The 211,694-nt window shown below is 44.2% G+C and overlaps 4 protein-coding genes across 13 annotated transcripts; 2 read left to right on the top strand and 2 right to left on the bottom strand.

The window, feature by feature from the left end:
• Positions 1–3,448: 3,448 nt before the first annotated feature.
• ARHGAP8 (Rho GTPase activating protein 8) lies at positions 3,449–7,688 on the bottom strand (the record flags this gene model as incomplete). The annotated part of the gene is made up of 4 exons (XM_058022311.1): positions 3,449–3,539; positions 4,659–4,757; positions 7,278–7,363; positions 7,548–7,688. Coding segments are annotated over 4 exons (417 nt in total), but the record flags the coding sequence as incomplete, so codon positions are not given.
• A 24,067-nt stretch (positions 7,689–31,755) lies between these two features.
• Positions 31,756–48,453, top strand: DDX11 (DEAD/H-box helicase 11). 2 transcript variants are annotated; one of them, XM_058023426.1, is made up of 26 exons: positions 31,756–31,900; positions 31,974–32,189; positions 32,679–32,765; positions 34,218–34,375; positions 35,500–35,548; positions 36,051–36,158; positions 36,692–36,779; positions 37,662–37,864; positions 38,431–38,583; positions 38,692–38,738; positions 39,507–39,586; positions 40,371–40,415; positions 40,540–40,607; positions 40,988–41,026; positions 41,493–41,616; positions 42,141–42,275; positions 42,745–42,857; positions 43,186–43,258; positions 43,624–43,727; positions 44,266–44,415; positions 46,298–46,366; positions 46,526–46,626; positions 47,035–47,119; positions 47,694–47,769; positions 47,907–48,061; positions 48,171–48,453. In XM_058023426.1, exons 1-26 carry the CDS (start codon positions 31,757–31,759, stop codon positions 48,198–48,200), a joined length of 2,700 nt encoding a protein of 899 aa, XP_057879409.1. In that variant the 5' UTR covers position 31,756; the 3' UTR covers positions 48,201–48,453. The 2 variants fall into 2 exon arrangements, with proteins under 2 accessions (XP_057879409.1, XP_057879408.1); XM_058023425.1 differs by having other exon boundaries at positions 42,138–42,275.
• A 1-nt stretch (position 48,454) lies between these two features.
• On the bottom strand, positions 48,455–105,377 carry WASHC1 (WASH complex subunit 1). Of its 5 annotated transcripts, none has more exons than XM_058023429.1 (11): positions 105,267–105,377; positions 75,045–75,198; positions 59,353–59,464; positions 58,511–58,657; positions 54,010–54,146; positions 52,975–53,110; positions 51,746–51,950; positions 51,142–51,306; positions 50,788–50,946; positions 50,148–50,216; positions 48,455–49,613 (listed from the first exon to the last, which is right to left on the bottom strand). In XM_058023429.1, exons 1-11 carry the CDS (start codon positions 105,298–105,300, stop codon positions 49,462–49,464), a joined length of 1,470 nt encoding a protein of 489 aa, XP_057879412.1. In that variant the 5' UTR covers positions 105,301–105,377; the 3' UTR covers positions 48,455–49,461. The 5 variants fall into 5 exon arrangements, with proteins under 5 accessions (XP_057879412.1, XP_057879416.1, XP_057879413.1 ...); XM_058023433.1 differs by having other exon boundaries at positions 105,253–105,275; XM_058023430.1 differs by lacking the exon at positions 105,267–105,377 and adding an exon at positions 86,194–86,230.
• IQSEC3 (IQ motif and Sec7 domain ArfGEF 3) lies at positions 105,182–204,138 on the top strand. Of its 5 annotated transcripts, XM_058023416.1 has the most exons (14): positions 105,182–105,710; positions 146,219–146,299; positions 164,893–165,175; positions 171,517–172,595; positions 176,690–176,851; positions 186,763–186,885; positions 187,523–187,689; positions 189,782–189,921; positions 190,720–190,845; positions 191,962–192,061; positions 194,077–194,238; positions 194,994–195,086; positions 195,492–195,535; positions 197,754–204,138. In XM_058023416.1, exons 1-14 carry the CDS (start codon positions 105,211–105,213, stop codon positions 198,189–198,191), a joined length of 3,498 nt encoding a protein of 1,165 aa, XP_057879399.1. In that variant the 5' UTR covers positions 105,182–105,210; the 3' UTR covers positions 198,192–204,138. The 5 variants fall into 5 exon arrangements, with proteins under 5 accessions (XP_057879399.1, XP_057879400.1, XP_057879401.1 ...); XM_058023417.1 differs by lacking the exon at positions 164,893–165,175 and having other exon boundaries at positions 105,700–105,710; XM_058023418.1 differs by lacking the exons at positions 105,182–105,710; positions 146,219–146,299 and adding an exon at positions 195,619–195,698 and having other exon boundaries at positions 165,090–165,175; positions 197,771–197,861.
• Positions 204,139–211,694: the final 7,556 nt, after the last annotated feature.

Below are 211,694 nucleotides of genomic sequence, written 5' to 3'. Positions count from 1 at the left end.
TGAACTGGAGTGTGTATGGGTGGCCAGCACTACTATGCCACTGATTTCTGAAGATGCAGAAAGCAGGACAAGAAATCTCATCCCATCAGAGCCCATCCCTCCCAAGCTGTTACTCATACTACACTGAATGGATGAAATTTTAGCCAAAGGTTTGAAGAAAACTCAAGGATGATTACTGCTTTCAGCATGGAAAAACATTCCATTTCATCTAAATATTTCATCTGGGAGAAATTCTGCAGACAAAGATGAGCCAGCCCTGGAGGTTTTTTAACCATAACCATCACGAGTAGTTTTTTTCCCCCTCTATTGCTGCTTCAGAAAACTGTGAGTATCTGAGCTGAGTCAGCAATTGTTGAGGGAGAAGAGTGAGAAATTTGTGCAGCAAAACACCCAGAAAGAACAAAAGCAAGACACAGAGGTTTTATGTCAGATCAGTGCAAGAATAACTAGTTATTGGTCACTAACACAACATAATGATGGCCATAAACATTACTGTACCTACAGGCAACATGAACTGTTTAGAAAAGGGGAGTTTTCCTTGCTGTAAACAAACACAGAAAGTTTGCTTTAAAAACACAGCCAAATTTCACAAACCATGTTCACAATGTGACTATCCCAGACATTTGACCAAATAAATTCTACAGTGTATGCAATGTATACAACACACTTGCAGGAAAGAAAATACTAACAGCAAGGAATTGATTTAATTCTGATAATCCTAAAGTATGGTCTTTTATACATTAGAAATTATCATTATTTGCTGCTGCTTGCAAGTATAATCTTTAGATGAGGCCATCCAACATCTTGTTCTTACACATTGGCAAGGCACCATTAATTTCAGTACAAAACAGCACAGGGCCTGCTGGAGCAATGATTCTCTGCAGCAGCATAATGACATGATAATGGCCAGAAGAAAAAATATTTATTAGAAAGAATATCTCTGCAGCAGCATAATGACATGGTAATGGCCAGGAGAAATATTTATGGCCTGACTTGTAAGACCAAGTCCCACTGCAATGTTCCCCATTATCACAGACCTCTGAGAGCTAAACCAAAGGCTTTGGGTACCCCATAAAAAAACCTCATTCATGAGAGAAGCTTCTGCCACCAGGACCAAGCTCATGACTTACCCAGAGAAGCAACACAGTGCAGCCCCATTAATAAACTAATATTACTAATAAACCACACCAGGAAGGCAGTTCTAGGGTCTCTTTGCACACCAAGTGAAGTTGAAACCCCCAGTGAAATTAAATCTCCCAGTAAGGGGCTGGAGAAGAACAGGGGGTAGGAGATGAGGTCAGTTCCTGATGCCAGTGAGGAAAAGCCTGCAGAAAATCAAGGTGAGGGGGAAAAAACTGCACATTAATTTTAGCTTTTCTAAAAGGGGAGTTCTAACATATTCCTTGTGTGTCAAAGGATTTTATTCCATGTACTTCAACCCTTAACACTCAGAGCAGCTTTTATTAAAATTAGTCAAAAGCTTAACTCACTTAAATGGGAGCATCATCAAGACTTTAATGTGTTTGGAAGCTGTTACATCTTTATTATTGACAATTTAAGCTCATGGAACTCATTCTCAGCCTCTCTGAAGTTGCACTGATTGCATTTTGTTTCTTACAGCTGCTCACTCCAGAGGAACCAAACAGCAACCCAGCAGCTTTTTTTAAATGTTCTCTAATTATTATTGTTAGCCATAAATGTGTTTCCAGCTTCAGTGTATAAATAGCAAGCTGATTATTTACAGCACTTGCTCCTGTTGAGAACTAGTATATCTGTCAGGGAGGTAAAACAAATAACTAGGCTATAATTTGTAATAATAAACCTTACACATCACTTTCTTTTTTTCTAGGGGAAAAAACGAAAACGGTACTGTTGTACAGTTTGTGCACTTCTACCATTTTTGATGGAATTCCAGTTTCCCTTGAAGGAAAGGTTCTGTTCTCAGTAAAAAAAAAAAAAAAAAAAAAAAAAAAAAAAAGGTGTTTTAAAATAGAATAGGCTATTCTCTGACAGTCACATGCAAAGGATTTGCTGTGTTTGTGCAGCACTGTGGTGAACTGGGCTATGTGTTTTCAGAGCATTTCACATTGTGGGACACAGATTTCACTTTACTTGACCAAAGGGATATAAAATTATCAGGACATTACTTCAGTTAATGTAAATCAGATCAGCTCAAAGATCAACGAAATGACTCAGTGAAATGACATCTCTGTCCTCTCTTTTGGATCCTGCCAAGCAATCCATGTTTCTCCAGGAAATCCATGTTGTCCAGGATGGTGGGATGAGCTGCAATGCCTTGTGATGGATAACACAAAGTGCTCCAGGCCATTTCAAACATGATATTTTCTTATTCTTTCTGCTTAAGTGATGACCAGAACAGAGCATTTCTGCAGTGCTGGAAATGATTCACAGATCTCGGCTGTATCACAGCAATGTCAGAGAGATCTGTCCTGGCAAACACAGAGCCAGGGAGAAGAACCTCTCACTGAATTGACACACGATCGATTACAGCAGAATGTTACACACCCAATGGCTCATTTCTAGACAGCAGACAGGGACCCAGGCAAGGCCTCCACACACAGATTATCAGCCAAGAATACCCAATGACATTTCAGGACTTTCTCTCTCTTTGCTTTTGCTCTCCCTTTCATTTTCTCCCTGCTGAGGCCCATGGAGGTTTGATTTAGAATGCATTCCTCCTCCCTGGTCATCCATACACAGAAAGACGATGACCAAAAGGAAAGCACTGAAATGTTTATGATGACAACTTAACAAGCAAAAGCTGCACAGTTGTGGAAGTTTTGAATGTTTTCTGTGTCCCTTCCCCCCATCCACTGCATTAGATAGAAAAAGAAAACATTTCCTGTCTTGTCACAAAAGATATTTAATTTTAGATTTTAAAATGAATCAGCATCTCATTATTATTATTTTTATTATTTTATTAATTAATTACTATTATTTCTTTTTATCTAATCAATACTATTTATTTAATTATTATTAAATGCTATTATTTAATAAATATAATTTAATTATTTATTTAGTAAATATTTTATTATTATTTATTTTAATAATGTGAAATAATATTATAAATTAATATTATAATATTATATATAATATTGTAATATTGTATATTGTATATTATTACTATTACTATTGTTATTATTATTATTATTAATAATAAAAATAATAATTTTAATTAATGTAATCAGCCAGTCAAGGTCAACCCTGTGTGCTGTATTTGAGCTCAGCTGTGCCCTTCCTTGATGAGAGAGGCAGTCAGGTGCAGCAATAAGTCTTTATTACTTTATTTTATCAGAGCTTGCTGAACATACAGCACAGGACACTGTTTTGGGTTGGCTACCCATAATCTAAACATCTCCAAAATACTTTCAGACTGTCAGCATCCACCAGCCATAGAAATCTCATATTTTAGGAATCTTACAGCTTACTATTGCAGGCTGACTCCAAATTGCTGGGTAGGCAGAGGTGGCCATGGTGGAGGAGCCTTAACCACAGGTGGAAGTTTTCCCTTCTGTTTCCTCCAAAGATTTTCATCATGTCTGCAAAAAAACCAAGATTTCAGTGATTTCTGTGCACCTCAGATGACAGACTGTTTATGTGAACAGCTGCAAGTATTGCTCATGGTGCTGATCTCCTGACAATAGTGTACATGCTGCAGGTCTTACAGAACCCTGTCCTTCAGAATTTCAGCAGGAGAAATTTTTTAAGCAGTATTTGTGGTGGAATACTTAAGCAAGACATAGAAGAGTCTTTTTGCTTCAGCCAGTGGAGCATAGTAATAAATGTGTCCAAAAGATAGAATCACACTATAATTTAACAGCAAAATCCAAACATTTTTGCTCCTCAAATTACAACTCCCTTTTCTTTGGCCACTATGCAATCCAATTTATAACCTCAGAGCTCTAAGGTATTTTCTGTTATCCCATATTTACACAAAAGGTGTGTAAAAAGCCACCAGGCATCAGTAACAGTCATAATCAAAGCTTCCAGTTACTTTCATTCAGCAGTGACATAAAATCACTTTCTGTCAGCACATCAAAGCATTTCCATGTAAAGCATCATGTTAGAAAGAGTTATTGATACTAATCCTGGTGCTTGACTATCCCAGCCCTGTGCAGCTCTTTTCATCTCCCATCCACTCTCAAATCCTTCCCCCTAACACACACAAATAAACTCCACATAAACATGATGGACCTACTAACAATAGATACAGCCATAAAGTTTAAAATCAATCAACACTTTGCTGATTGGGAATGCTCTTCATAAAAGGAAGTCAATCTGTTACAAAATGTAAGGAAAGAGGTCAGGATTTCAGATTTTTCAAGAAAATTGTGTGATAGTCATAAGCAGAAATGACATGTGGATTGGTTTTGCTAACACTCACACAGAAGTAGCAATTATATTAAGAAAATGCTCCATGACAGAGATGGATTTTTTCCAAATTTTTTAGTAGAAAACTAAACACCTGATGCACTTCAGTATATCTCTGATGGCAATGCAGCTTTCAGAATTAATTCAACCCAGCACAAACAGGTAAATTGTAGATTTCCAAGAAACAGATTCTTGGAATACAGTGATTAGGATGCAACCACACCTGAGAAAAAAGTGGGGCAAAGTATATTAAATTTGCCACATACCACATGCCTTCTTGAGGGATATTTAACTGGTCATATTTGAGATGTTGTCCCAGGTCATCTAAATAATTCAAGTAGGTGATCTTTTTCCCAAACTTGTGACTAAACATTTTTTTTTAAAAAAAAACACAAAGTAGTATAAAAATTAGCATGGGAGGAACATTTATAAAAGGTTTCTCTTCTAAATCTACAAAAACACAAGTGCTGATGCAATTCAAAATTAGACTGTAATTGAAGCAGCAGGAGACCTAAGATATATTTCATTTCATATGATCAAACACACAGAGTGCATGCCTGAGAGTCTGATTTGAATAAAAACAACTGACTTCCATCTGAATGTTTTGTGATTTGCACAGATATGAAAAACATTGCTTTAAAAGGCACTGGAAACTGGGTTTCACACAGCATTAGAAAGCTCACTAAAGGAACTGTTAACCTTCAAGAAAATGTTATCCAGCCAACAGAACAACGTGTTTGTATTATGTAGGTATTCCACTCTACAAAAAGATAAAATAATGGGGATGTGGAAATAAACTACAGAATAGTTAAGCAACAAGGAAAATTTTCAAAGCATTGATGATAGTGCATAGCCTTGAAGTGCTGACCATCAGCTTTACCCATTTTGAAAAGGGCTGGATATCTTCTAGGAAACAACAAGAATATTATTTCTTTTCTACAAGTTGTGCAAAACAGACTTCCAAATTAGTTAATTCCATTAATTCCACTAATTAGGTCTTGAGTTTCAGCCAGAATACACGATTACATGAGCCGAGGTGCTCAAACAAGGATCAGGGACATGTTTTACATATGATCTGAAATAATGTCTTATTTTTCCACAGCATAAAAGATCTGGACTGTAATGAAGTGTCGAAAAAAATAGTACGTTCTGATGGTAAAAAGTGCACTTTGCTGCAGCTTACTTTCATAGTAAAACGGGGGGAAAGCTCTGGATATGGATGGTTTTATCCCTGGACTGTCCAATCCGCGTGCACATCCTCCCTCTAGCGGCACATGGAACAAACCGTCCCTGCCCTGAACTCAGCCAACGGGAATTTTGGGGCACATGAGGAATGTCAGTCTGTGCATGCACAATTTCAGAGCTCTCCAGAGTGCCCCCCTTATCCAAAAGAGCCCAAACTTCCAACATCTTTCCTAAGCCACAGCTGAGCACACAAGTCTGTAACTAATCACCTCTGGTAATAGAGGACGTGTCACAGAACCCACAATGTGTAAAAAAAATCATGGGCAATTAGGAATAAATGCTGCTCATCACTACTGCCACCTAAATGTATCTTATTTTCATAAAAGGTTCTGCTAGCTCATAGAAATATGATCTTCCTACAGTTATCTTGCACTTTGGAGAAAATGCTCTTGACTTAACACATTACCTTCTTGCTAGTTTATTTTGGCACTGGAAACAAGATCAATCAACTTCAGGAACTTGAAAAATTTCAAGTATTTACATTTTCTTAAATGCTCCCAAATAAAAGTATATTAAATACTTCAATCTAATAACTGTGTCATTTGTCCAGTTGTCAGCAAACATGTTATCATGTAAAAGTACTGATGCCATGTGCTAACAGGTACCAAATGTACTAACAGAAAAATAAAATAAAAAGAAAAATAAATACATGTCTCTTAATAATGAAATCTATTTTACGTCAGCTATTTTTATTTGCAACATTATCTACAAATGAGTCTGTGCTATAATTTAGCAAAGCTAGGAAAAATAAAGTCTAGAGGATTTTTCTCCATTATTTTTGTGAACTGGAATAATTGCCAAGATAAGATTAGTCTAAACTGGAATGAAAAAGTACTATGAAAAAAGATTAAATTTTACTACTCTAGTAAATTAACGATATTAATAAGTTTTAGTCTTCAAGGAAAGAATAATTTAGCCAAATTGTACATAAGCCCTTTCACACTTAGTCACCCAAACTTTTTTGACAAACCCAAACTACAGTCAACCTGAAAAGTCATGGCTGGCTATTAAACCATTTTAAGCAGTAAAGAGGGTTTTTCCCTAGCTTCAGCTGGTTCCTGCTTTCTGGATTGTGGATCTTTGCAGAGTTTACTCACACTTTCAATTATTTTGTCAAATGCACAAACAGCTTTGTTGCTGCTGCTCACAGATTTATAAGACAGAGAGTGGAGTGTCACTGAATTACACTCAGAACCAGTATCCAGGCACACAGTGGCAGAAATTGAGTACAAACAGAAACAACAAATTGTGATGAAAACAGGGTGATCAGAAGGTCAAGATGAGGATGCATTTAAGATGACAGGCATTGGTTTGAATTATTTATGCTAAATATGAATGCTTAAGTGTATCAGGATCACCCACTTTTCAACTGCCAGCATGTCACACTTTCCAATACAAAAAAAACCACCCCCATTTAGACATAGTAAGATCCAGGGAAAATAAGTATTTGCAATGGATACCTGTAAAGTCATGTTTTATAAGAATTAGCAGGCAATTATTGCTGCATGTCAAGGCAGTTTAAATGGATGTTGAGCTGTCAATGACGTATTTTACTTCAAGCCTTTTAAAAAGCAACTTATTAGAGAACGAACCATCCTTGAAATAAATGGGAAAAATGTGTTCAGTGAAGTGCCAAGCACCTTATAAGAGGTTTAAAGATATTCCAAAGAATTTTTATGAAGTTGGTTGGATGGACAACATAGAGAACTTTGAGTACTATGTTGTACTTTTCTTGTACTTAGTAAAGGAAAACAAAATTGTTAGAAAAATGTTGAATGCCACAGATGGTAGAACTGAATAGCTGAGTTAATTGTGGGTGGATCAGGACAGATCCACCCAATTTCCTTCATGGAAATTCATTATAGATATTACACAATCTGAAGAGTAAATGAAATCTTTAAGAGATTTACTTCAAATTCCTTGCAGTCTGTTTGTAACCATTTCAGAGGTGGTTTACTCAGAGTCTTAAAGCCATAGGGAAAGTAGACAAGCATATAATCACTCTCTACATACTGGTCCAGGGTATACTTTAGGAGAAAAATAACACTTTGGTTTTAAGATGGTTTACTGGACGAGATTTTTGAAGCAGTAACTGGGAAAGAAAATGTGCTATTTTTGCACAGAATGCTAGTGACTGCAAATTCATGTTTGCTCCAAGATATTTATCTAAGAAGTTCATCTTGCTCTAGTGGCAAATAATTCCACATCATTGCAATGTCTGAAGTTTTAAAGAAAATATTTAGTTACAAAAACTACAGTGCTCATGAATCACTTAAATATGAATATAGTATGGTACTGTGCTTGCCAAGAAATTTTTAAGTGATGCATTTTAACTGAAAGCAACTTTTATTTTGCTTTCCTCAGTCTTTGTCCTTCCTTTTAGACAAGCAAACAATGTCATTTTGCATTTTCAAACAATAAAGAATATGTTTTGGACTTTTCTCTCAATTTAAAAGTTTCTAAATCCTTGAAAAATCCATTACACCTAATTAAACTGCTCTTCTTGAATATATTTGTCTTTCCCTTGTTTGCATGATGAGGAGTGAGTTTGTGAATAATTTTCCTTAAATTTAATTTGAATCCCTTAAAATTAATTTAAAGAACTCCACTATGTATCCCATCTTGAAATAACACTGCATGTTTTATAAGTAGATTTCATTCCTTTACAGTATACTTGAAGATGATTTTCATTGCCTTTCTCCTACAATTGAGAACAGAGGATGGCCTATTACACAGCTCAATGACTCAAATAAAGCAATGATGGAGCAGTGCAATCTAGCTGCATTTCTTGCTGTGTCAGATTTCAAATTTCTCATGTTATTCTCAATGATATCTTCTTATTCTGCACCAGCCCCAACTATTGCTCTTAATTGTGTGTGATTTCCATTCAATAAAGCAGATAGCTCCATGTGCCATTACTGGGCTGTGACTATCTGCAAGCATGAAGAACACTTTGAATATTTCCCTTTGCATAGAAAAGCCCTTCAATTCTCACCCTGTGCTCCCAGTCTCATTTATCTTATTCCCTCAGCATACTGTGAATCTTAGACTACAAGTACCTTGCAAAAAGGATTGACACTGCAATTAATGTAAAGTTGTTTTGATCCCTGATTAAAGTATTAGTGGCATTTTAATGGGAAAAAAGTAGTTGTGACAGTCAATCAAGACTCTTTTTAAAGAGTTTGAAATTAAAATATACCTAAACAGATATTGTTACAAACAGAGTGCATTGGGGTTTATTTACAGCATGTAAATTCCTTGTTACATTGCATCCAGAAAACATGTATTTTTAAAAATAACAGAGTGTTTTGGAGGCATATAATAACCAGTATTTTTCTACAGTCAATTACCTGTTCCAAGACCTTAACAGAATTACAGTGACATTACAAAAGCTTTACCAAATCAATTCTTTAAGTGACTTCATCACAAAATATCTAGCAATCAGGGCCTCCTGTTTTCCTGCAGCTTTTTCTCAGAATTCAACATCTGAATCTAATTCAGAAGGGACAGGGAAAGGGAGGCTGGGATTGAGCCAGGCTGGGCAGGATTTGGAAGAGCCTTGCTCTGGGCTTCAGCCTGGCATCTTCAAAAACCCAAGGGGAAAAAAAAAAACTAAAAATGCATATCTTTCCAAATTGTGAGCCCCTGATGCCTTGGTTCACATTGCTCCACTCAGTGAACACCTCTGGCAGTACCATGCAATGCTCTGGGCTTCTCACAATCTCTGCTGCTCACAGTGACCCCAAGATGGGTTAGAAAGTCTCTTTTCCCAGCCCAGCGGTCAAAGAAGGAGCCAGAACTTTTCTATTCTTGTTCTCAAGGTTGTTTATTGTTTCTTACCTATAAAATTCTTTCTCTGACCCGCCGAGCTCTGTCTGGCAGGTTGGATTGAGGCACACTGCCCATCCTTGGGGTGGTGCTGTCTTTTTATACTAATAACCACGTGTACATTATTTGCAATAACTTCCCAATACCTATCACCTATGTTAGACAGTGAGCTTCTACTCTAAACCAATCTAAAACTGCCAACATCACAGCAGAACTGCCAACAAACTTCAGCAGAAAATGGAGGCCAAGAAGAAGAAAGAGAAACACGCCCAGATCCCTCCATCTTGCCTCCTGAACCCCCATCCTAAAAACCCCCAAAATCTATTTTTTCACCCTGTGATAAATTCACTATTGTTCTACTTAAACTCTTTCAACTTGTAATTCTTCATGTAAGGTTGGTAATTGTTTTTCCATGGGTCAGGATCAAAGGCACAGGGGTCTGGGGCTCTGTGCTGAGGTCTCTGAGCCCTGGGCAGGGGCTCGAGTCCCCCAGGACATCCTGAGGAATTTCCTGGGTTCCAACATGTGCCCATTCCACACTCGTGTGCTTGGATCATGGCTCCCACTTGTGCCACAACATGGGATGATGGTGATGCTCCAACAGCCTGAACTTGTACTAGGAACATCACAAAAGGTGCATGGATAAAATGAATTTCAACCCTCATGGCTTTAGGAGGGTTCGCATCAGTACAGGAGCTGTAACTCATACTGGATTGCTCCAATAAACATTACAGAATGTGGGTGAAGCCTCTCATTTACTGAAGATGCTCTATGAAATCACTTGTAATGCTACACAGATACAGTTTGAAATACTATACAAATATTTACCTGTTTCAGCTAATTTCTCACCGTCTCAGACATGTTTCCCCTTAAGAACAAGTAATGCAAACCTTTGCAAACAGATTCTTGAGGGACTGAATGATCCTTGGGTCAGCCCTGTAAAAATAAACAGAGGAAGTTATCATGACAGTGTGGCACATTTTATGCACTACACAAACAGCAAAAGAAAACAAAAAAACTCACCTCAGAAATCCAATAGTCCAGTTGTTGTAGAGGAAAAACCCCATTGATATTTGGCTACCATTTTCTTACTACAAGAGTGTTATAAAACTATTTTTAAACTGCAATTAAAAAAAAAAAATAAAAGCTATGAATTAATAATAAAAAGTTCGAATAAACAGAACTCTTTTTGTTTTGGAGGAGTTGTTCCTCAAAGTACCTATGTATTAGACACCTTTTATGACAAATATCAGAATTTCCAACTAATTCACTCCTGAAAACAACTTAAAACTTTTTTTTCTTGATGTAGATGATGATATACACACTCCATACCCTCACACCAGGTCACTTCTCTATAGCAATTCAAAGCTTTATTACAGGAAACATTCTGTACCTCATATTTCCTTTGAAAGAGCTGCATGAAAATTTAAAGACAGCATTAACATATAAAAAAACCAAAAAAACCAGATGTTACTATGTTTAAATGCTGCTTTTTTGTCAAGGCTCTGTGCTTTGCAAACAGAGTACTAAAGAACACACTCAAAATTATAATCAGGACCAAAAAACAAGATTTAGAGGATCTTTTTCCCCAAGAATTTGCTTCAAAAAGCAAAATTAGTACTTCCAAGTACTTCCAAGTACTCCCCTTACACTAAAAACCCAGACTCAAACATGGAGGTGGGAAAAAAATGAGCTTTTAGGCCTCTGCCATGACATCACATTTTGTATTGATCCCTCAAATCACTAAAACTGGGAAATTATTTTGGACCAAAAAAAGTCCAGGCAGTTTGCATTCTTGCTGCAGGTTCTACCACTTAGAAAATTTTCACAAACTTACCAATTATTTCATTCCTCATTGAAAATAATTAGCTCCACTAACAGGAAACTCAATTTAAAAGTCCATACACACAGGGGAAGGTCCAATTAAGCTGGAAAAAACCTATTATTCCATTTTCCACTGAGTAATAATATTCTTTTAAAAAAGCAATTCTGGGTCAGATTTATTGCTATTAAAAATGCATCATGATTGATATTCCAATGAGTACTTAATTTTTATTATTGGTAGATATTGATATTTAGATATTTCTAAGACTGACAGAAACTGGTGTCTTTTAGCAAAAACTGTAATTTTTTTTAGCAAATAATCTGTAGCAGGTATTGTAGATGATTTAGTAAGTGAGATGGTTTGCTCATAAGTACTTGGTGTATTATCTGCTTATCTGCACCTCTGATGGCCAGGAATAAATGGGGCATAAATATCTACTTTGAATGAACAAAGTTTAAATGTGTTTATGAAGCCAAGCCACAAAATTAGGAAATAAGGATAAAATAAGTATAAAATAAGGAAATCTGACCTTTTCTATCTTATCTGAATATTTTCTCATTATATTTTTTCCTAAACAAAATATTTACATTTTTCAGGAATTTAAGGACTTTGAGAAGTTTTCAAGGACCTGTGAATTTGTGCTTTCAGAACAAACAAAACCAATGTCCAATATATCTGAGCTTCATCGACTTCATCCCAACCATTTCCAAAAGCTCTTGCAAGGAAATGAGCTTTACCTTCCTATTTACACCAGACCTTTCCAGTCTGTTGAATTTAAACCATAAATGCAATCAGAAGTCATAAAAATAAGGCTATATCATTGCCACTAGGATGCTTGTCAGATAATGTGAGTAATGAAGATCTCAATGAATTTAATTGGGGCAGCTTGGAAAAAAACAAACAGAGACCACTGCTTCTTCCAGCAGGACCCATCTTTATACACAAATTGCAATATTAATGTGTTTCTACTATGAGAAAGTTTAAAGAATGTTTTGGAACATGCAGGAGGAAAGACAAAACAAGGCACAGCACCAAGCACTCATTAAAGCAGAGTTTCTGCCCTTGTGGCCATCACTCAGACATGCCACCTCTCACATCTGGAAAGTATAAATAAATATAAATAAAATATAGTATAAATAAAGTATAAATAAAAATCATTCACACATGGTTGTAGTCATTGCTCTGGTATGCAATGACTACAGTGATACTAAGGCCCTTATTTTGTAAAGCTTTACCTACACACAATCAATTTATAATACAAGGAAAAAAGCCATCTCCTTCAGCCCCAGCTTGAAGGAAAAAAAAATAAATACAATCCTTCAATACACAGCATGGGACAAAATACAATTTCTCCTTCATAACTGCTAATGTTATAGCTAGAAATAGTGGCTCAGTCTAGAGAGAGCACATTTAAAAATCTGAAATCAGGTTTCCCCTGAAACCTGCTGGAAAACACCTGGCTTCTGAACAGCCCAGTTACTGCACAGGAGAGAGCAACTCTGAGAGTGTTAAAACATTAACAAATCTTTAGCACAAAAAGTTGCTATGCAGCTAGACATTATTTACATGGAATCAAAGAATAAGGGAAGTGGGGAAGAAGCCATCTGCCTGATTTTCAGCTTATTGCTCCCTTGGAGCAACAATTAGAAAGTTTCCAGTTAGGAGGCAAACTTAGTGTGGCACCCTCAGACACTGATTTCCTGTTGACTGCAGCATTCTCTGTTCCTGAGACACAACATAATCTTCTTAACAGTCACATATCACATATCACTGGTTTTTATATATATATATATATATATACACTTTTATATATATATATATATACATATATATACACTTTTATTTATATAAATATACTGTTATATATGTATATATGTGTACATACGTATATATATACATGTATGTATATGTATATATGTATGTGTGTGTGTATAGATATAGATATAGATATAGATATAGATATAGATATAGATATAGATATAGATATAGATATAGATATAGATATGTATGTGTGTGTATATATATATATATATAACACATATATTTCCATGCCACATATCACTGTTCCAGTAAAGGGATTTAATGCCTTCCCCAGACCCACCCTAACAGGAAAGTAATTGAAGGGGGAAAAAAATAAGTCCAAAAAAGACCCAAACTACAAGCCTTTAATTAAAAATAGAAATTTGGAAGTATTTTACAAAGTCTCACAGAGTGTATTCCTCCTGAGGCAAGGTTCTCACTCACTGACATCCCTAAAGGATTATTGCTTGAGCAGGAGCAGGCAGGCACACACAGAGCTGCCTGCTAATGAACTCCCATGCACAGAGGCTCCAAAGGCATGAGGAGATTCCTGCAGCATTTGTCAGGCACAGGCGTTGTTAATGCCAATTCTTTTTGTGCACTCAGCTGTCAGATATGCTCTTCATCAAGTGTAAATAGTGTGGTTGCTCTTCATTTTTTCCCCCTTTTTTCCTTGCCTTTCACTGATATTCTTTGTTACTTTTAAACAGCTTGACACAGCTCACCAGTGTAACATCAGTCTGCAATTTACATTTTGATAGGACAAGAATTTTGTGTAAAGCCAGAATCTGCTAAGGGGTATCAGATACAAAACCAGGCAAATGGCTTTCAGGAGATTATTTTATTATTTATAATACTGCAGGAAATTTGCTATGGAATCTATAAACACAGCAACACATGAGCTGAGTGCATAATGTACTTGTGAAAAATGTTTTGAAAACATTCTCCTTGTCTTCCCCTAGGTTATCTGCCCTAAAGAGTATTTTTCCTCAGTGTATTTCCTATACAAAATCTACCAAGCCCCAAGTCTGAATTTCTCATTATGACTTGGTTTCAGCTATTTGGCACAGTTTCTTTTCATATTCTTTACTGATCTGCCATTCTTTGCTTGCAATGAATTGGTGAAAATCAAAATCAGCAAATAGATACTGAGAGTGACAGCAAGAGCACACACAGGTTCTTTGGGCCTCTCTCTGCTGAAATAATTTGACAACTTGAAAAAAAAACCACCCAAAGAATTTAAATGCTGATACCTCACAGGTTGGTAAGTTAATGTTTAAAATTAAATTATTATTACTTTGAAAAGTTCAATGTAATTTTACTGTTGGGGTTCAGGATTCTTCCCTTCCCTTTCTCTCAAGGAATTTCCCCCATACATGTTGCTAAGAGACAATAAGAAGGTACTTAAGAGAGACAAAAGAATTGCCACAGCTCAGGGGAGGAAAATATTTAGAAATATTCCTGCAACCATTTAGCATTTATTGTGTGCATAAAATGTAACACTGTTTGTGTTCTTACATGTTATATTGACACCTCTTCTTTCAGAATTAATAAAACCAGTAAAAAAATTCACAATTGTTAAAACTGCCAGTTGTCCATACAAAAAAACACTTTGCTATGTAGTATTACTACATAGAATAATAGAAAGAAATAATACAAGAACTTGCCTGGTTTTAAGGCCAACATGAAAAAAACATGATGTTAAAATGTAAGAGAGAAACATAGAAACTAAATTCATATGTCAATTGGCATTCTTAGGTCAATTTGGATTGAATTCATATTAAATCCAAATACTTTGTTCTTTCTACATCACATTAGTTTAGAGGTTTTGAACCTCTTTTCATAGAAGGATCAGAGAAGGAGCACACAGGAAAGTTAATTCCTCAATGAATTGAGACACAGCCTTGAAAATCAGAAAGGAAGACTATTTCCTTGACAAGAGCATCTTTACTCTAGCCTACCAAATCCTACACTGATCAAACACTGCTGATTTCCCTGAAAGCAATTTTCTACTGGGCTCATCCATCCCACTTCAACTTGGAAAACAGGTGAGCAGTGTCTACTCAGTGATGGTAAACATTGTCCTACACCTGGAGGCCCAAGATCATGCAGTTGAGTCTTTTCAGTGTTTATTCCAGGATCACGGAATCACAGACTGGTGTAGGGTGGAAGGGATCTCAAAAATCATCTCATCCCACCCCCTACCATGGGCAGGGGACACTCTCCACTAGACCAGGTTGCTCCAAGCCCTGGCCTTGGACACTCCCAGGGATGGAGCAGCCACAGTTTCTGTTTGCAAGAGCCTCACCACCCTCACAGAGAAGAATTTCTCACTGATATCTAACCTAATTTCTTCCTCGTATCCTATCTGCTTCTGCCCTCTGTCAGTTTGCAGGTTGCCACGATGACACTCACCTGATGTAACATTTTCCACAGTTATATCAATTGCACCTTCATAATGCTCCTGGTCACAGCAGCAGAGCTGGAGCAGGTGAGGAAACCTTAAACCTCAACTCCCCATCACCAGTTTTCCTCTACTGGAACACCTGTGACACACTGTCATTTCACTGGCAACAAAATATGTCAGCATAATCTCTTCCCCATACACCCTTTTCAACTGGAAGGAGTCAAAAATCTATTGATGAGAAAGAATTAAGCATGTCACAGTGAAATAAAGTGTTTTCCTAGTGCATATAAATAAATACCTGCATGTATCAGCCATTCCCAGTTCTGAAAGCACTAAAGTAAAGGAACTATTTCTAGCCACTACTAGCAAAGAGGTTTTGGAAATATTTTTTGTTGTCTGAAACAGTACAGATATTTTCTTACCATATGCATTTGTTCATCTGACACACTACAAGCACGTGAGGTAAAAAAAAAGATGCCTAATGTATAACTAGTTGACAAAAGGCCTTATGTAAGCTTGGCTCTGTCATTAGGACAAGATTACCTAAACATGGATAAGTGGTTGCAATAAATACACTGCACCACTTTTTGGATTCAGCAAAACTGGTCATTGACTAACCAAAAATTACTGTAATGTAATCATAATAAACACTAATGATCAGTCATCTATGGAACTTGCTCTCCAAATTAGTTCTGCACTACACACTAATGTGGCAGAATTACATTGGGCTGAAGTCCTGTTTAACTAGCTTCCATCCCAAGGGATTACACACTTTCAGCAGCAGAAAAGTACATTTTTAAGATTGTGGGTTTTAATTAAATTCCTCTGACAAGTTACTGGACAAAGGGTTGGTGTATTGTGATAAAAAGGGTTCTTTTAATGGCATAATTATTCACTGGGGATTCCTCTGGGTGGAATAAATGAGGGCTTTTAAAATAAATTCCTGTTCTTCTTACATTTATGCAACACAGGTCAAGGTTTCTAATTCTTGCCAAAATACCCAGGCTTACCATCATTCATTTCACCTCCAAGCTGCACTAAACAAAACAGTTTTGTAAAGTACCAGAGTTCCAAAGCCATTCTATATTTAAATACTGAACAGTAACAGGCAAGATATGTTGAGTCTGTGAACAAAAACACTTTAGTCTTGCCTATTTCTCATACAGCAGGTAATACATTATTTCATAATAATTCAATGCCTGATTAAAATTAAGAATGGACGCATTCAATTAATATTCTGAATCTTTTCTACTTCTTCTTAGGGATGTGTTAAAAGATACCATGGAGCTTTTCAAGATGCAGCATCCAATCCACTGGATCCTCAGCATGCACATTACCCTGTGTCACAGCTGGTTGGTGGCTGGGCAATTAATTTGGTTGTAAATAAGAAACCCAGCCATAAAGAGGCTCCATAAACAGGTGCCTGGGTGAACAATGATGGGATTGATTCAAACCTAAACAGGGATTTCACCCAATCATGTTCCATCCCACTGCTCAAAGAGCTGGGCTGGTATGAGGTTTCCTTGGGCCAGGTCTCATCAGCTCTTGGAGATCCATTTCACACCCAAGATGGCTCAGCCACCTTAGAAGGCATAAAATCAGCAGGATGGCTTCTGTGGCAGTGTTGGAAACAGAAAAGTTTTAATAACAGGCAAAATAACAAAACTCTTTACAGAAAAAAAACGAGCCAGGTGCAAGAGGTTCTTGCTCCTGGTAAAACACCTCACAAAAACAATTCGTTCCTTTGTTCTCTTCTTCTTCTAGTAAATTTATGGGACTTTTTGGCTTCTGTCCAATTGGCTATCCTTAAGTTTGAGGTGAAGTCCCCCAGTTGTTATCTTTGCTAACTGAGAAGAGAAACTTCTGGGCTTTTTTCCTTTTTAAGGAGCCAAGGGACAGTTTTGTCACTCCATCAACAAGGGGTGCATTCCTCTACTGGGCTGTGTTAAAGCCAGACCAATCAGTGATTTAAACTAAGGTGTTTCAAACTCCTATATAAGCAAGACCTCCACACTAAACCATTGCTGTCATGTGGATTTCTAAGAGTTTGTGTCATTTGTATGTCTCCAGAAAACAACCCCCACTGTAGCAATTGTGCATTTATAGACCTCACTTTGCATTTCTTCTAATAAATTTCATGTAGCTTCTCTTTCTGCAGACTCATCCGGTTCTTTCCATGAGGCATTCCAAACCTTTTCTGTTGTAACAGCAGGACTTAGGTTTATGTTGTCAGCAAATTTCATTAACTCACACATGTTTTTTGCCAAGGTCACTAATAAAATTTTAACCAAGATTAGTTCTGTGACTGGTCCCTATGGAAGCACATTAGTAACCTCCTCCCACCAAATCTCTCCCTTTCAGCACATGCTATTGTCCTCACTTTTCATTTCTTACATTCATCCACATCTCTCCATCTTAATTAATATTTTCTTGCATGGCAACCTCTCAAATGTTTTATAGAGAATGATTTATCAGCCTTTATCATACTGGCTTAGCCTGGAATATTCTATCTCTGTGGAAGTACTGCTGCATTTTAACTAGGTTTTCATGTATTTCCACATCTTTAATTAGTTTTCCTTCATTGTTTGTTCCAAAGCTTTGTGCACTAATGGGGTCAGATAAAGAGCCTGTAGCTGTTTGGATCAGTCCATTTTCTCACTACATGCAAGTCCCACACAAATTTCTACACTTTTCAGTTTCTTGGGCCACTGTGGCCACTAGGACTGACCTGAAATTAAAATAAACCACAGCATGCCTGTGGTTTATTTTAGACTAACCCCTCAGGCCCAAAAGTCAAATGTGTGGTTTTTATTTCAAAGTCTACCTCACAGGTTTCTTCTGCAAAACTACACATTGCCTGGTTCCAGGTTCCCTTACAATCACACCTTTGAGATTTTATGTATGCAACCTGAATGCTCTGGCCTTGCTTTGCACAGACCTTTTCCATTTTAAACACATTTCTTCATGCTTTCATTTTTATTGGATTAACATTTTGCAACTTAAAAAGAGCAACTGAAGAACGCTCCTTCTTCTTTCCTCCTCATGAATATGTCCACTGCATGGACCTAGAATAAATCTCATTGATTTAAAACAAAACTATTTTGCTCATCTTCAGTTGCAGCCAGCTACCACCTAAAAACGAAAAGTAGATGTGAAGTTCATGGCTAAATAAAGTGTTAAATTCATCCTACGGAACTCAGAGAGAGGTTTTTCTCTAGCATTAGTTTGATTTTAAAGAGATTTTTTTTTCCATGGACTTGGCCACTTCTTTAATTAGCTCCCAAATGATACAAGGCTGAATACTTTCAGATGGAGAAGACCATGGTGGGATCCTTGCTGAGGGTGACATTTAATTTCTCAAAGCAGTAGCAAAAATGGGAGGGGTGGGGAAGCAAGTCCAGATTTTTTGCTGGACCAATGCACTTCCACAATCTTCAGGCAGCATCAAACTCTCCCCTTTGCACCTCATCCCCTCTGCAATTATTTGTATCTCTGAGTAAACAGCTTTTTTGGAGGTGGCTTTATGTGAACCCCACACTGTGGCAGTGACCTCAGTTTGTAGAAGGAGATTCTCTAGAGATTTGGAAGAGGAAGCTCCTGGTTTCATTCAGATCAGGGCAGAGATGGCTCTGAGGACCACAGGATTGCTGCTGGAAGATCTCAGTGCCAATCCAGCTGTTCATCTCAATGAACACAATGTCTGTGCAGGATGTGTGATGTGGGATATGGGGTAATAATTATTAGAGTCGTTATAGATGGATAATGAGATGATTGGTTCTTGCAATTAGGGGATGAATATTGTGTGGAAAAAAAACAAAAGAAAGGACATTATTAGCATCAGAACAGAACAGAGAACAAAATTTCCCAGATCAGTTTCCAATGCAAATACAACAGCAAACAGTAGAATCAGCACATATGGCTGTAGATTTTTATCAATTGGTTAACAGCTCCAATAACATAGTTGCCTACACATAAGAGTTATGTAAATAGAGTTCAGTCACCATATGGAACTTGAACAAGATGATAATGGGCAGCAAAGTGAGAACAATCTCATCCATTTTCCATATGGCTTCTGTTGACTTCTATCTATTACACTGAAACTTCTCTGTACATTATTATGGAATAATGTGTTTGGTTTTTCAAAATTATGTATTTAATTAGGAGTCCAAGTCTGCACCAATGTCCCAGAAGGCATATAAAGAGAACTCAAACTGGATTTTCTTAATGTGGTTTTTTATTTCTAGATCAGTGTCATAAGCTAAACCTTATTCCACTAACAGGAAAACCCTTCCACTCTTATGAAACAAGTTCTTTTGCAACAGCACAACTATTGCAGGATTGCATGTTTTCTTGGACAAAGGCTGATGGCAGCAAATACAAACATATCTATTTACACATTCTTCTATCAGCACCATTGCAATTGCATATATAACATATGTTATTTTCCTCTCTAGCAAGACAAATGGTATTAGATTCTTGTTCTACTGTGAAAGGGATAGAAAGACATAGATGCTTTGAGGAATTCACGTGAGAGAAGCAAACCATTATTGACAAAAGCCTGATACTTTTCTTGCTTTCAGCTTCAACATATATACCATTTGGAGCCAATAATTAATGGTTTGGATTTTTCAGATGTGCTAAGTACACCTTTAGAAGACTAGACAGAGAGGATGGTCCTTGCAGAGTGAATTGCTGATGCAATGCAAGTGCTTTTCCAAGTGACACGGGGGTGCCATCAAAGCACAGTGGCTTTCAGGTCCCAGACTCGGTGAGGTGGGAGAAGAGACGAGCAGCAAACAGAAAGAAGAGCCTTCCACCTAGTGGAAGCCGATATTTCAGCAGCTGATTCAGAGCTGTCTGCAGTTTTCACTGCGAGCTCTGTCTCACAAGCACCACGGACAGAGCCCCCTGAGCCCCTCAGGGCAGAGGGACAGGCTGGGATGCTGCACTGAGACACTCCGGCCCTAAACCACCTTCCCACCTCCCCTGCCATGCTCAAAACTTCTGCTAAATAGTGTTCAAGTCTAAATTATCTCAGAAATTACGTGTGAGGAGCATGGTATTGCCTTTGTATTTCATCCTTAAATAGGAAAGTGATTTGAACTGCAATGTCTGTTTGAGCTGGGAGCTTCCCTTAGGAACATGAGAAGAGCCCAGGGGCTGCATATTGAACCACATCTTCATACACTAACAGAGACCTCTCATGACTGGTTTAATGCTGCTGCCCACTATTTTTCTCATTTTGGCTGGAGTGTTACTGATTTTTTAGCTGGATCAAAGCCATTTTGATGTCCAGCGTGCAAAGTTTGGGAAAGCATTAGAAAATAGGGCAGCAGGATATTTTGGGATTTACTGACTATCCAGCAAATGGGTTTTACATCCTCCTACCACAGAAAAATGAAGTAAGACAACAAAACCTCTTGGAGGAATGGCCTGCAGTAGAGAACGAAGGAGTCATCACAGCTAGCACTGAATCCCATAACTAATTTCCAACTTGAATGATTAACACCAGTGCCCTTCACAGAATTAATTTTCACTCAGGTCTGTTGCCTCTCTTATGTTCATGTCAAAAGAAAGCGGGGGTGTGTAGCATTCAAGTTCTCTGGAAAATCCCTTCGCCCAGGATTTTTCTCCTGGGAAGCTGGGAAGCCTCAGAGAAAAAGGAAAACAATAATTATCTCATTTGCTTCTCCTGTGTTTTGCTCCTTTGGAATGTGTTTGGAGATTGTTTACCCACAGGTGATTGTTTCATTGGATTCTGCTGTGAGTTGTTTTCACTCATTGGCCAATCAGTGCCAAGCTGTGTCAGGACACTGGAAACAGTCACGAGTTTTCATTGTTATCTTTTTAGCACTCTGTCTGTATCTTTTCTGTATTCTTTAGTACAGTTTAGTATAGCATTCTTTAATATAATATAGTATTATAAAGTAATAAATTAGCCTTCTGAGAACATGGAGTCAGATTCATCATTCCTTCCTGCCACAGGGCACCCTGCAAATACAATAGGGGTGCTTCTTTCCTCAGTGATCTTGTACACCTGAAGTGAGTACCTGCCAAGGATCATCTCCACCTGGAGAGGCAGGAAAAACAAACCTTGATCTACACCAAATCAAACATCACTGGGCCTTTTCCTCTCTCCCATCAATGACAGTCTTCTGAACAAAAGACAGCAAAGGATTGAATGTTTCATCTCCCTAAACAGATTTGTAAACCACAGCAGCACCCCATCAGGTGCTGAGGTTTGAAGTCTCCCATTTGCCTTTTTTTTCTTCATTGAGTAGATGTAGTTACTCCAGGGAAATTGCAAACTTTTAAAGAAAGGGCTTATTCCACCATCTGAAATTCACAGGAGCATTAAGTAATTATTCAAATGAAAAGCTGCTCCAATCCATTAACATATTTTTGTTAACAACAAAAAAAGCAAGATACTCATATAAGGGAAGATACACTCTTATTCATATGGTAATTGAATGGTCAGGGAGCTTGCCTAAGATGTGGTCTAAGTCAAACCATGGTGTGACACTGGAAATCTTCTCCTCTTCCTAAGATGTTATGGGCAAAGAGGCACTGAAAGAGACTTTATGACTGAAAATCATTTTTTATAGCCAAAGGGCTCATGGGGAAGAAGGAGCCTTTGCGGCTGCAAAATAATTGCAGTTACAGGGCCTGGCAGAGGGGTGGTGGGAGTGTGGGGTTGGTACATTTTATTCATAGAAGGATTGAGAAATCAGTGGAAAAGAACTGGGAGTCAGAGAAGATAAAATAATGTCATAAAAGAACTGAACTCTGGAAAGGACGAGTTTATGTTTTTTCATGAACTTTTGCATTTTACATGCACATTTGCCCTCTAAGCCTTTGCAAGCAGTCCCAGACATCTGCCAAGACAGAAGAAAATGAAACCAACCCCGTTTTCCCACCTCAGCCACGTGAGAGAGATCTTTTTTTCGCCCCTCCTGATTTTACTCCACGTTTTCCTCAATGACTTCCTTTTCTCATTCATCATGTGTGCCCTGCTGCATTCCTCTTGTTCATTCGTGCATCTCATTGCACTGCACACCTTGCACCACACAGAGCTTGCTAAAGTGATAATGCATATTTCAAGGGTGACAAAATAAGCCATTCATTTAAATAACACAGAAAAGCTTGTGATTAATATTCCCAAACACATTGGTGCTTGGCAGATAATAATTCTCCTCCACAGTCTCTTTGTAAGGATGTACCAAGTGAAAATTATTCCAAACAGACTGTAAATGCAAACAGAGTTGTGTTAGGAAACCAGCAAAGTCAAGGCAGATGGATAACATGGAGTTTGGAGCTCCTGTAGTTACAAGACCCTGTGGATCAATTTTTGGAATCCCTGGTTCCATTATAAATTCCACAAGCAGCATTCTGCTCCTGGATGTTAACATGCTGAATGCAGCAAGGAATCAGTTTACACAAGTCCCTGTGGAGAGGGCAGTGATATTACAAGCATCTGTTACACTTCCAGCAGCTTTGTGCTGCCTTTTCTTTTAGGGGTTATTGCTATGAGCAATCACTGCACACGAAAAAGCCAAAAGCCATTGGAAATAAAGCTGGAAGAATTAAAAGAAAGGTGCATAGTGCTTAGAAATTCTTTGAAAATCTCTGTACTTACGCAGAAACTTTCTTCAGAAAGGCCCAAAACTACAAGGGGAATTCTACATATTCTTTAGATGATATTACTCAATCTCTGGGCTACAGTCTTTTATTTCTTTATATGCATTGGAGGAACTCAAGCCTTCAGCTTTTCTCTGCTGGGATCTGTAGAAGAGAAGGAAAACAGGAGCCCAAGAAAGCACAATCCCAGAAACATGCAGAAATAAAGCAGCATGGCAGGGGCAGGTTAGGTTCTTTTACTAGAGGATCTTCCAGAGATTTCAGGTCAAGTACTATTTTCTAGCTCATCCTCCCAAAAATCTTCAATTCAATACAGTTATGATCAAATAACTTATAAAAAGCTTTTTGGCTTAAAGGAAGGCTCATTTGTGTGGCATTAATATTCCTTATTCTAAATGTATGCCTGCATATTTCTATAAGACAGCAAATTTTTCCTAAGGTATAATATATGCACATTTCTGCTTGGGAAAATCATTCTATCTGAGATGTCCAAAAATCCCCATTTCTAGAAATAATGTTAGAGCAGCTCCTGCCCAGGAGCTTTATCAAAAGGAGAGCACTGATACATTGGCTATCTTGCTATCTCAAAGTGAAGAGCCAGTGCTGTTTGTGCTTTTACCCAGCAGCTGAAACATTCAGAGAAGTGAATTCCCTTCTTGGAAACTTAGGTCAAAATCAGTAGTGCTTCCATTTTCAAGGAATTGCTGCTATCCCTGTAAGCCACCTTGAGAAAAGCACTGAAACCTGAAGAACAGACCTAAAGCCTATTTAAGTAACTCATCATCAATTATATTTAGACAGAGCCCCCTGTACTGAGTTCACCCATCTTTCAAGTAATTAAGGTAACTATTAACAGAAAAGGCTTTGTAATTATTTAAACCTGAAGTGTATCTATTCTACATAGGTCCTTGTGGAATACTGGGTTTGTCCCATTCATTTATGCCAACATTTTGTCTCTCATTAATGGTTTAAAAAGACCAGGCTGTCTCTGAATCTCTTTTTCCTTGCTTAAGATGAAATGTGACTTGCTAAGGACTCCATAGCTTGTGGGAGATGGTTTCAACACACAAATTTTTGCTGTAGCATTTTGAGACAGATTTTTTTTTTTGTCTTCAGTAAAAATGCTTTTGTGCAAGATCCACTCGGTGAATGCAAAGTGAGCTGCTAGCAACCAACACCACACAGAGATCACCTCTGTGCCTGGAAATATCACAGAAAAAATCCAAGATACAAATTTAGAAAAACCGCACAATTCTGTCCATGTTATATGTCAAAGCAGCAATCTAAAAATCCAGAGCCTGACACACATTAAGGGCCTGTACTCTGTTTTTTTTTTTTTGTTTTTTATTTCATGTATGTGGGTGAACTGTAATCACATCTACTTGCTTTGAGAAGAACAAAACATAATCTGCTGCTCTCAGCACTGAAGCTCATTGAATTTCCTCTCATGCACATGCATTCACATACCCCAGCCTGACAAAGCAGAATTTACACTGTGTTAAACAAAAAGATAAGGGCAATTGAACTGATCTCAGTGTTTAAATATGCCATAACATTTTGATGTCTGTAAACCTTGTAAAACAAAGCTGAAAAAAATTTAAGAGCACTGAACTCAGCAATATACACTGGGCTAAAAAAGGCTCAGCTGGTATTTCCTGAAGGTAAAGCCACTGGTGCTGTGGAGGAGGAAAAAAACGTGTGGGAGTGAGTGGGAAGGAAGCACCATTTAGTTGCAAGACAAGAACATATAGGCAACTCTCTCAAGTGGTAAGAAACCATTTAAATTAAACTAATAATAGCTATCCAGTTCATAAATGTGTGACCCCAGGTCCTTCTGTCTTAATTTTCTTCACAATTTTTTTGCTGTTGCATTTTTAGCTTTCCTGTCTGTAGTCAGGTCCCAATACTGCAGTGAAATATATTGCAAAGTTTATATTTCTGCTTCCCATAAACTGAGCACAGATATTTTACCACATCTCTTTCAATTTAGAGAGTTTACCCATTTCCTTTTATGAGACAGAGAGATTACTAAGGACACAAATTTCTCTATTTTACAAAACTGAGACTGTGTACAGCTACTATTTTTTAAATTTTGTCTCCTGGTTTACTTCATGTTATCTTAGCAGCTTCACTTTTTATGCCATGTAAGACAGATTTAATGCAAAGTTTGCAGTTAAATTCATCCCTTGTCTATCCCTGTCACCACTCATTTTCAACAAGGTCTGAGACAAGATATGACTGGGTCCTGAGTGTAGGACACAGCAATCTTCTCCCATTCCCAGGACAATGGAGGACCTGTGATTCTGAGATCTTTCTAAGCGTTTCTTTCAATGGATAGACACAGAGCCAGTATTCCACTCAGCTGTCTGTGTCACTTAGCAGTGTAAAGGAAAGCAGCATCCCAGACTGAATCCACAGGGATGTTGCTTGGTGTGGAGAGAGCTGCCTTTGGCCCCTTCTTCCTCAGAGCCCTTGGTGGAAGAGAAAACAAGAAAGCCTGCAGGAGGAAAGGTGAATAGGGGAGTCTCACTTCAGGGGTGGTCTCCTGAAAGCAAAAAACCACTGGAATTTAGCTTGAGTTTGAGGTAACACCATCTTTTTCTGAATGGAGATTCAGACAACCAGAGCTGGTTCTTGGAGAGTTCCCATTCTGCTTTTAGCAGCAAGTGCAGACTCCAGGTGGCTTCACACAGTTTTACTTACAGGCATGTTCAGTGTTTAGAAAAGAAACAGCACTTCAGCCAAAGTCCCAAGTATCAGATCCTCTGATTTTTTGTGAGAGACAAGAGGAGGCTCTAACTATGAATATTTATCCTGTGTGTTTCATAACAACATTTCAGAAGATGTCAGCCATGTGCAAACCCCAGAACAAGGAGAGCACAGGACCAGAAGTTCCCTTGCAGGATGAAGCCTTCCTGCACTTGTAGAGCACCCTTGTATATTTGTGTTTGTATATTCACATATATATTTTGAAAGAAAGTTCTTCTCTTAATGCTTTTGAGCAGGAGCACCTGCATTTAATGAAGATTGTCCCATGACATCCCTTGAATGACACAACACCATTAATGGTGAGCAAACAGTTTTTACAGGAGACAATGGTATCTTTTCAATCCATTTACTTCCAAGAGGAGACCATCTTTTTCTTTGAATCCTGAGCAATGGCATTTCCCACGGCTCTGTTTCCCCATGCATTTGGAAGAGCTGGCTTTTCCCCTGTTGAGCTGTATCAGTTGGTTGGTGACCAAGACACATTGACGTTGTTCAGAGCCACCAGCAGCCTCGTGGCAGCCCTCTGCAACTCTTCCTCCTTCACTGCCTTCCCAACAGACATCAACAGCTTCATTGTCTGCAGTGAGGTCTGCACCTGGCTGTCCAGTATCCTCAGGAGCAGATCCTCGATGTCACTGTTGGGCAGGTGTCCCTGCTGATGGCCACTGGCTGGCACCTCTGGGGCTTCTGTGCCCAAGGGAATTGGTTCTGTGCTCGCAGGGAGGGAGGTGGGGGTCACAGGCGCCTCTGTCTCGGGGCTGGGGTGAGCTGTGGGAGGCGGGGGGGGAGCTGGCAGGGGCTCAAAGCTGCTGGATGGCATGGCACCACTGCTCACGATGGGGCTGGCTCCTGCTTGGATGCTTTGTGTCTCTGGGCGTCCTGGGCACACGATCCTCTGTGGGGGAGAAAACATTCCTCTGGAGAGCCTTAGGAGCAGGCACCCATGCACAGCCCTCTTCTGTGGGTCTAGCTCTCACTGCACAACCTCATCTTTCCCATTTCCTGCTAAGATGAGCCCAGGAAAGCAAAATAAACCTTCAAAAACTCTTGGGATTCACAGCTCTCTTTTCTCTCTTCTGAACTGCATGAATCCCTTTTCTTCTGGAGAAACCTAGATTGTCTCAACTTGTTTGGGAATGAGAGCTGGGGAAGAGGGTTGATGTGGTCCTCAAAGGTTCATTTTCTTGAAGAATGCCTTCTGCAAGGTCTCCTTTTTGGCAAGGGGCTGCAGGTGCCATCTGTGTTAGCTAATCAGCTTGGTGTGAGTGCCCCTGCATGATGGGCTGCCCATGGTTCTCTTCTATCATCTTCCCTGTCTTTTAGCTTTCTGTCTTCCTACTTACTCATATTCAGGGCTCTCTCTTTTGCCTACTAATTGCCCAGAGCACACCACAGGGTTCAGGAAACAGCTAGATAACTCACCTTAAGGAAATACTGTTTCATAATACAGCGATAAAGAGAAAAGGTGCAGAAGTTGAGGAAGGAAGGATTTTCTGGCAGTTCAGAGCATATAGGCCCTAGAAAGAGGCAAATAAAGACACAGATCCAGTGACAGACTCCAGTGCTGGCATCCCCCTTTGCAATAACCTCCCTGTGGGGTGACATCCCTTCATGAAAACCCCTCTGTGTCATATGGGGACTTTTTGAGAACCTCCACTTCTTCTTGGTTATCTTCATGACCCAAAGGGTGAGAGGAGGCTGGTCCTAGGGATTGGTCCTAGGGATTGGCCCTAGGGAATCCATTGGATTCCTCTGAATCCAGTGAAATGTGAGAGAGGCTGCCCATGAGCACGTGCCTTCTCCTCACGGCAGGATTGCTACCCACCTCTCTCGCCCCACTTCTCCTTCCCAGATCCTGAGTGTTTCCCAGTGATCAGGGCCACGCAGGACTCCTGTCCTTGGGAATCATGGCTGGCTTTACCTGGAGGGATGGCTCCGTGGTTTTCATACTCATCCAGCCTCTGGACGAGTGAGTTCTTGCAGCCGTACAGCTCGCGGAGCTCGCAGGCGGTTCTGGTTTGGATGGTGATCCTCAGGAAATGGAAGAACTGGTGGTATTCCTGGTCAGAGAGGGGTGTTCCTGGCTCCTGTGCCTTTGTGCCCCGAGGGCCAGCTATGCAGCCCCAGCCCAAGAGCACTGGTGGGAAACAGAGTGCAGGGAGTCAGAGGGATAAAGAAATGCTAACCGCAACATGTTTGGAAGAGCTGGATCCACATCTCTGTTGCCTTTTCTGGGTGCAGGATCCAGCACATGGAAAATGCATTTACAAGCTAGACATGGAAGGTCCAGACCTGTGGAAAATTTGCTTGCCCATGTTGTAAGGAGTGACAGTATGTGGCTGAGGGACCTTCACCAAAGCTCTGGAGATTCAAATCTTAAACTGGGAGAAATGCCTCAGAAGTCATGGCTGAAACTGAGACTATTGCTCTGTTGTTGGGGCTGGAGCAAGTAGACTGTTTCCTTCCAAGATTTTCAGCCTCTGCAAACTCTCTTCCTCTGGCTAAATAGGTCTTTAACCAAGGTCCTCCCTCAGACCTCTTTCTCCTGCTTCCCCTGTTGCTTTACTAACCAACTCTTCCCTCTTAGCTTTGTGGGTTAGCTCCAGACCTGTGCCTTAGTGCTTTAATGCACCCAGCTGTCCCTGTCACGGCATCTCCACCTCTGCTCCAGCCTGTGCCCACTGCATCCAGATCTGACTCCTAGGTCACTCTGTGGCACTCTTTGATGAATAAATACCAACTCCAGGGTGAAAATTGACAAAATGATAAGCCCATGGATCTTTGCGCCTGAGGCATTGGAGGATGCTTCATCCCTTCCTTTTGAGGAGTAATGGGGAGTGTGCAGAGCAGCTGGGTTGGCCGCTCTTCCCCACAGCTGGGTTTGGAGGAGGGACATGTCCTACTCACCAGACAAAGCCAGGTAAGCCCACAAGGCCGTCATGGCACTGGGAGCAGTGCCTGTGACAGATGGGGCCCACGTGCACGGCTGGAGCTGTCACCTGTGCTGCTCTGCCACTGATGTCACAGACGCCTGTGTTCCGAACACTCCATCATCTGCTGCTCCTGCTCCCTCCCTGCTGCCCCCTCCCCCAGGCACTGCTTGGGCATGGACAGGTGTGTGTGCCTCTTTCCTTCTGCTCACTGCCAGCCCTGGAAAATCCATCTGGAAAGAGGCAGTCAAACAGCCATTTTTCTGGTAGGAAATTCTACCTTTGGGCTGCTGCTGTTGATAACGTGTGAGCAGGTCAAAATCTTGTCTCTTGCCCACATCTGTGTGTGCTTGGCTGATCCATTAAGACAGAATCCACAAAGGGCTCCAGACCATGGCAGAAAACACCAGGAAGAAAGGTGATGGAGGGCAAATGGTTTGAGGAATTGATAGTTTTCTTACACAAAACTCATCAGGAGGTATTTTTGGTCTGGAAGAGCAGCAGGATGAACATCCAGACACCTGTGAGAAGGCCGTGAGCTGTCAGAGGACATCTGGTTGACCTGTGTGTGCCACCTGAGCTGGCCCTGGTTATTGCACCTGAAGAGGGGTGTCACAGGGGGCATGGCACGACAGACAGTGACCCTGACTCATATTTCTGGGCATAATTTCCTAGTAACCTAGACCATTTTCATCATGGTCTAGGTTACTTTCAGCTCCTAAATACTTATCCCCCTGTAATCCCACCCTACAGCACCGCTGCCATGACAAGTATTTATTATGTCTGTTTTCCTTCCTCTGATCAGGACCTGTAGTGCCCAGCTTGGCTTTAACCTTTTGGATAAATGAAGAGAAGCAGGTCTGTGACCAGAAGCAGCACAACACTGAGCCAGTAGAGAGAATGCTCACAAGGTGAGAAATTGTACAGAGCATGTCTGGGAAGGGAAGAGCTGAATGCTGAAAATTTGGGGTGTACCATGCTGCTCACTCCACACCCACTCTGCTCCCTCACTAAATAGATTCTGCTTCCAGGAAGATCTGTAGAATATGGCAAAGTCCTGTGGTATCTAAATACCCTTTCAAAAAGACCCTGTCCAAAATGAAATCAATCTTGTGTATTTTTCAACAAAGAATATACTCATAATGTTAAAAGACATAAACCAAAGTATGGCATTTTCTTCTTTTTGTGCTGACAATATTTGAGAATATTCGAGTCAGTTTGCTGCTTTGAGGTGCTTTTTTTGTACTATTTTTCAGCCCTGAGTGCTGTAAACAAAACTTTGGGGATTGGTATAACCAGTGTAGTGGTGTCCTCCAAAACCTGTAGATCATCTGAAACAAAACTGAGGGGTTTAGTCTGCTGCATCATGTCCTGTTCCATGTGACAGGATGATGTTCAGTCTGTAAGCAGTGCTGTCCATTGTACCTCACACTCTAACATGAATTTTCAACATGTATCTCCAAATGAGTATACCTATGAAAAACCAGGAGCCTCCAAATGTTTCAGTCCAAAGGTTAATAAACTAGTTTATAATTTTACTCAGTTGTCTATTTGTTCTGTAGATAAAATCTAGATACAAATTGCTGCAGAGATTTCTTTTTAAGGAAAAGGGCTATGACTGGAAGGAAGAAAGGAAATAAATAGTCTGAACTTAAATCTGTTTGTCTTTTCTTTCTATTTTCCAAATCTTACATGGGACAAGGATGCTACCTCATGATAGGTAGGTAACATAAAACCAATGGCTGTTCCCAGAAAACCTGGATGCAGAAGTGCTTCCAGTTGAAGGGAAGTCTATAGCTTCTCCCAGATTTGTGGTTGCTGATTTGAAACTCCTTCCAACATCAGACATCAACAAAACACGGACAAAAATATGGCTTTATATTATTTAACCCAAAAAGAAAGGATTTGCCCCAGATGGCCTAATCCGAACCAATACATGATGAGTTCTCACTGCTGGTCAGAGACTGATTGCAGTTGTCTTGTTCTTTTTATGCTGCTCTTCCTTAGGTCGCTGTTGTTTCCAGAGTATGAACATATACAGTTCAAATACAGGACTGAGTATTACATAAACTATATGGCAGTGTTTTATTACTGTGTGTTTCTATCTGGGAAAAACGCCAATCACTTGTTTTTAAAATTTTAATAATAATAAAATGGTTATTAAAACAGCAAAATAATTAGAGTAATAAAAATTTGGACAATTTGGATTAGGATAATATGAGACAATAAAAACAAAGAGTTACAGACGTCTGAGTACCTTTTTCTGGGCAAAATAAGCCCAAAAAAGCACACACATTAACAGAGGATTAACCCTTAAAAACAATAGCCTGTTGCATATTCATACACCTCATACATGATGCATAAATTCCATTCAAACACAGGATTCTGTCTGGTCAGGGTCAGCTTCTTCCTCTTAATCCTAATGGCGTCCTAAAGGCTGAGCGAGGTGGGAAGAAGTTCGTTTCTTCTGATAAGAGGGCAATAAATTATTTTTCTCTGACAGATTTAGGTGTCCTGTGGCAGCTACCTCTGTGCAAGTCCTTTCCTTAAAAAAAGTATCTTACGTAGCATAGTTTATATTTTAACATTGTTATAACCCAAAACTATATTTAACGCACTACTCAAGAAAATTACTACAGCATAACTTTCTAACATAATATTCATTTAATATTATAATATTAATTTTAATATTTCTGAAAAGCCAATCAGAAAATACGCATTTTTCACACATCCTAAATAAAACTTTTTTTTTTTTTTCCCTCTGAAGTGTAATTTTGTGTCCGTGTGCAACGGGAGGGGATGGGGAAGGGGATGACAGCTGGGGAATGGAGCTCCGCGCACAGAGGCAGCGCAGGGCGGCCCTTCCGCCGCGTCACGGGAAGGGGCGGCCGCGGCCGCGGCGCCCGGTTCGAAGCGGGCGGGATGGAGAGCGGGGCGGCGGATCCCGGGCCAGGCCGGTTCCCGTTCCCCTACACGCCGTACCGCATCCAGGAGCAGTTCATGGAGGCGCTGTACGCCGCGCTGGAGGCCGGCCGGGTCGGCATCTTCGAGAGCCCCACGGGCACGGTGAGGCGGCGGGGCCGGGCGGGACCGCGGCGGTGGCGGCAGCGCTGCTCACCTTGCCGGCTCTCCGTGACAGGGAAAATCGCTGAGCCTCATCTGCGGGGCCCTGGCCTGGCTCCGGGACTGGGAGGAGAAGCGGCGGCAGGAGGAGGAGCAGCTGCTGGCGCTCGGGCAGGACGCGCCGAGTCCGCAGCAGGCGCGGCCGGGCAGCGCGGACACGGCCGGGCAGCCGGACTGGGTCACGGCCTTCGTGCAGAGGAAGGAGGAGCGGGACAAGGTGGACAGGCTGAAGGTGGGGATGCGCTCTGTGTAGAGGACGGGTGGAATAACGAGGAAAGGATCGGGAGGGCTCATATCACATAGTCACAGCATGGCTGGGGCTGGAAGGGTCACCTAGAACATCCTCTGTGCTCGAGTCCCTGGAGCGCGGTACGCAGTGTCCAGGCAGCTTTCTAGCATCTCCCGGGAAGGGAACTCCAGCAGCTCTCCGGGCAAACTGTTCCTGCATCCTGGATGGTGAGTGGAGAACACGTGAAGCAAATTTGGTGGTGGTGTGTCTTTGCCTGCAGGTTGCCCAGGACAGGAAACTATTGGTTTGTATTGCTTTGAGCAGAGTAACACTCTGTAGGCGAGCACACCGAGAGAAGGGAACCCTGTCTCAGCCCTGTCCCGGCAATTTTGTTTCCCTTAGTCTTTTTTCTATGCCCAGAGCATAAGTAGTGATACCAAGGGTTGAGGACTAAATCCACTTCATCCTGCCTACACTCTCCCATTTTTGTAGGAAGAGCAGATCAGAAGGAAAAAGCGAGAAGAGCGTCTTGAGAAAATTCGGCAAAATGTGCAGTTAAAATATGCAGCAAAGAGGAAGGTGAGTTACTCCACAGAGATGAAAGCTTTCTGTTTTGGTTACCTTCAGTGTTGTTTATGCAGCAAAGAGGGAGGTGAGTTGCTCCACAGAGATTAAAACTGTCTGTTTTGGTTATCTTCAGTGTTGTTCATATTTGCTTATGTGTGACTTCACGCTGACTTTTCCAACCCACCTGTTTGAGGAGCTCTTTGTATGAGGTTTCTGAAATTGGTCATTCAAAATTACTTGTTAAATTTTCTTTTAAAAGACAGATGTGAAAAACAATTTGTTCATCAATAATTTCCTGTGGCAGTTTTTTTGTGTGGGCAGAAACTATGTGTGTTCTGATTGCCTTTTGGCTTTCTGCTTTTCTTTTAAAAGCTTTAATACTGAGAGGCTTTTTTTGGAAAGATCTCTGTTTTATGAACATGTGTGAACAGTACCTCTGGAATAAAAATGATGTTAAAGTTCACAGATACATATTTCACATATTTCCTCTCATTTAGGCTCATGAAGTAGCCTCAGTGCTCTTGATGGTTTTTGATTATATGAATTATACTTCCCAGAAATACTCAGTTCAGGTCCCCAAATAGATTTATTAGGCTGCCAGGCTATTAATTTCTAGTGTGCTCTGTCTCAAATACTTTGTCATGTTTTGGTCAACTCCTGTCAAAAGGAAATGACAGAAATAGTAAAGAATAGCAAATAAAAAACAAATGGAACAAAGAACTTGTCTCTTAAAAGTGACTGAAGAGCATGTGAAATGAGAAGCATGATGAAAAGCAAGAAAGCAACTGAGAGAAATATTATGGAGATTTAGAAAAGTGGCTGATTCATCTTTTCTGTAGTGCTTACTAACTGCATTTTCTGTATAATTCCATGGTAATAAAATGCTCACTGACATTGGAAGATACTGTTTGGAGATGGAAAAAAATGAACTTTTCTTTGTTGTGACACAGAAGTTAATCAGAAAACTGTTCGTCAGCAGTTCAACTGAATTTTTGTAGAGAGGTAGACTTGTGTTAGAGCAACAGTCATACAACTGGAGAAAAATCTGGAAGACAAATCTTGTTCTAAGCCAGATGCTGGGCTGATTCTAGCCATGAGTTAAATGTGCATAGTGTTTGATTATGTCCTTACATGTTTGTTTGTTCAGGTTTATTTACACACTATTTTCTCTCAGGCAGACATCTTTTATGGGGCACTTTAAGCAACTAACACTGGATTACATGAACATTCCATTGAGGATCTGTTAGTTCAGCAGGCCTTTTGCAGAGAAGGTCCTTCATGTTTCCCCTTCATAACCATCTGTGTGGGCAGGTCTTTGGTTTTGGTAACAGCTGCCTTCTGTAGGGCTGAACAGCTTCAGCCTTCTGTGAGACACTGTGTTGTCTTCTGCCCTGTTCATGCCATAAAGCAGCCCCTGTGCCACTCTTTTTATATGAGAAATGCTGTGTCTTTGTGTTCTTCCAGAGATGTGAGGAGGATGAGGCAAAGCGCCTTCTTCAGCTCAGCAAGGAGGCTCTTTCACAGGGAGCTGGAGAGGATGCTCTAGACCAGCTGGATCACAATGAGGAGGAGCTGATTCTTGCTGAATATGAGAGTGATGATGAAAAGAAAGTGGTATCTGGGTAAGGACAGGGAATGAGGGGGTTCCATGCTAAGGACACATTTTCTATCTAATTTATGTCTTGCCCTGATTAAAGAAGTTGTGCAGATTTTATTAAAAAGTGTTTCTCACCTTTTCAAACAGTGTAAGATGGTGGTTGTTCTGGGGTTTTACTTAATTGGTTGTTTGGGGAGGATTTTAGTTTGGTTTGTTTTGGTTTTTTTTTAACTTTTGTTAGACTGATCTCAGTGACTTGAAATGCTTTCTGAGAAAGTGCATCTTAAACTGTGTAGCAGTGCCCTGCCTTTATCCATGCCCAGCTTCCCAAAGAGTGCCTCTGGATGCTGAGTGAATGATTCAAGATTGAGTTCCTTGCATTAGAAAAGCAGAGTGGAACTCAGGACACCAGAGGAAGCTGTCAGTTCTGCAGATTAGCACTGGCATTTTTTGATACTCTAAAGGCAGAGATATTCACATTTCTGAAGACAGAGCTTTGGCATGAAAAATCCCATGCACACTTTTCTCTCTCTCATGCATTTGCTTTATGCAGAAAGCCAGAAGCCATACTTCAGCACAAAAACTCAAACACATTTAAATTACAAATTTACTAATTCGTGTCTAGATATATCCTTCTGTCTTAAAAATTGAAGAACACTTAACTACTTTTTTTATATGTAAATAGTTTATCAAACATTGAACTGCTGTTATCTTTGAGGAGCTCAATGGCATCTAGCTGAGTGCTTTCCTGAAGCCCTTCTTTATGCAATATCTGGAGGGTGGTAAATTGCTTCTAATGGGAAAGCTTTACAAAAATAAATAAATAACATCACCAAAGAAAGTATAGCACTGATTAGCTTATGCCTGAGGCTTAGAGCCCCTCAATCAAAAGAAAAAGAAATTCTTGGACTTGGAAAAAAGGCACAGCCCAGGAGAGATTTTTCCTTTAAAGAGAAAGGCTTGACTTGACTGCGTACTTACACTGTTCTTAAAAAGTTAAATTTTCTTTTACCAGCTGAGATGAGTTCTGAGGCTCTTTTTGAGATGACTTAATCATCTCTCTTGAGACCTCACTCCTGTGGTGGAGCATCGTTAGATTCTTACTGTCAGAGGTCTGCTGAAAGGAAACTGAACTTTCTCTTTTCTTAGGCTGGAAGAAGATGATGATGATGATTTGGAAGAGGAGCATGTGACTAAGGTGAGAGGAGGAAATTAAATAGTGCCACTTCATAGAATACTGTAGGAGTGAGCAGAATGATGGCTTCCTTGCACCTTTCCAACAGTCAGGCAGTACAGAAGGATTTAGGAGCTAGCTTCCAAGACCTGCCAGGTCTGTTGATAGAGACAGCTAGTTCTGCTGTGCTCATCTCCTTCTGGACTACACTGCCTGCCTAAGCACCTTGCTGTGCTAGCACTGCTTCATTTTTTGCTGCAATAAATAGTTTTTTATTACTCTCCCATGGTGAGTCCTTGTTTTATAGAGACCTTGGAAAATTAAATGGCAACAAAAGCAAATGCAGAGGAGAAAACAAAGATGGGGCTTTTGGCCTCAGCAGTTTTAAGCACGTGCCTTGTGCTTTTGAAGGCTTGAGCAAGGTGAACCTTGCTGAAGTGCTTGGCTGCTTCCTCATAAGATTGGTCATAGGTAGGGATTGGCTTTCACATTGTTCTTGTCTTCCCTTTGTTGTTGCTCCCTGCAGATCTACTACTGCAGCCGCACCCACTCCCAGCTGTCCCAGTTCGTGCGGGAGGTGCAGAAAAGTCCTTTTGGCAAAGACACGCGTCTGGTCTCCTTGGGATCCAGGCAGGTACGTGCTGCTGCTGTTCCCAGGGACCCAGAGCACACTGCCAGGAGCTGTGGGGATCTGCTGCCACAGAAGTCACCTTGGGGTCTGGCTGAGTTTCTTGTTAAAAAACTAAGGCGGTCATGAGTCGCAACACAGATCTGTGTGATGTGCATTTTTCTGTGAACTCTGTTTTGGTCATTTACCCTTTGATGTAAATACAAGAATATGTTTTAACTTTTCCAATATGGAGTGTTACAGATGTCTGAGAAGGTGCTCCTCTTAGTAAACTAGTACTTCTGGCAGCATTTTTCAGAAGCTGTTGTGTAGCAATGAGCCTGAGCCCTCTTTGTCTCATATTTCCTCCTAAGTTTCTGTGAGTTTTGAGCATATTTGTACAGTTAGTATATACAATGTCTAACTGGTAAACTTTTCATTTTTGGAGTCTGGCCTGAGATGGCTTTAAGGAAAATCATTTGTTTTACAGCAGGGGGTGCACATGGGGGCACTCAGCTGTTAATTGACTCCCTTCCTTTTCCTCTGTTTGCACATGCCAGAATCTGTGTGTGAATGAGGAGGTGCGACGCCTGGGTGCACTCCAGCTCATCAATGACCGCTGCATGGAGATGCAGAAGAACAAACATGGTGAGGATGCTCCTGTCACTGTCATATTTTCTGAAAAATTCCTTCTCCAGGATTTTTTCTCCTGGGAAGCTGAGAAGCCTCAGAGAAAAAGGAAAATAATAATTATCTGATTCGCTTCTCCTGTTTTTTTGCTGCTTTGGAATGTGTTTGGAGATTGTTTACCACCTGGTCATTGTTTGATTAGTTTCATGTGAATTCTTTTAACTTGATGACACAGCCAGCTGTGTTGAGGCTCTGGAGAGAGTCACAAGTTCTTCAGTAGTATCTTGTTAAGCCTTTTCTAAGTATCCATTCTCTATTCTTTAGTATAGTTTAGTATAGCATTCTTTAATATAATATAGTAACATAAAATAATAAATTAGCCTTCTAAGAACATGGAGTCAGATTCATCTTTCCTCCCCACAACAGAGGACCCTGAAAATACCACATGCTCCCGGCCTGGGGAAGCAATTCCTAATAAGTGTCATGAGAGTGTGGAGACAGTGGGCACTGCCAGTCAGTTCTAGCAAGAGTGCTAGAAGCTTGAAAGTGACAGGTTGGAGGAACAGGAATCCTTGGTGCTTTTCTTGATCTCCAGGCTATGCTGAGATCAGAATAAATTTTCTGAATGTCTTAAGCTGGTCAGGACTTCTGCACAGAAAGATACTTGTGTTTGTTAACTCGATGCTAGAAGTGTTGTAAGATGTCACATGCTAAATGTAACTGGCAAGAGTAGTGTCCACTATGGAGATGGAAAAGTTACTGCTGAATAATTTAAAAATAAGTGATAGGTCAGGAATACACAGGAGAGAGCTTGCTTTGAAATACATGAGATTCTGCAAAATGGTTATTTTAGGCTGTTGTGTGTGTTGCTCATAGCTTTCTTTTGATTTCTGCTGTTAGAAAAGAAGAGCAGTGAGGAGAATGGGGGGAAGAAGAGACGTGTGAGTCACACCGTGTGCCCGTTTTATTCCTTTGAGCAAATGCAGTTTCTCCGTGATGAAGTTCTGGTGGAAGTGAAGGATATTGAGCAGTTGGTGTCCTTGGGAAGGGAGGCCAAAGCCTGCCCATATTATGGGAGTCGATTTGCTATCCCTGCTGCTCAGGTAAGGCATTACAGGCTTAGTGGCATTAATGCCAGGCACTCTATGAATGAACTGGTGGGCTGCTCCCTCTAGTATTGTTTCTTAGATTGGGGGAGTCTGTAGACAGGCTGTGTTTCTGTCAGCTCTAGTTTTGCTCAGAAAGCAAAGGAAAATGAGAATTCCCATCAGAAGTTCATAAGGATGCTGTAATATCTCAGCATTTTGAAATACTTGAGCAGTTCAGCAAGTGTGAGGCAATACTAACATACAGGTGTGCTCTTAGCTCTTACACCACTCTTCTTCCTTGCTGGGTTCTCTCTGAAGAGTTTCAGTGCTCCAAAGGACATTTAAAAGGTAACCTGAGCCCGTATGCAATTGTAGCATAATCATTTCTCTTCAGCTCACATCCCAGTGCCCCTCTCAAGCATGTGCTCCTGGTTTTGTTGTTACTTTTCCCATAATAAGAGAAGTCACTTGGCTGAATTCTGCATGGCCCTCTGATAAGGGCTGTTAATGAGTGGTTGTAGAATGCCTCAAGTTTGTAAGGATGAGAGCTGGAATCAGGGCAGTGTGTGCCTCTCCTGTAGCTGGTGGTGCTGCCCTATCAGATGCTTTTGCATGAGCCTACCAGGAACGCTGCTGGCATCAAGCTGAAGGACCAGGTTGTGATCATTGACGAGGCTCACAACCTCATAGACACCATCACCTGCATCCACAGTGCCGAGGTCAGCGGCTCTCAGGTGAGTCACAGCCTGGCCTGCTCATGCTAATTGTGCTAAAGAACACAATTCCAGAGTGCTCTTTCTTCTCTCCTTTATAACAGCAGCTTCTGCTTTCTGTTTGTGCAGCTGTGCTGTGCCCACTCCCAGCTGTCGCAGTACATGGAGCGATACAGGTGAGGATCTTGGGGGAAAACAGCTCAGCACAGCAAGGGCTGGGGATGCCTTGGATTGCCCCATGGCTGCAGGGTCTTGCTTGCTTTTCCCCAGTGGAAAGTTACTGCATTAAGAGTTGTGCAGATGAACAGACGCTTGCTTCATTTTCTCTGTCTAGAATCCATCTAAGTCAGACTCCCGGGGCTGGGATAAAGCAGTGAGAAGGGGATATCCTGAGGATTCTGTTTTCCCCTTATACACTCAGTTCCTTTCCCAATAACTCCCTCCAATCACTTCTACTTTGTGATGCAGAGTTTCAAAAGATTCAGTCTTTCATGCCTCTCCCTTAGTCTTCCATTGTGCATTATGGTAGGAGCAGGAAGCTCTGAGGAGGAGCAAGCTGTGTGTGGGTTTTGGCTCTGCACCTTGCCATCCCTGCAGTGGCTGATTGTTGTGTTCAATGATAATAACTCTGAATGTTTGGAGCATTATTGCAACAGGGTCTTGAGGCATCAGTGCCATTGTAATAAACCAGCTATAATTAATATGCAAGGAGAAGTGCAATGGTAGGAACAGTGCGGGGAGCATGGATAAATGCTTTGGGATGACCGTGGCAGGATATCCAGATGACTGTGCCCTATCACAAACAGGGAGAGTGAACTTGGAAGAACTCTTAGTGCCTGACTCTCCAAAATGAAGAAGAGTTCATGTACTTGTTTCTGCAGCTCATCTGCTTTGGTTAGTCCCTGAAGAGGTTTTGGGGCCTAAACATGTCTCGTTTTTCATAGGAAACGTTTGAAGGCAAAGAACTTGATGTACATTAAGCAGATCTTGTATTTACTGGAGCAGTTTGTGGCTATGCTGGGAGGTAAGCAAACCTTTTGTGTCTCCAGGGATACTGATAAAGTCTGAGCTAGTTAATACTTCCTCAGGACACTGTCCCCCTTCCTCCACTGCAGAGACTGCAGGGAAGTGTTGCTTATGTATAGGTTCAGATGCCAGTAGTTTTATTTTGCAGGCTGGTTTGTACATGGGCAAGTTGACTGATGTCTGCTGGAACTCTTCTCTTTGTTTCACTAGCTTAGGAGCAGCAGATAACATTGTGAGTTGGTAGAGGCAGTTTCCTTTGTGTGGTTTTGAGATCCAGTTGAAGTGAGGATGATGTAAAATGCCAAGTGAGGAATACAGCAGATTTATATATAACAGATTTATCACAGTGTAACACAAGAACTGCATGAAATAAATCTCTGGGTCATCTGGTAGCAAGGCCTCTGTGTGTCAGCATGCATCTGCAGAATGAATCTTTCTTGAGTGATGCCTTTCCTTTGTGAGAAAATATTTTGCTTTGATTTTAGGTCCACAGGAATTTGCAGGGCTTGCTCCTTTTCTCCAATGATCTGTTTCCTAGGTCTTAGGAATGTGGGTGGTGTTCCTTAGGATGCAGCAGCACACTTGTTCTGCAGTGTAGGGCTACTCTAGGGCAAATTAAAACTGAGTGGGAGCTGCTGTTTTGTCTGCATAGACACATCTTGCAGATGTGTAGTTACTTCTTGGGGTTTTTGTGCATTGTACCCATCAAGCTCAGTCTTTAGTTTCCTGCTTACTTTTGAGACAGATTCAAGCCTTCCTTGAACTGGTTTCATGCTTTACAGGTAATGTGAACCAGAATCCTGGATGTCAGGCAGTTTCCCAGACAGGTAAGACTGGAGTGAACTCCTGGGGTTTGCAGCTATCAGTCAGGGACATGGGTGTGGGCAGTAAGGGGTGCAGGCCCAGCAGCAGCCAATAATTTCTTTTCCCCTTCTCTCTCTTTTCTTTCAGGAACAGTACTAAAATCCATCAATGACTTTCTATTTCAGAGCCAGATTGACAACATCAACCTCTTCAAGGTAATGCAAACGTTGGGGCACAGGTGGTGGTGACTTGTTTGAGATTGTTGTGTGAAAACTGTAAGCAGAGCCAAAGCCCATGCTTTCTAACTGTCTGTAAGGCAAAACTACACTGTAAGGGCTGTGGATGCAGAAATTCTGCTACTCCAGCAACCTAACTTTCCCTCTTGAACCTCCAAACACAGCACTTTTAACAGTGTGTGTTTTCGCTCTGGAATGCCATTGTAATAAACTCTTCTCTGGCTGGTGGTGCCCACAAAGAGCTGTGCCCCTCTCCCCAAAAGCACAGCAAGTGACAGCCTTGCTGGGCAGGGGTCAAGGGCAGCAGGCTGGAGAAGGGGTGCTGAATGCCAGCTCATGTTCCTGTCCCCCTCCTACAGGTTCAGCGCTACTGTGAGAAGAGCCTCATCAGCAGGAAGGTACTGGCCCTGGGGTTTCATGGGCAGCAGTGCTCCAATGCTGCTTCACACCTGCACTTTGAGATGGAGGATGCAGCAGCTGGGTGGGAGCTTGTCTTCTCCATCCTGTTCTGCAAACAAACTGGTTCCTTTAAAAAATACTGTATGGGCAGGTTAACTCTTGCTTATCCAGAAAAGAAAAATACGGTGTGGTTTGCCACAGTATTCCAGTGGGTACCAATTCTGTGCTGCTTGGCCTCAGATTTGCCAGGCAGGCAGACTGCATTGCAGTAGAAGAACAGGCATCAGAAACTTGTTTTTCTTTTCAGTGGGTGTAGGAAGGTAATGGGAGCTGATATATTCTGATTAGGCTGGTTTGTGAGTACCTACTGAGGGATTTAATTTGTGGCAGACCAGCAAACCTGCCTTTATCTTCTCTGATTCCTGCTGTTGGTAGTCTTAAGTATTTCTGGCTTTTGTTTGGCAGCTTTTTGGGTTTGTGGAGCGATATGGGGGCCCTGCCTCAGCTGTGAAGACCAACAAGGAGAACCAGAAGGTGGCTGGTTTGCAGGACTTTCTTCTGACCCTTCAGCAGGGATCTGATAAGGAGGGTGAGTTCAGGCATCCTCTCCTTGTGCATCTGTGGGCAGAGTGAGGATGTGGAACCTGCATCTCTCTGCATGAGGAAAGGGAGGAGGCAGATGTGCAGAATGAGGGCCTGAAGAAGGTGTCCTGCGTGGGTGTTTTTTAACAGGTCTCACTAGCTGACCTAGACAACTGTCCATTGGATTAGTGAGGTCCCTTTCAAGCTGCATGATGTGATTCCATGTTCACACCACATGCACTCAAGCTTTACACTTCTGTGACCTGCTGGCTCTGGGACCTGAGCTACTGTGTATAGTAGCTCTGCCTAGTGATGCCATCCACAAAAATCAGATTTTTCTTTTATTTTTTTTTTTTTATTTAGCTATGAGATGGGATTTGGATTTTCCCCTTAAATGGGTATTTATTCTCTGCGTGCATATATAGGCCAGGTATTGTGTTCCTGTAGAGCATATTTTGTGCTTAACCCTTGTCTTTACAAGTGTGGCCTAAGTTGCCTTGCCTGCCTCTCCTTTCTTTTTTGGGCCAGCAGGTACCCCCCAGAGCCCTCCCGTGGAGGCTGAGCACGAGCAGCTCCGAGCTGCCTCTCCACTGATGCAGATTGAAGGATTCCTCTCAGCCCTCACAAATGCAAACCAAGATGGCAGAGTCATTCTCAACAAGCAAGGTACTGGAAAGGGAGAGCTGGGGAGGGGTGGCATGAGTCAGTCACAAGCAGAGTGCTTCACTGGCACTGAGGGAGGAGATACAAGAGTCTCTGGGGAACCTGGAACCTGCATTTGTGCCATCTGTGATGCAGGCTGGCAGGCTTGGTCTGTCTGAGGATGCTTATGATCCCAAGGGAATTTTTAGCCAAGGGCATTGGGGCCAGGGTTTGCAGAGGTCTGCTCCCACTTTGGAGGTCAAGTTTTGTCCTGCAGTTTACTGCATCTGTTGTACAGCTCCAGGGAGATTAGGAAGCAGAAGGTAACCTCCAGGCTGGCATTACCTCCTGCTGCCTCTGTCTGTGTTGAACAGCAAATCTTTACTTTGAGAGGTGGGTACCTGCCAGAGTGCCCAGTCAGGAGGGAGAGTCTCTCATATCCCTGAGTATGTGTCACAGCTCCCTCCTGCATACTCTTCTCTCCTTTTCCCAGGCACAGTTGCTCAGAGCAGCCTCAAATTCCTCTTGCTGAATCCAGCTGTCCACTTTGCCAAGGTTGTGGAAGAATGCCGTGCTGTCATCATTGCTGGGGGCACCATGCAGCCGGTGAGGGAATGGGGATGCTGTGCTGGGCTCTCGGCAGGTCGGGGGTGCTGTCTGCGAGCCGGGGTGGAAAGAGCAGCCAGGCTGAGCTGGTGGTAGGTTGGAGCTAGCACGGGGAGCAGTGGGAGGAGCTCGTGATCCATCCTGGCTCTGCAGGGCCAGGGATCCCGCCGGGATCGTGCCACGGGAGCTTTGCAGAGTCGGCGCCGCTGTGTGCGGGCAGAGGGCGCTGCCGCTCCTCGGCCTGACCTGCAGTGCTGCTGCTGCTGCTGCTGCTGTAGAGGTTTTTGGGACACTGGTACTTCACTTGTCTTTGTTTTGTGCATCATAGGTGGCTGATTTCCGAGAGCAGCTGCTGTGCTGTGCTGGCGTGGACCCTGCTCGGATCGTGGAGTTCTCCTGTGGTGAGTGTGCCGGGCTGGCAGGGAGGGCTCAGCAGTGCCAGGGCTGCAGTTTGCCTTCAGCACTATTCTGTCAGCACTCAGAGCAATGTGGCATCTTTCCTAAAAACCAGGGCAGCAAAGGGGTGTGAGTTCCCTTTCACTCTGAGCTTCCCCTGTGGTCTTGACTGGTATTAGCAGGCAGTGTGCCATGTTTTCCTCCCAGGGGCAGAGGGGATGGAAGTTGGAGCAGCTGAGTGACTTAGGCACTTTGGCTTAGCCAGGCAAATGTTTGCCTCTGTCACTAGAATGCAATTCAAGTTCTTCAGCTCGTGGGGTTTGTGCCAGCAGCAGTGATGTTGACTCTCCCTACTTGTTTTTGTCCCCAGGACATGTGATTCCTCCAGAAAATATTTTACCCATCATCCTCTGCAGTGGTCCTTCCAACCAGCAGCTGGAGTTCACTTACCAGACCAGAGACCTGCCTCAGATGGTCAGTTTGTCCTTTGTTCCCTTCCTTGGGATCTCTTTTTTGCTTCACATGCTTTTATTTCAGAGCAGGGTACACACTGTGTTTAAGAGCTAAACCCGTGGCAAAGGAAACCCCAAACCACAGAAGCAGCTGAAGGTGTTTAGGCATGTCTTCCTTCTTCCTGTGGCAGGCCAGTGGGCACCCAAGGCTGGACACTAGGTCTGCTCTGCCTCTGCACAATCTCAGGCAGATGTGCTAACCAGCTCTCAATGTCTGTTCTAATGGGACAGCTTCCCTGCACTGAGGCAAACCTTCCTTTCCTGAATGACCACGGCTCCACAGCCAGAACAGAAACCCTGGGCTAGGGAAGAAGGCCAAGCAGTGAAGAGCTTTTTAGTGATGCCCAGCTCCCCATGGAGTTCTCACAGACCTGGCTTATTTCCCACATGTTTTCCTCCCCTAAGGCAGGTCATAAGGAAGGTGTGATCCCTGAGCAGAGAATTGGAGCAGCATTAGCTGGACTCCTGTCAGCTGCAATATGCTCTGATCTCTCTTGCAGATGGATGAGACAGGTCGAATCCTTTGCAACCTGTGCAATGTGATCCCAGGAGGTGTGGTGTGCTTCTTCCCCTCCTATGAGTACGAGAAGCAGGTGTATGGACACTGGGAGAGGACAGGGCTGCTCTCCCGCCTGGCAGCCAGGAAAAAGGTGATGTGCAGCCAGGGCAGTTGGGACTTTCCATGGAGGTGTCAAAACCCAAATAATTCCATATGCATTATGGACCTCTCTCTGAGTTGTTCCCATGGTCTGTGCACAGAGCAGAACGGATGTTTATCCAGCTAATCCCTCCAGGAACAAATAAATTACACTTCCTGGGTGGCTGAGCACTGAGCTGCAGTCTAAATGAGATTGATTGCAGCTATACATCCTTGAAGTGCACACTCTGTGCAGTGGCCATGGGGGCAGACAGTCTTTGCTACCCATAGCAGGCTTGTTCTCTTGTGGCTGGGAGGGGCTGTTCAGGTTGAGCTCCTACAGGGAATTTGTTTTCCCCAGGCTCATCTGTGTGTCCCTTGAGCACAGACCAACACAGCCAAGGGCTAGGCAGAGTGAGACAACAGTGCAGTTCATAAGACAAATGGCATTTTGCTGTCTGCCAGAAGTAGAGATGAGAACTGGAAGACTAGCAGTGGTGACTCCTGTTGAAGGAGAAACATTAAATAGGGAGATCACTGCAAATATGAAGTCTTTCCAATGGCTCTCACAGGTGTTTGAAAGCTGGGTATTGAAAGTCAGGCAGTTCAGGTTGTGGTGCAGGGATCTTGGATCATGTGCCAGGGGAAGGAAAAATTACATATACCCTGGCTGTGACTTGTGTGTACCAAAAGCTAAACAACTTACCACAGTCTCTCATATTTCACAGCCTTGGTGATTCTTGGCATTCTGGCACATGGGGCAGCCTGTAGCTTTTTGGGTGGAATCATTGTGCTTCATTTTCTCTGTGTTTGCAGAGTTACCACTCTGAGTGCCTTTCAGCTGTGTCCTGTCAGGGTCCCAATGCTCTGCCTGGTTCCTCCAAGGCTTTGGGCCACTCACAGTTTGCTCCAAATTTCAACTCCAAATTGTTCTTGTTTTGCTTTGCAGTCTCCAGAAAATTGGATCTGCATTAGCAAGGCAATTGGGTCTAAGTGCAGCAAGTGAGACTTTCAACTGCCCACACACAAGATCAAATCTTAGCAGGGGAAGGTTCAAGGCTTTCCTGAAGTTGCTGTGGTGAGATCACACTGAGATTATATACAAATCACACAGGGAAAGTAAATTTAAATCAAAAGCTTACACAGCTACCTTTCAATAAGTTAGTTTTGACTTATATTTGTAATTGCCAGTTATTTTTCTACTGAAAGAGTGATTTTGACTGGTAACATTTTATATTACTTCTTGCTAACCAAAGAAAAACACATTCTGTAGATTCTTTACTGTTACAGAGAAGACAGATGTTGGACCTCTTGTTTACTAGGAAAACTACTTGTTTTAGGCCAAGCATCTATAAAATACAGCTTAATTAACTGCAGAGGTTTTCAGTAACTAATTAGGTGTGCTAGAATAACATAAAGATATACTACTTTATTTATGCTTTGCATGAAAAGCTAATTTATTCACTGGGCAAGGGGAGTCCCTGCTTGGAATTAATTGATGATTCAAATTGATTGGTCCTGTCCCTGTCCTCCAAGATCTTGCAGCTTGACCCCAGAGGGTCTTGATTAATAGGTGCAAGAGGTGCTCATTGTTTTTTTTTGCCTCTCAGCTCTAGGATGACTTGTAACTTCTTTCAGTATTGAACAAGTCTCCCAAAGCTGAAAGGGAATGCTGGAGGGGCAGGAGCAGCTGCTGCTCCTTTCAGAGGCCAGCTGAAAAGAGCTGTAGTGCATTTTCAGGGTGGAGGAAAGGTAGTGGTTAAATTAGTTTTTCATGCAATTTTACCTTGCATGACCTCAGTTCCATATGTTATTCAATGGCATGGGGGTAAGATGATTTGCTTTCTTTAAACTGTTTGTTTCCTGTTGCTGAACTGATGAACTGTGCCTGACAGATCTTTCAGGAGCCTAAGAAAGCCAACCAGGTGGAGCAGGTGCTGGTGGAATATGCCAAATGCATAAAGGTAAGCTGAGCAGGCAGGCTGGTGGGAGTGTGGGTATGGGAATGCTGCAAAGGAGGGCACTTTTAACAAGGAAAGAGGGCTCCAGCCTAGGTGTGGGAGTGTTTCTGAAGCACAGAAATGTTCCCTGCTCTGGTTTAAGTTGCTGTCCCTCTCCTGCAGCGCTGCAGCCAGACAGGAGGACAGATGACAGGGGCCCTGCTGCTTTCTGTAGTTGGAGGCAAAATGAGTGAAGGGATCAATTTCTCTGATGACCTGGGAAGGTAAGGTGACTGCTCCTTGGAAAGCCACCTCTGGCTTGTGCTGGAGTGACTCCAGGCATGATGGGCACATCAGTGCTTGCATGGATAGAAAATCCTGGGGAATGTGTGGCTGAGCTGATGCTTAAAGGAACAGGAGGGGCTGCTGGGTCGTGTAAAACCTGTCTGTCCAGGCCACTCTTCTGTGAGTAATGCAGTTAGGCTTGCTGTGCTGGACAATCCCTTGTTCTGGCACCCTGAATCCCTCTGCAGCTCTGTTCAGCACATGCTTGTCAGACTGCTGTGCTTTATTGTTGCCTTTGGTTTGCAGGGCTGGCTGTCTTTCAGGGGTGCAGTGACCTCTAATTTATCAGTCTATTGGCATAGTGCCCTAGGATGAGACATTAAGAATAATGCAGTCCTCCCTTGCAGATGTGTGATTATGGTGGGAATGCCTTACCCCAACATTAAATCTCCAGAACTCCAGGAAAAAATGACCTGGCTTGATAAAACAATGGTAAGAGCCACTTACACCTCTGTCTCTTTCAATTCTGCTTTATAGTACTAACGTCCCAGCACATGAGCCCCAGAGCTGCCTTCAGAGGTTTTATTTTCCTTGAGCTTGCCCTCATTTCCCAGACAGTGTGGTACTGAGAGCACAGCCTTCTCCAGGCTGCTCCTGGACAGGTGGCCCTAAACACAGAGGAAGTTTGGTGGAGGGAAATGCCACCAGGACTTGCTGGCAGCTCTGAGCTCCAAGGGGAGCAAAGGCCCTTCAACCCACAGGGGGTGGCAGGGTGCTAGAAGCTGCTTGCAGGATCATTTGTCCTTTCTCATTGCTCACTGGAGGTGCTGTTCCTGGGGACAAGATCTCTGCCTTCAAGGGGACCTGGGGTTGGCTCTTTGTGAATGCTCAACAGAGTTTTCTGACTGCAGCCTTTCTTCTCTTCTTCCTTACTCTCCACTTGGGGTCTGCCTGGCTACCCGCTCACCCTGCAGGGGTAAAAGCATTTACCTCACTTTCTCAGCAAAACTTCTCAATTTGATTTACATCTGCCTTGTGTTCAGACTTGCCTATTTCTTCTTTCCAGCCCAGAGCTGGTGGCCAGGCACCGAGCAGAGTGCTGATTGAAAACCTGTGCATGAAGGCAGTAAACCAGTCAATAGGTAATTCATCCTTCCTTGGACAGGCTGGGGGATACCAAACACACTGGAGGAGGAGGGTAGGAAAAAGGATGCATTACAGATGATGGGAACAAACAATTGAGTGGGCCATTCATTCTTTGTTTTTATCCTGTGGACAGGCAGAGCCATTCGCCACCAGAAGGACTTTGCAAGCATCGTGCTCCTGGACCACAGGTACGCACGCCCTGCCATCTTCAACAAACTGCCCCAGTGGATCAGGGAGAGGACCCAGGTGAAACCTGCCTTTGGATCAGCGTTTGCTGAGTTAAGAAAGGTCAGAACTCCTTGTATTTTGTGTCACTGTTCCCCATTGTCCTCATCTGGACCTTTTTAGAGCTTTCCCTAAGGCCAAGGACAAACTGCCTGGTTCTGTGTGTTCCCAGTTCCATCGAGGCAAGCTGGATGGTCTGTGATGTGGAGCAGAGAACAGATGGTATTCATCATTATGACTTAAACCTCTGAAGACTAGGTAAAGTAACACAAGTTGCTGCTTTTCTGTACCATGGACTTGATAAAATCTCTGCCTTCTGCATCCTTTGTGGATATTTGCTGTTCAGTATCTGAGTGCTGTGATGGTGAGAGAGCCTTCAGCACCACAGGCAGGAGGGAAACTGGTTGTAGGTCTGAGGCAGGTGAAGAGACTGGCAGCAGGCACCTACTTGTTTACAGCTGTTAAGGTTTTATTTAAATTGATTAAATATTTTCAATAAAAACACTCAAGTATGGCGAGTATTATTTAAGTACACTTAAGTATGGGGAGTAATTATTTTGACTGAACACATAGGGTTTTATCCCATCAACCACCAAGTGTAGGAGGCCTGACTGACCAATGCCATCATTGAGCTTTTCACAGGAATTGTAAACTAGCAGGCCACTAATTTATGTCATATTGGAATAACACAGAGTGGTAATGGAGCAGCTGTGGGTAAGGGTTTTTCTCACCCATTTTCTGCCTTGCTTCAAGCAGCCAATAGATTGAAGCAGTTCATTCTTACAAGGGGAATAAAGATATGGCCACCATACAGAACTTCTCCTTTCTTTGATCATGTTTAAGCACAGGATTGCTTTGCTCTTTTTAACCCCTAAGCTTCTGAATTCAAAGTAACTTCTTGAATTTAACTTTCCTGGGGGTCTTTTCAGGGTTATGGGTCAGTGCTGGAGGGCAGCAGTAACACCAGGGACAGCCACGTAATCCCTCAGCTGTTCCCAGCTACCTCTGTCATCCTGAGCAAGCCTCATCCCAAGAGCCCTGTTTGCTTCTTTTCCAGTTTCAGCAGCTGGATGCCACCTCTCCAGGCTCTTCACAAGGAAGAAAGTACTTATGGCACAGAGCTGTTACCCACTCCCTGTATGTTAATTAGCCCCACAGGGAAGGAAACAGCTGCCTCTGAGAAACTTCCATTGTGAGTCACCTGCCCCTTGAGCAGGTCCAGACCCTGTGGTCTGCACAAGCTCTGCCTTCAGGGAGGGGAGCACCTGCTTCTAGCAGCTGGTGCCCTCCAGCCTGTAGTGCTGGGCTGTGAGGCTGGACAGCTGGGCTTTCCTTTTACACACTCTTAATTAATGACACTTCCCACTTTTACCAAAGTGAAGGCAGTAAGGACCTGCTTCCTTCAACTTCATGGAAATTTTTCAGGCAGCAATAGTTCCACACTAATACTCAATGGATCCCATCTATGACTCCCAGTCATCCTCATCCTCCTCACCCATGGGCTGCTGTGGGGGTGGCAGGGGTGGTATTGAGTCCGACATGCGAGCAAAGGCACCGGCAGGACTGCCAGGAGCATCCGCGTTCCCAGAGGCTCCTGGGCCTTTCCCTGAAATACCTGGGAGGGAAAGAAATCAGTGAGTGACACCTGGGAACTAGAGACCAAAGAGATTCAGCAAAGGGGAGGGGGAAAGCCATGCTCTCACCACCCAGGTAACCAGAACAGCCAACATGTTTAATGCCAAGGTTTAACTACAGCTCCCCTGAGCAAGTCCCTGCTGTTGACTGCCCAGTGCTGAGGTGTGACCTTCAATCTAAATGCCCCAGAAACCTCCCATGGCACCTCAAGTGCCCATATGGGCAATGGGCCCAGCTGCCCAAGCACTGGATTAGAAAAGACACTGCTGTCCCTTCTGCACAGGCTTTTAGGGTCCATCCTCTGAAACATACAAATCCCTCCAGTGCCTCCAGCTTGGACCTGAGGTGGAGATTCCTCTGCTCATTCTCTGTAAAGACAGTCCCAGCTGTACTGTGGTACCCTGCCCAGGAAAATCTCTGTTCCTGTTTCCAAGGCTGTGGCTGACACAGCCTGGGTACCAGGGAGTGCTCTCCCTGTTTCCTGGGGGAAGGAGCCCCCATTGCAGGACAGTACCTTTGCGCCTCAGCACCAGCTTGTTGAACAGGTCTGACATCAAATCTCCACCTTGTCCCGTAGCTCTCACTGAAACAGAGCAGAACGAGTCAGTGAAGAAAGATTAGTCTGAGCTAAGCATTATGGCAAAAGCATTTCCCTGCAATACTGCCTTCAGATTAAAGAAAAAACTCCAAACTTCTAATTTTATATGACACCCCAAAACTACAGTCCATTTTCAGTTCAGGAAAACACTAGGCACTGCTAGCAGGGTTAATGGCATCTCCTGGGGAAAACCAATAGTGGAACTCATTGAGGAATGAATTGAATGAATTCCATTGAGTGGAATTCACCTCAGCCAAGGTGCTTAAACTGCTTCAGCCCTGTCCCCCCAGGGTTTCATTTGTGTGCCTGGTCCTGTGCATCACACGTGAAACTTCCCCACAAGCCCTGGGACAGATGCCCTTTGGGCCAGTGGGGTTTAGCAACTTCACAGAGCTCTGGCTGAGTGGTGAACACCTGAGACCTCCATCAGCCTGTGAGGAGACAACTCCTTTCTGCTCTGTGAGTTCACTGTGCTCCTGCCTTGCCTGCCTACTCCCAGACCCAACACCTCCCCGCCTGGAGAATGAGAAGAAGTTCTGCCAAAGAGTCTCAGCACCTTGTTCTTGTTCTTTCTGCTTCTTTTTCTCCAGCTTCCTCTCCTTGACGCTGCGAAGGTTGGCCTTCCCAATGCCCCCGGCCTGGCGGATGGACTCCAAGAGACTGGCACGGCCAGTGGAGGGGTTCACCACCTCCTTTGGGGCTCCTTGGACTGAAGCTGCAGGGACAGGAAGGACAGACAGCATCAGGGTCAGTGCCTCAGCTACAGGCCCAGCCAAATTCCCATGGCAAGGGCTACTCCAGTACCTTGACAGCACCTCATCCCACTGCACATCCTCCCCTGCTGGAAGGCCCCGAAGGACACGGGTGAAGGGAAGGAGGCTGTGCAGCTGTGGAGGAGCCCAGCCCTTACCTGCAGGCACTGTGCTGCTGCTCTCCTCACTCCCTGACCGAGCTGCTTCCAAGGGTGCCGTGGGCTGGGGCAGGGGCGGTGGAGGAGGCACCGGAGTTGGCACAACAGGAGGCGGAGGGGGAGGTGGAGGGGGAGGAGGTGGCAAGAGCTTAGCGTCTTGGAGATCTGAAATATTAAAGAAATTGTATCTGAAGAGTCCCAGTCTCAGCTCAGAGCTTCACACACCTCAGCAACAACAGATCAGAGTCCTCAGCACCTGCAGCAGAGCACTCCTGCCCTGTGCACTATCTCTTAACAGCAGGCAGGGCCAAGGCAAGAGTCTGAGATTCCCCTACTCTCCCTCCCCAGCTGCATCCCACCAGGCTGACACACACACTGTGCTCTCTCCTCCCCAGCTATGCAGAGAGAGGGGGAGGGAGGTAAAGGGGCTGCAGTCAGGCCAGAACTTGAGCAGGCTGCAGCTTTCCCTCAGGCCTAAACCAGAAGTGCAACATCCATCATCCATTTTAAAATTTCTACCAAGGGACTTTCTGCCTCATCTCAACTTTCTAGCAATCCCTGCTTTCCTCCTTCATGGGGTCCTGGGATCAGAGATTGAAAATACCTGGTTGCAAAGGCTCCACAGACTCGGTGTTGAAAGTGGGCAGCTCTGGAATTGCACTGCTAGGGGCAGAGGGTGCAATGCCAGGGCCCAGGTCAGCGCTGTACATGAGGTCTGCAGCAATGCCAGGCAGGTCTGGCAGGTAGGAGGGCACATCAATCTCAGGGACCTGGCCCAGATCTGGCACATAGAAGTAATTTTCAGCGACCTAAAGAAACCCAGAGCAACAAGGTAAGGCAGTGACTATGTGCTTGCTGCAAACAGGGGCACTGCAGGGAACAATTTGGGCACCAGCCAGAGCTGAGCTGGTGTTCCTTGGTACATCAGCTACCCCTACACTTCTGTGCTTAGAGGTTACCTCCTGCAGGCCAGGCTTGGGGAAGGCAGACTGCAGGAGGAGGAAGTGCAGAACCCTTCTTAGTTTCACAGTAACAAGTGAACTCTGAAGGGTTCACACACTAACTGCTGCAGCCTAAATAAACCAGTCCCTTCTCCTCCAGAAGAGGATGGTGTCTGAACCATTCCAAAGATTAAAATGCACAACCCAGCAGTTACAGAGGTTTGCTTTTGTGTTTAACACACAGGCAACACAGTAGTGAATGGTGCACGGTGAATAAAGAGTTCACTATATACATTATATCATTATATACATTATATCCTCCACTCCAACATGATGAGCAAATGATTGCCAGGCTCCTTTTCCCAGTCCCAGCAAAGATGGTACACCCCATCTATGGCCTTTATAAAGTGTCAGGTACCAGTCACATGTTGGGGCAGCTGGTTTGGTGCACTGCCTGCCCCATGTGTACAGCAAGCAGAGCCCTTTGCTCAGTCTGGCTGGCCCTTCTGTTTGCACCAGTGGGCCCCCTTCCCAGCAGGAATGATGAGGGCCCCACTTCACCCCAGGGACCTTCTAGCAGTGGCACTTCACCCTCAGACTCTGAGGCTCAGGAGGTGGCACAAGGGAGCTGACATCCCATCCCACTACTCTCCTTTCACCACTCAGCAAAGGCTTGAGCAGAGAGAAATGCCTGCCAAGTGTGAGGCTTTTGTCTCACTCATCAAGCTCACACCAGGACCTCAAGCACAAAACCAGGCAAGGTCCTTCTGATAAATGAATACTCTGCAGCCCTGTAAGGGGCTTTTGTCCCACCTGCTCACCACCCTATCAAAGTCCTTTATTTTCAGAGAGCTGAGCACAACCCTCTGGAATGTAAGCAGCTGCCTCTCACCTGTCGGTCTAGCTGTCCCCTTTTGGTGATGGAGAGAGGTGCATCAAAGAGCTTCTCTTCTGTCTCTGTTTCTAAAGCCACATGGGTCTTGGTCACTGCTCCAGCCAGGGGATCCAGGAACACATACTTCTTGTACCTAAGGGCAGAAAACAAGTATTTTAGTGAGAGCCAAGGCCAGAAGAAACAGTGTACACAAGAGGGCCTTGGAGGCAGAGATTTGACTTCACTCATTAAGATGGAACATGTTGGGCCTCCCAGCTTCCTTCTTTTAGCTCCATTTTCCTGCCTTTTCCCTCCACAACCAGGAGGCAAGCAGCTCCCCACCCTGCCAGTGCAGCCTCCAGACTAATTCTACAGCAAAGCCCCACTGTAGTGCCACCAGGACCAAGCTCTCCCCTTTTCACCACCTGGCCTGAAACCATCCTACAGCCTGCAGCAGGACACCAGTGATTTTTCACTCAGGGCTCAGGAGGACAGACAAAAAGGAGAAATGATCCATAGCTCAGGAGAAGAAAGACAAGGTCCAGCAGCTGAAAGCTCAAGAAGAGCTTAAAGTAGTTCTTCAATAAGAGCAGAAAGAAGAACCATGATGTGAGTGGAAAAGGGAACTGCAGTGAGGGAGGTGGTGGAGACATTAAAGCAGCAAAAACAATAAAGTAATGCTGTGAGGAGTTGTCAGGAGAAGCAGCAGTGCCTAAGCTAGCACACAGGGCAGAGAAAGGCAGGCATATCTCAAGGCTGGAAAGAAATTAGATGTACAACAGGATGAACTAAGCAAAAGAAAGTGCAAAGTTGGGTTGAATCAGATGAGTAGAGGATCAGGTATGGACAAACTGACTGCTTCCACCCAAGGCAAAGAGCAGGGAAGGTTCCCAGCTGGAAGCCAGCAGAGAGGTATCAAACCCTGTCCTATCAAGAGCCTGATAGGTAACAGCCCCAGGAAAGCAAGCAGTCACTGCAATGCCTGAGGAAGGGAAAGCTCCTCTGAGGACAAGCAGGGGCAGGTGAGCAGCACAGCACTGCTCCAGCTCTCACAGGTTCTCGGTGGTATTGAAGAGTAGCAGGGAGCTGAGGGAGCTGATGTTCCTGGGAAGGCTGCCCAGGCCTTCTTCTGCATCATCCTCCTGGTGAATTTTGGTGCTCACGCACACAGGAAAATACTTGAGCTTTTCCTGCAAGAAGACAGATAAAAGGTGGTAAGACACTAGAACCATGGCTGCTGAGGCAGCTCTCCCCAGCCACCACACCCCACACTGCTGGATGCACTTCATGGTCTGGGAACCCTGCTGCTCCCTCTCTATCTCCCTTTGAGCTAGGAAGTACATGGACAACATTGCAACCACTCAATCATGACAAGTGTTGGCAGCTCAGACTGGCAGCAAGTGCTTTTGGTGCTGTGGATGGGTCATGCTGAACACACTCTGGCAAGTATCCACCAGAGTAAAACCACCTCCCTGGCTCTGTAGTCAGAGGCAGGGATCAAGCACCACAGCCTAAAAGGCTTTTGTTGCAGTGTCTCCAATTGCCACACATTTTCACACAGGGAGAGTTCCCCACACCTCTCTATTACCTCCTCTCTGTTGCCTTCACTTGATGTTTTAAGAGCTGTGATTGCACAGGTGGGGTAGGCAGGAAGGCAAAGGAAAAAGAGGTTAGGAAAGAACAGAGTGCCTGCACTAGGCAAGAGATCAGGCAGAAAGGAGTGCACAGGCTGGAACGTGTGCCAGATGGTTTTGCAAAGCCTGAGGGATTTGCAGGAGTTTTCAACTCTAATGAACTGAAATCTTCCCTCTCTCAGTTCTAAAACTTCATGCATAATATATAGAGCTCCCTTTCGAAAAGGACTTATTACATCTGAGCTGCCTGACTTTTATAGAGCACAGGGGTTGCCATCCCACATCAGAGCAGCGCTTCAGCTGGCGTGACAGTGCCCGCTGCCACATGCTCTGGGGATGAAGCTCAGTGCCCACAGCACTCTGCTCCAGAGGGAGCAAAGGCATCAGTTCCTGAACAGAGACATTTTGGGATGAACAAACCTCCACCTCAGAGCCCTCTGCAGACCCCTCCTCAGCCCCTTCACAGTTTTTTCTTCACAAGAAAGGCAAGCAGCAGCTACAAGGTAGTCAGTGTTCATACCAGGAGAAACCAGAGCACTCTGCCAGGTTAAGTAACTCGCCACACCTGTGGTTTTCTTCTGCCACCACTCCAAATACTGCCCACAGATTCCTACTGCCTCACTGCTTCCAGCATCCCTGCACCACCCCATTCTCTCTCTGAGTCCCTCTCCCCTCCTTGTACTTGTGTGGGAGAAATGGACACCACTGGTTTTAAGTTTTAAGACCACATCTAAGGGACACAAGCAGTTCCTGCTGATTGAAATTTCAGTCTTGAATCTGGTAGCCAGAAATCCAAGGAAATGGCTTAGTCACAGTTCAGTTAATCCACTAAGAGTTTATATGATGCTCTGAGACTATAAAATGCTATAAGAAAGAACCTGTAAGGTTTTGATTTAATTCAGGTTCCAACTTGTAAAAAATACATTGAAGTTAACACCTTCTATTTTTTAATGGAAGCAAATAGGCAAAAAAATATAAATTCTTATTTAGAGATTGTAGAAGCAGAGACTCAAAAATGAAAGTTCTTTTGATCATTAATATTCATTTCCCAATGTTTAATTTTTTAAGCATGAGGGAGTACTGACTCTTTTTGCCAGAACTGTTCAGACACACTTAGCCCTCAAGTCATTTATATATCTTTTTTAATTCTCTCTTTTGTATACTTCAGTTAGCACTGGAAGATTGTGCATCACTTTAAGGGTGTAGTGAGAAAATAACCATTTACTTACAAACCTCATCTAAGGAATTTATAAAAGCACTAAGCATGAGTATTCTGAAATGTGAAATATAATCCTTTTAATTTAAATGCCATCAAAGTGCTGGTCTTACTCAAGTACCTAGATACGCTCTGAAATTTGGAACTTCCACACACTGCCAAAATATCCTGCAACTGTGAATTCCACAAGTTAAGGTGCCATTTAAAAATTAGTTTTCTTATAGGAACATTAAGTTCTTAAGCCAAAGTTTGGCAACCTTGACATACTAAAGTCATGGGGGTTGCTTGACAGTTCAAACACCCCAACCTGGGGTCTGGCACCTGGCAGGATCCCACCCCCAAGGACATTTTCAGGCATTTTTCTTCTAAAGAACCTACAGTTAAAAATATTTAAAGTCATTCTGGTTCTTCATTTAATTAAACACAAACCATTACAAATGGAATTGGTGCATGTACCAGAAATCCCACTCCCCCCACACCAAGGGAGTGCTGAGGCCAGCTGGGAAAGTATTTCAAGATGAGCAAGTGACAAAAGCCTGGTTTAACCTCCACATGCCTATGGTGGGCTCTGGGAGAGGCAGAATTCACAAGGACCTGCCAAGTTACTCACACTTTTGAAGTCTAGCAAGGTTACTCCAGCAGCGGGTGGTAACTTTTGCCTGGACTCCTTCCCATGTGCAGCACCCAGGCACAGCTCCCACCACAAAGGGAAGCCCCACAGGGCTGCAGCCAGCTCCCTGCTGAGCCCTGCCTTGCTGCTACCCCTGCAGTGTGCAAAGCAGAGGGTTTTCCAGGCTTACCACCAGCACTGTGTTTCTGGCACTCTTACCCATCAGTGCTTACCTTACCTAAACAGCATCCTCTAAACAAATGAGATTTCACTTGCTTGGGATTGAGGGGGCAAGAAGAAAATCCAAGGAGGAAGCATTTAAAATCAACTGCAGACCCACACACATTTCCAACTGTGCTTACCCACCACAGCAAAACCCCTAAAGGCTGAGCACAGGCTGCCACCACTTCCCCTCAGACTGACATCAGCAGAGTTTGCTTTCCTGATGAGGTGCTGTGTGCACGTGGAGTTTAGCAAAGGCCACTGTGCTCACAGCAAAGAGGCTTCTCTTTCATCAGAACTGAAAACAGGCAGTGAGCCCTTGCTGAAAGCCCTGAATAATTGAGGAAAGCCTAAATGCAAACATTAGACTTCTCCCTGTCACATTTCATTACTGCAAGGCTCTGTGCTCAGCTATGGCTGAGAAGGGCCTGTCCCCCTGGAATGTGGTCAGAGCTTGGCCATGCTGAGCCCCACTCAGCCCATCAGCCCCTCCATCCTTCACCACTGACAGCAGCATCCCCACCCCACAGAGGAGCTCGTGTGTGTGAGCTTGGCAAGAGTGAACACTGCTGCATGAGGCAGACTCAGCAAAGCCAGAGAAAGACCAACAGTCCCAAAAGAGGATCAAAATATGGGTCACAGGAGGGGAGCAACAAACATCCCCCGGGGCCTGAAACAAAGCCCCTGTGGTGATGGCAGCTTTAGTCACAAGGGCAGAACATGGCAGTGGTACAGACTGACTGGGACTGGAAGAGATGGCATCCCAGGCACATGGCTGTGGGGAATGGCATGTGCACCATGCCATTTGTGGGATACAGCATTTTAACAGCTGATGTCCTTCTCAATCCCTTCCCTGTGCAAGGGGCTGTACTTCAGCACCAGCCCTTCAGGGTGGGAGCCCATCTCCCTGGCTGCTCCATGCCTGCCTCTGCTCCCCCCCACTCCAGAGGGATGGGGCCACCAGCCAGACAGACTCACTGGCCCTGGCAGACACCAGCCTGTCCCATGCAGCTCTGCCTGTGCCACTGCCAGGACTGGAAGGAAGCAGGAACCCTGCTCAAGTCTGCCAGCTCTCCATTTGGCCAGCAATGCTGCTTCCTTGGCCTGGCTGAAATATTCATAACTACCTCTCTGTGTGAAGTCTCAACTCCATTAACACTCTGGGAAGTTTAGCATGATAAATTATTCAGTGGCAGCTTTATTTCTGGCCAAGTCACACAAGGATGAGGAAGGAAGTCTCTTTAGGGGTGGAGAGCAGGGAAGTTGTCAAACTGATCCTTAACCTGCTAGGAACAGCACATCTGCTACTCCTGACACAGCACATACACAGCAACTTTTAAACTTTAGGCACAGCAGCTCTTTCTCCTGTTCTTCCAACTGAGGGACAATGCTCAAATGCAACGACTTCCTGGGGCAGAAAAATGCTCTAATGAATGTCTCCTTTTTCTCCTGACACACTCACAAGCCTCCTTACCTTCCCCCTCTCACCAGAAGTTATATCACAGCCTTCAGAAACTATTTCTGAAACAACTCTGAGCTTGATCCCAGCTGCTCACTATGCACAGCCAAAGCCTTGAGCCCAGGCAGCAGCACCCACCAACACCACTGCAGGAAACAGCAGCATTTCAGGAAATGGAACTGCTCCAGACACTTGGCAGTGCACAGCACCCAGACAAACTCTTGTACTGACATGGCCCTCTCCAACTGGCACCTCCAGAAGCTTCCCAGTCTGACCTCACACCCTGACAGGCCAAATGAAAATATGTTCTACTCCTAGCCTATGTCCCAAAGCCCTGGCCCACTTTATCAAAGAGATTAACAGCCTCCAGGTTCTCTTTGCTTGTCCTTCCCAAGGTCTGTTCTCCTCCTTACCTGCAGAGCTGTTTCATCCAGCATTTGGTGTTTGCTCTGAATCTTGTGTCTTGGCCATTTCTGTTTAGCTGGGTCTTCTGCACCAGCAAAAATTGAACTGTACTCCTGCAGCCGTTCAGGGGCTGGATACTTGGCACTGGAAAACACCTATGGAGAAACAAGGAGGGACTAAAAAACCCCAACAAGAGGCAATCCTACAAGGCAGAAACACATGGTGAGGAGCAAACATGCAAACTGAGCTGCCAATGGACAGCCTTGGAGTCAACAGGCTCCTAAGGGCTATGTCAACAGACCCAAATATGTATGGACTGCCACTTCTGAAACTGGAATTCCAGAGCTTTTCTCTCTCTATAAAAGGACTAGGAGATCACTGGCAAAAAGGCTTCCACTGGCAGGAAAGGAATTGGAAATACTGTATAAAATGGAGCAAGAATGGGGAAAGAAGGATTTTCACCAGTTTTACATGGCTCAATGGGATTAAGGTGCACTAAAGGGAGTTTCTCTGACAGCAGCTTTCATTCAAACAAGTGTCTATGAGCCTGAACTGAAGGAGTTAGTTAGGCCTAGCTCAGCACATTCTTTTCTCTTTCTCAGGAAGCAGCTGGGACAGAAACCTATAAAGGTTACATAAAGCCTGTAGCTGTGTGGCTCATGGGTCTAAAATTCATCCATTGGCCAATCAGGAATGGGATTCTCACCACAATCCTGCCCAGCAGTAAGGCATGGAGAGGTGAGTGGGCAGCAGCTGCAGCAGCTGAGCACCTTTTCTTCTCCAGAGCTTATGTCAGGAGCAAAGAAAGAAGGAAGAGAAGAAGCCATGGAGCCTCCACTGAAGTCACTACCTTAATAGCCTTCTTGCTGCCCTTTATCTTCTCAATCTTGGCCTGGGCGAGGGTGACTCTCTCCCCAATCGCCCGCAGCTGTGCCCGGCTGGCCTCCACCCGCTGAGAGATCCTAGCAAGGAGGCAAGAACACTTGTTGAGCTGAACAATCAGTGGTTCTTTTCAAAACAGCACTTCCCAGCCCCTCAGAGAAGGCTGTGAATCTCAGGGGAGTGAAAACAGTGATGGTTGAGCCATGCTTGTATCCATCCTATTGAGAGCTTTAGGTACTCCAACATGAATAGGATTAATCCATGACTCACAGCATGATGTTCCTGAGGCTGTTTGGGGCACAGAAAGATAGAAAACATAGGGATCATTTAATTATTGCTAAGCTGATCTTAGAATCAAGGCCTTTTCTGCCTCTCTTCCCACCACAAGGAGCTGGGAGGGGACACAGCCAGGACACCTGATCCCAAGTGACCCAAGGGATGTTCTATACCACATGGCATCATGCTCAGCATATAAACTGGGGAGAAAGTTGGCTGGGGTCCCCTGCTTGGGGACTGACAAGCTTCACCAAGTTGGTGGTGAGCAATTGTTTTATTTGCATCACTTGTCTTTCTTGTGTTGCATTTCTCTCTATTTTTTATTATTTTCCTTTACATCATCATCATCATCATTATCATTATATAATTTAACTGTTTTTATCTCAACCCACACCACTAGATCAGCATCAGAATGCTTTGGGATGCTGGGAGCAGGCCTCAGCTACAGCTAATGATGGAGTCACCTTCTCAAAGAGGCCTCCTTCCCTATTCATAATCAGCAGATTCTCCCCAGCTACAAGGGTAAAAGCTGAAAAGTCTTCTGAACTTTCACCCCAGTTCCACTGGATCATTCTGTGCCTGTGAAAAGCAATCTCAAGCATTGTCTTTAAATTTCACCAGGAGTCTCTCTTTGCTTTTGAGGAGAGAGCTCTCGTGCTCTTTTCCTGCTCTAATTCCCTTCAGTAAAGAATTTGAGATCAGCAGTGATCCATGATTCCCAATTCCAAACTGTACCAAATCCATCTTTTCCAGTATTTTCACTTTGGGCAGCACATTCTCTATTATAGTATAGAAATATAACCCCCCTCAATGCAGATAGTGAAAAACAGCAAGAACAAGCAGCCTGTTCTCCTTGTACCATTCTAAAAAAAACCCCCTCACTTTCTCTAAACTTGAAGTATTTCTGTTTGTTTATAGCCATGCTCTCCTCTTCCTGGAGGCATGAAAAATCCTTCCTTATGCATATGGCATGATAGCACACAGCCTGTTTCTACCTTATTCTGCTTGGAGTGGGAGATGAGCAAAATTGAACCTCATGAGATTCTCCCTCTCAGAATTACTCTCCATTACCCCATTTTATTTTAAACACAGTCTAACAGCTTGTATTTTGTACCAACACTGAATACAAATCTGTTCATGATTTCCTTCCCACACCCTCCCTCTGCCTCAGTGGAGTAAGTTCATATCAGTTTTACACTTGATAGGTTCTCAGAGTAGTTTCTGTTGTTCCTTTCAGTCTGCATTTCCTAGCACCTGTCTGCAGCAAATTTCATGTGTCACAGGGCTGTCCCATTGCCTCGTTTTGTTCAAGTGTGAGATGCCTCTGAAGGACCTAAATCTTTCCTAACTGCTCTCACCAGCAGATTTTTCCCACCTCACAGTTCACCTCTTTTCTAGAGGTTTCATAATAGTATTGATTGACACTATTTCCAGTACTGCTCTCTAGAGGCATCTGACTATTTTTACTCCCTTCAAAGCTGAAAAAACTGAGTCATTTATTTCTGCTTTGCTGCTCTCCCTCAAATCAATGATGCAATTTTCTCTCTCACCTGAGAGTAGACCTCTCTCCTAGAAGAACTCCACAAAGCTTTCTTGAAGCTCCAAATAAAAGTGAGGTATCAATTGCCTTTTAGCCAGTACCCTGCTGACTTCCAGACACAATTTTCAGCATCTGACAAGGCACATGTTTCTCTCCCAGAAGGAAGTGCTAAGCAAATAGTTATGCAAGCTCAGGTCTGGAAACCAATAAGTGTTCTTCTCCCTTTCACTTCATGAACCTGAGTGGGTCCAGTGAGGCAGTCAAACACCTCCCTCTCCCTTTCCTGCCCCATATTATCCCCAGTGCTTCACCAGGTACCAACCTCTTCCCCTCCCCTCACTCAAAGAAAAAAAAAAGAGGAGACATCCAACCCACCAAATGCCTGTTCCCAGCATAAACTGGGGAATTTGTCCAGTGCCAGCTCAGGTGTTTCAAACCATGATGGATTTTCTCTGAGGCACCCTGTACATTCTCCTGTGATCTCATGCTCAAGGATTTGACAGGCCAAATCCCACTGACCTTATAGGATCTGCAAAAAACCTTCACCTGAGGTGGTACAGATGCCGGCCCACAACACAGAAGGAATACATATCAGTCTACAGATTAATTTATTTGTTGCTGAACAAGGTAACTTTGAAATAAAAATTAAACCCCCTCAGTCCAACCAATCCAAATTCCATGTACAGGCTCCTAGAAGTGCATGACTGTTAGCATGAACAGCTCAAGATACAGCTGTATGTGTTAGTTAGAAAAGATAATATACCATATATCTTACCAGAAAAGATACATGAAGAAACCTCCTCATGTTTGATCAACTATTTCTACTGCTGTGGAAACTGAATTTACTCAAAGGACACAACCAGCTTTTGTAAAGAAAGGGAACAGGAAGGAAGGGATGGAGGGATATGGCCAAGGATTTCAGTGGCAGTGCTGGAGGAAAGGTGGCATTCAGATCTTAATTTCCATTAAAGAGGAGACAAGGACAATTAGGACAAGAGGGATTAAGTGTTAATAAAATGGCCCAATACTGCCTCTCAAAACCACCATGAGCATCTGAACCCAGCCCATGCCTATTTTCTTAGTCATTGCTGTGTTATTTTGCTCTTAGTGTTCTTTTCTGCTTGAGAAACACTTTCAGTTAAATTCAACATGACTTTGGAGTTGCAAAGGAGCAGGAGGCTGCAGCCCCTCCCTTTCAATAGGATGTGCTTCATTCAGGACAAGTGAAAGGTCTGTGAAAAAAGGAGAATACATCACCTACCTTCAAATGCTGGGCATTGAGCCAAATCAACCTTCCCCTCCCAGTGTTTTTCTTTGGGGAAGCAATACACATGGCAGATTAAATCTATCTACTGGATTATCTCTTAATCCATACAGACTTTTATTTTTCGATCTAAGCAGATATTAAAGCCAACCTTTCAGCTGCTTTGATTCAAGCTTTCACTTTCTCTTGTCCCTTTGAAATATTTTTGCCCTCAAGCCCTCTGCACTTCACCCCCAACTTAGCTCTTGTTTCTCCTTTGTCCTAAAATCCTCATCCTGCTGTGTTTAAGCCACTCTCCATTTTACAGGCAATTTTCTCCAACAGCCACAGCAAGTTCCAGGAACACTTCCTCCCAATTCTTGGGAATCTCTTGAGGGCCTCTCTTGCTGCCCCCCCTATCCTCTGTCCCATCTGCAACCACAGAGCAGATCTTTCCTCTTACTCTGTTATAACTCCTCTGATAAATCTCACATTCAGGTGCCTACTGAAAGCCTTCCTCTGCTGTTTCTGTGTATTCATGATGGAAAATTCACTGTTTCCTTACTCCCACAGGAAAAAGATTTGAGGCATTAGGAATCTGGCATCCAGGACACTGGATACTGCCATTATTGCCAGCACTGCCAGTAATGCTACATTTGTATGCAAGTCTCCAAGCATTTCACAGGGCCAACCAAAAAAATGGTGATTTTTATCATCTGTATCTGCTATGGATCAGACAGAAACAGAAAAAAAAAAGTTTAAAATCAGAGAAGGTTTAAAGATAGGCCAACAGATTCCAAGACTGGTGTCTGAGAAAGACAGAATTCAGCTGCAAGGAAGCATCACAGCAGCCAGAGACCCTTTGCTCTCTGTGTGGAACATCCATGTCACCCAAAAGTGACAGGGATGGCAGAACTTCTGAAATGGCAGAGAGGACAGGCAAGCTGCACACCAAGGTGAACGAGAAAGGTTAGGCAACAGAAGCTGGAGCAAACCTCTCTAGAATACCAAAGAACTTCATTTCCATGTCTGAAGTATAAAAGTAAGTGATCAACCAAGGAGAAAGAACATTACAGAGTAGAATAAGAAATGAAGTTGCACAGGAAGATAAGGCAGACGAAGTATTAAATTACTTTTTCCTTAAATGAGGACTGTACACACCACAGAAAATCAGGCTTCTCATCACCTCCCAGCCCAAGCTCCAAGCCTTAGAGATAGCAGGGTGATGCTTGGCATTGTTGTTCAAAACTTCAGGGTACATACAGTAAATTTATTCTATAAAACCTTGGCTTCTTGCCTAAAAGTCAAGCTACCTTTTTTTTTTTTTTGGCTAAATGACGTACGCTTTTATTAAATTTCTCACTTACTGCAGGAGGCATGAATAAGAAGGGATTGAGTTTATGGTTGTTGTATTTAATTTTGTTCTCAGACACTCCAAGCAGCTGGTACTGGAGCAGGGTAACAAGGAAAGAAAGTGTCAAAATGAACACTGAGAAGCCCATCCCCACTCCAACTCAGTGCTTCTGCCCCTGCAGCTGGCAACACCTCAGGATCAAGATGGGGAGAGGGAAGGAAAGTGTGCTAAGACACTTATGGTTCACAGTGATCCAGGGAAGTATTCAAAATCAGCTCACAAAGCCAATTCACCTCAAAAGTTTGAAAGGCAAAAAGGAAAAATACATACTCTTATGAAGAGCCAAGCACATTCAACCACTCGTCGAAAGATCAACTTGTTTTCTTTCTGCTCTTCTCTCTCCATATTTAAGCAGTTGTTAAATCTTACTTCTTATCTGAGTAAGTGCAATCAGAAACTGTCATCACACACCATCTCTGACAGAAAGAAGTCCCAAGTGAGGCTGTGTAATCAACGTTCCTTCCTCCATTAAGGGTTTGGGTATTATACTAATTAATGTTTATCTCACTCTGATTGCTCCTCGAGCCTGATTTGCAGGTGTTCCAGCATTTGCATATTGCCCTGTTCCTGTGATGCTGAAAGGTCTTGCAGATTGGAGAGTGATCAAGGTTGCCAGGTTATCCTCAGCAGGATCCAGCATATATCACTCTCCACAGGTCATGTTCTCACACAAAAAACATTTCATTTTGATTTTTAATCTCTCATTTCAGAAGGCACTCCCACTACTGTGAATTAAGTTTATGTAAAAACTGGAAACTCAGAATTTTGACCTACCATCACAGGACTTTTCTCCCTCTTCCCCTGCAGCTTGCTCTCCTCCCCAGAAAAGCAGCTTCTCTTTTTTCCTTTGTATAAAAAGGTCACAAACAAGTTCCTCTTTAACCTTCCAAGCTTTTTACTTGTCTCATACCACTGACTGGTCTGAAAGCAGATGCACTTTTGTTTCTTTAGAAGAAATATATATTAAATAGAAAGTCAGCATATACTATGCAGAAAATCTCTTTGCAAATAAAGTACACCATTATATTTTTAAACTATACAGGCTACTTTTGGTCAATCTACTTCTCCATTAACAGTGTTGATATACATCTACAGCACAAGTTCTACCATCACAGTGACAACTTTTGGGAAAGATGACTTCAAGAACTCCTAAAAGAAGGAATGGAGAAAATGTTTCTTTTCCAGTACTGCTGGAGTTTCACAGGTGACCTTTTGAGTTCCTCCACTGGCAGTGGAATTGCTTCCCAAAGCAGCAGCCACAGGAAGATTCTTGAGATATCATCAGCTGATGATAGTCAGTATAGAATCACAGAATCATGAATAGCTTGGCTTGGAAGTGAGTCAATCACCTTCAGATGATCAAGCTGGTCAGAGCCTTGGCCAACCTGCCCTGAATACTCTGAGCAACCTGTTCTCATCACAGAACATGTCTTCATTATATTTACTCTGAATCTACCCTCTTAATTTAAAACCATTACAGTCTAAGAAGTTTGCCCTCATCTTTCTTATGAGCCCCTCAGGTACTGACAGGCTGCAATGAGGTTTTCTCCAAGTCATCTCTTCTCCAAGTCATCTCAACTCTCTCAGCCCTTCCTCAGAGGAGAGGAGTTCTAGTAACTGATCCTAGTACTGCAACCAGTAGAAGTTACTAGGGAAGTATAGTTTGTTATCTTTAGAGTTTCCACTCATCCTTGAAAAAATTTCTTAAGTATTTACTCACTGAAGCTTAATCTTTTGTAGTAATAGCCTTAAGTGTTTTCAGTTTTGTTCTTCTTTTTTTTAATCACTTGTCAAAGGAGGGCTAATCCTGTTTGGACAGAATTTTACAAGGCTGTCAAAAATAAATTTTGTTTCCATATTCCTTGAAGTAACAGATCATACTTGGCAGATAGCTTGAGAAGGTGTTTTGGCACCTTGTAACCTTAAATTAATCAACTGTGTGTACACAAAGATTAGGTTTCTCATTCTCCCATCAAAGCTCCATTCTCAGGCTAGCCAAAGATCTTCCTCCCTGTTCCCATTGAAAGGAAAATGTGTATCACTACAGAGTCACAGCACACATAAGCAGTGGAGAAATGCTCAGGTGACCCTGTTGTGAACTATATCTGGGGTAGGGAGAGCTAACGTCTTTAAAAAGATCTGAGATTCCTCTGGACCACTGTGGGTTCCATGTCTGATTCTACACAGACAATATCTCTGTTAGACAGCTCACTCTTATTTGACATTATGCTCCAGTTTCCCTACCAGCAACAGTTACAGCAGGCAGATCAGCCTGTTCTGAAACTTCTGATCTGTGCCCTCTCTCAGGTGGGGCTGCAAGAGAAATTCATAAGCCACCAGGCAGAAATACTGTTTCTTCTGAGCTTCACCTGAAGGTAGCAACAGCAGGAGGAGCACTGACCAGCAGCCACCCCAGCCCTTTTAGGCTGTGCCTCACCTGACCAAAGATACATCACCATGATCATGTGGCAGGAATGACATTTGCAGAGCCTTCCTCCCCCCTGGCCAGGCAGTCAGGAAGTTCCTCTTTATTCCTAGCTTCCCCCATACTTTCCAAATGATTTAAATCAGTTTTCTTAAGGTCAGTAGTACTCAGTTACAGAAATGTAACAAAACACAATGAAGTGATCATCTCTAAAGGTCTTTCCCTGATGTAAGGCTGAAAATATCAGGAAAGCTGAGCTCCCACTCCTTTATTGGGATGGAGGTTTCTCATACTGTGACAGCACACAGCACAAACACTGCTCTCAGTCTGCTCATCTCACCAAAACAAGTCATTGTCATCAAGAATAAGAATGCTGAGCAAAACATGCCTGCCTCCAGAGCAGAAAATGATTCCTGGTGATAGCAGTTCCCATTCTCACTGTTCTCCAAGAAAAGCACTGCTTTTCTTTGCATTTAATCAAATATCCTCAGAACTTCATAGCTTTTCACCCAAAGATCTCCAAGCAATTTCCAAGTGTTAATTAAGTCTTGGTTGTTTGTGAAACCAAGAGTGGAATCATTTGTTCCCTGGAACAAAAAAAAAACCTAGGCAAATTCACAGTACAGTCTCAGCAGATCAGATTTTCAGTCCATTATTCACTAACTCAAACAATTTTGCATTAATTCACAGGACTTAACACATATTTTTCAGTAGCTGCTTAATTTTCCACTTTAACACATATTTTTCAGTAGCTGCTTAATTTTCCATTTTACTGAGTTTAGGGCCACTTGTGCAGGTTCATCTGCCCTTTTCAATGTCTTGCCATTGCCAAATCCACCCCACTGTGGCTCACCGGAATAAACTACAGCCAGCAAGAACTGACACAAAATACTGACAATTCTCTCACCACCACCATTTCTTTCTTGTGATCCAAAATGCAGCCTTTACCCACATTTAAGACAAATGTTTACAAGTAAAGGTTTTTGCATTCACTTGAAATTTTCTCCACTTCCAAGCAGCTGATGGCAATCACATGAAATTTTACTTGCAGGTCACAAGTTGAACCCTTCAGTCTCCTTTTCAATAAAATGTATCTAAAAGCTGTCATTTACAAGCTAATGCTTACTCTATAAAAACTGCTGTCCTGCACAACTGGACTTGAATATTCAGAAGGAAAGCCCAACCAAGAAAAAGGACTTGCTACCATAAAATGTCTGTTTAAAGACAACTACACTTCCTGTCTTCTCAGAACTCTTACTTCCTTTCTGACTTTGATCACATAATAAGGGTCTGCCTCTGTGATCTTCCCTCACTGTGCTGATATGTTGAAGTTGTAATCACACACTTGGTAAATGACCAAACTGGCTTCTGAAGCATGACTTGGAGCATCCAGATCATTATTCTGTTTTGCACTCAGCAATATGTTTCTGCTTATCATATTGCAGTGATCCCTGTACTTTTCAAGAGCTTACATCTCAGTGAAAATTCTATTTCTTTGCACTCACTGCTTCTACTCAGCAACGATCCTCTTCAACATCCTGCCAGAACTAGTGTGGATTCCCAAGATCCACCCAAAATTTTGCTACAATTAAGACAGTCCAACTTCATAAGATAGACTTTCTCAGAAACAGTTACTTGCCCTTTGCCAGTAACAAAATTTCCTAGCTAATTTAGCTTTTCCCTTTCTTACCTTTGCTTTCAAAGTAAATTTCTTTAATAGATCTTCTTTCCAAACAGGCCTCCTTCTCTTAAAGGAAAGATTTCTTCACATATTTTTTGCAACTGAAGTTTATTTAATAATATTTACTCTTCAGAAACAGAGGTGTTTAGTGTTACTTCTTCATTTTCCTACAATCAGTTGCAGTCACACTTAAATCTCAAAAGTCACCTTCTGTGATATGCCCATCAACAAGCTAATTTGAGTGTGCTTCTTTCACAAATCAGAACAACTCTATGACACCTTATCCATCTAACACCCTTCCTGAGCGATTACAGCACTTTCTTACTTTCTTGAGGCATTTCTAGTTACTCTTCCACCAAAAACTTTGGGCCACAGGCAGAGATGCTCCTTACAGCATCAAAAAGCAGAGATCTGTCTGCTTGCACTGACAGCTGCTCTGTATTTCAATGAAACAGTCTGAGGCACATCAGTGATCAGACACCTTTAGAATTGGTCTAGACACATGATATCATTTTCCCCCATTGTCATTTTAAAAATCATCTTTCCCATGCACTAACTCACAATTAGTCATTAAGAATGGAAACACTATCCTCACAGTAATACCAGAACAAATTCTTACAGTGTGCCTTCCAAACCTCCTTCCCCACCCCAAAACTGCCAGAAGTGTAAATTCATACACTTGAATAGCTTAAATCCAGGATGTCACTCTCAAAAGCAATTGTTGAAGCAAAACCAAACTACCCAGTCACTGGGACAAAACAACAGAGAGAACTGCACTGTGGAGACACCATGAACTTCCTTGATTTTTGGTACTGTACTACTGGAATGTTATATTTATATATGTGTATATATGTTGGAATGTTATATATATATATAACCAGAAGGCAATTCCTACTGCACTCACACAGAGCAGAAATGCAACAGCTTTACCTCCTCTTCTAAAAGGAATGTTTGTTATGCCTCTTAGGCCCATCAAGCATGTTTTCAGATTCAGCTTTGCTGGTCAATCTAAAACAAGAGTCCTAGAAGTAAATTAAAATGCAAATACCTGGTTTTATAATGCACATTTATCCGGAATAAGGATCATATTCTTGGATGAATTAAGAAAGGAATCCAATTCACCATGCTGTGCCAGGGAGAGTAGGGGATAAAAATTATTAATGGCACAGCATGGTGAATTCCTTCAATAAAATGTTTGTCTGGTGGATTTAGAGGAAGGGATGAAAGTTTCTGGAACCTGAATTAAAGAATTTGGATGGTATAGTGTGTTAAAGAGAAACCCCAGGTGGGTAATTTAGGTTCTGGAAGATGTAGGTGGAAGAAAATCAGAAACTCCTTCATTAGCACCTACAAATAGGTCTCCTGTCTCCAAAAGCACTGCTCTGTCTCTGCTGTCAGTTGCATTTACACCTAAACCCTCACAGCCTTCCCCATTTTCAAAACCCAACAGCACCACAGCCAGACAGAAAGAAGCACCATGGAAAGGGAATTTAATGCACCAGTCATGTGTGAAGAACAGACCTTTGGCACTGCTGTTCCTCCCCCAACTCTCCCCTCAGTGTGCACACCCCCATAGAATGAGCCTGTAATACACATTTCAAGCCACTCAGTGTTATTTTCCAGACAGTTTTCTCCATGCTGGATCCCTAATGGAAGTCAGGCCTGTAAAACAAAATTACTTGTTTGAATCTCTTCCTCCAGGGCTGACTGAGTACACAAAAGCCATCCATAGGAACAGAAAATTACTCCAGCATATGTGAATCTCCAGGGTCTGGAGTTGGCTGAGAAGGTAGAGCTATCACTTTGTGTAATAAAGGAATAACATGGCAGATGTTACTGTATCAAGAATAGTGGGAGTGGGAGAATCCAGCAATATTGCCAAAACCATGGGCTAAGAAATAAGGGAACACTTTATCAGGTGCTTCTCCTTGCCTATTTCCAGAGAGTAACAGCCATTTGCAGTCAGGGACTGAGGGGTAAAGGAATTACTCTCTGCATGGGGAAGCTCATAAGATCTTTGCCAAAACCCTTTCAATTAACAGAGACTTACTGCTGGACAAAATTAGCTCACAGGAACTTGAAGGCTGCTACTCAATATTGAATTTTCTCCAACAAGGAACAGAGTACAAACAAGAGACTTCCCTGTCAGCATTCAAAAAAAAAAAACGCCATGAACTAAAATAAATCAACAATTCATATGTACTGAAATTACCTTAGTTTCTCCTCACTGTTTGCCTTTCCTATTGCCCATGCCATCTGTTTTAAAGCAAACTCTCTCATATTTCCACAAGATATTCCACTACTGCTGTAAGAATAGAAAGAACCTTCTCAAGAGCTCCTTAAAGTCTGAAATTGTTGTGTGCCTCCTTTTGCTGGGCAGGTTTGAGACTAATTCCAGAAGTAGGAGAACACCTCTCCTGCAGTTTGGCACAGGTCAGATTCCAGAAGATCTTAAGTTTAAGGATTTTAGCAGCATCCAGAAAGAGTTGTGACCTTGTCTCTTGCAGAACAGTCACACTCCCTTTGCCTCTTTCTGGGGGTGTGGGATGCCTGCTAGTGCCAGCTGTTGCCAGCCTCCAAAGCATGCTGATCACACCTCTGTGTCACCTCCTAAAGTCTTCTTTCCACAGTCTAGGAACCTTTCTGAAGCTACATCCTCACAAGCTGTCAAAGTTATCTTCCAGAGGATCATGGCAGCCATAACAAATGAAAGGTGCCTTACAAAGTGTGTGCTACACTTAAAAGGAAAATAAATCCACGTTACTTGGACACCTATCTACAAGAACAACAACTAGCTGCAGGCAAAATGTCCCTGTTCTCCATTTCCTCATGTCTGCAGGAGACTCCATTCACTCTTTACTCACTGCTGCTGCTTTATCTTCCTGGCAGCAAACAACTGCTCCTACAGCCTCTCAGGAGAGGGACCTGAAACAAAACTAGACCTGGCATCCTCTTTCAGATGACCTCTGGGAAAACTCCAAAGTACCATGAGGCACCTTGTTGTTAAACAAGAGCCATAACACTCTCCAATTACCTGGAGAAAAATGGATTCCCTGTGCTGCAGTGTGTCTCTTGGTGCAAACTCACCTGCACGGTGATCCATCCCAGTGGACAGCTCTGTTCCTAGAAAATCAACCCTTGCAGGCAGCAGAGGAACACACACAGAGCAGTGTCCAAGCTCCAGGCTGCATCCCAGAGCCCCAGTGCACAACAAAGCACAGCACAGCTTGCAGCAAGACCCTTCCTGGCAAGTTTCCATTCCACAGACCTCCTAAATTAAACACATTTACACTGATGTACTAATCCCCACTTCCATTATTGATGATCATGACTAATCAGAGTAGCAAGTTTAAAACAAGGAGGTCCTTAAAACACACAAATGTACCTCATGATTAAGATTTTGTTGGTATTTTCAATTTCAGAACTACTCACATCTCAGCTCTGCTCCTGTCATAAACATCCCTGAAGGCTCTGCAGCCCAGCCACCTACTCCTTACCTTCCTTATCACAGCCTTACCAGATTTCTTCCCCACCCCAAAGAGCATTTCCACAGTGCTTCTGTTTTCCAGCTATGGTTTTCAGAATGCAGCTCTCATTTAAACTTTTGCTTAATATTAAAGCCCTTTTCAAATATGTAATATGAAATTAGTTGGAATCCAGCTGGGGAGGAAACAGGATACAGTGGTTTAGCAAAGTATTATTCCAGACAAGCAAAAGACACTGAATAAAGATTTTAAAGAATAACAACCAGAAATTTTAACTAAAAAAAAAAAAAAAAAAAAAAAAAGTATAAGGATGGGATATTTTGTATACAGGACAACTTGGGGCTGGATTACAGGCAAATCCTGGACCTTGATAACATCCTTCCAATCCCAAGCATTTGATTTCTTTCTACTACTGTAACACTTCATGAGATAACCTGCAAAATCAACTTTCCACACATCTGTTACTCAAATAGCAAATAGACAATATTAGAGATTATTAACATCTCCTGCCAACCCAAACTCCTCAGAAACTGAGAAATGCTGAAGGACAAGCCTACATAACTAGGAGGGAATATCAGGAAATCTAAACTCATCACTTATTTTAAGCACTTATCCCAAGAACATTCCTGTAAAATACTCCAAAGCACATAATTCCAACACAATCTCCCACCCAGAAAATACTAATGAGAAAAACTCATTAAATAGATGAGAAAGATAGAAATAGATAGAAAATAGATGAAAGACTACTGTTAATTTACAGTTTAAACTGGTCATCCCAGCTCCTGTGACCTGTATCAAAAACCCTTCCTAAAAACCCAGGAGTTACATTCAAACAGATATTATGTCAGATTGGCTATGTTAGAATATTTATGTTTTAAGCAATATTAATATCTAAGTAACTACATGCAGTGAATCTGGTTTTTACTGCAGCTTCCACAACAGATTCATGGCTTGGATTCAGTTAGCACACACAAGCTTCAAACTTCCATTACTTCAAAGCATAAAGTTGGGAAGGACATGCAGCCTCTTGGTCTTGTCACAGCACTGATATCAGCCCCAAGAGGACAGGACTTCCTCAGAGGAAGGCACTGCTGGACAGCACTGCCCTAAGACATCAATCTCCATTGCACAGCAACCAAAGCTTTGATGCTGCCCACGTGAAAAAAGGCAGGTGGGTCTCTGCTGCTGAGAGTTAGGGGTATGATGGAGAGGGATGCTGGGCTGATGTATCCTGCTCTAAATGATTCCTGATTCAATCCAGGACTGTTCTCCAAGGCTGGGGATGCTCTAGGTCTCAGCCATAGCTTACCTGAGGTTTTGCACCCACACATCCCTTGACTGTCTATGAACTACTGAACTCTGCATTCATTCACCAGGTACCTTGCCAGAGTTAATAGCAAGTAAACTTCTTTGAGAATGATGGGAAGAAGAGTTGGCAGAGACTTGTCACATGGGTTATTTCCCAAGTTGCCAAAAAAGGGGGGAAGTGGAGGAAAGTTCCCTGTATGTTCCTCTAATTCCCTAAATGGAAAGGTATCTTCCTTGTGTCATTTCAACATGTTCATTTGAAGATTTCATACTCAATTATCATGTCAGCAACAATTATGAGCAGAAACTTTGATTAGCTAAAATGGAAACAAAGATCTGGGTGTGGAAATATTCCTTTTTTCATACAGAGTAGGAGACATAGACACTTTCACTCCACCTTCCACAAAGTACAGATTGGCTTGCCACTCTCAAAAGCACTGTACCAATCCACCTGTTCCCACAAAACAAGCTCAGAACATCTGCATCTCTGCAGTACTGCAGTGAGGAGTTGGACACACTCAGCCAAGTCCCCCACAGTGAACAAGTCTCCTCTCCATCAGCACTGCAAGCTGCTGTTCTGCACATCAAACAGCCAGCTCCTCCAGGTAAGACAGCTCCTTCCTGGAAATGGAACACAGAGCTGCCTTGTCTCAGGAAAGGGAAGATAAAAGGTCACTAAGTAGCAAAGTTCTCACCTTGAAAGCTTTGCCCCTTGACTGACATGGAAGGAGCAAGGTCATGGAGCTTCTAATCAGATGCCTGCATAATTACTAAATCGCTCTTAATTATATCAGAGAGCCAAGACCTCACTGGAAAGGCAAAGTAAACAAAGAAGCCAATGAAGCCTCCTCTGTTGTTGGAGAAAATTGGTAATTAAAAGTCATGAGTGCACCAAGGAGTGAGGGAACAGCATCACAGTCACTGCTCAGTTCTCAGGAGTGCCTTGCATACAAAGCAGCAGGCTTATCTCCCCAGGGAAATTACAGGGTACTGTGTTAGACAGCAGAGTGGAGAGGAGAAACAGGGAAAATAGAGACACAGAAAGAGCAACTCCTGCATTATCAAGAGCTTCATTTACCCCACAGAGAGGGACAGCACTGCCAACCAGGCCCACGTCTGAGAAGGGTTTTCCACATGTTTATGGCAGCTCTAGAAAGCCTTCTCCCAGCCTTAGATCATGAAGTGTTCACCTACTTTAGGGAGCACAAATGAAGCAGACCTTATGTTCAACCTAATCCAACCCACACACAGCCCTTGCCCAAACAAGGACCATTCCAGTGGAAAACCTTAACCCCAATAACCTGAACTCAGCCTTAGAGACTGCTCTTTCTCCAGAGGCTACCCTTCAAAAGATCATTATCAGAAACTACAGAACTCCAATCTACCCTTAAAAAACCTTCCAAAACTCAAAGACAGACAGAACATCATGATCCTGCTCACACCATAAGAAATTAAACTAGACAGTCATGGGACCTGCTGAAACCAAAGCATGTGCTTTTACTGATTAGACTATCTGATTACTGATTAGACTACTAAGGTAAATGCTGATCTGTTTCCTTCAAAATGACAGTCCACACTATCTCAGAGCACTGAGATGCCAAAGATGGCACTGGACAGAAAAAAGCACCACATTATCTACCATCATGTGCAAGCAAACACAAGAATCTCTCTGATCTGCCATACAGACAGCCTTAAAGATCCAATCCTAAAGATGATCATATGCAAGAGGAGCCAAGTCTGGCCCAAATCCTTGAAGAGATGGATTGTGATACTGTGGCTGTCTTACTCAGGGCACTCAGCCCTTCCAAGACACAAAAGGGAAGTGTGAAACACCAGAAGCCCAAAGAAAACAGTTTGTACACTGCAGAGATCAGAACAAAGAGACATTTTCTACTTCACTGCTTCAAGTACAATGATTCAAAAAGACACATCTTCAAGATACTCCAAATTACAATGCCTCCCCTTCAAAGCATGAGCAAGAAGGAATAAGGGATAAATGCAGAAGAAGCAGTAATGCAATTTTTTAGTCATTAATAAAAATGAGTAAAAATTAATAACCAACAATCTCTGGCAAACTGCAGCCATTTCATTATGCTTAACTTTGACAGACTCAAATCTAATAAACTCACATTGAAGTGCATCTGGTCCTTTTCCATCTCTTTTCTGAACTTCCAACCCAATTGCTTACCAAGCCAATGCCCTTTCCCTTCACTGCTGCACCCTGATTCCAGCCCTGTGTTGTGTAATGCTGAATGCAGAGCACCCAACCCCCCAGGAGAGCACTTTACCTGTTGAAAATATCAGCTGACACCTTCTGCAGATACTGCAGTGCATCTGCCACCTGCTGCACAGCCTCCTCCCTGCGCAGGTCTGGCTGGATCAGGGGCACTGAGTATGGCTGCCCTTCCAAAAAGTGCTTCTGGGCTACTGTGGCCATTGTGCCTAAGGGAAAGAACAAATAGGTCATCACACATTAAACACACTGTCATTTTATCACAGCAGTTATTCAGGGACTTCTACTTTCTGCTCCACTAATTATTTTAGGAAAGCATTTGCAACAGAATTGGTAAGCTGAGGAGAAAGGCACAAGTGGTAAGGCTGACATATTGGATTTTTAATACATTCAAGGCAGCTACAGTGAGCTGAGACTCTCTTGCTTACCTGAATGTTCTTGGAAACCATAATTTTATTTTAGCATGCTAAAGTAAACAAATCTCTGCTCAGTATTGTGCTGAAAACAAAGACCAGAGTTAGAAGCAAAGTTGGTTCAGAGCAGCAATAAGACTCATCACAAATCACCCTGTCTCCTCCTCCCTTTCCTCATATTCTACATGGATATATTTCAGGTCACCCAACCCTATTAGCAAAAGGCAGTATTTCATCTTACCCTTCTGCTCCAACAAACACACCATCAGGCCCTTCCAAGAACAGAAGCCATGAAATTACAAGGCATGCATGGGCACACACCCTTGCTCCAAGTAGGTTAATCAGAGTTCTTCCATTCTGACACTCCCAGGAGCCCTTTGCTGCTTCTGGACTGGATTTTTCCTTAGGAACTATCTTAAAAGAAGCCTCCTTGTTTTAGAATCCTTTCACATCTCTAGCATTACCAGTCACCAAAATGTTTCAGCTGTGTGCCACACTCCAGAGCTGTAAGAACACTTTTGGAAGCAGCTGGGCCAGTACCACTGCTCTACAGCTCAGCCAGGAGAAGGTCACCCACCACCCATGTTTCCATCCTGAGCTTTGCTCACCTCTCCCTCAGCAATTCCCAAAAAGTTGGGCTCCCATGTCTTTACTCACAAAAATAACAAAAAAGTTCCTGGGACTTGGAAGAACATAAAGAGAAAAAAATCCATGTCTCTGAGCACATTAGAAATTTCAAACTCATAAATACATTTCTATTAGGACATTCTAAAGAATGAACAAAGCATCTATACATTTTGCTAACCCAAACTCTACTGCTAGGTCTGCACAACTCCCTCCAAACTTGTTTTCTCTGTGTCTCTTCTCATTCAGGCTGTAAAAATCAGGTTTTACAGGTGCTCATTACAGGGTTTCACCACACAGAGCTCTGTATATCTGTATAAGAAAATATTCATTAAAGTGAGGAGAAGCAAAACAAAGGAGGATGAAAATCCAAGGTGTCAAAAACAGACAGGGACATCTCAGGATGCACCACATTCCCTGTGTGGTACTTGCCAGTCTGCAGGAGCCAGTTCAGAGAGCAGTGCTGTGTGCAACCTGCATTCCTGGCTCCACAGCAGGGCAGGCTGAGAATGACACAGAAACACAGCCCATACTGGAGAAAAAAAATCAGGAGCCTGAAGAGAGACAGTCACAACACAAAAAAAACAGTTTAATATGTGAAAATTAGAGGGGTCTTCACACATTCCTTCAATTCCCTATCTTGCTTCACAAAACAAAGAGATAACAGATTAGACCTGCCTGCAGCCATTTCTGTATATTTAACAAACACCACCCTCTCCAAATTTTTCCTTTAAGATGACACCACAGTAGGGTAGGAAAAGCTTTCTGTAAATGTGATGCGACTGTTATTTAAGGGTATTCTTTTGGGATGTGGGGTTTGCTGAGTTGTTTTGGGTTTTTTTTGTGGGGCTGTTTAATAATGAATCATATGAGATTTAAGAGTATGTAGAAGCCTTTCCACAGTTAACAAATTTGCAAGATCAAGCCCAGCCATTACAAAGCTGGCTCTGCTGCCAGTCTAGGAAGCCTAGACCTACTCTGTTTCATTTCATGCATCACTGGCAGCAAGACTCTGTATCTGCACTCTTTAGCAGCAATGTTTGCACACTGATTAGTCTTCTTGACTGGGGCTGCTCTGCAGACAGGAAATTATTATTTAGAGCTGTAAAGCATACAAGTTAATCTGAGATGAGTACAGCTAATTGTGAGACAGCAGTTTTTGATCTGCTGACCACAATCAAGCTTCAATATTTTTCCTTTCAAAGCTACTATTTGAGTGTCACCATGGAATAAAGGGGCCAGATAACACAGCAAGGACGTGGTTTTGAGTTACTCTGGCCCCAGCAGCAAAAGGAGTTTATAATCCTCCCTGCCACTGGTCAAAACTCTGCTGTTGCATCAGTGCTCCTGATGTTTGGGATGCCTATTTTTAACTCAAATCAGCTCAATGACCCAATTTACCACCACAGCCAGATAAACAGCTGTAATTGCCCAGTCATGAAACACAGGGAGAAGCAGGGGCAAGAAGGAAACTTCTGAAACTTTTTTCATTATCAAAACCATTCCTGTGTAAAGGTAATCCTAAGAAAGCCAAGACTTTCACCTCTTGAGGCCAGATAAGATTATACAGCCCCAATATGATGTCTCAGACTCTCACCAATCCTAATTCTCCTGGTGTCCTTCCTAAAACCAAGCTCAGTTCAGCTGCTGACTTGGGAGCAGTGCTCCTCCAGCTATTCCCAAAACATTTCTTTCCCTACAGACTCTCCTTCAGGTCCCAGTGCTCCCTTGCAAGGAGAGGAGCCCCCAGTACTGGGCAAAGCAGGAAAATCCCTGCGTGCTCCTGCTCACACTGCCAGTTTGTCTGTTGGCAAACATCACCTTCACAGGTTCTCCATGAAGACTCTCAAAGGAGCTTCAGATTCTCACCTTTCCTAAAACAAACAGTGGAGAAATATGGCAGACTCTGGAAATTACAGAGATAAATACAAGAGACAACTCTTTCTGTGCAAGAGAACAAGCTGGAGAGCTATAGCAAGGAGGGAAAACAGCAACATAAATGACTGGACTTGGGCACAATCCCATGCTACAGCTGCTATTTGTTACCTCCTAGGACCAAATGAATTGAGAAATAAGCCAGTTTTACAAACAATTTGAGTAAGGGCCTCCACGTGGTTAGAATAAAAGGAGAATTGCTTCACTTAACAGAAACAGAAACTGCAGGAATAAGGAATATTTTAAAAGGGAAATTCAAAATATTACCAGCAGAAGTCAGGAAGGAAAGCAAAGACTGAACATCACTCAGTAAGACTGGCTCTTCCTTTATCTCAAACTCCAGTGCACTGAAAGGAAGCAGCACATTTTCTAGCCATGCTCCACTATCAGAATTAGTACATAAAAATAAAAAAGTGAGTGCTGGGTGTTAAAAATATGTCAACTCTTCAACTCTATCCAATGGGTGTCAAGACTTCATGTAACATGAACAGCAAAGATGGAAATAAACTGTTTATATCTTACATACAGAAGGGACTTCCAGCAAAGCAACAAACTGGTTCCAGAATCTTACAGAGGGTGTGTTCCTGCAGGAAGTACAGCAATGCTGGAATTATGACAGCTGACATGAGCTACAGTGAGAAATGGACACAGAAAGCATGAGTCACATACTCAGCATCCAAGAGATTTAATCATTAGTGGTGTGACCACCAATGGGTCACACAAAGCAGAAGAAACAGCAACACAGAGCTTTTCTTTTTTTTTTTTCCTTCTCTCTTTTTTTTTTTTTTTGTGATCAAAGAGGCTCTGGAAATGAGCTGTAGCATCTGGGGGCTCCATCCAGCTTTTATTGAATTATTTTTTCTATGTCAACTTTCATGATCAAGACAAATATGCTCTGGTGTTATATAATAACCTCATTTACCTTATTAAAGTAAAAAAGGTTGTTTTCTCACTGCAGCACCTGCTTCCAAGTGCTATGTTCTGATTTGGAAGTTCTGACTAAGGCTCCTGGCTGCTTAGATTTGCACTTCTGCCTTCAGCTGCCTGTGCCTCTCACCTCAGGCAGGCTGCTCCAAAGCTCCTCAGGGCTGGTGGCTGTTCCTCCTCTGCACTCAAAGCTGCTCTCCCCTCTCAGTTCAACACTCACACTGGCAAAAGCTGAGGGAAACAGCAGGAGTGGGAAACACAATCAGCCTGCACCAGACTGTCTGGCCTCTGCAGAACACCTAAACCAGGCTGAGCACTCCAGGGTTCCCAGGCAGCTGGAACCAACAACTGGGCTTGCTCCTCACTCCCCACAGCCAAGTCTAATGCCTGGAGGGACATGTGCAGCTCTGCCCCTGGAAAAGAAAATATATCATTCACTGCTCTGGATAGGTAGAGAAACACTCCACCTGCTTTCCTCACCTCTCTCCATAAGAGTAATTACATTCTCATGTTAAGGCAAGCCCTAAAGAACTTGTCACAGAGCAAACAGAGTTTTTAAAAGAAGCAACACTTCCCTAAGTTCTTTAGAAAATACTGCTCTATGGAGGATTGACTACTGGGATAATTATCTAAAAATAAATCAACCCCACAACCTTAAAATATTTTAGTTTTTCAAAGGAACATAAATAAAGGCAGTATTAACAAAATAGCATGGCTGCCCTTAACACAGAGAATGTAAAGTTGTATACAAGCACTTACCAGCTGAGTACTTTGCTGTGAAAATAAAGGGAGAATAAGGCAAGCCATCAACAGTATCTGCTTCCTTAACATGCTTCAAGAAGCTAAAAAGAGCAGGCTCAGGGGAGAAGAGGGATTAAATACTTTGAAAAAAATCAGTGTGTATACTTCAAAGCTACAATGGCTGCTTTAGCAATTACTGTGCTGCTGCTTCTGTCACTGCACTGGAAAGGCAGCAAGAACCAGAGGCTTTAATTCCCACAGGCAGTAACATCCCCAAAAAGAAGTGACAGGCTATCTCTAACCCTATGTCTCTCTTTTGTAGGATCCTCATAAAAGATCCTTGTTAGGACAGAGGGATCAGCAATATGCAATAAAACACCTCTGCATATCCCTCACTATTCCACTACCACCAGTATGGATCCAAAGTGGGGACAGAACAAACCACAAATGAACTGCAGTTAAAGATCAAACACACTCAATAGAGGGAGCAGACAGGCTCTGGGCAAGGCTTACCAGAAAGTGCAAAGTCATATCCATAACTTGGTTAACCAAGGGAATCATCCCAAATTCCTCCCTGAGAGTAATTTCTTACATGTAATACTTTCTACATAATATACATAATACTTTCTACCATGTTTACCTGGACAAACATTTCCCCATGGTCATATCCAGTAGCATATTCAAGTCATACCTGGATTGTTCTGGAGGCTTGCCTAGAGGCTATCCCAACAAAATATCAGAATAAAATCCTCTAAGGAAAAAATAAGAATAATATAAAAAGTTAATTATGACACCTTGCCCTCTACATATAAAGTAACTCCTGTGAGTTTACCAAACAGAGAACATTTAAAAAAGAGACTTGAAAAGCAAAATATGCCATTGCATATGAAATGCTGCTCAGGGCAGGAGAAGGCAGTGTGTGCACACAGATGTAAACACTGAAACAAAAGCTAGAAATTGCTCCAAGGCAGCACAGGAGCCCACATACAAATCCATTATTATGCAGCATACAATCATTGTGCCCTGTGCTGACATTCATGGGAGGAGATGGAATTCAGTCCCCCAGCAGAGCACACAAGAGGTAACTGCCCTGGATAGGAGAGCAGGATGCATTTCCAGCAGTGACACGAGAGGCTCACCACAGCCCCTGTGCTAATCCAACTTCACCCTTTTTTGGGGAAGCAAGGTGGGGGCAGGAGAGAAGCACTTTTGTAAGCTAAGAGGATGAAAGGCCTATTTATATTTTTTTAATTAACCATCTTCTACAATGTTATTAAGCAGCAATCAAAGATGCAGATGCTACTGATTTGATTGGCAAGAAGCACAGTGTGCTGTATATTAAGGAACTCTGCCCCTATAAATAGGTCTAATCACATCTGAGGGCTGCAAGGCAGTGATGAAAGAAAGCATTAATGAGCCCCTAATTAGGGCCTGTAGCAGGCTGTACTCCACCAGGGTGCTCATGTTACTCTCTCATAGTAGCACCCTCAAACTCCTTTGTAGATGTCACTGCTTTGGTGTTAAGACCTCTAGTAGCTATTTTACACAAGAAAGGGGTTTCTCCATCTTTGGAGTGCTTGGCATTGGCTGTGATTTTGTCTCCCAGTGCTATTTCTGGAATTCTGTCCATTCCAGCTGTCCCACCCTGCCCACTAGCAAGGAGTGAATTAAACAGAGGAGCTGGAGTTCCCCAGACACAGAAACTGGCAATGGGTGCAGGAAAGTGAAAACTTGAGAAGGCATCATTCTCCCTCTCTCTCAGCAGCAGGAGCACACCACAGCCCAATCTACACCACAAAGTTGCTTTAGTCACAGCTGTAAAAGCCATTTCTGCTCCTCCTCTCCAGCTTTGGAGGATACTTGCTCAACCTCAACCTTTGAGCCTATCCTTACAGCACAGCATTACCTCAGAGCAACGCCAGCAACAAAAACTCAGCGTAGAAAATGGATCCTACAGGGCATCTCCTGCTCCCACAGCTGCTCATTGATACAGGATGACCTGAACAGCCAAAGCCTTTTCAAAAGGAGCCAAACTCACATCTCACCATGGCCCTGCAGAAACAGTAGAGGGTCACAGACATCTTTTATGAAAAATCCTTTCCTTAGGATTTTTCCTCCTGAGAAGCTGAGAGGCCTCAGGAACAAAATGTAAACATTGATTATCTGCTGCTGTGGAATGCAACAGGTGCATCTGAGATTGGCTCATGTGGTTGTTTCTAATTAATGGCCAGTCACAGTCAGCTGGACTCTCTGTCCGAGCCACAAGCCTTTGTTATCATTCTTTCCCCTTCTATTCTTAGCTAGCTTTCTGATGAAATCCTTTCTTCTATTCTTTTAGTATAGTTTTAATGTAATATATATAATAATAAATCAAGCCTTCTGAAACATAGGGTCAGATCTTCTCACCTCATCCAAGAACTCCTGTGAACACCAACACAGCAGAGCACTGAGACACCTGACAGTCAGCAGGACCACCTGGAGAAAAGCACTGGCCTGTCAAAACTCTGCTTCTGGAAGCAGGAGCCCAGCATTTAAGGCACCTCCTTCTCAAGAAGCCAGAGCCTGTTCAAAACACCTTTGGCTCTGACACTTTGCTTTGAAAGAAAGAGCTGAGGCAGCTACTATAGGTGAAACCTCCTTACCCAAAAAACTACTCAGAGCCACTCAGATTTGTTGGTTTGTCACTACTGGCATATTCCACTTAGGCTAAAGAGAAAGAACCAAAATTTGAGATCTCAGAGCCCAGCTTTACAGCAGCATGTGGCAACTCCTTGGCAAAATATCTGACATCTAAAGATGGATTAGATACAACAAATTACATTGAATCTCCAGAGAGAGAATGCTATTACATTATTTTTCTTTTTTAAGAGAATCTGTAAAGTAGAGACTTAAAAGAATTTAGAGGTGCACTTCAATCCTGCCTGCTCCATAAGCTAAGACCCCCTCTAAGCCACTACTGTCTTCAGGACAATCTTTCCTGAAGAGGCAGCCTCCCTCCCTGCATCACCTTGCTGAGAAAGCCCTGTCCTCCAGCACAGCCTGAAATTCATTTCCTCCAGCTGGATACATAAAGCTCATTTTGGCAGACAGATGTTGATAAGTTAATCAGATAATCCCCTCTGCAACTGCCACCTTTGGCTCCCATCAGTCATGGAGACAAACAGATGCTGGAATGAACAATTGATCTGATTCCAGGGCAGCACATACAGCTGACCACAAACACTCTGCTAATTGCCTATCACTATTTATTACAAAGGCAGCCTAAACAAACAGCTTAGCTACACCTACTCTGCAAACATCACAACTAAAGTTGAGAATCCCATCCCAAATGTGCAGACACAGCTCCTCCTTTGATTTCCCAAATGGGGGCACTTTGGTTTTGTGTGCCTGAAGTACACAGAAGGCACTGGCTATGCAAGGTCCTCTGGAGAGGCATTTCTCTGCAATAACTTCTCTTAAACAATGGAATTCCAGAACCAGGCTAGCCAGAATGCTGCTGTAGAGCTTCCTGCAGAGTGTCAGGAGCTTCTCATCCTCACCATCAGACCACAGCAATACTCACTTCCAGAAACACACTGTGCCCAAAATAAAAAAAGAAGAAAGAAAAAAAAAATCCTAGTTTTGCCCTCTAGTTTTCTGATGCAAAATGAGCTCCATCCTCCTGCAGAGAGACCTCAGCTGCAGATCCAACCACTGCCACAAACCATAGCTGGCAGTGTCCTGGCTCTCACCTCCACATTCAGCACCCTCTGTTCCAAAGTTCTGGAGTTTTTCAGCCTCCAGGCTCCACCTGCAGCATTCCAACAAAGCCTCAGACGTTCACGTAAGGAAACAACTAATTCAAACCAGGGACTAGATCAGTTCCTGCCTGTTTTATGCATTCAAAAGCAAAGGCAATGCTTGCATTTCTAAGAGATGACAGGAGGACTCACTAAAGAGGGAAAGTCTTCAAGTGCATTCACATTTGCTGGAAGGAATATCCCTACAGAGTGGCCTGAGTGACAGGAGCTGATGAAAAGCTGGGTCAAAAACATGACACCTGGATGAAGGATTTTCTGGGAAAGGTTATCCTGTGAGGGAGTCTAAGCAGAGCTGATTAGCTACAGAAATTGCTTTTCTGACTGATAAAAATGATTCCCCTCAATCTCTTACACCACAGCCATGGGAAACATAACAATTTCAGGCATAATCCTCTTCTTCCTCTGTACATTACCTTTAATCTAAAAAAAATGTTATGAAAAAGAAATCTGCCTTGCTTTCAGGATTACCTCAATACTATTTTTCCCCAGCCCTCAATTTCTACCCTTCCCTTTCACTCCCCAAACTGAGCCTGATGTGACCACAGCCACCTGGTATTCCCAGAAGCCAGATTGCAGAGGAGCTCCCAGGGATTATCTGCTTTCAGTTTTCTGGCCCAAGAACCCCTGAGCTGAGAGAGCAGCACTTTGCATCTGAAGGAATGAAGATTTAAAATTCAGTTTCAATATCTGGAGTGATAGAAGAAGGACAGATGCTAAGAATAGCAGCCTGTGCTGCTCCAGGCATTCCTCAGGCACCCTCCTGCCTCAGGCTCTGGAGCTGTGGCTGTTTCCCCCTATCCAAAGCATCCCAGCAATACAGAAAGATATCAGGCAGCCTCTACATTCCCAGCTTTACTACTCAGACAAGACAAACATCATGAAAGATCAGCAGAATTTATCAGCAACCTTCCTAAAATAAGCAAGGCAAGTTGACTGGAGCACCTCTGGTTCCCAGAATGAAGAAAGGTCTCTACAAGGACATGCCAAAGCCACTTTGCTTCCAGGCCCTGCCTCTGGCAAGAGCAGCACTCTCACTCTTTGCTCTGCTTCCTTTCAGTGCTCCAGCAAAGCTCTGCACTGCAGGGAGCTGCCAAGGAATGGGGGCACCTCTCACTTCCACTCCAGGATGGGTGAGAGGCCATTCCAAGCAAAGTGCCAGCTGACATTTGCCTCAGCCACTGAAAGCCAGCAGCACCCCACACTGCCTGCTGGAAGCTGCACTGTGACTTGCACAGAGTCAAGAATGAGCCTGCTCTGCACAGGGATAACAAGCCTCCTCTTTGGAAAGAGGTTTTTGGAAAATCCAGGTGTTATTCAACCATTCAATATCTGAATCTCATTTAATAAGCAAAAAAGAAAAGGAAAAAAAAAACCCAAATAAAACACAAAACCCCCAAATAAACAAAATAAAAAGGAGGGGGGAAACGTATCACAGGATTTCCTGTTGATTACTAAAATAAATACTATCAATGACCATCACCACTGGATGTGAATTCACAATATTCCCTAAATCCATCAGCATCCTTTCTTCATGTACACAGCTAGGCCTAGCAGTCCTGTGGTCTCCTTATTGCTGGCCAACTCATTCTTTACTTTGAACATAGAAAAAGATGATTCCAATAAATGCATCAGCAATTTGGGTTCACTTGCAAACACTGACAATGTGATTTTATTTGACAAATCGCTACAACCAGCACAACTACTGGCCTGGGAATAGTACAAAGTACTGCAAATAGTACAACTACTTGGAATGGTACAAAAGACCCAAACCCCATCACAAGCCATCAGTCGACTTTCTGAGGAAAAATCACATAAAAAACAATACAGAATCCTCCTTCTTTTTTGTTGTTCTTCCCTTCAGGATGCAGCATGTCCCATCAGTCCCTGCAGGGTACTTGACCAACACTGAAAAGAGGCATGGCCCTCACCATTCCCTGAAACACTGCGTGGAGCTCAGGAGTCCTGTATGCCACTGCCAACTTGAGAATTCCATGCTCCGTGCCTGCCTGGCACATCTCCCACCCCATGCCATGGCTCACCACCGAAGCACCACGTAACAATCACAGAATGGCTCAGGCTGGAAGGAACCTCCGTGGGTCATCTGGCCCAACTCCTTGCTCCAGCAGCCATCCTAGAGCACCTGGCACAGGACTGCACCCAAATGCTCCTTGAATATCCAACAAGGGAGGCTCCACAACCTGTCAGGAAAATCTTTTTCTAGGCTGAACAGATACAGCTGCCTCAGCCTGCCCTCATAGGAGAGATGCTCCAGTCCCCTACCCAGCTTTGTCGCTCTCTGCTGGAGCTCCTCCATGTGTCTGTCACACTCCCGGAGGAGCCCAGACCCGGACACAGCACCAACGCTGGGCAGAGGGGCAGCATCACCTCCCTCGACCTGCACGCAACGCTCTTCCTAAGGCACTCACGAAAAGTGGATGCGCTAGGAAGAGCATTGTCTGCAGAACCATTTTCAGGTTCTCAAGAGCATTGCCAAGAACCATTTCCAGCCCTGCTGTCCCTCCCTCCCAGCGCTGCCAAACTCTTCTGCCCGAGAGCCACCGGGTCTCCCGCCGGGCAGCGCCTGCGGCCCCCAGACGTGACAGGCCGCAGCCCCGGCACAGCCGGAGGGCACCCACCGGGAACCGGCCCCTCTCCGGAGCTGTCCCCGGAGCTGCTCCCGATCCCGATCCCGCCCGGGTCCCGGGGCTCCCCCGGGACTCTGAGGGGGCCCGGGCCCGGCCCCGCCCCCGCGCGCGCTCCTCACCTGCCGCCCGCGGCCGCGCCCCCGCGCCCCGCGCCGCTTCCGCCCGCCCGTGGCGTCACTTCCGGGAGAACCGAGGCTCCTCAGGGCCGCCCCGGGCGGGGAACGTGAGGGAAGGGCGGGATGGCCCCGGCCGCGGGGAGTGAGGGAAGGGCGGGACGGCCCCGGCCGGGGGGAGTGAGGGAAGGGCGGGACGGCCCCGGCCGGGGGGAGTGAGGGAAGGGCGGGACGGCCCTGGCCAGAGAGACCTCACGGTCACCCAGTGCAGCTCCCGGCCCTGCCCGGGACATCCCCCCAGTCACACCCTGTGCCCCAGAGCAATGTCCGAATGTTCCGTGAGCCCTGTCAGGCTGTGCTGTGCCCACTGCCCTGGGGAGCTGTTCCAGTGCCCAGCCACCCTCTGGGGGGAAAAACATTTTCCTGATGTGAAAAAATGCGTGTTTTATGATTGGCTTTTCGCAAATATTAAAATGAATATTATATGTGTTGTGTTAGAAAGTAACGCTGTATTAATTCTCTTAAGTAGCGTGTTAAATATAGTTTTAGGTTATAAAAATGTTAGAAGAAGCTATGTAGGATACTTTTTTTTTTTTAAAGTAAGGACTCGCAGCGAGATAGCAGCCACAGGACACCTAAATCTGTCAGAGAAAAAGAATGAATTGCTCTCTTATCAGAAGAAACGAACTTCTTCCCACCTCGAAGGCACTGTCAGGATTCAGAGGAAGAAATTGACACTGACCAGACACAATCCTGTGTTTGAATGGAATTTATGCATCATGTATGAGGTGTATGAATATGCAACAGGCTGTTGTTTTTAAGGGTTAATCCTTTGTTAATGGGGGTCCTTTTTCGGACGTCCTTAACTCTTTGTCTCTATTGCCTCATATTGTCCTAATTCAAATTGTCCAAATTATTACTCTGGTTGTATTACTATTTTTGTAACCATTTTATTACTATTAAACTCTTAAAATTTTAAAAACAAGTGATTGGCGTTTTTCACACTGATACTGACCTCAACCTGCCCTGGCACAGCCTCAGGCCATTCCCTCGGGTCCTGTCACTGTCACCACAGAGAGGAGATCAGTGCTTGTCCCTCCTCTTCCCCTCTCAGGAAAGCTGAACATTTTTTGCTTTGCTTCCATGTAATCTGGTATAGAGTATGGCAAGCAAAAGGGGGCATCTCTGCCTCACACTCCACTGCTCATGTTTAGAGTTGGGCAATGTAAAAGCTGATTTAACAAACACAGAATTTTTAAGAACGTGGCACTAGTTTGTCACCGTGTTGCCTTCACGCCTCCCTTTGTGCACACATTCCAGCAGCCGACGTCTCCCAGCACAAACGCTCATGAAAAATGAATTGTATCAAACCCACACTTTAAAGGGCTACGTGCTGCACATCACAGAGGTGTTTGAATGCTTTTCCACTTCAGGATCAGAAACAACTTCTCCAAACTTATGTAAACAGTTGCAACTTCACGCCATTTGAATAGCAAACACCAGATTTTGGATGCACCAGGGAACACTCGTGATTGATATGTAGCATTAAAAGCAGTGCACAGGGGAGAAAAATTAGGCAAGCCTCTTCAAACAGGGAATGCACTTGAAGACATCAGCACCCACTCATGCATATTAGCTCAGGGAAAAGGGTAAATTCATTACATAAATTACCTGTTGCAGATTGTTTGCAGTGGGAAGTGCAGAGTGAAGGGGGGCAGTGATGTTGGACCCAGAGGAGTTGCAAAGGAGTGGCCAGCAGCAGCTCCTGTGTTTCAGAGCCTGCAGGAGGTACAGTCCTTCCCTTTGTGATGTTTTAATGATGGGCCTGGTGAGACCCATAAGTGTGGAGAGCATAAGGGCAAAAGGTCTGAGCACTAAGGACCAGGATAGGAGCTATTGAAACTCTCTATGAGGAACGGAAAATGCTGCCAAAAACTCAAAGCAGATAAAAAATCAGATCTTTCTGAGTCTGAGCAAGGAACGTGTGTGTGTGTGGGTGTCAGGACCTGTCAAAAATAAAATGGGGAAGCGGATGTAAGGAGCAACAATCCAATCTATTCTTATCCATTTTTATTTCTGTACTGCTGACAGAAAGCCCGCCAAATGCTTCTTGCTGCTTGGTGAAATCCACTTCAAACCATTTACAAAGTTCAAGAGAAAGCAAGAGGTGATGGCAGGCTGACACAGTCCCTTCCCATGCCCTCCTGCCAGCCTGAGGAAGAGGAGCCAGCAGGTTTGCAAAATCCATCATTGAAGGACAAAAAGAGAGCTAGCTAACAGAGAGAGAGAGAAAAGGAAGACTGGATCTCAGAGGGACAGCAAGTCCTGGGTGAGCAGCAATAGCATGGCAGCACTGGACTGGATAAAGCCCCTGGTGGTGGGTGAGGGGCTGTAAATGGTTGTGGATTCCTGGGTGATGTTGTCACATACCAAACTTCTTCCCTGTGCAGACAACATCTGTCTAACCAGGCACGAGCAGGTGTGGACAACAGCACAGAAGGAGTCTGGAGGCAAATCAGGAGAGCAGCTGCTTGACACAGAGTTCAGTTCAAGTGCAAAGGCACCAGTCTCCATCCAGCTGCATGGCTTGGCTCATTCCCAGCCTGTGGAATACTGCACACAGTTTCTTCTCTCTCCAGAGAAATGTTTGCTGGATACATTTCATAACCTTTCACTGGCTGTCTTTGGTGGTCCTGAGGACAGGACCCCTTTAGCTCACCAAGGACCACTCTGAGGGATCTGACCGGCACCTGTGACCACCAAGCTCACACTGCACTGCCTTGCATTGGCAATTCCAGCCAACAAAAAGTCACACACAGTATCTTCCTCCTCCAACAAAAGGAGCACTACTGTCTAGAGTCTTCTTCTGTCTGATAGCTTTTCCACCACTACAATGTTCAAATGTTTTCACCCTGTCCAGAACTCTTGCATAAAAGCATTTTTTTCCTGCAGGCTAGACCCATTGCAATTATCTATACACAAACTGATCACCCATCTATTGTTATGTCACAGACACAAATTCATGAGCAGCAGCCAACCCTTTTAGATTCACATTGTATTTGAAGTCATTTTCACATTTCTGAAGCTGCATTTTCCCAACAGAAAATGCTTTTTCTGAAGTAATAAAAAAATAAAGGGCAAACCAAAACACTCAACCTTCAAAACATTAAATTAACTTGCTCTTTCTTTTGTTATCTTTTGCTGAGCAAAGTTACCTTGGGCAGGTAATTAGTGTCTCACTTTTCTTGCTAGAAGAAGGGAAACAATAATATTTTTCCATCTTTAATATTTTTCGGATAGAAAATGTTGCTGCTTAATATTTATCATTATTATATTTTACATCAAAATTTAATAACATAAAACTCAGAACCTGAAGGCAAAATGTAAAAAGCAAAGGTGAGGAGATTACAGAACGCTGCTGTCGTTGTGTTTTGAAGGTGCTGGAAATTCTTGTAGTCTGTTGAACAGCATTTGTCAAACATTCAGCCAGAACTGTCTGAGTCACTTTTGCTCAAGGTCAGAACACAAATCAGCTCTTGCTCCAGACATCCCTCTTGTTTTGGGGGTTTTCAGATCTGAGGGATGTTTTGCTATTGCAGTTGGATGTAGGGTCGAACTCACCTAACCTTTAGAACTGTTTGGAGCTCAGATTTTGCTTCAGGTCTGACTCTAAAGCTTTGCTTGTAGCATTTCTTTAGAAGAACAGGCAGGAAGGAACTCTGTGCCTCTCTGTGTCTGGTGACAATTAGCACCTCGTCTGAGTGCACACCAACAACCAGTGCATGCTCACAAGATGCTGAAACGAGACAAAACTAAACAGTGATTTGTCATTTGGGAGTGAAAAGCAAAAGGCAAAGTGTCTTTATTTCCCCATGGCATAGAGAGGCTCTAACTATAACATGAATACCTGCATTAGCTCTGAGGAATTACTGCAGGGGATAAAACAAGGGCCAAGTGCAGCCCCTTTTCCTTTTGCTCAAGCTTTCTTCTGACTCAGATATCTGGAGACACTTTTTCCACACACTTCCTCACAAACATGTGGCTTTCCTAGAAGCCTTTCCTTTCTCCCCCTACAAGTGGGGCTTTGGTGTAAAATGCAGTGGAATGGAACAAACTAGAGCCTGAAGTTGATAGAAGTACCATACCTGTACCCCTTCTCAACCACTCTTGTTTCTCCTTCTCCTCAACTCCTTCTGCTTCTACACTTTCTCCACTACCATCCAAGCCTACCGCTCAGCCCTGGAGTCTTTAAACATCACTCACCAGCATCACATTACCTATTCCTTATGAGTGGCAGAGCCCTTCTGGTGCCCTGTGCCTGCACTGCCCTTCAGACTGTCAGTTCTGCAGGGCACAACGTGTCAGTGTTTCCCACAGGGCTCAGGCTGAAGCACTCAGACAAGGCTGGGAACCACCCCCCAATAAACAATAAAAATTCAACTTCTTCAGTGCACACATGAGTATAAATTGACCCTTGTATTCCTGGCACAGGTAAGGATGGTACCTCTTTGTATGACTGCACTGAGCCAGTGTCTCTGACACACCTTGAACTGATTGGTAAGGAAAAGCTGGATGGCAAAGTTCTCTCTGTCTTAGCTGTGAACTTCAAAGTGCCAGTCTTCACATTGGATCCACACAATTTTGCATGCTCACAGAAATAGTCTTTGTTGACTTAAAAAAACCACATTTCTGAAGTAGACCACAAAGAGTAGAAAGTCTATGGAGAGGAGCACAGCTTTGGAGATGAGGACAGCTTTCCATGCACATTCTTTCACTCTCTGGCTCCTTTCCATGCTGCCAGAGCACCCTCAGCCCTGAGAGAGCTGAGTGGGGCTGCCCTTGCTGCTCTGGGAGATGAGTGGGAGCATGGCACAGCAGCGTGGCTGCAGGCTAATGCTTTTATTTCTGCAGTGTGGATTCCTCAGAGCCTGCTCACAGAGGTAGGGACCAAATCCATTCTTCTTGCATAACTGAACTCACCATTCCCACTGGGCTACCTGGCAAGAGATCAAACCTCCCATGCCAGGCCTTTATAAAAAAATAAATGAAAGGGAGAAGTATTAAGAACAGCTGGCTAAGAGAAAAGCAACAGGTATTGTAAGGTCATCCATTTAGCCCTGCTCCTAAATGACTTGTTTACCATTAAAGTCAACACATACAAGACTCCCAGAACCTGCAACATATATTGTATGACAACCATGCAGTCTTATCCTCACATTTGTAACACACAGCTATTTGCCATGCAGTCCTGGCTACTCTCAGGGCTTTTGCTGGTCAGAGTGACCCTGAGATAGTTTAGAAAGTCTCCTTTCCCAGCCTGGTGCTCAAAGAGGGAGTCAGAACTCTTAATTTCTCAGTCTCAGGGTGGTTTGTTGTTCCTTATCTATAAAATCCTTTCTCCTGACCTGCTGAGGTCTGTTCAGCAGGACAGACAGAGGCACTCTGCCTGCCCCTGAGGCAGTGTTGTCTTTTTATACTAAAAACCACATGTACAATATTTACAGTTACTTTCCAGTACCTATCACCTATGTTAGACATCTGTCTCTTCTCTAAACCAATCCAAAAGTGCCAGCATCACCCAGAACATGGAGGCCAAGAAGAAGGAGAAAGGCTGGACATGCCCAGATTCCTCCATCTTGACCCCCGAACCCCCATTCTAAAAACCCCAAAAATCTATTTTTTCACCCCATGACAAACTAATTATTATTCTACTTGCACTTCTGTGGCTTGCAGATCCTCATATAAAGGTGGTGATTTGCTCCATGGGTCATAATCAAAACCACAGGTGTCTTGGGCTCTCTGAGCCCCCTGGGCAGAAGTCCTGGCACTCCAGGACATCCCTCTGGCTGTCCTGAATTCTGACAGGCTACCATTTAATTTTCAAGGCAGAAGCCAGCTATTCAAAGCTTCTCCCCTTTGCTGCAGCCATGAGACCACTGCTGGCTGTGCTTCTGCTGCCATAACAAAGCCAGGAGTTGTCATGAATTCACTGATTGCCCTCTGCAGAGGGTGAACCCAAGCAGGAAGGAGCCAGCTACAACTCCCAGCTAGAATGTGAGTGAGTCATTGTGGAGATCACTCTTCTTTTGATTCTGACAACCATTAAGTTTATTTAGAACAGTGTAGGTGCTAAATATTAGATGTTGCTTCCAAAAAAAATTGAAGATTGATTTTTTTTTTTATCATCTTGAAAGTCTCAAATAAAAATCATCACGCTGATGAAAATTCACTGCACTCCCTCCCCCAGCTTTGGACATTACTTTTTGTTTTGTTCTTAATTCTTCTGGACTTTTAATTCCTAAAAGGAGAAGAAAAAAGATGGAATTCTCAAAAACATTTCTTCCTTTTTATAAAAACAGCTCTTTTAAAATTTTGTATTTTTTAAATCACACCTATTTAAACTAGGAACTTTAATAGTATTTTATCAGTTTCCAACACTAGCTTCAATGTTTTTAAATGTACATTTTAATGCTTCAATACAGAAGTCATTGCTGGATACAAATTAGGGGATTTCTGAATACATTTGGAAAGGTAATAAAAAGAGAAGCAAGAATGAAAAGAGATGCAAGACCCTACATTAAAGATTAGGACTAAAAGGAACTGGAGAGAAAGGTGCTCTATTAAAAGCCTACTGAAAATATTAGTGTACATTAAGGCATTCTGACAAATGCTTGTCTGAATACTAACAGCAGGACACTCAAATCATTTTAGGACAGTCTGTTTCCAAGCAGAATAATGAGAGGTAAAAGCAAGGGGGGAAAAAAAAAAAGAAAAAAAAAGCCTTTGGCAAATAATTCATTTTCATTATTGTCACCATCAATTAGGACTCAGTCCTGCACCATTTAATTGTACTTTTGACATTGCCTCCTAAAAACATATTTCAGAAAATTAAGTAATATGTGATTAAGAAAAATGTGTACTTAAATGAAATTTGCACTTTAATAAAAGGTTGTTCCTGCAGACTTAGTTTCAAGCTGGAAACAATTTTTCATATTTTCAAAAATAAAAACTAAATAACAGAAATCAATATTCCCTGGGAATAAAACACACACCTGTGAGAAGTTCATCCAAACTCCTTGCTGTCAATAACTAGCTCCTGTTTTAGGATTTAAGGGGATGTTCAAATTGGTTGGTTTGTGCAAATAATTGATTATTTGATTTAGTTGTTGAACCAAAAAATTAAACTCTGTTTTTTTTCCAAAGACATGCCCAAACATTGTTTTCAGTGTATTTGGTAAATAATAAAATGTCCATAGTTTCAGGGTAAGTTATTTGCTATTTTTTGGTTGGAACCAACATTAGTTCTGTAACCTTTTTTTCCAGATATGTGCAATAAAAACAAAGGACTAGATTCACAGAAGAGCCTAGGCAATACATTCAGAGATTTTTTTCCCAGTTTCTACTCAAATGGAAATTTAGTGAAAACCCAGAATTCCTACCTGAAATATTTGCTTTCTGAACGAGAAGTGAAATACATGTTAAACATTTCCAATGAAATTGTTAGTTTTGCATTTCAGTCTTTCAGATGCTTTGTATTGCTCTTCAGTATTCACATCAAGCTTACCTTATATGAGGCTATTATAATATTTCACATCAAAGCCTACTGTTTGAGGCTATTATAATTCCTCTGTGCTGCAGGCCAAATGTCCTGGTGGCCATTAAAATTATTCCATATAAATGCTTTGTAATAGCTGTATGCCAAGCTGCCATGTTAATTCCACAGGATTTTTCACTAGAAACATGGTGGGTTTTTTGCATTTGTGTTATAACATCAGATCCCTACTTAATTCTAAGACCTACAGATGTAATTTTTCTTTTCATTTACAGAGCAGTAGGATACATATCTCCCACTTCAACCTTTAATTCCCCTTCCCTTTTAGAGTGATGTAAAGAGGCCAAAATAATAGTGTGCAACACAACATATATTTTAACAGCATTTTCTCATTGTTTCATAATAAAACCAGTGCATTTGTTTAGCAAGTACTTCTATTAGTATTTCTACATGCCAGTAAAACAGCATAGCTCATTTTTAAAAAAAGTACTAGAGCTAAGCATCTATAGGTTACTCTAGGCTTTAATTTTTTCCTGCTCCTGGGAAAAGACAAAGGGCTAAGGGAAAAAAACCAACAAAATCTAATCCTCATTGTTTTAAAAATCAAAAATATTCAGTGAGTGCATCCCAAATTCACAAATAATTTTTCATTGTTCAGTTTGACAAATAAACATGCAGGGAAATAGAAAAGCACAGAGATGGCCAGGACAGGCCAGTGCAACAGCATTAGGAGCAAGAATCTGGCTTGTAAGGAAGAGTCAAAGGGCTCAGGACCTTCACAGAACAACTGCTACAGGGGAGAAAGAGTATCTGAAAGGATCCAATCATATAAACATAAGGAAGAGAAAGATTTTTGAGTGTACCCTACTTATCAGAAGGAAAATAAAAATATAAACCAGCCACAAGAATATCCCTTAAATTTCAGATTGGTCTAGTAGTGGTTGCACTATATCCGGAGGACAGTTGGGGCAGCACCTACCTCTTGTTGTGCTGACTGGCATTTACACTTGAGAGGTCCTGACTTTATTTTGGGCTTAATTCACAGAATCACAGAATGACCTGGGTTGATAGGACCTCTGGAGATCATCTAGCCCAACTTCCCTGATAAAGCAGGTTGCACACGATCATATCAAGCTGGGTTTTTAAACTGGTGTCCAATTCTGGGCCCCCCAGTTTGGGAAGGACATTGAGATGTTTGAGTGTGTCCAGAGGAGCAACGAGGCTGGAGAGGGGCTGGGAACACAAACCCTGTGAGGAACCACTGAGGGAGCTGGGGGTGTTTAGCCTGGAGAAAAGGAGACTCAGGGGTGCCCTTATCACTCTCCACAACTCCTGAAAGGTGGCTGCAGTCAGGTGGGGTTGGGCTCTTTCTCCAGGCAGCACTGACAGAGCCATAGGACACAGTCTCAGTCTGCATCAAGGGAAATAAAGGTTGGATATTAGGAAAAGTTTTTCACAGAAAGAATGATAAAGTTGTGGAATGGTCTGCCCAGAGAGGTGGTGGAGTCACCATCCCTGGATGTGTTTAAAACAGACTGGATGTGGCACTGGGTGCCAGGGTTTAGCTGAGGTGTCAGGGAATGGGTTGGACTCAATGATCTTGAAGGTCTCTTCCAACCCAGGGATTCTGTGATCTCCAGAGGAGACTCCACAGCCTCTCTGGACATCCTGTACCAGTGCTCTGTCACTCTCAAAGTAAATCAGTTTTTCCTCATATTCAGGTAGAACTCCCTGTGTTTCTGTTTGTGCCCTGTGCCTCTTATCCCATTGCTGAGCCCCTCTGAGGAGAGTCTGGCCCCATCCTCTTGCCTGTATTCCTGACAGTCAGGCAAATGGTGGCACAGCATTCCACCTTGTCCTTTTCACTGCAGAGCAGTCCATCTGGAGCAGCACTAGCAATAGCTTTGCTCCTTTTCCTCTCTGGAAATCCAACCAGGACAGGCAGACTATTACATTAAAGGTCCCTCCATTCCTTTGAATATAGGCAGCAGGACACATCATTAACTTCACAGAAGGGAAGGAAATACAAAAAAATTAATGCCAAGCCCAATATTGTTTCAGTCACATTTGGTATTTTATAGCCTGATTTGTTTAGTCTGGTACAGTACTGTTTATGTCCTGAAATCTATGGTCTGAAACACAGGAATGTATGTTATGGAAGAATCCCTCCTGCTGCAGAATCTCAGCCTCTGCATTTCCAGGAGCTCAGGACAACATGAAAAACTAATAATGCCAGGCTTGCATTAAGAACAACTGGTTTTATTTAGGTTCTCCAGAAAATAAATTTTGATTTTTATAACTGACTGGCTTCATTTCACAAGCAGAATTAAAGAATAAATATCATATTTTTTGCATTATATCAAAACTCAGACCATATCAATAAAGTGTTAGCTGCATCTAAAAGAGTGGCAGAAGGAGGTAAATGGAAGTTGGCAGCTGATGCTTTGGCCAGACAGACTTTTGTGCTTGGCTTGAACTCACTGATTTCAAAATGAGGCCTCGTGCACCTGCTTGCCTGGAGCAGCTTATAGGATTGGGGTCAGAACTGCAGCTACCAGGGAAGCCTCTCCCTCAACCCTGCCTCCAGTTCTTATCATTGTCATGCTTACATCATGTTTAGCAGAGCTAATGCAGCCTGATCTCTCTAAACTATGTCATACTAGTGGAAGAAAAAAACAATGCTTGTCTTGTCTGCCCTCTCCCCTGCACCCTCTTTCTTTTTATTTATTATTATTGTTACTATTGTTTGTTTTTTTTTTTTTAATGATGACTCTGTGAGAATGCCAGATTTATTTTGGCAGATATGGATGCTAATTCATATCTGCTATCACTGAGAGACATGATCTGAATTTGTGATGTCTCTCTATTTATAATCCATTTGTTATCTTAATAAATATTTGTGATTTGTTTATCTGACACAGATGACATGTTTATTATTACAAATAAGCTTCTTGGTCATGATTCACATTGGTCTCTATTATTTTGGACTGTTTTCTTTTATCTGTAGGCAGCTCATTCTGTTTTATATATTCTGTCACAGTTGGTTGTGTTTTGCCTTTTTGTGCTGATCTCCATAAAAAAAGACCAGAATATCACATAAAGTTAAAACCCAATGAGAATGTGTCAAAAATCACCACTCTATGACATCCATCCAGCAGTAATTTCAATGTCAAACAGAGCACAAACCTGAACAGATGGGAAGCTTTTAAACAAATCATAACTTAAGTCATCAGCAAATAGCTGTGACTCCTTTAGGATCCAGACCTACACACTCTTACAAAATGGACTTCAACCCAACTTTCAAGTTCTGACTCTTCCTTTTGACTGTACTCAGCATGTCTTTATAACAAATATTCAGTCATTCTCTTCAGCTTACTGAGAGCCCTTTAGGTACCTTTCTGCCTCTTTTTGCACATTCACATTTCTTCCACAACCTCCACAGCAGTCTTGCCTGCAGACCCAATATCAGCCTTCCCCCTGGCTCAGTTCTGCCCAGCCTGTGAATCCTCAGTCCCTAATTCTATCACCTCCACCAGTCTCCCTGTGTGCCATGCTGCCCAATCCACATCAGATTTTGTGGCTTCTTAACCCTCCCTCCCTCCCTCCAGGGACAGGACCCTTTGTCCTTTGCCATTTCTTTGCTTCCCAAGGTGAGCACTGCAGAGGGAATGAGTACCTGAACTGTTATCTCTGCAATGGATGGAACCACAGAGCAGTGCTGCTGTGAGCTGTGGGCATTGTTTTCCTTATTTCATCTTTTAAAAATGAGTGTAGGGTTGTTTTTAGAACATACTTCTGCTCACTATCTGAAAAGATCTGCTAGGCTGCTCTTATTTGAGAGGTGTACAAATAAGGTAGCCAGAAAATCAGTGGGGAATTTCTCTCTGGACAAGGTAAATATTGGGAGTTTTCAGCTGCTTGCCTTATCACCAAATTGACTTCAACCACTGCCCAAATCCCATCAGTTGTGAAGAAATTCACGAGACTGAATGGTTTGCACCAGAGCTTAACCTCACTTTAAGCTAATTCATGCAACACAAAAGCTGGACCTGTGATCTGCCACCATTTGAGCTACCTCCTGCTCTTTATGGGTCTCCCAAAACAGAGGGCTATTTTGTGTCTTCCGCATGAGGCAGAGATTCTACCCTGTGGAATGAATCTCTGAAACAATTCTGCAGAGTTCCTCAAAGAAAAGTCTGGAGCAAGTTCTTTCAGTTTTGAGTTTTGCCTGTTCAATATGCTCCTTGAAATTCTTTCAGACACCAAAATAGAACACAGAAATACTTGTCACAAGACAGCCTGTCTGAGCAGAAGGGATCCTGTCTACAAGCAGATTTGAAGACAAAAGCTGACCTGAGCAAAAGCCTGACCCCATAAATAATGAGCAACAAGAGACAGCAGCACATCTCAGCAGCGACCCCTTCAGCAAACATTTGGGCTGCCTCTGGTTGGTCCATGCTGCAGAGCAGGAAGGCTGAGAGATTACCTCAAAAGCCAAAAAACTCCAAGGACTCAAGTTTTCATAAAATTACATCATTTAAAGAGATCAGTCCGTTTATCTTGTTAAAAATAATATAATCAGTTGATCTGATCAGTCATCTTCAAGGAGAGAACAAACTTTAGGACCAAGGAGCTCTTTACTCTGGTAGAGAACGGCATAATTACTCATGTCTGGAAAATAAAAAGGATAACTTAATATAAGAAAAATATTCCAACTTGTCAACCATGACAGAGATCAACCACAGTGACAAAACATCATGGAAGGAGACAAATTCCCTACCTTTCTCTATCTTTCCAGTAGTACCAGAAGCATTTCTGGAGATATGTTTTTCTTAAACTCATATTCCAAGCTGCATGAGGTTATACAGCATGTAGCACATCAGGCCAGATGCTTTATTGATTCGTCCTGGCCCTAATTTCCCTGAGAATTCAGCATCTGCGTCCCCCTGTTATGCAACCTGAGCCCAGACCACAAAAGCCACCCTGTCAAGGTGACCAGGACTGCACTGAGGTTCTGTGATCAGAGAAGGCTCTTTGTGCTCCACATGAGGATTGAGAAAAGCCAGGAAGAGTCCTCTGGTGTCTTCTTCTTTAGCCCTGCAGCTAAAAGCCAGGTGTTATGGTCTGCAGTCTTACCTGCTTTAAGCTGAATTCTGCAACAAGGTGAACTTCCTTGTGTTGAGGCTGTTGAATTAAGTCATACTGATAGCATAGAATTAGAAGCAAAAGGGAAAATGTCTTCTACATACCAAACATAAAGAGTTGAAATGTGGTAGGGACAAATGCTGCTTCTTCTGTTAAGTTATTTTTTTTCTCTTCAGTTAAGAGCTAAGCTGAAATAAATATTTTAAACAGCTGCTCATCAGAAAAATGCTGTATTGTAGCCTGAGCTGAAATGCATCCTGTTCATGAATGTTTGTTGTTCTCTTGACAATATTTGGTATCTGCCATTACAGAAAAAACTTCTAGTTGGAGTATGAATTACACTTAAGATTATTCAAATTCTTTTTTTTTTTTATCTTTTTCTTTCCCCTGTGATCTTACACAAGATCAGATCACATGAACTTGTCCCCTCTGAAATCTGGAGGAGCTAGTCAGATAATATTGGGAGAATCAAGCTCATATTCAGGTTGGTTTTTTTTTTCATTTTACTGCAGTATTTACAAAAGACTGAACAATTGTCAGCTCAAACAAAAACCTGACTGACTCTGAAGGAAATGTCTCTGTGAAGCTTTTGCTCTCTAGAATTAATCAATTAAGTGGTCAAAGCTTAATTTCATGAAAAAGGCAGAAGATAATGTAACATTTAGCAACATGAAAAGGGGAAGTGCAGTCTGAAGAGAGACCTTGATTCCTTTGAATTTGAAGTAAATAACAGAGGGCTGCAGTAGCACAGTTCAAACACAGTCAAGATTTTAAAATGTGTCAAAACCACACATCTCAACTAAGGCTACAATCCAGAATTTGTACTTTCTCCTGATGAGCAGCTGTTTTAAATACTTACATTGCAGTTTAGCTGTACTCAACTGAAGAGGAAAAATACTCAACCAAAACTGAAAGAAACCGAAGTATTTGCCCTTACTATATCTCAGCTCTCTAATTTATAAATTGGGATGTTTCCCATTGCTTCTGGTTTTATGGTATCAACATGAATTAACAATTCAACAGCCACAACACGAGAGACAGAGAGATTTCACCTTGTTGCAGGTGCCAGCACTGCAGAGCACAACACCTGGCTTTTGGGTGCTGGACTAGAGGGTGCCAGAGAACCCAAAGAACACTTTTTCAGTGTTCACTGGGAGCACTGCTGTTGGTTCCAATGTTTTCTAATTACAGGCACTGAGCAGTGTCCTGTGTGACTGTGGGCAGCACTCTTCTCTTGTGTTAGCTTCATTTTATCCATCTGTTTAATGGGTGTCAGCAGAGAGTGACTTGGCTTGGACTCAGGCTGGTGAAACATCTCATTGATCTGAACAGTTTTGGATGCAGCCTCAAGTGAAAAAAGCCTGAGTGAAAGAAGCATTCAGGAGAAGCTTTTTGTTTTTTTTCCTCTGCTATAAATTATGCATGAGAACATTATTATTGTCTTGATTCTCTCCTCTATTTTGAGATTATTAATCGAATTCCTGCAGAATTCTTTTTGGTCTGCAGCCTGTTTGCAAGCAGTTATGAGAACCTTTACTTGAGCAGCTGCTAACTTCCAGGTGAGACTGAAAATGCCCCCATCCTCCCCCTGAAAATGCCCCCATCCTCCCCCATAAAATCAGAATGAAAGATGGAAATACAGGACCATGATTCTTGCATCCCTTACCTCCTATCTTTTACTCTAGTTCTGTAGGGTTTTATATGGTTTGTGCTATGCTTCCTTGTGTGTTCTCCTTAAGAACTTAGATCTGAGGGGAAATATCAGCTGTGGGGATTTCACCTTTCTGACAGGAAGAAGGGGAGAAAATGTTTGATTAATTAAGGTGAGTTGGCCAACTCTAAATGTGCCCTTCTTTAAGGATCAAGGATTAATCTTAAACACAAATAATCTTTGTTCTATTCCATGTCCTTGTACACACCTTTCTAAATTCTCTTTCTCCTCAAACAAAGTCAATAGAGATGCAGGTCTTATAGAAGTATAAAAATCTTATCATAAGCTTATGATAATAAGTCCACAGAATCATAGCTGGGAACCTAAGCAATATGCCCTGCTTCTCCAACTGGAAGCACTTTGGATACTGAATTACCAGGGGGAAGTTGTTAACCTTGCAAGGCTAAGGCATGGAAGGTGGGGGAAATTGGGATCAAATGCAAGAAATGAGGAAAAGACTGCCTGGGTTTGCTGTGATGACCTCCTGTCCAAAAGGAGATAGAGTGTAACTGAGAAGGGAATGCCTCAAACAGAATTTCAAATGGAAAAACACGGGAAGTCTCTACCTGTCAAAAAGGCTGGAGTGATTTGCTTGCATCAGGTTTCAGTGAGCTGTTGAAAATTACAGCGAGATTAGGACCTCTCAGAAAATGTTACAAGAACATTCTGCAGTGAAATTTTTTCTGCAGTTGAAACACTTACTACCTTCCCTATCTTCTTAGTATACCTTTATTTATGGATTAATTTTACTCTGAGTTAAATAGCTAAAGAAATATAAAATTAAATCATGTCATATTAGACCTTTCCATTAAATCCTGAGGCTTGACTCATTTGCATTTTGTTGTGGATTTATAATGCATGCTTATTTTAATTACTACTGCTGCACTTTATTTGTAATTGTCTGTGCAATGCCCAAGCACCTTGCTAAGTGGATAAGAAAGCCACTTTATTCCATAAGAACATAATTAATCCATTATTATTCATTATTATTTTTCCTGGAATGGACTGAAAATAATCAGTACTTTGAAAAATACAATACCAACAAATTATCTGTGGCAAAAATAATTTTAACAGAATTCAGGCTTTCCTTATCTTTGCCATTGCTTCCTTCCAGATACTATCTCTCCTAGGGAGAGAAGCAGCAGCATTTAATGACCTGAAGTTTGTGCTAAATGCCAAAGATGTTTGAAATCACAGATCTGTTGTGTTGTGTGTGTGTGTGGTGTTATCACAGGTCTCTCCCCCCTCATCCCTCCTGCTGCATCCTCTCTCCTCAGCTTCCTGCATGGCCTTGGACAAATCATTTACCCACCGTGTGTCTGCATTTCCCTTTTTCTGATGGCTACAATCCTGCCATTCAGTGTTCACCAGCCTGCAGAGCTGTGCAAATGCTGTGTGCAGGTATTGTGGCAGCACAACCACACGGCCTCAGTGATGGCTGGATAAAAGGGGAGGCATTTTCCAGCCATGCAGGATCTTCCTCACAGACAGAAAGGAGACATTCACTTTGTGGTGATGTGCTTGCAGATTCCTCCTGCATGAACACTCCATCTTCACTGCATTTTCTTATTACAGAGGATTATGCAACTCTCTTAACTCTTGAAGTTTTGTAAGGAAATCCTTGCATAGTCCCTCATGTTAGGCACAAAAGCATTCTGCTGCATTTCCTTTGGCACGTGCTCTCTTTAGAAACCTGGAAGGTCAGGGCTGGTTGTAGCCTTTTTGTCCACCAGTTACAACATCTGCACAGAAAATAGGTTTCTTTCTTACTTTCCTACTAATCTGCTTGGTTTTAGCTTACCAATACATGGTTGTAGGTCTCTGTTTAATTTATGACAAAGATTTATCAGTACAAATTAGGCTAATAAGGCTGGCCAAGCAAATTAAAGGTGCAGAAACAGGGAGTGAATACATCAGGTCCACTCTGTGCAGTAAAAGTCACATCTGACAGGCATTGAAGCACCATGACACAAGAATTCCAGGCTGTTTTGCCCCAGCCCCAATCATCCAAATCAGGATTATTTTTTCTTTTTCTTTAGTATTTCCTTAAGAATACATGCCATGACCTGGCTAGCTTTACCTGGATTGGCCAGTGTGATGTCTATGACCCTTATTTCTTCATCTCTTTTATCCAGCTGACCTGCAAAGGAACATGATGCCCACTGCAAAACCAGAACTCTGCACAGGGCTTGCCTTAAGCTTTAAAAGAGCCTCCTCTGTTCTACCAAATAAGCAGTCTGTGTTTGAAGTCTCTCCTAACAATGATCTCTGTGTGTGCACATACAATTATGAGTGTGCACTAGTGTGCACCCTGTTTGTATCCCAGAATCTGCTAATGCCTAAATCATGTTATTTCAGTGCTGTCCCTGAACTCTGTTCCTGTAAGGCAAGACTCAAATTCTGCTGATCAGTCCTGCCTTTGAAAGCAGACAGCATGCCAGCACAATTTCTCAAACTATCACTTCCACTCTGCCCCAAATATAGCTTAGGTGTTTTCACCTCCTGTCTTCCTGTGTGTGCCTTTTTTCACATTCCCCTGTAACCATCCCTCCCCTTGCTGAATAATGCCAGTTTCTGCTAAGTCAATCTCCTGTCATAAAACATTATTGACTCACATTAGGCAATGAGATGGAGGAACTTTTCCCATTCAGTTTTCCAATAAAATTATAAATGTGCCAGATTTGAATGCTCATATCCTTAGAGTTCACTCTGGGGTCTTCCCCCAACACACAGGGGAAATGTGGCAATGTTGAATGATACTGCAAAGCCACCTCTAAGTGCCTGCAAGAGAGCTGTGAATAGCAGCTCTGGTTCAGGAGAAGTCTGTGAACAGTTTCTAATCCTGGTGATTCTGTTTGCACCCGTTTGCATTCCTAAGGCTGTCTGTGAACAGAAGGGACTGGAAATACACCTTCCAGCTCATCTGAAACAGACATTCTCTTTCACATTTCTTCTTTCCTCACTTCATGCATTCCTTGCTACAGAGCAGGTCTGGCTGATCTGAAAAGGCAAAATGAGAGTAGCTCTACACTCCTTGTAGAGTGCTTGTACTATGAGTCAAACCTACTGGCATGCTTGTCCAAAACCTGACTGCTCGTGATGCCTCCTGGGCCTTCTGCACTCACAGTGACTGGATAGGATTTTATCCATTACAGAAATAACCTCATGGACCTACACAGGGGTTACTGACTGTGATTGTATTACCTTTAACCAGGTTATTTACTGATGAATGTAATAGAAAGCACACAGTCTCTCTGACTCAAGGCTGTAAGTTTGCAAATACTTATGGCTGTGGATAAAGAAGGGCAAGAGAAGGTATTTCTTGAGAAACAAAGAAAACCTGCATGGAGTCTGACAGCAAAGGCCCTGCCTGTCTGCTCTCACATCTACAGCACCTACACCCCTAGCAAAACTCCCTAACCCTGGCTTTCTTCCAAAGAACATAAAGGACACCAAAAATTCCAAGCAAGTTCCTTTAACATCCATTTTCCTCAGAAACTGCTGCTGAGACATTTAACCCTGCATTCAGGTTACACAAAGGACATTGAGGTGCTGGAGCAAGGCCAGAGAAGGGCAGTGAAGCTGGAGAAGGGTGTGGAGCTAAAGTCGTGTGAGGAATGGCTGAGGGAGCTGGAGGAGTTCAGCCTGGAGAGGAGGAGGCTCAGGGGAGACCTTGTCACTCCCTACAACTCCCTGAAAGGAGGCTGTAGTGGGGTGGGGATCAGGACCTTCTCCCAGGAAACCAGAGACACTGCAAGGGAAAATGACCTCAAGTTGCTCCAGGGGAGCTTTAGGTTGGGTATTACAAAAAATGTCTTCACTGCAAGAGTAGTTAAGCATTGGCACAGTCTGTCCAGGGAAGTGTGGAAATCCCAAACAGAAGCAGACACGGCTCTTAGTGCAATGATTTAGGGGGCATAATGATTTTCAGCCAAAGGATGGATTCATGATCTTGGAGAACATCTCCAACCTTAACGATTCTGTTTCTAATCAGGTGAGCTAAAACCAGGGACGTTATCAACACGGCAGCCAAACCTAGACACAATGACTTAAATCACTCTGGAAAAAAAACAAAAAAAACCCCAAAAAACCCCCCAAAACTAAAGAAATCGCAAAGGCATCCTGGATAAGGAAAGCAGAGCAAGACTCAGAAACGCCACTCAGAGAGACGGAGACCGGGTACTGGAGGGTTGCGAAGGGCTCCGCAGGGCGCTCGCCCCGCACCGGCCGCTCCGCTCGGCACCGGCACCGGGGCGCGGCCGCGTGGGCGGGGGGCGGCGGCGGGCGGGGCTGCCGAGGGACGGACGGAACGGGACCGAGGGTCGGACGGGACCGAGGGTCGGACGGGACCCGGTTCCCAATTCCCGGTTCCCGGCACTCGCGCGTGCGCGGCGCGGCCGGGGGCGGGCTCGCGCGGGGGCCCCTCCCGCCCGCTCCCGCTCCCGCTCCCGCTCCCGTTCCCGCCCGGCCGCGGGAGCGCGCGGCGGCGCGGGTGCGCGTGCCCGTGCCCGTGCTCGTGCCCGCATCCCGCGCCGCCGCTGCCACCGCCGGAGCGCCGGCGGGCGGGCGGGCGGGCGGGCGTGCGGGCGGCGGGGCCCGCGCCGGCGGCCGGGGCATGGAGAGCCTGCTGGAGAACCCGGTGCGCGCCGTGCTCTACCTGAAGGAGCTCACCGCCATCGTGCAGAACCAGCAGAGCCTCATCCATACCCAGCGGCAGCGCATCGACGAGCTGGAGCGGCGGCTGGACGAGCTGAGCACCGAGAACCGCAGCCTCCGCGGGCAGCAGCAGCAGCAGCAGCCGGCGGCCCCCGCCGAGCCGCCCGCGGCCCCCGCCGAGCCGCCCGCGGCTCCCCCGGCCGAGCAGCCCCCGCCGCCGCCCGCGGGCCAGCCCGAGCCGCTTCAGCACCACCAACAGCTCCCGGCTCAGCCCGCGGGCAAAGCGGCACCGGCGGGGCCCGGCGGCGGCGGCAGGGCTGCCGGCCACCAGCACCCCGCGGCGCAGCCCCACCAGCACCCCGGCGAGAAGGACGGCAGGGACAAGGGCTGCTGTGCCGCGCTGCTCCAGCACAAGACCCCCCAGGCCATCGGCAAAGGCGTCCTGAGCCGGAGAGCGGAGTAAGTGCTCAGGGGAGAGGGGGCGGGCAGCGGTGGCGGCTCCCCCGGGCCCGCATCCAGCCGGGAAGTGGGTTATACCCCCTGCAGCCTCGCAGGGAGGGACAGGCAGTGTGTGGGTGGGTGGGGAATCCCTCCCTCGATGCGTTCTCGGCGAGAGCAGTGCAAAGAGGAGCAAGGATGCTGCTTCCAAGAGGCATCAGCCTCCCGCTCCGCTGCGCTCGTTCCCGTGGAGAAGTGTCTGTACCCCTTGGGCAGCGCGCCCGCGGTGCTCACACACGGCAGCGTGCCCTCATTGTCTGACAGAAATAAATAACTCCGTGATCGACCGTGAGTGCGGCTCAGCCTCGCAAAGCACAGCAGCGCTGTGGGCGCTTCTGCTTGCCTTAAGTTGCTGGTATCTGTGTAAAAACCCCATCCTCCCTGGAGCGAGCTGGGGTTTTCCTGCCCTCGCTGATGTAAGGGGTGCATTACATTGCACGTGGTGTATACAGATGCAGTGCTTCGGTTTGACATTTAGGGTGCTTATCGCCCTCGCGTATGGGTTGTCTTTTTTTTTTTTGTGGTGGTTTGTTGGGTTTGGGGTTTTTTTGGTGCGTGGCATCTGACACTGATCCAGCACTCCAAAAGGACAAAGTATTTTTGCTGGTGTCTCATCTTCAGTGAAGAAAGCTTGACTACTAGTAGTGAATACTGAAATGTATTGGGTGTGCATGAATGTATAGTAAACAAGGATGAGCATTCCAGCACTATAGGTGGAAAGGGCTACTATTGAAGAGCAACATTCTCTTGGATTATGTATTCAGGATATGCCATCAGTTCACCAGCTGGTAATTACAGCTGCAGTCAGTATTGTAATTTCCTTTGTTTAGGCACTTGGAAAGCAGGGGGATGTTTTCTGGTTGAAAGCCAGAGTTAGTAAAGTTAGAAGGAGAAGGAGCATAGTTTCTGCTGTGGCTTCTTTTAGATAAGAAAGAAACTAAAATAAGTAGTAAAACTAGATCAAATGTCTTTCCTAGAATTGTCTTTGTCATAGTGATGTCAAAACAATTGAAGTGCACAACACACAAGTACATATGAAGCACACAAATGAAGTACACAAGCCTTTTGACAATTTAAATAAAGGGACCCTTCTCTCTTGTGTTTGTTTTGAATACACAAGCAGAACTACAATATCGAGCTGGATTTTCCACTGGTGTAAGTAGAGTTACACCACTTCATAACAGCTCAGCATCTATCATGTGATTCTGTGAAAATCAGTGAAGGTATTGCTGTTGAAAGAAAGGCTGTTAAAGGAATACGTACGGTCAAGGCATGCTTGAATCCCAAAAGGCATCGGCTTGCTTCTAAAATACTGCACCGTAAGACTCAATTTTTCAATCACAACTTAGAGGAAGTGAGTGGGCTCCTCAGAGTATTAATGCAGGTAGTAAGCCTTTGCAGGATCTGGCTCTTATTCATCATGAAATAGCTGGAGTTTAAAAAAAGAAGTGGGGCCAGATCCTGAACTCATGCCAATTGGTGTAAATCCAGAATAGCATCGTTTGAATCCCTCAAGTCAAACCACTAAGAAACTCAAATGAAAATGGATAATCAACCTCATTGTTTTTTAAGGAGTGACTCCCTGCAGTGAAGGCTCTGTAAGAAGCATCATCTTGGCGAGGGCTTTCCTTGCTTCTGCACACAGTTTCTAACATACGTCATTTCACAGACTGAGGAATCAATTTCTCTGCATAGGACTAAAGACTTCCTCCTTATCTGAGCTCTTTTTGCAGTGGGGTTTGACTGGGGGAAGAATTGTAGGGTTTTTTCCTTCATGCCAAAATGCACAAAGAGAAGTGCATTAAGAACCCAGCTGATTGCTGGTATATCATATGATGATCTTTCTGTTTCAGAGAGGTAGACAGAAGGTTGGATGGAGCCTTTTGTGTGGAAAGTCAGGGCTGCTGCTGGGGATAACAGAGCAATCCCTGCAGCGTTCTTTGCTCAAGAAGATTAAAATAGACTGCTTCTGTTTCCTTCTATAGCTTAGGCAAACCAAAATCTTTGTATAGAAAAGGAAATATGAGAGATGCCAAACAGTCCATATTTCTCATTTCTGCAGGTTCTTCTTTTCCCCCCACTGATTGTGTATACTGAGTTTTGTACTCTCTCATCTCTGACTGTTAGAGGGAAAGCAAAGAGACTGCAAAACCTAACTTAAAGGCAGCTTGGATGGAGGGTGATGAATCTTTCACCACCAATTGACAGGATGCCCAATATACCTTATCATTCAGCTTGCCAACCTGTGAGTTGTATTTTTGCTTTTGTGTGACAGCAGGGGACATACATGTTAATACCTGCACAGACCAGGTATCTGCTCTCTCTTCCTTCCTCCCCCCATGTCCAAACATGTTTTTCCCTGTTATAAACTCTGAAATTCAACGTTATCTATTTTTTTTCTCTTTAGCCAAGAGTAGAGGACTGACTGCTCACTACAGAAAATGGCCACTCTAAACATGACAAAAAGGATATTTTAGCATGTTGGGATACAGGGGCTGAAAGCAGGGGTTAAAGCAGCACCCAGGCAGTGCCCTGCTGTCTCTGCCCAGAAATGGAATTTCCTCTGCCTTCACAAAACAGGACATTCTGGCAATGTGTTTAAGGGTGGACTTGTGCTGGTCCTTCTCACCTCAGACACAGCCCACGGATTTTGCTCATTTTGAGTCAGGTTTGAGGTTTTTTTGCAGCCCAGCTTACCTCAGGCTCTGGATAGAAGTGAAGATCTGAGCTTTTGGACACGTGTGACTATTCATGTCAGCTGGAACAGTCTTCTGCAAGGGATGTCTTCTGCAAAAGAAGCATCTCTCTTATTTTAAAGAAAACTTCAGTCTTATTTTTGCTGTTATTTTTTGTAAAAACTGACAACTTTTTTTCTTTAAAGCTTAAAAAAAAAACCAAACCCAAACAAAACTTACATTTTAAAAGGGAACAAAACCAAGATTATGTAAATGGAAGCATTCCTGACCTATGCAGAGACCCCTAATTGTTGCTGCATGTCTTTGTGTGGGAAAGGTGATCCTCAGCTTTCCTATGAAAGAAGAGGAAAAGAAGAAAGATTTTTGTGGAGATTTTCAGCAAGAATTAGGCTGATTATTATTCCACGGCATCTGTCTCTTTCTACCTTAGGAGGCTATTGCATAAGCACCTCACAGTTTTAAAAACAAAAAAATAAGGTCATTCGTCATGGAATGTTTTACTTCAAAAAAATACAGGTTGCCAAATTAGCATAGCTCAGATCACCCTTGCCAGGCAGCCTCTTGTCTAAAGGGACCATCCCAAAGTGTCGGCAAATTCTGTGAATATAAATTTTCCATCCCTTTTTATCGGAACACAACCTCCCTTGCCAGTCCCCAGTACCCTTCACTGAGTATCAGGGAAATGCCACAGGGTTGAATTTAGCAGATTAAGTCTAAATGACCCAAATCCTGCTGGTTTTTATCAGAGAAACTCTCAGTAGGAGCTGTCTATGGAAGGACTCCTGTTCTGAGCCCAGGAATTAGCAGGAAAACTCACTCTGATAAATACAATTAGAATAATAGCTAATAATCCTTTATAGTTCCTTCCATCAAAAGACATGGCTGCAATTCACAAACATTCTGTGTTAAAGTGGCATTAAAGTCTTCTTTTAACCATGTCATCAGCAGTGAAAAGAAGACATAGAAACAGTCTTTGTCTAGCATGACATAATGGATCTAAGTATTGTCTCTAAATTATTAGCCTGTGTTTGGTCTACAAGATAACTCCTCATGTAAAACAAACTCCATGAACTCTTAGAAGAATTTTTCTAAAGTCACGTTTTCCCAGAGGTCTTAAAGCTCATTTTGGATTTGCCTTGGACTGAAATCTGTATTGTTTTATTTTGTACTGAATTAGGATAGAATTTTTTATCTCAGTAAAGAGGCAAGTTTTAAAAGATGATGTTGAAGTCACTTATTCCTCTTGTGTTCTGAGACTGCTGGGGTTTTTTGTTAATTTCAAAAGCTCAATTATGTAACTTTAAAATAAAGATATTGCATATGCAGAGGTGCTGTTTTCCATAATTTTTCTTTTTAACTATGCATTGATGTTCTATTCTATGGATTATCTCCAGGGTAAAGACATTAGAAAAAAATCCTACTGATTTCAATGGGAGCTAACAACAACTGTAAATATTATGGTTTACCATTAACATATTTTGCTATATTTGCGCATTGCACCAGCACAAAAAAACCTGCAGCAATTAAAAAAAGAAGATCAGAACAATTCCAAATGGCTGATGTACCCCAGATATCCATTATTTTTTCACTTTGGGCACAAAAGGAATGCTACTTTTGCCCTCTTCTTTCAGTGCCTCAGATTTCCTCCAGCATATTTCAGGGTTTAACTCCCCTGAGCTTTCACACACCAGAAATAGTTGCATTGGTGCTGCCCTGGCTTCTGCAAATCCCTGCTAGCAATGTTCTGTCTCAGCATCAGAAGTTATTTGGAGTGGAGAGCTGTAAGCAGGTTTCAAATGACAGAGGTCTGCATTGGCACAGCTTCACAGATGCTCAAGTCCTGCTTAGATGATTTTGGCATAAAGAGCACACTGAGAGGAAAACAGAAAGTAGATGCTACTTGACTACATCTAATTTAAAGATATATCCATGCTGCTTCCACTGCAGTCAGCTAAGACATACTTTATAACATATACTTGCAATCAACTAAGACATACTTTATAACGTATACTCACAATCAGCTAAGACACACTTTATAACTTCCATCTCAATAAGCTAAGACATACTTTATAACATACACTTTATAACTTGCATTTTACCTACATCAGGGCCTGTAAAATCCTGGGCAGAGGAGTATGGAGTTAGTGATTCATGAGAATATTTCAGAAATAATAGATGAAGTGAGAGATGGAAAAGGATTTAGCTTAGGAAGGGTTCAGGATGAAATTTAGCTATAAAATTGCTGAGTAAGGACAGCACAAGGAGTTCCACAGGGATAAGACTTCAGTAGGATGCTGTATAAAGTCCCAGCCAGAGGAATACAGTGTCAAGGCTGAAATTTCTATTGTGGGAAATCCAGGAAGGAATTTTTGTGAAACAATGGCTAGCAGGCTTTGGAATAGCAAAGACTTGTACTCATAATTTAGCAAGAGGAGCTGGGGGCTGAAAACAACATCAAAAAGCTGAAATTTAAAATACCTGAACAAGAAGGGATGCAAATGCATTATTTTGGGGGGTTTTTTTTTGGTTTTTGGGGTTTTTTTAGTAAGATGGTGATATTTTTATGTCACGCAACCTTTCTTCCATATGCTTTGTATCACCCCATTTGCTGTCACTTCCCAGGCAGATCCAAGTTAAAGCTCTGTGAGAAGATTTCAGGACCAGGGGACTCACATGGCAACACTGTTAGCATTCCAAATAATATACACCGGGCTGGTTGGTAAAGTATTAAAGGGGAAAATGTCCCAGCTGAGTTTGTGTTAACAATGTCCTTGAGAATTTCTGCCAGGGCCTCAGTGCCAGGTGGCTTTTGGCAGCAACTTCCACACCCCTCATTAAATGATGTGCACAGGAACATAATACAGTTTAGGCATGGTTCCGACAGTTTATGCATGCAGCAGGTGAGATCTACTTATCTACTTTTATGAGAGAGACTGCACACATTCCCACCAACGCCATATTTAAAATTATTTACACTTTTAGTCAGAACAAATCAGAGAAATCTCACTTCAGGATGCTCATCTAGTCCTTAGATAGTGCCAGAACAGAGCCTGTCAACTGGAATTTGGGTCTTCTAGTAATTATGGCATCTACTTTTTAAAAGAAGTTCACATGATAAAATGATGTGCACTTCTGCAAGCAAAAATACCTCTACACAAATATATAAATTAGACTATAGAAATTTCTCAGCTGTAGTTTTTTTCTTTTGCCTTGGAAATCAGGTTGAAACAGGAAAAAAGAGCTACTGCCTTTCATAATCTTTCTGTATATAGGGTTTATTCATCTTCTGCTTTCTCTGTTATTTTCCCTATAAATGCCATTTTAGATTGCTTGTTTTCTTCTTTCTTTTCTAGTTCAGCAGTGGTTTATTTCCCTTTTCCAGTCTCAGTTATGAAACCTTTTGTTTTTCTCCCTTAGGAAAACGTTGTAGAAAGCCAGAAATAATTCTCTGTTTAAGAGATGGAATATATTTTATTTGCTTTAGAATTACTTGTAGCCTGTGCTTGTTACTTGGTCCACATTCCATGAAAGTAAATAAGAAAAAAATAAAAGTAATTTATAAAGACCGAGTCTGAAAATTTTCTCTTTTTTTTTCCTATTTTTTAAACATTATATATATATATATATATATATATATATATACACGCACATATATATACACATATGTATATACACACATATATATACACACACATATACATATATATATACATATATATATATACATACACACACACACACACACACACACATATATATATATATATATTCCTTTTTTCCCCCTCAAAGAGATGTACCTTGAAACAAACTGGTATTATTCTTATGTTCATCTATTCTGGAATATGTAGTTTCATTTAGTTAAGCCCTAGGTGAGAATATGATAGTCTTGACTGCTGGATTTGTTCTGCCCAATGGCTCTATTTAACATCTCAGTTCAAGCATTAGACTAGCAGTCCTAAAATCAAACTTTAATGCCTCCTAAATTTATTTTTAACAGACTTGTGATGCTGGACTGACCCTTTCATCTCTATGTATTTTAAGATCTGTGACAAAGCAGTTGGAGATCTATTGTTATAGACAGGAGTAGGCAGGTAGATCAGGAACAATCCTTTTCTAAATTCCAGCATAGGAAGCAGCCTAAAGCTGCTGTCCTTTCTTGCAATGTGTACTGCAAGGCAATATGTATATTTGCACATAAAAAGAATGTATTTGCATGAGCATTTGTCCACAGCAGTGTCTCAGAGCCAAGCTGAAACAGCACCTAGTTTCTGTGCTTTTTACATACAGAAAAGCAAATCATCTGCTGGAGGAAATCAGTGCATCTTTACTGATGTCAGTACAGCCCTGACAATTTGCATCACCTGAGGATCTGAAGCAGATTTTGTGTATCTTTCCTCACACAGAAATGCACATCCCTCCACTGGTGTAAATGAGTGCTGATAATAGCAATGGATAGCAATGCACAGAGATAATGGTGAACAATGAGAAAACCATTAAGCAGCATTCTCATTCTCCCTGTAATAGGTTTGTGATGTTCTCTTACAGTATTTTAATACAAGGTGGTAGGAGCTTTGTTGCTTCAGGGTTATAAAGACATATTTGCTCTTTAGATAATGATTTTTTTTAATTTTCTCTGTGCTGTGTTTGCACAGCCTTCTCCTCACACAGGTATTATTGTATTATCTTATGCTCATTGCTCAGCCCTTATTTTCATGTGGTCTAAAGTTGCACTTTCTGAGAGAAATAGAAGTGGATCAATATCTTCCATGATTAATCACATCTAAGAGAGACCATTTTGATGAAATTGAAGTGATTTGAAATACAAAATTAAATCTTATCCTTCCTGCCCTCTTCTAGCTGGAAACAAGGGGATCTGTGATCTGCAGAGCTAATGAAGCTTGCCTTCCAGAAGATTTGTGTCACAGTTACATTTTCTGATGCATAACAAGATGTGAGTTCTGATCTGAGCTTCTCCTGGTGTTGAGGCTTTTATAACATCTCACTCCAACATGGAGACTTCTGTGTGGAGAAATGGCTTCAGTTCACTCAGCAGCAGCCTTTTCCTCATAGGAGAGCCTACAAAGTTCTCTCTATTACACCCTGCCAGCCACTTTTATGGAACTTGCTAGAGGTTAGTATCTCTAAAATCACTGTAACTGACTCAAACTTGGTTGAAACTCTCTGTGGGATTTGCAGTTACAAAGCAGAAACCAACACAGACACATACACACAGAGAGAAAGAGAGACACACAGGCATAGGAGGAAAAAAGGAAAATATTATATGGTCACAGAACTCACATTTTGCTTAGGAACCCAGGGAATAAAGACCAAGTCCTAGATCAATGAAGCAATGTGCATCAGATGACTGAACAGTCCACTCCAAATCTGTGACCCTGTCTTGGAGCTGGTGTTCTGTTTTAATAGCTGCTTAAAACTCTTGGAATATTAAAGGTAATGAAGAATTGGGGAATTACTGTAGGAATTCAGGAGACACACAGTAGAGATTTACCACTGGCAATGGAATCTGTTGCTCCTCCTGGCTTTCCATATGAAGTTGGTGGATTATCTTGTTCCACCTGCCAACATTTGCATAGGCATGGGCTGCTGCTGAGGAAATTACTACTAGAGAGTTTATATTTGTTCACTAAAGCATCTATGTCATTCTCAAGAGAAGTAGAAAATTGACACTGAAATGAATATAGATCTTAAGGAGGCTTGGGATATCCTTCAGGTTTTGCTGAACTTTGGATGTTTCTTCAAATTCTGACCTTTCTATTAAAATTCAGGACACTGCTGTCAGTCTGTTTGCCATGTTGGTTTCTAGGCACTCCTCTGAAGTGGTTCACATTATCCTGCTCCAGTGTGAGAACTGCTCTTACACTGTTTCTTCTTCAACCCCAACATCCAGCATCTTGGTATTGCAGTGCCTGGGTGGACCCTGCCTCCATGGAGCATCCTTCCATCTGCCTCCTGGAGCAGTGTTGTTTGGCCTTAAGGCTCTTCACACACTTTTTCAGTGATAGCATTTTTGAAAATGGAAGGTATCTCTCCATATTTATAGAGATTATTTCCTTTCTTTTTACCTCAGTTAAGGAACCAAGCTCAGCCCTCTTTTCTTGATTTTTCCCCCTCCTGTGAGGGATCCTGATTCTGCCTCTTTTGGACAGTTCAGCTCTTCAGTCAGTTCAGAATTCTCACAGATGTCCTTGTCTTTAATTTGCTGGTTTTTAATTTGCAAATCCGTTCCCTGTAGGGCACCAGTAAATTGCCTGTGTCTGCCTAGGTACTCTCATGGCCCCCTTCACCAATAGTAGTTGAGTATCTGGATTTGTCCTGATATACAACACTGGACAACTGACCTTCATCTGAACTAGCAGGGAATCTGGGGAATCTCCTACCTTTGCTCTGAGGATTCACTGATTCCCATGCCAAAGATCTCTCCGCAAGTTATTTTCTTCCATAATGTTCTGTGCTAATAAATCTATGTCCAGTCAAACTTCTGAAGCAGATAGACTGCATGGCTCAGTAGTTCATGCTATTTCACAATCTAGGTAGGTCTGAGATCCAGATTCTGTCACCACTTAAATGCAAATCTGCTTGGCTGAATTCACTTAACTAGGTGGCTTTGAATTGGAAGAGACATGAGATAACATCATACACATCTGATGTTACAGATGTTCTTGAGCTGACTTCCATCCCACCATTGGAACTGGTTAGAGTTAGTTCTGAATACTTGCCATGACATCCATTTGGGATGGCACAGCTGGAAAGCTTCCCCCAAGAATTCTTTATTACTCCTATGGGGACTGTGATCTCCATGTTAGCTTCAGGAACATCCAGTGCTGTTTGCTTGTTTCTGCTGAGAAAGGGGTGAGTTTCTCCATTTTGTTAAACTGAATACAGAAATATTTTCCTCACTAGACATGCTCTGACTGGAACTATTACACCACCTTTATCACCTCATTTACCATGGCTCCTACAGCCATGTGTACAAGCTGATAGGGAATACCAGATTGTATCCTCGTTGGAAGAAAAGTGTTGGCAAAAAGTTCGAGTCTCAGACATTTAAAGGTTTTATTTAAAGGTATTTATCCCTAAAATGGAAGAAAGAATCTACTAATTTTTAAGGCAGAGATCAGACTTCTGCCAAACTGTTTGCTTTCAGCAAGTTATTTTACAGGCAGGCAGAAGAAAGGAAGTTCTGTGGCAGGGGAAGAGGAGGAGAAGAGGATGAGAGGCATCTAGAATGTGTCTCTGCTTTCTGCTAAGGGCAACCCTCAGGCTGGCTTTGAGTCTATATTAACTCAGTGTTCAAATCCCAAGCCTGGCAGCATGGCAAGAGCATTGCCTCAGGAGTGCATCCCAGCAGTGTGCACATCTGCCTGCTCCCTGCAGCCTCTGCAGCACTCAGAGGTGGGATATCTCCATAAAGGGATATCTCCATATCTCCAAAATCATGCCATAATTTGGGCTTCAGCAGAGGATGTCTGTGCAGGAGGCTATGAGGTGATGGAAGAGTGGGCAGCAGTAGGCAGGAGTTACCAGGGTAAGGAGAGAAGACCCAGTGAAACTGTGGAATGGAGAAGGGCCAGGAGCCCCAGCAGAGGCTCCTGTGAAGTTTTTGAATGTGTGGTTCATTTACATGTGCAACTGTAATGACAGGGGTTTATGTTCTATTTTTATGAAGCCTCTCACACAGAAGAAATTAATAATAAACAGCAAACACTAAACATTTATCCTTAACAGGTACCAACTGGCTGAAGCCCAGTAGGCAACTTTTAGGCATAAGGAAGGAGCCCACTGCTGCATACCCAGAGTTTATGTGACTAGCTCCCATCACTGTGGGGTCAGAGGTTTATCAGATCTCATAAAGCAATGCAGTTTAACCTGGCTGGACAATGCCTGGGAGATCTCCAAGAAAAACCCAGAGTGCTAAGAAAGGACAGTGGAGTATGTCTGCAGGTAGCACAGTTCTTGGGATGTCTCTGCCTGTCATTTATACCTCTGTTTTTCAGGTTAAATGTTGGGGGCCCCCTCACACACAGAACAAAAGTGTTTTCCCTGTTCACATGCTAGAGTAAATTCATCCTCACACACCTCTCACTGTTTTGTCTCATTGACTACAGGCCTCCTTCTTCATTGTCTTCATCTTGTGAACTTGTTTTCTTTTGTGTGATGTAGGTGATGAGATGCTGACAAATCCTCACTAAGCAATTTACATCCTGCTACCTCAAGCACAAATAGTAATATAAAATAAAAGGAATCAAAGCCCATGTTTTTGCTGCAGTTCTTTACAAGGCTTCATTGCAGTGTGCTATGAAAGAAACTGCAGTCTGCTACTAGAAACACTTGCATTTAAGAGATGAGCACAAATACACATTAATGTTACATTTTAGAGTGCTTTAAGAAGTAATGCACTTACTCACATGCAGAATATTGCTAGTAAATGTCCCTACCAATATCTAAAAGTGCACCAAGTAGCAAGCAGGTGAGCTCTAGTATACCTCTAACCATGGCAAGATCTTGTGGCAGGATGAATAATAGAAATACCATGCAAATGTAAGTAATAATAATAACAATAATAATAATGTCTCTTCTGCATTACAGTCTAGCAGTAAACCCTTCAGTCCTTACAAAGGCAGTTCTCATTTGACAGGAGGGAATGAAGACATGGAAAATGTTTTGCTAGAGTTCACCCAACCAGTCAAAGCTGAGAGTAAAACCTGTGTCCCAGGGCTCTGATCTGTCAAGCAGGCACAGTGCCTTGAAAGGAAGAGACAAACGGAACAGGAAGCGTTAAATGTTACCAGGTCACTTCTGTGGCACAAATAATGTTCCTCTAAATCATGAAATCTGATTTACTCCCTGGACAGCTTGATTACAGAAAAAATTTTGGCCAATTAAAGATCTGTAATTTGGCCAAAAGTCCTTAGCAGACATTCATGATCGGTGTCAGTTATGTACACTAAAAAGAATGAGCAGTGGAGGCTGGAAACAAAACTGAATATTGAATTGGAGGAGGAACTGAGACACGTGGTTTCAGGTTGGCAGGGCTGTGAATGTGCATTACATGCAAGTCCAGCAAGGTTTCTTGCAGCAATGAACCATTTATGAGTGGCACAGAATGATGAGGGGTAGAGAGAAAACAAAGGTTAAGAATCTATTGTCTGCTGTTTCAGTCTGCTTTGATGGCAGAAAACTTCCCTAGCACATGGAAGACACCAGAAATATTCCTCTCATGGAAGCCAAAGGAAAAGCCTCTTACAGAGGCAGGCACTGCATGCAGCCAGGGAAGCAAAAAGTAATTATCACACACAGAAGTGCACGTCAGTAAGTTGACAGAAGATCTTCTTCAAAAAACACTACCTAGCATGACACACTTTCTTCTTCCCACTGCTGTATTTCCCCTCCCCCTGTTCTCCTGTTAGGTACAGAGCCATAGAGGGGTCTGCAGCCTTGTCCCCTCATCACCTTGCACTATCACAGCAGTACATGCAATCACCAAGTCATGCAAACAAAGCCTTGTGCTGTGAGATCTTCCCTGCCTCACCCAAGAAGAGCTCTTGTGTGATGGATATGTCTGGCTTAATTGGATTCTGGACTGAATTTTAATGTCCAGTAATAAGAAGAGCATTTGTGTTTGCTCATCCCTCCTGGTTGTGGCACAGGCTTTGATGGTAACAAGTTTCATTAGCTCATCCTGATTAGCTTTTACCCAGGGAAGTCACTCTGAAATGGATCCTCCATCCTGCCTGGTTTCCCATTCTTTGCTGGGGCACACCCAGTGGTTCACAGACCCACTCTGGTGCATGGATGAGGGCAGGAACACCCAGGGAATTCTTACAGACCTGGCACCACACTCAGTCCTGTATTCAGTGTAGCCTAGGCTGCATTTGTTAGCAGCAGAGTGGCAAGGGAGAGGGCAAGCATGCCTTCAGGATGTGAATGTGCCTTGGATGATTTTGGAGTTTCTTTCTCCTACCAGGAGGGGTTATTTGTGTTGGTTACTTTCTCCTCTCAGTTTGTACTGTAGGACAATACTGATTTCTTCAATTTGAAAAGACTGAGGACCTTGGAGTACCACGATCTCACTCTCTTGCCATTATCTTCCAGCTCTATTTTTTTATTTCTCCATTCTGGTGTTATTTCCTGCTGTTGAATTCCCTGAGGTGAGCACTAACCAGAGGCAAAATTAGTAACTGTTCTCCAGGGATCCAGTGTGGCACTGGTTGGAGATATTTCACAAAAAATAGTTAGAATATGACCAATTTAATGACATTTCTCTATTTCTAATCCTTCTGTTAAAGTCACAAAGTGCTTCCTTGTGGTACAGTGGCTTTTGCAAAGATAGCAAGAATGATACTGGCCTTCAGGAAAAGACCTTAGAGCCCCTCTCCAAACTTCACTCGCTTCTCCGGACAGCACCTCCAGTTTGTTCTTACTGAGTTCACCTTTATTCCTCTTCCTCACTTGCTATTTTAACCTCTTTGTGCCCCAAACCTCCGTTCTACAGCTCTGCTTTGAGAGCAGAGGGTGAGAACTACACTGAAAGTGGCTTTGTTTGAATCCAGCAGTGCTGAGAACAAGGCTGTGAGGAAAGTTTCTGCTGCTTAATTCCCAGGCAGCTCTTGGGAGGACAGGGAGCATGGCATGCCAGCATGAACTGAACAGTAGGATAGGTAGGATGATACACCTGTATCCTGATTAGAATATCACAATATATTGGAATATCTTGATTAGAATATATATAGCCATATATAGTCACTCACTGTTGTCTCTGAATTGTCTAAGTGAGATGTGCTTTATGTCACCTCTACTCAGTTTTTATAGCTGGTGACTTACATGGGTTTCAGAAACCCACTGAATTAACAAAATCATCAGTAAGGAGAGATGGAAGGGAATATTTACCCAATGTTTTTTTTAAAAGAACTTCACATTTAATTGTTTTATTTAGTGGTGCAGTGATGAATACAGAAAAAAGTCAGCTCTTTTGGACTGTTTTCTGCATCAAAAAGTAACTGAGCACATTTTGAACCTGGGACTAAAAATGCCACAGAGACAGCTTAGGAGAAAGCAAAAAAAAAGTCATGCTACAAGAATGAAAAACTAAGCAAGAGGAGCCAAGGTTGGGAAACTTCTGACAGAGCATGAAAAACCAGAGGTGGGAGTTCTCAGTCGGAAAGCAAAATGCAGATGGAAGCAAGCAAAATGCTGTCTACCTGTCACCAGTTCCTGCCCTACACTGAAACAGAGAGCCACAGTTACATGTGCAACTCAAATCAAGCATGGCCTTCTGACCAGAGCCTGTGGGGCTAAAAGATTCCTCTTTTAGGAGGAGTCTCTCTCTGTCACTCTTTTAGACATCCTCTTTTGCCCCTCCATTCCTGAGCTGTTGTGGCAGGTGCTGTGGGGTGAGCAGCAGCCGTGGCTTTGCTTTGGCACAAACTTCAGAGATTTATTTATCAATACTAATGCTGCAATGGAGGATTCCATTGAAAAAATAAAAATAATAGTTTTTGTCTACTACCACTACCCTCTACTAGCTGGGGAGATCTGTGGCAGACCATGGAGTGGCTACCATCCCATGAGGCTGCTGTTGGGAAGGATGAAAGTTTGACAAGAAAGTCTCATGTATGCTTAGGAAAAAATTTCTAAATGTAGAGTCTGATGAAGGAATACAGATGGAATAAAGTTTTGATATAGAAGAAAAGAATTGCTGAGCCAGTCTTACTGGATAACCAAGGAGGCAAAGGGTGTGTTAGTTAGAAGGGGTTTTTATGACTTAGAGCAAAGGATAAACCCACCTCAAACAAGAAGATGTTTTTACCAAGCAGAAAGATGGCACAGGCAAACAAGTCAGCAGATGATGCAAGTAGAAAAAAGGCCTCAGAATTTTCCACTGCAAGAAAACTGAAAAACAACTTTTAGCTTAAACTGTAATGTACTTTTAGTGATTGGAGAATAGTAACATGAATAAGGTAATTATAGTAGTTATGATTGGCTATAGATAAAAGTTAAGGTATAGATTGGTTCTACTGTATTAAAATGCTCAGCAAAGTATATAATGCAATGTAACCAAAACCCCAAAGGGTCTCCAGGCCTGCCTGCAGCTGGAGCTGACAGCTGTAGGCACAGCTCTGTCACCCACAACCCTGGACTGCTGTAACATCTTGGATGGAATACACTGCATTTTAAAGAGCTGCCTGGAATAAACTGCATTTTCGAGTCCTGCATCTCTCATTTAGGCTCTTACAGGCTACCATGTGTTTGAATTAAGATAAACTAAAGTGAGCTTAGTGGTGTTTGTGTACCCTTTATGATGATATTTCTGTGGCTGACAAATCCAAGTTTGCTCAGCAAAGATGCTGTGAAAATCCAGAACTCCATTTGTGAGGTTGGGGTTGCTGGGCAGGGTTGAGGTGAATGCAAGAGCTCTGCATTTTAAGGAAGAGATGTGGGGAACTGGAGGAAGTGATGCTGCAGGACTCAGATGAAGGCTGAGTGTTGTGCAAAGGACTAGCAGATGCTGCATTGGCAAGCTGGGTGAAGGAGAAGGACTGGAATAGCATGAGAAAGAGCAGGACAGGGTTCTAATGCACCTAATCCACACTGGAAGAACAAGCAGTAACTTAGACACCTTTCTGCATGAGCAGCAGAGCTCTGTGGATGAGCAGGGCTGGGCTAGCAGGGTTGGGGCACTGGCAGCAATCTGGGTGCTCAGGACTAAGCTAAAGCAGGTACTGCAGGTGGGAAGAGCTGCACAAAGGAAACCTGCCTGCACTCTGCTTGCCACAGACAGTTGCTATTAATCTTTTGCTTCCCCAAGCGCTGATATTTATATAAATTATGAAGGAAAAAGAGAAGTTCCTCAAATGAAGAGGGAAAGGCTCTGTAGCTTCATATTTATGGACTTAGATAAAAGAGAACTTGATAGGGATCTGGGAAAGTGACATCTCAATTTTATCCTGCCTGTCACAATGATGAGTGTAAGCCTTGGCTGATTACTTGCCACTGACCCCTCCCTTTCCCTTGTCCTCTGTAAAGTTCTGTTTCTCAGGGGCTCCTTTTCTCTGAACAGCTCATGCTGCTCTTTGTCCTTACGGCCTTGTGATCTCTGCTAGTATCAAGCCAGAAATCACCTCATTTGCTGATGTTCTAGTTAATAATAGCAAATCCATCCACTGAGGATATTCCTGGCCTGCTTTGCAAGACAGGAATGCTGTTCCAAAGGCACAATGCTGGCATACATGGAGGGATGCTTGCACCCATCTGTGTAACCCCTGAGAACTTGGGATGTCCCAGGATGCTCACCAAGCTGTATTTACAAAGGTGGAAAGAGCATGACAATTCCATAGCTGGCTGAAAATCTCCTGGGTAGAAAGCCTTGCTGAATTCCCATGCACAGGATTTCTCTCTGTGTGTGTATATGACTGCTTGGGGATTTGACTATGAAGAATCTAAACCAATTTTCTCCATCAGTCTTTTGATGTTGTTATTTTAATTATTAATTACATAAGAATAGGTTTTTTAAAAAAAAGATAGATGAAGCTATCTCCCAAACAGCATTCAAACCAGTCTCCAAAATAAAGATTTTCCACAGAATAAACTATGGACCAAAAAAGAAAATTACTCATATATTTTGTCTGTTTCCAGAGTCTTCCAGATGCTTAGTGTGACATTCCTGTTGTGATACCTTGGCATAAATGGAGAGTAACCATGGAGGGCAATGAAGCCAATCCAGTGGAAGTCCCCAGCCATGAACAGGCAGAAGTGAGGAGAGAGTAGGGGCCCTTGATGTTGTAGTGGACCTGCAGGCAACAGATTCTGATTTAATTAAACTTTTAGTAGCTGGACTGAGCAGTTAACAGCAAAAGTTAATTCAGCCTTGGTAGAAGCACAGGCTGCGTTGCTAACTGAAAAACAGATCTTGAATAAGCAAGCAAGAAGGGCAGCACTGTCCCAGAAAAGGCTGTGGTCTGTGTGAGAACAATTAGCTGTAGGAATGGACATGCCATGTGTCCCAGTGCCACAGCAGATTTCAGTGCACTGCTGCATATTTCAAGGTTCGTGCCCATCCTGGTTCTAGCACAAATGAGACAAAGATGCATGGGTAAATAATTTTTTTTTCTTTTGACTTGTGTTTTAACTTTTAGCCCAAACAGATTTCTATTTTCTAAACATGATGAGTATGAAGCCTTTGTTACCCTATTTCCTATTGTTTAATTCACTCAAGGATACTGGAGAATCACACATAGGAATGTCGACACACTCCTTTCCTTCCACACTCCAGTATTTAAATAGAAAAACCTCAAAGAAACTCATCATCACCAAGACCCTCAAAGAATGGAATGGAATGTAAGCTACTCTGCCTTTATCCCTCTTCCCCTACTTCTTCCCTGACACACACTGTTGAGAAGAGCCCCAGGTTCCTTTCAGTAAGGATCTGACACAAAAGAAGAAGGTAAATCTGAATAAAAACTGTGAGAGGAAAGGAGATATGAAATAAAAAGACAGTGTCATATGAAGGCATCCTTTATAAATGCTAAAGAAGCAAAAAACAAAACACTCTATTGTACCTTGCATTTCCTTGCCGATTATTTAGAGGGACACAGGAGAGCACCAGCCAGTCTGTTGTACAACATGCATACTGAATGAGTTGCCTCTGTTTAGCCTCCTCCTTTAACAGACTGAGGGTCTTGAGACAGACAGCAAGCCTTCCCAGGGAGACATAATAAAGACAACACTGATAGAAGAACTTATTAGGAAAAATTAGTTTCAGGAGAGTGATTTATGTACAGGATCTGGTAATCACCCCAGCCCCAATGCCACCTGACAAGAGTGGTTTTTATGAAGGAATTAAACACCAGAATCACTGCTGCATGGCCCTGTCCTTCAGAAGGCTGGCCTAATTAAACAAAGCAAAGCAAAACATCAAACAGCTGGAAGGAGATGAGGCAGTAGATAATGCTATCAACTGCTGCATTTCAGAGGACAAAGCTGCAGCACCTTGTGCACCATGACCCTTAGTCAGCCAAAGTTTCTGCTCCTGCATCAGACAGACTTTCTGCTGTGCATGTTGAGCAGTCCATTCTCACATCCTGCATTGTTGTTTTGAGGAGAGCTACAGGTGAACTGCTGAGTTTCCCATTCTCAAATGTGCAAGTATTGCTCGATCACAGAGGTTCATAATTACCTCACAGCTTATGGAATTTCAAATGGAGCATATTAGTGGAGGAGCCTCTGGATTTGTCTTTGAGGACCAGCCTCCAGATGCATTTGAATTTCAGTTTGGTAATATTGTACAATTTCATTTTTTTATTTCTTCTTGACTGTATTCTCCATTTCCTTCCATTAATAACAATTCTTCATCTTACCTTTCATTTGAGTACTCCTTGGATTGATGTAAAAGCCCTAACTTTATTAGTTGCCAAGGCAGAATTGGGATGTCCAAACCCCATTTTAACACTCCCCATCCACCTCTGGTACTTCCATCACACTGTTTCCTTTTTTTGTCTTGCTCCCTGAAGGTTTTTCTTCCTATAAATCTTCCATTGGTCAAAACCATCACAGAGCTAGAAAGACAGAGGAATTTGATTTCATCTGAGGTCAAACAGTAAATGTGTCATTCCTTGATCTTTTTGAGAAGCAGAGGCTACTACAGTCTTTCTGAACCATTAGAAGCAAGAGAAAGGCTGAGGAAGGTGAAGGAAATGCTGGCATCTCCTAATTTCATCCTGACACTTGGAGCTCTCAGTACCAGCTGTAAAAAAGTCCCTGGCTCTAGTTCCTTGCAGACAAAAGCAGCTGTGCTGTGGATGTCTAGTGGCAAAAATCCACAGCACTTTTATTCTGTGTGCACTGCAGGCAGCAAAAGCCTTTCCAACAAACTTGGAGCCTCCAGCAAAAGAGCAAAAGAAGAGAAGCCAGAACCAGAAAATGTCACAGAAAGACAGCAAAGGAAAGCAAGAATATTACACAAGTCTTAATTACTGTAAAAATAAAGTGTGAAAGCTCAAACTCAATGACCCTGGAAAGCAAGCCAAGCTGTCTGCGGGAGAGAGTGAGGATTAAAAAAGACAGATCAGCTGAGGAACACTGATAAAGAATACAGCACATGTTTTGGTTTAGAATCTCCCAGAAAACAAATGGAAGAAAGGCACAGACTTATATATGCACAATCAAAGTAATCCCTCCCCAGCCATAACACCCCAGCAGCCCACAGGAACCTCTCTATTCCTAGGCATCCACAGAATTTTTTCATGGCACTTTGCACATGAAAAGATCAACCTATTGAGTTGGACTTGGATGGTCTGCATATTTCATATCTACATATTTCATAGAGATTATGAAATATTGAGTAGTATATAAAAGAAAAAAACCCAACACCATAAAGATTCAAAACACCATTACTCCTTCTCTGCTTGCAAACATCTGATTGGCACCTCCTGGCCTCAGCTGGGGTCTAGCTTCTAAAAGCTGAGTCAGTCTAGTTGCAGACACCTTCAGAGGTGTAAGAGTTCAGCTGTGGATTATGGAGAAGAGAGTCACAAATAATTGTCTTTCCCGTATTAAGGATCATGACAGAAAATTTCAGGCTATGACACTGAACTGTTGAGTGAAGAACATCAAAGAATATCCTTCCAGTCTCTAATATCTTATCCATTCTAGCTAGCCACTGTTAGATTTCCAGAATCAGTGTAGTATGGAGCTGTACACAGATGTGAAAGTTCAATTCTCCCTTAGTCTCTTTGCTATTTAATATTCCTAAGGATAATCAGACATGCATTTCCTTTCTTCATGGCCCTCAGCAGTCCCAGCCCCACAGGTCATCCCCAGAGCATCCCTTTGATACAACCAAGCAACACCAGCTACTCCAAGCATGCTCTCAAGGTGCCCATGACCATTCCAATGGATTCTACTTCTCTTCCTCTATGATCCCAGATCCATGGTCTGCTAGAGGCTTTGCTTTGCTCTTTACAGGGGCTCCTACACAGTAGTGCAATTAGATTTCCATGTGTTTCCAATAATTGTGTGAACTTTATCAGGGTGATTCTTAGCATTCCTAGCTTGCACTGAAACAGTTAAGAAATTCTCTCCCTCTATAACCTTAACAAGGTTTTTCAGAAGCACTATTCCCCTTAGAAAAAAGAGTTTGTGAATTAAGGAGTTCAGAGCATATGTAATTGGAAACAGTTCCATCAAATAATGGGTGTGGACTGGAATTCCCCTCTTGCCCTGAGGGACATAGTACTTTTTTTCCCAACACAGAAGAATATGAGTTTCCATTTACAGAATCCTTTTTCTTTCTGAGCACTCAGACTGACCATTATTTGCCCCTGAAACATGAAGGCAGCAGCTCCCTGTAATCAGAATTGCCAAAATCTGTTGTACAGGTGTTGGGCTGGTGAGCTGGGACCAGGCTGTTACTGGTGCCCTGGTGATTTTTGTTAACCAAACGGAGTTTGACAGAAGACTCCATGTTTAGACACACAAGCATGGAACAACAATAACAACAGCAAAAATCCATTTAGTCTTACCAGGAGTTCAAGTGGCTTCAGCATTCCTTGTTGCTGGGGGCACTGAGCCTTACAGCACATGCCAAGGCTCAGGTACAGGGGTGCCTCAGAAGGAAGGGTATCACTCATTGCAGCATCCCCTTCAGTTTTTGTTGGAAGTCCTCAATCCAGCAGCATGCTCAGAATGACTCATTTATAACAGCCAAGGGAGTTTCTTCACCTGTTTCTTCAACAGCTAAACAGATCTTTCCAACCTGATGAAGGAGGTCTAACAGCTGCAGTAAAAACTTGACTGTGGTATTTTCAGGGGCCCCCATGGCAGGAAGGAAAGGATGAATCTGGCTCCATGTTCTTAGAAGGCTAATTTACTATTTTATGTTACTATGTTATATAAAAGAATGCTGTACTAAAATTATACTAACGAATAGAGAAAGGATACTTACAGAAGGCTGAACAAGATACTAATGAAAAACTTGTGACTTTCTCCTCAGAGTCTGACACAGCTTGACAGTGATTGGTCATTAAGTTAAAACAATTCACATGAAACCAATCAAACAATGACCTGTTGGTAAACAATGTCCAAACTGCATTCCAAAGCAAAACGCAGGAGAAGCAAATCAGATAATTGTTGTTTTCATTTTTCTCTGAGGCTTCTCAGCTTCCCAGGAGAAGAATCCTGGGCAAAGGGATTTTCCAGAAAATATGACAGTGACACTTGACACAGTCTTTCTGCTTTGGACTCTGAATATGACCCTGCTGTGAATTTTGTCATTCTAAACACAAGGATCTTACTCCAGTTCTTTCCAAAGGAGAGAAGCATGCCTTTGAACATGGCAAGGATATAACACAAATAATGCCCAGTCTTATCCCTAAAACATTTATAAGTGCCAGTCATGAACTAGCTGAGCCTCAATCTGTGCCTGTTTCCACAGTTTTTCTTATATAAAGGCTCCTCATGCTGCAGTTTCCACTCGTGAAAGGAAACAAAGCTATCAAACACAAATAAAAGGATAATTTCCCTTTCTCTAATCCAGTCAGCTGCAACAACATAGTCAGAAGTGCACAAAGGCTAGTGCAAAGTGATGAAGAATCACAGAGAAGCTTATGGAGGTCTGAAAGCAGTACAATGGCATACTCTTGTGGGAGCTCACAAAATCCAGTCTGTACAGTTGCTTTAGGACAGTGAAATAATTTTAAGGAAACCAAACATCTTTCAAGGAACATTGGTTTCTGAGGATTTGCTGCAGTCGTGTGTGGTATCTTTAGCTTAGCTGCAATGTACAGTGAAGCAGGGCAGCTCTTAGTTCCTATCCAAAATGGCTTACTGATCTGAGCATTTATTTGCAAAGAGAGTTCTGTTCAAAGGCAAAGAAACTGTCTTCTCAGGGGCTCACAGTGGAGCAGCACATCTCAGATTTGGAGTCGGAACAGCAGTGTTCCCATCTGCTCTGACTGGCTTTAAAATGCTCAAGTCTTCCAAAGTCACCAGGACATTTCAGGTGCTCAGTTTTCATTAACACTCATGCAAAAAGAGCAGTTAGATCTTCCCAGAATTACTTAAGTCCTTAAATAATCTTCCAGTATATTTTGCAAGAGAAAGTGTTTAGATATTCCTGGCTCAAAGCTCCTCCTCACAGGGCTCTGCAGCATCCTGACTGCCAGATCACACCTAAGAGATGGGTGGGCATTCAGTGGCATTCCCTCTGGTTTTCTCTCCCCACTAACTGCCTCATAAAGCACTTAGGGGATTGATGGGAGTATTTTAAAAGTTGTCTTTATTTCTTATTCCAAACAGCTGCTCTACCTGAATTTTATGAAATATGTTAGTAGTGCCACAGAGGAAAAGGTGGTTTCACTGCTTTCTTTGACCAGCCATATCCCTCACACTGTCTGGAGACTCAAGTCACTCAAGTTTGGCATCCAGGCATTAATTTTTATCTCTTTCACGTCTTCTCCAGCAATAGGGTTTCTAATACCTCCCCCTCCTCAATGCCAAAGCAGTCACATTTGTATCCATGGTCACCACTGCTGCATGAGGAAGGCTGTGTTACACCCTGGGTCAGTGAATCATTTTCCAATGTCTTTCCCATATCTATGCCATGGGAACAGACACCAGAATGCCAGCAGATGGGATGGGTGTGGGAGAAAAGGTGAGTGTCTTCACAGGCAGTTCTGAACTGCACTAACACCCTTTTACAGGAAAGTAGACTTCATTTCTCAGGTGAGATTCAGCCACCCTAAGCCCAGCTGGATCATGCTGCTAAATGAGGGAGAAAACACTGCACTCAGTCTGGGATGATGGGATTGTGCTACTGGAATAACAGCATCTAGTCTCCAAGAAGATAAGTTAGAATTCAGAATCCCTTTCTACTGAGCACAAGCATAAGTTTTTGTAATCTCCCTCTGGCAACATTTGAGAATATTTATGGGCACTAAAACTGGCTAAGAAACCACCCACACATTTTCAATGTATGATAAGGTCTCATGAGAACCTGTATCTTTCAATAAAATGCAATGCTTTAGAATTAGCAAACTGGTTTTTGTTCCTAGATTGTTCACTGGAAGGTCATTTAAAAAACCCAACACTTAAAAGTCTTTTAGTGCTCCTTCTAAGCCAAACAAACACTTCTTGTCAGGAGGCTGTTTGGATTCTAGCAATTTTTGACTAGTTGTTGCTTAATGAATCGTCATTTAGACAAAACTCTGAATACTTTGACTCCTTTTGCTTCACCCAGAAGTGATAATGGGTCATGGCATCCTTGGAGCAAGCTGTCAGAAAGCAACAATTTTGCCTCTAATTGGACCCCTTAACAGAGCAAGGAAACTTCCTACTCATTATTCCAAGAATAGCAACAATGCCTTTTGAAAGAGGATTAGCAGAGTGTTCAAGTGTGCCAGTACTGCTCAATCTGAAAGCTCCTCCACTGATGCCAAGCAGCCAGATTAGTCTGCAGGAGGAGGGAGCCTGCCCAGCCTGGTGTGGTGTGTTCAGCATGGGTGACACAAGTTGAAATGGGGTGAAAACTCAGAGTGACTCCATGTGAGCAAGCACAGTTATAGCAATTCCTACTGGCTGGCTCAGCAGAACAATTCCCATCTGCAAAAGCTGGCAAATTCCTTGAACCTAAAACCAAAGACAAGGCAAAATGCTAGAACAACATGGAAGGAGGAATAAAAGCTGCTTTCCATTCTATGTGCATGGTACAACCTGTTGCTTTCATGTTCCTTCATACTGTGAGTTCCACATAAAGGAATATGTGTTGGGATCAAGCACAGAAGAGGATAAACATTATTTGAGGGCTGTATTTTGCTTGTATGAATTGCTTTACAAGGAGAAAATGTCTCAAATGCTTATGTGGAAATTTGTTGGTATTTGCTCCTGTTGGCTGGCTGAAATTTCCATTTTGCTGGCTCTCCATTTTATTTTTCCCTTTGCTTGCAGTAGCTTTTAGGGAAGGTAAGTTAGTAAAAGAGATTTGGTGTTGCCTATTAGGGCATGCTGCAACTTTTCAGTTTGATCATTTTATTCTATCAACCCAAATTAAGTATATTACTTATGCTGTACCTCCTTCCTCCTGAGATACTTTGTGCCTGAATGGAAGCAGGCAAGGTGTGAGACTCAAAGCACGTTAATGTGTGCCTTGGGAAAGATAACATTTTTTAAGATACCATGAAATGGACTCAAGTTCTAGACAAACCCTTTATCTCTGGTTTTCTTTGAGCACATGTGCCATCTGCTTTTTTGCAGTATAGTAGAATTGATGGAGAATGTTTGGTTTAAGTAAACTGGAAACTGGAAGAGCTAATCCTAATGAACCTACACATTCTCAGAGATCCTCTTTTATCTCAATCAGGAAAAGGGTTTTTCTCCATAAGAAGACATTAGGGCCTCCACTGCTATACTCTCAAGCTACAAGTTTAGCCTTGTGCTGCTGCAAGACTCCCATGAGCTTTAGGGGTGATTCCAACAGAAAGGTCTTGCTTGCTTTGTGTGCTGAGGAATCACTGGAGGTTCTCACTGCATTATTGAGGTTCTTTGCTATCTTCTGGAAAGGAGGAGGCTGGTTAAAAGTCAGTGAAGCTGCTGTTAGTAACAAGTGAGCAGCACAGGTCAGCTTCATTCCTGTCCTTGCGGTTTATTAGTGAGGTGAACCCTTTCATTCCAGTTCATTTTGTGTCGCCCTTGCTATTTGCAGTGAATGGCTTGCTTTGCTCAGCCTGTAAGCCCAGGTTTACACTGCTCAGGTTCAAGGCTTTTCAATGTGAGCAGGTTACATAGCATCTGCAGCCCTGGCAGAGCAAGAATAACACCTAATCCACAGACACAGCATAAAGCTTTTGAGACAGACATACTCTGCTTGAACCACAGTTTGGGTTATGTAGTACAGCACCAGGACTCAGATGCCATTGTTGTCACAGAGAGGTGCCCAGTTCTGTTCCCTGTGCTGACTACCCAATAAAGTAACTTTAGGGAAACCTTAGGGGAGCTGCTGGGCAGAAGTGACTTGCACTCTGTACTATGGGAAGTTTTTTCCTTATTTAAAGAGTCTTTTTGGTCTGCAAAGTATCACAAATCAGGGCCGAGGAAGGAGCATGGGAGGGCTAGATTTGACAACGACAAGCTTTAGCAGTTTAGTGTAGGTCGTTTCTGTCTTTTAATCAGCACACAGCTTTTTCACCCCCTGACTTGTTTAATTCTTTGTGCCGGTTTCTTTCTCTCCTGTGAAATGAATTCTTTTGGCTCCTGTTCAATATGGTGTTAAGTGCCTACTTAATCCTTTGCAGTAGTTTAGTTGCTGAATAGAGGGGAAGCTTGGGTTATTGCTTAGAAACCAGGACTGAGCTGATGGAAAGTAGGAACCTCATGCCCCAGCCAGGCTTGCTGTGTGGCACAGGACAAATTGCATTCCTGGTTTACATTTCAGCATCCCTGTGTGCACAGATGAGGGTCACTCATCCCCCTTGCAGGGGTAACTGAGGTCTCTGCCAGTGGGGTTTGTGGGGGGCTTTGAGAATGCTGCCTTTGAAGGATGAACATTGTGGCTGCTGGATGGCTGGGCACATGTGACAGCACTCTGTGGAGCAAAAAAGATGAATGAGTGGGACTGTGCTTTGTAACAAAGGGAAGACAGTCTCTGAGACAGCTTTTGAAGCCGACTTCTATACATAATTGTAATATAATTTAATTTAGACACAATACAAGGTGCCACAACTTCAGAAGTGAGAGTAGGGGCTGAATCAGGCAGATGTACTGGAACATTCCCATTGCTGTCCCAAAGCCAGCACTGAGATGTGGAACTGAGAGCCTCAGATGGAGAGAATCACATACTGTGCGTAGCAACCCCATTTTCTCTTTGAGGCAGTTTAGGTGGAGCAGTTTGACTTACAAGCACTGTTTGGTGAGAGAACTCTCAGGAGGGCAGTTTTAAATTGCTTACACATAATTCCCGTTTTTCCAGCAGCTCAAAGCAGCAAATATGGGTGACAAAACAACTTTCTCTCCCAACAGGTAGAAGATGGAGCCTGAAAAGAGGCAAGGCTTGTAAGAGAAAGGCCAAGGAAAACAAAAGCAGAAAGAGCATTTTTCTTGTCTCTGACAAAGACTGATATTATTTTTGGTGTTTTCTATGTTTTGATGATTAGATCTGTAGAGATGTATGACACTCCAAATGCAATGGTACAATTTGCCAGTGGGAATACTAAGAAAAAGATGTGGAGGCTTAAATTCAGATCCAGCTTAGCACTTTTTGCAGCTAAGTTTTTTTTATTTAGAGCTCATTTGGGAAGGGAGAGAGGCACAGGTTCAAGTTCCTACTGATTCAGAGCAAAGATTTTCCTCTCCAGTCACTCAGAATTAGGCAGAAGAGGAACAGAGGTCACTCAGTCTTCCACATGCCATATCAACGATTGGAAAAGCCTGTTATGCAGGTCATTTATACAACCATCAGAGGTCTCCTTTTGGCCTTCTGCACACTCCTGAGAGGGTGATGTAAGACAAGACACAAGATAACTAAACACAGAGATCATCCCTAGTGCTCTTTTCCTTTCAGATGGAATTTAGCCCTGCTGAGAAGTTCAGAGCTGACATCACTGTGGTCTGAGATTTCCTGTTTACCTCAGAAAACAAGCACAGCACAGGCTGTGGTGGCTCAGGCTTCCATGGAGTGCCTCAGCAAATCATCATCACCTCCCACCCAAAGGGATGCACCACAGGAGCAGAGGGGCTGTGCTCCTGCATCCACCATCCCTTCCCCTTTTCAAACTGACTTCAGCCCAAGAATCAAAGGTCTTTTCAGACACTCCTAAATCATGTTCCTGCCACGCACAAGAGGTTCACTGATCTCAGTGAGGAAGTGGGGCAAGTACTTATTTTTTTTCACCACCTGCCACTGCCAACTGTGCCTGCTCTCAGCATCAACTTAGTGGGACACAGAAAGTCAGGTAGGACATGGTAACACTAGCACACAGACTGAAGAGAGACTAAGGGGGACAGATGACACCTCTCTTGCTGTTGTTTCAGTCCTTTTGAGGCTCATACTGGATGAGATTGGCTCAGTTGGTTGGAGCATGGTGTTTGCAACACCAACTCCCACATGAGCCATTCACTTAAGAGTTGGACTCGATGATCCTTGTGGGTCCCTTCCAACTCAGTGTTCTATCATCTGGAAATAAATATTATGTATTGTGGATTATATGTGAGCCATGGATTTTGCAGAACTGTATGCCTTTCACACAAAATCTGTCTCTAAACCCATGCTCTAGAAATATTCAGGATAAAATCATTACCAGCACTTAAGATCAGGCTGTCAACTCTGCCTGAGTAAAATATTTCCATTTGAAAGTGTTTTGTTACAAATGTAAAAAGATTGAAGACAGGGAGGACAACATAGGCACTGCTATGAGAGGTTACTGTGTGAGAAACCATATTGTTTATTGATTCTCCCACTTGCAATGGCAATAAATGACATTTCTCATGCTACAGACAGATGAATAAGAGCTGTTCAAAAGTAAGAAGAGCCTTCATTTGCATGCAGATAGTTAGCATTTGAGTCAGGACAACCCTTAAGAGCTGAATTGGCTAGGATTCACTGCATGAGACTTGAAATCAGATTATATACAAACTCAGTGGAAATACTGTTTTAGTGGGAGCTGGAGGAGATCCCAGATGAATAACAATCAGATTCCCTTTCAACCCTTGCTCTTGGACAGCTGCTTCTTTTGTATGTGCTGGGAAAGATTAAAAAGTTTGGAAACAGTATCCATATGGTGCCTCATCACAGTTCTGGGGCGTTCTCTGTCCTTCTCCCTGCACAGAGGTGCTGGCAGTTTAGTGAGGCCAAGGTTTGGCATTCAGGAGTGTGATGTTAAAGGATTGTGTATAGGCAGCCAGGGTACATTCTGTTTCAATCAAACCCGCTCTGCCTTGGAAAAACTTAAAGGACAAAGGATGATTAGATGTAGAATCGATGCCTACACAAGCAAGTAGGTGGTCAAAGACACTGAAAGCTTTATTTACCCTTCTTTGGCTGGCATATTGGCAGCAGTTATTATACGTTTCCTCTGAAAAGAGTAAGAATTCCACAGAGGCCTCCAAACCCCTCCCTTAGATTCTGTACCTTGGACTCGACATTGAGGTCTTGCTGTGTGTCATGGGAAAATTTTCAATCCTCTGGAATCTTTACAGGTTTGTTTGGTAATGGGGAATCTCTCAGTAGATGTATTTTCTCCTTATATTTCATTTAGGGGATAGCTTCTAATATGGTTTATCTTTGCTAGAATCTCTAATCCTGTGAAAAGCCAACTGCTCCAGGCAGCACCTTAACAGTGGAACTGAAACATGCAGTGGAGTCATGGCCAACAGATACACCCCATGGCTGATGCAGCAAAAAGTCCCTATTTTTTCCTCTACTGATGCCTTTTATACAATTCAGCACTGCTTTGCCAAGAGAGTTGAGCTGTCCTATGGCAATAATAACTATGTGATCTCAATAAATGCTAAAACAGTGTGGTCCATTCAAGTGCAGCCTAACCACAAGAATCCAATCTGTAATGCAACCTGTTCAACAAGATGGGAAATTCTGTCTCCATCCAACTGAGAGTGGGTCACTGTTTGGAAGTGAGCATGGGAACAGAATCCAAGTCCTGCTATCATAAGACCTAATGAGATAGAGCCTTGTACTTAAGTTATTTCAAGAGCATAACTTTGGCAAGGAAAAATAATTGCTATTCTAAGATCTTGCAGGTTCCAAAATAACATCCTGCTAGAACATCACAACGTGCTCTTTCACTGAGCCTTGTCTGTGCTGGATCAAAAGTGGCAATATGATCTTCACTGCCTTAGTACTGCATTAGAGACACTAGCATAAAATTGTTATGGCAGTGGTTGTTCCTAGAGATAAAGGAATTAAAGTAGCTAGTTATGAGAGCATAGGAACAGGGTCTGAAATGTCTTATGTATTCCAGTTATTCTGGCAAATTACTTTGGGAAAAAAAAAAAAAGATGGTGGTCTTCAAAAAGCCTAAAAGGGTCAGAAAATTCAATTGTTTTGCTCAAAGGCATAAAGCCAGATGACCCCAGGCTGGGTGGGAGTGTTGATCTGCTGGAGGGTAGGAGGGCTCTGTACAGGGATCTGGACAGGCTGGATCAATGGCCAAGACCAATGGTGTGAGGTTCAACAAGGCAAAGTCCTTGCTGGGTCCCCTCCGTGGGTAGCAGCAACCCTCTGCAGTGCTACAAGCCAGGGGAGGAGAGGCTGGAAAGCTGCCCATTGGAAAAGGTCCTGGGGGTGCTGCACCAGCTGTTGAACATGAGCCAGTGTGCTCCCAGGTGGCCAAGAAGTTTATTTTTTATTAAAAACTTATTTTGATGACATTCTTTTTCATGGGAGAAGCTTCAAGGTCTCTTTTGCCCAGCTCTGGGATCTCTTCATGCACCACACACATTTTATACCACAGAGCTGCTGCCAAAACTGGAATTTCCCGCATCACACTGGTTCCAAGGCTAAACCAGAGTCTAGGCAGAATGCGTTCACCACAAGAATCAAGAGTTCAACAGCTCCAAGTGCCAAAGCAGCCACAGATGCAGATACAGCCACTGCTGCTGCCTTTTCCCAAGATGGGAAATACCATCAGATCCCAGCATGCAGGGTCTGGAACCATCACTGATGTGGCTTCACAGCTGAAGTGTGAAAGCACAAATAGCACTGCCAGCTTCTGCTGAGCCTCATGGTGTCAGCTTATGCTACAGCCCTGCTGGCACCAGGGTACTGAAGCAAACTTGTTAAATCTCAGTTGTCAGAGGAGATTGCCCAGCTGTAAGTACTGCAAAGTTCAAAACGTCTGCATCAGCCATCTTGTTTCAGGAGCAGAAGCATAATTAATCCCACAGCTTCTCACTCTGAATTCCAGTAATTGTTTATGAAACTTACCTGAAATATCTCTGCAGAAATCAGGCTCTTGCAGTAGAGGAAAATCTCTTATGTTTATGTTTCCAGAACCACACCTTAGAGGTACTTTTTTTTCCTCCAAATACAAAGGGCTTCAGCACACAGTGTGAAGTTCCAAGCTTCATTAAATAGAGAACAGTCATGGTTTTGGGTGTGAAATGCTGAGCAAGTTCAGAGTCCCCACAAGGCACAAGTCAGCTGGAATAAGGCACTACAGAGATATCCAGGAGTGCAGTGCAGTACAGTAGCCCACTTAATTCCAGGTGATCTGTACATGTGGTTGCAGGTACAAGCTGTATAGGTTCCCATAATCATCACTGACTGAAGCACTGCTCCTTTGGCCAGATGTATATCTATATCTATATATGATGTTAACTGATATTGGTATCTCGTTCTGAGATAGGGCATGGATGAACAATTACTGTATACAAGGCTAAGAAGAGGTGCCTTCTCCATCTTTGTGGTAATTTTTCCCCACTTTTGCTGAACCAGAAAGAGTATAAAACAATCCAAGTTCTGTGACTAAGACCAACCTAAACTGTCATTGTCTTGATAAATTGACTTGACAGAACACTGTATGTCCTACTAGTTATAAATCTCAGGAATTATTGAACAGTTAAGATGAGCAAAGGGAACAACTTTCATACATTTTCCAAATCTTAGAACACCTCATTAATTCCATCTGTTCTTCTGCAACCCTAGCAAGGTCACGATTTTATGAAGCTGTGAAATCTCCTCTTAACTAAAACCCAAGTATCTGTGATGGCAATGTGCTGAGCATTCAAGTTGTGTCCTCTCCCTGTTTGCCTTGGTGCCAAATGGTACTTTCTTTCCAGGGCAGCTACAATGCAAATACAGCTGCTCTTGGTGTCAGCCAGCTGCTGCGTCCACAGCCAGCCTCAAACACTGCCTGCTTTCCATATGCCAAGGCCCTGGTGGAAGCATGTGGGTGTGTGTGGAAGGGAAATGGGCAAATTGAATTTCCTCTGAAGCACTGGTGACTATTGCTATCTGTCCCCTGAGGCATTGGAGTCAGCTTTGCAACTGGGCCAGCACTTTTCCTCTGCTCTTCTCTTTCCCACAGCACAAGCAACTCAGCTCTCCATCATTAGGGAACAGCACCATTTAGCTTGGGTGTGCCAGCAGGCAACCTGTGTCCAGTCCAGGAATTAGGAATTCTCATTGTGGTCCTTCCCCATCAGGAAATCACTTTCAGTTTTGAGGTCACTGATGCAGCAGCCCCAGATACCTGTAGGTGTGGTAGTAATTGGGTTTCCAGAGCCAAGATCCAGAGCTCTAAAGCCTTCTGCAAGCCAAGCCCTGACCTTCCTCACAACATTCAATTGCAGGATTGTGTTAGAGTTTTGTGTCAAGCCTCAACAGCAGAGCTGGGGCAGCTCAGCTTTTGCCAGCAGGACTTACTGCACAGCACAATCCTGAAAATCCTTGGTGAGTGAGCAGAATAATATCACCACTGACATTTAGTGCATCAGCCCAACGTGGTGGGAACGAGCTTTTCAGCTTGTCTTTAGTTGCAATTCACTGTCCTGCTGTGCTGGTATCAAGGGTGGAGCACAGAGCTGCCTGTGGGGGCTCAGAGCTGCAGGGGTGCCAGCAGCACATCTGGCCATGCAGTGCCAGCCAGGGACAGGTCTGCAGCAGGCAGAGCTGCCAAGGGGCACAGAGAGCTCAGAGGTGAGCTGTGGATAGAGCTAATTTGCATGTTTATGAGATTCTGCATTACTGAACAGCGCTCCTTCATTTACTTTTGTGTCATTCTCCCGTGCTAGGGACACTTTGATTTGAGCCTCTGGAAAATTCCAGGGCTTTCTTCCCGTACTAAGGGGTTAAGCAGGAGTGAGGAGCCAGTAAAAAGTGTAAGCTTGATTAAAAACAGATCAAATAGTCAGAATAAAAATCCTTTTACTGAATCCAATTCTGACACATTCAAAAAGTAAAAATAATTTATTCTTACTGAGGAAGAGACCTAAATTCTGTTTATATCTCACAGTCCCAGTAATTAAGAAAGGGGTTGCCAATTCCACAAACACAAGCCTTTTGCTTTTTTTTTAGTGTTCATACATATTGGCCCAAAATAGGAGAAAAGAATAAAGGTGTTTGCTCTGCTAGCAGAGCATTCAGGCAAAGTGCTGGTTCTGGATCTCTTCAGAAGAACCACAAACTCATTGGTATGAGGCTGACAAACTATAATTATTCTATGAAGTACTGGAGGGGATTTGGAGCATGCTTATCAGTGTAATTAAAAGTGAGCTTTTGCCAGCTATTTCCTTTTTATGTAGTTATAAATCTGCTGTTTGAACAAAGGGCCTTTGCATAGTACAAAATAGAAGAGGTATGAAAAGATGTTTCAAACTGCAGAAGATCTCTATCAGCATGCATTTGCTGACATGTAATTATTCCATTATATATATATATAACCTTTAAAAAATGATGAAATAGTAGTTGGAAGTGAGGGATGTTGTCTTGGAAAAGGTCACATGTTATCTTGGAAAAATAGCTTTCGATTAAGGAATTATTTGACACAGTTTCTGTTTATGGTAATTATTTAACTGAAATTATTTCAGGAACTTACACAAACTCCCCCTCACACATGCTTTGGATTTTTAGCAGCTTCCTAGTTGTGATATCTGAAGTATAGTTTTGGCTACAACTTATGAAACCCCTGCTCACTGCAGTGAGTGCTGCGTGTGTCATCAGAGGATCCCTGCACAGGATCAGATGCACACACACAGAGAATATCAGACTGCTCTTTATACAGGAGCTGCTTTTCCTGAGTGCCACCACTCAGCCTGTGAGCAAGCCAAAGAAAATGATGCTGTGGCTTGTCTAGCACCAAAGCCATCAATGGTTTCCACCCCTGAGAGAGGATCTGAAGAGGCTGAAGGTGCACATTGCACTGCACAGCCCTACATACAGTGCTTTCTCCTCCCATGGCCACTTTGGCCTCTTCCTGTTTGTGCTTACAGGCACCAACCCAATTAGCAGACAGCCATGCCAATTTAAATTGAGTGAATGGACTCCCAATTGACATGTGATTCAACAATATTTCAGGAGATGCAGGCCCCCAATCCCTCTAGCAGCTAATGACAAACCCTCTTCTCCCCAGGAAGGTTTTTTCCTGAAAATTGATTATCAAGTACTATCATCTTCCTCATTCCTATTCCTACTGTCTCTCAGGAAAGAATAGCAAGAAAATAAACTTCTGAGTGAACCACTTCCACTGGGCACATAGGAGAGGGAACCTGAGAAGCATCCCTCATAAACCCAAAGAGTATTTCATCAACAAGTAATTCTGTAAGAGACACCAACACAACAGCATCAGAGATATGAGTACCCCTCTAAAGAGATGTAGCTAGCTCTTCCCAGGCCATTCAAACGTCCCAAATTGGAATGTTTTGTTCCATCCAATATAAGTACTATTTCCAAATCCCTTCAAGCTGCTATCTTTTATGAAGGCACTGCATGTGCATGCAATACATTACATTTAATTACTTTAGGGATCTAACTTTATACAGTAGATATTTGATCTTAAGTTTCCTCCTATGGATAATTTCTCTCATCTGTCTCTGGTTATAACAGAATTGGTCCACAGATAAATTGAGAGTGAGTTGATCCTCCTTAGTTCACCTTGGTATTTAATCCCATCATAGCTGAAGCATCAAGAGCCACAAAACTGCAAAATTAATGCCCTAACTAGCATGAGAAATGCTGAAAGTGGGCCCAAAACCTGGCCCCAGACTTTGTTTCTGGCTGTCACAAGGAGATATCAGTCAGAGAGGACCCAGAAGCCAGTCTGGACTCTCTCTGCATTTGATTCCTGAGCACATCCCATTCCTTTTCCCACTCTTGCCCACTTCCAGCATGTAGGAAAACCTGGCAGTTTGCCCAACCACACCTGGTAGATTTAACAAATGGATGAGATTTCCTTCAAGTGTTTCTGGGTAACAAACTGGACTTAGCAGCGACAATTTTCATTGAATACAGTGACAAGTGACATCTTCATGTCAAGTAGCCTGTCACCAAGAGAGAACCATGTCTTTAGGTCCATGGCAGAGGAGCAGACCCTGCTGAGCCATAATATGAGTTCATTTTCACCATTTACCAGGCACATTGCTGACTTTGATCCCAGCAGTGCCACCTTACATTAAAGAGGGTCTATCACTTTGTGCTCAGACCCTCTTTGTACACACCCACCTGTCTATTGGTCATGTTCTTTGTACTGAAAATGGTGCAAAACACCACAATTTCTCTCTGAAATCCATGCACCCATCTGCCAGTCATGCCACATTTTCCCCCAAGAATTTCTTCAAGGTGAAAGTGAAGATGAACAGGAGAAATCCCTGCCACTTATATGGGCTAAAGTAAGCTGAGAAACCAACTGTTCAGGAAGATATGGCATTAATCTCCCCATCCCTAGAAGCAGATGGTGATAAATGAATGGCACATGTGACATATCAGTTGTAGTCATCCAATGAGTTAACCAAAAAGAGATCAGTTCACAGCAGCATTGGCTCAGCCCCTCTTCCTCCAACACAGGAAATTCCATTTCCCCAGCACGGTGCTCTGTGCTTATCCTTGCAAGCTGTGCTGTTCTGAAAACCCCACAATAGCTCAGAGACACACATTTGCGTCACAGTGTCACACTGGATTGTCACTTTCCCAACAGGACTGTCTGCATATGGTGTTTTATACTAGCAAGGGCAAGTTCTTTTAAGATATTCTATATGGTCTCTAAAATCGACATATTCTAGTGAGAAACTGTAAATACTCTAGCAATGGGAATGCCATCTTCATCCCATCCCCAAGCACTAAAAAAAGAAATTTATAGTAATGCTGTGTAAAGGATGTATGACTTAAAATCAATTTTTGTACCAAAAAAAAGAAGATGATTAAGCAGGTGCTAGGTAAGTCTTAGAGGATGAGTGCTGATCTTTCAATAATCAAATTTATAGAGAAACATAATGGAAGAAGACATTTTCTCCAACACTCATGAGATGATCAAAGCAAGCCAAGTTCCAGACTACAAAACATATTTGATTTTTCATTTTTGGCAGGCAAGCAGAGAGAATAGATGCTCCTGGCAAGTTCCCCCCACTCTTCCTCCCTCCTACCATGACTTTGAGTGGTGGAGAGAAGGAAGAACAGCTTTGAGAATTGTGAAGAGCTGTAGAATGACAGGCACTCAGGTGGACTGAAAGAGGGGCTACTGATCATCCTGGCTAGGCTGGGCATGCCTGTGTGTGTTGTACATTTATCCATTGTGCTGCCATTTTGCAGTGAGGTTCCTTCATCAGTTTGCTTTTGTTATGCAGGACCGTGTTCTGGAATTTACACAGCCTCAAGACACATCTTCATTTTTGCCATGCCATTAACTAAATATGGAAGCCTGTGGAGGGTTATAGGCAGAACTAGACAGGCACTGGTCTGAAATAAGTTGTGAAAATGTTCATCCCTGAATCCCAGTGACACTCAGGTTGGGATTGTACTAGTTGCTGGGAATGTAAAATAAAATTATAGTGATGCCTAAAGATTTTTAGCTTTTTGTATTTTTCATATATTTGTAGCTTTGTAGATTGCTAATACATGGCTGTAGCTCCTATTACTTTTACCTTGCATTTACCCTTTTCCCTTACATTTTGGAACAGTAAGCTAACCTCACTACATTCCTGAAATACTATGTAGCCTAATTCCAAGAAGAGACCCAACTACAAGGGATGTTCTGTTTTCCAACCAGAATCTGCCAAGACAAAAAGTGGGGAAAAGAAGCCCCTGGACCAATTCCAAAGGGGAAGTACCCAAGGAAATATTACCTAACCAACTACTCTCCTAACTGGAGAATATATATAGGTATACTAATAAACTAACCTTATAAAAATGGTAGAATTACTGTACCACGTGCAGGTTTTGCCATATTGTGTACCTGAAGGCTTTCAAGTAAAGGTTTGCTTTTATATTATCATTCTAACATTGTTTGGGAAGGTTTGTTCTATTTCCAGGCAACAATAGCTTCAGGCTTGTTGCACTGCTACACTTCAATATCTTGGTTACTAAGGCCCATGCACCTTAACACAGAATTTTCTCAGTCAATCACTTTTGTGGTGCTGGTTTGTTTTTCTGAGATAGCCAACATCAAATGTTCAAGAGGAAAGAATAAAAATGGGCTTTCTAATGCTGGTAAGTTTGAGTCCTACCCATTTGCTTTGGGAAGGATCTGCATTAAGTACTTTAATAGGATAATCTTTAAAATGCCCAGTTCCTCTCTGAATCTTATCAAATTCTTGCTGTCAACAGTATCCCATAAGAATGAGAAGGCCATCAGATTTACAGGAACTCAATGAACTTAAATTCCAGAAATTACTTTGAATTTCTTTTTAATCACATATGTTTCCTTACAGTACAGACCCTGCCCATACTCAGCTGCCTCCAAAACACTGGTCTAATGCCCTACAACTGAGATGATAGCTAAAAAATTTTGTGGTATTCTGCAGTGAAGAGTGAAGAAATGGGAAGAAGCAGCTAGCTGTTAGACAGTACTTTTGGAAACAGTGTCTTTGGAGATCTCATTTCAACTCTCAGTATCAGATTGAGTGAAGTCAAAAATAGATCTGTCACAGGAGGCAGGTGATAGAAGGAGTAAGGTCTGCAGCTAACCTTAGCTAGGTTTTGTCACAACTCTATTGGTAGAAGCAGCATTAAGCTACATTTTGGGAGTGTCAGAGGACTGCAACTGGCCTTTCATTTACTCAGCATTGCTAAACAGTTGCTGTTTATGGTTTTCCAGTGCTCATCTTAAGATAACAGCCAGTAAAACTTATCTGAGATGACTTCAATTCTCCTTTGACTCTTCCTGCCTTTAATCTTCCTCTCCTAGGCCATGATTTTCTGAGACTCCATCTGTTCTCTTGGCAGCTATCTCAAAAAAGGCAAGATAGAGACAAGTGGCAAAAGACTCCAGGACAGCTGAGATTTCCAGCACTAAAACCAGTGACTTTTGGTCAAAGTCTCTTGCTTTTCTTCAAAATGTGGAGTTTTAAAGAGAAAACAGGCTGCATGAGCTGGATGAGTTATTTACTGACAGAGCATTGCTTGATTCAGCATTGTCAAATTTCTAAGAACTGCTGTGTGCTTGGGCCAAGGGCAAGGCTGCTGGATATGCAGTAGGGCTCAAGGATCAGAATCCAGAGGCTGGTAGGTCCAGGCAGTGGGGTAACCCAGAGGTCTTCATTCATGGAGCATGCCAGCAGTCCTACAAAACTTGCCAGAGCAGTGGGATGGATGCAGGAGTGTTGCACCACGGTAGAGAGAAGTACACTCTGTGTACTCATAGTGGGAAGAATTTTCATTCTGTCTTGTTTTGGCATTTCTTGTAGTCTAAAATCATTCATGCAGAAAAACACAGAGCTTCTCCTTATCTTTGGGAACAGGCCACACAGGATATATGTTTAATTCAAGCTGACTGCTGGAGAGCAGGGAGCCCAATCATTTTGCATATGCTCTCTGGGGGTTTGCTTTTGTGGGGATGCAGGAGAACAAAAAGAAGATAGGTAGGTTTGTTTACCATAATACAGCTCTCAGCAGATGGGCATCTCTATTTCAAGACAGCTCTGATCAGAGCTAAAGTAGTGGGCACTGATGTTTAGGGGGCAACTTATATGAGCTAAAGTAAGCTGAGAAACCAACAGTTCAGGATTGTTCAGGACTCCATTCTGACTGAGCAGAAAGCCCCAGGCACTTACTTGTCCAAAGCGGGGGGATACAGGATTAAGGTAATTTTGAGAAAGTTTTCTCCATTTGGCCCTGTGATGTGCAAGCTACAGAGACTACATTTTTGGACCTCAGTTGTTATTCCCTCTACAATGCCAGTTTTTAAGAAAGAGGAAAAAAGCTTATCTTCTTGGGATCCATTGATGAAAGAGCAAGGCAGCATCAGTCATGGAGCCCCTTTTCTGCACAGTCTGACTTTCTGAGAGGCCAGAAAGGTAGAGCTAACTCCTGAGCTCGCTAAACAGCTTGTGTTAGCCAGGAGGTTTGGCAGAAGCCTCTCTAAAGTTCATCACAGAGCAGGAATTGCTGTGGCTGGACAGTTCATTCACAGATACCCCTATCGAGGCTGCAGGCAGCTGGCTGCATGACACCTCTTGTCAGGAGCAATGTTAAAGACAACTGAATAAAATTCAGTCAGCTGTTTTCTCTCAGAGGAGAGAGGGCTAATGTTTCAATTGACAGCATGGGTAACTTCTTGGCCAAGCTATCTCTGCATTTAAGATAGGTCTGGACTGTCAAATCCTTGCCTCCGGAGCTTGCATCCCAGCTAGATGGAGCAAGGCACTGACAGGCTCAGGCTGTTCTCAGTCCTGCCTTTGCATCTGTGCTCACCCTTATCCTCTGCTGCTCCTCCACACTGGCCTCAGTGCTGGCAGCAATTACCCCAGCATGCCTCCTCCTCCTCCTCTCTCTGAGCCCCTTCCTCTTTTGTGCCACCCAACCCACCCAGAACACCTTTTCTTCTCTCTGGTTTTCCCTTCAAAGCTTTCATCAGTATACAGCCTAAGAGATAATAATTTGTTTATTTTTAAAGCAATAAATTGGAAACGAACAGTTCAACGGTATCCTGGCTGATGGGGAGGAATTATCTCCACAATCACCTGCCTGATCAACCTACAACAGTGTGCTTAATTTCAGTCTTTGCAGCGGTTTGAGGAAGGCAAAGCAGAGAATGTACAGAAAGATGTGGGCAACATTTTTCAGTACATCATCTGCTGAACCCACCCTCTTAATTGGTTGACCATTGCCACCTACCAGAAGTACTTAAAAAGAAACAAAATTACAGATCCACACTCCAAAGTAGTGAGTGAAGTTACATTGCCTCTCTCCCTATTTTTCAAAGGCAAAAACAAGACTCATGCTTTCTAGGTTTCATCTCCTCAGAGGCCACATGTTCAAGTTATGTAGCCTTTCTGGCTTATGAAGTAAGACTTGTTTTAAAACACTACAAAAAGACAGCATAGAAAGGAAAAGAAAAAAAAAAAAAAAAAACAACAAACCACCATCAAAAGTATTACCTTGACTTATGACAGACACTAAACATCTCAAGGCTCACTTCAAACATCAAACTTGCTAAAGCTGACAACACCACAGGGTGATAAAATCCAGGTAGCCATCAGACACTACAACCCTGGCAGGGTCTCTTGAATCACAGCAACAAAAATAACATCTTACCTGCAGACTTCACAGCATTAGGAACACAGTTGCTTTCCTGGAGTACTTCCTTGAGGCTTAGAAGTAGCAGTGAGGCTCTAGGAGACTTGCCTTTTCCACCCAGATGAGAGCTGCTTTGTCCTAGTAACAATTAACACACAACCTCTTAAGGTGGGAATGGGTCACCTTTTTCCACAGGTTGACCCTCTCCCTGCTCCTGTCTGGGTGCTATGATGCAAAAGTGAGGGCTTGGATTAGAAAAATGTCAGATATGAGCAGGATCAAGAGATGGCAAGAAAGAGGAAAATGAACAGGAGTAGTCTCCAAGGTGGAACCCAGTCCCTGTGGTGTATGCCTGGGGATCACAAAAGAGAAAGAGAAGCTTTTATAGCAATTGGATGAAACTACTGTCAATGTGCTTTTGCTTTGTGTGATTGGTCAAAAAACTTTTAAAGTGAGTTGTAACATTAAGTTCTTGGTCTGCTGCCTGGGATGTGAGCTGCTGGCATCTTCCCATTGTCATAACCATGTAATGAGACTGATAACCATGTAATGAGACTGATGCTGGAAAATAAAACAGCTCAAGACTTGTTCCTAGCAGTCCTGTCCCATTCATGATTTGTACAGAGCCCCTGGCCAGTGAGAGATATGGAGAATAAAAAGTGGCAACCACTTGGTAACAAAACATCAAATCAATGAAGAGCAAGGAGACCCTAGACCCCAATAATGCTGTTGATCTGTCACGTGAGGTATGGGAAGCTTAGATCATTAGGGTATAATTGTCCAGGGATTTCTTTTTTTGGGGTCCCTCTTTTGAGGAACTAAGCACCATAACTGATTTCTTGCAATAAACTGATCTAATCGAAGTGAGAGCCCAGTGTTTGAAATTTCTGTAACACTAGGATTTCTAACTTTGGATGAAATCTTTTGTCTTTCTTATATAATAAACACATTTTTTGTGTTTTGTTTTCCTGTTTTGCTCAAGTTGATTACCTTTATTGCTTTTCTCTTCTATGGTCTCTTTCTCTTGTCATGGTCTCAGTTCTCCTACTTGTGGTCATCCTGTCAGTTCTCAACTGCTGTTCCTGATGATCCCCCCAGTACTGATGTGCTAAGGCCATTTCTGTGCTCTAGGGAGACTTTACAAGAAATGTCTGCTGAGGTAATTTAAAAAAAAAAATCAACTACTTTGCAATAGGAAACATATACAAGAAAACACATTTAAGGACATACTTCTGTCCCAAAAGAAATAGAATTGTAGACAGACAAAACTGTTTTTCATTAGAGGTATGGGATTGTGAAACAAATACTGTGAGAAGGAAAACTTTTGGTTTGTGCACTTTTGACCCATTCTCCACAGGGTGATATCAGAAGCAGAACAGGTAAGGTAAGGGAACAGAACTGTCAGCCCCCTTCTCTCTGCTCCCCTCCACCTTGGAGTAAAAATGTTCATGTAATAATAACTAGACTACTCTTTCAGCATCACTGGGAGTCACTGTCCCCTTGGAACAGCTCTAAAAACAGCATTGTCCCTTGAGCTTTCTGCTGAGTGAAGGGAGCACTGACCCACTGTGGTTTGTTTTCTCTTACAGGAATGAAACTGTTTTACACCAGTTCTGTTGCCCAGCAGCTGACACAGAGCAGAAGCCTTCATCTCCAGACTCCTCACCAAGGTGGGAAATTGTTGTCAGCAAGACCTTTATTTTTTCTACCTCTTTATCATCCATCACTGATCTTCCTACCCCAGAAAAAACTCACCTGTTGAATACGCCAACCCTCCTCCATCCTCCCCTCCATCCCATGTTCCTAGCATTGCTGTCCCTCTCTTTTCCCTCCCAGAGATTGTTGTTTGTACTGTGGTGTAATTGCCTGCAAACCCCCTCAATCCCCACTCACACAAAATGTTTTTTCAGCCTCTCTTCAAACATGCACTTCTGTTGACCCACATTCATGCTTCTACCTCTTCTTACTGTATGTTACACTGACACACACATGCTTCTCTCTTCTCCTACAAATTATTTATCTCATGCTATGAGGTTCCTGGACACACCCATTATAACATTTAAAGTACAACAAAAGTCACCCAAAAAACTCAGGGTTCTGTCACACACCCTGAGATGAGGTGGGGAGAGCATTTTTACTTGTGTGAGCTTGCCACAAAGAACAGCTATAGACAGGTACTATTAACTTGCACCAGCTTGTATCCAGTGTAGCCAGGCAGAGGGACACCAGCAGTTCTCAGCTCTTCCTCATCAGGGAAAGATGTCAGTGCCAAGACCAAGGGGTCCAAAGAGCTTCAGAGGTACTTGAGATGCATATGCTGCATTTAGGTTCCACACTTGGCCTTGTCCCTCTGTTCTTGCCATCTCCTTCCCCTCTCATGACTTCCCACCCTTACCTCTTACACACCTCCTCTCTTTTCCCAGGCCTCATCACCCTTCTGACAACAGCAAAGAGGTTTCTCTTTAAAGATGTCTCTCATTACACTGCTAGACTTTTACCTCTGACCTTTGGCACCTGTGTAAAGGTCCTGAGTTACTCTGAACAGAACTGGGTAGCTGAATTGAAGTAGTGAGGCTACTGCATTTTTATAATCGCATTTGTCTTGTTCTACTCACTGGAGCAGACTGTGGTTTCTGGTTTCCTTCCAAGCAAAAGTGTGAGTGCAGGACATCTGTGAAGAGAGCAGGGATGGGTGGGTGTGTATGCTCATAGGTAGGGTTTGGCCACACTTGGAGACAGGGTAAAGAAGGAGCTCTCTTGCCCATTTGTGTGTGAAGATGGAAGGGCTAACACCCATGATCACTCTGTGCTGGGGGCTCTCAGGCTCCGGGGAAGTTACCACAGCAGCCCTGTCATGGGGAGATGCTGGCAAGGAAAAGGAGACAGCAGAGGAGGAGACCATGGAGATTTCTGTGGTAGGGAAAGCCACCTCTTCCTTACATTTCCAGAGTGAGAGGGTTTTGTTTAAGTTTTCTAGTTTGTCTAGAACTAAGGATCAGTTGTGCCATATATATATATTATACCCTCATCCTTGACCCTGCCCCATTCTTGTCCCAGCCTCACCCTCCATCTTATTTCTGATCAGATCCCTTAGTTTCTAGAATGTTCTCATTCTACAAGGCTGTCAGTTACACAGTCTAAAGCTCTAGGATCATTTTTGTCATGTTCTTTGTCAGGCTTTCCTTTTGTCCTGCTGACTCCCAAAGGCCCTGCCTATCCCTTTAGCCTGAGTTTGCCTGCCCTCCTTCTGCTGGGATTGGACAGGTAAATTGAAGAAGGAGCGATCACCTGTTTCAGTAATTTAACAACTTTGGCAAGTTGCATCTGAAGATGAGTCTGAGCCAGGAAATCCTGAATTGGGGATCAATAACAATGACCTGTATAGCAGGTTGCATCTTTTCCTACTGATCTATGCCTGTCCATTTGATGCCTTTTGTAGCTTGCCCTACACTGCAGGCCTCATGCATTCCTTCCTTTTCCCCCCAGTCAGCCTTTCTTGTGTCCTTGCCATTTCTAATGCCTCCAGGTCCCAACAGCAGTCCTGAATCTGTCTCTGTGTGACACAATACTCTATGCAGAGATAAAGATGGTTGAAGCCACCATGGCTATTTGAAGGTGAGAAACAGGCAGAGAGTTATTAAACTCACTATTTAGCTTTATGCTAGCCATAAAACATCTCCTAGTCTCTGCCAGGTCTTACAGTCAGCCATGGGCCTCCTTCATGTCCAAAGTTACACATAACAATGCAGTGAGGAAGGCAAAAGAATGTCTGAGAGGGAAAAACACAGAGTCAGCATAGAGCTGATATCCATATGGTGTTCTGGAATGGCTCACTAGGCTTCTAGGAGAAGCACATCCTATCATTTACAGAGTCTGTCACACTGCTCAAATCATGAACAGGCTCCCCATTAAACCAAGGCAGAACAAGAGTCAGTCAAGGCTGAAATATGTGGGTCAGACAGCCTGAATAGGCAATCACTTCCTGGGTAAGCCAAGCATATCCCTAAATAAGCTCATCAGGGCTCCTGGTGGGACAGCCTGGTACGTAGGGGCTCCCTGTGCAGCTCTTCTGTGTCCCACTGAACGGACAGCTAGTCACAAGTGGTGCTGCTGTGAATTCTGATAAACCAGCTTGGGTTTATTCTCTCTTTTCCCCTTCTGATGATTTCCCTAAATGAGATAAATCCTGTCAGAACTGATGCCACTAATAACCATCAGCCATCTAGTTTTAATTAGAGTTTGCTTCATTAATGCCCCAACTCCTCTCAGCACAGCAGATTAAATAATGTACTTGCAGCTCATTTACACAAACCCCCAAACTGCAAGACTGAGCTGCAATCCTTTAATTAAACAGCCTGGCTGATCTCTACTGCTGCCTTGGCTCATCAGTCTAAGCCGATTAAAGAGAATAGGGACTAATAAAGAGCATAAACAGGGAAGTGACTCTCAGCTCTTCAAGGGACTTGGAGATTCCAGTGGTGATCAGCTGCCTCCTCCTCCTCCTCTAGCAGGAGCAGTACCTCAGCCCACATCCCTTCTGTCTGGGACCTGCAAGAATTCTGTTTTCAGCAGAAGCCCAGACTCATCTTGTGGGACAGGAGTCCTTTGGGAGACTGAGGAAAAACACAGCAGAGAAAGAGGGACATCAAAACAGTGAGATAAGTGGCTGCATGACTGCAGGAGAGACCAGCTGGAGCGTCCATGCAGCTCAAGAGAGGGACAGGAGAAGAAGTAAATGCAAAGAATTGTTGTCATCTTATTTCAAAAGTTCCATACCTTCTCGGTGATTTCTCATGGACATCTCCTCACAGCACTGACTCCTTCTTCTGGACAGCCAACAACTGCAGCTCTCTTCACTGCACAAGCAACAAACTCCAACTCACCCACTCTTTTATAGCACTCATCCTCATTGGACACAGCTGTGGCCTGTTCCTAATCTTTGGTAATTAGCACAGCTGCAACTCCTCAGAGGTGAGATTACCTTCTGCACTATATTTTCTTACATTCTATCCTTTCACAGAGAGTAATGGTTGGAGGTTGAATGCCAGGAACAATCTGGGACAAAAGTTTGTCTCTGCTTGTGGTTTGTGATGGTCATTGTTGTTCTTGTGTGGTCTTCTCTAACATTTCTCTGCAAGGTTTCTCGCTCTTTCTTTGCTGCCAGATAAAACTGCCTTGGCTTCACATGGATGGGAGTGATTAGGAACATGTCAGTGTCTAACCACTCAACAGAAGCCAGCTCAATGAGGTGGTTCAGATTATTCCCACTCATCTTGTTCTGCTTTGCTTCACTGACTGCCACAAGCAGAGCTAGCCCCCTTCTCTCCTCCCAAGTGTGGATTCCTTGTGGGGAAGTTGCATCTCCACGAGTTTAGCAATGCAAATTTCCCACCTGGCTGCTTAGCTGGGTTGCACCAGCAATTAGCAAAACTGGTGCTGTAGGCCATGAATATTAAGAGACAGATTTGATCCCAGATTCTGCCAAAAAGCTCAAAGCCAAAGTACTGGATGAGGTGATGGCAGCAGCAGCAGGCAGATATCTGTTCCTGAACTCTAAGGGCTTTCCCATACCAAAGGACAGGATAAATCCTTCACCATTGTCTCCACTGGACTTGTACACCACCAGCTTCATGACCATAAGCCATCTTGCAGGTTGGGTTTCCATAGGGGATGCCAAATATCTGGTTGAGTGACATGAAGAAACTCCAGGGATGGCAGTAGGACCTAACCCTGCTCCTTTACTGAGGTGCTGATTAGACTCTAATTTAGCCAAACCCTGTAATTTCATAAAGCAACGGCTCTTTTTCTCACTGGCTTTTGCCTATTAATGGCAGGGTTTCATTCTAGGGACTTGAATAGCCTGGTAATTGCATTTCCCACTTCTCCCAGTCACATAGAGTGAAGGCTGGCATCCCAGAACAATGACCTTAAAATGTGTCCAGCAGCAGCCCAGTTCTAACGGGATTACAGACCATTTTCCTTTGTGTGAGGTAATAGGGCTGAGATTAGAAAGATTTGTTTCTATTAGAATAATGAGAGGAAATTATGGAGTCACAATTGGAGGGAACAGTATATTCATTCAGTTGCCTTTCATAGGCTTTTCGGAGTCTGCCTCTGTGGTGCTGAATAGGAAATCAGCAGAAAATCACCTCTCCTCCTGTGATGGGAAAAGTTCTACAGAAAACTTTAAGCATCAGGGGCAGGTCTGCTTTGGCAATGGACTTGGGAATAGCACTAGAGTGCTGAAGCATTGTGGAAGAATTGCAGATGAGACATGACCTGCTTTTAAGGCAAAGGAGACAGTTCTCTCAGGAAGAGAGAGCAATCTTCTGGAAGGGCTTGGGTGTGTACTTGGAAGAAGGGCTAGGATCTGAAACATCTTTGGAAAAGATGGCTCTGCTCATATTTTCCAATAGGGAGATGCTGCTTAGATCAGGGTTAAAACATGATTAGTGCCACTAATTTACAAAATGTTTACTTCATGATCATGGACCAATGAAATTATAATTTAATATAGTTTAAACTTTGAACCCTGTGGACTTATTTCTGAAGTGCCTGCTGGATTTGTCACCATTGGCTTCTTCCTGGCACCAGTTAGTGATAAGGAGACATGTGAACCATTGGCTACTTCTCCAAGCCATATTTCCTTGCATTTCTGGAGAAATTCCTTCTTGCCCCACTTGTCACTTGCCAAAGTTCTGAAATGGAAATGTGAATTCACCATTCTTGCTGGAGGAAGCCCTTGGTGCTGTTGCTCCATTTTTATATGTGGGAGGCTGATAAGTGGATGGGCAGATTTTGGACAGTTTGTCCAAACCAAACCCTCAAACATCTTTCTTGATAGCTCTCTGAGCTGCATGAGTGTGCTGCACCCTCAGCAGCATATGCTTAAAGCCAAAAATCTGATTTCATTTACTTCTGGACAACTCTGACTCTTCATGTCTCTTTACCTGAACTCTCTGTTTCCATTGAACATGCACTTGTTCTTTGTCCTGTGAAGTCATGTTGGAAGATGCTGGCACAAAGGGCCATGAATTTTATCCACTGCACAGCCACAGCATCACACCCCTCTTTGACTCCTCACTGCTGTAGCCCAGGAGCATCTTCCTTCTGCTACAGCTCTCCCTTTGCCCTTGGGTCACTTTAGGTTCTCTAACAGTTAGATCCTCCTAAGAAATCCCAAGACCTTGTTTGGGTTGTGATTGCTATGTCCCTTAAGGCTGAGGCCCATAAAGCTGTTGAGAACTGAACCACTCACCAAGTGGATGCTTTCTCTGGACATTACTGAAGTACCTTGATAAACAGGTGGACGGTGCCTCTTCAAGCATTGCAGTTAAACAGCTCCACTACTCAACATTTTATCTGAACTTGTGAAACATTGACCTTGCCTGACAGGACAAATGCAAATCCAATTCATGAAATGGGAAACTATAATTTCTGATTTAGGATTGCTGGCAGGATATTGTATATAGAACCTGGAGGTCAGTGCTTCATCTCAGCTCAGAGCTGTTCCATTGCTTTGGCTCAGGTGTGAAGCATGATGATGATTTTAGTCTGTATCAGATCAGATCTATGATCTTCCACTTAAAGAAGCCTAACAACTCTGCCTAATTGACCCCCAGCTGGCAGTGTCAAGTGCATATTCCTAGAATTAGTGCACCATGGAGGCTGAATTCTTCTCTGATTCTTAATGAGGAAGACTCCAGGTCAATCTGAACAGGATGCGGACATGCCAGTGCAAAGCAAGCCTCTACATTTCTGGTCTTGTGTACTCTAAGGACAAATGACCATACACAAAGCTCATAGTCTGGCTTCTTCCACTCCCCTAAAGTCTTCCAGAGCATTGCTTTTGAAAACACACACAAGTTGGAGCAACATTTTTGCTTTGCTAGCACATCCCGTTTGTGCTTCTCATTTCTTTTTCTTATTGAGGTCATGGGCACAAAGAGAAGATTTTTTTTTATTGCTTCTTAACAGCTCATCACTTATTCTTCCATCCCCATAGACTTAATAACCCTGTTCCAGATAGCACCATTGGAGATTGCAGGAAGCTGCAAACAGGCAGACGTGGGTCAACAAAGTTCACATAAATATTCCCCCAGCTCACAGCTTTCAGAGTTTTGATTTCAGTCTGACACAAAGATGTGAGCCAAGAGTGATGTCTAGACCCAGATTTGAACTTAGAAAAAGCTTGGGAGTGAGCAGACTCCTCACTTTTTATGGGTGTTTTGTACAGTGAGGACTAGCAGCTTCAGTTGCTTTTCAGGAGCCTAAGATGTTTAGAATCACAAAGATGTTTAGTGAATGTAGATTTAGGGCAAATAACACTTAGAATTATATGCAAAAAATAGTTTAGAAAACATCCTTAACATCATAGTTACCAACAACCTTGGGAATCTCTTGCAGAGAGGTATAGTTGGGAAATCTTCTGGTACTATGACCTGGGAGGAATGGCTCTTTCTGGAAGCATCCAAAGAAACAGGAGGCCAATTTCAGATGCATTGTCCCAGTCCTGTAAAGCAGCTCCACCAGGACATTTTGGCACTCTCTCCCACACAAGTATTTCCCTACTCCTCTCCAACAGCTGGTGCAGCTACTTTCAGGCAAGTGTGGAGAAGTGAGGAATAGATTGGCTCTTCAACAGGAAAAAAAAATACTTCTGGTGGAATCTGGAGTCTCCCTGTCACATTGGTTGCTTTGCTTGCTGCTATCAACACCTTTCTTTAGGAAGGTGGAAGATGCTAGGGGAGAGAGGCTGAAGAAAACACTCTTGAAGTATCCTATTTTGAAACTGCAAAGATGCCCATCAGATGCATTTTCTGAGAGCCTGAAGCTGTATCCAGCCATTGCCGCCATATGTTCTTCCAGCTCTTTATTTTCTCCTGTTGCTTATGTGGGTCCTGCCCTTGAAGAATTTAGACCTGGATTCAAGTGCTTCTCTCCCACATGTGCCAGAACTTGCTGGTTTTGGGCCATGGTGATATGTGTGCAAGGGGTTCAATTATAGCCAATTTTACATCTGTGGGAGCCACATTCCTCAGCTGTTGAGATCAGGTAGTGGCATTAATACTGAGCAATTCACTCTGGCTTGCAGATAATCCACACATTCTCTCTCCTATACTGCAAAGAATTTCTTGTCCATACCACAGCAACTTTTTGGTACTAGGGGAGTGCAATATAAACACTTGCTCTGTCCTGTGTTTTCTGTGTGATACTGCTACAGACATGCATGGGAAGAAGCTGTGCCAGCCTTGGAAATCGCCCTGTATCTAACACTAGAAAATGGGCACAGATGCTTTGTAAAATAATGGCAGATGGACGATGGTGGAGCTCACACCATTCATCCTAATCTGCTGCTAATATCATCTGACCTGATCTGCATCAGTCAAGATGCACCCACCCCCAAAATGGAGCCATCCCAGACCCTTGTACACCAAGGTGTGCTCTGTTGAACTTGACAGGTGTTTTCTGTGGACCCTCTGTCCACATGTTTGTTAATGGCTTTCAAGGCAGAGACACATAGAGGAAAGAGATGGAAAAAAAAAAGGGAGAGAGACTGGTCTCAACAAATGTAACAGTGCTACTGTAAGAAAAATGGATGGCAAACATACTATACAGAGAAGAAGAATAACAAGAGAGAAGGAGCAGGAAAAGCAGGAAGATAAAAAATAGTGTAAATGAAAGAAGGAACTGCAGGGAACGAGAAAATATGAGCAGAAGATAAATGAGCAGGGTCCTTGCTTGGAATAATCCTGTTCATGCCAGCATTCTTTGGCTGTGACACCATGAGACTGTGGCCTTTTATCACACATTTGCTTATAGTGTGATGCCAATCCAAAGGCCTTTGTACTTTTGGTGCTCTGCAATACTAACTCAGTCCTATGAAGGTTCATATTCTGGTCAGCCCTATGGAACAGGCTCTGTGCTTGGAAACACTTAACTCTCCCTTTGGAAAAACACCTCTGTGCACTAGAGTTCCTTCTCCTGCATGTGGCCCTGGAAGATTTTAACATGCTTCAGTGTTGTTATTATATTACAAAGATTCTATTATCAATACATTGTAAAGGTTCTACATTGCAATAATTTCATACCTCCTTGATATTTCTTGTAGGCAGCTCCTCTAGGCACTCACTCTTCCTTGTCCTCACAGCAACCAACTGACTCCAGTTCCCACCAATCCACTCTTTTATAACACTCTTCTTATTGGCTATAGCTGCAGCCTGTTAAAGTCAGGCCCACTCCCAATCTCTAATAATTGGCTCAGCTGCAACTCCTTGATGGGGTAAGATTACTTTCTGTACTACCTTTATTTTCTTATATTGTATTCCCCTACACTTCAGGAAGAACTGAAGAGTCTGAAATGCTGAAGAGGAGCACACTGTACAGCTGCTCAGGCCACTTTGAGTAGTTCTGCAAGCAGAAGTAGATAGCTGAGGGAGTGCTTGTAAACAAGTTGGGAGGTATTTTGGACTGCCATCTCACCTGATCAAAAACTGCAGAACAGCTGAAGCCTACTCCATTTTCTGTGAGAAAACATCATCCTAAATAAAAGTGTCATAAACAAGATCTGAGTTCAGTGAGATTTTTCTTGTGAGACTGTGAAACCTAATTCTGGCCACATCACTTGGAAGTGTGTTCCACTAACTTTTAACAACTTCTGCTTGGCACATCAATTCTCTAGACACACACCTTTAGATTGCAGCATCATCCCACTGGAAATGAATTTCCTGGTGATTAGAGCTGTGTGTCACCTTTGCTGTGTCCCACACTGGTATGGTGCTGCTTCCCTGTAAGCAGGTTATGATGCTGCTATTGTTGTCTCTGTGTCTGGGTTGACTGCAATCTCTCTCATTCCCTCTTTTGCAGAAAGAGGGAAGATGGAGATAGGCAACCCTATGTGTACATTGCTAGTGCTTTTTTCCACGTGCCTCCAGAGATCATTGCCAAAATATAACCAATATATAACCAAAACATAACCAAAATATAACCAATTCTTGTCATTTCCCAGAATGCACTGATTTGGGTAAGTGGAGATGCACAAACCAGAATGGTGCAGAAGGGTGGTGTAAAAATATTGCTGTGCTGTTAAGCACAACTGGATCTGATAAGGATTATACAGAATGTCCTAAAATAGAACATATTGGGCTAGATCCTCCAGTGGAGTAAAGGCATTTATAGCACCAGCCAGGATACTGCTCAACAACACAATAGGATTGGTTGAGTCTAGGAAAACTTGATGGGTTTTTTATGATCTTGCCCCAAAAATTCCATGTCTGAGTACAGAGAATAGGGGTAGGAAAAATTTCCATTCCTCATAGGTAAGAAGAGTTGAGGTGCCATAGGGAAACATGAGCTTGTGTGGCCAAATGTGTAAGTTGCTAAGTCATCCTGTTTTCCAAATGGGAATTTTAAAAAGACAGAAAAAGAAATGGGGCCTCAGGGAAGAAATGTGACATGAAGTGGATCAGAGTGTAAGGAAGCAGCAGAGAAAAAATAGGTTAAAAACTGGAAAAGTAGAGCTTTGTGCCTACTGCATAAGGCTGTGGGGGTGGTCACTGCACTGGGGAAAGGAGGAGGGAATGCTAACCATGCTGTTTCTATCTTGGTCTGCAGCCAAAGGGCAATGCAAGCCTCTAGATCTGAGCACAGTGGCAAAGCTAAAATCTGGATAAAGCTGGTGAATGCTGTTTGCATTGTCTGTATTGAGGGGGATGGTGACTTATGGCTGTGTTCCTCTTTATGTTGAGGAGAAGAAGGCTTCTTTCTGTTTGGTTAGACACAAGCAGTGACCTTCTACTGGGCTGCAGCACTCACAAGAGATGAAATAGCTGAGATACTTGAGAATAGAAACAAAATTTATCTGAGTTACACCAAGACCTACCTGTGAAGTGGCTCCTCTCTGCCTTGACAAATCAATTACCCTGATCCCTTAGGAAGGAGCCCAGAGGTGCAGTCCAACCTAGAGTCCACCACAGTAGGTAGAAAAAGAAGACTACAGAAGCCCTTGCCCAGGTCTATAAATGCCAAGAGCCATGTCCATCACCCAGCTCATTGCTGGACTGGGAGAGCAATGGGCTGAGGGATATGCAAGCTTTCCTTGCCTTGTAGAGGCTCTGCTGCCTCCCAGCCCTGAATTCATCTCATTTTAGCAGTGAAATTCTATCTTCTGCATGATTGCACCGGCAGGCTTTTGTCAGCGAATTTGGTGATGTTCAAACCTGCCTCAGGGATGAGAAGCCAAGAGATCTGACTCAAAGTGGCAGAAAGACTGCTGCTGAGAAGCCAAGTTTCTCTTTCCCGGGGTGCTGAGCGGGCAGTAACACTAATGCAGGGTGCCATCTGTTCTTTCTTTCTCTAAAAGGTCGTGTTTACCAAACATTGCAGAAGCAAGAGAGGTCTGGGGTTAAAATAAAAGTAATTAAACCCTGCAGAGGAGGACCTCCTGTGCCTTCAGTGTCCACTTGGTGCTCTTCACACCTCAGTGAAGCACAAGAGCGCCGTTCAAAGCAGTCACATGTAACCTTGTCTGCAGTGCCAGGCTGTGGGACTTGTGTCTAACCTGCAGAGACAGCACAGCAGCCAGCCCGGGGTGCCAAGGCCCAAGGTGTCACAGGCAACTCAGAAAGGGGCTCCACTTCCTAAGCTGAGCCTTGTGCTTGCAGCTGGTGAAACATGGATGGGAAGAGGAAAGAGGGGAGTGCCAGAAAGGTGGCCCAAGGGCCATTTGAGATGTCATCCTCAGAAGGACATGTGTAAGAACTACAAGAAAAAAACTCTGACAACCACCCACAGCACCCAGAAGAGCCAGCCTTGCACTATCAACACCACTTCTCACAGAGTGAGAGCTGCCTTAGCTATTCCAAGCCACCCTCTGGAGGAGCCTGTCTGTCCTCTTGGAAAAGCATTACTCCTCTGGTAGATGAAATTTGTCATGCAGACCCAGGCCCTCAGACTGGTGGCCAGCCCATCTGACCCCTGGACAATCATCTTTGCACCAGGATGGCATGGGGTGGTACTTCAGAAACATTCAGTTCCTGTAGTGCTGCTCTGTAGCAAAAGGCACAACGACACAACACTGTGGGAATTACACAGCACATGGGCATCAAGTTTAAACACTAGATCTGAAATGAAGGCACTGGCTTTAGCATGTTGGTCCTTGTAGGACAGGAGGGTCTTGTTAGTATTATTGCATTCTCTGCTTAATGTACATCTCACCAAAAAAACTTCAAGTGGTGCTGAAAAGATGTTGCCTGGTTCAGTCCATGCTAAAGGATGTTAAATTTAAGTGATTTCCAATATATTCACTGTACCATACTGTCAAATCTGTTTTACAGGTGTGTGTGTGCCAGACCTTTTATGAAATAAGTAATATATTCTGGGATGGGTAATGAGCTTGGCTAATTACCATTAATTCCTCCTGGGTAAAACTAGTGTGAGAAGATGGCTTGATGCCGCTGCTTTGCAAGGTGTTAAATGAATGTAGACAAAATCAGAATCTTGTTCCTGCATTTGTCTTTGTTGGGGGAGACTGTCTGAGAAAGCTGCAGCTTGGCTGGCAGGGGATGATTTGCCAAGATCAAGTTCCAAGTTCCCTGCCTTTCTGGCAGGAGAGACTTTTGCCTTCCATCAGTTTCAGCAGGCTCCCACAGAGCATTGCCTCCAAATCACCCTAAAACTTCAACTTCTAAGCAAATCAGAAGCAATTCTTTTGCACTCAGGCCCCCTGCATGTCAGAAATCTTTGAACCTTGAAAAGATCCCATAATATATTACCAAGCCTGTCTCAGCCATTTTTTTTTCCATTGAATTCTGATGAACCCATTCACCACATGTCATGGGTATCCTCAGGGAACACTGAAGTGAAATAAACTGAAAAAGCACTTTGGACTCTGCTAAGTCAGCAGTTGTTTTTTTGTTGTTGGGGTTTTTTAGGGTTTGGGTTTTTTTTTTTTTGTTTTTTTTTTTTTTTCCATGAGCAGGGAAGCTTAGGAAAGACAGAGAAAAAGATTTTTACAGACTTGGGGTCTGGACTTCATTCTACTGGCATCAGCTAGTGAACTCTCTTTCTAATTCTCTGTATGGTATTTTGTAGGGTTTTTTTTATTCTGACATCTTTGAAGCTTTGAAGTGTATATAAGTCTAAGGCCATGAGAGGCAATGAATCAGGCTATTAATCACTTACAGCAATTTAAGAACTGTATATGTACTATAACCAACCAATCCTCATAAGGAGCACTGAGAAATGGATGCAGAAAATTTGTGGTCTTTCACAACTAGTCCAGGTAGTCTTTGCCTCAGTTACAGGTCACAATCCTGCTCTCTGACCTTGAATACTATGAAGAAGGCATTTGGTAAGTTATATATGGGAAACAGAAATATGGTCTTGTTCTGGAGTGACACAGAGATACAAAGAAGAGCGAAGATCAGCCTCTGCAGTACTTTTGTAACACCTCACAGCCCTAGCTTCCTTCTGTATGATTAGCTAGACCTTTTTGCATAACCATTGTACCTGGCAACAAGAACATTCTCTTCTTCAGTTTCTTAAACCACCCACCAAATCCAGTGGAAACACTGCTATTTGTTGTTACTCTGTCATTGCTCTTATTTATGTGAAAATTTTGTTCTTCTTGGAAAAGGAGAGAAAGCACAAAGAGATAAGTTTTGTGTGGTGACCACATGGGAGCTCTGGAGTGATCAGTGACAAAGCTCAGTTTTAATTTCTTACAGGACTATCATTATTGTCCTTGAGAAGAGTGGCTCTTCTGGTCCTTGAGCCCTGTTTAGTCACTCGGCCACCCTGCAAACACTTTTCTGAGATCTCTGAAAATTCCTCTCAGACCGTGAATGGATTCTGGTATTTGACAGTGGTGCAATGGAATGTCTGGAGCATCCAACTGGTGTGTTCCTGCCTGCAGGCCTGCCTTGAAATGGCCTTGAGATGTTTGAGGGGAAGGGGCTGTGTGTTGTTTCTCAAGTAATTAAGTATGGGAATGTCTAAGCCTGACAGTCAAGATCCAATAGATAACCATGGTTCATCTCCACAGTTGCCAATTAGAATTGCACTTCTCCTTTCTTAGCTGGAAACAGCTCCTTTCCCAGCTGGAAACATGTATTTCCAGCAGCAAAGAGGTGGTGAGGAGAGTGCAAGGAAGTGCAACATCCTGATGCTCTAGCAGGTGCAAAGCAGTTGTATCTCTCCCAGGACAGACAGTGACACAACAGCTCTGTGCACACATGTGGAGTTGATACAGCTAGAAATGGGTATATGGATTCTCTGGCTTGGTAATTTAGTGTCACTGATTTGGTCTTTATGCTTCCATAAGAGCAGGGAGAGTGAAAAAAGAAAGTAATAAAAAACCCTCACTATTATAACATTTCTCTTCCATCTTCTCCCTTCATCCTTCCCTTACTCTAATCCTTATATAAAACCTTCCCAAGAAACCTGCACATAAAAGCTAAGTATCAGAAGTCTGATTTACTTGTGCTAAATAAAACTATTTATGGGTGCCAGCTGAATTGTCTCAGTGAGAGCTTTGTCACCACCCTGCCTTCTTGAAACAAGCACTGGGATTCAACTCATAACCCTGATATCCCTGTTTTGAAATGCTGGACTGAGGATAGTACTTTATAGTACTTTATATAAGCTCTGAGTCAGATTGTCTGTAGTAACCATTTCTGTTAACAAAGCTGTCTGCAGCAGGCATATACAAGTGAACTGTGCAAATGAGCAGGACATACCTGAAATATGAGAGATGTTTTCCACAGCAGATGGAATCTGTTTGTAACAGTGACTAGGCTTGTTGTGGGTCATAAAAATCATGTAGGAACATCTAGGAAGGAGAGAACAGCTGAATTTGTAGTTTTCCTTTTTACCTGATTGCAAACCATTTACATTAATATTGCAACTTTGAATCAAACAGAATTTAAAGAAATTCCAAACCTTCTCTACCTGATTGTATGACTGTAAAAGCTGTGCATAATGGTGGGATGTAATACTTGAGGACAGCAAGTAAAGAACACTTACTACAGCTGAAACTGCAGGGGTGATGCTGGAATTCAAACTAATTGACCTAGCTGGAGTTTGGCTGGGACTTTGGGATTCACACCTTAGACTCTGCATGGGACTCTTAATTATTACAGGTTGTTAGAGCAATTTTTTCATCCAAGAAACAGAATATGCAATAGCTCCATTCTCCTTCATCCCATGGCCAGGGAATCTGATTGCTTACTGGCCAAGGGAAAGCAAGTGAATCCCCCTAATTTGCTTAATAACATTTTTTTCCCCAGAGATCTTTCATATACTTTCTATCCTTCCCCTCCTTACTTTTCTTACTGTTTGGTTTTTTTGTTACTGTTTCCATAATAGCTCTTGAGCCATCTTTTGTTAAAAAAGCCTGCGTCCTACCAATGCAAATAAACTGTGTCACTCAGGACAGAGGAAAACTTGTTAAGTTTGCAAACTTGTCAGACTTGTTAAGTTTTTATTTATTTCACTGTAGCATCAGTTTTGATTTTTAGCAAGGTATTTTATTTCTTATTTGTGGCTTCATCTGTCATTGCTACTAGAAAACCAAGAATTGTCCTTCCCAAAACACTTCCTCAGAAGCAGGTTCAACATGAGAGTAAAGCTGGGAGAAATACAGGTTTGGCAAGTGGAACCATAGGGCTGTAATGGTAATATTCAGACTACTAATCAAAGCCAGACTTTACCCCTTTTTTCCACTGCTTAAAAGTCACTGAAGTTCACTGCTGAAGCTGAAATCTCCCAGTTAATTCAGAGGTGAAATAAGTCTGCTTTTTTGTTTGTTCACAGATTTTTTTTCACACTAAAAGAACTTAAAAATGGTTCAATGGTTCAGCCATTTTATGATTTCTTTCCCCCCACAACAGAACATGTAGAAACTCCCACTTCAGCAGGAGTGTTTGCTAACGTGTCCTGGATAGCACCACAGCCAAACCATCATGGGGTTAAAATTTTATATTTAGCATAAAAACATCTAGCTGAAAAATGCCTTTGAGTGCTCCAATGGAATCTGAGTTTGACTTGACCGAGTTTTGACCCTGAGGAAATTCCATGCATAAGCACAATCCCTTCTGTATGGCTGTGTCCGCTGGGCTCAGAGCGTGCATGAAGGAGGAAGGCAAGGTTAATGGGTATGTGTGCTTAGCTGATGTCCTCATCCCAGCACAGAGTCTCTAGGGACCTCAGTAATGCCCTGGGGGATGGTGCTACTCACACATCTGTGGCTGAATACTCCTTCCAGTCTTAGGGCCCTCCTGTGTCTTGAAGAATAACCTAAATGCCTAATGAGGTTAAAGGAGGCTTCTTGAGCAGTTTGGGTTGGTCCAACACCCTGTTCCTCATTGGCCAGGGTCAGAATTGGGTGTGGGGATGGTACCTAGGGTCTGACAGAGCCCAGTCATCAGCAGGTCCGTGGCGTTGTGGCAAGTCCGAGGTCAAGTTAAGGAGTCAGTCTTTGGGGTCCAGACCATGTGTGTCCATGGCCATATAAAGGGGAGAGCTGTGGCAGGATGGAGACCAGCACTCTTACAGTGCTGCTGGATCAGGGACTGGGGAGAGAGCCTGGGGAACCTTGATGTCTGGAAATACTTAAGAGCTGCCTGGAAAAGGCCCAGATTAACTTTATCTGCCTCTGAAAATGGCCCTTCTTTGAGCAGGGAGTTGGAGGAGACACCTCCAGCCTTCCCTCCCAGTCTAGGTTAGTCTGATTCTACAAAGCCTGCTGATTTTACTCTTATATTGCCAGTGGATGCAGGATATCCTATGACTGTTACTCACTCAGGCTCTGCACTGTGTGTGACAGAAGACCAAGCAGAGATGCACCCACGAGAGGTGATATCCTCCCTACAGAGCAGCAGGACCGAGTGCTGCAAACTCTTACACACACTCCGTGTTCTACCCAGACCAGGCAGTGGAGTCCTCAGGAAAACAGAGCTAAGCACATGTGCCAGTGCTCAGAGGACCATGGTGTCAGGGAATATTTACTGGCATTTAGAGTCCATTGAGGCTCCAAGGGGAGTCAGGGGAAGGCGAGCTTTCCATCTGACTGCCTCAGGGCTGACCTGCCCTAAAGAAGGTCACGCTGGGTGCTGTGGCCTTGACTCAGCTGAGCAATTTGGAGTGTGTGTCTTGCTGAATGAGAGCTCATGCATCGAGATGAAAGTGCTTTATAGGGCACAGTCCAGATCCCACTGAAATGCTCGGGCAGCTTTTGCCATGCACTTCAATGAAAATGTGATCAAATCTATGTCACCTGATTTTCCCTTAGGCTGAGGATAAAAACTGCTGCTCTGCTGGTTAAAATCAGACTGGACTGCCAATAAAAATGCTACAGTGAGATATGTAAGGGAAAAATCCTTTTGTAAGATTTCCTGCTATGTGGATAGACATAGAAGAGAAAGAATTAAAAATAAAGAGTTAAAAATATATTTAGATGTAGGAAAAATTGTAGCATCAGGAATAGAACAATGCAAACTTTGATAAGGTGTTCAACCTAAAAGAACAGTTTTATGCTTAATTTTAATGTATTTCCTGACTGATGATTATGCAAAGATGTCATTTTAATACTCTTTGACAAAGTTGGTTATATAGCATTTATGTATGAGCATTTACGTAAGAGACTGATTTCTTCTGTGAATTTATTTTTTAAGTCTAACTGGTGACTGTAAGCATGTGTATAAAGAAGAAACTTTCTAAATTTAAATCCTTCATCTTTCTTAATTCTGAAGTTGTGGTAGTGTCTGGCTCATCAGATTTGGAACCTTCTTAGAAGCTGTGGGAATGTTTCTAAATTTGATTGTTAATCTATTGAACAGAAAAGCTGCCATTGGAGAGAATGAACTTCCTTTTAAAGTACTAGTAAATGTGCAAAAATGCTCAGAGGCTTAGGAGGCAAAGTCTATTTACAGCTAGAAGATTTGGACTCTTAAGGGCATACAGCACTTTTGAAAATGAGACTTAAATGCCTCTAAGTAATTTGGGCACTACATAAAATCATATCTAATCTCCCTCTTTTTGCTCTGACATCAACACCAATCATAAAATGATTTATTATCTAGTTGATAGCAGAACTGGTTTTATGTGGAGCAAATCCAAGAGAAAGAGATATATTTCAGAAGTGAATTAAATCATTTAATAGCATTTAAGTATGGGAGGCAATACACATCCTTGGTTTCAGTGAAATTAAATGCATTGGTTCTGTAGTAATTATATCCAAACTGGATATTGTTCTCAGCTGAATGCTCACCCCTTGGAACTGTGTCTGATGGACTTGGTGCAGTAGCAGCCAGAGTCCATGTAGGCTTGCACACTTTTGGAAATTATAAATTATTCCTCTGTAGCCACAAGAAGGAGGCTAAGGTAACAACAAACAAACACTCTCATGGTTCAAACAGAACCCCAGAACAACAAAATCTTGTTTGAAATTGAATGGTTTTGGAACACACTTGGCAAGAGGGGTACAGACTTCCTCATCACTTCAATGGATCAGACACGCTGATCCCATCCTGCCTGGAGCAATATGTCCCATCTCTCAGGGTGCGCTGTGTCAGGCCCTGGTTTCACACACCTGCTGCTGTGGCTGACAGGAGAAAAGAGAACTTTCTCCACAAGATCTCAGTGGCACAGCAATTTGTGGGTGAGGAAGAGGCAGCTTCTTTCATGGAAGCTCTGCAGTCTGCTATGGCTGTATTGGAGACACTCTTTAAAGGGTCAGGATCTCAGGGCTGGCTGGCTCTGTAGCCCCTTTATGTTCTCAGCTCTCCAAGAGTTTCTCTGGAAACTCAGCAACATTCATTTCCCACACACCCTTAGGAACTCCAAGGGGAAACTGGTTCCTTGGGATCCAGGCTCCATGCCAGATGGGACTCAGATGTGCAGAGGTGCTGAGCAGTAGGTGGCAATTGCACAGGGGTGAGGAGAGGTGTCCACAGGCCATGACACCCTCCTTGGCTCTCCACCTCCTCCAACTGCAGCACCTGGAACAGAGGCAACCAGGCAGTTTGAGGAGTCACAGGACTGGTTCATACAGGGGAGCCTGCCCTTAGAGAGGGAGGCATCAGAGCTTTGGATGGATCAACCTTCAATCCTGATCCATCACTGGAACAGACCCCTGACAGCCCAGGCTCCCTAGACATTTAAAAAGCAGCTCAGGGAACGAGTATAGCAAACAGCAACAAACGTGGTCATAAATCCAGTATAATATAAACAAATAAAAAAGCAAAACATTGCGTTTTGTTCACAGTGACGATCCCAGCGGTTCCACAAGCAAGAAAGCCGGGTGTGAAACGGAGGATCCGAAGGAGGCCGGCAGACAGAGTGGCCAGGAAGGCAGGTCCGAGCCGCTAAGAGCGCAGCATGAGGAGCTCCAAGAAGAGCAGGCAGCGGGGTGTTCCCCTCTGGTGCAGAAGGCGAGCCTCCACCACACGGGCTCCCCAGTGAGAGTGCAGCGCAGCAAAGGGACGGCCTCGTGTTCCCATGCGGCTGCCTCCGATTATGAGCTCTCCCTTGACCTAAAGAATAAACAGGTACCAAGGCTTCCTCCTCAGGCTGTGGGAGAAGGGGATGGGGAGGGTGGGACTGCATTTGCACTGTGGTGGAATGACTTTCAGCAAATACATTAGCCTTTTGTTCACCTGGGGCTTCTGCCCTGCCTAGCCTCCATGTGAGCCTGATGGAGAAAATAGATTCCCCACCTGTGACCAAGTCAGTCTTTCACCCAAACCTGCTGGCATCTGCTTCTTGTGGCCTGGATTCAGTGGTCCAAAATGGACCTAGAAACCCAGCTGTGAGTGTAGGCTTAGAGGTGGGTTGCAGGCAGCCAAAAGCAGCAGCATCCAAGGGTAGTGCCTTGCTCATAAGTGTACAGTGTCAATAGGGCTTCCAGGAACTGGTTGTTCCAAATTACTTCCCTCCTGGGTGAGTCTCCAAGAACCATCTTGCCATCTTGGATCATGCAGGGCAGGCCCCAAGCACACTTCTGCATTAGTATGAGCTTTCAAGAGGAAGCGGGGCTTATTCAATGAGTGTCCTGCACAGTATCTACCATGATGTTTGTGCACTGCTGCCACCACTGCCCTCAGTCCAGAGGAGGATGCTGAAGAGAAAAGCAAGTTTACCAGGCTAAAAAAAAATGATTCAGTCCTAGGAGTTGCATTCTGTGCCTGGGGCTACAGCCTAGCTCCAGAGCACAAGCATGCCCATCTCTAGCTGTGTGTCCCAGAGGACTCCCAGTAGGAGACACTGGGACAGGGGCTAATGGCAACTCGCCTCCTCCTTACAGGTGGAAAGCATCCCCTCCCTCCTCATCTCTGCAGATTACAGTCCAGGAGAGCGGTTGTGCAAAACAGAACGTAAAGCACAATTTGTGCCTTTTCCCTGGGAAGGCAGCTCAGTCAGAGGCTGTAGGATAGGCAGACCCTGCAGTCTGTGAGGTGAGGAGGACAAGTGTCAGGGGGAGAGTTCAGTGGAAGCTGTGCTATTGCAGCTGAAGGGTCTCAGCTAATGAGGCTTTCACAGAAGAAGCTGCTACTTCTGGGACATCTCTCTACCACTTCCCTCAAGGCACAGATGCTGTCCCTAAACATACATGTCAGATCAATGACCAATAGGTTTCTGAGAAAAAGAGACATCTTTGCTCCCCAGCCCTGTCTTTCTCAAAATACTGCATACCCAGACAGAATTCTTGCCTCACACCAGGAAAAAAATGAGAGACTAATTAACTGGATTCACAAATTAATTTGAATATGTTCAGGGCAGGCCACATCTTGACTGCATGTCCTTAGCCTCCTCAATATCCTACAGCTGCTCTGGTTTGTCCTGGGGAGTGTCTGTCCTCTGTTATTTTAACTTTAAGGTCATGTTGCCATATCATTGTTCTTGCAGCAGAGGCCAAATCTGCCCTGGATTAATGTGAACAAGAGAGACATGTTCCGCTGATTGTTCATTAATGTCTGGTGCCTCACAGAACTGACCATGCAGGGACTGAGCCTATCTCCTTGGTGAAACCACTTTTCTCACACCAAAGGGGCCTTACAATTTGTGTGCCTCTCCAGACCCATGGGTGTCTTCAGTGAATTGCCTGCAGCTCTGGAAGGGGGGATTTTCAGGCAGTGAAGAGTACTAATTCTTCCACTGTAGTATGTGTTTTTATAGGTATTCCTCTCAATTTACTCATCAGGTCGTTTTCCTAAATGGGAATAACAGTGATAGGACCTGCACAGTGCTGTCCCAGTAGAACACTACACATAGCAGAACTTGTAATACAGGAATAGAACTCACAGTAAGAGAAAAAGGTGCAAGGGGACATTTTTCGTTTCATCGCACAATTGAAATCACATTCACCTTTAGAGAGAGGACTGAAGGCTAGTAAGGAAGAAGGGTAAAGTGCAGCCTCCTCTGCAAGACTTGGACCAGTCATAGCCCCTCAGCATCATCCTAGAGAGTTGGTGAGTGGCATCATGGCTCTCCTTGCTCCCTACCCTGTTGTCATTATAGTACAACAGTTCTATTGTCACTACATTGCAAAGGTTCCATATTGCCAGTTTCATACCTCCTTGATGTTTCTTGTAGGCGGCTCCTCTAGGCACCGACTCTTCCTTGTCCCCTCCCTTCCTTCCTCAGCAGCCAACTGACTCCAGTTGCCCTCAGCCAGCCAATCCACTCTTTTATAACATTCTTCTTATTGGCTACAGCTGTGGCCCGTTTAAGTCAGGCCTGCTCCTAATCTTTAGTAATTGGCTCAGCTGCAACTCTTTAGGGGATAAGATTACATTCTATATTACCTTTATTTACTTATATTCTATTCCCCTACACTACCCCATGAAGCAGAGAATTCTGATAGTGCACAGAGCAGAAGTACTCTGTGCTGGGAGGCTGGAACAGACACTCAAGTACTAAAGTTCCTCTGTGCTTAGACTCTATTGTAATGTAGGGAAAATGCTTTCAGTCATACATACACTTGGGCTGTGCTGAAGGGCAGCACGTGTCCCATCGATGAAGGAAAGCACTCCATTAACAAATACTCCTTATAGCAATGTCCTCCATTGTGAGAGGCTGGAGGGAAGGAGAAGCATTAGGAATGAGTGACATGTATGCTTTTTAAGTATTTTTTTCCTAATTTTTTTTTACAATGCATGCATTACCTTGAGTGACTCAGATTCTGTCCTGGAGCCTGATTCTTTTCTGGCTATAAGATGGTGGCAACCTGGGTAGAAAACCAGTGCTAACTGAGAATAAGTGGTCTCTCCTGGCAGATTTATAAATTTATGCCTATGGGCACCAAAGCTGTGGGGTCCGCGCCTCAAATGTTTGGCCATCTCCAGGCCTGCAGTTTGGCTTGCCTTTTGGCTTGCCTTAACCTTGTTAAATCTCCCTTCATACACAATCCCTCATGGCAGTGGATATTTCACAGCCATTTCTAATTCAGCCACAATTGCTCAGAATGAGTGTTCATACTGAGGCCCAGAAATGTATTAAGCTAATTATTCTTTGAAATCCCCCCCTGATCCCCCTCCTGCTCTTCCCCTCCTTTGGCGCCGGCTGTCGGATCATTCCCCAGAGAGGAGTAGCTTTAAGCAGGCAATTACTTGTAATTCATGGGGTTTATTAGGAGCAAGAGAAGGCCAATCATGTCTGGCCTTTCTCAGCTCTCAGATGAGAACAGAAGGTTCCTCCAGCCATCCAGACTTACATCTCCATTACCCGTGACTGCTGTGGTGCTAACAGACGCCCTTCCCTCCTCTGCAGGGGAAGAACACAGGCTACAGCTGTGTGAGACCCTTAATTCCTTTGGACTGTCAGTTGGCTCGATCTGACAGCAAATGAGCATGTCTCAGATATCCATAAGCAGCAAATATCTGGGTTACAGCAAAGAAATGAGACAGAGACCCACTGCTAGCAAACAAGGGTGGGGAGGGCACTTCTCTCTATGGGGATGCTGCATATAGCTCTGCCAGCCTTCTCAAGCATCCCTTGGAACACTCCCTGTCCCTGTTATGCCTGCTGAAAGATACTGTAGGATTCCCCTTGCTTTGGACAGTGCCAGTAGGCAGTGGATCACGGGCAGAACCCAGCCTTGCACCCCTGGTATGAACTAGAAAACAGACTAGTTGGTGAGGAGTCCTCTCACTTCAGATCTAGGAGTCCTCTCACTTCATATCTTGTTCTGCTCCTTAATGCCTTGGTCCTTTGGGAGGGCTGACATTATGGACTGCAAAAAGCTGGTGATGTTTTTTATCGAGGTACTGACAGCTCGCTCTGTTCCTTTGGACTTTTAGAAGGATCTCTCCTCACTAGCTATTAAAGTCTGCCAATTTTGGCACTGTCCTTGCATGAGATAAACTGGCCTTTTACTTCAGATCAGCAATGACATCTTGTCTTGGCCTCTAATAAGATCAGAGCATATGAATTTCTTGTTTTCAGAATGGCTGTCACCTCCTTGGAAACCTCAGATAATTGTAAGGCTCTTGCTTCTGCTTTATTTTGCATTTTACTGTTATTCTGTCCCTCTCATTTGTTCCTCTTTTTCTCCTAACACAATTAGCTCTACATTTTCATTAACCAGATCATTATTATTTCATTAACCAGATCATTATTTCAATGGTCAGTTGTCAGTAATAACTGTCTGGGTTGGGGTTTTGCAGGTTACTGGTGTAATTTACATTTATTTGCATGAGCCTTCATCCTGAAGGAACTATCCAAGGGATAGTTCAGTCTCTTTCCAGGCAGGCCAGCTTTAAAGACATGTCAGGAGTGTTGGTTTTATGGTGGGATTTAAGATGTCCTTGTTTATCCAAAAGGCCTGCTGCCAGGTCTTATAGTAAATTACACTGTACTCATGATTATTGGGGGGGGTGATTTTTAGCAACATTTATGCAGACCATTTCTGGAAGAGCAGCAGTGAAAGCATTAGGCAAATGTTCTTTAAATCAGGGGTAAACAGAGCTCTGAGCCAGCTACCTCTGCAGCTGCAGTGGCCAACCCCATCACTAAGAAAATTACTGGTATTTTTTAGTGCTGGGCTTTGATGTTCACCTTGGAGAGACCATGAGCTCAAGGGCAAGGCAGGCAGGAAACAGAATCACCTGATCACCTGATGTTTGAGCACAAGGCAAAGGCCCCTGCTTCATGTCCAGAGAGGGAAATATGAAAGGATGTGCTCCCCATCCCACTCTCTTCCATAAATGTCAGCCTCCCAGTACTTGCTCCACAGCCAGGACACCAGTGCAGGCACAAAATGGCTGGGCTTAGCTTATTCCTCTCAGCCTGTCATCTCCCAAGGTCACATTATCTTCCTCTACTTCCAGAGGAGTCAGTATTGGAAAGATTCCAGAGGTCATTTACACTTCTCATAGCTGTCAGACCAGTTCTTTACGCGTACCTACATCACTCACTGGTGGTTTTATCTGTAACTTACGTCATGCCATGAAAAAGAAGAAGGAAGCAGGTGACACGACATGACTCTGTGAGCTGAGGCTCATGCCTCACACTCACTTGGACTGTGAAAGCAATTTGCACTTAAACTCAGATCTTGTGGAGCTCAGCTTTTCAAACTGTGAGTACTGGGCCAAAAAGGCATGGTGAGGGACAAGTGCTGTGTCTGGGGATGAGGATGCAGTCAGAAAAACTCGTCCTTTGGTTTTGCTAACGAGCTCATATTCACCACATCACTGATGCAGTGAATCCTCTGCTAATTCAGGACTGACTTCACCAGCACTCTCAGTCCTGCCTTTCGCCTTTTTTTGGTTTTTCTACATGTGTGCAGACACATATTAACGCTACAGTCTGCCCCTGAACTCTGCCCTGTGAAGTGCCAATGATAGCTTGTAGTTCAGCCTAAACTTCAGTGAAGGTAGTTTGAGTTCATTCTCCTTTTTTTTTAAACCCCATCTTCCACCTTCATCTTCACACTGTCCCCTTTGTCCTCTGTCAGTCACTCATTGGAACCAAATCATCTGTCATTCTCCTGGAACTTGTTAGTGAAAACCCAGCTGCAGAGGAAGAGTGGGGGGATTTCCAGGAAGTTTAAATTCTAGACTACAGGAACAGCCATACATACCTGCTTTGCTGAAGCCAGTTGAGATGGTGTGTGTAGATGTATTTACATGTGTTTGTCATTACCAGCTCAGGTAAATCCTCCTTCTGCTTTTTTTATTATCTTGTCTCCACATTTAAAATTCAGACTTTTTTCCTTTCAAAACTGAGAGTCTTTCTTTTGCTGGCTGACATCTGAAAAATTCAGATATCAAAAAGGAATACACTTTGGGATTCAGAATACTTTTTAAAAGACACAACTCAGAACAAACCCAGCCTTCACTAACTTATATGGAATTTTATGTTTCTTACTAACTGCTAGATCAAGCCAGCATTCTCTGCATTTAAAAATTAAATTTTCTTCCCTTTTTCTGAATAATTTCTCCTTTTGCTGAGAGTATTTCCTAAGGTTGCTAAGGAGGGGAGAAGCATTAGTAACACTTTGAGACAAGAGATAATGCTCAACATTACCAGAGCACTGCTGGGCAGGAAGACATATTGTATTTGCAGTGATGAACTTGCCCTCAAGGCCTTCAGAAGTGAGTCTGCAAGGGAAGAGAACCTGCAGGCTCCAGCTTTTATGGCTGGCACTCTGGGAAGAAGCAGGATCCCATTACAGCTGTGAGGAAGCTCATGGTGCTGATGATTTAGCCAGTCATGCCCAAATGGGAGCCTTCTGTTGAAATCAGGGGCATGGCATTGCAGGGAAAAGTTAATTCGGTGTCAGAAGTTCCTTTGACAGTCACTGAAGACTAATCAGTGTAGAAAGTTGGGCAATAAGAAGCCATCAGGAGGCAATCAGCAAGAACTAACGTATCTGCTGTCTGTTTTTCAGATCGAAATGCTAGAACACAAATACGGCGGCCACCTGGTGTCCCGCCGGGCAGCCTGTACCATCCAGACCGCGTTCCGGCAGTACCAGCTCAGCAAGAACTTTGAGAAGATCCGCAACTCCCTGCTGGAGAGCCGCATGCCGCGCCGCATCTCCCTGAGGAAGGTCCGCGTGCAGAACTCGGAGAGCTTCTCCGCGGAGAAGGCCCTGGTGGAGGGGTACAACTTCGTGGGCATCCCGCTGGTGAGGTCCCCGTCCCTGCCAGCCACCATCAGTGGGGCACTAACTGAGCTGGAGGACTCCTTCACTGAACAAGTTCAGTCCCTGGCAAAATCCATCGATGACGCCCTCAGCACCTGGAGCCTCAAGACCATGTGCTCCCTGCAAGATGGGGGCTCCTACCAGATCAGGGAGACCTTCAGTGCTAGCTCCATGCAGCCAAACCAAGACTTAGAGGCTGAGCTCCAGGATCAGGAGAAGGAGGAAGGTCTCCTGCCAGATACTCTACCCAAGAGCAGCAGCACTCTCATGATGGCTTTTCGAGATGTCACAGTGCAGATCGACAACAAGAACATCTCTGTCTCATCATCTACCTCGGTGTCCATGGCAAACTGTCTCAGCAGCAACGACCAGGCTGGGCTCTCTCCAGCTACCAAGGCTGAAGAAAGCCCAGGAGAAGGGGAGGGAGAAGCCAGTGAACTACTGTCTGCCCCAGAGAGCTTACCTGAGAACAGCCTCACTTCCACTGAGGTGGAGGTCAGTACCAATGGCACAGGGGACAGCAGCACTGAGCCGGATCAGATGGCAGTGCAGAAGCTCCAGTTTGATGCAAGCAATGAGGCAGGACAAAGCAAAGGCTTGGAGTCTGAGAATGCAGACAACTCAGAGCAGCTGAGCAGCAGCAGCACCTCCACCTCAGCTAAGTCAGCCTCTGAGGTGTCCTCAAAAGAAGCCCTGCAGGCCATGATCCTCAGTCTGCCGAGGTACCACTGCGAGAACCCAGCCAGCTGCAAGTCGCCCACACTGTCCACAGACACCATGAGGAAACGCCTCTACCGCATTGGGCTGAACCTCTTTAATATGTAAGTGACTCTTCCTCCATTTCCCAGCCCCTATTCCCATGCCTCACAGGAACAGATGATGGCAGGCTCTCGGTCTAGATCCATCTCCAGGGAAGTTCATCCATATTCAAGGGCATGACCATCTGGGTATGCAGTGCACAACATAGGCTGGCTTCCCATCAGCTCTTTCCCTAAATTCTCCCAAGTGCTGTCCTTCTCTTCTGCCTAACAGAGGAACAAGCCCATGAGCAGTGCCCATGCTCTCACAATTCACTTAACCTTCAGTTCCAGTGCTGTCCAATGCTGTCCATTTGGCATCCACCAGCTGAGCCTGGGATCACTCTGCTCCACTCTGTTGCAAAGGAACAAACATAGCTAGGACTGTAAACCCAGCTCTGGTTACTTAACATGGGGCAATTCCAAGTAAAGAGAGAGAGAGACAGAGGTAGAGCTGAGCTTAGCTAGCCCAATATGAGTCATAATGGTAAAATTGTATCTCTGGCTGTCATTTTCCTTCAGATACTTGGGTACATTTTCACCTGACAGACCAGGTTTAGTCACCTGTCTCTCACATATCTGAGTTTGATATTCTATGAGAAGGCTGTAGGTGTGAAAGCAAAAGCAGAGCAGAGGTCACCATCAGAAGAGGTTAACTCACAGGGTCACACGTGGATAGGCAGAAAGGAGCTGAGCTCCCTTAAGATTTAGATTTGCTCATTGCCTTTTGATGAGATTTTTCTCATCTAAGCAAGCCACGAGAAGTACTGGGTTTTGCTTTATCATCACACTCTTATATCTCTGTCTTTGTTTCCATTTGAGTCCCCTAATAATGAAGATGTAATGTACCCATACTAGGAGAACGTTTCTCCACACATTAGCGTGGGCATTTTAGTCAAAGCAAGGACGGATCATTATGCAGCCCTAGGCAGAATTTTCTCACAGACAAAGGGGAAATGCACAGGATTTATATATGTGTACCATGGAGGCTCCAGGAGGCAGGGACCGGGAAGAGAGGTTTTTAGGGTTGATCTCAGAGCACACCCAGAAGTGAAGTGATGTTAGGTCAGACAGACTGGGGACTCTTACAGAACTGAGAGAGACATATTTCCAGTTCTGAGTACAGGTTGGAGGACAGGAGTGAGGAAAATAACTTGTTAGCTCTGGGGAATGATGTCTTTCTTTAATCTCTGAGCAGTATCCAGGGGACATGTGGCTCCCCTTGTGGCTTCTTATGCAAGGGGCTGGGAGGGCCATTAAGCTTTCTGCAGTTATTTGGTTGTGGTTTTCCCTGTCTATTTCCAGGAAGAAGCCACTTTGCTCTTGTGGGGTTTGGGATGTGGGCACTGGTTCCTAGGCCATGGAGCTGAGGCTGTGTGTGAACACATCCTTTTTCCTGGCTTTCCCTGGAGCAGAAGCTGAAAGCCTGCAGTTTCTAGTTTCCAGTCTCTCTGGCCTTGCCCTGCATTTTTGGAAGGCAGTGCTCTGGCTTGGAGCAGGCCTCTGGAAACACATCTATGCAGTGGCACTTTCCCCATCCCTGCTGCACCGTGAGGGGGTGAAAACCCTGGAATGGTGAGTGCTTCATTATGCAGCACTGCTGTGATAGCTCAGTGTGTGTGGGCAGCTGGCTGCGTGGGCAGAGGGAAAGACAGCAGGACTGAGGAATCCCGCAGCATTTGCTGGCTCTGCCTAACACCCCTGCAGCACCAAAAATGAATAGCAGGGACCAGGCTCAGGAGAGAGAGGAGTAGAGTTGTCTGCTGCACCTCTGGGTAAAAGCTTTGTGCTGCACTACGTGGGATACATCTGCAGGTGTTCAGTGGCAGAGATGCTGTATTGCTATCTGGATTTTGTGCAGAACAAATTGAATCCTGGGAAAAACTGATGAAAGGCTGCTGCTAGTGAAAGGATTTTTGAGTTATAGTCCAGGCAGTGCAGGAGGGCTGTCACAGCTGGATTGTTTTATCCTGCATCCTTTGATGGCATTGTGTGTACCATCTCTACTGAAACCTGCGCATCCATTCTAATGTGTGCATTTTTTCTGGCCATATTAAACTCTCAGCTCCTCTGGAGTGGATCCAAAGTCAGTCCAGTGACACAGGTGTAACTGAGTTCATCCTTGTGTTGTTAACACCATACTGTCCCTTGCCAAATACCACAATGTGCAGGTGGATGTGCATTTTATGTATCTCTGGTGCTTAGTTTAACTTGTGTCCCAACCATACCACCTTTGCACTTAGCAGGGGGCTCTGCCTGTACTCTTCAGTAGTGAACCAGTAGGTCTGTATGATAATAAAGAAGGTGTATTGTTGCTTTTCCCTGAAGAAGGCCTGGGGTTTTCACTATCAGATCTTGCCCCTTTCCTATTTATAAATTTAATGGGCTGATTGTTCTTGCAACAATCAGTGCCACACTGCCCAGGATATTTTCTTTTGACCTTACAGAGTAAGCAGAACTATTTCAAGCCCATCTAGTTTTTCCATGTCCGTGAGGCCCCTGTGAGGAGCAGGCCATTCTGCTGGATGCAGCTCCCCTTATAGCTAGACATATGTTGCTCACCCACATACTTCACCACCTGACAATGTCACAGTCTGTGCCTGTGCATATCATGCATTCACGTGCTCTGACATCTCATCCTATTCTTCCCTCACCCCAGGAAACTGCCTGAGCAAACTCATTCCTTGAGCCTTGACAAGGAACCCTGAATTTGGGTTAATGATGGAAGCATGACATCATTTAAAGAAGTCACTCTCTTACCTGTCTCAAAGAACCAAAGAAATGTGGCAATCCTCCTGCCATTGCAGTGATCCACCTCAGCACAGAGCACCATGACAGACTGAATTATGGGAGGAAAACTTCCTGCACAATACACACGTACTGTTTGTTCTTGTCTGCAAGACAAGGCACCTCAGAAGCTCACAGCACTCCTACACACACAGGGGCTTATAAACCAGGACAGAAAGATGGGGACAGATGTTTTACCAGGGCCTCTGGCAATAGAACCAGGGGTAATGCTGTTAAACTGAAGGAGGGCTGGTTTAGATTAGATGTAAGGAAGAAGATTTTTACAAGGAAGGTGGTGAAACACTGGCACAGGTTGCCCAGAGAGGTGGTGGATGCCTCATCCTTGGAGATAAACAATATCAGGTAGGAGGGTTCTCTGAGCAACCTTATCTAGTTGAAAATGTCCCCACTCCCTGCAGGAGGGTTGGAGTAGATGGCCTTTAAAGGTCACTCCCAACCCAAACCACTCTGCTTCTGTAAGAGCCGTGTGTGCAGGCACAGACACTGGCACATTGAGAAGCAGAAAATCACTCCCACAGCCAGGCAATCAGGCCCACTCAGCACCAGACCTGCTCTCAGAGAGATGCTCACAGCCACAGAGGGAGAAAAGCCCTCTGGCTGGGAGCTGCTCACTGCTCCCTCCCTTCCTCTGACAAAGCATTCTCTGGGTGCCTTCTCTCACACACAGAGATTTCTGCCTGAGGGCGTGAATCAATAGAGAAGGGAAGAAAATCACAGCTAAGGGTGGAGGGAGTGAAGGAGGGATAAACAAATCTGAGTATGGGATTTCTGTTCAGGCAGCCAACATCAAGCTCAGGTGAGGAAGGTAAAAAAGTATCACTCTACAATGAGTGTTGAAAATCTATGAAGAACAAAATTATTTGTTTAACAGAAAAAGTGCCCACTTTTGGTTATCCCCCCTGGGGCCTTGAGCCTCGTTTGCCCATAGACCATGGCAGCAATGTCTCCTAAGTCTCTTCACAGAGGGAAGAGTCTCTGACTGGAGCAGATGGATGGCAGGAGTCACTTATGAGGTGTGGTACAATGCAGTAGGATCTGTTGTGGCAGTGGGATGCCACTTGTGATTACCAAGTGACAGCAGGAGCTGCAAGTGACACAGCAGGTCCTATGACGTAATTTTGTCCTCAGCAGCAGCTAGGGAGGATCACAGCAAGTCACTTTTCTTCACCCCAACCAGTCCCATTCCTGACACACCATGGAGCCCAGGCACATACCAAGGGCTGCACTGATGCAGCCATGGGGTGAGCCAGAGGCAACAATGCCTCCAAGAGCTCTTGCAAACTCACCATGTCTCTGTCCTTCCCTTGCAGAAACCCAGACAAAGGGATCCAGTTCCTGATCTCGCGAGGCTTCATCCCAGACACCCCCATTGGGGTGGCACACTTCCTGCTGCAGCGCAAGGGCCTCAGCCGCCAGATGATCGGGGAGTTCCTGGGCAACAGCAAGAAGCAGTTCAACAGGGATGTTCTGGAGTAAGTGTGGAAATCTCTTCCCCTCCTCCCTCCACTCTAAAGGAGTTGCCTGCTCTGCCCCTGGCTGCATCAGCAAGCACTCCATGCCCCTTTGTCCCCACTCTGCAGGAACTCCACCATTGCCAGTCCCTATCTGGCGTCCCTCTGCACATTTCCCAGCTATGTGTGTCCCCCTTCATATCAGTCATCACTTCTTTCATTTCAGTCCTTCCTCAGCAGGCCTGCGGTCACCTAGCAGGAGCTCAGCACTGTCAGGTGGTAGAACAAGTGCTGCTGGCAGGTTTGGGGGCTGGGAAACTCTGGCTGAGGTCTCATCCCATCCATATAAAGTACCTCTGATGCCTTCTGGAAAGTACTGAGAGGCAGAGGAGGAAAACTATCTGCTTCTTGCTGTGAGACCAGCAGGGAGAAGTGAATGCTGGCTACATACTCAGTTCTCTTTCTGTCCAGGTTGGAAATTGGTGGCCCTTTGAGTTTGTCCAACTGCATTATGAGGATAATTATAAGGTCCTGTTTGTGGTGATGAGGAGGCCTGCCTATGAAAACATGCTACTAAGGGCTCATCATTGCCACAGCAGCCATGGAGCACTGAGGAACATCCCCACTCCAAAATCTCCAACCAGCTGAGCTGCCCCTTTTCAGAACAAACTTTGAGTTTTCCTTCCTGCTTCTGTTCAGTGGCTGCCTTTGCTGGACTGTTTCCTTCAGTTCTCTCACTGTGACCCTCTCCTGGTCACAAGTCATGCATCTCTCAGCCTGCACATCTCTCCTCTTTCAAGTCTAGTTCATTCAGAGACCCATTTCAAGGCATAACCAGCACTCAACTGTGTCTTTCTTTATTATGCAGAAGCACAACTCTTAGTGAGAGCTGCCTTTCCATTAGGCAGGAAGTCCTTTGCACTGGGTCCTTTATTACATTCTCCATTCTCCAAAATGTTCTCTATTTCCCTTGAATTTTGCAGTGGTTTCTCTTGAATCAAACCATAAAGAAACTCCAAATCCCATCCACATACCACTTCTACTTTGGAGAAAAACTGGAGGATGCCAAAGTTCAAGAGCCAAATCTAGGCTTAAATTTTAAAATTAATTCCAGCTGCAATTGCTACTTCTTATTGCTGCAGGTACCCACCTGACCTTTGGGCCATCTCTTTTTTTAATATACTGTAGGAGTATTGATTTGTCCAGCAAAAATACACATGTGCTGTCCAGTCTCTTCACACTGAGAACTACAATTAAAAGTAATTGCCTCTTTTTCTCCAGTAAGCATTGTGTGGGCTGCTTCCCCTCACAGATAATCTGCTCAGGTCCAAACCTAGCCTCTGCACACGCAGGGGAATATTGCAACAACAACAGGCTGACACTTCCCTGTAATTGTAAATTTGGCATCATGTTCCTCTGCCTCACATGGGACCACAAACTCAGTGTCAGCAACTCCTGGGAGCAGTGCCTATTGCAAATCCTGGTATCAGCCTCCCAGCCTCAGTGCCCAGGAGCTGCTACACTGGGGTTGCCTGTCCTGTTCCTGTTGCTGCATGAGGCGTGGGGGCCATTGGAGCAGGTGGCCCTACTCCATCATGCTCATTACTCAGAGTTTCCACTGCCCCTCTCATGGTAACACTCCAAATATTCAGTGAGGGAGTGACCTTGCCCATCCTGTTAACATCTGTAGAAAACAAGGCTCAAAGATGGGGACTGAGATGTTGAGGCTGTGTGTGCATGGATACATCTGGGGCAGGGATAGTGTGTACTTGAGCAGGTATCAAACAACTGGGTCTGAGTTTAGGGTCCAAACCTGCATCTGATCTTGCCAGGCCACAGATGATATGCTTGTACTGACAATCTGTGCTGCCATCCCCTCTTCACAATAAATGCCTGATTTCTCTTCCATGAAGGCAAAGATAAAAGTAGACTTAAAATACATGTAGAATATTCTAAAACAGGAAGGAAAAAACATGCACATTCAGCTGGTTGTAGCTGTGCCATTTGAAGGTACTTTGTTCCTGTGCCAGTTCTGAGCTTGGGGATATGCTTGAGCATAGTTGGTGGGTTTTGCAAGCAAATTTTTCATCAGCTGCTCATGAGAGCTGGATGGGCATTGGCTGCACACCCAGCAGTGTCCAATGCATGGAAATAAGGCATTGAAAGGAGAAATCATGGCCCAGAATTATAATCCTGGATATTTTTCCTGTCCATGCTGCAGGAGGAAGAGGGCTGGCAGTGTAGAGTAGTGTGCTGGCATTTCCAGTGAACTGTATCTCAAGAGCTGGTCACAACTTAAGAGCTGTTTCTATGGGAGCAAGAGGCAGATCAGGGACCTTTTGGCATTTCAGAACTGTCTAAGACCTTGTCTGGTTCTCATTCCTCATCCAATTCCCATCAAACTGGCACAGGTTGGGAGAATAGACTCTGCAAGGGCTGTCGTGCTGTCCCACATCCACCCACACTCAGTAAAGGTACATGGTTTTCCCTGGAGAGCATGCAGCAGACAGGAGAGCTCACACAGCAGCTTTTGCATGATTTGCCCAACACCACAGTCATTTTTGTGGCCCAAATGGGCAGAAGAAGGACAAGCACTTAGTCCTGCTGGGGTCAAATGGCCAGCCAGGGTGGCCATGAGCAGGCAGCAGTGCTTGGACAGGCTGTGATCACCTGCAGTGAGGGAGCCTGTATGCAGGCAGAGATATCTGTGCTCTTTCACATCCCAAACCTGACCCTGGAGCCTCCTCTACCTCCCAAAAGCAAGTTCAATTATTGATGCTCCTTGCTGTGTTAGTTTAGCTTTTGCTCGATGTGAAAACTTATGTTGCAATTGTGTATTGTGAGCAATGTTTCAATTGCATCCAGGTTGAATTAACTCAGCTGCATGAATAAATAATAGCACAGCTTTTAAAACATCTGCAAAAGTGTCAAGCTCCCTTGTGCATTCTGAGGCAGGGCAGAGCTGCCCAGGTTACAAACTCCAGACTCAGCTGTAATGTCCAGATTCAGGTCTGTACTCTGCAGAGTTCTCTTGGCTTCTGCAGATTTGGAAGCTGTGCTGGCTGACAGAGAAGGCTGTTCCTGCTGTCAGACAGCAGAGCTCAGGAGTGCAGAGTGCTGTCTGGCACTGTGAAGATGATCCCACTTTACTGCCACCAGTGAATGTAAACGTCCAGAGAAGTGCTATGCTGGTTACAAAGCCTTTTATGTAAAAGGGCAGGGGTTTAGGTGAGGAAAGCATTTTATGAGGATTGAGCACTTTGGTGTGCTATTTTGCCTTCCCACACCTTCATGCCCAGCCCCTAAATGCCCTGAAATTCTAATCTCCCTTCCATCTTCCTGCTCTTATCTTTCAACCTTAAAACTGATTTTCTTGGAACTCAAAAAAGGTGTCTGGATAATTCACAAGTAGTTCTACATGCTAGCCAGAGGAAAAGCAGAGAAAGCAGGAGATTTTCAACAGTTTCTGACTATAATTGACACACACAAATTGATAACACTGAACCACTCAGGTCTGTCTCTTTAGGAAGATGCAGTGTGTAATTTTCTTGTATAGAAAAGACTTCAGTCTTTAAAACTAGGATTTATCTCACTTGTTGTTGGCCACCACCAAGTTTAGTATCTTCTAGAAATTTATGAATTCCTTTTGTCAACAGAGAGACATGGGGCCCTCAAGGGTGTTGTTCTTCTCAGTGTGCTAGTTTAGTTTGGATGTGCAGCTTTTAGGCATTTTGTGTTGCAGGCCATAAATCCCACTTGTTTTAAGCATCTCACAAAATAAGTACTCACTGTGATGAGCATCTAGAAGAATCTAAGAAGACCCAGTAAGATCCAAGAATCTCCTGGAGTCACTGGAGACCTGCCCCAGGGTTTCAGTGTCTACCAGTCCAGGAAATACAGCTGGAGAGAGGTAGCCTGGCCCATTCAAGGACCTATGTGGTACTGAGCAGTTTTCATCAAATCTATTTGTCAAGTACTGCAGAAAAATAATTCTGTTACTTTGAAAAAGTCAGGCCCAATGCATTAACACATAGTTTTAATATAAGACACATCATCATTCTTGCATCCTTTCTTCATTTTGTGTTTATTTGTTGCTTTTGTTCTCCTTTCGTCATACTTTCCTTCACTTTAGGCCATTCTTCCCCTCCACCTGTTCCTGACTCAGGAATTACTTCCATTCATAGTTCATTCATGAACAAGATAATGTGAGTGATTTCATGAATGGAATCAGCTGTGCTGGTACTGGATGGTTTGTGTTCAGCTTGTGGGATTTGGGAGTGCAGATGTGGCTGTCCTGGTGCACTTGTTGCCAGAGGAGAAATGGGCAGAGATTCCAGCAGATGAGACATTCTCGGGGTCTGGCTGGTGTTAACAGTGGAAGTTGCTGTTGGAGACATTCTCCCTGGGGTTGAGGAGGTCTCCTGTCTGTCAAGCCTGTGTTGTCTTGTCTCTCTGTCATGGAAAGTCAGGGAGAGAGAAGCTGCTCTCAGAGCATGCAGAGCTGGGAGCCCAGCAAAGGCATTGCCTCTCTGAGAAGAATGAGGCTCCTCTTGGACAGACAGATGGACTTGCCAGGTTAGCCCAAACTAGCCTTCCTTCTCCTTCTTACTGAGGATGCTACAGAGGGTCAGTAGGGCACTTTCATCACAGGAGGGTTTGAGCAGGAGCAATAGACAAGGATGGGATAGAAACAGGACAGAGGGAAGATTGTGTTAGGCAGTTCTGACCTCCAGCTGCAAGCAGGGCTGTGGCACACACCAAATGTAAGAACAACCCTCCCATGCCAGGCCTGGGCAGGCTGACTGTGCAGCTTGAGCCTGCCCAGTTCCCAGAGAAACTCAGGAAGGTGAAGATTCCCAAGCAAGTAGCCATGTGAGCTACCAACAACCATGGGAGGGTGAGCAGGCATGGCAGCCCAGGGCAAAACCAGGCAATAGAGCAATCCTGTAGCATTCCCCAGAAAGGGAAGTCTAGTGTGGGCATGGTCTCCATTGTAGAGACTGTCCTTCCCAAGAGGGTGGGGAGGGCAGGACTGGGACACACACCTGTGCCCACTGGTGCATGGAATCAGGGAGTCCTGTTAACTTTTCTTTCTGTTCTGCCTGCACATGTAGGGCAATTTCCTTCCAGGGAGCTGAGCTCTTCTACAATTCACCCAAATCCTGACTCACCTTCAGAAATCCTGTAGAATTAGGGAGGCTGAGAAAAGGGATGGTTTTTATTAAATATCTTAGTGCCTTATGATTTTAAACTTTCCACCTGGCTGCCTCCCCCCTTGCTCCCTCCCTGAGTGGAGGCTGCAGGTTCATTACAGATGCTTTTAGCTGCATCCCAGCCCCTGCTGCATTGTCACCTGAGCGGAAAAGCTGGAAAATAGGTCATTACACTTGGCTGGGCAGATCCCAGCCCCACATGGTACAGCTGCTTCCTGTCTTCACTGAACCCTTTTGCCACAGGCTCTTTTGCCATGCTTGGCCCTGTGCTAAATCCTCACAGCTCTTCTGCCATTATGTCCACCCACTTTTAGGAGGATCTTTTCCCTGTAGCCTAGGAGGCTACAACAGAGAGAACAGCTAAGCAGAATAATCCATCTAGGAGCTCACTCTTTGGTCCTGGAACCTGGTGTGGAATTCTCTGCTTATTGTTGTGAGGTGCCTCAGGGCAGATCAAACTCCTCACAGGTGTACACAGGTGGCCCAAGAGTCCTCAACCTCCACCCCCTTGTTCATGAGGCTTTTCCTGCTCACTTCAACATGATCCAAATATCCAAAGTCATATCCTTACAGATAGTGGGCTAAATGAATCTCTGGATGCACTGTGAGTTCAATTTGTGTGGTTTGTTGCAAGTTCCTGGGCAGGAAGGCGTTGAAACATGAGATTTTATAAGGTGATTACTGTGTCCCTGTATCATCATCTCTCAAGCCTCCTGGAGGTTCTGGAATAGGCATCTTGCAGGTGTCCAGGTGTTTGTGAGAAGATGAACTCAGCACTGGTTTTGGCATGTGCACATAAGATTTTGGTTTATTCCTTGGATGGAGAGAGCCACCCACTCTCATATCCTTTGTCAGCTTCCATGGTCTCTAGCTTGGAAAGAAAAGATCTTCTCTGGTTTCATGAAGAAAAGTTGTGCTGCACTTCAGGGGATGTCTGACACAGTTACCAGAGTGTATTTGGAAAGTTAATGTGAGTCTGTGCAGGAATCTGAAGGTTGCAAAACTTCCAGCTGTCTAGAGGAGGAGGAGGAACATGGCAGACCCACAGCAAAAGGAAGAGGAGGAGGAACATGGCAGACCCATAGCACAAGGCTGTTTGGCTCTTTAGACTTTGCTGTGTCAAATTTGCACACAAAATTAACAGACAAGTCTGACCCATCTTTTTTTCTGCCTGTCTAACAGCAGAAATACCAGCTTGGTGCCTGATGGCTCCTCTAGGAGCTGTTCTTCAGACCTTTGGCACAGGATTTGTCAGATAAATCAAATCCAAGCACAGGCTGACTTTGCTTGAATCAAACATTCTTCCTAACCTGTCCTTTCTGCCTGGTCAACTTTTCTCAGTAAGCAGGACAGGGGACATTGTTCTTTGGGCTGAGAGAAAAATGGAAGAGGCTCCCAGGAGTTGGAATTTACAAAGGAAACCTGCATCAGTCAGTCTGTGAGAGAAACCCTCCTAGGAGAATCCAAGCATAACTCAAGTAGCAATTTGAAAAGAGCTGTGAACAGCTGCCTTGTCCTACTTGTCCTAACGAAAGCTCCATGCTTTCTGTATTATGGGTATTGACTTTATTACTCAAGATTTGTACACAAAGAGGAGGATGTTTTAGGGCAGCCTGTGTGCAGGGGGAAAGACTGATCAAAGAGGGAAGGAGTAAGCAAAAGATAGATGATTTAATGCTGGTGGATTGGAGCTACTAGGGTGACCTCAGTGGGTGTCCCTGGAGCATGCAAGCACTCAGTGTTCACATGTCTGGAAGCAGACAATAGCAACAAAATCACCGGGGTCAGTGCTGAGAAACACTTGCACACTGGAAAGGATTAAAAAATAATAACAAAAGCTCAAGTGCAGAGGTGGTTGCAGCTGTGAACACAATAACAACTAACAAGAGGAAAACTGTTTTTACTATCAACGATAAATTCCAAGAAGCAGAATGCCTTGATGTTAACCCAAGGGACTGAGTGTAAGTATGAGAAAAATAAAAATAAAAAAGGAAAGATGCAGTGAAGGAAGTTTTTCTTATTGCAAAGTGTTCCTGCAGTCCACCTCTTGGAGAGATAAAAAAATATTTCATAGAAGATTTCCTAAGAGAGCAGTCCCTTTGATTCTCTTTCCTTGCTCCCTATTTGTTTCTGAATTTCGGTTATATGGACTTTGTGCAGAGAAAGAGCTCACAATTCCTAGCTGAGGTTGTAACAAGTCCAACCTCAGGAGATACAAAGCACTTTATGTTCAGTCAGAGCTCTTGGTAAGTTATTCTGAGGTGTCACCCCAGGTAAATGATGACAACTCCTGAATCAATAAGGCAGTGGAGGAATGCAGAGACATTTCTGAGTTCAGATCTCTGTCCCTCACCCATTTGAGGAATTGTGCAACAGATTTTTGTTCTAGCAAGGCTGCATGTGGCACTCAACAGCTTAGATCACAAACCACTTTCCAATAACTCACAGCAAACTGCAGCACTTAGACCCACAGACACATTTTATCTCAGAAAGGAAGAACTGATAACAGCATATCCCTTTATTAGTAGAGGTTTCTTTCGCCAAATTTCCAGCTAATCCCAGGAAACAGAAGGATGCAGAAGAGAGGTAATACTTTCCCCCTCTTTTTTTCCCTATACCACTCCTCATAAAGTCCCAGACAACCTGTCTTGGGGAAAATTTCCTCCTTAATAAGCTTAAATGTGGGACCAGTTTATCCTTTACCACATGACATATCCTTTACCCCAAACACAATGCAAAAAATTAAATAAAGGGGTTAAGGGGCTAATAGAAGTAACCTCCAAGGTAAAAAGCAGCAGAAAATATAAAGTTCTTGAATTTTTAATGCACTTCTAATGTCAAAGTGGTCCCATTAGCAAATTAGTGACTTTGTGTTCAATGAAGGTATAAAGAAAATGGGATTTTGGCACCTGTGATTTTCTTCATCTGTCAGATAGTACTTCAGTTCTTAAAATTTATTTTTAGGTAAGAATAATGACAAGCAGAAAGGTAAATTGTACATACCAAAGTCAGTGGAAAATAAAGTAATTTAATGTCTGTGTTTGTTAGAATAACTAGTTTTCTAGAGAGGGGACATGCAGAACATAAATCTAGACTTCAGCAAAGCTTTGGACATGAGAAATTTTTTGTTGAGAGTGGAAGAGAGAGAAATTAGCAGAGGAATAATAAACAGGGGAGCAAATTGGCTGATACAGACATTAGTGCCTACATACTCTGCTGAAATGGGAAGTTGGGCCTGAGGGACATTATGAACAGGGGTTTCTTTTGATTAATGCTGCAGTAATGACCTGAGCACAAAAGGTAGGAATATGCTAACAGAATGTGCTGAAGCCACATGAGAAAGGTGTTGTCATTACAAGTGACTGAAATATCATGCAGTAAGAAAAAGAACAAGTAGATGATTTGACTAATACAGAGATCAAGTACTGCAGTGATAGGCTTTGGAGACTAACAGCAGGGCCTTTATAAGATGAGAATGCTTAGTGGGAAATAAGATGAGAATGCTTTAGTGGGAAATAAGAGAGGTGTCATGCCCTTCTTGGGCTATCTAAATTGGCCATGAATTTCCAGTGGGCAGTGAATCACGCCGAAATGCAAAGTGCCACCAGATGAGCAGGTAATGTTGCATGTTATTTCTGTACAACAGCTTCCATTTCCTACTTTTTCTGGGCTGATTCTGGTCTTATTAATATTGATACAGGTGTCTAAATATCTATGTCAATATAGATGTCTATATATCTATATAGATACAGGTAAGTATCAATACATATATATCTACACATACTTTCTCTGTATATGCCCATGTGAATGTATATGCTGTCTATGGTGTGATCTCAGAATCTCTGCTGGCCAGAGTGACCCCAAGATGTGTTAGAAAATCTCTTTTCCCAGCCCAGCAGTTGAAGAAGGACTCTTCTGGTCTCGTTCTCAAGGTTGTTTATTGTTTCTTATCTATAAAATTCTTTCTCTGGCCTGCTGAGGTCTGTTCAGCAGGTCAGACAGAAGCAAACTGATTGCCCCTGGGGCAATGTTATTTTTTTAAACTAAAAGCTATGTGTACTTTATTTACCATAGCTTCCCAATATCTATCACCTATTAGACAGTGAGTTTCTACCTTAAACCAATGCAAAAGTGCCAGCATCACCCGGAACATGGAGGCTAGGAAGAAGAAGGAAAAAGGACAAGACACGCCCAAATTCCTCCATCTTGGGATCCCAAGCCCCCATTCTAAAAACCTCAAAAATCTATTTTTCACCCCATGACAAACTATTATTCTACTTAAACTCTCTTGACTTGTAATTCTTTGTATAAAGGTGGTAATTTGCTCCATGGGTCAAGATCAAAGGCACAGGGGTCTTGGGCTCTGTGCCAAGGTCTCTGAGCTCCCTGGGCAGGGGCTTGAGTCCTCCAGGGCAGCCAGAAGAATTTCCTGGGTTTTGACAGTGTGATATGTATATATGATGGTGTACACACACACATACACACACACACACACATATATATATATAAATATATAGTAAAGCACAATTGCTCACCAGCTGTAGAATGCAGGAATAACTTGAGTAAAATCACTGCCTGTGGTAAGCAGGATCCAGGAAGCCATAGCGATGTCTCAGGGCCTTTCCCTTGGGGACCAGGCCTCAGTGCCACAGTGGAGGAGCCTGCCTGGTGTCATCCACAGGAGGGTGTTCTGATGAAGGCTGTGTCCCCCTCTCACAGCTGTGTGGTGGACGAGATGGATTTCTCAGGCATGGAGCTGGATGAAGCCCTGCGGAAATTCCAGGCCCACATCCGCGTGCAGGGGGAGGCGCAGAAGGTGGAGCGGCTCATCGAGGCCTTCAGGTAAGAGCAGGAGCCCTGCAGTCCCACAGCTGCAACCAGGGCAAGCAGGGAACACAGCACAAGGCAAAAAATCCAGGAGCCATGGAGAGAACACCCACAGAGTTCGCTCCCAGAGAGGGGGATCATGGAGGGGCTCCTGAGGGATGGAGTCCCCTGAGGGATGGAGTCCTCTGTGCTGCGTCACAGCCGCGGCCTTGTCAGAGCCTCAGTGGCATGAAGGGCACCAGGGCCAGAGGGAGGCCAGTCCTGACATGGCTTCCAGCAAGGGATTCCCTGTTCACTGGTGACTCACAGGAAAAGAAGCAGAGGGGCTTGCAGGGCTGCTCTGTTCTCTCCTGCATCCAGAGGAGTGCTGAGCAAGGCAGGCTGGAGCACACACCACTTGTGTATGACACACTCTGAGTAGCCCACTCCAGCCTCACTTGCTTTTTTGGTCCTGAGGACAAAAAGGCTGAAGTTTCAGTGGCCTACTTCAGCCATTGGTGGGGAAATCTGGCTTCAGAGAGCAGTGAGTTCCTTCTCTTATATGTGAGAGGTGGGGTGAAAGGAATGTGATCTGCTTGTGGTAAACCATTGCCCAGCTGGGGCAGAGGGCTCCCATGTTCCATGCTGAGTGTGTGCATCCCTCCTGCTGCAGCCAGAGGTACTGCATGTGCAACCCAGATGTGGTCCAGCAGTTCCACAACCCGGACACCATCTTCATCTTGGCCTTTGCAATCATTCTCCTCAACACAGACATGTACAGCCCCAACATCAAGCCTGACAGGAAGATGATGCTGGAGGACTTCATTCGCAATCTGAGAGGTGAGGGTTCTGTCTTGGTGGGGTTTTTTTTTTCCCCTCTTGCTTTTCTAAATTCTGCCTAGATGAAGGCAGGAAAAACCTAGTGGAACTGCCTTTCCTCAGGTCTTCTGCTGCCTGTCTGTGAGTCAGACATGGAAGGCTCTTTGAGATGTCTTCTAGGGTGCTGGGGAAGGGAAATTCTAATTAACTTTGTTTTCTGCAGAAAGATGTCCAGCCTTCTCAGAAACCAACCATTTTCCTTTGAGAGATGGCTTCATCTTTTAAGATAGCTCATTTCTTGGAAACAGTCCATTGTATTGCATTTTGCTATTGTTCAGCTGCATCCTTCTTAGATCCTGCTGGGTTGTGCTAAACAAGCCCTACTTGCTGCTTTGAATATATGAACACATTTTCCTTTTATTCAGGCTAAATCTTTCCCTTCTTAATTGCCTGCAATTACTTATAGTAACTGTAGGCGTGACAGAGTTCATGCATACATTTTTTCTTTGCAATTTCTGATACATCAGTCCCCCAAATCAATTTTCTTCTATTTTCAAGGTCAGTCTTTTCCATCCTGGTAATATATTCTTAAAAGCACTTTTTCAGATGTGGTCACAACATACTCATATATAGAGCTACTGCCTTGTTCTTATTTTCAGATCTACTAACTCAGCTCAGTATTGTTTGGCCTTTTTGACATCATGTCTAGACAAATTATTGTCTAATTTCCCAGCCATATTCATTCCTAGGTCATCCTAGGTCAGCCATTTTCCAAGTTTCTCTTACTGCACATCTGCAATTCATATAAAGCTCCCTCAAAGTTTTTCCAGCATAAATTCTTGTCTTTTCTAAAGATTTTGCATTTTTCTGGGTTCCTTTGACTTGTTTCTTTGTCCTGATTGCTGTTCAGAAAGTGTCATCTGAGCCTCCCACACCTTCCACAATTTGTCACCTGGTTCAGACTGGTATAATGTGACACTGAGGCCCTCTTTCAAGTGAATTCCACAGATACTGAATGGGTCTGCTACCTGCCATCACCCCCTTTAGTATTACAATTGATAGCACTAACAAAAGAGGGAGGTTTTTTAATGTTAACTTACACTTAGAGTTGCCTTAAAAACTGTCAGTTCACACCACGAGGAATTAAATCAGCATGAGGGTCACTCATCTCCAGTGTGCAACACACCCCAATTCATCAGAGCAAGTGAATGTGACCCCATCACAACCAGGCAGACACACTTCAATCCAGACTCACCTGCAGGCCAATGCAGCTTCAGCAGCCTGTGTTGGAATTGTTATTTGGGATACATTTGCAAGGATGTAGGTAAGGGAGCAGGACAAGTCTCAATGCCTTTCCATTTCTCAGCAGGTCCTCACCTGCATCACTCAGGATACTACATCTCAGACCAGGGAGCTGCAGGGAATGCAGGGAAAATCAATACTAAATGACTGGAGGAATTCAGTTTGGAGAAGGACTGCAAACCTGGTTTTCAGTGTTTGGCTCAGGGAAGGGTGAAAAAAACCTTTTCTGCCAGACTCTGAAGGGTCAGACAGCAAATTCTGGAGAATTATCTAAGGAGATGTAAAAGAGGAAAGGGGCAGGGTCAAGGCAGAGATACCACAAACAGAATAGCAGAAAACCATTATTCCTAGGAGACAACACAGAAGGAAAATAGTGGAGGTCACCAAGCAGACAAGGAGAGATGATGCTTGCATTGGCAGGAAGAGCTGCTGAATCCCATCATAGGCCTTTCCCACATCTAGCACTTCTGATGATACAAAATCAATGCAGGGGTTACTGCTGAGCGGCCCAAGATAAATGAATGTGAAATTGTGGCTATAAAACCTTAGGGAACACATGGAAAGGAGCCACCATGCAGAGCAATGGAATAATGAAATCAACTGCATTGGCCTTAGAGATGTCAGTCTCTCCTGCTGGTGCATTAGATGCATTAGAGGAACAAAGGAGACAGCCTAAAGTGAAGTATTGCTATTCCCCTTCACTTCCCAGCACTGCACAGTGCAGAGGCAGCAGTGACCTGCCAGGGACCACTGGTTCTTCCCTTTCCTTCTCTCTCTGGCTGGCCTGCCCAACATTTTCTGTGCTTGGCAGGGGTGGACGACGGTGCTGACATCCCCCGGGAGCTGGTGGTGGGGATCTACGAGAGGATCCAGCAGAAAGAGCTAAAATCTAATGAGGACCATGTCACTTATGTCACCAAAGTGGAGAAGTCCATAGTTGGGATGAAAACGGTGAGCACCCAGAACCCTCTGTCCCCCGCCCCTCTCCCTGCCCTCTTTTCTGTGTTTTTCCTCTATGCCTTTCTTCTCTTATGTAATACTCCCCTTGCTTGTCTCTACAATTTTTTTTGTCTCTACTCCCTCTTTTTTGTCTCTACTCCTTTTTTTCCAAACTCTTTATTTCTTGCTCTCTCATTCTTTCCTAATTTTGAGGGATCTCCTTGGCCAGAGTTTACAGTATCTAGTGCTGTAATTGTTTGCCCATGAATTTTACTGCAGGTCCTGGCTGGCTCAGCTGATAGCTCTGCAGTGTTTCAAAGTTTCAGGCCTTTTAAGGGTGTGATAGAGATAGTGATAGAAAACAATTTTATCTGTCTGCCTCTAATGAGTTCCATAAGAATTGCTGGGGTTGAGATGCCCAAAGTACAGACATCTTCTTTGGCAGTTATCAGTCTGTAGTGCAAGAACGCACATACTGATATCCAAAATAAAGCAGAATGACTTCTCAAAGCCCAGGAAACCTGTGGGGTGAGAGAGGATGAGCAGTGACCCAAGGATTGGAAGCCAGAGATAGGATGTGTGAGCAACAAGGTTGCATTTAGTCTGCCCTCTGATTGACCCAGATCAGAAAGGCTTTCTCTGTTACTGCACCAACAGGAGAATTGATGGCCAGGAGCGGTGGTGGGAGGTGATTTGTCTGGGCAGAGTGGGTGGAATTGTGTCACTGGGCAGGGCTGTGCAGCCTCAGGGTGGGGGACACCCCCAGTGGCCCCTCCTTGAGCCCCTGCCTGGCCCGTGTGCTCCCTGCAGGTGCTGTCGGTGCCCCACCGCCGGCTGGTGTGCTGCAGCCGCCTCTTCGAGGTGACCGACGTCAACAAAGTGCAGAAGCAGGCAGCTCACCAAAGGGAAGTCTTCCTCTTCAATGACCTGCTGGTGGTGAGTGTGCCTTGGCAATTAGGCACTGTTGTAATAAAACCTGCCCTGGTTTCTGTAAGGAAGTCTGAAACCAGCCCACAATATCCATTTTGCCTCTGTTCTGAGGGCAGCTCCCAGTTCAGCAACATTGTAAGACACAGCTCTGGACCCTTCACTGTTAAAAACCTACTAAATCTAGAACTTCAGTAAAAAAAAACCCAAAACTGTCACATCCCACAGCCATCCAAGCAATGTTATTGCTCTCTCTCTCATGCCTTTGCCAGCAGGGAGGTTCATTTCATGAAAGGGAGGTTCATTTCTTTGTCTATTTCTACTACAGTACACAGAGCCCTCTCGTGCCCTTTAAATCTTTCCTGCCAGACACGTTAAAATCACTGCCTTCTAACACAGAAAAGGCTGTAGCAGACTAGATAGTACTTCTCAGACCCCAGGATGTGCAGGGTATTTTTGAAAGTGTCCTGCCCCAGTAATGGAATTATGCAGGTACAGGAGAGGAGAGCTACATTGAGACTGGAAGGAGGCCAAACAAAATGGAAGCTTGCTGAATTTAATGGTGAAATAAAACTGTGGTGGCAGCAGATGCAAGGCTAAACCCAAACCCTTTTGTAGAAGGAGAGGATAAGAGTTTTACCCAGCTTTTCCTCTGCAGCCATTTGCACAGTTCTGAACCTGGGGAGAGGATCTGCTCCCTGCTATCCCTCTGCTCCATGGGATGAATCAGATCCATAAGAACTGGAGGCACAAGGTCCATAAGTGCTGAGGTATAAGGGCAGCACAACATTCTCATACATTCTTGTTCCCAGCTCTAAGGTATTCATGACAGACTTACCTTTGCCTTTTGATCTGTTCCTTGGTGAAGAGAATTCCCCTTTCAAAGTCAAAATGTGGTGATCAAGCACCTCTGGGAGAGAGCTGAGTGGGCCCAGGGCGATGCCTGCAGGATCCCAGAATTGCTGTTACAAGTGCAGCATTCCAGGCAGCTCTCCTGCCAAGATCCAGTCATTCAGCAAACACTGCTCCCATGTACACTTACCAGAGCTTTTTTGCCCTGAGCAGTTTGCATTGTTCCTGCCTCACTGTTCCCCAGCACCAATGATGCTTCTCTCCCCCCAACAGATCCTCAAGCTCTGCCCCAAGAAGAAAAGCTCCTCAACATACACATTCTGCAAGTCAGTCGGCCTGCTAGGGATGCAGTTCCATCTCTTTGAGAATGAGTGTAAGTCCACTGCTCCTGGGTTTCCTGGAGGGGTTTGGCAGGGAAAAGGAGAAGGAGGGAGGGGGCTGTGTGAGTTTGCATCAGGAGAGAGATTCTGTCAGAGTTAAAAGTGGAGAAGACAAAACTGAGGCTTGTGCCAAGGAGATCACTCTTTGGGTACACTGTGATGAGAAGAAGCTCCTGGTACCTCTCCTAGGTCTGAGCATCTGCAGAAGGGCCTCGTTGAAGGATCTGGCCTGTTATGGTGGCAGGGACAACACCAGTGGTGCAGACTGGGGGAAACAATCCCCATATCCATCCCACTGAGCTCCCAGAAGCCAGCTGTTGGTGCAGAATCTTATTTACAAAACTGCTGCTGCCAGCTTAAGACCCTCTCCCCTCATGCCCAAAGTCACAGCCCCACTGCTGCCTTTGATGCTGGCAGAGGCAGAGGTGCTGCTGCCACCTCCCTGCACTGTGCCATGCTGTGCTGAGAGCTTCCCAAGGCAGAGGCAGAGCCCTTGGAACAGTACCCACCAAAGCATGGCAGGAGGCCAGCCCTAGTCAGCCTGACCTTGATGGTCTGGGAATGGAGCCATGATGTGTCATGATTGGGGCTGGTTGTGCCGTGCAGGAGCTCCAGAAACAGGCAGGATTCCTGCTGGCACAGGCACAGGGGCAGCACAGCACTCCCAGGCTAGCAGGGCTGATGCCCCTGGGATCAGGGGCACAATCCCCTGGGATCACAGTGCTCTCCATTTTTTGAGAACATGCTGCAGGGAAGGCAAAATGTAGCAGCACTGTGGCTACACTAAGTTTTTCCTATCTCTCCTCTACTCTACTGGCAGCATGAGTCACTCTCCCAACACCCTACCCTGCAGCAGGCAGAGGCTCCCACATCCCTGTGAGCTAAAGGGCCTTTCATATCTGAGCATCCCAGGAGGCACCATCAGAGCTGGCAGCAGCTTTCAGGGGTGGTATGACCATCCTGGGAGTGCCCAAATCTTCTGGCAAAGGTGCCCTGTTGTGTATCCCCTGCAGAGACAGTAAAACAAATGTCACAAAGATCTTGTGATCTGAACAGATGAGAGAGACAGGGTGGGAAAAGAGCTTGGTATGCAAACAGGGGGAGCAGGGGGCTGGCTGAAAATAACAGGTTAGGCCTTGCTTGTTTGGGAAAGACTGCTAAAGAAAGGCTGCCCATGGAAGGCAGGCAGATGTAGGAGCATTGGAGGAGAAGTGACAGGGGAAGACAGGAATTAAATTTAGAGGAATGTGAAAGGAAAGGAGGAAAGGGATTGAAACCACCAGCCATTGAGCAAATGATAGAGGAAGTCTAGTCAGAAGTGTGGCAAGTTCTCTGTATTCTTGTGTTCTCCTGATTCTGTTGGCTGAATCTCCAGTCATCATCTCCCTGCACACAAACCTGATCTTTAAAGCATAAGGCTTTATGCTGTTTATTTTCACTCTCTGGGCATGACCCCTTATTTACATTTCTGTGTGTTTTGCCTGTGAGGAGCACTAAGCAGAGACCTCAAATACACGTCTTTACCATTCTCTCTGCAGAGTGCAATGAGCTCCCCATCCACACTGTGCCAACACCCCTCCTGTGTTCTCAGGAGAGAGTGGGGACAAGTCCTGCCACTGTGGATGCAGTGGCTCTGACCCCAGAGACAACCTCTCCTGCTGCATCTCCCACAGGAGAAAAAGTGTTGTTGGCTGATAAACACTGTTTACCCTTCCACAGATTGAGAAGGGCTTTACAGACTTACCTCTGTGCCCAGGTTACTAAGAGCTAGGGCTCTCTGGTTTTGGCAGCACTGTGGTGCTGATGGCACTTGTCTTGCTGCTGCAGCTTGGTCCTTCTGTTCTCTTGGAGGGCTGCAGTGCTGCAGGTCCCCACAGTTGGCAGTGTGACAAACTCTGGGTGTGCAATTCCATTGAAAACTCTCTGTCCTTCAGATGTACCAAAACAACCAACTACTCCATCAAGAATGCCTAACACCTCTTTATTTTGTTGGCACATCTTTTTTCAGATTACCCCCATGGCATTACACTGGTGACTCCAGTTTCAGGCTCAGAGAAAAAACAGGTACTACACTTCTGTGCTCTGGGTGCTGAGGAAATGCAGAAGTTTGTGGAAGACCTGAAAGAGTCAATAGCAGAAGTGACAGAACTGGAACAGATACGAATTGAATGTAAGGGTTTCTCATACAAATCCCACTCCAATGCCATCACACTGCATGGGACTACAAGGCAAAAAGGGGAAAGGAAGTGTTCTTCAGGAACAGGGGCAAAGGGGATGAGCAGCACAAGTCTGCACAGGCTGTTCCTGGGTTCACTGACAGGATGAAAAAGCACTCTGTGACCACTGGCCAGCAGGAGAAATGGAAGGACTTAACTCCTTAAAACACTCATGAGACAGGGAGTGTGGTACAGCAGCCTGGAATAGGGAAGCTTAGACTGTCACACCCAGAAGATTCTTTTCTGTCCCATACTCCTTTGACTATGCAAATATGACCTGTAAATACCTGGGGTAGATCTGTACCTTTAACAGAATTGTCCTGAGGGCAAGCAGTCACTGTCCTGAGGGTAAGGTCACTCCATGGCCTTACACAGCCGAGATGCCCATGTAGCCTTTGATGGCCTTTCCATGTACAGACTGATGAGCCAGAGTAGCTCAGCTGCAGTGGTCCCCATCTGTGCAGTGCCAGCCAATCCTGTGTAGATGTAGGTCATTTGTAGAAGGTCCTATAGAGATATATAAGTTTCTTCATATATCATGTCCTCTCCAGTTTCTGGTTTTTCTTGGCTGTTCTTCTCTCCCTCCTTGACACTCACTTGTGATTTCCTTGCATTAATTCTCCTTGTTGACTTGCATTTTGTTCCTTCAATATGGTGGTGACCTTCCCTCCATCCCTCTCTCATTTATTTCCATATGTGTGTTTTGCAGGGGAACTGGAGAAACAGCAAGGCACAAAGACTCTCTCCTTAAGGACCAATGGAGCCCAGATGGAGCTGCAGTCTAAGCAAGGCTCTCCAACAGGTAAGAGGGCACCAGCACCCAACTTTTTTTTGGTCCAGAAGTGCTGCCTTTGCAAACATGTTCTCACTTTTCCTGTGAGAACTTTTATGTCCTTTAGCCTTGGCCAAATAGTGGAATTATGAGAGCATATACATTCTTCAAATACCCTAGAAAAACCCCTGAAGTCTCATTACCCAGTCTGTAGCTGTAATACCTGGTAAAGAACTGTTACTGATTGAGCATGGGAAACTTCTGAAGAACCTGGCCCAATTTTCTTCCCTGAACTGATAAAACTTATCCCACTAAGCAAGAGGGTCTGGATTGGCCTTGCACCTCTCCCTTTAACTCTTCAACCCACAGTATGAGGGCCAGCTCTTGACTAGAGGGGCAGATCTCACGAGTGAGATATTTTGTTTTATTTCAAAGGCAAGAAGGATTTGGGGGAGAAGGTCTCGGACAGCACAGTGGAGGTAAGTAGAGTGCAGAGCAGCTGAGGTAAGTAATTCTCTCTCACTTCAGCCCTTCTCACATTCTCTGTTGTTTCTTTTCTCAGGTTTTAATCAATGCCTCCCCAGCCAGACTGACAATTTTACCAATTTCCAGAGATACAATTAAAAGTTACTGCTAGGACGGGTAATACAACTTTCAAATCCAAACTAAACTTCAAAGCATTTTCAATCCGTTTCTATAACTGTAACATCCTTCATGGACCAAGCTCCCAAACGCTGTAGACTAACCCACCCCACTGCTTCTGGGGAGACTGAAAACCCCCCTAAGGACTTCCCTGACATGCTAACTCCATGCAGCATCACATGCAAATTCCCCACAGCCCAGCTTTCCTGCACTATCTCTGCAGCTCTGTCTCTCCATCCCCCTGAAGGGGATTAAGCATGGCCTTTGTACACCAGACCTTCCTTAGAGCTTCACCTTCCTAGGCAGGGAGCTTGGCTGTCCTGTGTACATCTATCTTTGCAGGAATGTCTGGCATCCAGTGGGTTGCCTGTTTCTTCACATATACCCATACTCTCACTGCCTGTGAGGAAACAGGAAAATGCAATCTTCACACTGAAAATCTTATCAACTCCTTCCTACTCTCTCTCTGTCTGAAATATCTCCATCGTCCTGAACCTTCCCTTTTCCAGGGTAGTTCTTTCCCCTCTTGTCAACATATATTGACTTAAAGAATTCAGCTTCTCTGTGGGGAGCAGGTGCTACTTCTTTTCCCTGGAGAGCACCATATTTCTCTGCAGACACCTTTTGCTTCCTGGGAAAGGTGCCTCTGCCAGCCAGTTTCCTATTCCTGTTGGGAGAAGTGTCTCCCTGTGTAGAACAGCTTCCATGTATCCTAATGTCATTGGCACTTCATGGCCCAGCAACCAGTTTTTCCTGTGGGATGTTCCAACACCTGAATAAATATTGACACAATATTGTGTCCTGCTGTGTTGTGAGTCTGAGCAACCTCCATGTCTGGATAGGGACAGACAGCTCATCCTTGTTCCAGCATGGTGGGGATCTTGGTCACTTCACAGCTTCTCCTTCCCACTTGCTGGTGCAGCTGCTGCCTCTGCCAGAGCCTCAGGGCAGCCCCACTGTCCCACCTGTACCCCTGCCTGGCTGGAGGTGCCACGCCAACCTGAGAGCACTTGTTTCCCACCCAGGGCTTGTCACTTGACTGACATTCTGTTTTAAGCCAGCAACTTAGCTCTGCTTTGGGGTCTCCATCAGCCCATGTCCTTGCCAGGAGGAACTAGAACCTCATCCATCATTTGGGAAGCATTATTTCCCTGCTGCACTTCTCCTGCGAGGGACCTCCCATCCAGGCCAGCTCATCCTTTTCAGACTGGTCTCAGTGAGCTCCCTTATTTGATTCCATTATCAGCACCTCGATGTGGAAACCCTGATGACCTCCTGCTTCCCTACCTGCTTTCAGCTGACCAAGTATTACTCTGCCAGCAGAGGAGCATTTCCATTTCTCTGAGATTATCTAATCTGCTGCCATTTCATCATGAATTTCTTTCATCATTGTATGAGCTAGATGGGCTTTTTTTTTTCTTTTTTTCTTTTGAAAATCATTTCCTTTCACTGGCAAACCATCAAATGGAGCAGAGGGAGCTGCCTTTTGCTAGACTATGTCAGGTTTCTGCTTTTTCCTTTGTAAACAGATTAGCCAGTCAGATGGTGCACCTTCCTACTTAGAAAGGCAGGGAGCTGGGAAAGGCTTGAGTTTCTCTGTCGCTCTCTATCTCAGACTCAGCTGCTGTCATTGCTGAAAAGTACAGCCTCGATTATCTGAAACCTTGTGGCCTGGTGCCCCTCTCCTTTTCGCTGCTGGGGGCAAAGTCATGGCCTCGAGGTCTGTTCATTTCCATGAGAATTCACAGACACTTCCACTCTTGGAATCGATATGTGTTCCCTGTGCTGTTTGCTAATCAAAGCTGCACTGCATTGGGAACGCCGGCTCTGCTGCCTTTGACCTGATGGAAAGGACAGGGACACTTAGGCTGGATGGGGACATTGGGGCTGTTGAGGGGGACTGTGCAGCCAGGGTTGTACCTATTGTGGATTTCTGGGGGAGGGAGGGTTGAATGCATGTGAGGCCGTCCGGTGGCGGGGGTTCAGGGCAGCCAGTAGCAGCAGATGGGAAAAGTCTTGTAACATTTAATGCTTCTTTGGCTGTTTCTAAACTAGGTGTCAATTCACAACAGGCTTCAAACGTACCAGCACAACTCCGCCCTGGGGCCCGAGAGTGGAATGCAGCCCAGCATGCGTCTTAACATGCCACGGGAGCAGCTGGAGACAGCACTGGTGCCCTCGCACCCCGCCTCGGCGGGGACACTTGTACAGTGCCAGCAGATTGTCAAAGTCATTGTCCTGGACAAGCCGTGCCTCGCTCGGATGGAGCCGGCCCTCAACCAGACTCTGACGCGCTACGTCACCTCCGACTCGTGCACCTCCACGCCGTGGCGCGGTGTGGGCAGTGGGCTCCCTGGGACCCCCATGAAGCTGGTCCATCAGCCCCCCCTGCCACCCCCACCCCCTCCCTACAACCACCCCCACCAGTACTGCCCCCCCAGCTCGCTGCTTCAGAGGCGCAGGTATTCCAGTGGCTCACGCAGCCTCGTGTAGCCATAGCACCAGCACCAAACAGCACAGACTTCCTGGCTCCCCTTCCCCAGCACCTCCCAGGGACCCTTTCTGCCTACAGAGATCTAGTTTGTGATTTATTTTTTAGTAAAATGAGAACAAAAGAAAAAAAAAAAAAAGCCAACTGACCTAACTCTTACCCCGTGTCCCCTCAAGATGATGCTATTTGTGAGGAGCCATCTGTAGAAACTGCCAGCCTACATGCTCACACATCCTCACACCCTGCCAGCCCAGCTGGCCTCTGTGCTCGTGTGGTCCCCATGTAGCACTTTGCTGCCCTGTTCCTCAGAGGCTTGATGACCTGCTGCTTTCTAGGCACCGTGTCTTCCGTTTCCTACTCCTCAGCTTCCTTCCCTGCCCTGCATTTACCTGGCCACAGGTTCGCACCCACCCTGAAATTTGGCCAGCCTCACAGAGAAATGGACTCACCTGTGCCATACCTTGGGGCATTCCTGGGGGTGGAGTTCTCCCTGCCACCATCACTGCCACCTGCTAAGCTGGAGTGAGAACTTGCACCACTTGCACCACTTCCTCCTCATCACTCTCCAGGTTTTATCTCCTTGCAGCAACCGGCTCCAAAGGAAGGAGTGCACGACTGGAAGAGAGCTTGAGAGGAGGAGAGACTGTCCTGAGCTGCAGTATAAGTACACAGAGATGGCCTCACTGAACACCAAAACTTTTTCTGCTGTTATGTTGGAGCATTGTACCAGAGACCTCTGCTGAGACCTAGCAGACCTCACCACGTGTAAATACACCTGTATGGTAGCATATGTATGAGCATGCTTACTAAGGAAACACCAAGCAGTTCTGAGGGGGCAGGAGGGAGGGCTGCAGTCCAGGGATCTTCCTGGAATGAATGGATGTGTGCTTTTCCAAAGAGACAGCACCGAGAGGTGCCCTCCCACCTCAACACACACACCCCCCCACACACACAGGAGATTGTCTTCTCTAAAACAGACCCACCTCTGCTTTCCTTCTTCTGGCTGGTTTTGTGTTTCCTGCCCACCTGCATTTTTGTACTCTGAAAGCAAAGCTGAGTGTTCTGTTCACCCTTTGGGGTGGGTGTTCCATTCACTTGGGCTCTTCCACCTGTGTTAGAGGGAAGGGATTTTTTGGAGACCACTCATGTGAGGTCCCATCTGTATCTCTTGCCTGTTATCTCTTACCCCTATATTCTAACCTCCATCAGCCCTTCCTGTAGGAAAGCTACTCAGATACCAGACTCCAAGGCCTCTTCTCTCTCCCTCTCTATCCCAGCTTCAAAGTGAGAGGAGGGGCAGATCCTGAGATAGAGATGACAGCTCAGCTCCTCTGCTTTATTGGGGACATTGATGTGAAGGAAGACAGCTTTCAAAATGGGCTGTGGATGTATTTTTAGAAAAAAAAAATCTGTGCAGTAGGGAGGGGAAGGTATTAATTAGCTTAAAGGCTTTGGTCTCAGTCACTCATTCTATCTCCCTTCGAGGTTTAAGAAGATCAACTTTAGGATTCTAAAATAGGACAGAATGCCTTTTAGGGCCTTTATTTTTATTTTATGTTATGAGGGAAAGACAGAAATGCTCTTCCTCCCCATGCAAGACTGAGACATGAGCACTGGGTGCTGATGATGCAATGGTAGGGTGAGGAACGGCAAGAGATGTTGCCAGTGGCGGGGATGTGCAAAATGTCAGGACAAGAGGGACAGCAAAGACAGATGCAGAAAACTTTTTTTAACCTTGTGGGGTAACAGCCACACAGGAATTTCCTTAGGGATTGTGCCAGTGTGCTGATCTCTGGGGCCATTGCCAGTGAGAGAAGCCACTGGCAGTGCATCAGGGATGGGCTTGGCTCCCTGGATGCTTCCTGGCTGTGCTGGAATGTTCAGGGAGAGGGCTCACACATCTGACCTGGGCAGAAGCCCAGCTGGAGTTAGGGAAACAGACAGGGGCCGGAGTGACAGGTCTCCTGCACTTAGCCAGCCCTGCAGGGCAGGAGCCTGCTCACTGCCAGGCCCTCTCAGTCTGAGCATGACCCACGGACCCAGCTGTGCCAAGAGCTCTGACCTGTTTGCTCAGCTGGGCACCAGGCTGCACTTCTATCTGCAATAGCAAATGTACCAACTGGGAGCCCACAAGCAGAGCCCTAGGGAAGACTGCAGAAGCAGATGACAGAAAAGATTGTAAGAAAACCCTGACTAGAAGCCCAGTGTCCCTCCAGAGCAGAGAAGCTTTCTCCTAGCCAGCCCCCCAGGGCAGTTGGGATGCTCTGCATCCTGAACTGGGTGCTGGGAGAGGCCCTCACCCCTGGCCAGGGCTCAGCCCCTCATCCCCAGCCAGCTGTGAGGCACAGCTGGCCTGGGCTGCTGCTGACTCCCTCCAGGGTGACAGCCTGCTGCCTCACAGCAGCCAGAGCCTCATCTGAGCTGCCCATACTTCCCAAGAAAGCATGTGTGCCATCTGCCATTTCTGGTCATGCAGTGTGTGGCTGCTGCTGTTTTTGCTCACTGCTGCAGTGGAATGGGTGTGCAGGAGGCAGTGGCACTGTCCCCCCTTCCCAGTAGTTATTTCACTGTCTGAGAGGAATGGCAGTACTAGTTCAGGTTTTTTTCCAGAGTGCAGTGTGCCAATGAAGCTCTGTGTGTGTGTTAAAATAAATAAATTAGATTTTACTTGACATTTAACACAAAGTGACAACAGCAAAAAACCTTAAGATACTTGAGGAAATAATTTTTTTAGATAAAAAATTTATAACAATGCCTACAAAGTTCCTACACAAGATGTTTGCTGCTTTAATAATTGATTGGGAGAGCTACAAGGATCTAAAGAGGAAATAAGGAAACTGCTTGAGACTCCCTTCTCCATGCTGGATGCAGGGTGGAAGTGAGTGAACTGAAGTGCTGAGGTACCTGAGGCAAAGTGTTCTCTCAGGGCACGCTGGTTCTGTTTCCCTGACCTTGCAAAGGCTGCTGCTGGCCTTGAGCTTTGGACAGAGAAGCAAATGTAGATAACTCTTGCTGTCTTCTGGCCTGCTGGCTACCACATCTTCTGTTGGGTTTGGCTGGAGAGGCACAAAACTGCTCTGTTCCAGGTTCTCATGGAACAGGTTGGTCAAAATTCCACCGTGGAGCTGAGCCCTTCGGACTTCACTCCAAAATACAGATTTGTTTTGTTTTTTTCTTTGAAGGTTGGTTCAAAGGATTACAAGCACTTTAAAACATATCTGCACCTCGTCTGATCTATTGTTTTGTCTGCTCCTGCAGTCCTCCCACGTGCCAGCCAGACACACAGACTCGGTGTAGCCCTGCAGCTGTGAGCAGCCACCCTTGCACACAGACACACAGACTGACAGGGACACCTCAGTGACAGCCCAATGAAGGACAAAACGTGCACCACAGCCCACCTGGAGGGACCAGCCCAAAGACAAATCACCAGCTCTTGACAGCAGGGATTCTGATCATGAACCTAGCACAATCTTTCAGGTGGAGGAGTCAGGCAGGGAGCTGCTGCAAAGATTAGCTCAACCCAAATGAACCAGTGTCTTTTTGCTGCCAAATTCATGTCCTATTAAAAAGGAGTGGGGGGGGAGAGAGAGAACAGAAACCTTGTGAAAAGTGTTCTGCAGTGAGTGTTGGGTAGTCAGTGGCCAAATGAGAAGTCTTTGCTGGACAGCAGGAGAGACTGAGCTGGGTTACATCAGACTCCATCCTGATGCTTGCTCACGCTGGTGCAGGTCCAGTGAAATGAATCTGTTTGCACCAGCAGCAAAGGGATGGGAAAATGTGACAGGAGAGTTGAGCCTTGCAAACAATTTGGGTTTAATGCAGTGGTTTTCTGCTGCCACAGTAATTTTTAATGCCATAGTCTTGGCTGCTGGGTTAGCAACACTCAGTGCTTTCACAAGGCTTTCAAAGCATCCCACTGTTCACATTATCTCTCCTTCTGTAGATGAAAGGTGAGGGTATGGTCCACAACTCAAATTTCATCAACACTCATATTGAAAGGTACCACCAGATTTGGATGCATTTGAGGGCCTCCAAGCCGAAAGGCTTTGAGTTTTGTTACCTGTTTCTCAGAAGGCTCAACCTGCAACTATGTGCACATATTTCTGAGGTTTCCAAAACCAATCTGAGCCCTAAACCAAGGATGCTGCTGCTTGGCAGAGCCTCTGCTTTGAAATGCAAGTTGCTGAGCAAACTCCCCCCGTCTCCCACTCCACCAGCTGCCTCACTGTGCTAGTGTAGGCTCCAGGGACTGCTGGCAGTGTTTTGTGAGCTAGAGCTGTCCTTGTCCTGCCCTCTCGTTCGCAGCCACGCCTGGGACAGCAGCTTTGAAGTCACCCAGCTCTTCAACACTAGTCACAACCCCATCTGAATGTGTCTTTTTAAAATCTAACAACAGAAGTGTTACCTATGCGTAGGCTCTTGAAAGCACCTGTCTGTCTGTACCTGTCTCCTGCTGTAAATATCACCAACAAAAGCTTCCTTTGGGAAAAGTGGTGTGGTCACACCTAGCAAAAGCGTCCAAATGGCTAATATTTTGTAACAAAAATAACAAAAAATAGATCAGAGGTATTTTATCTGTTCGATCAATAGAGTTTTAGAAATTATATTGAGATAATGTCACTTGTGCTCCAATGTCTTCTTTGCCTCAGCCCCCGGTGTCCCTGGGCTCCAGGCACACAAGCACACACCAAGGGTGCTCCATGGAGTGCTGAGCATCCTGGCCTCCTGCTGGCCCCGGGGGCAGCCTGCCCCAGCTACTGCTGTTCTCTTGTCAAAAGCAGCAGGAGCCAGCTCAGTGCTCAGGCTCTCTGAGGATCAGATCCAGAGGAAAACAGGAAGCAATAAACTTGTTCAGGAGGTGGCAACTTAACTGTGAAATTCACCCCTGCAGGGAGGTGGAGAGGAAAACAGTGAGGGGGAAGGCAGAGCCCTTCTGTGCCACAGCTCAGTGCTGGATGCTCTTGGCTGTGCAGGCTGCACCTCTGGGGAGGGAGGCTCACACAGCCCTGCAGAGCACTCGCTGCTGCCTGTGCGCTGGGGGACGTGTGGGCACACAGGAACCTGTGCCCCAGAGAGCAGCACACACCGTGGGGCAGTGCTCACAGCACACAGGAATGCACCTCAGAGAGCAGCACACACCGTGGGGCAGTGCTCACAGCACACAGGAACCTGTGCCCCAGAGAGCAGCACACACCGTGGGGCAGTGCTCACAGCACACAGGAACCTGTGCCCCAGAGAGCAGCACACACCGTGGGGCAGTGCTCACAGCACACAGGAATGCTCCTCAGAGAGCATGGAGGTACCTCTGCAGAACGTGCTGGACAAAACTGTGGGGCACAGGCAGCATGAACTGCCTGAGCAGGACAGCTTTGCTGAGCATCACCATTGCAGCACATCTCACCAGCCACACACGCTTGGGGAACATTTGGATGGGAGACACGTAAGGAAAATCACATTTCCTGTGCAGATCAGATCTAAGTGCATATTTACACAAAGCATAACCCCAAGGTTAATGAAGCTGACCTGTGAGGGAGAATCAAGCACGTGCACACAAAGCGAGCTCTCCTCTGCAAGGAGTGGGGGAAGGCAACTCCAACTCTGCAGCTGGATCCAGTGATGCTGGATTCACATTGCACCTGCTAACAAAACCCTGCCCATGGGTTGCAAATTCTTTGCTGGCTTCAAAGAATCCCTTGGATCCCCAGGCCCACCATGAAATACCTGGGAAGACAGAAATCCCTCCCAGAAACAGACAGAATATTTCCCAGGGATTCAGAGGTTTCCATTTATGTTTTTGTGTGCCATGGATATATTAAAAATCAGCCCATCCCAAACAGGCATTTTCTAAGATGTTTTGAAACAGAAGATTATTAAAGTTCCTGGCTGATGTTCAGATCACACACCTGGCTGTAAAGTGAAGATGAAAGCAATAAAACCAGATTGTCTATATGTGAAATACTCCTCACTTGCTCCAATGTACAGATACTGTTATTGATCAGAAGATGGCAAGTGTCTCTGGGAAGGATACTCTGTAGACATATATAGGAAGTGCTGGTATAGAGGATTACAACCCAAAAAGCAAATACCACAATTGTCACAGTGCATCTGTACCCTGTTATATCTATACAGCATCCATTATGTGCAATAACTGATACATAGTGTGGTTGGAATGGATCAAAATACATTGCTCTTTTCCACAGAGAATCTTGAGATGCAATTTTTCTCTGAAACTTTTCAGATGGGCTTTTACAAAGCACATCCCTCAAATGCTTTGTAGGTGGGCTCTACCCACGCCTGCCAAACAAAATGCAGACTCACCTCTGAACTCAGCTCTTCACAGCCTGCTGCCTCCTGCACAGCTGATCAGGGTCCGGCTCCACCTTCCCCACAGACTGAGGTTTGTTGTCATCCCCAGCTGCTGGGGAAGAGGTGCCCCTGTAAAGTCACTGCCCAGATCCTTAATTCAGTAGCCTGGAGTCGTGCACATACACCTGCCTGACCTGGGAAAGGTGCCTGAAAATAAGCAGGTGCCTCAAGGATGATGAGGCATGGTTAGCAGGGCTGTGGGATTTAACCAGTTTAGGAGCTCTGCCACACTTGGTGCAACTTTTCTGCAGCTAATGAGGGCAACTGAGGTTAAAAGCTGGCTGAGGAGCTGTTTTTCATCTTAAACCATACAATCCATGAGCTGGGAATGTTCTTAGGTATGTAGGGCAGGATCGTATTTCATACAGCACCCATACTCCAGCCTTGGGATCTTACAGTGTGGCACAGTTATCAATGAACTTTTTGAAAACAAGAATCCTGTCTTCCTAATCCTTCCTCTTCATTAAGGTAGGGTGTCCCAAACAATATCAAGTTCATCAAAAACAAACAAACAAACAAGAAACAACAGAAGGATCTTCTTCCACAGGAGTGTAGGACCAAGGCTACAGTGGCAGTAAAAACACTTAGAGTGAATATATACCCATCCTGATATTCTATGTACACACTTCTATTCCCTCCCATTATGGAAGGCTTGACTTTTGAGTATATTTTCTTTATCTTGTGGATTAATCCCAGCCAGCAAATAAGTACCTTGCAGCTGCTCCCTCTCTTCCCCTTCCACCCTTGGTGGAATAGGGATGAGATCAGAAAAAGGTAAAACTTGTGGGTTGAGATAAGAATTGTTTAATAACAATGACAACAACAACAACAATAATAATAATAAATATCAAAATGAGGGAAAGATGCACAATGCAATTGTTCACCACCTACTGACCAATGCCCAGCCCATCCCCAGCAGCTCCCAGCCAGCTCCCCCCAGTTTATGCATGGAATATGAAGTGCTATGGCCTGGAATATCCCTTTGGCCAGTTCAGATCAGCTGTCCTGGCCACACTCCCTCCCAGCTTCTTGTGCCTCTCTTCACTGGCAGAGAATAGGACCCTTAATTTAGGGTAAGCACTACTTAGCAATAACTAAAACATCAGGGTGTTATCAACATTATTCTCATGCTAAATCCAAGCCACAGAACTCTATGAGGCCACATGAAGCAGGGCAGAATGATCTTCCCTTTCTAAAAGGAAAGGAAAGAACCCATCTCCTGGGATCTGACCTCAGCCTTCAGTCTCAACTCACACCTTCTGTCATCCCTACTGAAAAGGACAACCCATCCAGCAGCTCAGGATATGCAGCCAGGAAAGAAGTGTGCAAGGCAAAAGCCAGAGCCTTATTTAAATAGCTTGTTCAAAGATAAAACCCCAGCCATCTGTCAACTTGCCCTAGAAGAGGCATGGCTATAATAATTAGCAGAGGGAAAGGCGGCAGAGATGCCAGTGAAAAAAAACAGCACTTTGCTAACATTTTACACAGGTGTGCATGAATGCAGTGGGAAGGAGAAAGAGTTAACAAATACAAAAGGAGAGAGATCAGTGTATTTCTCCAATGCAGACTCTGCTGGCCATGTGGGACAGAAGCTTCCCAAGGGCTGCAGGTGCTTTGGGCTGGTGCAGTTTGGCACTCAGCATCCCAAGGGCAGATGCTGCCATGGGGGATCCCTCAGATCCCAAGGCTCTGCTTGGCAGAGGAGTCCTCAGAGCTGGAGGATCATCCTGGGGTCTACAGTGCTGCCAGGGATGGGGGCAGTCCCCACGGGGCTGGGTGCACACGGTCCCCAGGCAATGGTTGGGATGCTCTCAGAGGGGCTGGGCTGCCCACCTGGGTAAATCCCATTTAAAGTGCTGGCCAATACAGACCTGCCCTCCTTCCCAAAGAGCCCTTTCTTTGACAAAAAGCTTCTTTTCAGAGCTCAGAACATCTGGAACCCCTGTAAATCCAGGTGCAACCTGACAGTGGTACCTACACGGTGCTCGGCCGCACTCCCTGGTGCCAAGGCGAGGTCCTGGTGGTGGGATGTCCCCTGTACCCTGGGTTTGCAGAGCCCCCCGTACACCCACTCCCACTCCCTGCAGAAATGCCCCTCCCACAGCCTGGAGCACCGCAGTGCCACCGAGCCTCGGCTGCCACCGCCCAGGCAGCTGCGGTGACCGGGCTGTGACAGCTGCTCTGCCACTGCCTCCCCCAGGAGCACCACGCTCAACTTCCCCTCACAGAGCTGGAAAGCCGCTTTAAAATAAGAATCTTGGATTATAACTCCTAATCCCTTCATTTGCAGTAAGTGCAGAGAGGGAGCAGAGATGTCAGCTCTCTCTCTCCCCCCTGCAGGACCAAACGCGCTTCAAAACCACATCAAAGCGTTTGTGTCACATTTGTGTCACGGGCGGCTGCTTGGCCGGGACAGTGCGACGCCACCGGCAGGGCGGGGAGAGGCAAACGGGGATGTTGTCCCTCTTCATCCCCCTCCATCTCTTGCCCTCCTTCAGACCTAGGAGTTATTTTTAAAGGCGTGTCAGTCAGCTCTGGCATGTGCCGGAAGGGGATGCACAGAAAAGAGGGCGGCAGGAGCACTCAGACAGCAGCAAACTGTGTCCAGAAGGAACACGGGCTCCCTGAGGATGGCAGGGAGCAGGGCAGGGAGCTGGCACTGCCTGTGTGCTGAGACAGGGGCACAGTGCCACCATGTCCTGTCGTGGTCACCCTGGGGGCTGCTGTACCCCCAGATCTGTGCCAGAGCCCCTGAGCAGTGGGCAGTGCTCTTTGGATTGATGGCAAGGGATGAGTTTACACCATAGAACCTTTTATCTGGAAAGATAAAATAGAGCAGGTTTGTTCTGGATCTGGGTCAGCAGCATCAGCACAAAGGTAGCAGGTGCTTTTCTTTATGGGGTCAGTGCAGGGATATTTGTATTTTCCTGAACACCATGATGCAATACAAACTGGCCAAGAGCCTTCTCCAAGCCACACAGCCTTCAAAGGGAGAAAAACATCCAGCTGTGCCACCAAGCCCTGCTCTGGCAGTGGGCCCTGGGCCTGTGGGAGATGCAGGGATCAGGCAGCAGTGCCCCCCAGCACTGCTCCTGTGTTCTGCTCGGGGCCAGCCTGCTCCCCATACCATCACAGCAGGGATTCAGACAAGTCCCTTCCTGATGAGTTGTTTTCTTCATCTGGAAGCAGAAATACCTCAACTGCCCCGGATAAATCCCTCCATGAGCACTCTGCACAGGGCTGTGGGGGTGGGGGCTGCTTGTCCCCAGGAGCTGTGCTGGGGACACGTGCCACCCCACGAGGGCATGTGGCTGGTTCCTGGAGCTGCTGTGAATGCTGGTGCCACTCTCCTGGCAGCACAGTGGCATCATGCCAGGCTGTCAGGAGGCATCTCCATCACATCCTGGCTGTCAGGTATCAGCACAGGGAGCACAAACCTCTCCTGAGCTTCTCCAGACACGGACACTTCCCGGCTGATGGCATCACAGGGATGATGGGCACACACTTGTCAGGGCCTGTGGCAGCGTTCCCTCAGCCAGGGCTGCAGGGGGTGTGGGATGCACCCCATCCATCCTTGCTGTGTTTTATGGGCACACCATGTGGCCTCCAGTGGACACCCAGAGCTGAGCACAGTGCCTGTGGTCTCAGTTGCTGAGGAAGGCAGGCAGTGCTTGGTGAGAGCTGTACCCTCAGTACAAGCCAAAGCACAGTGGATATATCCCAGCAGTGATGCAGACCCCCTCCCCATTTGCCCATCACCACCAAACCACAGCCAGGATCCTCCAGTCCTGAGAGAGGCCCCCTGGAAGAGTCAATGGATAAGGACAAAGTGCTCATCCAGAATGACACCAGCTTTAAGGGCACCCCTGAGGCACAACACAACTCCTCTCAACACACCATTTAATAGAGCTGTGGAGAGACTGCAAGCTGCACAGTGGCTGGCCAGCCAAAGCCTTCCAGTGCCACACAGCACCACATCCCGCCATGGACATGGCACAAGGGTTTTGTAACCAGCTGCCCGCTGCTGGAACACATCTGCTAGAACAGCAGCAGCAAGAGCTCCCCTCTCCCAGGGGAGAGGATCTCACCTGGGTCTCCAGGGGAAGCAGCTCTTGAGCAGCAGAAGAACAGTCCTGCCTTTCCCATGGCCCGTGTCACCCCCTGCTGCAGCAGAGGATGGGGGCAGGGGCATTTATTTTATATTTTGCAGGCCTCAGGAAAAAGAGGATTTCAGGGGGATTTGAACACAGGTCCCTAAATAGCTTCTTAGAATTAAGAGATTTCATAAAGGATTATCTCAAGCAGCTGCCTGTGGTGGGGAGGTGAGGGGACAGAGAAAAGGCAGGAGTGCTGTACGTGAGCACAGGGGAGCACAATCCCCTTCTGAACTACAGCAGTGAGGAGAGGGCAGCACTCCAGACCCTGGCCATGTATCCTCTCTTCTGGATGAGTCAGAAGGAATGAGGAGCAGAGGGGTGGTCAGCAGATGTGCTGGGAACAGGACAAAAGCAGTTCCTACAGTCAGTGAACAGATATGGCTGCTTTGACAGACCCACCCACAGTGGCATTTCGGAGGTGTGGGATCAGCTGAAGGGGGTCCCTCAACACCCCTGACTTCTCACTAGATGAGAAAACCTGTGTGTGGAGGTGGGAAGGCTCTTCCAGCTAAGGATGGGATGAGTTTGAAATGCTGGAGAAGGGCATCAGTCCATCAGACAGGGCAAATTCCTACCTGCAAGGTTATGGCTGCCAGGCTTCACAGATCCAAATATTCATGGTGGAAATAACATAGTGCAAAACCAGGAAAGGCCACAAAACCTTTCAGAACGGGCACAGCTCCGTGCACACTGGTGGAATGTGGGCTGAAATGTCTTTCTAGTAATACCAGGAGATAATATTCCTTGGCACAGCATTTTCTGGTGCAAAGAGGAAGAGAAATACCTGGAACTTCATGATAATTTAGATATTGGGATGGAAATTGGGATGGAAATTGGTTCTTAGGGAATGGATCCTGTGAAAAGCTGGGCTCCTCTGTGGGATCCTGGGATCCAGCTTTCCAGCTTTCATGTGTTGAGCATGCACACAGTGAGAGGCTAAGCCACAGGCATGCAGGAAGGAGCTCTAGGGTGGAAGGAAAGCACAGGAGAGAAACAGGGAAGAGAGGCTGGTGATAATAGAAAGAGATAAAAATGAGGAAAGAATAGAAAGGAGAACAGAAAGGAGAGTGAGTTGCAATTTTACAGTAGTGGAACTAAGAAAGCAGGAGGAAGAAAATCTTCTGAGGAAGATAAAGCTGAGGTAGATAATTTCCACTGGACAAATGATAGCAGGGAAGGACTGAGGCAAGAGAACCAAAAGGAGCAGGGTAGGAGAGAGAGAGAAAAGGAGAAGGTAACAAGCAGAAAATGGAGCAAATGGTTAAATCTCATCAAATATTGTTATTATGAGCAGCCCCTGCTGCAACATCTGGAACAATGTGCCATAGGCAAGGCCACAGGTCAGAGAGATGCTGGGCTAAAATTTTAGCAAACAGGAATTGGGGGTTTAGAGATTTCCTCAGCAACCAGGGAAAGAATTTTGATTTCTGGACCCTTCCTTCTCCACTCCCCTGGAGGCAACAACCTTTGAGCAGCTCTGCCAGTAACCAAGCTCTTTGGCCAAGAGAAATAAAAATTACCACTTACACTGATTTGTTCCTCCTCAGACCTGAGGTGTCCCAATGAAGTTTGAAGAAACAAAGTCTTCCATGGTTTTATGGCCTCACTCAATTTTTGAGTCCATTGCCCATCACACACCTGTGCAACTCTCACTCTGCATTTGAGGGAAGGGAGGTTAAGGGACCTGGATGCACAGGTCTCTAGTAAGGGTAATTACTGCAAAGTTTAGAGCTTAAACATATTTTTTGTGCACAGATGTTCCCCTCTAAGGACATACATGTTTATAAAGAGTGGTTTCCTTAGTGCCCCAGTTCATAAAAATAGGTGAAATTGGAATAGAAATGTTCAGCTAAGTGGCACAGACAATTAAGGACAAGGAAAGATGACATGTCTGTAACTGGCTGAGATTAATAGTGATGAGCTATGATTGCAGCTTTCAGTGTTTGGCTTTTGGCTTTACAAGACTGTCTATAAATACAGCATTTCCTCATGTCTGTTTAACAGCTGCAATTTTTTTGACACAAACACTGCAACAATTACAGGTGGGACAGGGCGTGATCTCAGCCCAGGGTGTTGGAGACCACAAAACATGCACTTAATGCCCACAGCCATAACTGCTGAGAATCATGCACACAAATACAGACTGGGTACACTTCTGAAGCAACATTAATCAAGATGCACTGATGAGTTGGCAGGGGACCCACTCCCAAAGGGGTCTGAGCTCAGCTTTCACCAGAAAACTTCTTTCTTCCTTCTGCTACTGGTCCACAGGCTGGAAGACTGGCAAGGAGTAGGTTGGCCCCATGCTCTGGTGAGTCACAGGGGCAAGCAGCACAGGGCCAGCCTGCAGCATTCTGAAGCTACTATTGGAGAGCAGAACAATTGTGCAAAGGCTCATCACGCATCTGTCACCTGCAGGAGGACACCTGGGGGACTGCAGGGTGTCACTCTGAGGCCAGACTCATTGGCAGGAAAGATGGGTGGGATGTACCTTTTCTTGAATGCTCATTTATGAGTTTGTTGATTCTGATCTAAAGCTGGGAGTGTCAGCAGGCCTGGCAATGCTGTGCCAGGGGAGGAGAGAGACTAATCAGCACTAAGTCATAGCAAGTGTGCTCATCAAACACTCTGTGTACGAGGATGTCTCTGTGTGGGGTCACTGGCACGACTGGGAGTGTCACTGTCACACCTACACGTGGTGCTGTGACAAGCCACCTCCTTTCACAAAGCTTTACCACCAAGAAATATGCTGCTGTTTTAGGATGGCTCTGAAACACTTCACAGCCCTCTCCAAGGTGTTGCACTCCTCCAACACCATCTACAAGAGTTCTCAGCCCTCTGTGGTTTGTGTGTTGGGAGCTGGGATGTGCCAGTGACTGATGCTGAACAAGGGAAGTCAGCACTGTTTCACAGGGGGGGGTTTAACATGGTGGTCACATCCTGCCAACTGCCTCAGGAATTCCTGCATTCCACCAGCTGGGA

Source organism: Melospiza georgiana, chromosome 4, assembly GCF_028018845.1.
Source record: "Melospiza georgiana isolate bMelGeo1 chromosome 4, bMelGeo1.pri, whole genome shotgun sequence".
NCBI lineage: Eukaryota > Metazoa > Chordata > Aves > Passeriformes > Passerellidae > Melospiza > Melospiza georgiana.
Note: the sequence above shows the minus strand (reverse complement) of the source record. Positions and strands in the feature narration are given on the sequence as shown.

Bases quoted from the DNA above. Each gene is read 5' to 3' on its own strand.
- DDX11 (XM_058023425.1), top strand. From the start codon at position 31,757: ATGGAGAGCGGGGCGGCGGATCCCGGGCCAGGCCGGTTCCCGTTCCCC. The intron at 34,376-35,499 runs GTAAGGACAGGG...CTCTTTTCTTAG, and splicing joins GAAAAGAAAGTGGTATCTGG to GCTGGAAGAAGATGATGATG. The intron at 43,259-43,623 runs GTGAGTGTGCCG...TTTTGTCCCCAG, and splicing joins GATCGTGGAGTTCTCCTGTG to GACATGTGATTCCTCCAGAA.
- IQSEC3 (XM_058023416.1), top strand. From the start codon at position 105,211: ATGGAGAGCCTGCTGGAGAACCCGGTGCGCGCCGTGCTCTACCTGAAG. The intron at 194,239-194,993 runs GTAAGGGTTTCT...TGTGTTTTGCAG, and splicing joins GGAACAGATACGAATTGAAT to GGGAACTGGAGAAACAGCAA. The intron at 195,536-197,753 runs GTAAGTAGAGTG...TTTCTAAACTAG, and splicing joins TCTCGGACAGCACAGTGGAG to GTGTCAATTCACAACAGGCT.
- WASHC1 (XM_058023429.1), bottom strand. From the start codon at position 105,300: ATGGATGAGGCTCTGCTGGTTCTGCACGATGGCG. The intron at 58,658-59,352 runs GTAGTGACTTCA...GTTTCTCCATAG, and splicing joins GCAGCAAGAAGGCTATTAAG to GTGTTTTCCAGTGCCAAGTA. The intron at 51,951-52,974 runs GTGAGAGGCAGC...GGGTTTCTTTAG, and splicing joins GGGGACAGCTAGACCGACAG to GTCGCTGAAAATTACTTCTA.